The sequence below is a fragment of the Micromys minutus genome (assembly GCF_963924665.1).
Source record: "Micromys minutus genome assembly, chromosome: 28".
NCBI lineage: Eukaryota > Metazoa > Chordata > Mammalia > Rodentia > Muridae > Micromys > Micromys minutus.
In genome coordinates, this window is record NC_137963.1 from 242,942 (window position 1) to 531,299 (window position 288,358).

A 288,358-nucleotide genomic window follows, 5' to 3' on the forward strand; every position below is an offset into this window, starting at 1 on the left:
TGGGACTTGGCTTGTATAGTCAGCCAAGACTTAATTATCTGCTGAACATGGTAACCAAGAATTGTTTGCCATGTATCTTCCCTCTTTAATAACATCTCTATAATGTAAGATTTCCAGTTTGGTAGTGAAGTCAACATAAGAGAAATGACACACAGGCACTCTCCAAGAAAGCCCAGAGGTCACAGAAACTCTGCTCAGCTCAGCATTAGCAGAGACTTTCTTTCTTCCCTTTTTTTGTTTGATGAACAAAGAAATAAGTAAATATGCAAGCAAATAAAGCCTATTAATATGTCAAATATTGGCAAATAAACAGTCCAAACCACAGTGACCAGCACAGCATGTCAGGATATTTTAGTGATATTGTCTCTCCTTTTGGTAAACATTTCATACCAATGTCATCTGGAAAGCAAGGTCAAGCTATGCTCTAAATATTAATGGAATAGTTCTGTTCCTTAAACCACTTGTCTGCTTGAATCTTGTCTCATACCTAATTTTTTATATACATGTCTATCCTGTAGAATATTCCCATCTTTTGAGTTCCCAGGTCAAAAAGTTGATGCCATTCTCTAACGTCTCTGACACCCTCACCTTCCCCATTCATCAGCAAGGTCTGCTGATTCTCCATCTTGAATTGCTGTTGTTCTTATTCCCCTCCCCCATCATTGCTTTCTTCATCAGTTTTCACCTTTGAGTGATTCATCACTCTCCCCATGTTCTCCCCACCCCTATGCTCTGCTCCCTCCCCAGAGTGGAGTTTCTAGACTCTCCGGTGATTACATTTCTGTTTGAAAACTATCTCAACTAACCCATTGCCCCAAGGACAGAAGGGAGCCTTAGAAAAGCAGTCTCAAGTTGGTCCTACAGACAGCACAGCTGTCCCATTTCTTGAATGCATTTGGCTCATCATCAAGAGATAAACACATTCAGCATTATAACTGATTAGTGATCAAAAGCTGGTCCCTCGCATGAAAAAGTTTATTTCAAAAATATCTTAAAGCAATCCAACAATCATGATGAGGTATCAAAACTAATTTACACTTGGCTAAACTGTGCCCTTTTCTTATGCCAATGAAAGATGGCTACACCGGAACAGTCAATTAAGAGTTCAAAGCAGTTGGGAAGGTTCAGTTGAATCAGAGGAGACTTTAAGCGTCCCTGGAAAACTTTCCTAATTGCTTTTGTTCCCTTCCTCCCTCTTCCCATTTCTTCCCATTTTAAATGGTGGTTCCTGCATCTTGAGTATTGGTTGTTTAAATATGTTTAATAAAGCTTGCAAAAGTTCCCTTTTTGCTATCTCTATAAAAGTTTTCTTTTCCTTATAAATTAAAACTAAACAGTTTTGACTCAAGTTTAAGTAAGACAGGCATATGGATTTGATTTGGTTTCGAAATAAACATTGCTCCAAGGGCGTCTGCAGTAGTGGTAGCTGGGGGCGGTGAAGAAAAATCCATTTCAGAGCCTTCTAACATCAGAACAATTAGAAACATGCCCAAATCACTGGAGCCTCTTAGCAGTACAGATGGCTTTATTCTTGGAAAAAACTTTCTGCTCTATCAGATCCTTAAACTTTCTGGTTGGGACACTGGTGAAACTTCTCCCCCATTTTCCACCTAACCCAAATCATGGCTCTTTGTGGTTTAGAGTGGAACAAACTAGGGAGCTGTCACACTCATAATCTAGATGGATTTTGCTACTTCCTTTATGTTCATATTGGTACAAATGCAGCTCAGACTTGTGCCCCAATAGGACCCTGGAAGCCTTTAATGTTGTGTCAAATTGCTAGACTGCTAAACTGTTAGACTAGGACATCCCAGGCTTTCCCCAGGTACTAATGATTTAGTACTGCTTAAAGTTTAATGGCTACTTATGTATGCCCTCCTTTAATGTTAGGGTTATTTATTTTATTTTATTTCTTTTTTTTTTTAATTTGGGGGTCTTACTATGAAGCTCAGCCTAGGCTAGAATTCACTATCTCCCTGCCATAGTCTGTTGAGTCCCAAATCACTGGAGCCTCTTGTAGGCACATACCAAGGTAGCCAGCTTTGGATTAGCACATTCTTGCAGCTCTTATTGTCATATAAACTATGAGAGATTATTATAATCTCATGATTGTAATGTTAGCCAATCAGTTTGGAAAACATTTCTAAGTACTTAACCATGTGGTGCATTAGGCAAAACTTTTTTTTTTTTTTTGACTTTAAGATAAATGTAGGTTTTTCTTTGTTTCTCTCTACTCTTGGGGTGGACTCTGAGCCACCTGGACCCAATGCTTACTATGTGTTGAAAAAAGCTTCAGCTAAAACCCAAACTAGATAAGTGGCTAAGGGTGGGAGAAGCTGAGGCTTCTAGACTTCCCACACCATTCTTAGAACTTTGTGTGGTCAATGGAAAACTGTCCTAAACTTCCTCCACACAGACCCCACTTCTTGAGCGTCATTCTCCCAAGTTTTAATGGGGCATACATGTAGGTTGATGTCAAGGTGATGCATGATTGGACAGTAGAGAGTGGGTGGAGACAGAGTGCTGCTAAGGAGTAAGGAGGTGGAGAAAGAGGGAGATTTGAGAGGAGACAGCATGGAGGCAGATGTGGATGTTTCTCACGGCTCATCTCTAGATGGATAAGGTTGGTATGATTATTTCTAAGGGTTTCTGTGGGTCAATTATCTTATCTAGGTGGTCAGTTTATATCTTTGTCAACTGGTTGTAAGCTTATTGTGTAGAGGGATTGTGGATTGAGAATTTAACATATAAACCTGTTTAATAAGCTAATAATTGTGGAGTAATGCTTTTACCAGGAGGTGGAGGACTGTGTGTGAAAGCAACAAAGGGCAGGCAGTGGACTGAGCCTGGGTCAAAAGAAGCTAGGCTTTATGAGTATTTAGAGGTGGCGTGGAGCCGCTAAGATAAAGATGTCCCACAGTGCCACCTGGCCCCACCAGAGCCAGCACTAGCATGGGGTAAAAGGTTTTCCACTTTTTTATATTTATGGAAACACACATGGACATCATAAATGCCTAAAGGCCATTCTGTACCTCCTCTGGCAGGGTATGAAGTGTTGCTCCTTCCTCTGGAGATGTTCTCCTGATGAGCCATCCAGACCTTCTCTGCAGAACAGTTTTTTCTAACCAGCTCTACCTGGAGCACCTCTGCCTCTGAACACTCAACAGCCTCTACTTCCAGAAGCCCCTAGCACCCGACTTCCTTCTCAGTGTTTTACTTTTTGGATGTGGCTGTGTGGCTGTAGTATCTGCTGTTTCCTGTCCTTTCATCTCCTTGAGTTAACAAGAGGCTGACAATCAGGATTTCTCATCAGTGCTCATTACCAGCAGGTGAATCATCTTTTTATTCAATTCCAACAAGCCTAAGTTTGAGTTTCACCCAAGTGAGTATAACCAAGTCTTAAATATTGAAAGTAAGTTCTAATAACTGAAGGTGATTAAGAGGTCATTGAGAGACCTGTTAGCACATGAGAGAGGGGCAAAACATAACTAGAGGCAATGAATTGAAATAATTAAATTCCTTGTTAAAGGGCGGAGCCTCAGTAGCCCCCTGCAGATGGAATTGGCATAATCGCTTGTTCATGAGTATGGTCCAATATTCTTGCCACCTTTCTCTGAAAACAGGTCCTGGATCTTGTCCTGGGTGACTGCCCCATCCCCAATGCACTCTGTGGTGGAGCTGAGAGTTAAGATAGAGACGGATCCAAAGTAGTGTCCCAAGTAAGGCTAAGGAAGTCTTAGGAAAACTGAACTTGGAAAAGTACAACCCAAACCTGAAAAGAGCTTGAAATTGTTTATGCTTCGTCCTTCCATAACCAGTCTGTTTCTATTCCAGATCTGGAGTGACATTTATTGTGTGTCCCGTAAGTCCTGTTCATTAATTCATTTAACAATAATAACAATTGAATAACAGTTAATTTATATGTGATATAACAAGTATTTTTAGGTTCCAGTCCTTGGCACAGAGCCTCTAAAACCCTTGGAATTTCTGGATTGGTAGGTATCTTTTGTTAATTTTATCAGACACAAATTTATGCTTATGCTGTTACCTAAGGTGGGGCTCCTCAAGGGTTGGAACTTTCAGTGGCATCACCAGCCTCCCCTGAAAAGCAAGGTAGACTGTGATCTGGGGATTAAAACCTATGGAATACTTGAACTTCAGCTTTGGTTCCCACAAATGATAGGAGGGAGGCATGCTTAGACTGCCCACGGAATTTGGTTCTCACATCTTGTAACTTGCCCTATGCATCTTTCATTTGACTGTTCCTAAAATGTATCCTTTATAGTATTTGTTAAATGGGATTAAAATGTTTTTTTCTGAGTTCCAGGGGCCATTATGGAACCTGAGCAGGGGTTTGTGGGAGCTTCTGATTTTTAGTCAGTTGACTAGAGATGGTTTGAGAGGAACAGTGACCTACAGTGGAGGTACACAGTTAAGCCACTTTGCAAGAATGAAGTAACTGTGGTGGTTTAAATAGGAATGGCCCTATAGACTTACAGTCTTGAATGCTTGGTCACTAGGCAGTAGCACTGTGAGGAAGTGTAGTCTTGTTGCGGAGGTGTGACTCTATTGGAGGAAGTGTTGAAAGACTCCCAGTGAGCCTTAGCTATCAAGGGACACCCAAATGAGATTTGAGAACAGAGTTCAATGCAAATGCAAGAGGTTTATTGTTCTAGTCTTCTGTGGTGTCCTGCACCCAGAGGAGAGGTGATCCCTTCTCTTTCTTTCATAAGGTTTTTATACAATTTCTTGAGTGCAGATTATAGCAACAGCAACTAGGTATGTAATGATTGATGGTCCTGGTGACCTTTACATTAATTGGTTGGGCAGCAAGGGAGACTCAGGGACCTTCCCTAACTCCAGGTGGCTAGATAATTGGCTGGGCAGGGAGGGAGACTTAAGGGCCTTTCCTAAGGCCTGGTAGGAAGTTCCAAGTTGGAGCTCTCTCTCAGTGTGTCACTGGGGGTAGGCTTTGAGTTTTTAAATGTTCAAGCCAGACCCAGTGTTTTTCCTGCTGCCTGCTGATCCAGATGTAGTATCCTTGGTTCCTTCGCCATCACCATGTCTGCCTTGGTGCTGCTTTGATTTTCTGCCTTGATGATCAGGACTGAACCTCTGATCCTATAAGCCAGCCCCAGTTAAATGTTTCCTTTATAAGAGTTGCTGTGGTAATGGGTTATCCTGCAGGGTTTGGAGCAGAAATATGGAGGATCAGGATTCATTTGATGACACAGGTCAGTTTGCCAGGTTACAGAGCAAGAAGGAAAAGGGGAAAGTAGGTTGGGGAAGGTGGAAAAAGGAAATCTCCAATCCTTTTCAGTACACTCATGTGTTCTCTCTCCCTCTCTCCCTCTCTCCCTCTCACCGTCTCTCCTTATTACCCTCTCTCCCTCCCTCCCTTCCTGTTTTCCTTCCTCCTCTCCCTTCCATTTGGACTGACAGCCTCCTCCACACTGTACCTGAGTAAAGAGAACTAACAACCTCACCTTTCTGAGTGTTTCTGAAGTTATTATGTCATTGAGGCAACCTGTGGAAGAGGAAAAGATTTCTAGAACCTAACCTGATTTTACCTCAGTTTTGTCTGTGTTCTAACTAGCCTTTGATACAGAAGAAGCAGATATTTTGTGCCCTCCTACGTATGTGGCTAGGACTTCATCTCTGTCATTTGTTCCATTTAGCCTTCACGGTAAAGGGAAATCAATGTCAACCAGCTTCCATAAAAGAATAAAATTAGGAGGCATTGAACTTAGCATTACTGCAGTGTTTATCGTTCTGTTGTGAGCTAAGAGGTGAAGTCTCTGGAGGCAGTACAAAAAGAACTTTTCCTTTACTTCTGAGGGAGGAAGAAATCTTGAGGGCTAGTGTATATAAGACCAAGAAAGGTGCAGAGAGTTTGTAGGAATAAACTTAATGTTTTTCTTAGTGAGATGATGAGCTCAACCATGCTGCTCAAATCCTTGCTTTATCTTGAACTCAGACATGGCCTACGACGACAGCCTTATTTGGTAATTAGGACAATGTTTCAGTGTTTCATTCTGAGCTGTTTCAGAATTCTTTTTTTTTTTCTTCTTCTTCTGGTATTTTGAGATAATCAGGATATTTTTTTTCATCCCCTGACTTTCTAGTGATAAGAATACTTTTTCTAAGACTGTGTACAGCTTGGCCTGGCTTATGTCTAGAAATGACAGCCCAGTGCAGCCCTTGCCAACTGAGAGAGAAGTGTAACTAACTAATTTATGCCCCTGGGAGGAGGTACAGTGAGAAACACTTGAGTGAGGAAGGGGATGATGTGTGTTATTGCGAGATCTTTGGTCTCTACATTTCTTTAAAACTTACAATGTCTCTGTTGGGTAACAGATACCACACTTCCTGGTTCACCTACTGGAAAGTGAGATGGCCAGTGAATTACATGAAGTCCCAACAGAGAACACAGCTGCTAGCACTAATGGTAATGAGGGGGCAAATGGAAGTCTGACCCCCAGCACTCCTGTTGCATACTAGTGGGCAAAGGCATCCTCCTCTTGGAGTGAAGGTGAATGACAGATTGCTTTGTGATGTGGAAGAACATGAGCTCTTTTTCACGGTGGACAACAAAGGCCTGGTCTTCGTGGTAAACATGACTCCAGTCAATGCTCTGACTTTGGGCATTGACTCCTCTCCTCCTTCTCAGCTTCAGCTCCTTCATGAATACAAATACACCATCATACCTACCTCACAGGTTAAAATAGATGCTCATTTACTGCCTGGTCTATAGAAAGGGCCAAACAGGTCTTAGTTTATCTTTTACCACCATCTTTGGGTGTTGTATATGCTATTTTTTTAAAAAGATTACCTCCTCACAAATTTGGTGAAGACAAACATAAAATGAAATAAAACAGATTCTAGATACCTGCTCCTAAATAAGCTCCAAGTTGCTTCTCCTTGAACTTGGTTATCCTGTTTTGAAAAAGATAGTATTAATGAGATGCTAAAAGTTTCAATCTGTGCTATCATTTTGTTGCCATGTTGGTTAAAACTCAGTTAACAGATGCCACAACTCCCTAAGGTATAGTGGTTAATTGCACTTTGACAAAACACTGCTCTATATTTTTACATTTCCCCAGGTGGATATGAAGATTTCAAGAACATGCAAACACAGCCAGCATTACACACCCAGGAATTGCCCACACGAGTTGTGGTAAATATTAAAAAAGCGGTGCCACCCATTCCTGCAAGTACCCAGGCAGTCGGGTCCAAGCTAGTTCCAGACACACTGCTTTCACTCATCATTTCCTTGGCGGGTTGTTACCACACCAGGCTCACACATCCCAGTTCCGTGGTGGGCTTGGTGTGTCATGCCACTACACTGTCTCTTGAACTCAGTTAAGTTGTCACATGTAAGAAAACACCACACAATAACCTCTGATCCAATTGATATATTATTTGTCCATCTAGACAGCACAAAATCCTATATACACATATTTCTTAAACATATTCATAATAACCTATATCTATGTGCAGAGAAGAATCTTCACACCTGCTGCCATGTTGCTCCCAGCTCCTCCCTTTTCACTCTGACTCCTTCTCCTCTTTCTAAAGCTTTGTTCCTGCACATCTTTCCTTCTCATCCAATGACAGGCCTCATTTTATCCTGCATAAAGACATCATCTTCCCACACATAGATTTCAATCTAGGGTTGAATTCTTCAATTCTCTATGCCTGCCTTTCTCAGAGCTTTCATACTCGCTGTCTCTATTAGTTAGGCCAATCCTGAGACAAGGAGAATAGACAAATGGGCATGAGAAGTCCAAATTCTTGTGTGCCTCCCCTTTATGAGTCCCCATAGCAAGATTCTTCCTGAGTGTTTTATATGCACAGTAAACTCTGTCATGGACTTCTGAAGATGGCTTAGCAGTTAAGTGACTATGCTGCTCTGCAAGAGAACCCAAATTTCCAGTACCCTCTCCAGATTACTTTAACTCTGGCTCCAGGGAACCCAATGCTCTCTTCTGGCTTCTATGAATATACTTACAAGTGGCATACATCACACACACACACACACACATACACAAAATAATAACAAATCTTTGGGTAGAAACATTGCTTTCTTACTCGTATTTGAAAATATAACTTTGTCTTTTTCAAAAATAGGCACTTTTTGGAAAGTTCTTGCTTGAAATCACAGGGGAAGTGCCTACTATAGTATGGGGAAACCCATTTGCACTCTGGGGGCTTATTTTGACATTCTTAATATGAATATATTAAGGCAAGCAAGAAGGTACTCTATATCCACATTTTCTATGTAGCATGTTTTTCTAATGACGTTTTCTTCTGGAATTTGTTAAAACAATAAGCTTTACAAATTTAATATAAAATATAGCTAGTGTATTTATGCAACAAAACAACAAAAATACATTTTCCTGAGAACAGTCTGGAAAGAGTATTAATATGACCTGGTCCCCATCTAGAGTCAAATGGAGGCCCTGACCATATCTGTGAGATCTCCCACCAATGAGCTCTGAGAGTCTGACCAGCCCAGGACCTCCAGTGCCTCCTCCTGGCTGCCTTTGGATCAAGATATAGAAACTCTTGGCTCCACCAGTACCATGTCTGCCTTCATGCTGCCATGCTTCCTGCCATGATGATAATGGACTGAATCTCTGAAAATATAAATCAGCCCTAATTAAATATTTAGCCTTTCAAATGGTAGCCTTGGTCATGATGTCTCTTCACAGCAATAAAACCTTAGCTTAGACAGATATTGTCTCCTCACATTGGTGACCAGGTCTTCTTAGCTTAGATTACTGATTGAAGGGTCAGTCATTTCTGGAAACAAGGTTATTTACACACCTAGAAATAATAATTTATGAGCTATTTGTTTTTCTTCTAGTCCTCTCAAGTTGGCACATAAAATTAATACTTTAAGTGTGACAGAGTGTCGTCTTTCTTTGTCAATCCATAGGTCTCACAAATATGTCTGTATGCTTATGAGCCACTATACCTACTTGGATCTTTTGAACTGAACAATTGTGTTTTGTCTATGGGCTTATGGAATAAATACCCGGTCTTCTGATGGTGTCAATATTTTGGGAAGCCGTAGAAGTTTAAGGGACTGAAGAAAAGGAAGGGGGAGGGGAACTTGGGTTGGGTCCTTGTGAGTACTCTGCTCCTTTCTTTTTTGGGTCTTGTTCTCTGTTCCATGTCTGCCATGATGACGCCAGTTGTCTCCTTTCTTGACAGCCTGAACCTTCAAAACCCTTGAGCTTCAATAATCCTTTCCTTCCTGAATTCACAGGGAGAGATCAGATGTGGTACATGGTGCTGGGAAACAGGTATTAAGCATTCAGGTGTATTGAGGAAATCTAAAAGAAGCAAGCAAAAATTCTGGATGAGGCAATTTGTTGCAGTTCTAAGTTGACCCCTAATGGAGGGATTTCCATTTGGAGCTGGCTATAGTTGTCAGGTCCAAAAGAAGTTCAATTTCCCCAAATTCCAGAAGGCAGAAGGGACAAGTAGCTGGGGTGTGGCCTCCAGGCTCCCTCAGTATCACAAGGGTGTGTCAGAGTTCTTGATAGCATCCTTCCCACCTCCTCACTTACCCTAAACTCCCCTGGTCCATGGATGGGGTAATTATATGACGACAAGATATGAAGGAACACTTCAAAGGTCACATAAAGTTGTAAAAGTCTGATTTCTCATCACTCCCAGCTTGCCCACAAACCCATTATTATTTAGTACTATCTCTCAGCAGCCTTTTTCTTGTAGGAAGTTTTTACTTGTCAGAGCAGAGGCAAGATGGCTACCACCTCCCCTATTCATAATTTGTCAAAACCTGAGACCCACTGTTGCTTGAAATCAGCATTCTGATTCCAACCACTGTTTAGCTTCTTTAAAAACAGGAAACAATGTGGTCAGTTCATGGGATTAAAACCAGAGATCCTTATTACTATGGATATTCAGTATGTTGATGTCATGGCCCTGGGGAAGGATTTGGCTTTGCTCATCATTCCTTTGTCTGCATATGTATTTGAGGTTGCTGCAGATAGCATCTAGGGGGTGCCAACACCAGGGACCTCTACATTCACCTATCACATGGTCTCCTAATTATTGCCATATGTCCTTTTCACTTCCCTGCGATAGGGTCATACAGCCTCTATGAAAAACTCACCAGACCAGTCTGCTGCCAATAGTCCCATGACTGTCACCGGAGGTGATCTGGTGACCTGTCCCCTGCTGACTTCCCACACACTCAGGACTGTTTGGCTTTTTTTTTCTTTCTTTCTCTGAAAATGTTTTGAAAAGGCTGAGAAAGCAGGGAGCCCAGGCCTTTAGTTCTGCTTTGGATTCCCACACAGAATTCTTTTTGAAATTGAAGTAGGATTGGTTTCCTGGACCCCTTTGGACTTCCTGCCCAGGACTGTCTTTTGTCATTTATTACTCATCCATTGATTAACATTCAAAACTATGTCCAGAGCATTCTAAAAGAGGAAGCTATGGTTTCTGCCATTGGGGAGGGACAATCTTGTTGCAGAGTGGAAAGGCTAAATAACATGATGTCTGTATATCTTCATCTGATAATTTGATAAGCTCTATCACATATAATTAATGTATTCAATAGTCTGAAACCCAAGAGCATATGGAAAAGGCAGATTCACCATCTTTCTGAATAAATATCAGTGGCTTAGAAGATAATAGTAATTTCAGCACTCAGGGGTTGAGGCAGAGAAATCATGGATTTAAGACTAGCCTTGGCTATAAAGAAAGGTCCTATTAAAACATCAAGAAAAACAAAAATAAAACAACTAAATAATTATAATGCTGGTATTATCTTATATTTATGAAGAGTACATGTCAGATGTTATTTGTATAACCCTCTTTAATCTTCCCAACATGTTTACTATTAGCGTTTTTTAATTTTAATTTCTTTTAACAATGAAACCATTTCAGAAAGGCTAAGTAATTCACCTAAGACCGCACTGCAAAAAAGTGGCAAATCCAGTGTTTAAGCTCATTCCTATGAGACAGTGATGTAGAATCTGCTCCCTTTTCTGTGTGATGGTAGACTTTGAATCTGAATTGTCCCCCACAAGCTCTTGTTTTAAATGTTAGTTCTCTGGCATGTGTACTGTCTTGAAGGACAAGAGCATTTAGGAGGTGAGATCTGTCCAATGTAAGAAGTTGCTTAGAGAGAGCCTAACCTTGTTCTTGTTCTTGTCTAACTCTCTGCTTTCTGAAGCCACTGGTATGACTGTGCCATCCCCTTCACCACAGACTGAAATTCCCAAAACTGTGGGTCAAAGTGACCCTTTATTCCTGAGAATTTGACCACACAAGCACAGGCTTATGGCAGCCATTTTGGAGATTCACTGCCTAGTCTAAAAGACTCGGTCACAGGTCACAGATGAGAATTCTTTGTTTAGCTCTGTCCCCCATTTTTTAATAGAATTTATTTTGATTCTCTGAAGTCTAACTTCTTGAGTTCTTTGTATATATATATATATTGGATATTAGCCCTCTATCAGATGTAAGGTTTAGTAAAGATCTTTCCCCAATTTGTTGGTTGCCATTTTGTCTTTTTGACAGTGTCCTTTAGCCTTACAGAAGCTTTGCAATTTTATGAGGTCCCATTTGTCAATTCTTGATCTTAGAGCATAAGCCATTGGTGTTCTCTTCAGGAAAATTTCCTCTGTGCCTATGTGTTCTAAGCTTTTCCCCACTTTCTCTTCTATTAGTTTCAGTGTATCTAGTTTTATGTGGAGGTCTTTGATCCACTTGGACTTGAACTTTGTGCAAGGAGATAAGAATGGATCAATTTGCATTCTTTTGCTTGCTTACTGCCAGTTGAACCAGCACCATTTGTTGAAAATGCTGTTCTTTTTTCATTGAATGTTTTTAGCTCCTTTGTCAAAGATCAAGTGACCATAGGTATGTGGGTTTATTTCTGGGTCTTTAATTCTGTTCCATTGATCTATCTGCCTCTCTCTGTACCAATACCATGCAGGTTTTATCACAATTGTTCTTAATACAGCTTTAAGTCAGGGATGGGGATTCCTCCAGTAGTTTTTTTGTTGTTGAGAATAGTTTCTGCTTTTTTGTTATTTCAAATGAATTTTTAAATTGCTTTTTCTAACTCTATGAAGAATTGAGTTGGAATTTTGATGAGGATTGCATTGAATCGTAGATTGCTTTTGGCAAGATGGCCATTTTTACAATGTTGATCCTTCCAATCCATGAGCATGGAGGATCTTTTCATCTTCTGAGATCTTCTTCAACCTCCTTCTTCAGAGACTTGAAGTTCTTGACATACAGATCTTTCACTTGCTTGGTTAGGGTACCCTTTGAGTCTTTTGCAAGGAAGAATAAACAAAGGAGCTCAGCTGGAAGTTGGATGGTGATAAGATGCTTGTCCTAAAACAGGAGGCTCTCTATGACTTGAGGGGATGTATGCCTTTGTCTGCAGAGTCAGAGTTGGGGCCTGCTGTTTCCACAGTCCCAGAACCTTGTAGGGGGTCTTACTTGCTATCTGGGTAAGTCATGGAATGCTGGGACTCCTGGCTTGAGTGAAAGCATTTCCATACAAGTTATCCTTCCCACTAGTAGAAAGCAGATCAATTAGCAAAACCCAAACATTTGTTTCCATTATCTCAGTTAGGGATTTAGGTTTTTTGTTTTGTTTTGTTTTGTTTTGTTTTTGCAGCAGGCATGCATTGCCAGTACACATTTATTACATATCAGTAAGCAACTGAGACTTAGGCAGACTCCCTTGTAGGCAGGCAGACAGAGAGAGGCACCACAACTAGGGAATAAGGGTGGCAAGTTTCCAAGATGGCCTATCCTTCTTCACTTTTCTGACTTGAGACAAAAGCCTTGTGGGCTCTTGTCTCCAATGAACAGGCCCTCTGCTGATGGACTTCTCAATGAATTCAAAGCCAGATCAACCATTGTTACAGAATGGGCTCTGCTTCTGTTCTTGCCTCCAGGTTCCTGCCCTGGTCTCTCTCACTGATAGACCTGGGAGTACTGAGAGGGAATCAGCTCTTTCCTCCCCATGTGGCAGTATTTCCTCCTCCCTCCTTGTTCCCACTTATTTGTCTTTAACTTCCCTGCCTGCTTCAGGAAGCTTGTTATTATTCTGTGTATGCACCTAATTTTCCCCTATATTTTTAGTTAATTTTATTGGGGGCTATAACATTTTTTAAAAGAAAGTTTTTCCGCTTTATGCTAATTTACATCATCTTATAGCTTCTGAGCTTTCTATGTTTTCATTTTCACCCTTTATGATTTATTTTGAAAAAGGGTTCTGAGTTATAGTCTCTAGAAATGAAACTAAAGTAGATTATTTTCTTGTTCTTCAGGCCCATAATGGTCATTCTTCATTGTCATTAAGACTGAGTTCAGAATTCTTGATATACACCATATATAAGGGTGTTTGTTTCCAGAGAAGATTAGCCAAGGATGAAAAACCATCTTGGATTTGGGTAGCCTCATACCATGAAGTGGTGTTTCAGGCCGAGTAAAAGGGAAAATCTAGTGAAGCATTTGAAACCCTCTTTCTCTGCTTCTAGAGCAGTGATTATCAACCTTCTTAATGCTGTGACCCTTTAATATAGTTCCTCATGCTGTTGCAATCCCCAGCCATAAACTTATTTTTGGTGCTACTTTACAACTGTGTGTTTAATACTGTTATGATTCGTGATGCAAATATCTGTTTTCTGATGGTCTGAGGCAAACCCTGTGAAAGAGTCATTCAACCAAAAGGGGTCATGACCCATAGGTTGAGAACTTCTTCCCTAGGTCCAGTAGTTACTGGAATTTTGGGATTCCTTCATGGTCACCTAATGCTACAGAAGAAGTCAAAGTCCCTACTAGGAGCTCTTAGTCTCATCAATAAAAGAATTTAATAATGGACTCTAACTAAAGTCCAAGGATGATTTTATAATGCTTTAAAAGGAAAAGCTCTTGAGAGCTTACAAGCTTGTAAGAAAGCTGTAAGTATCAGCAACTTCCTAGAGAAGAATGAAGAGAATGGAGGAAAGAAAGGGAAAATAAAAGTAATGCCCTTTATGTGGACATAAATGTCAGACACTTGGCAGATGAGCAAGGGGGGAGGTTTTAGAGAAAGAATACAAAAGAAAAGCAGGGGAAGAAAAATGGACAGACTAATGAAGTTTGGCTGTGGCCCCTATAAGCTACTGTATATTAAGGGAAGGGATTCTGGGAAGGAAATGTACCAGGCCTCCAAAACTTAGCACAACTGACTTAATGACAGAAATTCCATTTGAGCCATAAATTCAACAGGTAGACAACATCATTTTTCAAAATGAAAACACAAACCTAATTTGTCAACATCCACAGTTCTGACAAAGTCTCTAAATGTGCTAACCTTCCTTTTAGCTTTGGTAGTTCTGCTTCTGGCTAAGTGTTTTTGCTGACCAAAATGTGCCAAAACAGTATGGCTTTTGTGCTTAAAATCTCACTCTGAGAAATGCTTGGTGTTACACTGGGATTCAGAACCTGCAGTGTTGTCTCAGGCTGGCTAATAATTCTTCTCTGGTGGATACCCCCTAACAGAAAAATATGGTATTTTACTAAAGGACCAATTATTTTACCTATCTCTTCAGCACACCTTAATATGAACCTGTTTTTCTATAGAGTGGTCACTTGCCTAGCTGTCAGCCTGCCCAACAAGAATGTTATATCTCTACCCAGGCCCAAGATTTGATTCTCTTGACCAGAAGGAGTGTTTTCCATTCTATCACAAGCAGCATAATGTGCCCATTATTGTAGGTTTATGTTAAGGTGATACATTATTGGACAGTGGAGAGGGAGGTGAAGAATGAGGCTAGAGGAGAAGAAGAGAAGGTGGTAGGCAAAGATTGACAGAGGAAGAAGATGGAGGCAGACATGTATGTTTCTCTTGGTGTATCTCTAACTTGATAAGGTTGTTATTATTTCTGAGGGTTTCTATGTGTCTATTTATATCATATAGATGGGCAGTTTATATCTTTTTTTTTTTGCAGTTTATATCTTTGTCCATTGGTTGTAAGCTTATTGTGAGAGGTTTGTGGATTGAAATTTTAATATATAAACCTGTTTGATAAGTTACCAGATTGTAGAGTCATGTTTGTACCCGGTGATAAAGGAAAGGAACATGCCAGGTGATTGTATCCACCCAGGATAGAAGCAGCAGGGGTGGTACAGTGAACAGCACCCGAGTTCTTACAGAATGGAAAAAAAAAAAGCTTAAGCTACCTTTGAAAATATTTACTGCAACACATCATTGTAGTCAAGAACATCCCCAAGGTTATATCCCTGACATGATGAAATTTGCCTTCAGACCATGAACCAAAAACCAAACCAAATAAATAAACCCCAACAACAACAAAGCAAAACAAAAAACCCAACGACGATGACAACAAAAACCCAGGCCAAAACCAAAAACCACAAATCCTTCCTCCCTTAAGTTTCAGAGGTCTGGTCACAAGAGCAATAGAAATAGTCACTAAGTGGTAATGATTTGTTCTAGAGGCTTTAACTGTTCTTTATCTCCATGCAACCATAAACATTTCTTTGAAGAGTAAGCTCTGGTTTTCAAAAAGCTGTGGTTACCAAAAGATATCCATGAATGCAGATTTATTTGAATCAAAGAGTATTCTGGAGTCCTCTCAAAGATAATCAGGACTTTCTTTAGCTTGTTTTAGTGCTTGGAGCTTTTGTTTGACTCCAGCAGGTTTGACAAGCTATCACTTCTATCTGATATCCAAGCTCAAAGATTCTTATAAAAGAAGAATGTGAAATTTATTAAACATGTATACAAACAAAACAGAAATTACTCTCCTTGGGGCTTGTTCTTTGAGGCCAGCACCTCTCTGTAAGAGATAAGACTTGCTTCTCTAGACTCTAATTCTGGGTGCCAAGCCAGGTAAAGATACTGTATTGGAGTCCAAAAGACTGACATTCCTTCCCTGTTTCCACTCCTCTAGGCTTGGAGACTGGGAAGGATATGTCGTGAATATGGTGGTAGCTTCTTTTTATTTATTTTCAGTGGGATTCCCTGACAGCTTACTTCCTTCCTTGGCTATTCCACTTTTCTGGCTACATTTTTCCCACTAGGAACCCCTCCACTTGGTGTTAGCTTAATTGGATCTGAATCACCTAAGAAAGGTGCTTCTTTGTGGATTTGTGAGGGCATTTCTAGGAAAATTTAACTAAGGTTTAGGGAAAACCCTCTACCAGATCAGAGCAGCACCTTTTAGCATTAGCCTAGATACAGATGGGTCTGAGCAAAATTGCTCCGCTACTGCCTGTCCGCCTTGGTTTCTCACTGCTGTTCCTATTGTTGGAGCTGCTGTCCATTGACATCAGGGCTCAGCTTTCACAGCCTTTTGCTGTGATTTAGTGCCCATTGTCCAACCTCCCTTTATTCTCCTTTCCCCTCCCTTACCTCTCCCAAGCCTCTAGAAGCCATTATTCTACATTCAAATATCACTTTCATTTTTTTAAATAATTTTTTTTTAAAGAAAGCTTTCATTCCTGAGAGATGGAGAGTAGAAAATATTTACCTGTTGGTGTCTGGATTCTTTCCTTTAAGATGTCCTTCAGTTCTATTAATTTTACTGTAAATGACAGGATTATGGCTAAATTAGTTCCACCTATTTTTACATTTGTTGATGGTCAATTTGTTCAACTCCATATTGGAGCTACTATAATGTTTCTTACAAATTTCCTAATTTCTTCAAATGTTCTCTTCAATAGTCAGAATTTCCAGTATTTCTCACCCCTCCAACTTCTATGCATTTTTTTTCTTAGAAAGACAAACATTTTCTTCCAAGACAGTAAGTTATAGAAGATGTAGGTATGGTTATTATAGTGCCCTAGGTTTGGAATGGAAGTAAATATTTGCAGGTTGTGAAAAGAACTAAAACAAAGTTGCTTTGTACAGATGGAGAAATGTCACAGATGCATTAAATTCTTGCTGGAAGAGGATGGACATGCATATGCACATGCAAACATGGTTCTATACTGAGCAGGGAAGTGGGGATTTCTGGCAAGCCCACATTTTGTTTTCTGTGTGTTTTCTGACTCACTTAGACAGCGCACAGACGCTGTTTTATAATGAAAAGCATCCATCCAGATTCTATCAAATGCAGTCGGTCCTGGGTGCCCAGAATTCCTTTTATTAAATGAAACTTGGTAAAAATGGAAAAGACAGTAGAGTTTTTTTATAGTGTTTGGCTGGTGTGGTATGTATGTATGTATATATGTATGTATGTATTTATTTATAAAGATGGGTCTACTTTTACTGAACACAGCAAAACAACCTGAAGAGTCAGAGACCCTACAAACAATGGAACTCTATATACAGTGATGGGAGCCCTCAAGCCCAGTTCACATCTACCATTGTTAGTGAAACATCTTTCGTATCATTTGGTAGTTCCCTACCCATTAATAACATCAATGACTTTATCACATGCTGACATCAAATTATAGTTGTTGGCTAAATTGTGGTACTGCCTGCATTAGAAATGAAGTTTTAAGATTTGTGACTTGAAACTGTATCTATTGGACTAGTAGTTTGTTCAGTCAGTTCAGGGATGAGTAGATTGAACAGGTGAAATCTATTTTTTCTTCATATTTGTCAAATAAAAATTGTTGGTAATTTTAGGGAGAAATAATTTCATCTATATTGCAAGGACATTTACTGCTCCATAATTTTGTCATGATTTATTTTTCAGTACAAAGTTATTAAAATATATAGATGATGTCTGTCAGTGCTTACCACAGAGAGCAGTTATGACTGTCATTAAGCAGGAGTGTTTGGCTTAAATGAGCAGGTTTCTAGGCTATACTACTAGACCTCTCTGTAAAACCAGGATGTGTCTACCACTGTGGCATTCCCAGCTTTTTAAAAAACAATGTGAGGCAATAGGAAGCAAGGGGACTAGAAAGGTACCTTTGGGAGACATATTAAGGCAGAAAAAAAGTAGATTAAAGGAGTGTGGTGAATTGGAATACTGGTCAGAGAGGCTAAGCCTGCAGGGATGTAGGAATATAGAAAAAAATCAGAGGGAGAAGGGGGCAGGGTGTGCTAACCTAACGGAATGTTTATGATGAGCCCTATGGAAACCTAATACATAATACTCAAGTTAAATTTAGTTGGCAGATAATAGAAAGCATTAGATGAAAGAGGGAAGAATATCAAGGAGAAGACAGACCAGGATGGGAACAGGGGAATGGCAGAGAGGAGGGATAGTGTGTGGGTTGACCAACAATAAGAATCTATAGGAAAAGCTTTATGGAAGCCCACTACTTAGTAAATTAATTTTAAAATACAAGTAAAAAAGAAAAGAGTTTGAATAGAATTGCTCAGAATTAGTAGTGGGTGGTCATTGTCAGTCCCAGGATACATGGTTATTAAATGAAAATTAAAGTACTTATGTTTGGGTACCTCCCTACGAGTTTTGAAGCCAAGAGGTGTTTAGAAGCCAAGAGGTGTTCAGAATAACACAGAATGTAGACATAAACTTTGGCTAACTTCTATAACTCTGTGGTAAGATCCTACTGTTAAAAACACCATACACTTTGTCTATAGGACATAGAAAAATCAACCACAACACTGGCCAGAAAGTACCCTCTTTCACTGATGGCTAACCTCCAGAAGGTGCTATGAGTCTGCTGAGGGACAAGCTAAACAAATTAATCAAGATTCCAAAAGACAAGTACTGTATGTCTCTCTTATGGATGAAAGCTTTAAAAAGTCAATTCGAATGTATTGATTGACAGGTCTCCCATGCCCAGTGCAACCTGCCCAACCCCCACATGCCTATATGAACAGTGCTAACTGGGTTTAGCAAGTTATAAAAAAGAACAAGCATGAAGTTGGTTGGGATGAGGCTTGTTAGAGGGAGTATAAGGAGAGGGGACATGAAATTCACATATGATTATATTTCATTATTTACATGTATGAAATTCTCATTTTTTTTAAAAAATGAAAATTTGTGATGCAATAACAAAGAACAAAAAAATGTTGGGAAGTCAGCCCCAACAAGGATGGAACAATATTGCATCCTAGTATTGCTTTACATAAAGGACAATCACTGTTCTAAGGATCTCACTCAGTGTATAGTACTGACCACAGCTTAAACCCTTACTGGCTCCCAGCCTTCTAAGTTGGCAGCCCTGCAGAGGTGTCGCGCGCCTAATGTCTCGCCAGCAAGAACGACTCGCGGCAACAGGATTCTTCTGTGAACAACCTTTATTGTACAGTACTCTTGAGCAGGGGACCCCGAGGAAGAAAAGTGCACTGCTTATAAATGCCCAGGAGACTCGTGTCGCTACCTGATTGGTGCGCCCTCCAGTACCTCATTAGCATGCCCTGAGAGCGGGCTGTGACGTGCGTGGTACATGCACACTACGTCCCTCAGGCTGGACAACAGCTGTTTGCTGAATCATCGGCAGGAAGCCAGCGCCATCTTTGGGTGCGGCACAAATGGCTACCAACACAGAGGGATGATAGTTTGGCCATACCTGTGAGCCTTGTGCTACAGTGGCTGAATTCATTAAACTTCCATTCTTCTGGCTGGCAGTTAGATCCAGCATGTTTGACTGACTCTGGTTGTGTCTTCTGTATCTGTTGTTGTTTTGTGTTCTTTGTTTCTCCCTCTTAATTATAGTTAACTAGCTTTCTTTTTGAAACTTTACTCAGCTGCCACACTTTGTATTTCTAGCCTTCCTTCCACTCTCATTATAGATGTGGTTATATATAGTATTCAGGGATTCTAGTTGCACTTGCTTTAGCAGAGAATAGTGAGGTCTGCAAGCTCTGTTTTGAGGTTCATCAGCAGACAGGAGTCTGGAACTATTGTGTAGGCAGTTTTGTTTTCCTTGGCTGCTAATTCTTCCCAGGAAGAAATGTCTAGCATCCCACATGCAAGTTTCCACTCTTGGTTCTGGTAAATCAATTATCTTTCTAAATGTATCTAAATTATCTAAATCTTCTAAATTATCTCTCATCTGTGGATAGGTTGTAAAAAGCTGAGATAAAATTGATATAATAATTAACCTTCTAAATTAATCTTCTAAAGTGTGATGCAGGGTTTTTTTGTTTGTTTGTTTGTTTTTAACTACACTTACAATGATGTATACGCACTTATGTGTTTAGTTTGATACAGCCTTTGTCTGCTCCATAGCCAAGACTCCTAGACTCTAGGCACTCATTTTTCATACTCTTCTACCTGCATCTTGCTCCTAAAAAGCAACCATCTGCTTTGTCTCTTTAAGGATTTGCCTGTCCTAGCTGTTTTCTGTAAGTAGATTCAGAAAACACTACTGTCTTAGTTAGGGGTCCTTATTGATCTGATAAAATACAACCAAAAGCAACTTGAGAATGAATGTCAGCCTATACTTATAGTCCATCTCCATGGAAGTCAGGGCAAGGATTCAAGGCAGTGATCTGGAGGCATGCAGAAATGCATACTCCATGGAGGAGTAATTCTTACTGGCTTGCAGCTCAAGGCTTGCTCACCTACCTTCTCATATCAGGACCACCAGCCCAGGAGAGTCACTGACAAGTGAGCTGGGCCATCCCAACTCAATCATCAATCAAGAAAAGGTACCAGAGGCTTGCCCATAGGCCAGTCTGGTAGGGAGGCATTTTCTCACTGAGGTTCTCTCTTTCTGGATGACTATAGCTTGGGTCAAGGTGATACCAACTAGCCAGAACAATGACCTTTGAGTGTTGCTTCTTTTCAGTTCCCTTCTAAATTCGTTTGTGTTGTAGTGCCTACTAGTAGTTCATTTCTTTTTTATAGCTGTAAGATATTCTATTGCACAAACATATAATACTTATGCATTCTTCAATTGAGGTTCACCAATTGTAGTCTTTCTATAGACTTCTACAATTGTATTTCTTTATTTCATTAAGATTTCTGAAATTAGGAAAGGGAAATGCCCATTCAACTGCTGTATTTAACACATAGTTTTAAAATTAATAATATAAGTACATTGTATTTCAGCTTGACAAGTGAATACATATACTTACATACACAAGTGAATATATACATGTGTATAAGCTTGAGCTTATACAATTAAAAAAGATTGACCTTGCTCTGTAATAGACCACAATCCAAAAGAATAAACAATGGCTTACACTGATATTATTTATCTAAGTTGCATGTGTCTGTCTAGTCTTTAATAATAGGAAATGGTACTTTACACTATTTGACTCACCTTTTACTTATTAATTTGAAATAATTGTTAAAAATAATTAAATTATTATTAGCAGACATGAGAAAGAATTGTCTCTAAGATTCATCCCACCTAAGTGCTTCAATCACTTGAGGTTATGGGACTGTGGGTATCTTACTTAGCTCCAGCTGTATCTGGATGCTGTAATAAAAATAGGTGCTTGACAGATGCAGTGTGGCCCATCTCATTGGAGTATCACTTGTGACAATTTTGAAGATTTCATATTTATTAAGCCTCTTCTAATTCACCAGAACAAAATTGTAGCAAATATAAAATGTAATCGATACTCTTTCAATTATGACAAATTAGAAGTTTTAATGGTCCTATGAGCCCTTATATATTTATATTTCTGATGTTTTCATAATTATATTATTTGGATAAGTACAATGTAATATTATGCTTTATTTCATTTCAGTTGTATCATAAACATTTAGTTTTATTGCTTTAAAAGCTTCATAATTACTACCTAGAGGCCAAATTACATTTCATTATGTGTATGTACCATGGTATACTTAATAATTCTCCTAAGGTTGTTCTCAGCTATGTTTTTATCAGTAATTGTGATAATTGAATCAGGGTAATTAATACATATTTAGAGGAAATGGCCTTAATTATAAATCATAGGAAGAATTTCTTTTATTTCAAACAAACTTAATTTTATTCTCAGTTGACCACTAGTTTTGTGGCCGTGGGTTAACTGCTTTAAATTTATTTTTAAATTGAAATATTCAGTTGAGATCTCATTTACATATGGTAAGATGCACAGATTTCAAAAGTATAACAATATGTTTTTATATGCCATATACCTTTACAGCTAAATATTCACCTTCCAAACACAATCAGAATTCCAAGTTCAATCAGTGTAAACTAGTATTATATTTTAAAATTGGTACAAAAGAATCATTCAGTATAGTCATTTTTGTCTGTCTTCTTTGGTTCAATGAAATGCTTTTAAAACTGAGTGTGTCAGTTTGGAAGCCTATATTTTGTATGTCTGTGTAGCACTGTGCTGTACAACTCTACTGCAGTTGGCTTGACCTTTCTCCTGATAAATAATCTGTTCTGTTTCTATTAAGGCTATAATGAGTAGAGTTCCTAGGGCTACTTTTATACATGTCTTTTTCTGTGGCTGCATATGTACTCAAATCTCTAGGTTGTATTTCTAGGAGTAGAATCACTATTTATAGAGTGAGTGCAACTGGAGAGCTAACCAATGTGGACACTCAACATTGTGGATGGGCTGGAAAATTTTCTACTTATCAACTTGGATAAATATTTTAATTGCTCTGAACCTTAGGTAGATAATGCATAACTTGCACATATGCTTTGATGAATAAAATGTATAAAGAGAAGGAACACAAAATCTATAGAGATCATAGGATATAAAGAGTGTAGGATCTGGGAGACAGAAGAAAAGCATATGCTGCACAGAGCAGACCTGATCAGTTAGTTCCCTTTTATCTTTGAAAGAAAGTCCAAAAATGGCCATGAGGGCCTCCCTTCTACCCTGTCTAGACTTGTGGTTCTCAACAGGATTTTTAGATTCCCACCCCTGAGATTCTGATTTAACTTTGTAAGGTGGGTCAGGGTATCTATTTTCTCTGATCTTTCCCATGATGTTAACTGAGAGCCACTGCCCAGAAAAAGAGCCAGTTTACAGCTCACCCTACAGCTTGTCAGTGTTCCAGTGTTGAGTGACCTCTTGACCCTTCACTGTGCTGATAGTTCACCTTAGCTGTACCTGAGACTCTGAGGACAATGTGTTTTCTCAGCTCCTCCCTTATGCTTATCTCTTAAATCCTAGTCTGGTCACTTAGTGAGATGTCTATGCCACCAACTACCTGAGTTCAATGCACAGAGTCAAGTCATTTCAACTGTCACTTTATTAGTCTTTTCTTCTTTGTTTTTACCTTTTTCATTTAAAATAAATACAAGTATTGCAGACTCCTCTGGCATCTGGTATTGGCTTGCTTGGCTGTTCTCACCCTTAGGTTACAGCTTATACGGCAGACTGGTGAAAGCTGAAATCTTCCCTATTAGTTATCAATGTAAAATATGTAGACCGAGATGGGAAGTTTGAAGAGGTATATATAATGACTCAAGCTGACAAAAGTTGTTTTTTGTGTGCACGGTTCTCCTTTTACACAACCCATGTGCTTTCATTTTCTCAGCCATCCCTACAAGAATGACCCTGGTTACTCTGCTTTTAACGTCTGTTGTCCATATGTTAGAGAAGCATGGTCAAACCTGATAAAAAAAAAATGGGCTAAAAGTAAAAAAAAAAAAAAAAGGAAGAAAGAAAATGGCCATCGGGTATATTGGGTATATAGAATTGTAAAATTTTGTTTATAAGAAAAATGCAAACAAATACTTAATAATGTAAATAAGCAATTAAAAAGCTTGGGAACATGCTTTCCCAGAGAGGCAGGGGAGTGATAGGTTGCCTCTACATTGCTAATGAAATGGCATAAATTGTACAGATGGAATCTGGAGATGCCTACACACTGCAGATGTGGTCATAGTTCAAACAATAGCCCACTGTAAGATTTATCTTAGCAATGAGAAGACATATGTGCATGAGGTTATTCATTGTGGCATTATTCACAAGTATGAAATACTGGAAATATTCAAACATCATAAACCACGGAAAAAGGACTCACCTCATTAATTCTCTCAATATGGAAAGTATCAGCCTTAACTCAACAATCATCCTCAGGTAACAGTGGGACAACATGAGCCCCTCCACATCCATGCTGTTATTTTGGCTGGCTTGATCTTGTGTATGGAATCACAGCTGCTATGAGTTCATGAGAGCAATGGCCCTGTCATATCTAGCAAATACTGTTTTGCTATAATCCTCCACTACCTCAGTCTTTTAGAGAATTTCTGCTCCTTCTTTCACCATGGTCCCTGAGCCTTGACGGGAAGGAGTAAGATATAGATGGCCCATTTTAAGGCTGAGAAGTCCAAAGTCTCTTATTCTCTGCATATTGAAAGGTTGTAGGTATCTATATTATCATCATCTACTATAAAACAAAGCTTTCTGATGAAAGTTGAAACTGCACTAATCTATGGGTATAAATATAAGAACTTGGGGCATAATTTATTATCAGATCTATTTAGCAGAAGTATAGTGTTTGTTTTCATCTAGGGCCAATGATTTAGCCAGCCACAGTTTTTGTACCAGTAAATGATACCACATAAAGTTTTATCTTAAGAAGCAGAAGGTAATTGAGTTTCTTCCATAACATTTGTGTCACTATTGGACCAATAGGCATATCTTGCCAAACCAGTTGATATTGTAATTCTCAGGATTTACAGCTGAGTAAAAGTGTTGATTACGTTTCTATTCCAGCAGTATGCATAGAACTTTCTAGCATTATTAAAGCTAGCCAGTAGAGATGAGGCTTCCAGTTGATACCAGTTTGATTCCTCTATGTCCTATGACCCAAGCATGTGATGTGTCCAACAGAAGGGTCTTACCCTTAAGTTTTTGAAAGTATCCAAGAGCAACAGCCTGTGTTTGAGAGTTTTAGGGGACTCCTAAAGATAGGCTAAAGACTCAAAAAGAGATAACTTAGATCTTGCATTGGGCTTTTTATTTGATATCCTACCAGTGTCTGGAAGAGTCATTGTCCTTGTATTGAAGAGTCTATGCCCCAAATCCACATGGTACACAAGTTGTCTATTGACCTTTACATAACTGCCATGGCATGAGTGCTCATGAATTTACATATATGCAAACAAATAAATTAACATGATAATTTTATTTTAAAAGGTTTGACAGTTTGTTATTTGCATTTATATTATAATTTATTTCCCCTATGTTAGCTGCTTGTGTTATTTGTAATTTTGTTTTAATAAATGAATAATATCCTCATGGTAACACTATATGTAAAATTGTTTATACATTTTTGCCCCTTTCTATAGTAGCATAAGACAGGGTCCTTGAAGTAATTGTGCTAGAACAGAGATAGAGATGATTTAAGAAATCTGTAGTCTGTAGTCTGTGCTGGAGTCAAGCATCTTCCCCGAGGGGTTCTGGTTTGCTCTTATCTCTCAAGACAGGGTATGTCTGTTATCTTTCCACACCAGCAGTATGACTGTCACCTTACTCTTCTGAAGATTGTGGTTTTTAACAGTCCCTGAGTAAAAGAACTTTATAAAATCCTAAAACAAAGAAAAGCAGATTTTAAGTTAAGCCAGTAAGCAAGCAGCTGCCAGAAAGCACTATTACGTAACCGGGTTTTCCGAAAGCCAGCCACAGTGACAAACTGTAACCCATCAAACACTTTTCATTCTTCTCCCATCTTCCCCTCCACCTCTTGTGTTTCTTCCCTTGAACTTAACCTGATTGATGAATCACTGTTTGCTTAGGCAATCTCTTTTTAAAAAATGTGATTCAGTTTATCTTTTTAGTGCACATTAAATTTGATATACTGAATGCTTAAGAAATATGAGTTTTAAATTTGTCACTTTAAATAACAATATTTCACAAAGCAAGAATTGTATGATAAAATGATGTGTTTCTGGTTTCACATAGTGTCCCCTCATGTGAGTCAGGAGAATATTGTCCATGTTCAGAAAGTAAGTTTCCTTGGGGATTGTCCATTGTGTTGGGACTAGAATACGTGACTTCAGTGACCACAGCTTCCTGAGGAACAGAAGGAAAGGTCTGCTTGCCATATGAATGCACGCCAGATGCCTGACTTATTTCCTGCATGTGCCCAGAGGCTACCACAGAGCAGATCCTGCCAGTTAGAGCTGGAGCAGAGACTGAGGCGGAAGGACCATTGCTTTGATTCTGAAATAACAAGCTCATCGTTTCTGCTATAAACCAGAACTTAGATGTTTGGAAACACGTGGAGGTCTCAAGTTTCTTTAAGTGAACTCTCCCTGGATTGGGCAAAGGTCTAGTGTACCAACCATGCAGATCAGTCATACAGTTTACAGGCATTGTAGTAGAAAGTCACCTTCCCCAGATCTAGAATCTCATTGTAAAGCTGCATCTATAGCTGTAAAAGTTCTAATGATGTGAAGTTTCAAAGAATAACTATTGAACAAAAGTTTCTTTTGAAGGGTGGGGGTATCGATTTATCTGTCCAGGAAGTAGACACCATAAGACACTTCTCTGTCTTGATAGAGAGCAGATGCTACACTCCCCTAAAACATACTCCGGAAGTGTGAGCCTGTGGGGCAGACTCTGCCATAAATGTCTGCAATGTTTATTCAGCCAAGATTTATGTTACAGCAAAATTAAGCCTGATTTTAAAGCACTCTCCATTTAATCAGTATTTATGCATACCAGTAAATAACCTACAATTTCAAAAATGAAATGGAAGACTCTGTGTCATTTGCACTGATTTCTAGACAGAGATCAGGCATGGCTTAAAGAAAAAGTAATTCCAACCTTTGATTATACCTTTCTCCTTAATTCTCAAGTTTTATTTTACAAACAGGGAACATTCAACATTCATTAACACTGATAACTTCTTTCTTCTTTCTCTCTCCATTCTTTTCTTTCCCTCCATTTCCTTTCTTTTTCTAGTCTCTTTAACTTTCTATTGGTTCTTCGTGAATTTCACTTCATACACCCCAACCCCACTCACCTGCCTCTCCCTGATATCTGTCCTCCACCCATGCACCCCCCCCTGAGACAGAGAAAAAACCCAAAACCTTGTTGTGGCAGCTGCTGTGAGTCACAGTGTGTTCCACGGTATATCCTTTGGTCCACACTTCTTTGCTTGCAAATAAATGTTCATTGCAATGATTTGTTGATCTGGCACTGGCCTCTGCCTTCTGTTCCTCTATAAATACTGGGGCCTCCCTGGAACTCCTCTCAGATATTCTGTTGTTGCCCTGTGTCATAGAGATCCTATAGTCTTGGATCTGTAGGACCAGCTTCTTCATGCACTCCAGTTCATTGATGTTGAGGTAGGCCAATTCAAAGCCCTGGATCTGGGCCTGAGAGGTATCTGACTTGGTCAACCCACCTGTTTTCCCTCTCTCCCACCCTTGGAAGCTGGCTAGTCAGCAACCCTTATGCTCCACAACCAGGGACACTTTTACCCTGCCACCCAGGTGAGATTCAGGGGCTGCTGTTCTGAGTGTTGTAGATGGTGAGGGACATGCCCAGTTCTCATGACCCTGGAGCCAGCTCTCCAGCTTGCTATAGATGGTGAGGGGAAAGGGAGCAGGGGAGGACAGATCCACTGTCCAGCAAACAAGAGCAGGGTGGCTGTCCCACACATGTCCTGGGGACAGCTCACCTGCAACCCACATATCCAAGGTCGCTCTATTGTGCTTCCCAGGCACAGGGCTGGTTTTCCCAAGTGCTGCAGTAGGTGATGGGCAGAGCCAGATTTCCTTTGTGCCATACATGGCAAAGGTTTGAGGGAATCTCTTTCTTGCCCATGTCACTACCCAGTAAAGTTGCCATGCTCTCTCATGCTCATGCTTTCAGGGCTGACACCACCAACCACCAGGGTTAGCTCTACTGTGCTGTCCAGGTGGAATGCAGGGCCTGCTTTCCCTGTGCTACAGAAGGTGAGGGGCAGGGCCAGTTCTCATTATCCCAGGGCTGGGTCCTGTGCCTGCTGCAGGTGGTAAGTGGGGTATCTATCTCTCATCCATGCAACTGCACAGGAGATGTGTGTTAGAAATAGCTCTCCTGTGGTCATATCTTCATGGCTGGTTCACCTGCAAGTCCCACAATGTACAGGCCCCTCTGCCAGGCACTACAGCTGGCTAACATGAGTGTCAGTTCTCTCACTCTTATGTCCCCCAGGGATAACTCTTTAATGATGCCCAGGTGAGGAGTGGGGCCAGTTATGCACAGTCCTCAGATGAAAACATATCCTAGGGTGGCTGCCCAGACCAGGGACATTGGCCTGTTTGTAATAGACCCCTGCTATGGCAGGGCCATGAATCCAGGTGGCCCTTAGTGGTAGTGCAGGCCAGGAAACCAGTATGGTCCCAGGTGGTATTACCAGCTGCTTACATCATGCTGTTCCCTCACTACCCTCAAGTCTGCAGTTCTGCCTCTCTCCACTGCACCCACATTCTTCTGCTTCTCTTCCAGTTCCCTGGGGTCATCTCAGGAGCTATGCTGTGCTCATGCATTATGTCACCAAGTAGGGGTCATTTGGGGCATTGTCTATCTCTTCCAGGCCTGTGTGGCACCAGACTGGCTGTTACTTCAGGCTAGCTCCCTATTCTAGCCCTGTAGTGCCAGTCTGGTAGTTGTCTTGGGCTTGCTCCTTGCCCAATTTGCCTGAGTGACCCTGTGCGAGGGTTGTCAGTCTCAGGCTCACTCTGAGGGTGGGACATAATGTCAGATCAGTTTCTTCTAGTCTCTAGTTTGCTCCTGATCCTGGGAGCCTGTCAATGTCTGTGCAGTGCCAGACTGGTGCTGTGCCAGGCTAGTTCCTTTTCTGGGCTCCCTGGCAACAGAGTGGTGGTCGTCTCAGGCTTGCCTTTTTTTTTTTTTTAAAGGGAATGTAAACTACTAATCATTCCAGTGTTCATAGTTCAGAACACTGAACATCATAGCCTCTCTGGCACATACCAATGAACATGTGGGACAGCAGCCACGCCTGCATGTCTCTAGAGGCAGTTCTTTTCTGTTTTTGAGACAAGGTCTCATTCTGAAGTCCAGGCTATTCTGGGACTCAGTAAACAGTAACAATCTCTCTCAGTTTCTTGAATATTGGGTTTATAAGCTTGGGGCGCTAGGCCCTGCTTGATGACTTCTTTATAATTAAGAGAATGACTCAGTGGCATCTCTGCTACTCTGAAGATGTGATGTGGAATGTCATGAACCCTTCAGGAGACCTGCTTCTCCTTACTCCACAACCATTGAGGAGTGGTTTAGATTGGTGCTGTCTGGGGACTGTTAGGGAGCATGGGAGGTTACATTTTCAAAGCTGGCATATATCTCATGGGTCTAGGGATCATAGAGCCTAACTGGTGATTGTAGTGGCCAGGCTAAGGCAAGATAGACAGGAAAAATTTGGGGGCCATGAAAACAGAAAAGAGGGACTCATCCTGATATCCCATTAAAGCTCCCTCTCCCCAATAACAGAGAGACAAGATTTCAATACAATTTGCAAATGCTTCAGGCCTTTCTTCTTTCCCTAGCTATAAACCTTCAGTTTTCTAGAAATCTTACTACAAACCCACAGACATGCCAAGAACATACACCAAACATGTTTGCAACTCTTGTGACTCATGGTTATATGAGTGTAATCACCTCACTTATCAAAAGTAGGGGTTTCTTATCCATGACTTGAGAGTCAGCAAGATGCTATGTATGGCTAGTGCTGAGATAATTAGGTGTGAGTCTTCTCTGTGACTCTCACTTGAGAAAATCATACCTTCACAGTCACTTGGGTCTCCCTTGGCTACTTCTACGTGGATAAAGTGTATCTTGTGGTGTTGTGTCTCTCCTTCCACTTGTACCTGGATTCTGATGACCAAATTCACATGGCCAGACCAGTACTTTTACCCTCCAAGTCATCTCACCAGCCCCTGAGTATTTGGTTTTTTAGTCTTAAAGTGTAAAGTGCTTCCAGAATAACCATCCCTTAAGATACTTTCAGGTTTGGTATAAACAGGTTTTAGAGAGAAGAGGATCTGAGGGAAAATGTTAACAAAAGACCATCAGATAAAATTTATGAAGTTATAAAAGATTTAACTCCAAACCCAACTTAGGGGATATTTATGTAATACCCCTCCCTTTTGCTACACAGAGAACACCCAACTGTATACATTCCAGTCTCAGTCCAGCCAGTTAGCTCTGTGGCCCCAGAGCAATTGCCACTCCACTTTTCTAGGTCAGTCTTCTTATTTGTAAATATTAGGAAAAGAATGCCCTGTCTGTCTACCTTAGAGTTTTGAATTCAATAAATTCACAAATACAATGGGAAATCATGTGCCGTGTCACAATGTGTGAAATACAATAAATATATGCTCACTATTCCCTGAAGGAAAGCACAACCCCTGCTTCAGCTCTTGGTGTCTGCACACGTTTTGTTTTTATTCCTTACAGTTATGGCTGAAGACAGACTGTTGATCCAGAAGCTGATGACACGAGTGAACTGTGGGGTACTTCCTCAGGCTGCATTCTCAAGCCTGTTTGACCCCATTGTTGCTTTCATGCTCAGCAATTGTCCAAGACTCGGAAGACCTTTGTTTATTCAGTTATGTCACGTTGTGTTGCTATCTTAGACAACAAATCAATCATTAAAGTATGTATTGATTTCAAAGGGACAACACTTCCACTGCTTGTAAATATGTGTTTTAACAAATAGCAATGTTTTGAGTGAAACTATTAAAAGTGGCATTTTTACATTTCTGCCAATCTCTTTAATGGTTGACTTAATTAGAAACAGCTGGATCTTCACATCTGCTTCTGCTTTCAATCTCTCATGGTATCAAATGTCCCATAGACTCTGGAAAATCGCATTCTATACTCCTGAGAGAATGGGAACAAGGGCGAGAATATCTTAATTTTAAAATGAAAACAATGTTGTCCTTGTGGACCTCTGGATGGCCTTGGTGTGTGACATTGTAACAAATGTACAGAACTCAAGTTAGACTAAGTGGAGTCGAACTTGGAAGTCTTTTTTTAATCCTCTTTAAAGAACTTGAAGCTAAAGATTATGACTAACTTATGACAAAGCAATTTTAGTCTTGAAAATCCACCTAGGAGACATTAATACATAAAGCTTTAAAAAGTTTATAATAAGCTTATTTACCATGGCTACAAACTGGAGCAACTCAAATGTCCATCAACAGAAAAATGCATAATAAACCATTGAATATCCATTTAATAATATTCCACACAGTAATAAGAAACTATTTGTTTGTGAAAAAACATGTATGGCTCCCACAGATCTTTCTGTTAAATGAAAGAAGCCAGATCAAGGCAATCCACAACTCATGACTGCAGGTGTACAAAGTTCAAGATTGAACAAGAATAATCTATTGTGCTTGAAGTCAGAAGAGTGGTCACCTCAGAGTATGTCTGGGGATATCAACCAGACAGGAAAATGAGGGAACCTCTGGGTTTCTGGGAATGACTTTGATCTTGATCTACATGGTGGTTATGTGAGTATAGAGGATAAAGGAGTGTAAATGCACTCTCTGCACTTGAGATTAGCATGTTTTGTCTTATACACACTGCATATCAGAATGTGCATGTAGAAATACTATAGGACACTTTAAACTTTCAGTAGATAGAAAGTTTTGCTCCTTAGAATTTCAATTGTCCTATCCATCCATAAGAACATGACTGCTGCTGATAATTTGTGTTTATAAAATGTTTATTCTGGTGAATCTATGATTATCTTACACATACTGACAAAGCTAATAGCAATTGATCCTCATTTCAGAGGTTAAAAAAGACTGTTTAGTCATATTGTTTTATTTGTAATTCATGTCAAGTCCTGGAGATGGATAAAGGAAAAAAAAAACACACTATATATGCCTTGGAATTGAGATTTAGAAAGATAGGAACACAATTTGCAAATGGCTAAGTTTTTCCTCAACCCTAGGCCCTCTGATCTGTGCTAGTTTTGCTGCCATGTATGGTGAACCTGATCAAACTATTGATCTTTTTAGGTTTTTCAGTTATGAGAAAATGATAGTTTATGTTGAAGATAAACCCAAACATGATAATCAACCTCAGAGATTCTGATAGATCTGGGCCACAGGGCAGCTATGCCCTGTGGTTTAGCAGGTTAGAGCAGTAGTGGTCTTGAACCTTAAAAGGCTCCTTGACATTACTGAAGATGGGAATGCCAAGGTTGGACAGCTCCTTCTGTTGTCCTATTACATTGGGAACTAGAAACACATTGCAAAGGTACTTTCCAGAAATATCAGCTTAATGGGATCCTGCTTTAATGGAAGGACAAGAATTTATATTTCAATTCTATCATTATTTCTGAGGATAGGAACATAAATCTGGGGTTTGAATTTCTCTCCTTTAGAATGAAGACCTACATGATTGTTTAATTGCTAATGGCCCCTAAAATTTGGAATGCAGTCTAAAGCCTCAAAGGCAGCCCTTTGTAGAAATACAAGTGTGTCATTGACTCTTCTTTTGCAGTAAAACTAATGACTAAAGTGTTTTATAAAGAACAAAAAGCCAATGCCAATGAAATAGCACTGGAGATAGAAACAGAAACAGTAAACTTTATGTGTACTGTTTGCAACAAGCAGCATGTATACACTATTTGCAATAATCTACATTATGTATACTATTTACAACATGCAATATTACATATACTATTTGTAGCAAGCAATTTGAGCAAGTGCCCACCTGAGATAGGTCATATAGGTGCACTGAATCAACAGTATTGCTCATTGGATGCTGTGGCTTGAACATCTAAAATGACAACTGAAAGGCCAGGTGTGGTGACATATACCTATAATCTCAGTAGTTGGGAGGGTGTGGAAGTAGGAGAAAATGTTTGAGGCTAGCTTGGGATGCTGCCTCAAAAATTTGTAGAAATAAATAAGTCAAACCCTAAGTCAGGGCCATTATAAGAACCAAGATGTAACAAAACATTTGGTATACTACTAACAATAGTGAGCAATCAATTTTAGATGTTTGGCTATTTAAGAATATAAAAACACAGGACAAACCCTCATTTGTTCAAAGACACTGTAACAGACATTGAGGGAAATAACAGTTTGACAGAAAAATATGGTCTACATCAGTAACAAATCTTTATTCTATACACCACGGTAGTGGGCATTAAAAACAGAACAAACCTAGGATGATAGTGCTCTAAAGCGGCATAGAAAGAAAACCTTGTAAAGTTAATTTTTGTCTTGAAATTTTAGGGAGATGAAGTTTCTTAGATCCATTCCTGTTTTCTAGATCCCTGGTAATCCCAATAGGTAATGATAGTTGATGATGAAGAAGGAACCACAAAATATTTTACTCTAAGCAACTTACAGTGATATTTAGCTAAAAGTTTTGTTGGATCCATGTCCAAGAATTCTAATTCGGCTTCTGATCCCTTCTTCTCAAATGGGTGAATCATGACTGGATAGTGTGGTGTCAGCACTTTTCCCAGGCATTCCAGAGAGCTCATCACCAACACCTGCTGAAATGCCCTGGAGGCACTAGAATAAGAGAAACAGAAGGCATCAAGAGATCTCCATCATTTTTCAGTGACAGTATCAGTTAGAGGGGGAAATAGGATGCTAAGAAAATGCTGAATTGGTTTGTCATTATCCTAACTGTAAAACTCCCAAAAGAAAAGATCAAGCTACTCAGAAAACAGTAGGCTTGATGAGATGCTGGAAGAGGCACAGTACACTGTGGGAGACTGAGTCTGACTGTTAGGCTGAGAGAGTAGAGTGTGTCCTAAGAATTAGCAGGGACTGGTTTATAAGGATGGTTGACTGCAGCCACACTCAGTATTGCTGCAGAATACAGGAACCTACTGCATTACTTCAAAATCATCATCATGAGCCAAGGACATGGATCTTTCTCTACTTTAATGAAGAATTGTCTTAGTCAGGGTTTCTATTCCTGTACAAACATCATGACCAAGAAGCAAGTTGGGGAGGAAAGGGTTTATTCAGCTTATACTTCCACATTGCTGTTTATCACCAAAGGAAGTCAGGTCTGGAACTCAGGAGGTCAGGAAGCAGGAGCTGATGCAGAGGCTGTGGAGTGATGTTATTTACTGGCTTGCTTCCCATGGCTTGCTCAGCCTTCTTTCTTATAGAACCCAGGTCTACCAGCCTAGGGATGGCACCACTCACAATGGGCTGCCCCCCCAATACTAGTTGAGAAAATGCCTTACAGCTGGATCTCATAGAGGCATTTCCTCAACTGAGGCTCCTTTCTCTGTGATACTCCAGTTTGTGTCAAGTTGACTCAAAACCAGCCATTACAAGAACTATCTTTGGCTTATAAACTCTAGTGGCTTTCTTATACCAATAGGGCAAAGAATAAGTTCCTTGACAGGTCATTAAAGACCCTCCATGTGGTGGTTTGAATAAGAATGTTTTTCGGAGGCTTAGGTTTTTAAATACTCTGTCCCTATATGGTGGAACTGTTTGGGTTTAGGAGGTGTGGCTTTGTTGGAAGAGCATGTCACTGGGGACAGGTGTTCAGCTTTCAAAATTCTCTTGGCCCTTCCAGTTCATTCTCTTTCTTCCTGATTATGGTTTGAGATGTGAACTCTTAGCTGTTCCTGCTGCCATGTCTGCGGCCAAGATTCCATGATAGACTCTCATCCTTCTGGAACAATGAGCCAAATAACTCTTCTGTAAGTAGCCTTGCTCATGGTGTTTTGTTACACCAATAGAAAAGTAGCTAATGTACCCTCCAAATCTAAATGTTGACTCTGTCTTTTGCTTTATGCTCCAGTGATACATATTCCTTGTAGTTTTTCTGCTGGGAGCAAACTGTAGCAAAATCAATTCTTTTGATTTTGTAGACACTACTCGTTAAATAACCTATCTTCCTCTCTATATCTGCCTCTTCCTGTTCCTTCCTTCTGAATGAATCCTGGAAATTGGGTCCTTTGGTAAGACATCTCTAGATGCTTTCCTAGTGTTTTCATTGCTCAGGAGTCTATCTTTGTTCTTTCTGTGCTGCCTGTGCATACACTATTATGTTATTACATAAGGATATGTAAGGCCATTTTCTTGCAAGTGTAAGATATACTTTGAGCATGCCATCCCCAATATTCTACTACATGTCTCTTCATAATAATATATGGATAGAGTTTATGATTAATCCCATTTTGCAGCTAATGGAACAGAGAAACAATTTGTCAAGCCAACAGTTCAGATGCCTGAAAACCCAGGACTTTGTGCTTCAGCACACAGTGATCTGCATGAGGAAGTGGGGCCTGAGGAGGCTCAGACATTCTCAGGAACAAAAAGCAGTTCCACTGTTTAATTCACAAAGTTCTATCAGTCCCCCTTTTTCTCAGATACTTTCATTCATGATGAAAACAAGAGATTGAAACTAAGGAAGAAATTTAGGTTTAAGGGCCTTGATTTTTGTCCTTGGCCAGAAGCCTTGCTCCTATTCTGGCTATGGACCAGAAATGACAGAAATATTGGAGTCTCTGATCCTTGATGTGGTTCCCAAGTAATTTGAAGGTCTCAATTATTGAAAGAGGGATATTATAGTAGTCATATATCCCATTGAAGCTTTAGACTGTACCTCCCATTCTCTGCTAAAACTAAAAAAGTAAACATTGGCTTTGCTTCCCCTTTAGGTTTCTGGTCAAATAGTCATTTTGATCTGTTTCAAATATTAGTACATTGTATATTATTGTCTCCTCCCTTAAGAGTTAATCTAACTGGGCCTGGCAATCACTTAGTAAAGAAGACCACCGTCAGTCAGGAAGGCTGTTAACCTAATGACATTCTATGGCTATGGAAGGAGTAATTATCCCTTTACTGAGATAATGTACTCTTTTTTTTTTTTTTTTTTTCAGAACCACCCTATCACATCCCCTTACACATGCTGGTAGCACTTGCATTGTGCAGCATCTCTTAGTCAGGGTTACTATTGCTTCAGTGAAACATCATGACCAAAAAGAAAGCTGGGGAAGAAAAGGTTTATTCAGTTTACATTTCCATATTGCTGTTCATCATTGACAAAAGTCAAGTCTGGAACTCAAATAGAGCAGGTTGTTAGAGGCAGGAGCCGATGCAGAGGCCATGGAGGAGTGCTGCTTACTGGCTTTTTCTCCATGGCTTTCTTAGCCTGCTTTCTTATAGAACCCAGGACCACCAGCTCAGGGATGGCACCACTCACAAAGTTTGAGCCCTCCCCCATCAATCATAAATAAAGGAACTGCCCTATAGGCTTGCCTACATTCTTGTCTTGAGGTGTTTTTTCAGTTGAGGTTTCTTCCTTTTAGGTAACTCTGGTTTGTGTGTCAAGTTGACATAAGACTACAAGAGCCCAGCACTTCTGAATTACGTAGAGAAAAATGTCATTTTTTTCCTTTCTTTTTAATTCTGTTTTTCTTTTGGATACTGACCAAATTCTAAGCATGCTTTCCCTAACACTCTAGGCTTTCTCACCCTTTTTCTAGACTACCCTAACTTCCACCAATGGTTGCTCACCAACCTTCACTGCTGAGCTTTCTGGATTTCTTGGATAATAACTAAAAAGACATGGCTTTCTCTTTTCTGTTTAACTACATCTCTTTCCCCAGTTGCCAAAATTTACATCTTGCCTGTTCTGTTCTCTCAGATCAAACAAAATTGTATTCAGTTCCCTTGTGGATGCATTTCTAGATTACTTTATTAATAAGACTAAGAGCCCCAAAATGTTTATATATCTATAAAGTTTAGGACCCATAAGTAAGAGAAACACATGATATTTGTCATTCTGTGTCTGACATAATATACACTTAATGTGATTATCTCTAGTTGCATTCATTTTCCTGCAAATATGTATCTTTATTCTTCTTTATGTCTGAAAGATACTATTATGTATATTCCAATCTCTATATCTATCTATCTATCTATCTATCTATCTATCTATCTATCTATCTATCTATCTACCTATCTATCATCTATCTATCATCTATCCATCTATCTCTATCTATCTATCTATCTATCTATCTATCTATCTATCTATCTATCATCTATCTTATAATATGTATATCTATCTATATTTATCTATCTATCTCTATTTAGTTGTTGGGCACCATGGTTAGTTCCATAATGGCTGTTGTGAACAGTGCCACAGTAAACATTGCTGGGCAAGTATCAGTGGACATGCTGACTTGGAGTTTTGTGGTTACACAGCCCGGAGTGGCACAGCTGGGTAGCTGGGTCACATAGGAGATCTATTGTTAGTTTCTGTGCAGGACCTCCTTACTGATTTCCTTGTAGGCTGGGCTACTTTACATTCCCATCAGCCAAGTGAGTGTCTCCTTTTGTCTGCCTTCTCACCGGCAATTGTCCTTATTTGTTTCCTCACTGTCTGCTAGTTTGGCTGAGGTAAAAAGGAATCTCCATGTAGTTTTAATTTACATTTTCTGCTGGCTAATGAGGTTAACATTTTAAATATATTTATTAGTCATTTTTTCATCCTTTGGGTACCGTCTCCCCTTTTATTGGTCTATTTGTTGGGTAATTGTTTTGGAGTCTGGTGGGTAGTTTTTTAATTAAATATTTATTTTTCATTTTTAAGTTGTGTATATGTGTGTAATTGTGTGCAAGCAAGTGCTTGAGAGTGCAGTTGACCATGGAGGACAGAAGAGGGTAGGGTATCAAATCCCTTGAACCACATATTTTATCACCAATAACTCCTGTCCCTTCCCAACATGCTCTGTATTCTTACCTAAATTCTTGTCTGCTTTATACGATGCTTGAGAGCAGGCACTGGTCTCAATCATCCCTTCTGATTCACCCATCAGCAATCTCTGGCTCAAAGGTCATTCACCCCCAGGGAGGGTGCCAGCACATTTGGGTTCTTGGAAGGCACAGCCAACGTCTGGCTTCAGCATCATTTTTTTTTTTTTTTTTTTTTTTTCAGATAAGTCCATGGCTTAGTCAATAGACTTGTGCCATTCATGTCTTGCATTAAGATTGAAAATTATTTCAAAAGCACTAAGAGCCAGTAAGCAGACTCCCCACTTTAGAGGTATGCTAAGGCACACTGGAAAACACAGCACAGCTCCTGGTTGTAAGCTCTGGGAAAACCAGATTACTTTTATGCAACAGGAGCATGGTTTAAGTGAAAGACACTTTCAAATTAAACACTTCATGTTGTCTTTGGTACATTTTTCCTGTAAAGATCAAGATTTAAAAAGATTCCTGATGGGGCTTTTGTATTTCTAAATAGATTCAAACAGCTCAATGCTAGTATTTTAAGCTATGTTCAAGTTAATTGCTAATGAGAAAAGTGTACTGCCTTTTTAACTTGCAGTCTTGCTGACACATAAAACATATGTGTGAGTGTCATCTGAGCTTTGCTATCCATTTTCTTTTTCATTTTCCTGCCAGCATCAATTCTATACTTTCTTATTTACTTAAAAATGCTGCCATATACAATAGTGGTTCTCAACCTTTGGGGTAGAACAACCCTTCCACGTGGGTTGCATGCCAGATATTCTGAATATCAGATATTTTCATTACGATTCATAACAGTAGCAAAATTCCAGTTATGAAGTGTAATGAAATTATTTTATGGTGGGGAGGGGGTCACCACAACATGATGAACCATATTGAAGAGTTTCAGCATTAACAAGATTGAGAACCACTGATGTAAAACATGAATATTTAGTTTTATTTCTCTAGGAGTTAGTAGTCACAGGTATATATTTGTACCATGAGCTTTTACATATTGATTTGATAGCTAATACATTTGCTGAAATACTTTATTAGGTCAATCAGTGGTTTTTGAGTATTTTACATATACACCTATTTGAGCAGTGACAAAAGATTTATTTTTTCCTTGATGCACTTAGGCACCCATTTTCTTCTTCTTATGCTGTTTAGGTTCTTCTAGCCCATGTTGAGCTGTAGAAATTATGGCAGACAATGTCTTGTTTAGAAGGTATGCAAAATTTTATACTCCTTTTAGTCTATGTTGTTTGATGGTTTTCTAGGCATTGTTGGCTTTCAGAGGAAGAGCTTTTGATTTCTGTCATGTGTTTCCTCATTATCAAAGTGCCAACATTCTGTTGGTGACAAGACAGGGTAAACGACTTAAGAGAAGAAGCTCCTATTCTCAGAGACTGTTGGGCTCTGTTGATTTAGGCTGCAATGGCAGAGAGCATCATGGTAGGGCAGAAGAAGAAAGAGAAAGCAGAGACATACATGGTCTCAGTATCTCCTTTGAGAGCAACACCCCCTCCCACCCCACCCTGCAGTGGCTAGACCTAACATCTTCTAATTAGCATGCTCCCTGAAAGGTTCCAGTGCCTGCCAGGAGTGCCATATGCTGGCCACTAAGCATTTAACACATGGGATCCTTGGGTCAGCACACAGAGCTGTGGTCTAGAAGGGGTCAAGGCTGCATCTCAAACTGGGAGCTAAATTTGATGATATGCAAGACTCTCCCACATGGTGCTAGTTCTGCTGGCATGAAAGCTGGAGAATTGAAGAGCTCATGGAAAATGGATGAGACTAGGTACCAGGGGACAGAGTCAGAGTACCCAGAGAAAACCCAGGAGAGGCCATTGGTGAAGGTACGACCTAAGTTACAGTGTAGATTGCAGCATCTTGGAGGTGTTAGAACTGTGGGATGACCATCAAGGATAATAGCAGCTTTGGAGTGGAACCTGCCACTTAAAAACACACTGCACACAGTGGGTAGAGGCTGAAAAGTGGAGCTGCTTAAGCTCTTTGGAGCCAAGAAGATCATCAGACTGAGAAGTTGGACACTAAGTTATTTACACTGTTAGAGTTTAGATTTGCTTTGGTTTCTTACTGTGCTCTGGTTCTTCCTTCTTGGAGAAAGAAAGTATTTAACTTGCTTTTTATTTTATAGAAACCCACAGACTTAGAACTTTAAAATTTTTTTTCAATTAATTAATTAATTTGTTTATTTATTCACTTTACATCTCAGTAGCAGCCCCCCTCTCCTCCAAGTACCTGCCCCATTCATACAACCCCTCCACCCATCCTCCCTTCACTTCTGAGAAGGGGGATGTTTCTCCTTGGGAACCAACCTACCCAGCACCTCAAGTCACTGCAGAACTAGGTACATCCTCTCCCATTGAGGCCAGATAAGACAGCCCAGTTTGGGGAACAGGATCCATAGGAAGGCAACAGAGTAAACCCCCCTGCTCCAGTTGTTGGGGCATTTGCACAAAGACCAAGCTGCATACCTTGTGTGTTCTTTGATTGGTGGTTCAGTCTCTGGGAACACCCAAGGGTCCATGCTCTTTGACTCTGTTGGTCTTATGCAGTCCCTATCCCCTCTGGATTCCTAAATCCTTCCCCCTACTCTGCCACAGGACTTCCTGAGCTCAGTCTAATGTTTGGCTGTGGGCCTTTGCATCTGTTTTGGTCAACTCCTAGGTTGAGTCTCTCAGAGGATAGTTCTGCTAATATCTTATCTGTAAATCTAGGGTGAAAGAAACAAACAGCCTGAGGCTCTAAGGTAGTTGAAGGAGGAAGACGGGCTGCAATGTGTCTATATTGATCCTCTGAGGACAACTTGCCCCCAACCCCCAAATTGGCAGGGGTTGCTACTGCCAATTGGCAAGGCCACAAGGTCAGTCTTACACAGGCAGTCTGTATCCAGATCAACAAAACTTTAAAATGTTTAAAGACTGTGGGACTTTAAAACTATACAATATGTTTTATATTAATATTAGTGTAAGATCTTATGAACAAACAAGAAAGGAAAGGCTATGACTAAATAGTGACGAGTTTGGATATCAAGTTGACAACAGCTCAATTGTACTGTCTGATGCTTTGTCAATTTGACACAAGCTAGAATTATCTGGGAAAAGAGAGCCTCAATTGGGAAAATGCCTCCACCAGATTGGCTTGTCTGGCTTGTAGGCAAGTCTATGTGGCATTTTCTCCATTAATGATTGGTGGGGAGGACCCAGCCCACTATTAATGGTAACACAACTAGGCAGGTGGTATTTGGGAGGTATAAAACATGAACCCAAGAATAAGCCAAAAAGCATCAATCCTCCCTAGCTTATTCTGTACTTTCTACCTCCAGGTTCCTACCCTGACTTTCCTTCATAATGGACTGCAAGCTCTGAGATGAAATAAACCTATCCCACCCCCACCCCCAGGTTGCAATAGAAAGCAAATTAGAATACATGCTCACCTTATATTAAAATATTTTCAGCAAAATCTCTTGCTTCATAAACTGGCTAGTCCTAAAATTCTTTCTAGTATTAAAGACAAGAGTTCTGGCAAGACCTGACCTGGAGACCTTAGCCATCTAGGATAACACCTCACAGTCCTGAGTGGGCCTGAGCAGAGGTGTGCCTCTGTCCCTTACCACTGACAGGCCACTCTCCTGTAAGGACATTTTTCTGGCCAAGGGAAGAAATAAAGTGTGTTTGTTCTGACATTAAATTAGCAGTCCATCTTTTTGGAGAAACTCTTTGGTGTTTCTTTGGCTGTTTCAGTAAACACCTGACATTTTAACTTGTTCAAAGAATACCTGCTGACTAAGATAAATGATATTAACATTTCTGAAGGCCCCTATTCTTTTGTGGATGATATGAGATAATTATTTAGATAAATAATACTCCAGATTTCAGGATGTCTTAACCATCTCTACTGTCTGTTCTAGGCTACAGCAAGCCTGGTCTGTATAGTTAGCTTTGTAAGGACTGCTTTTACTACAAGTACCTTGATGTATGTTGCAATCTATGCTTGTTTTTGTTTTGTTTTTTTTTTTTTTTTGCCTTAGGATACTAAAGGACTTTTCCCATGGAAGTTTCTGAAGTACTTGTGTTTCTAGGCTAATCCTCATCTCCCATTTGGCCCCTTTTAGGAAAAGCACATGAATACAAACACATACAGGATGGCTTTTTTCTTCTTTCTGCAAGTTGATTCTTCATTTCAACTATTAGCATCTAAAACCATCTTCATTTCCTGATCTTCACAACCTGCAAACTTCCCAATTCCATTTGAATGCAAAGTTACCTTGCCATGCTTCTTCTCCATCACCCCAGTGGCCTGCCTTCCTGCCTGTTCAGTGAGCACATGTGTGCTACCTTGTTTCTCTGCTTGTATTTGTTTATGTTTATTGTCTTGTTTTTGCATTTTGTATTGTTTTGTATGTTTGTTTATGCTTATTATCATGTTTTTGTATTGTATTTGTTTATGTTTATTACCATGTGTTTATTTATATTTACTACCTAATTTTTGTATGTCATATGGCATTTGTGTTTGTTTATAGCACTCACTTTGTAAAAAACTTGCTTACCCCTCAGCTCTTACCCACTCATACTCATGGGACTGCAGTGGAAGCAAAGGCTTCTTGAAAAATCTAAATCTCAGCAATTTTCTACTAATTATGTTGTGCACTTGTATTAAGGAGGTTTTTACAAAGCAGGGTTTTAAAAGGAAAAGAATTGTTTCTCTCTCTTCTTTTGTGCCATTTAAAATTTCTCTTTATTACCCTTCCCTATCCCTCCCTTGCTCTTCTGCTCTTGTAATTCCCTCCCCCCACTTTTTCCACCCTGCTTCCCAAATTGGGAAGATTGGCAATGTTGTCAGAACATCCATGTGGACTTGGACGGATCTATTTTATCATAATAAACAATGAGGTTCATGATTACCTTGTGGTACATGTATACCATGTGCCTTCCTTCCCATACCCTCTTTTGTCTCCCCCACTCCCACTCTCAAACCACCCCTTGTGTTTTTGTGTCTTTGGATTTGTACTCTCTTTTGCTTTGGGCTAAGTTTTCAACAAGTCTCCACATGCTGTTTCCCATAGTGAGGTCCTGCTCCAACTTCTCAGTGATGGCTCTTGGAGAAGTTCAATCAGAATGTGGACTGCTTTTCCTTCTGGTGGAAATATATACAGGGAAGCAGTTTCTTAAGTAATTGTTAAGCAACCAGCCAAAAGAACCATTGTTGAGAAGGTACCTCTTGATGCATACCTGAACTGGCAGATATGAACTACTTCATAAATGAAGAGCTAAGTGTTTTGGGTTTTTTGTTTTTTGTTTTGTTTTGAATATATAAGTAAGACTCCTAGAATCAAGATTCATTTTTGCATCTTCTCCTTTAAACACTATGACAAAAGTTCAAAAGGGCCATTCCCCTCCCCCACCTCTTCTCAAAGCTGAGCATGACCTCTGAATTTGAATATAGACTTTTAGAGCTGGAACTGCATCCAGGGAAATGCAGGGAAAGGTGTGTTTGAAGAGTCTTCCTGAGTGTGTACGTGTTCCTGCAGCATGAGCCTTTGTGTATGTCAGAGTGAATCCCTGCCTCTGTGTGTGTGTGTGTGTGTGTGTGTGTGTGTGTGTGTGTGTGTGTGTGTGTGTGTGTGTGTGGTGCTGCTGCTGCTGCTGCTGCTGCTGCTGCTGTCCGGAGACTGCTTCAGCTCAGCCAATGCTAATAGTAAGAAAGGAAGCTGGGAAGAGAAGCACCCGACCTATTAACAAAGGCTCAGTTTTGTCCCTGCTGACCAACCAGCAGAAGGGATGGGAGCTGAGGCTCCCCGCCAGGGAGGTCGGGCTCCCTGCAAACAGTTGCAGGCATCCCTGCCACGCCTTCCTTAACACGCCCTTCTCTGGGGAGTCCAGAAACTTGGCACTGGTGAAGTAAGTTTTCAGAGCCACAACAGCGGCATTGGAGGAGACCTGCAAACTGTGTTTGGGAACTCCAATTTTCTACCTATTTCTGTTGTGTGGGGTAATGGATTTTTAGTACAAACAAAGCCTAAACTCAACCGACTTGAATGACTGGAATTTCAGCTGTCCTCCTTGGATGGGATGTTTTTTGCTTCCTCTTCCTCTGACCACTCTTTAAGCCTGATTTTACCAGGTTAGCATCCAGCCCTCCACTTCCAAGGGTGGCCAGCCCTTGGCTTGGAAAGAAAACCACTACCTGTAAGTACCTGCTCCCTGATTGTTTGCTCTCCGGCTGTGAAGGTTCTGTTGGCAGAGTGTCCCAGAGGTGGGCAGCTGTGAGCAGCAGAGAGTGAAGGCTGCCTGGTAGCTTGCAAAACTTTAAATCTGTTAGCTCAGAAGGCGGGCACTTGCATGTTACCAAATCAAACACCAGGGATGGAACTGGCCTCCCTACCTCCATGTAACTTCTGATTACACCCGCAGGGGCACTCATCGGGGAAATAACTGCTTTACATTTTTGTGAAAATTTCCCTGAAGTTAGAGTATTTATTTGCTCTCAGCTAAAGGAAATGGCAAAAGGAAAAGATGCAAAATTAACAAGACAGATAATATCCCCAGGGTCTAAAGATCTAGAATATGGATGGTCTCTGGGAATCTTTGCACGGCCTAATTACATTTGGATATGCTGTTTTAAAGTGTGAGTCTCGTTTTGTAGTGAAGAAAGGCAGTGCCAGGGAGGCAAAGAGTCATTGTTCTGGAGTGTGCTTGGTGGTTAGTTAGGCTGAGCTGTAGTCCAGAGACTTCAGTGCTGTAGTTAAGTAAATAATTTGGGGGAAGTTTTCTTCTGGGTCACAGAAATCACTCTCCAGGCATTTAATTTTAGTTTCTGGGTTCTGTTTAGTTTTGTTTACTGTGGCTTTCAGTGTTGATGAGTGATATGCATGCATTACAAAGCTTAGAGCATTTCAAGGGCAAGTTTAGTGTTTGTGGGTAGGAATGTTGTTAGAGAGATTAACCTTTTCAGGTCTGCTTTGCAGACTCCAGGTGAGACCCAGCTGTTCTTCAAGCTTCTGCTCTGGAAAATCATGACCTTCCTGGATCTTCCAAAGCTCGAGAAGTTTCATGTTAAGAACTCCATGTGCCTGTCCTCTTGATAAATGCCTTTTGTGTGATTTTTAGACACCTCTGCTCTTACTCCTTATTCTGGATTCTTAATGTAGATAAGAATCTAGGCTAGTTTGGTCTAGAACATCTGCAGGAAGATCACAAGTTCAAGGTTAGCTTGAGCAGCATAGGAAGACTGTCTTAGGAGACAGAGAGACAGAGACAGACAGAGAAAAGAGAGGGGGAGACACAGAGAGAGAGGGAAGAGGGAAAGAGAAGAGAGACATATACAGAAAGGGGGAGACATACAAAGAGTGAAGAAAGAAAGAGAGAGGAGAAAGAAGAGAGAGAGACAGAGAGAGAAGAGAGGAGAGAGGAGAGTGATACATACGGGGGTTGGGGGCAGACAGAGAAACATAGACAGAGAGACAAAGATAGACAGACAGAGACAGGGCAACTCCTTTGAAACTTGGTGAGAAGACAGATTTTTAGCTCCTACCATCAAAGGTCTTTGGATTCAATAAGGGGACAGGGATTACCTCAGGTCAATCTGATTGATGTAGGTGACAGCACTCGAGTTAGCCTTCTGTATACTGTTCTTGTCATGCACTTGGTCAATATCAAACTTCATGTCCAAGTAGTAAGCTTGAGCTTAAATTGATGCTGAACATGCCTTGGGTGCAACATAAACTTGCATTCTTGAGTGTCAAACTAGGGCTTTCTAACCAGATTTCTCATCTCCTTTCCCCTTAGTCTACCTCTCCCCTGTTGCCATGAGTGAAAGCGATTTGTATGCAGTTCATGGGGTACCACATTGTTAGGTGCTGGGCTGTACAGCCTGCCTGCCACCTCAGAGTTAAGCAAGGCTGGTCTTGAAAACCTTCTTTGCAGGGGTGCTATTCACTCTCTGGAGATGCTATGTGGCTAGAGCAGGCTGGGCTGAATGAAGCTGGATTTCTTGGAAGAGTGCTGGAGTCTATTCCTAGAAACAGAGTTTGGCTTAGGCCAACTCTCAGTGACTGAACATGAAATGGCTCTTCATTCTGCAGCCCTCATGTGACAACATATGAAAGCCAGCACAGGCTGCAAACCTATCTCTGCATTTTATGGCATTCAATATTCACAGTGGAAAGTAAGCAGGGTGTGCTTATCAAGGCCCCTTTCCTGTTTTCTCCTTATGCCAATTCTAACAAGAACAGTATAAATGGCCTGGTCAGTGTCCTTGTCCTCATGACATTTCCACTCTGAGCCTTAGACTAGCCACCTGAATGCATGCCCCAAACCCTCCTTCCTCTGTTAAAAGGAGGTAGGTCCACTGTGTTTCTTCCTTTCTCTTCCACACTGGGGTTAAGAGCCAATCCTATTGCACATCCAGCCCCAAGTCTGGATTTTGTTCTAATATTAACTGGCTTTGACTTCTAGATACAGACATGACATATGAAATTTGTTTGTGGGGTAGGTAGGCATGAAGATTTACTTTTAGCACTTTTCTTTAAAAATATTAATTGAGTCTTCTAAATTTTACTCTCACAAAGACCAGGATCACTTGTGTATTGAATTAGAGAAATGTCATATCAGAGCACACAACCAATCCTTTCCAGGGGATCAAGTAACTCCCCAGAAAGGCTCTCTTTCTGGGTCAGGTCACACAGGAGGGCACCCTTTTATCTTGTCTGAATCTGATGTAACTCCCTCTTTAGAGAGCTGGGTGGTCTGAACAGGGCTTGTGACTTCCATGGTGCACAGCTTGCAACCTGACCCTTCCATTCAAGTGACTCCATTGTTTTTCTGCAACTTGATTTGAGACTCAAACAGAGGCCTTTGAGGTGTGGGGTGTGTAGATGTGGGGGTGTAGGGTGGGGGTGGGAGTTACTAAAAACAAACAAAATCCCCACTCCCTGTTGGAATCTTGGTTGTCTGTGATGTATCTTCCTTTACTTCCTTCCTGACTGCAGCACTCTTTCATAGTCTTTGCCCTCAAGATAAGAGAGAGATATGCACTAGATCACTGACTTCAGGCTGAGGACTGGGATTTTGCAAAGTAAGGACACAATTAAGGCAGCATTCCCGCCCTTTGTTGGTAAGTTTTTGCAGAAGGCAAACATAGTTGGCCATTTTGTTTATTTGTTTTTCCTTTAGGCTTGTCTGTTTTCATAGGATTGGTGATATTTGGGAATATGTATTAAAAGATCCATAGAAACACTCCTTTTGGGCACCATCCCATGGCTGCTCAGGTTGCATGTCCTTTGCAATCTCAGCTTTATTCTCCTGTCTGGCCCCTAGAGACTGGGAATAGATAAACACTCCAGAGCTAACACTGGGCCAGCACCCTGGGACTAAGCTCTGCTTTCTCTCAAACATTATCTGCTGCTCAGTGCTTACAGATGCTCTGCTGTCTTCACTTGAAATAAGGAATCACACCTCTGTCTCCTGAGACCCAGGCCCTGGCATCTCATCCCAGGGTCTGCCTTCCTCTTTAGCACAACAATTCTTCCACTTGTTAACAATAGATCAGCAGCATTTTAAAATGAGGAGACTTCATAAGTTTGGCTCAAATGTGGAAAAAGTTCATGGCTCACTTCCTGTCAGTTCCCAGAAGCCTGGTTTTTCTTTCCTGTGAAAGTAAGTGAGGGCCCTACTTTGTGGACAGTGCAGCAGCGAAAGTTTATTCTGTCTTATGTGAGTGTTACCCTCGATGATAACATGGTAGATGTTTCTGCCTTGCTCTATAAACCAAAAGATAACACTAATACAACAGCCATCCCAACATGTTACAAGTAATTTACAACCCAGGCTACAATGAAACTTTAGTCAAGCCAGCCTGGAGAGGAGAATAAGTTGAGGGCATTAACTCTTACCTTGCTGGATGATTATGTATGGCACATGGCATGCCTGTTTTCAGTGATGAATTCTTCTTTGAGGATGGGATCATATGGGTATGAAGAAGTCCAGAACGGTGGTGAATTGCATAATATAGTGGAAAGGAAAAGTGAAATATGTGATGTCAATTTCTTCAGATTCCTCCGACCGGGAAGAGCAGAGACACTCGCACACCACTGTGCTGAGTACCATCTCTAGCTGACATCCTGGTTCTTTCTTCTTCTTCTGGTTCTTCTCATGGTTTGAGTTGCCTGAAACAGGTCCATGAACAAATAAGACTGAAAGAGATTGGCACTGAAGATTAAAGGCAGTGGGACCATCACAAAGACATCGTTGTGACTCTTTTGGATTCCAGAATTTGAGAAGCGTATTAGTAGTTTCAGATAAATGTATAAGGGGATGATAATTTTGTTACTTTCCATTTTGTTTTGTTTCAATATCAGGGATAAATGTTTGCTTGAGAATTTGAAACTCTGGGGTTACAAAGACAGCATCTTAAGTCAGTAAACAGAAAGGCAGAGCATAGTCTCCCTCCTCCCCTCCCCTCCTGACACTATTTTTCACAGCTCTGATCTCTTCTTTGTCATCATTTACTCAACTGATACATGTTGAGTTTCCCAATGCCAGCCCTGGGGAAACTTAAGTGATCAGACAAGTTCTGGCCTTTATCTTGAAGATGCTTACAATCCAGGGGAAAAGAGAGAAACTTTTTAAAGGTTTCAATAGTGATGAGGAGTCTGTAGTGGCCAGCACTGCTGGATTCCACGTGAGCAGGTAAAGCTGCTCCAGGAGAGTGAAATCTGGGAAGAAACAGCAGGGTTTAGCCAGTGAGTGGGGCAGTGGAGACCTAGGTTGTTGGGAAGAGAGGCTTCACAGACTAGAGAGACTCAGGAGCTGACATGGCGATTTTAACAAAGGACAGAAGACATGCTTGACCAGCTGGCTGGTGGCCAGGAGATGGTGGTACAAGAAGAGCCTGAGAGGAGGGAAAGGAAAAAGTCAATTTCACACTCCAAAGGGAATCCACAAAGCACACAATCCTGGCTCCATTCCTCTGATAAGGTCCTGAGCCCTCTCATTGCTGGGAGCAGTGATGGAAGTAGGTGGAGCCTTCCCTTGCTTTTCTCTGCTTCTTTATCCTACAGCATAGTAAGGTTGCCTTTCTCAAATAACTAAAGGCACCCCCACCCCCAATTACTACCCAAACAGACCTGCTTTTTCTCATACATATGCAATTAATTTTGGAGATATAGAATTACACATTTTTGCATATTGAAAGCTAATGCACTGGCTTGAATCCATCATTCCACCCTCAGATTATCAAGGTTGTGAATCTAGATTATGTACTCAGTGACAGCATCCAGCCCTCAAGGATTTGTGCTGTCTGTGAGTTAGATAAGTTTGTCACCAGAGAAAGTGAACAATAGTGCTATGAGGCACAGGGATAATAGTCTCCCTCTCTCCCTCTCTCTCTTTCTCCCTCCCTCTCTCCCTCTTTCCCTCTCTCCCTGTGTCCCTCCTTCTTTTCTTTCTTTAAAGAGGAAACTAGTTACAGTGTCTTTGTAACCTGTAATCATGCCAGTGTCTAAGTTGTATCATATGTTTTCTTGTTCTGACCAAAATGTTAAAGACACAGTAACTGTTGATTTAACTTTTCAGTCCATTCATTGAAGAACTGTCTGCCACAGACAGCTTAGTCCTCCTGCCTCAAAACTCATAGACAAAAACATAGCACAGGGTGAATGCCTTGTGGTGGGTTTAAGTAAATTTATAATTTTCTACAGTGGCAGACAGAAAATCTTTCTAAGGGGAGCAAATCAAGTTTTAGAGCATCCCAGGAGAGCCATTCACTGGTGTTAACACATGTGAAGGATTTCAGTGAGAATGGAAACAGTAATATCACAGGTGGTATAAAACTGGGCCCCTTAACAACTCAACATCATTTAATTCTGTGTGGTATGATGACCAGTCCCCCAACAGTTGAAGCCTTAACAATCCATTGCAAATTACAGAACCAATAGTCCTTTCTTTCCCTTGCTTTCTTTACCTTTATTCATGTAGCAGCCTCTTCTTTGAATATCTTCTTCATCTTATAGAATGGGACAACTGCTCACCACATGTGACTTGGATCTGATGCCTGTGGCTTCTGCTGACTTAGTGCCTGCTTTCGTACAATAGATCTGAATGAAACCACACAGTGTTGTTGAAATGATTTGACTTAAATATGAAAGTAGCTGGGGCTCTAAGGCTTTAGAGTTTGTGGGATGAGAAAAACAGCTGCTATGGGAGGTACTGACAGGAAAAAAGGCTCTGCATCAGTAGAAGGGTGGAAGTTGAGTAGCCATTTGACTATTTTAAATAGCAAACATGATGTCACACCTCCTATTCACCCCTTGTTTGCCTTGTAGCCAGGCCAGCACCACCACCTTCTGGTGTTAGCTGGTCTTTTAGAGTATTGGGATACTATGGAGAAATGAACCAAATGATACCCATACCTACATGAAGCTCCATTTGTATAATCAGCTCACAGTGTGTTCTGGACTTAGTGTTTGGCTACAGCATAGGTTCTCAGGGTAATTTCCTCAAGCAAGACTTCTGACTAGCTTTGTACTTTTTTGTATTATCTTTCAAGAGCCCCAGATGGAATCCATTTCATCTTTCTCATTTGGCCATAAAACCCATGTGGTGCTGATTTGATGGCTCCAGCGAGGAGGGAGCAACGCATGGTGCCACAGTGTGTGGTGCCCTGTGTACTATTTTGTGTTACAGATGGTTGTAGCCTCATTCATTGATGGTTGATGAATTGCTTTATTAGGAATTTTGGTCTTCATTTATTGTTCCAGTGAAGAGATGTTTCTTGATCTGTGGCTGTGTGAGTTCCTTTGGTGTTAGGTCCAGGAAAGCATGTGGAAACCACAGCCTGTGGGAAATACTGGTAGGAAGATTCTGGGTCCTAACTCATGTCTTCCATACTCCAGTGTTTGCTGTCAGTGAGCCTAGCAAATGATGACAACTATGTGAGCCCATGGTATGGAGCTGTAGTCACACTGCTTTTTTATTGAAGATTGGTGCTCACAGGCACCACAGTGTGACCTCTGTGCATGGCTAAATTGTAGCCCAGAACTTGACAGATCTAAAATTAGGACTTCAAGACATAAGGCTTTAGGACAATATGGTAGTGAAGAGTGCAGGTGCCGGTGTGTGAACAGTTAAGAATTTCTGTTAATTAAAACAATAATAACTAAGCTGTACATTGAGGCTGAGAAAGTTCAAACAACACATTAATTTATATTACAGGTTGAAATTCTTCCTGTAGAAAAAAAGTGAGGAGCTTAGCTAATACCTCATACTTAGTACATATTTATCCATGAAATGTCTACAGAGAGAGATGAGCTAAAAAGAATATGTTCCTGTCACCATGATTTATATTAATTTAAGAAACACACTTTATTAAAAATAGAAATTAATTCCTCTTTTTTCCTTCAAAAGATTTGCTTTTGTTGTTGTTGTTGTTTTTGAATAGATTAAAACAAGTTATTTTCCTCAAGCAGAAGGCTGGGGAATAACAAGGTGAGTAAAACTGAGGTCCATGAGCAAGTTAAAGCATGTTCTAAGGGAGTGTAGAAAAATTTCAATATTTCACTGAAGAATCTTCAAGAAGTAATTAGTACCTGAGAAACACAAAGTGTGATTACACTTTGTATGTAGTTTTTAATTTATAGACTCAAAGGCTTAGGTACATTTTGGTGTATAGCTGATAAGAAAGCAAGTAAACTTTTAGTTCTAAGACTTTTAGATAATTATTTTGTAAGACATGATTATAAGGACTATTTCTAAACCCAAATATAACCATTCCCATTTCATCTTGAAATTATGGTTTGAAATTCTTTCCACAGACAAAAAGTAAGGAGCATGATTAATAACTTGCATTTATTACATATTCGTACATAGACTCTGTCTACAAAGAGAGACAAGCTAAGGAGTGTGATATGTCACATTATCATCATGGCTTATCATTCCATATATCATGGGAAATAAAGCAAAGAAAAACATTAGCCTTGGGAATAATTAAGCTTATTTTTTGTGTGTATGTCTCTCTGTGTGTTCGTATGTGTGTCTGAGTATGTGTGCGTACACACATACATCCTTTGTCTTTCAAGATTCACAGCGAGTGACTAAGTTAAATAAACTAGTAATAACATAAAATTATAGTTAAACTTTAGGCTGATTTCCTTCATTTTAGTTTTTTTTTTTTTTCTGTCAAATTGCTAATTCCAGAAGCTACCAGTTTTTTGAGTATATCTTCCACAGGGAATGGCTAGCCAGCATGCTCAGGGAAAGCTAACCCTGGAGATTTCACATTTGATGCTTCTTGCCTTCTCTACCCTCTCTGTCTAAGCCTTTCATCTCCCTGTCTCCTCTGCACCAGCCCTGTCCAGTTATCTCACACTGAATCTGTGACTGGTGCTGATGCTGGAGGGAGCATCTTCAGCTGCAGTCCTGCCTGCTTTCTTTATTTTACTCTGACCCAGAGACCCACTAATTGAGAGGTTTTCTCAAACCCAAGAACCTGATTTCAGTCTTTGGATGCTAAAGCTTCTTTTACTTCTTTTTATATTTACAGAAGAGGAAGATGCTGTTTTCTATTGTTTGTAGCCATGGTTCTCCAGCCCAGTTTCTTCATTAGAATCACCTAGAGGTTTTTTAAATTAAGAGGACTGAGCTCTACCCAAAGAAATTAAATCGGAAATTATGCTGACAAATGATGCTCCATCACTTGTAATACACAGCTAAAGATAGTGGGCTAGACAGGGCTGGGTAATTGCAAATTTTTTTTTATCTTAGTGTGTTCCCACTGCCATTGATAATGCAGGCTGACACAAGCCTTCACAGAACTGTCGGATTCCTTCATGGCTGAGGAGTGAGTGGGATTGAAACTCAGACAGTAATGTCTGTTTACTGCGTGGTCTGCCAATTTGACTCCTCTGGCTCAAGATGGCATGAAGGGGGCCTGGCACTGGCTGAGCTGAACAAAGCAAAACCCATCAACGGAGCCTCAGTATCACTAGCCAGCACTTGACAAGAGAAGTGCGTCAGTGCATTTCACAAGGAAGGGTCTTTCATCCAGTGCTCAGCAATGCCACAGTGTGAATTTCATTTGTGAACTATTATACCTGGAGTGAATATGTTGTGCTTGCTAGACAAACTGCAAGCAGGCCTTCATTTATTGGATGATTTATTTTATTTTCAATTATGTGTATGGATTTACATCTGTGTGGAAGTATATGCATGTGAGTGCAGCCAGAAGAAGATTCTGTAGAGGCCAGAAGAAATCACTGGCTTCTCTGGAACTGGAGTTACATGTGACTGTGAACAGCCCAGTGTTGGTCCTGGGAACTCAACTTGAGTCCTCTGGAAGAGAAGTGAATGATCTTAACCACTGAGCCACATCTCCAGCTCTTGGTTTTATTTTATATGATGTGTGTGTGTGTGTGTGTGTGTGTGAGAGAGAGAGAGAGAGAGAGAGAGAGAGAGAGAGAGAGAGAGAGAGGGAGGGAGGGAGGGAGGGAGGGAGGGAGGGAGGGAGGGAGAGAGAGAGAGAGAGAGAGAGAGAGAGAGAGAGAGAGAGAGAGAGAGAGAGATGTACATATACAGGCATGTGTGGAAGTCAGAGGTCAACCTTAAGTGTTAGTTCTTATTTGAGAGAGTGCTAGCTGGGCGTTCTTCTGTCTCTGTCTGGTGTCTCACTGTAAGAATGCTGGGACTAAAGACATCATCATGCTGAGGTTTACATGCATTCTTGGAGATCAGAGCTCAGGTCATCATGCTTGTGTAGCAGGTGTTCTACTCACTGATCTATCTTTCCAGTTCCAAACCAGCATTTGGATATAGGTTGTTTGTATATCTTGAAGATGCCCAAAATGTGTGGAGTCAAAAGTGCTCCATATTTCCTCTTAAAACTATTTCTGTCTGGTTTGCAGTTATCATACATACACCATCCTCTTGCATGCCTTTATTCCATCAGATGACAGATCAGACATTTGTGCTATTTTAGGCTTGTGCCATTTGAGAGATCGACATCAGAGATTTTTGTTTTTGAGTAAGAAATTGAACCCTTTTTAACTATGCTGCCCAACATACTGCACCCTGTGCTCTCCTCAGCTAAACTGCAAAGAGGCAGATTAAGTTTCACATTTCCTAATACTATTAGGCTCGGTGAGCCACAGTGCACACTGCAGGGGCTGCATTAACTCATACTGGCACAGCTGTGCATTCCAATGGGGGTCAACATGGGGGCACAATCTGGGGCCAGTGAGACCTGGTGGTGTTTACTAGGCACTTAGGTGCAGATTCCTGAAATAGAGTAAGCTGTAAAGACCTGCTAAAAATCACAGCTGGCCCCCATACACCAGGAATGAGATGGGCTAGCATGCTCTATCTCTGTGCTAATGGTCTAGTGTTACTCAGGGACCAGAGGAGAATCCACTCAATCTAACTCATGAGACATGTTAAAGGATAGCTTAATGTGTAAGAGTGTTGTAGAACTATTTAATCCCAAATCCTGGGTTTCTACCCTGCCTTTAACCATTGAGTCCCTGGATAAAAGATATATACAACCTTTATATCTACAGTGTGCCTTAATCATCACAAGAGCTGGAAAGATATCTATCCTTTATGCTATTATGTCTGTTTTTCAGCCAATTTGTAATGTTTCATCTGGGCTGCTCTTAACTCCAATTAGCCAACCCACATGGCCGTTATATTTTGACTTACCCAACTGCTTTCTCCACCTTGAGACCACCTTGGGAGATGAGGGTTCAGTTCTTGGCAATACAAGGTAGCTCACAACCATTCCTAACTCTAGTGTCAGGGGGTCTGTTGTTCTCCACAGGCAGCAGGCACATACATAGTCTGCATACATCCAAGTAAGAAAAATACTCATACACATAAATAAAAATTTATTAAAATAATAAATGTTAGGTTTTGAAAAATGTTAGTTTTTAAAAAGTGAATGGAAAATGTAATGTTCACTCAAATTTCCATAACCTTCACCTAGATTTCCATATTATTAACTTCTTGGGTTAGTGTGAGCAGATGTTTGCCACAATGATCAAAACTCTACTATGAGCCTAGGCCCATAGTTTGCATTTGAATTCTTTCTTAATGTACATTCTGTATATTGACAAATATTCACTGACATGTGTTCCTCACAACACACTGCTTTAAAAAAATTTTTTTTGAATCAACATCTTATATATCCTAGACTGGCTTCCTAGTCACTATGTTGCTACAGGTGATGACTGTGAACTTCTGATCCTCTTGGATCAACCTCCCAAATGCTGGAATTTCAGGTGTGCTACCACATGGGATTTATGGATTGCTGGAAAACAAACTCAGGGTTTCCTTCAGGTGAAGCAAGCACTCTACCAACTGAACCACAATTTTAAAACTAACTTTTGAAAATCTTTCTTTAGGGGTTTGGAATGGAGAGGATAAGAAAGGAATGAATCTTGACTGACCCTCGACTTATTTGCATGCACATGTGTATGTGTGTGCACACACTTGTATGCATATGACTACATAGGCTTTAATTGACATGTATTGATATTATAACACTTAATTGTTTTATACCCATGAGAGGTATTGATTGTGCCTTAATTTTATAATGAGGAACAAATTCCAAGGAAGAATAAGGCTTTGATTAAAGAAATGATGGCCTTAACAAAGGCTCACAGGCCTTTGGCTGGCTTCCATGGTATCTTTTTTCTTCAATTTGTTGCAACAGACGGGAAAAATCCTCTCCCATTCCCAGGTATTAGTAATGTCAAATCAAAGTTTGTTTACAGTTTTCTTAATTATTAAAAACAGCTAGTGAAGCTCGGTGACATTCATCCTGTAGACTCAGCTCTCAGGAGCCTATGGCATGGGAATCATAAATTTGAGGCCAGTCTGGGCTACAAACTGAGGCTTACAGAGGGAAAAAGAGGGAAAAAGAAATAAATAAAGCATTATGGCTAAAGACTTCTTCAAAATCGCTCAAGCTTCCAGCAGGGAAGAGCATCTCATTAGTGTTCTATTGAGTTTGTCGATTTAAGAACTGTGACTCCTTTGCTTTTCCCATCACATCATGGAGGGCACTGGCTTCCCTTCCACACTTTATTGCACTGGTGAATAAAGCAGTGGACATACTTCTTGTTCCTGAGAATTCCTGAGCCTCCTCAGGCCCCACTTCCTCATGCAGATCACTGTGTGCTAGAGCACAAAGTCCTGGGTTTTCAGGCTTCTGGGCTGTTGGCCTTTCTGCTGGGATTGGAATCCCAGCTATTCAAGCATCGAGCTTAAAATTTTTTTCTCTGCTCTCTTAGCTGCAAAATAGGACTATGTGTATGTTGTTATGAAGATTAAACAGTACCAGGTACAAGGGGACATGCTTATTTATGATGAGGATGATAATGTGTAAAATTTAGAGCAGTTTCTTCTAGTTTTCTGTTCTTTTAAATTTTTTATTATCATATGTTAATTACTAAATTAATAGATTTCCTTATGACATTTTTATATATACACATAATTATTTCAATCATGTTCATCTCCCCTTTACCCTGTCTTGTCCTCATCCCTGCTTGCTGACCCTCTTCTCCTTTCTAATGAACCACCTATGTTTTGTTTTAGTTTTTGTTGCCCTATTGAGCTTCATGATACTTTCTTATAAGAGCATGGAAGAGGGTTTGTTTACAGAAGCAAGGGCACCTTATCAATGGCTATGCCACTGAAGAAAATGCCTCTCCTTCCTCCATCAACCATTAATACACACATACATCCCTGGGAATCTCTCTTTCTTTATTGACAGGATGTCTATAAGCCCAATATCCTTGTGCAGATGCTAGGTTGGTAATCACAACTGCCTGGAAGACCCCCACCATGCTTGGAAGTTCTACCACACTTCATCCCTTCCTTGGCCTCTTACATTCTTTCTACCCAGTTATATTCTAGGAACCTTGGCAGAAGTGATGCAGATGTCCCAATTACACCTGAGTAGTCACCTCTTATTTCATGTACTGTGATCAGTTATGCATTTCTACAGTTACCTCTGACTGTTACAAGAAGAAACTCTTCTGCACAAAGCTGACAGACAGCAGCAGCACCACAAACAGCCTTTAAAAGGCAGCTTGAAAGTCTTGTCATATCCATTAGCAAAACAACAGTGATTTCCCCTGATGGGCTGATGATGGCTGCCCTAGCTATAGGCTATTGATTGGGTTTAGCAGACACCAAATCCAATCAATGTCTTTCATTCTGTCAGATGACCACAGATCAAACCACAAATTGATTTCCACAGTGGTTGTACAAGTTTGTATTCCCATCAATTTAAGAGATTTTTTTATTATCGTTAGTGACTAGCAATACAGCCAGAGTTTTAGACAGAGTCCTGATTCAGGGGGCCCTGATAAGCCAGATGTGGCTGCCCATCCTATTACACCAAGCAAAGAAACAGTAGAAAGTAGAGAAAGGAGATTTAGTCAATACACTGGTAACTGGAACCGATAAAGGAGCCCAGAGACCCTGAGTTTGTGTATGGGTGGCCTAAGCTGAATTTTAGGTTTAAATAGAGGAATATCTGGTGCAAAGGTCAAGAGGCTATGAGTAATCAGGCAATCCTGGTCAAGATGTGGTCGTCTTGATTATTGTCTCACATCTGGTTCTGCAACATGGTATGATGCAATTAATTACTCTTATAAATGGCTGCTTCTACTCCAGGTTGAAGTTTAGCTATCTTAGGTTATCACCCTGAGAGGGTGACTAGCCTTCCCTTCTAGGTTTTGTTCTAGCTGTAGTGCTAAGAGAATAACACCTCTGTGTCTTCAGCTTTGAAGAGGTTGATTAAGTATCACCAGCTCCTAGGCAGAGACTCCTAGAGTGAGCACATACTTAATGTGAAGTCAAAATGAAGGCAGAAACTACATGTTTTTATCCTGGTTATGTAGGCCCAAGCCAGGAGCCAGTGCTTTGCAACAGACTTGGTTTCTAAGAGTCTATATGGATTGTCTGGCTACTATATGAGTGCTGCAGTGAAGTGAAACTCCCAGGTGTCCTTGTAGCACACACAGTGCAGAGGTTAAAAGACAGCAGAGGATATTTAATATTAAGGAAAATGCTCATGATACGATGCCATACTGATGAAAAAGAATTGTAGCATCTCTTTAGAGTATGGTTTCAATTCAGGATAAAACAGTGTGTACACATACACACATATTCTCCCTCACATGCAGACACCCCCACACCTACCCCCCCATACACACCACCACCACCACCACCAAACAAACTTGAGTCTTTTCCACGGGGTGGAGGAAATGTGTTTTATTTTCTCTGTAGGTTCCTTCATATTTTTACTAAATGAGCATATATTTATTTTGTATTTTAAAAAAACCCTATTTTTAGAGAAAGAAACTGATACGTAAAGTGAAGTATATGGGCTAGTTGATTTCTAAGATCTTCAAATTATATATTCTGGGTTTTAAAAGAATTTACTTGAAGAATCCCACAGAGGAAGCAATGTTAAAGGATAAACCAACATGCATTTTATTCATTTGAGAGGCTACAATTATCAAGGGGATCATTGGCTTTAAGGCCTCTAAACTTTGCTCAAAATGTAAGAGGTCAGACACTAAAATGGGGTGGGCAGTCACCTTTGTTAATTAATGCTCTTAAATACTAGCTAGTTCCTTCTTCCATCACTGCCTCGGGCAAAACTGGCTGAGCTCAGTTGCCCATTGCTGTTTGAAACCATGAAGGAGATCATTAAGGTTTAAATATTGTGGATAAAAAGACCCCTAGGGCTTGTGAAGCAAACTGGGGAAAGTAAAAAGATTTGTTTCAATGTGAATCAGTGGAACACAGCAGCTAAATGACTGAGTCCTGTTGTGGGCAAAATGGGCTTCACTAGCAAGTACAAGGTCTGGCTGCAGACCTTAGATCATTGCCTACACTGAATTTTTTCTTCTTCTTCTTTTCTTATTTTTACATTTTTTACTTTTTATTTATTTATTTTCTTACAACTTTATTTAAAGAAGAGAGATACATGTACAAATTTTTTAAAGCATTTTGGCAATTCTTTTAGAGGTTTGATAGCATGCATTGAAATCCCACTAGTTACCATAAGCATAAAGTACATGTAGAACAGAATGTAACATGGAAACAGTCAGAGTTTTCTGAATTTTCTTAATACACAAAAATCACTATCTGCTTTCTGAAACAGCAGTAAAGAGAAAATAAGGCAGTAGAGAGCCATCTGAACAACTCCTGTCTTAAAATATGTGCTTAAAAGTATTAGTTTTTACTGCTTAACAAGTGTTAGTTTTATTATGATTATTAGGTCATTTTTTAAAGTCATAGTTTATAAAATCAGGATAATGATAGGGACTAATTTATAGGCATGTTAGAGGAAAATAAATGAATAGATACTTTTAAGCAATATAGCTCAGCTAGTTTAAAGGCCTCAAAGCCAGTGAGCCCCTTCCTAATTGCAGACTCTTAAATGAATAAAATACAGGTTGGTTCATCCTATAACATTACTTCCTCTATGGAAGTTTTTAAGTAAATTAATTAAAAATACAGAGTATATAATTTAAGAATCTTAGCAATCAACATACTAAAAACTATTATGAGCAAAAAAAACATACAAATATGTACACTGGCATTTTAAAATAAAATCTTTAAAGGGAAAAAAAAACCTTAGAATTTTCAGGCTATTTATTTCTCCATTATTCTAGTCTCTCTAAGAAAACCAGTTTGCAAATGCCATGTTTGGCAAGATGTGCGACTTTTCAACCCCTGGGCCACTGGAGCAGTTGGGGCTGCACAGGAACTTGAAGACTGCTTCCAGCTGTCTTTTTCCAATATGGCCCAAGGCTGGGTGGACAGGAGAGAAAGGAGGTCCTGAGGATGAAGGAAGAAAGAGCCCTGAGTTGGCTCATGGGCTCACATAATGGTGCTGTGACCTTTGGACCTGTGAAGATTTAAAATGCTCACTTCTGAAGGCTTGTAACAAGGGGCTATTAGCCTTCCCTACCCCAGGGAAAGGGAAGAGTGGATTCAAAGCCCCTAGCAAAGCTCTGCTAACCTTTCATTTTCTCAGCTGCCACCAGATGACCAGATGGCCAGCTCTTCCCCAGGACTCTTCCCGATTTACATTTCAATGCCCTGGGTGGCCAATTCATACCACATGTGATTTGAATTCAATTCAGTCGCCCCACAGACAATTATATTCAGCCTTAGGTTTATTCAACTTTAAGTTTTTAATCTATATAAATTGTTTTTGGAAAATATTCACATAAAAAAATTGGCTCATTTGAAAAACACCATAAAAATCCCAGGGCAGCTTTGAAGTTTACTCTAATTGGAACTTGCAAGGTTTTAACAGGGAGAAGAGTAGAAAGGTTGTGTTGACTTCCTTCCTGTTTTTTACCAAGGTTCTAAGTCTCTGGATGTTTGAGTGGGTGGGTTGGGCTGATCATGAGCTGGCTGCTTTTTTTTCTTTTTTACACAAAACTCTATTTTTTAAAATTTTCTTCTATAGGGGTTCTTAGGGTATGTGTTATAATTTAGATTTAAGTCGGAGACAAGCATGGTAGCCCATGGTGGCCCATGGTGGCACATAGTGGTGTATGGTGTTACCTGGTGGCCCATGGTGCCACATAGTGGTGTATGGTGTTACCTTGTGGCCCATGGTGCATGGTGTTACAGTGTTACGTGGTGGTCCTTGGTGGCACATGGTCCTAATCTCAATAATTGGGAAGCTGTGGCAGATGCTTTCTGTGTGTTTGAAGATAGGCTATGTGGCACCATGAGACTCTAAATCAAAGTAAGCAGATAAATAGATAATAGGCATAGGTAGATAGATATGGATAGATGATAGGTTCACCATAGATAAAGTTGTGAGTCAGGTAACCTCACCCACATGGAGGATAAAAGGAACTACTTATCATCTTTAATCAAGAGGTAATAACTACATGGCTTGCTGCTGAGAATAATAATAATAGACTAAATAAAAATTCTGCAGATATAAACCAAATTAACAAGGCCATGCATGTGATAGGTAATTGATGGCTTGAGATCTGTGCTGGAGTCAGGTAGAGGAGATCTGTTGGTTGGCATGCTTTATAAAACTACCTTTGTAAAATCCAGAGAGGAGTTACAGTGCGTGCTGTTCTTATCAGGAGCATCATTGGTATTGAAATTCCCATTTCAATGAGAAGCTGAAGGACTCAGGGATTTAGTACTGTTCTTGATGTGCCAAAGTGATCACAGAAGAGTTTACATCAACACAGAGTATGTGGGCTCTTAGGGCTCAGCCACACACCATTAGGAGAGAAATACAATAAGTGCACATATCTTCCCTATCAATGAAATGATACTCAATTACTTTCTTCTGTTCAGGACAGCTTACAAGAAAGAAGACTTAGATAAAGAAACCCTTGTGGATTTTTATGAGAGTCCAACACAGGGTGATTTTACACTTTCAGAACATTTTCACACATTGGAATCAGCTTGTATAGGATTTATTTAGAATATTTAGAATATGTGATTTTCACAAGAAGGACAAGTGGTGGTAGGAATGGTCAGGGAGAGCAGAGCTGGCTTGCAGGCGAGACAGGAGGAGTTTGAAATCTGTGCAACAGCTGAACCTTGAAAAGAAGCTGACTAGGTTTGCTTCTATTGCAAAAACAGAGTTAAGACTGATGTGGCTTAGAGCCATGTTCTAAGCTCCCATGAGGAATCTAGCCTGGTGCTCTTTCTATTCAACCTTCAGTAGATCCCAGTAACTCTCTGATCCATGGGTACCCGTAACAGTGACCTAAGTAAGCCATTAGCAGGCGGATTCTGAGGAGCTGACTTGGCCCCTATATTGAAAACTAAAAACTAAATTCTCAGGAGGTGTTAGGCTTCCCATCAGAGTGTTGGTAAGTAATAGTGGCTGCCATCAGATGCATCAGAGATAAGACAATCACCATCATCTTGCCTGGAGACATGAAAGACCCTTCATCACCCATGAAATCTTACTCTCTGAGAGTCTATTATTTTTCTGTTTTTCTCTTCAGTCCCATTCCTTTTTTTCCCCCTTCTCTACTTTGCCATGTCTTCAAGTGGAAGAAAAAAACAAACCAAACTAATGGAGACTGCTTTCCATATAGAAGCTAATTAAAATATACACAAAACACTATAGTTTCTATAGTTCCTGATTCTGCAGCCACCTCATAGATGCTATTAATGGAAGGATGCCTTTCCTTTGTTGTTGAATTTATAAATTATTACTCTTAGGTTCTCTTTACCCTTCAACTGCATAGCCTCTGGTTGACTTCAAAATACTGTCATTCAGTTTCTTATTCCACACTCTACTTTAAGACTATAAGGGAAAACCAGACATGAACCCGAGTGTGCTGACCTTCCTCCTTCTATTCTGCTTTCCTGAGAAAGATTAATTCTTATTCTGCTCATACATATTGTATTAAGGTGTTCATTACAGTTTTTATTTTTGTGAACTTAACAAAAGCTGGGATCATTTGGGAAGATGATACCTCAATTAAGGAAAATGCCACTATCAGATTGACAAGGCTGTGGGGCATTTTCTTGATTAATGATTGATGTGAAAGAGCCTAGCTCGCTGTGGGTCAGTTCACCCATGGCAGGCAGTCCTGACTCCAGTTTATTGCCCTAACCTCCATTAATGATGGATGTAAATTATAATTAAAATAAACCTTTTTCTTCCCCATTTGCTTTTGGTCATGCTTATCACAGAAGTAGAAAGCAAACTAGGACAATTGATATCTTATACTCATGTTGAAAGACCCCGGCAGAAAAGAGACCCTCAGTCTAGTCTCGGGATAACACGACCCTCAAGAACTCATGAGAGACCATCCTTGCTGCAATCACATGAAGTTTATTGAAATCCAGTGCTGGGGTCAAAACTCATATCCCACAAAGTGGTAGAGGAGTTCAACCCCGAGTGACTGAGAGTAGGGGATTTTAAGGAAGACAAACCACAACTGGGGGGAGGTTATGTCATTGAAGAATACCAAAAATACCAGTGAAGAAATGTAAGGGAAACACCTGGTTTCTCAAGATTATTCATGATGTGTTATTTAACCTTTATGTTTTTATGGTCAGTCAGTTTCTGAAACAGAGTCACCCTGACCTTAAGGCCATAAATTCATTATGGTCAGCCAGTTTCTGAAATCGAAGGATAGTATTGCAGAACTGGCTAGCCTGCATTTTTGGCTCTACTCTACCTGCTAGGGGGTCTTCTACTTTACCTGTTAGGGGGTCAGGCTTTATCCTGGTCTCTCAATGTGGGTTGGTGACCAACGTTCTTTCATGCCAACTGTCATTTGGTCTGATGAGGAAATGAGTGGAAGATCCCATTTTTAAAAGAGGAAGTCAAATCAGGTTTAGAATCCAGACTTTCAGAGCTCTGATCTGATCCTTCCACAACATTGGAATGAGATCAGTTTTCTCTTTCTTGTCTCCTCCTAGGATATGGACATTAGAATTGAGCTTGGACCTTGTTGTCCATTTAAGGACCTACTATGATATAATTGGAGAATGGGTCACTGACCTCAGGCTCTGTGATTGTTTGAATAAAAATGGCCTAATTAGAACATTAAGTGTGGCTTTGTTAGAGTAGGTGTGGCCCTGTTAGGGTAGGTGGGTCCCTTGCTAGAGTAGGTGTGGCATTGATAGAGTAGGTGTGGTCTTGGAAGGGTGTCACTGTCACTTTCTGCTGTTGTGCATTCAGAAGTAGAAAAAACTCTTGGCTCCTCTAGAACCATGTCTGCCTGCATGCCACCATGCTTTCTGCCATGAGAGTTATCAACTAAACCTCTGAACTATAAACTAACCCCAATTAAATGTTTATAAGAATTGCCATGGTGGTTGTAGTGTCTCTTCACATAAATAAAGTCCTAACTAAGACAGGCTTTAGGTAAGAAGTTATAATCTTTATCTGACTTTTCCTGTTAAGATTAAGAACTTAAAGAATGTTGTGATTACTGTGTAAGAGTCAGTCTTAAGCAACAACAAAAGGCAAAAATAATACCAACAAGCCAAAAAGTTTATATTCTTGTCTTATAAAACTCTGGGAAGACGGTGTAGTGTGGGACTGTTTTGTAGATGTCCCAGGGGTCATCAGTTCTGCCCATCTGGCATCGTGTATTTAAAAATCTGCCCAAGTCTGGCCAACAGGTGGGATGGAGGCAGGAAGAAAAATGACAAGGGATTGGTATAGTTAGCTTCAGCAGTTGAGTTGCCTGGGAAGAGGGAATCTTAAATAAGGAATTGTCTCTACCAGACAGGCCAGTGAACATGTCTGTGGGCATTTTTCAGTTAATGTAGGAGGGCCCAGCACACTGACATCAGGGGTGCCTGGGCAGTATAAAAAATATTTGAACAAGCCAGGGGAATAAGCCATTGAGAAGAATTCCTCCCCGATTCTGCTTCAGCTCTTGCCACTAGGTTCCTGCCCCGACTTTTCTTGATGACAACTTCAACCTGCAAGACCTTGCAACCCAAGTTGCAATTAGGATAGGACCACTTAAAGAAAGCTTCTCAGGATATCATGTGATACTTCTTTTAGCCTACTGACTAGAATTCAGTCACATAGCCATATCTAACTGCAAGGCAGTCTATGTTCTAGTGACTATGTGCCGATCTAAAGTTTCTATTTCTGTAGAACATAATGTTGGTTAGTGTGAAGTAAATGGACACACACACACACACACCTCTTCTCTGATGAGGTCTGAGAGCTTCACTAATTCTGCTTCAGGGCTGGTCCACCTCTTGGGTTTGCAGCAATTATAGGAGTGACTGGGAGACATGTAATTTCCTAAGCCATAAATGACAGTCTAGTCACAGATAGGTACTGAACACATCATAGCAAGTTATCATAAAAGAAAATAAGGAAGTATTTGCTGTAGTATCTTAAAATACACCATAGAGCATTTTATTTCACTTTCTAAGGTTGTGAATATAAAATAAAACTTTGACTGGTTTTGTTTTATTTTAGCTTATCTTGCCTTTCTTATTAAGACATTGCTAGCTAAAATGTAATGATATCAAACACATACTTGTGAAATATGGCAACACCCCTGTGCTGGGGGAACATCAATTGAGAAAATGCCTTTAACAAACAGCTTGGTTTGTAGCAAGTCTGTAGGCTCTTTTTTTTTTTTTTTTTTTGATTGCTGATTGGTGTGGGAGGCCCTAGGTGGTATATGAAAGCAAACTGGACAAACCAGGGGTAGCAAGCCAGGAAGCAACACTCTTGTGCTTCAGTTCCTGCCTTGGCTTCCTCTGATGCTAGACTGTGATTGAGAAATGTAAGCCAAATAAACCCTTTCTTCCCCAAGTTGCTTTTGGTCCTGGTGTTTATCACAGCAATAGCTAGCAAACTAATACAGGGCCTAAGAAAGCTTTCTTTCTATATACATTCATGTATGTATAGAGATGCAGCTTTTTTCTATGTATGGCCACACTGTGGTCCATGGTATAAGCAGGTTGACTCTTTTCAGCCACTTCCTTGATGATGGTATTAGCTTTGTCTGGACTTTTACCACTATAGAAGTGCTGCATTTATTTGCTTTGATCTCTGAGGGAAAGATTTCCAGTTTGCTTAGGGATCACAGGATAGAAAGATTTACAGTTCTTTATATATTTGTATGACAAACTGTCTGGGAAAGTCTGGTTGGATGTGCACTTATTCAAAGATTTCAGAAATTGTTATTTTTCAGAGTTAAAATTCTCAGTGTTGTAGGTGTGTAGTTGACCCCGAGTTGATCTGACCTTTTCTGATAACCTTTGGTAGCTGAATTTACTTGGTGTCTTGGGGTTTCTATTGAAATAGCTAGAGCTGGGGTTAATCTAAGGTCAGTGGGAAAATTCTACCACAAACCTCTGAGTACAAAGACTCCTCCCTTCCAGGAATAAAAAAGCTGGTTTAGTTCCTGGAACAGCTACAAGCCAAACTGTCAAACAAAGCTACCTGTGACTCCCAACCGACCCTGCCTTGGAAAGTCCTGAATGGTACACTGAGTTGGTTTGAATGTTGCCTCACTCCACCTGTACCCTGCCTAGTTACCATTGTTCAAATTCTGTTCCAATTGTTTGCAAGATATATAATCCTGTTATAATCTGCTCAAGGTCGTCTCCCTCCTGAAGTGGGGTGACCCCAACATGTTGGAACAATAAAATTCTTCTTGCTTTTGCATCAGTGAGTCTCATTCAAAAGATCCCGGAAGAGGTTCAATTTGGATCTCATGCTATCACCGATTAAACACCCTGACCGGAAGTAATTTGGGGAGGAAAGGGTTTATTTCATCTTACAGTTTGTAATTCATCATCCAAGAAAGTCAGGGTAGAAACTCACATCATGAACTGATCCACTGGCCATAGAAGAATGCTGCTTACCAGCTTGGCTCCCTCTGGCTTGCTCAGCCTGCTTTGCTATACAACCCAGGGCCATCTGCCTGGAGATGGCACCATCCACAGTAAACTGTGCCCTCCCACATTAATCATTACTTAAGAAAATGCTAGGCAAGACTTACTTAGAGGCCAATCTGATGGAGACACATTCTCAATTGAGAGTCCCCCTTTTCAAATGACTCTAGCTTGTGGCAGATTGACAAAAATATTAGCAAGCCCACTTGGCATCTTGATCCATGATTGATAATGTTTTTCATGATGGTGGTTCTTTCTTCCCCACCCCCTTTTAAACAATGTCTCACTTTGTAGACCAAGCTGTCCTTAAAACCATAGAGTTCTATCTGCTTTTGCCACCTGAATTAAAGCATTAAAGGGTTGTTCCACCACAGTTAGATTAAAAAATTTACAGCATTTTTAACTGATTAAACTATAGTCTGTATGAATAAATATAGGGAATTGTTTCTCCAACTTATTCACTCATTTAAGAAACAGTTACTGGTGTATCATATTTTGTTCTAGGTACTAGGACACATCTATAAATAATTTTTAAAAATTCACCTTTTTATGAAGAAAATTATAAGGACTAACATACAAGTGAGTGGATTGATTAGGATTATTTCTAAGGTTAAAAACAAACCAGATAAGCAGTGCAGGATGATCCTTTTATGAGACAATTAAGTGTAGTCACATTCCAATTTTGATGTTGACAGAAAGTTTGAAAGTGAGGAGGGAGACAGGGGGCTTGAAGGGGTCAGGGTGAGTAGGTGGAGATTGTATTCACTACAGAAGAACCAGCAATTGGGGAAGCCTTTGTGGAAAAGAAAGGAGAGAGACTCATTCATTGAGTAATGGCAAAGATGCTAGTGTGGCTTTGTGGAGTTGCAGAGCAAGAGTGGAAACCTGAAATGGCAGAGGTCAGTAGGAATAGCAAGTGTTCTTTTTCATTCAAGATGGGAAACCATGGGACATTTTGAGCAGAGAAGTTACACAGCATGAACAACTTTTTCTAGGAATTTCATCCATGATACTGAGATATGATCAAAGGGGAGGCTTGAACAGGAGGCTATTGCCCTGTTTAGCAGAGCCAATGGAGACCAGATCAGGCTGATACACCTAAAGTTGGAAGTAGTGCTTGGCTTCTAGGTATATTTTAAAGCACAACTATTGATTTTCTCTGAGCAAATTATTGCAACTGTTGAAGCTTGAATCTAGTGTTTAATGTCAGTTTCTGTTAGTCTGGGGTTCATTAGTGGGTTTGCTGGCTTCTCTGCTATGGGTTCAACTAACTAGGCTCCAGTAGAGTGGGAGACTGACTTAAGCAAATCCACTTTGATACTCATTCTGATTGTCTGCAAAATTTATGTCCTTGTGGCAGAAGAACTCTTACAGGTTTGCTGCTTCAAGGTCAGCTGGGAAACCTGATGCTTTGGTTGAGACAGTCTTTGGTAACACGTCACATAATCAATCGCCCATCACCTTCTCCTGATGCTGTTGGCTAAATATATCACAGGTTCTTCTGGTACTCAAGGGAAAAGCCTTTCAGATACCGAAGGCTAGAATTATCACTTTTGCCCTTGGACCTGTCTAGCATGAAGAACAAACTGGAACCAGAAGGCTTTTGCCTAGATATTAAGAGTGACTCAAAACGGAAGCAGCCAAAAAGTTGGAGTTGCCATTAATTAAGTTAGCCAGAATGGGGCAACCAGGAGCATCAAATAGCTACTTAGGGAAGGAGATGCTCACTACGCACTTAAGTGAATATGATGACACTGAGTGTAAGGACTTGGGTGGGCTGGGGGAGGGGAGGACTCATTAGCATGTAAGTGGTATTTATTCAGTTCCAAGAAATATCCCTAGGCATAGAGGAAAGACACAAACAGGCCCAAGGAATAAATTGTAGTGTCCAACTTTATAATGTCAGGTGGGGGCTGATTAGAGAGCTCAGAGAGAAACTAAATTCGACTCAAGGACAGAATCAAGCCCCACAGGATGTGCTCTGAATACACACCCACACATATGCCTACATATATGCAAATACATTTAAGTGTGTGTGTGTGTGTGTGTGTGTGTGTGTGTGTGTATTTAAATACAGATTTGTGTAAAAAAAGGCAATGAAAAGGGCTGAGCAGGAGTGCTGGGTAGGGGAACCCTGGCATCTTTTACATGTTGACTGAGATAACCCAAATCCCAGAGAGTAGTTTTCTCTTCTACTGGTCACTTCTCTCTCTGAATGGTTTTTCTTTTCTGTGAGATCTTGGAGGACAAATGGAAATGGTATAAAAGATTTGACTTTGTTGTGAAAAATTCCACAACTAAATTTGCATTTTTTTACACAAATAAGCCAAATGAGCTTGAGTGTGGACAGTATGATCAGTGGGAGTCTGTGAACAGCTTTATTTTAGGACTGACATCGTTAAAAACAGTCTGATCTGTAAAGCTTACACCCCCTCAGGTGACGCAGGACAGCTGCCATCTGTGAAAGGTTTCAAATAATGATGTAGGACAGAGTCCTTTTTAATGTCTCAGAGGGGAACCCTACAAGGCATTTGTAAAACCAGCATAAACACATTGCTTAATCAAAGACGTGACCTAATGAGACTAATGCCTTGAAACTGTTTCATTTAAATTATCTGTGGTAAAGATAACGAGAAATGTGGTGATTTAAGAAAGGAAAAAAAAAAGCCTGCTGTTTGGAGAAATGGTCGATGTGCCCAGCTTGCTCAGTGTCTTAGCAAATCCTATCCCAAGATGAGTATGGGGCTCTTATTCTGCTTTTCTATAGCCCTGCATACACGAGGTATTATTGCCCACGCTTCCTACCAGCCCCCATGCTTTCCCCAGATTCCTTGCTGTGTATGGACATCCCTTTCGTTCCTTATGCAGAACCATGCGCCATCTGCAACATTGTCAACAGGCTGAGTTTTTCCACTGTTGGTTATGTTTCTTCAGACTTCTCTCACAGATATAAGAAAACTACTTGTCAAAGTGTTGAGTTTCTACAATGAGATTTTTTTTTTTTTTTTTTTTTTGCTGTCACAAGAGGTGACCTAAACTTCTTAGCTATGGCATCTGTGTCTGCAAAATAGTATTTACTTTTACTTCCTTGAGGTGCTCACCAAAGCCTTTGCTGTCACTAGCTGCTGTGCTTTTAAGGTGTCTGGGGGTGGCTGTGGAGTGTATGAGCCTGTGTGCAGATCATGCAGGGCTGGGAGCAATATGGAGGGAAGGAGTTCCATGGGCATTTTGTGTACACCCACGGACACTTACTTATGCCCTAGTTCCTTTGTAGGAAAAGATTGAAATTAGGAAGCAAGAGCTCTGCCATTAAATCATCATGCCCTTGGTTTGGAGTGAAGCTTTTCCATGGGCATAGAACATGGCCACTGGTCATCGAAAGGTACCCTGGATTTAGAGAATTGTTGTCATACATTTATTTTAAAGGCTTCTCGAGTTTTATAGACAGAGAAAAAGAAACAACAACAAAAACCAAAACAAACAAACAAAAATACCACCCCATGATATTATGGAAAGAAAAACAATTCCATCTGAGTCAATCAAGTACATTGTGCAGAATAAGCCTATAGGCACATAATGTGCACTCCTACGGGACTGTGAGCTGTGTGCTTTGAGCTGTACTGCTCTTTCTTCACAGTTCCTTTTGTGTTTAAGCAACACTTGACTGCTTGTTTAGAAAAAAAAAATCACTTCCATTGGTTTCTACTGAAGAGTCTCTTAGGTGACCTCATTACCCATCTAAGTTCATTGAACCAACTGTTAGGCATACTTCTTAGCTGGCTTCTATTGAGTTTGAATTGCCCATGCTCTAAAACAAAGTACAAATAATGCTATGGGATTTCTGAAACAAGTTAGAGTGTGGCCCTCACTTAGCAAATAGGGAAATAAAAGCAAGGAACACATCACTCACACTGAGCTCAGAAGACCTGCCTCTGTGCTCTAGCAATCAGACCCGAACCCTGCAGGGCCACACTGTTAACATCCCTGGTTGAGGTTCACTGCATCCGGAAGCAGCAGCTACAAAGCAGGGTAATGAGATGGCTTCCTTGCCTTTCGGATGGGCCTGAAGGTCAAGTTGGTTTATTTGCTTTTAATTTAGCTGAAATTATAGGCCACCTGAAAGATCCCTTTGTTGGGAACAGTTTTTAAAACAGCTGCACAAGCCTTTGGTCCCTCTCATTTTCCTCCGACCTTTTCTGTTTGCAGGATTAGGAAAGTACTTGGAGGCACATTAATCTTGCCAGCGTTGTCAGGAATGATCAGCGAGTTTTATTAAAAAGCCCTGATTGCCTGAAAGGCGGCCTTGTCTGAGTCTAAATGGAAGGGGCATGTTAAGATCTTGGGGCATGCTGTTGGGACCCCTGGTCTTGCCCCCTGGACTTTGAGCTGACATTCTGAGAGGAAGTGCAGGAGCCTCGCTTTGTTGAACAGACTGTGTTTGTGGGCAGAGCTGGCCCTGGCATCATGCACTGCCCAGGCTGCACTGGGCCCAAGGCTCTGTTGTTCTTGCTGCTCCAGCTGCTTCTGCTACACCTGGACCCAGCCAATGCCACCTTCATCAGCATCAACCAGGGCCTGAGGGTGATGAAGGGTAGTTCTGCCTTCCTGTCTGGAGATCATCTGAGATTTGACATCCCTAAAGAGAAGGATGCTTGCAGAGTGGAGGTGGTGATGAATGAGCCTGTAACCCAGAGGGTTGGGAAACTCACTCCACAGGTAGGTCACATTTCATTTCTGTTCAGAAGTGTGTGTGTGTGTGTGTGTGTGTGTGTGTGTGTGTGTGTGTGCAGTGTGGGAAGGAAGAGGGAATAGGTGAACGATCTCTCAAGCCATCATTACAAGTATGTAACATATTTGAAACTAAGGCATTTAAAAACACAGGCATGGGATCACTTTTGAATACTCTTAAAATTATATTTGCTTTTTGTGTATGGACTTGGGCATGCCACAGCATTCGTGTGGAGGCTAAAGAACAACTTGCAGGAGTTGGTTCTCTCCTTGAATCATGGGGAGTGAACAGGTCATTGGTCTTGGTGGCAAATGCCTCTATTTTCTGAGTTACCTTGCCAGCTCTGTTTTTGAACATCTTGAGTAGGTTTGGATAATAAGCCTGCCACTGACATGATTTAATCTGAATTATACTAACATATCATAGGAAGTAAGGGATAAACTCACACAGATGTGCACACTTTTCTCTTAACAATGCACTGTTATCAAGAAACCTTTCGTTGCAGCTTCTCTTTTCATTGCAGAGAATTTCCGTGTCTTACCTGGTGCCTTGACCTTAGAGAGTAGCAATTAATCCAGTTAGAAAAAAGAGGATGTAAGAAAATCGCAGGTTTCTTGGTCTTTTATTTTAAGGTAGGGGGAGAGAAAGGGGGAGAGAAGTGCGGAAAAGAGGGAGATCAAGAAAGAGATTGAGAAGGAGATATTGAGAGATTGAGAGAGACAGAGACAGAGACAGACAGAGACAGAAACAAACTGTAGTGAGTGGTCACTTGGAGGGCATGCTCTGCCCAGCCTTACGGGGCTATTCTCTCACTCACTGCAAGGGAAAAAAAATCTTTAGAGAAGGGAGCAAGGCTACTAGGCTGTTTTCTTAATCAGGTTCTATTAGTTTTGAGACATTCTTAGGTCATGCTCAGACCCTAGAATATCAAAGATAAATCACTATGACACATGTGTGTGTGTGCATGTGCACATGATGACATATACAAATGTGTGCATGCATACATGCATATGTGTATGTGTGCATATTTATGTGGTCACACACACACGTCTGTGATAATCATATTATCACAGACTTAAGACCTCCAAGTCATCTCTGATTTTAAGGCAAATTTCTACTTATTAGGAAGATATTATGCAACAGAGACAACAAATACCCAGCCAGCTTAGGAAAATTTTGACTGTTTCAGAATATCTCCAAGTGCTCTTGTCTTCTACTGTTTGCTGATTATTTGAAAAAAAAAAGTCCAATGTGGTACTGAATGTATGTGTGTGTAAACATGACAGAGAAAATGGATTTGCAGCATCTCAGGTGGACATGTGATCTGCACATTCTAGAATTTACTTCTTGCTAACTCACTAAAACTCTAAGCTTCATTACTGGCTTACTGTGTGCCAGAGATATGTTTACAGAAACATTGTTTATTTCCAGTTTCTTTTCTCCTAATTTTAAATTCTTATAATTTCAGAAAAAAAAATTCTTAGGTAAAGTCTGTTTTGAGGAGAATTTATGCTTGTTTTAGAGCTACAGAGGTTCAGCCCTTCCCAGGGATTTCTTTATTATGAATTTTTGAATTAAGCATAGCTAAGTGCATATGTGTACATATATCCTCCCCCACCATAGCTAAATAAACATTATTCCTTAATAGAGCTTAACAGTAAGCTTTTAGCTAGGCACATGTGAACCCATTCCTAGCAAGAGTATTGTATTAGCAACACCCTGCTGTGTAATGGACAGTTTTGTGGGATTTGCACAGAAATGCTTTGTTTAACATCTGTTCAATTAGTGTTTTCATTTCATGACTGAAGTTTGTCTTAGAACCAACAGGTTCATTCCCATTGCATATCTGGAAAGCCACTTGCATGGGTTCGTGCTACTGCCTTCTGTCTCTATAGTCTCCTGCGTAGCTATTTAGACAAGTCAATGGCAGTACGCTGTCTCAGATTTCAGGGCAAGACTTCTCCACCCTGGGCACTCCACACCTGGGTCAAGGCAAAACATCTTCTGGGTGGAAAAACACCTTGGTTTAGTGCTGAGATTGCTGTTTTTGAATCTGAAATACAGCATTAAGAAAACATCTCTAGTTTGAACCACTTCATTGTCATTAAAGTGAGTAATGAGTCAAGAATGTGTGACAATTTAATTATAAATTGTAATTGAAAAGCAGTTGAAGTGGAAAAAACCAAAGCTAGACAGTAATTAGAAAAGGATTTAGCTCTCCTTTGTTTTAGTTAGTAAATTTATGGTCAATCATGGTTGTCGCCTTTTATAAAAGGAAAACATATTAGGAAACACAGAACAGATGTTTCTTTTAACAAAGCAGATTGTCTCTTTATTGCCATGGCTATTTGTCAGTGATATGGGAAGGGCTTCCCTTTATCTTCTCCCTGCTTGTCAATTCAAAAGACGACCAGAAATTCATTCTTACTAGTGAGAATGTTGTCTCAGGGTGGGCTATGGCCTCTGGAAATCTTTGAGGCCGAAAAGGTGCTAAGGCCATCACAGAGGCACAGATGCATGCATGGATGGATGGATGTCCACAAGGATGTTTCTCAGGACTTTGCTACCTTGGTCAGGGTAATGGGAGGATCTTGACTTGGGCAGAAGCCTTAAAAATCTACACAATGAAACAGAAACCCAGGGACCTAATATAAAATAACTATTTCTTTAATGATTCTTTATGAGATGATGAGGTTAATTGTAACTGTATTTAAAGAGTGTAATTGTCTTTGAATCTTATTGGCCATTTGGTTTGTTTGTTTGTTTGTTTTTTTCCTTATAACTATCAGAGTTGTCATTTGCAAGTGTATGAGAGACAACTACAGATTCTCTTTGGCTCTACTCAGCTCTACAGCACACACTTCTTTGAACATAAAGATTTCATTTAAAAAAGAAAGACAGAACAAAACCACAGAGAACAATGTGTTTGTGGGTGGGTAAATGTGTTGTCCAGATACCCAGAAAGACCTCTTTAATGCATTTGCTCTAAGCTCCTGAAGTGGATAAATATTCTTTTTGATAAATAGTAGAGTTTTATAAAACATTATAGTTTATAGATGTCTAGTTATTTAAAGATGTAACATTCATTAATTTGTTTGACTTGCTTGGATTATTATAATTTAGACATCAACCAAACACAACTATAAACAATATGACAAGCAGGCATAGGGGTAAGAAAGAAGGGATCTTTGGTTGAAAGATACTTACACCCATATCCCTAATAGAATATAGGCACCCCCACCTCCCATTCTCCATGCTTCTCTTTTTGAGACAGAGTCTCACTAAATAGCCCAGACTGGTGTGAACAAGTATCTTGGAAAGAAGCCGTGTCTGCCAAGACTGATTGACGAATTAAAGCTTCAATCTCTTATTCCCTTTAAGGAGCTTTGGTTTTGTTTGTTTTGCATTGGCACTGGCCTTGAACTTACTAAGTAGCCCAAGCTGAGCTTGAATTCATGAAGATCTTCCTGTACCAGCTTTACAAATGCTGGGATGGAGAATGTGTGTTGCTACCACCAGCTGTCACATTGTGCTTTGGAAGTACCTACCATACAGCTGGAGGATTAAAACTTTGCCCTGGTGTTCTCATAGACATTTCTTTCTTCCTGTGAACTAGGCCTTTGATTGCCATTTTCTTCCCAATGAAGTAAAGTATGTTCACAATGGATGCCCAATTCTGGATGAAGACTCTGTAAAGCTTAGACTTTACAGGTAAGTGGCTTAGAACCCTTTCTTATTATTTATTTTATTTTATTTTTATTTCTGCCAGATAGTTATACTGTGTACGTCATGGGCACTTTCTATGACGATATATTGTCATGTGGGAGTCATTATAATCTAGTAAAAATGTAAACAGCAGCAGTTAGAGATCCGAGTGGGTGAGGTAACTATTGTAACAGTATCTCATTCTTGTCTCTTCTTCCTTGGGATCTTTCTATAGATTACTAACTTTATTTTTTGTTTTCCTCCTGTCTTATGCAGAGGTTTTTGTTACAGTGTCCTGTTGCAGTAAATATTAAAATATATTTGGCTTATCTCTTTATTCCCCCCCCCCCAGTCTCACTCCTCAGGTACCACTTTAGTATGGAGTCGATCAAATGGACTTTGTCACTCAGTCATCAAGCCACCCCCTCCACATAATTCCCTTCCCAGGTGGTTCACTCCACCTGCCCTACTGCCTTTGTCCCAAGTGGGATTACTACCTTGGCATCTAGTTTCCTCCACCACCCATCACAAACATCACTTCAAAGCCTGGTAACTTTTCAAATGGGTTTATATAATAGATTCTCAATTCACAAACCCTCTACACAATAAGATTGTATTCAATAGTCAAAGACACAAACTGCCCTTCTATATGAGATAAAAGACTTACAGAAACCTTTAAAATATTCATATCTATCTTTTGCAGATTATGGCCACCAGGATCTAAGTCTGCTTTCTCTGGCTCCATCTTGATCTTCCTTTAATCTCTATTCCTCTTTCATTTTCTTACCTTTTCTGCACCAACCTCTCCACTGTCTAATCATGTATCACCTTAACATAAATCTACAGTGTCCCATTACTTAACTTTGATAGTCTAACCCACTACTGTGACAAAAGTCACAAATACAAGTTCCTTATAAGAATCTGATAGACATTTATTACAAAAATTGAATGAAATCCTTCAGTATGATTGCCAGCTGCTTAGTTATAGGAAGCACAATATTTTTCTCTTCTAGATGTTAAATAATACAAGTATGTTTAAAATCAATTATGAAATTAAGCATAGATTCACAATATAATTCTACAAAATACCTCCCATCTATATACACAAGAGGAAAATCTATGCTTATACAAAAGCTTACCCAAATGCTAACCATGAAACCTTATTCATAATAGATAAAAGGCTGAATGAATTGAATTGATGAATGGTATAACCATACAATAGAATATTATTCAGCCACAAAAACTAATGATGTCCTCATTTGCGCATCATGAACTGACCCTAAAACATTATGTCAAAAGAAAGCAGCCAGCCACAGAAAGAATTGGCATCATATGGTTCCATTTATATGAAATAAATGGCAGTTTCATAGACACAGAAAGTAGATTAGTGGTTGCCAGAAGTTGGAGGAGGGGAAACTGGGGAACGACTATAGTTGAAACCACCAAACAAAAGTCACAACCAAAATGCTGTGCTCAAATAGTGGTATGGCACCAAGGAATTCCCTAGGAAGCTACAACATCAACATGAAGGGGTGTTTGATCTTTCCAAACTTTAGAGTCAAAAGCAAATGAAGCTCAAAAAACTTGGCAGGAAAGGCTAGGAAAACTGATTCATCATATTGGCTTCCAGACCCTTTGACTTTCTAGTATGCAACATTGGGGAGGGACTGGTGCGAGGTAGGGTTACAGAAAGTGTCATGCACTTTATTTTGAGGACATTTGTAATAGAGCATTAAGAAGGGCTGGAGGCAAGGGACCAGGGAGTAGTTTGTTTTCCTTGAATCTTCTTTTCAGTTTCTTTGTCAAGCTATCTAACGGTTCTGGGCCTCAGTTTCCTCATTGGTGAGAAGGGGTGGACAATGCCCATTGCAGGTTCCAATGATGCTTAAGACCTTATCAACACAGCTAGACCATATTACAAACTCACCAGTTCAGAGTTGTATTGTCAGGACATGCTCATTATTTATCACCTTTCTCACTTCTGTAGCATGATCTCTAGTTGCCTCTGCAAATGCCCCAGAACACATGTATTATGGCAATAACAAGTATTCATTCAGTTTACATGGCAAGTGCTGAGCTGATCATCCCAATAGGCAATTCTGAAGGACAAAATATCTTAAAACTCAGTACTTCTTCAGTCCCAAATTGTAACAACCCAGCCTTTATGCTCTTAAACTGTGCATGAGCTAGATTTGAAGCAGGGTTTGCAAGATATGGGTAATGAGGGAGTGGTAAAAAAGCAAACAAACTATTGGCACAAAAGTGGAGATGAAGCCATGGGAACATGGAGAGGCCAAAAGTAGTAGAGGAAATGGAACCAAATTTCATCTGAAGTACACATTTTATAAAGGAAAATTTTTGTTGTTAGTTTATTTTGGTTTTGATTTTCTTTGAAATAGGGCCTTGCTAAGTTGCCCAGGCTAGCCTCAAATGCAGTCTGTATTTCAGACTTTTCTCTAACTGGTAATAAAACTGATCAGTGAGTTTTATTAAAAATCCAGGCTTGCCTGAAAAGCCTCCTTTGTCTGAGTCTGAATGGAAGGGGCATGGTAAGGTCTTAGGGCATGCTGTCAAGACCCCTGCTCTCCCCTCCCAGACTTTGAGCTAACACTCTGGGAAGAAATGTTTCAGGTTGGATTAGAAGCATACATCATCACATTTGGCTCATGAGAGCAATCTTTACAATAAGTGTACAAGTCTCAGAAGAATTTGAGCATCAATAACATGACCTTTATCCTATTCTCTCACCAGGTTTACTGAAACAGACACCTTCATGGAAACCTTTCTCTTGCGGGTCTATCTCTTGGAACCAGACTGTAACATCATCCGTTTGAGCAGCAATGTGTTGGAAGTGACTGAATTCTATGGCTTATCCCAAGCCATTGATAAGAACCTGCTCCAGTTTGATTATGATAGGACAGCCAATCTGGACTGCACCATCAGACTAGACCCAGTGAAGACTCAGCTGCCAGCCCATGGCAAGCTGGTTGTGGTGAATCGTAAGTCAGAGGGACCTCGTGGAGATCAGCCACACAGCTTTTTCTCTGAGACACGTATGTATCTCTTAGTAGTTAAGGTTACTAAAACTGAACAAAATGTCTAAATACTCATCTTTCATATTGACAAAGAGTTCTGCTTAACAAATATAGTTCTTAGCTTGTTGAAAACTCTGAACTATAGACTTAGTGAGATGACTCAGTGGGTAAAGGTTACCTGTTACCTGACCTGAATTCAACACCTGTAACCCACATGTATCACTTGGTGGGGGCACTGGCCTTCAAGCCTGATGGCCTGAATTTGATCATCAGGTCTACATGGTGGAGGGGAAAAACTAACTTCCAAAAAACAAATAAAATTAAAATGAAACTAAAAACACACATTAAAAAAAAAAGAAACAAAAGAAAAAGTCAGAGTAGTTATAGCTGTAGATTTGGGATCAGAATCAGAAACACCTGGGTTTGATGTTTGTAGTTTCCTTTATTAATTTAGTTATCAGTGGTTTTAAGCCTCTGCTGGATGGGAAAAGAGAATAGTCATTCTACAGGGCTGTGTAAAGAGGGATTAAGGACACAGTGTGCTTAGCACGAGCCTGACCCATCTATGATTATAGTAACAGACAGCAGTGGTGAGAGTGGTGTGCTCTTTACTGAGTAAAATTGGGTTGTACTCTAATGAAGACTGTAGGTAGCAGCTAGGATTGACATCCAGAATGTTGATTAAAATGCCCCTTGTAGAATTTGTTGTTACTATGTTCTACAGTACTTCCTGTGTTAGACATACAATGGGTACATTTTGAACACTTGCTGTCTGAATAGTAGTGTTCTAGCAACCATGGAAAGACTAAGAATAACCATAGTATTACCTTGAGTTTTGGACAGAAGCTTACAGTTAAAGACAGTTAAAGCTGAACATCAGTCAATTTTGTTATCACAGAGCACTTGTTTCATGTATTATGGAAACGAGAGTCCCTGAGCACCATTCCCCAGCAAGAATGAAAATACAGTTGGGAGAGACAGTCTTTTAGGGATAGCTCTGGGTTCAAAAAAGTCAGAACAGGCTTATTCAAGGGGCAAGAGAAGGGTTAAGGGAGAGTTTGCTAAAAAGACAAACCAGGGGCAAGGAGGTGGAATTTCTGTGGGTAGATAGACCACATGAGGTTGTATATGTAAACAGAAGCAGCAGCTGAGCTGTGACTGTCCACAGTGAGCCACTGGCATATTTTTCAGAGGTATTCAAATACCACAGAACCAATCTTTAATTATTTTTTGTTCAACTTAACTTTTGGTAGGTGAACCCTGATTAGACAACTGATTGACTGGTTTTTGTTTGTTTGTTTGTTTTTGCTTTTTCACTAAAGAAGTTTATGACCTTTCAGAACAATGACAATCTAGTTGGTAAATAATTGGAAGGTACTTGTGCAAGTGTTCTGGGGCAGTGAGTGAGGATGTGTCCAAGGCAGGAGGATGAATTTTGAGTTTGTACGATTGTTGTGTTTAAGTGGTTGTGTTAACCCAGTACTGTGCATTCTAGAGCTAGGGGCAGGGCTGAAATGTCCAGACGAAAGCTGTGTCCTGAAATCAAAGCAAGTGTCAAGTCTTAAAGTGAGCTGTGAAGAGTTCCTGCTGACGGGGTTTCACTATCAACACATGCAGCCCCCTTCACCCAACGTTGATTACATCTCCATTCAGTTGGATCTCACAGACAGAAGGAGTAAAACCATATACAAGGTAGAGTTTGTAGTTGTGTGTTGGTGTCCTTACCTGCTTCATTGTAAGAAAGTGGTTCTGTATGGGTGCCCATGCTGGTGTCTATGAAGAAGAGTACCTGTGCTGCTGAGGGCACAACTTCTAGTTTGTAGGTTGTGCCTAAATTCAGTATGTAGTTTTACAAAAGCAAAAACAAAAAACAATCCACACCATATCCTGCTAGGCACCAGCAATGGTGGACTCACCAACTCCCATTGCCAGATTGCTGCCAAGCTGCTTGCACTTCCCAGGTTATCCGCCCCCTGTGGCTGGCCTGCAGAAAGCTGGCTACTGCTAGCTCAGATCCTCTTAGCCCTGTAAAATGATAACACTAGTGATTTGTAATATGCCAACCTGATTTATAATGGCAAATCTCCAACCCCAAAATGACCACACAAAGAACACAGAACCCAATTGATATAAACACAAGCTGCACACCTAGACTGGATAAAAGTGCCCTACACTGCTCTATTGCCCATCAATGAAATCCCTGGCTATCCAGGGCTATTCCAGGCCATGTGGCCTCAGCTCATCTTCTTCTCCTTCTTCCATCTTTTTCCATCCGCTGTCTTGTCTCTCTTTCCTCTTTTCCCTCTCTAAAACTTTTAGCTCTTCCCTTTTCTAGTGTTCCCCCTTTCCTCCTTGACATCAAGGCATCTGCCCTGTAAAGCCACAAGGGACAGAGAGGCAAGGCAGCCTAATGTTTTGGCTGTAGCAGACAATCATTTATGTACATTCAAAGCTTAGGACAGAGGGCTGAGGGGATGGTTCTAAAAGCTTCATCTTTCTATGTCTTCATTTTCCTCACCCTTCTCCTTTGGGACTTTTCACAATGAATTGATGATCAAAAGTGGACAAAACTTTATGAACTATTTTACATGTTACTCTAGTGTTCACATATTCTACAGTTTATGTGAGAAGCTGGGGAAATGGTGACCTGGTTGACACACTCCATATTTATGGCTGTATGAGATGATCCAGGGGACCATGGGCCTCCAGTGCTACTTTCTGCCTTCCCACTAGCATTTCTCTTAACAAACCCAGGCTAATGGTGAACATCATCACCCACGGAATTGGTGATCCCCAAATGATTAGAAAATAATGAAACAAAACCACAGAATTTTGTAGTTGAGGTCTGGAAATGAAACTTAGAGGGAATCTTGCCTAACTAATCAGCCAAATCAGCCCAGAAGCTTTTCAAAGCTCAGCTTTCCCTATGTGTAGCTAATAGTTATGGTTGTTGGTATCCAGATTACTTGGGTTCATATATATGTTTAACTATCTGTCTGATTTTGGACTTTATGTCTTGATTTCTTTATCTTAAATGAGGTTACTGGAACCTAACTCTTAGTAACTGAGGGAATTAAAAGACTCTTCTAAAGTCCTTGTTGCAGAGCTTGGCACATGCTAAGTATGTGTATATTATTGGTAGTGTAAATAGCTACAAATGGAAAGAACCTGTGATCAACCAGGTTTGACATAATAGTGGAGGCCAGCCTCTTGTTTCACAGTGGTGGCCTAGCTATTTATCTGTGGGTCTCTTATGGTTGACTCATTCAAAACTGGATTGTGTTTCATTAGTATGTATTGTCTGGTCTGGTTGGTTTGTCATAAACCCTTTCATTACCAATGACTTCTTGCCTCCATTTAAACAGCTGATATTTTTCTTTCTGATTGATTTTTTATAATTGTCCCCTCACTGTGTCAAAGGCTTTGTTTTTAGGTCAGTTTCATTGTGAGATTGTCTATCTAAATGAGCTTCTTGGTTTTTAAGCCTTAACCTCCTGTGTAGTCATTTGGACAAGTCACAAAACAGATCCACATATAGGTGTGATGACAGTATGATCACTAAAGAAAACATCAAAAACTTGGAAATATAGGAAGAAAACGAAACTGATTTTATTGATAACCATTTGTCTTACACACAGACACGCAGTGGGGATATGTGCTCCAGGGCTCATTTTTGTTTCAAGGCATCAATTCACCTAGAAGCTTAATTAATGAAACAATTAATTGATCCATCAATTCATAAGTATTTAAGTTATTAATTATGTATTAAATAAATATATATTAGTTAATTATCAGCCCTGAGGATTGCATGGAGACACATGTATGCTAGACAAGTACTCTACCCACTGAACAACACTCCCAGGCCAGTTTCTTCTATGCCTTTAAAGGGCATTCTCTTCACATTTGTCTTTGTAACACCTAAGATTATGTTTTATAGCACAGTGAAGTGCAAGAAGTAGCTTTTCTCCATATAGCCAAAATTTGCAGAACTATTTGATAAAAATATGTACTTGTTTTGTTGAAGCAACATTCTACAAAACTAGATAGTAGAAAATCCTTCTGTTGTGCATAAAGAGCAATAGGCTCTCTAGTGTCCCATACTTCTTTCTTTGCTGGTACAATCCCACACTCTAATGTCCCCCCTCACCCCCCTGCCCCAGACTTCATAACCTGATTGGTTGCAGTCAAGGCCTTCACATTCCTTATCCTTACAATTTTCTTGGCCATTCTTGCCTATCAATTAGGTGATTTTAAAGCTTCTAGATTGCTTTAAACCAATGCTAGATTAAAACTAAGTTCTTGGAAGAGCTGGCATGTTAGGACTTTGCCATGAATTTCCTTATTCAGAATAATCACCTCAGTTCCTTCTGACAAATGCCATTGTACATGTGTATGGGAAGGAAATTCTTGCTCCATGTGATTGAACACTTACTAAATCCAGTCCATAGAAGTTCTTGTGGAACTACCAGGAACAGAATGGTGTCTTTTCATTGGTTATTGGTGATAAATAGGAAAGCAACTTTTTGGTATAATTTTCTTTTATCTGGCTTCTTTCCTAAATTCAATTATTTTAAGAAATTTTCAATTCTCTGGGTTTCAAAAGACCATAATTATATCTTCACTAATGATGATAATTTGGGCCTCTCTTTTTCTGTAATTATTCTCTTTACTTCTGCTCTCCTCCACACTGGTTTGACCAGAACAATACTAAATATAATGTTGCTTGTAGGCATTTTTTGTCTCGGGTAGTCTATCTATTTCAGCTGTACACATTGTCCTTTTCAACGCGTCTTGCCTTGATTCTATCGATTTGAAATGAATGTGGCCACTCTGGTCCCTTTCTACATCATAAGCTTGGGTTATACTTTTACTTTCAATCTTTCTATGAATCCCAAGTGTCTTTTCTGTGAGGTTCATACAGCTAGGCATTTTCTCAAAATTTCAGGATATTTCTTTCTAGATCGAGAAAATATAAAGTATTTTATGGTACTAATGGATATATGCAGATTTTTCCCCTTCATCTTATTCATGTGTTCTTGTCAGTTAAAAAGAAAATCTCTTCCTAGCATGTGCTAACCCTTGGATTTGATTCTCAGTAACTCTCTCTCTCTCTCTCTCTCTCTCTCTCTCTCTCTCTCTCTCTCATGCATGCCCCATATACCTGTCCTCCAGAATACAGTGTATTTCATGAACTTATTTTTACCTATTATATATTATATAAATAATTTTATAATGTATTCCACAGGCTGGAAATAATCACTTAGTGTTCCAGTACTTTTCTGGCACACACATGGTGTTGATCTGATCCCTAGCACCACAGGATAGCAAGCTGATATCCTTTAACCTATATTAATATTATTTAAAGTCCAGAATTTCAGGGACCTCTTTGGAGTCCTTCCTATGTTTGGTGAAGATTAATCTGATCAATCTTTTCTTCTGGCACTTCCCAGGTTCCATCAACACCATTGGCAGTTTCATTTCTAATGTAAAGCTATTGTGTTTTAATATTTCTTACATCTTATATCTTTTAAGTAAGTACTATAGATGTTTGTAATTTTTTTTTACACTTTTATTTGAAGACTACTTTTATTTAGATTTAGCACTACACTTAATTGCTTTCAATGTTCAGTCCTAGCCCTTTAAAGCCACAATTCATATACTACTGTTGTTTTTCAGTAACACATCATGGGCAGATACTTTAATCCCCGGAGCACCTCAGAATATTGCTCATCTTTGTCACTACAGCAAAGAGGGCTGTCTCCTCTGATTCTCTTTTTTCAGATGTTGCTTGCCAGTTTGTGAACCTTTGAGCCAGTGCTTTGGCTGGAGCATTGAGAGGAATAGAGTGGTGGGGAGAGAGGTTCCATTTGCTCAGGAACTGATAGAATATGGTTTCATGCTCTCTGAGCCTGGCAGATGTTTTAAGCTGCTTTGTTGTCTCAGGGGTAATTTTCTGATTACTCTGGAAAGCTCCATCTTAGAGCCCATCCTTCTATCTTAGAAGGGAGGGTTCACCCCCACCTAACCTGGGCCACTACCTGCAATATTTCTGAAGCCAGTAGAATATGATTTATCTCTCCAGTTTAATGAAGAATGGTCCTCTTAGGTCAGGATTCAGGATGACCCCACAGCAGTCCTCTACCCCATGTGACCTGGGAGCACTCACATGTTACTTGCTGACATACAGAAGGACAACTTGAATCTAACAAATGTCTCTAACTCCTCAGGGTATTCCAAAATAGATGTGAAAACTCTGACCTCTCAACTATTAAATGAGGATTAGCCACCATTTTTATACTTCTGATGACTTAGATTTCTTGGGGGTGGGTCCTAAAGCAACTCTGTGCATGTCCCACCTGATGCTTGAGAGAATGGGCATGGCATTACCCCAACCTCAGCCTTCATGGGTTCACTGGGAGTCAGCATATCTCCCTGCTCTCCAGATAAGCCATCTCTTGTCTCTCTAAATATATCTATATTCCTCTAGTGAGTGTGGGTATTCCAGAGTCTGGAATCAACAGACTTACATACATTTTGAATATAGCATGTTCTTACTTTTAAAATCTCAATCTCTCTCTCTCTCTCTCTCTCTCTCTCTCTCTCTCTCTCTCTCTCTCTCTCTCTCTCTCTCTCTCTCTCTTTTCCTTTCCTTCCTTCCTTTCCTTTCTTCCTTTCCTTCATTCCTTCCTTCCTTCCTTTCTCTCTTTCTCTCTCTCTTCTTTCTTTCTTTCTTTCTTTCTTTCTTTCTTTCCCTTCCTTCCTTTCCTTCCTTCCTTTCCTTTCTTTCGTCCTTTCCTTTTTTCTTTCTTTTTCTTCCTTTCTTTCTTTTTTTGTGAGTTTCAGTTGAGACTTATGCAGAATTATCATCTGTCAGTCTTTCACCTAGATAAAGTGAAGAACTTGCCTGAACATTCCTTTCCAACACCAGACCCAATATTCAGATTTCAGGGGTGTGGGATAAATTAAACGTGATGTTGGTCACTGAGCCTGCTTCTCTCAACAGTGGGTCACATCAGTCCCATAATAGCAAGGATCTAGTACTCTCAGCTTTTTCTTCCCACTGAGACATCTCACATGCCACAGTGCCCTTTTATGAGTGTAAAAAATCTTACTTACACTTTTGGATTCCTCATTTGGGGATGATGCATGTTCAGTTGAGTGGTCATTGGCTGTTCCCTTGTTCTGTTAGGCAAATGGACAATCCTCTTTCAGGTGCACAAGTTCACAGGGTGAAGACCCTTCTTCCCTAGCCTTTCCCTGCCCTCTTTGAAACCACATGGGCTGAGAAAATTAGTGATTCCTGTGCCAGACACTAACTTTATTTTAGTGGTTTCATTTAAAACAAAGGAGTCTAGAGTTTTCATTTATAGGTGAGAGAAACAAGAAATTTAGGAATTATAGAACTTGTCTAACATCATACAAATAACAGCTTCTGAAGAAGCAATCTTGGGGCTGAGACACCAATCAGCAGGTAAGAACACTCTGCTCTTGCAGAGAACCAACGCTCACACGATGTGGCTCAAAACCAGCTATATCTCCAATTCTAGGGGATCCAATGCCCTTTCTGCCCTCTATAAGCTTTTGTATAAATGTGATGCATATACACAGACACACACCAAAATAAATACATACATTTTAAAAATACAATCACACACATGGTTCTTTCTGATATCAGAGTAGGTGCTCCCATTCCAGGCCTTTTGTGTATAGTGGACTCAACTGGGAGCTCTAAAGTGGAAGTTTTCTAGTTTCCCACTTTGGAATAATTAACACATGGCAACAGTTCCTGGTGGTCAGCAGGTGATTCTACATGTAGTTGGTGGTCACATCTGGAACATCCTCTGGTCTGTAGCTTTGGTACATGCCTTGTCGTTAACCATGCACATTACAACTTCATTCATACCATTCTCTCTTTTTAATTTTTCTCTCCTTCAAAAGTCAGAAAGTGCGTGGTTGCCTGTCTATATCAGAATTGGCATTCCTAACCAGGCCCCAAAGGCTGCATTCATGGCCATGTTTGTTCTGGAGGTGGACCAGTTCATACTGACCCCTCTGACAACCTCCATTCTGGACTGTGAGGAGGATGAGACTCCGAAACCCTTGTTGGTGTTTAACATCACTAAAGCCCCACTCCAAGGCTATGTGACCCACCTTCTGGATCATACCAGACCCATCTCTTCTTTTACCTGGAAGGATCTCAGTGACATGCAAGTTGCCTACCAGCCACCAAACAACAGCCACCCTGAGAGGAGACATTACAAGGTAAGAAGGAAGGGAAAAGAAGTGTCCAGCCTGGTGGATGTCAAAAAAGTATTTGAAAGTCTGTTTCTACTAACCCTCAGCCTGCTAGATACTCAGTTTCTCAAAGGTGACTTGATTTATGCATGTAATGTAATACAGTTCAGGACTTCCTGAAGAGACGTTGGTTTGGCAAATTAAACCCCAATAGGAAGTAAAACAATATGAACCAACCAGGGCCCCCCAGAGCTCCCAGGGACTAAACCACCAACCAAAGACTGACCCATGGCTCCAGCAACATATGTGGCAGAGGATGGCACTGGCTGGCATCAATAGGAGGAGAAACCTTTGGTCCTGTGAAGGCTTGTTTCCCCAGTGTAGGGAAATGCCAGGGTGGTGAGATGGAGTGGGTGGGTATGAGGGGGAACATCCTCATAGAAGAAGGGAAGGGGAATGGGAGTGGGAGAGAGGGGAACGGAAAGGAAATAACATTTGAAATGTAAATAAATATACAAAATATCCACAAAAAGTTGTTGTTTTCTTGCTGAGCAGTGGCTTCAGTTCCAGTCCATGGCTGCCATATTGAAATATAGGTGGACAGCGCACAGCTGTAGCTCTCAGTTATCTAGAGAAACCAGAAGTCCACACCAGGGCTATACTACTGTGGGGTGTGAAAAGGGTGGGGACAGGAGATTGCTAGCTGATAGCCTAGTTTCAGCTTCAGTAAGAGACCCTATTCCAAGAAAATAAGACAGAACAGGACACAAAACATCTTTCTCTGACCCTGTGCACACCTCAGACTTGTGCCTTTGAAGTGCAGACATTCTATACATACCATGTTCTTACATACATATACACATAAAATGATAAATAAGTAAAGAAATAACACTAAGGTATATGTTTCAAAATAGTTTGTATAGAGGATATTTATGTTCCCAACACTGGGAAATAAATGCAAGAGATGATAGTACAGATATGCCAGTTACCCTGATCTGAGGGCACAGTGTAGGCATGAATGTCTGTGTGATACTATGCCCTAGATATATACAATCATGATCAATTAAAGAATTGAAAACAACCAAAAGTAACAGGTTTGAAATGAGTGACCTCACAAAATAAGTTACTTTCTGTAATAAATTAACACCCTGTTCACATGGTGTTCTTAATGAAATAGTTAATAATAGCCCTGCACTGGAAACAGTGAGACTTTATTGAAGTGAAATGTCTAGAAAGGGCAATTATATAGAGACATAAAGCAGATGTTGGCACTTGGGCAGGCTGGGTGGTAAGGAGAAGGCATAGTGATGGGCGTGAGGTATAATGGAAAAGCAATTGAGTTCATTTAGGAGAAGATTGTACTACCTGGTAAATTTATGTGTATTTAAAAGGGGTGATCTATATGCCATTTTTATCAATTGGCTATACATTTCATTTTAAAAATAGAATTACATTTAAAACAGGAAAGAACAGCAACATCAAATCTGGATTCATCTTTGCCTTATGTGCATGTCTGTGCATGTGTGTGTATATGTATTTATGTATGTGTGTTCATGTGTGTGTGTGTGTGTGTGTGTGTTGGGGTATGTCTGTGTGTGCCTGTGTATCTTCTGTGTGTGCATGCCTATGTGTCTATGTATGTTTGTGTGCATCTAGGTATCTTTGGTGTGTCTCTGTATATGTTAATGTGTGTGTGTGTGTGTGTTTGTATGTGTCTGTATGTGTCAGTGTGTATGCATGTGTGTGTGTGTGTGTATGCCTATATGTTTGTGTGTATATGTGTCTGCGTGTCTTTGTGTGTACATGTAGCCCATAACTGAAATGTCTTTAAGCCTGAATGTGTGTATCTGTGTGTGATTCATGTTAATCTGTTTGTTTCCAGATGGAGCTAGAGGTATATGACTTCTTCTTTGAAAGGAGTCCCCCCATTACAGTCCACATCTCCATCAGAACAGCAGACACAAATGCACCGAGGGTGTCCTGGAATACAGGTGTGTGTGTGTGTGTGTGTGTGTGTGTGTGTGGTCCTAAGGGAAATGCAAGAAAGTAGATGGGTCAGAATACTCCTTTTATTCCATTTCATCCTTGAGGCAGTGGAAACCCAGACAGACCAAGAGCAACAGCATTTGTTGTTCTTTTTCCTAGTAGCTAGTGAGAAGCTGAAATCCAGCATCCTCGAATCTTCAGGCTATATTTCTTTTTGGGAGAGAGATCATAAACATGCCCCCTTTTAACTGAATGGAGAAAGTGGCTCTTATGGTACTGACTGAGAGTAAGACAGAAAGACAAGGTCTCTAACTCAGATTTTTGCAGAGGGGTGGGAGCAAGGTGCAGCCTGGAATCCACTGTCCTGCTTTTGTTGGGTTGTAAGGAAACCAAAATAAGTAGTTAATAACTTAAGCAGCTTTTAATGGGGGTTTTACACTGCCATTCAATTCCAAGTGGACTGGGAATATGATTTATATATTTAAATCAGAAGCAAATATGAAATGAAATGGCTTTTCCTTTTTCACTAATACCAATGACATTCAAAATGTACTTCCAAGCAGTTCTGTGATTGTGTTAGAAGGAATACATTCACGTCTGATTTCAAGTTTGTTTAGGTTGATAATTCGGGCTGTTTGAGGGATAATGAAAAAAATGAAGGAAGTGCTCAACCAAAGTTGAGTAGCAATGCTGCATTTGTGTAGGTTACTGTTTTCTAGTGAGAAGATGGAATCATCTGTGTGATATATGATGCACAGATGCATCAAGGGAGCTGCAGGTCTGGGTCTGGCAGCTGCAGAAATTATAATCCTTTTCAAAATGAACTTTTATATATTATGAAGTTTGCATTGGCTATTATTGAAAACTTGGAGAATATATTAAATAGGATGACTCTTCAGTTTTTCCACTACATATAATATACATAAAATTGCTGTTAGCATTTTGATGTGTTGAGTGTCTTCTAGTCTTCTTGGATGCTCCTATGATATATCCATGATGCCTTGCATGTGCTGTGTTGTGTATGCACAGATCCCCAGCACCACTTCAAGAACCCAGGAGGCTTCTCAGCAGCCATGGACTCATTTGCATATGCTTGCTTTTTTTTTTTTTTTTTTTAACTCCTAACTCTCCCCTACCCCTCCCCTTCCTTTCTAGCTCCCTGGTCTCTCTTCCTCTCCTCCTCCCTATTCTTGCTTCTTTCTTTCATTCTTTTTTGTTTGCTTATTTGTTTCTACAGCCATAGTTGTCTTAACCCAATTTCCTCAGGAAACAGACCTTTAGGTAGATCACATATTGACCCTGTCCTGAAAAGGCATTAGACTGATGTCTCTATAACAATGCCCAAGACAACCAACAAACTTATAAAAAGACAGGTTAGCATGGTTCTAGAGCATCCAGCCCATGACTAGTTAGCTCTGTCACTTTGGGGCTGTGATGAGATAGTACATTGTGGCAGGAGCTTGTGGAGAAGCAAAGCTAATTACTTTGTGGACAAGAAGCAACAAAACAGAGGGAGAATTCCATAGTCACCTTCAATGGCTTGCTCTGGCAACTTAAGATCTGCCCCAATGCCTCTTAAAAACGCTATCACCTCTCTCTCAGTACTGCTACCCTGAAGACCAGGCCTGTAAGATGTAGGCCTTTAGGTGATGACTCATAGTCCAAGCTACAGCAGGTGATTCGGCTGAGCTGGTCACAACTTTTCAGTAAGATATATGGGGTTCTCTGTTATTCTGGTGTCTCTATGAAGCAGATGCAACCACTGTATTTGAGAAGAGTTTGAAGTGGATGAAGAAAGGGTGAGGTGTCTGTCAAGCCCTAGTTCTATTGAGAGCTAAGACTGCTTGATGCTGATACAGTGCTTCAGCCAGAGTCTGTTTTATTACCAGTGAATGAAACTCTACAATCTTCCTCTGGCATACTGAGTCTGAGGAGAAGTTTTATTTTATTCCTTTAGTGAATAAATCCATCTCTAACTAAAGGTTAAAGTAATGCATGTTCTATTTTGCAAAGCACCAAGTATTCTACATTTAACATCCTTAAACATTGCCAGGTACAGTAGTTCTTTATAAGGATATTAAAGCACTATTCATTCCCTACCCTATGGGGTGTGTGCTCCATAAGTCATGTGCAAAACCCCTTCTGACTCTTGTCCACTTAGACAAGTTTCTTATGGACTCATTCAAACTAGGGACCTCTCTCTGTGATCATAACTTCTGCTCTTTCCTTCAGTATTTAGTTTCAGACACCATCATGGTTGTTAAGGATACATCTTAAGGAATCAATTGTCATTTTGAAATTAGAGCAAAGTTTACTAAAAACACAAGCAATACTCAATTTTCATAAAAAGCATTTAAAATATAACTTTTAGATAGGTTCATGAGTGAAAACTCATTAACCTTAAACAGATGTATGGGATGCATAGAACTGCAAAGGACATGTTTCTGTATTTTCTTGTAGGTTTGAATCTCTTGGAGGGGCAGTCTCGGGCTATCACTTGGGAACAGTTTCAGATCGTTGACAATGATGACATTGGTGCTGTGCAGTTGGTCACCATTGGTGGCTTGCAACATGGACGGCTTACAGTAAGAGGTGAGTGGTTTACCTGTTCAATTCAAAATTGAACCCAGGGACTCTTCAAAAGCCAATCATGGAACTAGGGATAATGTCATTGGTAATGTGTTTACTCCTCAAGTATGAGCACATGAGTCCAATTCCTAGAGCTGCACAAAAGGCCTGTATGATGGTGTGTGCTTTTAATCCCAGCACTGGGGCTTTCTATCAACCAGCTTAGCCAAATACACAGGATCCATATATCAGTAACAGACTTCTCAAAAACTAAAGTGGGAAGAACTAGAGAGATGGCTTTCAAACTGTAGCATGAGGTCATGCTGGAGTGAGGCTTAGTAAAGCATAGGTTGTGGAGACCCATCTCCAGAATTTCCAATTAAGTAGACTCAGGTCAGAGTCCAAGAGATTATATTTCTAATAGTTTCCCATTTGGTGCTGATGCTTCTATGCTTCCCTATGCTTGCTTCCATGTCATGACAGTGACCTGAGAGTTTACCCATATTTCTCAGAGGCTTAGTGTTGTTCCAGTTCTTTCTTGCTGCCATGGCCTATGTGCACACTACACCCATTTGTATTTACTTACATTTGACAGGATGTGCCAAAGAAAAACAATAGCATGCATAGAAATATATAAGGATGGCACGCACATGTGTGTGTGTGTGTGTGTGTGTGTGTGTGTGTATCTACAGAAACTGTTTCTGGAAAGAATTGCTTTTTATGTCCAGAAAAGCCCAAGTAATTCAGTCCTGCACCAGGGCTTGAAAACTAGAATAGCTGATGAAATAATTCTTGGTCCAATCCAAGGTCAAAACCCTGGGAAATAGGGTGGGTGATAGTCCAAAGGCCCACACAGTCTGGGGGTGGGGAGAAGAAGATGACTCAGAAAAAAAGGGGGAGGGAATGGGGAGGAAGAGGGAGGGGGAAAATAGATACATAGATACATAAATAGATGCATAGATAGATGGATAGATGGATAGATAGATAGATAGATAGATAGATAGATAGATAGATAGATGATAGATAGATAGATAGATAGATAGATAGATAGATAGATAGATAGATAGATAGATAAATGATACAGAGTGCTCACTGTGCTTTTGTATTTTTGTTTTAGGTCCATAATGTCTCTTAGTTGACACCTATAATAAATTATAACTATTATTTTCCCAGTTTCACAGAATGTCAAATACCTGTCTCAAGTCTATACAGATAGTATCCAACACTAGATGCTACATCCTAGTGCTCACTAAACTGCACAGGTTACAGATTGTCCTTGACTTACAGTTTAGTTTATTTCATTTTTACATTTTGAGGGTGTCGTAGGGACTATCCCATATATGTTTGACTTAGAACATTTCCACTTTGTGATGGTTTATGCTGCATTACCTGGTGGTAAGTTTGGGAGCATCTGTATTGCTACTGTTTCCCATAGCTCACTGTCATGCAGTGATTGCATTCTCAATGGCTGCCTCTGTTCCCTTGCTCCCTGCTTTGACCATTTCTTACCATCTCTGCTCTCTCCATCAGAGGGGAAAGGATTTCTCTTTACCGTGGCTGACCTTCAGGCTGGAGTTGTTCGCTATCATCATGATGACAGTGATACTACCAAAGACTTTGTGGCTTTCAGGATATTTGATGGCCAACACAGCAGCCATCACAAGTTTCCTATCAACATCTTACCTAAAGATGACAGCCCCCCATTCCTCATAACCAATGTTGTGATTGAACTAGAAGAGGGGAAGACCATCTTGATCCAAGGGTCCATGCTGAGAGCTTCAGACATGGACTCCAGTGATGACTACATTTTCTTTAATATCACAAAGTCCCCGCAGGCTGGGGAGATCATGAAGAAGCCAGGGCCAAGATTGATAGGTAAGATCTAGGCAGATAAGACAGTTTGAAAGGAATTGAAAAATTTTAAAAAGACTTATCTATTTATTTTTATGTATATGAGTATACTGTAGCTGTCTTCAGAGACTCCACGAAAGGGCATTGAATTCCATTGCAGATGGTTGTGAGTCACCATGTAGTTGCTAGGAATCGAACTCAGAACCTCTGGAAGAGCAGTCAGTGCTCTTAACCCCTGAGCCATCTCTCCAACCCCTGAATTAAATCTTTTAAAAATAACTGTGTATTGTGGTCAATTTTGTATTAGAATAGACATTACATTTATGAATCAAAGTATTATTCTATAATTACATATATACATGTACATATAATTTATCTTATAATTTTCCCATCTTATACAAAAAGTTTAAGACTTATATTTGGAGTCTACTGCCTAGGGTTGTACACTTAGAAAGTTCTGGTGCTAAGCCTCCAGATAACTATCATGCTATAAAAGTTATATCATTGAAGGATGGCAATAGAATAAATAAGTCTGAAGGCAGACATTTAGTTCATTCTAGATGGTTACTGAAATAATTTTATTAATATATTTGCTTACATTTTGTTGTCAAGAGCTTGATGGCATAGATCAAATAAAATGTATTCCTCAGTATATTTGAAATAACAGCTATTACTTAACAATATTTTCCCATGGTTAACCTTCACATTAAGATAGGGCAGTTTTAATTATTGCTCTAAGTTTTGTTAAAAGTATTTAAAGCAAATCCTTAGCTATGTGCAACACACTAGGCAGAGAAGACATTAAGAGGTGAGTAGAGTTTCACTGCACCTCAACACCTAAAATGGTATGGTATTTTGTGGTTCTCTTAGGGTATCCTGTTCCTGGCTTCTTTCAGAGAGACCTGTTCAGTGGAATCATTTACTATCGTCACTTTGGTGGAGAAATCTTTGAAGATTCTTTTGAATTTGTTCTGTGGGATAGCCACGAACCTCCAAATCTCTCAGTGCCACAGGTGAGAGACCATTTCAGAACATCTCCCCAAAGTTTCATACATCAGTGATAGGTCTAGGAGATGTTATTTAAAAGTATGTGAAAATGGGTTTCAAGATTCAAAGTTTGAGAAGCAATGGATTTGGCAAAAATAAGCATGCCTCGCCCCCTTCCCCCACTACTATGCCTGCACTTTTCTAAAGCACGTTGCAAATCTTTACATGGTAACTGTTTCTAAGGTTACTTAGCTGGGGAATTCTTACATAGACAACCTCACAATTTTGCTTGCTTCTCAACACCAAAGAAAACATTTTTTAAAAAGCTAGTGTTTAAATTAAAGAGTCAAGGTGAGACTTTCTGAGTTTTCCTTCTAGTCTCAACAGCACAGATAAACTTCTAGTCCCCTCTATGTATCTTTCAAGCAAGTGATAGAAGGGAGCTTCCTAAGAGTTATTGTGGGAAAATGGCATATGACTTGGAAAGTCCTAAACACCTGGCAACTACTCCAAGAAGAAAAGGACTTATTTGTTGTTTTAAAGATCTCAGATCTGCCTGACTGTAGAGGATATAATTTAAGTCTACAGCAAGCAGAAATAATATGTAACAAACATCACACAGAAACTGTAAGAGATGGAAATCAGTGTAGCATATGGACAACTGTGACAGTATGCACTCTGAGGAAACAGTGGTGTGAAAGAGGGGGGCGTCAAATTTCATGAAGCAATTGAAATTAAGTGATCATGGGCTTTGTACAATATTGTTTCAGTCATTTTATACCTGTTACCTTCAAAGGTAGCATATATGGGGACACTGGGAAATCTTGAGCCTAGGAAAAATACTTAAAGTTTGTGTTTTATTGCTATAATGGATTCCTAGGAAGCTACAGACATAAATATTAGCCAGTGTGCAAAAGGCCAAGCTGCACACCTGTTTGTTGACATGGAAATAATGACGGGTAAGATCTGAAAAAATAGCATCACAAGGCTTGGGACCTGGTGAAATCATTGATGCCTTTGGGAAGTACATTACAAAGAAAACTGAATTCATCTGCTTTTTTCTTCTAACAGGCCAACTCCTTTTAAAATAATCACCCCTTTGTTTCGCCAGTGTATCATATCTGTTGTTTCTGAGTTAAGCTTTTACTGGAAATGGTAGTTGATTTAGTAGCTCAGAATTGTAACTGACAGCAGAATCTATTTCTAAATCTGTGCATCTGCTGAAGCTCTTAGGACATTATGCTATGGTTAGAAACTCTGTGTCTTTTCAGAAGTTGAGATATCAAGGCTTCTTTCTTTTTCCTTGTTAAATGTTTAAGAAATCTTGTTATCCATATACAAGTAGAGAAATATCACATCTGTCTGTAATGGAGACCAGGTTAATGAAAACCCTTCAAACAATTATTTCCAAAGCTGGGCAAATAAATCAGTCTAAACTCTATAGACCTGGTACTAAATTTGTTCCACATAAATGAATGGGTTCTTTTATTATGGTTTATTTTTAGTTATTTGTATGTGGTGCACACACAACTCTGTGCATGTATGTTCAAGTGCTTGTGGGGGCCAGAAGAAAGCATCAGATCTTTTAGATCTGGAGATATAGACAGTTGTGAGCTGTCATGTAGATTCTGGGAACATATTCTTATAGGATTTCTATAAGAACAAAAAGTGCTCTTAGGAACCTAAGTCCTCTGTAAGAATAGTAAGTACTTTCAACCAGTGAGTCATCTATCCAGCCCCAGGATGTTTTTGTTTGTTGTAAAGAAATATATTTAACACATTTCCCTGCTTTACTGTTCTTATATTTCTGGAGTAGGAAAGAGAGTCTGAGTGGGAATGCTACAAAGTTGTCTTGTATTCATACAGCATGTGGTTTAGATACTTCCCATCAATGACTCAACAGACTGATGGTAGATAATATTTTTAAATTGCCTCTGTTCTGAACCTGTACATGCTTTTTTTATTTGTCCTTATTTCCTGAGCTATATTAACCACTACTATTTACATTACAATTGCGTTATGTTAGATATTGCAAGTAATGTGGAAATAATTTGAAATGTACAAAAGGAAACATAGACTCTATGCAGATGCAGCAGGTTTTATATAAGGGACTGGAACATCTACAAAGTCCCAGATCCATAGTGGGGCAGTGGAGTTCCTTGTACCTATTTCCTGCAGACATTAAGGGATGACTATTTTTCTAGCTCAGATTGTACATTCACCCCACCTCTTTACACAGCCTCTCCACTTCTCTGTCATCAGCATTTAAAAGTCACCCTGTTAAACAAACATGTAATGTCTTTTTCTAAAATACATTACACAGAACATCTATAGTTAATATAGTGACCAGCCCTAACAGCACAAGTAATTCTTGGTACTGAGAAATGACACTGGGTATTCTCTACCAAAGAGAAGTAAAAACCAAGCTAAAATCAGAGCTCAGGGCACATGAAGAATCAAGAATTCAGGCTACAAGAAAGTCAGATGTCACCTGGTGAAGTGTAATTTCAGAGCCTGAATCCGAGAGTTAGGTTCTGACTGAGTCATTTGGCATGGAAACCTTTTTCTTGTTATTCTGCTCCCTTGTACATCTTTCTGTGTGTGCTGCAGCCACATGGACACTGGAGGCCTTGAGGGAAGCTGGAATGCAGGGGCTGGTGACTGTTTTGAAAACTGGTTCCCACTCTGCCTGGGAATGGGTTCTTAATAATATCTTTGTTATGAACAGATTTCAGCACAATGAGAATGCTTTTATTTCTCTGTGGAGTTTGCTAAAATGGAATTTCTCTTGCCCACAGACACACACACTAATTGTTTGAGCATGCATAAATATGTAAAGACACATCAACTTAGGCGATCATAAAGCATGTTGAAAAATGCGCCCACCAAGAATTACTACAGGGGATAAAAAGCATGCTCTTCCATTCTTCGTTCATAAAGAACACATTGGAGAATAAATTAGCATGGAAAATGGTCTCTTTGAAGGCACAATAACTATTGTTTCCTTATTAAATCCAGTTTTTCAATTAAGGAGAGCCTCACCGATTCACACTATTGCTGTGAAGGCCCATAGAGAATTTCTGAACTTTGTAGATTAGAAAAATACTGTAGGTGGGGGGAAATCATGACACAAATTTGGGAGACTAGAATTATCATTGTCTTTGTAGTCTTTTATTTTGGTAACTGGCCTTAGTTTTTAATCACTCTAATAAGATAACTGTATCATTTATAGACAACAGGAACATTTCTTACCATCAGTAGACTGGAAAGTCCAGGACCAAGGTAGTAGAGTAGCATCAGGGTCATTGTCTGGTAAAGGTAGCTCTTGGTTTCCAATGTGGTACCTTATTGCTGTGTCCTCCTAAGATGACAAACTCCGTGCCCACACAAGACAGAAAAGGATGGAAGAACAAGCTTACCCTTCAAATGCTTTTATAGGGATCCAACCTATTCATGGATACAGATCCCCTCTGACCCAATCACCTCAATACAATGTATTGCTAGCAAAATTCCAAGATGAATCTTGGAGGTGAAAACACTCAATGGAATTGCAAGGAATATACCAAGTTCAGAACCAGTTTCATCTGAGAAACTAGAAGATGAACCTAGAAGATCCTGTAAGAGCGAAAAGAACCATCTTCCTAGAGTCAGTGAGAGGAGAGCATTAGTTAGAAGAGGCAATACGATATAAGTCTGAGGGAGGGGAGGGGGAGGGAGTCCATCCACCAAGTGCCACTAGCATGTTGAATTTATGTTGAAAGGCAATAAAAAATAAAGTTGAAAAAAGATCACATGCTAAAGAATTAGAGGAATGCTACCTCTAGATGGCTGTTTTAAGGTTTTGGAGGAAATAAATGAACTAATTTGACTTGTGTTTTTTCTTTTTAAGTTAATGCAAGTTAATTAAGAAGTATAGAATAGCAAGTATAGAAAAACAAGGGGTCAGAGGTGTTGCAAGCATATAAGGAAGAAATGGCAAGAGTGGTACAGGAAATCTGGCAATGGGTTGGATAGGGGTGGGGGAAGGAGAAACCAAGAGTGACAACAAGCTGTCCCTGATTAATGATGAAGTAGAGGAGGAAACGGAGATGCATAGGTTATTACTAGAAAGGAGATGGAGACATAAAATCACGATTGTACTTTGTGTTCTACATGCCTATTTCCTAATAGATCAGGAATCAGGAACATTTCCAGTGGATTAGCTAGAACTGTAATATTGCATACATACATACATACACATAAATATATGCATAAATATATAGTGTCTCTCTGTGTATTACTAGCTATCCTGGAACTTGATATTGAGACCATACTAGCCTTGAACTCACAGAGACCCTCTGCCTCTGGCTCTTGAGAGGGCCAGGATTAAAATTGTTTGTCACCATTTCTGGCATGATGATGATATTTTTAAAACATAAAATCAGATGAGTGAAGCCTTGGTAGTTTCTAAATCACTTAACACGTATTTTGTCCGTGAGAGTTTGGAGAAGTCGTCTTAACTGTTCCTAGATGACCCTGGGGTACTCTCTTTGGTGGTTTCCTGTAGTTCAATTTAATAGAGCTCTGTGTTTTCATTCCAGGTGGTGATGATCCATATCACTCCAGTAGATGACCAGCTTCCCAAGGAAGTTCCTGGCATATCCCGGCATTTGGTTGTCAAGGAAACAGAGGTGGCCTACATCACTAAAAAGCACCTACATTTCCTAGACATGGAATCACATGATGGGGAGCTCATCTATACAATAACACGTCCCCCATGTTTCTCCTTCAGCCACAGGTATCTTTCTCCTTCAGCCACAGTCACAAAGCTACTATGTGATCCACTGTATTAAGAGTGCCAGTGTGTAGCAGTATGATTCAGTTCCTTTATTGGGTGGACTTGAACTTACATTGAATTTAGCATTCACTTTATCATAAATTTGTCTTTACCATCACTGAGTGAGTGACAATTTGTGACTCATTCAGTTTGTGGTTTTCATCACAGCATGGCTTAAACCAAACAGTCTAAATACCATTTTTTCTAAAATAAATTCTTATTTTTTTAAAGAAAATTATTATTATGTCTGAAATATTTTTAGATATGGCAGGCCATTCAGAGTTTATATTTTATAATCTCGGTTCAAAACAGTAGCATAAATATTCCTTAGGCTAGTGTCATATACACAACAGTGAGGAAAGTGTTGGGAGGAGACTAAGGATTCTTTTAAACAATGAGACAGCAAAAAGCTTTGCTTTGTCATGATGAGGGTGGCATAGATGATGCTGAACTTAATGCTACAAGCTCCCAACATAAAGAGACTAAAATGATGAAGCATCTGGTTTCTCCCACAATGAAGTGTTTTTTTAAACAATTGGATTCTGATGCAGGGGTCATGGCAAGTATCATGGCAGGCAGGGACATGGATCATGAAGTGGTGAGCCTGACTTAGTTGGTCCTGATCAAACTTCTAGAGTCTGATGCCAGGTGGTTTGTTGCCAGCATATTTGAAACAGTACAATTTGGGGAAAAGTTTCCTGGTGTAACACAATCTCTGGAGCACAAGGAGGCATAATTAGATTGAAGCTCAATAGGTTCTGGAGAAAAGCTACCTGTATTAGCTTAGGGGCCCAGGGAAAGATCTGGCATGGTCTTGGTGATACAGATAGTATAGAAGTTATTTGAGATATTAGCCACCTGCAGTTCTTGTTGTGAGAGCTTGTTGTGGCCTGGTCCCACAGATAACACAAATCAAAGGCTGTTAATCACTTCCAAGTCCCAGCCTTCTGGATGGAAGAACAGGTTATACATCCTTTCCTTTGAGAGGACAATCCTGTATGCTTAATATTTATGGTTTCCCTGGTGATCTGTGGGCACAGGATCATCATGCTTGCAGCAATTGTGGGTGATTTGATTTAATTTTTCTTAGCTGAAAAGTTAAGCTCATGTGGTCTGCATTTCTCTTAGACACTTGGATGCTGGGAAGCTCTTCATGGTGGACAGCATACCAAAGCTAACCAAAAATCCTACAGCCCCAGGGCTGAGCTCATTTTCTCAGGTATGAAAATTTGTAAAACTACTGGCTGATACAATATGCAATATATCTTCTCAGTAGGTGTGATGTGCCCAGTGTTGTGTGTGAGATGTCACCCAGTCACTTCTGCCAGTTTCTCCTGTCTTTTTCCTTGTGGTTGAACACATCTGATAAATATGTAACATCTGTTTGAAAAGTTTCATCGGGTTGAATATAATTTCAAATTTTGCTGTAAATTCACAAGCTTTGCATTATTTCTCCAACAGCAGGACACTGATTTCAGGACCCATGCCTATTACTAATTGCAGGTCATGCATTCTTCTACTGTTTTGGTTTCCCACTGTTGCCTCATCAAAATATCATACACTTTGTAGTTCAGAACAAGGGCCCTGTTTTTTCTGTACTTATAAAAGCTAGAGATGTTGAGATTGTGGCATTGGTAGGTTGTATTCTTCTGAACCCTGTAGACATCTCTCCCTCTCTGTGCTTTTGCATCTAGTGCTTTGTTAGCAGTTTTCCATATTCCCTGGCTTATAGATACATCATGCTCTGCTTTGCCTTCTGTCAGCCAAGGCTCCCCCATATGTCTCTTTCTATTACAAGGAGTCCAGTTGTACTGGACTGAGGACCCACATTACTCAAGAATTTTCCCTACATCCATCTGTAATGGCCCCATTTCTAAATAAATTCAGACCCCAAGGTTCTAAGAATCCTCACTTTAGTATGTCATTTTCTGGGGATGCAGATCATTCCATAATACCTCCTATTCTCCCAAATCCTTCAGTATCCTGCTTACGCCTGTGACTTCTCCTCTGCGCAACTCATAGAAATCTGGAATATGAGTGCTTGGGCATCAGATATCTGTGGTTTGGGGCTAATTGTGTCTGGTTGCTTCACGATTAGAAATTGTAAATGTGCTAAGTGCTACTGCCTCACAAATGTTATTAATATGGAAACAGGCTTTGCAGGCTTATCCAGCTTGCGTTACTATAAAGCTGCAGGGCAGAATAGGGTAAAGTCTAGCCTTACCTTTTGCAGAGGTGCTTAGACTCCATCATTTGATATACTGCCTGACTTCATCCATTTCCTCTTATGTGTAGACAATGTGGCTTACAAAATAGAGTCTTGGAAATCTTTCCATCTGTAGTGATACTTATTTAGCATGTTTCATATCAATTAGCATTGTTGGGAGGCTTTTGCTTGGGTTACTACAAGATTCTGATGCCTACAAATCAACACATATGTCTATCTCAATTTGTTTCACAGCATGCCGTGAACCACATGAAAGTAGCCTACATGCCACCTATGCAAGATATAGGTCCTACACCTCGACATGTGCAGTTCACAGTGTCTGTCAGTAACCAGCATGGAGGTACTTTGCATGGAATCTGCTTCAACATCACAATTCTCCCAGTGGACAATCAGGTTCCTGAGGTATGCAGTATTTGACATGGTGGGTCAAAAGGAGGGAGAGAGAAAGAGTAATGTTTTCATTCTCTAGCTGCAGTATACATAAAAAGAGGTGGGTGTGGATGTGTGTGGGAGACTCTTTTTCCCATGAGACTTTATCTAAAAGGTGAGAATCTTTCAGTGTCGAATTTGGCATTGTTTTCAAAGCCTTATCAAAATCTCTTTCATTCTGCTGAGCTCCGGCTGTTGATCAGGAGAAGGAGATTAAATGATGGGTCTCTTAGCAACCAGAAGAACCTATTTGCTCTCACCACAGGCCAGCTATGCTGCTGTGTGTTCCAAAAAAAGCTTCTTAATTTCCCAGAATGAATTAGGATGGACACCCTTTCTTCTTATTGCTGCTGCTCCGTGTTTATGGAAATCTTAAGGAGTCTTAAAACCAAGCTATAAAGACACTACTACCTGCTATGTCTTCTCTTTAAGGGTGTTTCACTTTGAGAGTTTTTTTTTTTTCTGGACACCCCCACCCATACACACACACACACACACACACACACACACTTCAGCCTTGATTATTATTGGAACTTTTCCCCTTAAAAGTGGAAAGACAAAGGAATATTATCCTCCATTTGTTATAGACTAAAGGCTCTAGGCCCTCCCAACTTTATTCCCAAGAAAAAAGGTGAATTGCCTGGGAATCTACCTATGAGAATATAGCCAGCCCTGATGCTCTCTTTTCGGGTTGCTCAGTATTGCTGCAGCTGCCTCAAGTCAACCAACAGACTTCTTGGGAGGTCCAAGGGAAGGTACTTAATCAACATGCAGAAATGGCGGCTTGATGGGTCTAAATACTATTTTAAGCTGTTAAGTTGCAAATCTTGAAGAGTCATTGGGTTTCCTTGGGGTTTCTCTGAAAAATATGAAGCTCTACCTGTACTGAGTCCACAGGTATCATGGTTGCAAGGCAGGTCACACTGTCCGTTTGTAGAGTCCCCACCAAGGCACTGCACTCATTTGTGACAACAGCCCAATCTCTCAAGATGGCAACTTTACAATCTGTGGTTGGACAAGTATTGACTAGCTACAGCTAAGACCTCTATAGGAACTCCATCTGGGACTCCTTCCCTGCTAGGGACCTGGTCTAATACTTGTGTTGAAAATAAGTCAGATCAGCTATGGAACGAACTTGATTAGATTTTAGTTATTACCCCCTTTTCCATATATAAATTTTAGATCCTGACCCAAACAAATACTTTCCCTACAACACTTGCTGAGAAATCTTTTATGCAAAAATGTTCAACCTTAAAGAAATATGATCTTTATGAAAAAAGCATGAGGCAGATTGAAGAGTTACCTTCAATTGAAAGAAGATGGAGGTCTTAGGGCTAGGTGGATATTGACTTCTCTCTTTTGTTTATAGGAAAGGGACAAACACAATAGTGTTTCAAAGAACCGAGAATATTAGAAATTGAATTAGTACTTCCACAACATGAAATTGAGTTGGATGGCAATCACTGGGGCATATTGACACCATGCAAGCCTGGAGCCTCCTAAGTACTCCTTATGAAGCTGCAGGCTTTTAATGTTTGAATTTACCCTAAAAGAAATAGTTTGAAATGATCATATGTAATACAGTATATTTTGTGCAATAGTCTTTATCTTGTATACTAACTTGATGTCAGAGTTGGTGTGCACTCCTTAGTTCCTATTCCCTCTGGAGAAGGGTTCTTCTACATATAGTGAAGATGTAGATGTGAAATCAAAGTGCAGCACTTTAGAGGACTGTTGGGCTGGTAATGGGAAGAGAACTTGATTGTTCTTTTGTTTTTCTTTGCTGGTGGTAATTTACTGAGGAATGTAAGATGACCACAGCCTACTCAGAGTCCTATTTATGTGACCCAGTATGCTTCCCTGGAGACATGCATACGTAGCACATGTCTGGTGGACATTCTCTTGCGCTGCACCCCATTGATCAGGTGACGATACACACTGGGGTGGAGGCTGTGCCTACATCTTACTGAAAAAGAAGATTCTTTCTGTAAAACCACAGTTGTCCTGGCACTGATGGCTTGCTCATCACAGGCCCTCTCGGAGGAACCCTCAGAGACAATGACTTGAAATCCTAACTCTGTTTGCTACCTTTTTCTTCCTTGTAGTAATATCAATTTTGGAAGCTGATATGCTAAATAAACTATTTTTTTTGCCCACTCTAAGCCTAAGTAAAATATACTAAGCTGCTCTATCTAACTTCCTTTGTGCTTATGACTGAATTGTTAGATGAAGACTGGGGTTTTTTAAATGGAAAGTCCTTGAAACTTTTACTACTTAAGTCTAGTGTTTTAATGGATCTATTTCCCATGAATATAACTCTCTTGCCTTCAGTTTCCCTGTTCTTAATGCAAAACATACAGTGGAGTCTTCATCAATTTCCCAAGTCCTAAAGAATTTTTTTTTTTTTTAAATGAGTTAGATCCTTTCCTTCATGGGCACTTGGCAAAAGTTGAGTGAACGAAGGGGGGAGTTACTCTCTGATTTCATCATTTCCCTAAACCCTTTGCTGATTTTGCTACAGAGACTCTGGGACACTTGAAACATATTCACTTTCAAATGAAGAATTTGTCTTGATGTCTCAGCACTTGGAGTTGTAAATAGTCAATTAAAATTATTTTAGACAAATTATTTAGCTATAAATGAATCCCCTTAGAAACATTCTTAAGTTTATTGACTCTTGAAGATGATACTGGATGCTTTGTAGGGATCTGATGAACTCTGTGTTCAGGGACACCTCATGGAACAAGGTCTTGAGTGTCTTTCCCCTTCTTTCTAGGTATTTATGAACACCCTGAGAGTGGTTGAGGGTGGTCAATGCACCATCAGCACGGAGCACATTTTGGTTTCTGATGTGGACACCCCACTGGACAGCATCTGCCTTTATCTTCAGAAGATGCCTCTGCATGGCAGGGTAGAGCTGGATGGATTTCCTCTAAACCCAAGAGACACATTTTCTTGGCAAGACCTCCATACCTTAAAAGTTAGGTTAGAAGATTTTGTGTTCCCCTTCTATGCTTTATATCTGGATCAACTGTGAAACACAGTGAAGGGAAAGAAGCCTGTCTAATTCTTTCTAGAACAATATGTCATTTTATCCTGTTAAGGGTCAATTGAAAATCAAAGAAGTAAAAAGAAAAATTATTTTCCACCAGACATTTCCCCCCTCTCTCTTTGGCTTACTATTGCAGAGGGAATGAGTTTATGAATATTTGTGCAATAAAAATTAATTACCATGAATATTAATGTTGCTACAATGGTGCATATCATAAGCTCTGTAGAGACTAAAATAATCTGTGCAGCTAATTGAAGTTGGCTCTAAGCAAAGGCAATTTTATAACCTTGGAATCTCAGGGCTAGAACACTATTGATCAGCTAGACATGGCAGCCTATACTTTTAATTCCAATGGCCAGGATGATTGTGAGTTCAATGCCAGCCTGGTAAGAGCAGCGGGAAGGAGGTGTGTGTGTGTGTGTGTGTGTGTGTGTGTGTGTGTGTGTGTAGTGTAGTGTAGTGTGAAGGGGCAACTAACTTTGTCCATTGATGTTTTAAGTGTAAGCTTTTATTTCATTCCAATGGGCATAGGTTTGTAGGTAAGAAAATAGGGTCTGCTGGTGAGTAGGCTGTGAAGCAGGACTCAGGTCTCTGGGAATGGGAGATGGAAAAACTCTGCCTCTTGGCCTCACAGTAGCTCCAGTTTGAAAGCTTCACTTCCTCTACCTAAAACATGTGGAAGAACTCTTTTTTTCACATCGAGTGAAACTTCTCCAAAAAGCAATACAAACTACTTAAAAGTAATAGCCAGAGATGCTACCGTTCCACTTACCAACTCTGACAAACAGACAATTCTCCCTTTCTTAGTGACTTGTGGGAGGAAGTATCATCAAATGTTTGGTTTAGAGCCAGGAAGTTTACTAGGGACTGAACGCTTCATACAGGATCACATAAATGAGGCTGCCCTGTTTTATCACAGACTTACAATTCTCCATGGCTTCTCTCACTACTCACCTACTCCCATTACGATTTTTCTGTTTTGTATATATTTTAAGATTTTGAAAGCTCAACTTTTTCTTACTTGTTAGAAAAGATGTGTTTAGGCAGTGCTAAGATGAACAGAAAAATAGAAGCTACAATACTCACCTTCCTAGAGAATTGCAGGTAAATAATTTTTTTTTGGAGTCATTTAGCCTCAGTCATTGAGACTGACAAGGTACATCATTCTCTTCTTAGGGCAGCAGAACTGAGCACAAAGATGCCAAGACATTTGCTAATATTGAGGAGCGAGGTTTTAAAGACCTGCTTGTCTCTACCACCATGCTTTGTGTGTGCCTTCTCAGATACTCTGCTGTTTTAGGGATGGCAGCATTGTAAAATGAATTAGCACATTACAACTTATGATTATTTCTGATAAAAGCAATAAGGCATGGAAAAACCAATCAGAGAAGGTAGTGTGTATGTGACAGTGTAGGTCTCCCCTGCCACTGGGATTAAATCTATTACCTCTTTATTGGTGACCCAGTTTGAATAAAATACAGTCCCCTTTTGTTCATATAAGAGTATCATATAGATTCAATATACTACACTGTTTTGTTGAAACATTTGTTTTCAATTCTTAGGGCATAATTCCATTTGTTATTATGAGCAAATCAATGGTCTAATTAAATTTAAGAGCTACTTACAATAAACAGAGCATCATTGTAGTGGGCTAGAGAGTATTTGAAAGCCTAGAATTATATAATTTCTTAAAGAAAAAAAAAAAGCTTGGCTGAGAATTAAGAGGAAGATGGGGCCAAGGTTATACCAAATAAAGGTGTTGTAAACCTGAGGAGATGTGACTCTAACAGCTGATATGAAGGGGTTATAGATGAAACATGGGATATGTTGGAGGAAGTCGATACCTAATTTGTAGTTCAAGGCTGCAGAGAGGAATGGATAGCTCCAGGACACAGGAGGAAAGTTGGGCGGTACAGGGACATGGAGTCTTTAAAGTGTTCCCCTTCATCTTGGAATAGTCCTGTCTCCACTCAGTGTGCTGAAGTGTTACAAAGATCCAAATACTTACCATCATCAGAGACCATTGGAAGACAGCCTTCTGAAATTTATTTTCAAGATTATTCTTAATTATGTGTATCTCTGTGTTGTTGCACAAATATGTAGATATGTTCACATGAGTCCAGGCACCAATGGAGGCTACACACATCAGAGCCCCCTGGAGTTGGAGTGGTGGTTGTGAGCTGCTGGTCACTGACCTCAGGTCTTCTGTAATAACAGTTCAGGGTTTTAACTGTTAAGCTCTCTTTCCAGCATCCAAAAGGCTGTTTTGTGATTTGAGGACAAATTACCATTGTATGCACAATGTTTTCCTGGGTAGAACAATGTTACATTTAGGAATCTTGAGTGGTTATATATCTTTGTATTGAGAGTTTTAAACTGTGTCTTTTCTTACCTCTTCATATACATATATATTTACTGAACTCAATGCCATAGTTGTGGAAGGGTGTTTGTGTTGCATGACTGTTTATACCCATGCATTTCTGAGAGAACCTTCTGTACTCGCCCTGCAGGTACCAACATGATGGATCTGAGGTTCTTCAGGATGAGATATTCTTGGAGGTCACAGATGGCACAAATTCAGCTGGATTTGTTCTCGACATTGAGGTAGATTTATCCTTCCAGAGTCATTTGAATGTAAAGTCTCTATTCTGGGAATCTCTCAGGGTCTCAAAACAACTTAAAATATACAGACTCCACAATAAAAGGTTCTCAGCTATACTTGTTTGTGTTGGAACCAGGCAATAGAGGCAAAGATTATGCTAGTGAAACAGACATATTCATTTTCTCTCTCCCTACCATAACTCCAGTTTATCTAAAGCTAGGATCATTCTGTTTAAATCCAGACACTTAACTTAAAAATGGTTCATTCTGTATATAAAAGATGTTTAATATCTTTGAACCGTGACACTTAAGCTTACTTAGCAGTTGGGAAGAAGCTATGCATGTGGGGTTCCCTTGTGAATATCTATACCAAAAGCCTTGTGTGTAGTCTATTTGAAGTAATTTTCCTCTTTTATATGACAAAGAAAGTCTGCTAACTAAGTTAAGGCATGTTCAAAGGACTTCCAAGAACTTTGGTGCTTCTCTGTGGGTAACTGTGTACATGAGCAATATGTGTTTGATTTGCCAGTGTTCTTTGTAGATCAGGAAGCTTATTATGTTCCCTAAGGACTAGTGAGTATTTTCACAGTGCTGTCTGCTATCTCTTACTGTTTGAATTTGGTCTACATTTATAATGATATAAAATTGCTATGTACTTGTAAGATATATTATAGCTAGCCATTAATAAGGAATATTAATATCTATATAAATTGTTTAAAAAATATTCAGGGAAGAATATTTCTCTTTAGTTAGTATACTGGACTTCAGAATTGCTGGTTCAGAGTTATGAACTCGACAGTGTATTGTGAGATGTTCTTCCTTGTCATGTGCCCATGCTTGTTCTTGGCTGGTCTTGACTGCTTTCTGTGGCAGGAGCTATACGAGCTGTCTCCCAGTTTCTCCTCAGTCCTAACAATGGTCTATGATGTCTCTGTGAGAGGAGGCCCATTTTCAGCTTCCAGGAGGAATGTTTTCTTTCTGAAAAACTTTTACATACAAAGAACGCTTCCCAGTTCCTTTTACATTTTTTTTTTAAGGAAAGCCCCCAATCCTGTCTGTTATCTGTCATATATATGACCTTCCTATTATGTATGGTGATAACCAGTGCATCTCGGTAAAAGAAACTGATTATTTCTACTTTTTAAGAGCATGCTTTCTGAAAGTCTGACTAAACCATGTTGGACAGTGTTGCTTGTGATTTCTTTCTTTCTTTTTTTCCTTTTTCTCACAATAACCATTTACAATTATCATCCATGTAAATGAATTGATAACTTTTCTTACAGTCAAGAAAAAATGATGTAAGTCTTTAATGGGATTTCACAGAAGGTATGAACAAAGATAATTATTTTTCTTCATAGGCCCAAAGGAAAGCAGACAATTATATTTTTAAACCTTTGATGAAGTAACAAAGCTGAAACATCTAGGCATTTGTCTCTGTACCCTTGTAGGAAAGCATCTTCATGGTGCTGTAGAACCAACCTTATAGTCATTACCCTTTGAATGGATAGTGACCATGCAACTCATTTGTTTATTCAACAAACATTTAATAAGCACCTTCTGTAATATATGTGGGGCCTTAGATACGTGCTAGTAGAACAATTATGAACAAGATAAATGACCACAGACACTGACAGCCACTAACTGGATAATCACAAAGATAATTGATTAAAATGTATATGTGTTTTATGAACAGGAGCATAAGTAATTGAAGCTTCTTAATTAACCTAAGTGATCGAGAAATCTTCCCTGAAAAACACTCATGGGATCCTAGGCAGAAATTAGTTGCACAAAGAGAGGGAGACAGAATGGGCTAGGCAGGCTCAAGGGGTGAGGCAGAGGCCATAGGAGGTGGTGAGGAGTGTGTGCTCTGGTGAAATGGGGTGGGGTGGTGAAGGCAGCCACAGCAGTTATACCAGAGACTTCTAGGAGATGCATGGGGTGGGGTGGGGTGGGGAGCAGAAGGGACATGAAAGGTTCCTCCAGACCAACAATTTTGTTTTATAAAGATTGCTTTGGCTGAAATATGTGAAAGGTTGTGTAGGGCTGAAAGGGTACACAGGTTCAAAGGCCAGATCTGACCAAACCAACCAAGGAAACAACCAGCCAAACAGTCATAAAACTAAACCAACCAATCAGTCAACCAACCAACCAACCAAACAAACAAACAAACAGAAACTCTTACAACATATATCAGACTGTGGTTATTAACTCCCAGGAAGATTCTCTCCATTCCCATCTCACTGATTACATTTTATGATTTTACATATTCTTTTAAAATCCATAATCCAAGGGGCTGGAGAGATGGCTCAGAGGTTAAGAGCACTGACTGTTCTTCCAGAGGTCCTGAACTCAATTCCCAGGAACCACATCTGTAATAGGATCTGATATCCTCTCCTGGTGTGTCTGAAGACAGCAACAGTGTACTCACAGACACATAAATATATATAAATAAATCTAAAAAAAACCCACAACCCAGTACATTCCCATGTTGCTTTGCTTTCCTTTCTACTTGAAGCTTCGTTTTCATGAGTGTGAGAGAAAATATTTTTCAAGCTGAAACCTGGAGCTGATTGAATGGTCATGGAATGTAACCTTTTACTCAAGGTGTTTGACATGAGGCTGTGGCTTATTGTGGACCCAAGGAAAATGTGTGGGTAGCCAGAAACTGAAGGTGGCAGAAAGCTTTAATCACCAAGTAATTTAAAATAAAAACCACTTTGATGCTGTGGATTTACATGCATCAGACCAGTAGGGCCCAGAATTCTTGTGGAGTGTGTGTGGATTTAATGGAAGAGTCTGTGTGTTCAAGCGAGGAGTACTTTATTTTGCATTTCTACTTTGTTTTCCGAAAATAATGGGTTCCCTGAGTTCCCAGCTATAACCACAGACTCACATTCCTGCCTAAGATGTCTCCAATGTGCAGCATCCCTCAACCAGTGAAAAAAATCGAAAAAGAAAAGGCTCGGACTGCTTTGGCCAAATTCCATGGCTATTGTTGCATGTGTCCAGAAGATGAAAAATGCCTGTCATTGTGACTGTAAGCTATGGTTTACCAGCAGGGACATTTGTCACTTTTTTCTTTTTCTTGAAAATGTAATCTTTTGTTCCTGCTTAGGTATTCCCTGTGAATGATGAGCCACCTGTTCTGAAGGCTGACCTCATTCCCATGATGCACTGCTCAGAAGGTAGAGAGGTGACCATCACCCCTGAATACATTTTTGCTACTGATGCAGACAGTGATGACTCAGAACTGCTGTTTCTGATTGTCCAAGAACCTCAGCATGGAGTGTTGAGAAAAGCTGGACTCCATGTGGACAGGTTCTCTCAGGAAGATGTCATCTCAGGAGCTGTGGCATACAAACACACAGGCAAGTAACAACATTCAACTAGTGAAGGTATTCAAGTCTTAACTCCTTGTCATGGGTTATAACATTACCATCTTAATACTTTTTTTTTTGCAAAGAAGATAAAGTAGATTGCAGCCTGCACCACAGTTAGTAAGCACAGTCATCATGTATAAAGGTACTTCTGACCTGAGTGTGATAGTGAATTTCAGAAAGTATAGAAGGAGCAGTTACATTTGATCCTTTATTCTAAATGCCCCCACCCCCACCTCAAATTCCTTTTAAGCCAACTAGAAGAATTTGGCTATTTGACTTACAGATTAGCAAGCCACCTCAAGCAATGGCATAATTACTTTTAGAAGTCTAATGACTGACAACCAACCCCCTAGAAGTAACTAGTCTCTTTTCTGAGTTCCTTGAAAGCAAGATGATGTCTTGCGATGGTTCATGACAGCCAGAACAAAAAATTGGGTTCCCACTGATGTTATCAAATGTATTGTTACTCAGTTGACATTTCTTCCCACGATGTGAAGTGTTCAATTAAAGAAAATACTTACTCTAAGCTGGGGGAGGTGTGCATGCCTTTAATCCAGCACTTGGGAGACAGAAGGAAGTAGAACTTTATGAGTTTGAGGCCAGACTGGCTTACAACGTGAGTTCCAGGACAGCCAGGGGCTGTTACACAGAGAAACTCTGTCTTGAAAAGCAAAACAAAACAAAAAAGAAGAAGAAGAAGAAAGAAAGAAAGAAAGGAAGAAAGAAAGAAAGAAAGAAAGAAAGAAGGAAAGAAAGAAAGAAAGAAAGAAGGAAAGAAAGAAAGAAAATATTAACTCAGCATCTGATATTTTCAAGGCATAGCATTGAGTCCCATGGGCCATAATGATGTATAGTCTAGGCTGTGCGGAAAGACTGTTAGCTAAGTGTACTAATAGAAGAACCCTTCCACATGTTAGGATGACCATGGCCTAGTGACACTTCTTTGCACATTTTCTTTCCTGTTTAATTCTGTGTCAATTTGACACAAACTAGAGTCATTTGGGAAGAGGGACCCTATATTGAGAAAATGCCTCCATAAGATGAGCCTGTATGCATACCTGGAGAGCATTTTCTTCATTATTGATTGATGTGGGCAGTGTCACCTCTGGGCTTATGGTCCTAGGTCCTATACAAAAGCAGACTGAGCAAGCCTTGAGGAGCCAGCCAGTAGCAGCATCCCTCCATGGCCTCTGCATCTGCCCCTGCCCATAGGTTCTTGATTTATTTGAGTTATTGCCTTGATTATTTTTGATGATAGACTGTATGGGAAGGTAATAGAAATAAACCCTTTCTTCCTCAAGTCATGGTGTTTCATCACAATAACTGAAACCCGAAGTCATCTACTTAGTTCCAAGTTAGTAACATTTGCCCGGAAATGGTATCATGTATTTTCTCTTGTTGGAGTTAATCACACACTATCACAGTTTTCTTGTTTACAGTCTCTTTAGTCTGAAAATTCTATGGAGGAAGTAGGAGGGCATGGGAAGACTGACTGAGTGGAACACTGTCTTACCTTTGAGTCACTTTGACAGATACCTGACAGAAACAGTTGATGGAAAGGAAGACATTTTGTGCATTGATTTTTGAGGGTTTTCAGCCATTCACAGCCACAAATGCACGACAGAGAATCTCATTTGGTGCAGGAGCTTGAGGCAGAGTCTCAAGAAGCAAAGAACAAGCCTGCACTTAGGATTTGAGCTGTCACCTCCAAAAGCCCACCTATAGTTACTTATCTACTTCTCCCAGCTTCCTTCTTATAAAGTCCCACTGACTCCCCAATACTGTCTCAAACTGGAAGACACATCTCACAGGCTTTCGTTTAAAATCAGAGTGCATGCCTCCATGATCTCTTTACTCTTGAATTGTCTGTGCCAGTAAAACCAGTGCCACATGGACAAAGCTAAGGCTGACTGCCATCTTAAGTAGCCTGGTGGTCTTGGACCATGATGAAAACAGCCTCCGAGTGACTGTGTGGCAGAATCCTGGAAAATGTTTTCCTAGGCAGTCCTGTTCATGCATGCATGGCACTCTCATGGTTCTCTCTTTAAACAAACAAACAAGTGAACAAACAAATAAAACCACACAAGGCTTTCATATGAACTTGCAGTCTTATGCTCTATATCCTGAATAGGAGCTTACCTTAAAGCCTCCTTCTAGAGGACTATCTTTTATGGTACCCACCAAGAAGGTGCCATGCAAGCTTCCAAAGGATGGAAGTAATCAATAGTTCTACTCAGTGATGACTCCTGTAAACCAGAATAATGACCAGTATAACATGATAACCATTGGGTATAGTAATGGCACATACCTTGGTGGTAACCAACAGATCTCTAATTGGATTTAAGACCCTTTCAACAACAGGGAAAACATACCTAGGACTAGTAAGCTGTCTTGGAGTAGAACCTGCAACCACTACTTCACTAAACCAGTACAATCCCTAACAACAATCTAACTATTTGTGCTTACTCCCACATATAAATGTTGTCCTCACCCCTCATTGAGGAAACTTCTCTTTGCTATAGATGGAGACCACTGCAGAAAACCACAGCCAATTAAAATGCAGAGTTGTGGAGCTCAATCCCAGCTAATACATCTACAATACAGCTCTGGCACATAAGGCTGAGGGATCTTTGTGGAAGAGGAGTCTAAAAGATTATAACAAAGAACAGAAAGTCTGCTCTGAAATGTTAGAGAAGCTACACCTATAAATTCTTATCCACATGGTTACATAAACTTGACCTGAACAAGGATAATTCCTGTAGACAATCTAACTTGGAAGGGAGAAGGCTCGTGTGGCCTCAATCTTAGACAAGGGTAGCCTCAATCCTAGACATATAACTATAGACAATTAAGGGATGCTGAGAGTCTGAGAAATGATCTTCCCCGGTGAAGAGTACACCAATTGGTTATCCAATATCAAATGGTCATTCTTAAGAACATATGCATACAAGTAATATTGTAGAGATGAACAGATTGTATTTATGTATTTAGGAACACATACACACACACACACATCACACACACACACACATACATACATACACACACACACATACACACACTGGAAAAAGAAGCCATAAATTTGAAAGAAAACACGGGGAGTGGTGTGTGTGTGTCTAGAGGCAGGGTTGGATTGAGGAAAGGAAAAGTGGCAGCACTGTGATTGCATTATAGTCAGGCATTTGTTCCATCCATTTACCCTCTTCCACAAAGGCTCCTTCTCTCCACACTTCTGCCCCTAGCACATGTTTCTGGCTGTAAAAGTATTTTTTCATTCTTTTTACTCTCTTTCTCTGGATACTGTTCATAATTCCTTCTTGTACTTCAACAAAACTGAGTTATTGGTTCCCACATCAGGCTTGTTTCACTTAACATAATGTTTTTTAGCTCTATTTATGTTGCTGTGACTGGCATAGCATAAACATATCACATTTTCTTTATTTATGTATCCATTAAAGTATATCTGGAGTGGTCCCACATTTTGACTATCATGACTAATACTGAAATAAACATGAGGATATAAGTATTTTTTGATATAAAATTTTTATCTTCTTTGGGTATCCGATGATGAGTGGGGAATTGTTGGACTATATGTAATTTTTCCTGAGAAATTGTCATAATGTTTTCCATAAAACTCCTATTATATTTCATTCCTTTTAACAGTGTTTATTATGTTTCTCTGCATCTGTAATTTATTGTCTTTTTGGTGGTGTATGTTCAGCTGAGTAAGGTGATAACTCACTGTAATCTTTACTAGCATTTTCCTAATGATTAGTAAAATTACACATTTTCTGGTGGGAATTGGACTGAATCTCCATCACTTTGGGTGCATGAGCATGGGATGTTTTTCATTTTTTGTGTTCCTACCATTTTTTTTTACCGGTGTTTTATAATTTTATTGCAGAGTTTGCTGTATTTTTTTAAGTATCATGAGGGTGGTTGCTTCCTTAATGTTTTTCACTATGTTTATTATTTGTGTTTAGAAATGCTACTTTGAAAAGAAAATGAAAGAAAAGAATGTGTGTGTGTGTGTGTGTGTGTGTGTGTGTGTGTGTTGGTTTTGTTTTTGTCTAATTTACTGAATTCATATATACATTCTAAAAATGTTTGATAGAGTCTTTTATGATATCTATAAATAGAAAAAAATGTAAATTTATTCTTTTAATTTTTGATGTTTTTTCTTTTTATTGCATGATTTCTTTTGCTAAGATTTCTAGTTTCTAGTACAGCCAGTAAATAAGAATGAAGAAAGTTCTTAAATTGTGTTCTTAGATTATATTCCATTTGAAGGGCCCTTCTTGGTGACTGGCTGCTTGGTTTGTTGTTCAGCCATTGCTATAAGTGAAGTCTGTGCTTATATGGAGAAATCAAGTTACTCAGTGCTATATTGTCTTTTCCACTAAATTCTATTTACTTTCAGGATGTTTTTTCCAGTGTTTCTTTCTCTGACTTCCCCTTCTGACAGGCCCCACTTTCACCTCCCAGGTATTTGCCTGGCAGGCTTACTCTTCCTTCAGGGCATAGCACAAAGCCTGCAAAAGCATCAGAAGGACTTACCATGCACTGGCACATGCAACTGCCCCAGGGCACTGTCCATCTGGCACTTTTATCTTTTTCCCAACCATAAAACCTTGTAGAATATCCAACCGAAATAGAGTCATCACTTGGTGTACTTAGGGGATGGTGTACTTAGGAACCCCACATACCAAATTCCATGGGTGTTCAAATCCCTTCCAGAAATTGGTTTCATATTTCCTTATAACCTACAAAAAGCCCCACATTCTTTCAGTAATCCTTGTATCACTTACAACTCTGAGACAAATTTTGGTATTCTTTTGATAAGGGAAAAATGATAAGAAAATCTACATATTCAGTACAGATAAACTTTTTCAAGTATTTTAAATGCGTGGTTAGTTGAGTTTGCATGTGTCCTGTGTGGATACAAAAAGCTCTTTCTGTGTATGAAATTACCATTTAGTGGGTTAAAATTCTTGAACAGTAGCAACTCCAAAAGGCTCAACCTAATAGATGCATACATCTGTGGTACTTTGAACAAATTGCCTTTATTTTCCTCTCATTAGATGGTAAACAACGCACAGTGGGTCTTTTGACATTAAGCATTTTAAAAATATGCCTTCCAGAGATGCAAATGTCTGCATTTTCTCTGTTGTAATGCCCAGAGGACATTATAGTAGAAATTGAATAAATGTTTATCAAATAAATAACTAATGGATAAATCTTTTAAGTCAACTTCTTTTTTCTCATTATTATGAACAATTAAGAGGTCTCTTATTTTTATTTCTGCTAAATGTGAAGGACAGTGCTTTCTTTTTTGAATAATATTTTAATTAATCTCAAAATCTTCAAAATTTCTTACACTGTATCTGAAGCAGATTTATTTCCTCTCTCCACCTTCTCCCAGGCCCTACCTCTCTAACCACCTATCTCTATCTATATATGTATCTAGGTATCTATCTACCAGTGTGTGTGTGTGTGTGTGTGTGTGTGTGTGTGTGTGGCAGAGAGAGAGAGAGAGAGAGAGAGAGAATCATCTGTGTCATTCATTCATTCATTCTTTCTTTCTTTCTTTCTTCCTATCTTCATCATCATCTATCAATCTAAATTCATCCAGTCAAATTTGTGCTGTCCAAATATTCCTGGATGTGTGCCTGCCCTGTATCCTCTTTCCCCTTCCAGGGATCATATTCTTAAAGAAAACTGACTCTCCCTCTACCAACAACTGTCAAGGTTTCTATTGAATTCTATAAACTTCAACTTGGAGTTTTTTTCCTCCTTTCCTCTCTCTCCTCTTCTGCCCTCCTCTCCCCTTTTCTTCAGAGATCCCAGCATGGTTTCCCACTTGGCACTTTAAGAACTGACAAGAGCACACATTCAGAGCTTTTCTGTTGCCTGAATGTTGTCTATGTTCATAGACTGTCCTGTTTGCTGCTCAGTGATTGGCTAGTGTATTGTCAGGGAAACATTGAAAGGAAAGACCAAGATGTGGATTACTTTTGTGTGCACTTATTCAGCGTTCCATGTCTCAGGACTGCTGTGTGGTGCTTATTCATTTCTGGTAGTTAATGCACGTGGAAAAATAATTATCAAAGGGACATAGGCACCTTCTGCCTTTCCCAGAGGTTGTTGCTAACATCAAAGGATTAAGAGGGAAGAATGAACTCATCCCCAGTCCAGCTCTGTGCCTCCTCCTTGTTCATTTGTGAACTGTCAGACCTTTGTTAGCCCTGCTTTGCTCCTCCATATGGTCTACGGTTGGCAGGGATTTCACAAAAGGCAACAGATGGACAAGCATTTTTGTATTATTTTCCTGACTATATTTAATTTTATAATGATAAAATTGAGTTTCGTATTTTATCTCCTTAAATACCTTTCCCTTTCATGTAATGCTTGCAGAAAAGGTATGAGTGAAGTCATGCATGCTGCTTTCTCTATTTCCAAAAGTCCTGACTCAGCAACGTTATTGTTTTCCAGGTGGTGAGATTGGCCTCGAACCTTGTTTTGATACTGTTGAATTGGTGGTTTCGGACAGTGAGGCTGACCCTTTGGTGAATGGCTGTTGTTACAATAGACCTGATTCATCTGTTCCTCTTCATAAGTTCTTTCCCACGTACCAGCTCAACATCACAGTGCATCCAGTTGACAACCAACCACCTTCAGTTATAATAGGTGACTGTGTTGTTGTTCCTATGAGTATAATTGCCTTAATGTCATACCCGAGACTCAGTGAAATAATTTTCTATGCTTAGATTAGAAAGTTACCAAATGCAGTTGTTATCCAGTAATCATCTCAACAGAACTATGTAATAAACCCAAAATCTGCAATAAACCATCACAGCACAGAAAAATGTACCTGCTTGAAATTTTATGTATTTCCATATATAGAGATTACAACAGCACACGCGTCTTTGTGTGTGCATGCTACAACAAGGACGTTGAGATCCTCAAATACACTGGTTTATTTCACATGGGGAAAATATCATTTGCCTGCTGGAGAGGGAATAATTTATTTTATCTATAATAATTTCTATTAGAACAGAATGTGTTTGCCACAGAAACCATTTATATACATTTAACCTTATGTGCTTTTAGGAAAGTCATCTCTTCATGGGTATTATGTATATGTTCTGTCTCATGGAAAAAAATAAGCATATGTATGAATGTTCTTGTTGTAATTTGCAAAGTATCTCCCAAGCAATGTTCTGGAAAGGAAGCATTATCCCAGCAGAGTAATTAAGCACCAAGGCATGAAAAGATGTTTGTTATGAGCAATTCATAATCGCTCTCAGGCAATTAACGCTCTGACAAACAGAGGTAACGACTGATCTTGAGGAGTACATAAACCACATTTAGTGGCTTATCATTAAAACAGTTTGGCAATTCTTATTTTCATTTGTCACTTCTATAGAGACACAAGGGAAATCAGAGTTCCTTGAGAATGACTGGAGGGCTGAGGCAGAGTGTTTAGCATTGCTGCTGTCTTTCCATTATCATCTGGCTGGCTTGTATAAAGAAAAAGTCTACAATTCCATAAGTCCAATTAAATTGCGCTCATTTCCCCTAAATATTTTCACTGCAAGGAGAATTTATGCCCAAGAACATGAGAATCTCCCATGGAGGCGTGTTTTTCTGTAGGATTTTTGCATATTTTCTCTGGTTGGGGTTGCAGTCATACCCTCTTCTTCTGATGGAAAAGTTCAGGCTAAGACACAAGTGTGTGTTTTTAGATTTTGTTACATTTTTTACTTACTTGTTTTGTGAGCCACCATGCACATGTGGATCTGAGAGCAGGAACTCTCCTCCTATCCCTACATTGGTTCTGGGAACTGAACTCAGCTCACGGGGCCTGACAGCTGGCATCTTTATCCACTGAACTATCATACTGGCTGTGACTGTTGTTTTTTGTATGCAGGCAGGATGCTCACGGTGGATGAAGGCTTCTCAGTAGCCCTTACTACTCATCATTTGACTGCCATTGACTGGGACACTGCCCCGGATGACTTAGAATTTATCTTGGTTTCTCATCCCCAGTTCGGTTACCTAGAAAACACACTGCCTTCTGCAGGCTTTGAGAAAAGTAATAAAGGCATACCCATAGGTGAGTCATGACTTTCTGAAACACAATGTCTTGCCAGTGTTCATGGGTGTAAGTGGCTAGACCAGGCTTAGGACATGGGTAAGGATTCAAAAATATTCAAGGCACCATACGCATTTAAGAGATTGTTATTCTAGCTGATACAGTGAGTCTTAATTGTTTCTCAGTTGGACTTTTATCTGGACTTTTCCTATGTATGAACACTTATAAGTGGAAAACTTCATGTGTGAAAAATGTATGAATATACACAAAAGTGCTCACCTATTCCAAAGCCTTCCTAGCAACTCAGCCCTGGGACATGATTAATATTGTGGGAACCACAATCTCATACTTGTAGTCTTTCAGTACATTTTATTAAATATTACAGAAAAACATTGAAAAAAATATCACTATAAGTTGTACTGAAAGAGAAGCCCGAAATATTTGAGTAGCTTACATTAATTCTGAAAGCAAAATGTTTCTTAGCAACCAGAAGTCTTTAATAAAATGAAAAAGAAATAAAAAGCAAGACCTAAAGTTTCCGAAGATAATACTATAAGTAAGTTACATTTTCAAGCCTAAGACATGTCTATTTTAAATATAAGATTAATCAAATTAAAGGTTATTCATCTTGTCTTATGATTTAATTCATAACATAAGACTTTTTTTTTTATCTTCTGACTTAAGGCTAGCTGAATATCAAGTCCATTAATTTTATTCAATGCAGTGGGTTTCTTGAGGTATGCTATGGGGACAACTCTTTAATTTCCACTCATTTTGCCTAATGTTAAAGAGATGGTATCCTTCGTAACCCAGTATGACAAGAACTGTGTGTCAGAAGGAGTTTAGCCTAGGGTACTTCTCCCCAGCTTTCTCCCAGTCCATGTGTCTGGAGAGTGGCCATAATTAGTGGTTATCACAAGTCCATTATTCAGGCAGATTTTAGACCTTTTTAAAGATCTGTGATCCCTGACTTTATGTGGATAGCTGGTAGGCATCATACCTATCATGTATCATGATCATGCATCTACTTTTTAGAGAAACAGCTGTTAAAACTGCAGATACCTGGGAAGTGCTGTTTATCATCTCCCTATTCTGTCTGTGTGTCCTAGCTTCATTCTGGTGGAGAGACATGAAAGCTTCACATATTAACTATGTGCAGTCCAGGCACCTGAGGGAGGAACCAACTGCTGACCAGTTTGTGGTATATGCCACAGATGGGAAGCAACGTTCCTTGGAGACCTCATTTCACATCATCATCAACCCCACAAATGATGAAGCTCCTGACCTTGTGGTACAGAATATCACTGTAAGAAACACACCAGAATAGTCCTTTTTACCTCATCATTTCCTGGTTTTTAACCCCTTTATGTTGGTACAGGGACCCCCAATATGTTAATTTGTTAAAGAGTGAGGAAGTCAGAATCTTATGTCATATAATTAATCACTTGTGGACTAGTAGCCTAATAATAATTGGCATGGTAAAGATAATGTGAGTGAGTGCATGTGTGTGTGTGTGTGTGTGTGTGTGTGTGTGTGTGTGTGTGTAATAAAGTACATACTGGGTTATAGGTTCCAAGTACTTTCCATGCATTCATAGTTATCCTCACAATAGGCTTTTAGGTTGTTTTTTATTATTATTTCATTACTGAAGAAATGAAGCATATAAAGCTAAGTGATTTATGAACATGCCAGAAATTATGTTTGTATACTATAATTTTTCTGTATGTTTTTACTTACAAATAAGAGAATCATAACTGCTACTTTATGCTTTACTTTCTAAAGTATAAGACCACACACACATACACACACAAACCATTGTGTAGTTCTTTTAAATATCATGCAACCGTATATATGGTTAATTCATACACATTCACTAACATGTCAAATGAACATAGGCTTTGGCCTCAAAGGAAGTTGGGTATTGCTTTAAATAGTTTTTGCATTTGGGCAGATTATTTAATCTTCAAGCTTCTGTTTCCACATCTTTGAAAATACATGTGGAATTTTCTTTGAGAGTTAGCCATGATGATCAAGATGGCCAAACACAGTATGTCCATAAGGAACAAATGTTTGTACTACTATTTGGCAGGCCATCATTTTAGTAATATTGACCAAAGTCATTATTTCCCCTCATTTTATTTTTTGCTAAAAATAATCACATTCTGAATGTGAAAGACTTTATTTGATTTTAATTTTCCACTGAATCTTAACGGCACATAAGTGTCACCTCAGCATGAGATTTAAGAGCCAACTCCTGCCTCTCTTCTTCTTTTGGCTCGTGACTTACTCTGGAGAGCCCTTCAGTGATTATGTGAGGGAAAAAAAATCTATAAATGATCCCTTCCACACCTATTTTCACTGTCTTTATCTGCCTGAGGCAAGGGCTTTCAGAATAATTAGTCCTCTGGGAAGTTGTCCCTCATCCCTTTGTAGGAGTGATCATGTCTTTCACCCATACTTCCTCATACATGCAAATCATGCACAGGCCCTTGGAGCATTGGCAGAGACAACTTTTAGCATCAAGAATTCTTTTTTATCCCATATAACCACATTTGTCTTTTCTTTTAGGAAATTTTCTTATTGTATAGATGGCTGGGCTCCCATCAGAATGTTTCTGTTTATTATAATCCTTTGCCAACTGTGTCATAATAGATACATGCTTTTTATGTATGTTCATTTAAACTTTTTTATTCTAAAAAACAAAGGTCAGGAGAAATGGCTCAGAGATTAAGAGCATTGATTGCTTTTTGGGATTAATTACCAGCACCCATAGGGCAGCTTACAACCATGTGTAACTTCAGTTCCAGGGGATTTAACACACTCACCCAGACATATATGTAGGCAAAACACCAATGCACATAAAAATAAAAATTACCTTTTCTTTTATTCTCATGATGTGAAGAAACAATTTGATTTTTTAAAAAAGAATCCTGTAAGGGTTTTGTTGTTGTTGTTGTTGTTGTTGCTGTTTTTAGAAAATTCTTTGGCAATTTTGTGGATAAATTTATTATTTTTGTAAACAAGATACATTATCACACAGTTAAGGTGAAAAGCTTCATAGTTAAGCTCCATAAAGATGGAGAATTACAGGTTTTTGAGTTGCTTTATCTAAATTCTTAGGAATGGGAAGAGTGAGATACTGACAGAAGTTATTTAATAGGTATATCATTATAAATTAATTTATCATGCTCTTTCAGTCTTTAATTTAAAAAAAAAAAAAAGGTCACCTAGGAGCAGCACTGTTTTTGGCCAAATATCACAGTGCACCTGCAGGAAGGTCATTTCAGAGCCACTGGAAGACACTGGAAAGAAATCATAGGCTCTCACAATTTGATTTCCTCAGCTGTGAAGACTTCTGCTGGCTTCCATTCTTTTATGCCTCTTGTTTCTTGATGTCCAGCAGCTCTTGGTACCCCTTCCCTGACTGCACTATTGATGGACAGGCCTTCCCAGCCCTTCCTGGCTTTGATTCCTGAGAACATCTATGCTACTTCCAGAATGTAGCACAGTGGTGGCCTTTCAGAGCCCCAGGAAGCATGTGTAGAATTTGTAATACTACATTTTATTTGTATAATTATGTTAATATATTAAATATTTCTAATACTTTGATTACTTAGATGTAGCTGTATTTCAGACAGAAAACAAACATTTTCTTGTTCTAGCCTCTCTCTGAGAGAAAAAAATGGGGGTGGGGTGGGTGAGCAAGACAGCTAAGTAGTAAATGCCCAGTGGCTTTCTTGATCCAGTAAGCACTCTAGTGCATGTGTCTATGTGTGTGCGCATACGTGTGTGTGTGTGTGTGTGTGTGTGTGTGTGTGTATCTGTGTGTCTGTGTGTAAACGTGCTTTGCTAAGGCTTGTGGCAAGCATCTTTACCTACTGTGCCTTCTTAGCAGCCCCATGAAGTTGCTTTAGTCACACCTCCTATTCTGTGCATGGAACTAAGAAGAACTTTGAAATCTTTGGAAAAGATGTGAGGGAAATGATAGATTTCTTTTTACATTCCTTTAACTAAAAATTTCTTTTTCTAGAACTCAGTATCTGAAAATGCCATGGGAAATTTGAAATGAGGTATCTTCCTATAACTGGGGTGAATTTTTAAGTAGCTTTTCAAATAAATGGATAGAGATGAAAAGGTTCTATTTTCTACTGCTCACTCTGCTGGGTTGGTCCACTCAGGTGTATGAGGGCCACAAGGTAGAGCTGGATTCTTCCATCATCAGTGCTGGTGACAGGGATGTTCCCAAGGACCCCTTGCTCTTCAGCATCACTCGCAAGCCACAGCATGGCCTTCTCATCAATGCGGCCATCAGCAAGGATTCTCATCAGATCAAGCAGCTGAAACATGGAATTCACAACTTCTCCATAGACCTTCTCATGAATGGTAGATCGCATTCTACTTCTATTTACCTGATGTAATAACTTAGCTCACCCCAGTGTAGACTCTAAAGAAGTTGCAATAGTGAAACAGAAATTAGATTGGTGGTTACCAGAGGTGAGGGGTAGGGGAGAGAAATGAGAAGCTGATCAAAGGGTAGGGATTTTCAGTCCTGCAAGAAAATTTGAAGCTCCAAATATTGGACTCACTAGGTAATTAATAACAATACAAAGAAAGACATGAGGTTGGGAAGGAGAGGGGAGGGTAATATTTGAGGCATCAAATGAGGCATATTCTACACCGTGGTGATTATAGTAAATGATATGTTGGGAAGCTGAGCGTTACTAAGAGTACAAGTATTCACACATAAGATAAATCAATGTGCGTTACTGTGATTCAAGCATGTCACGTATATCAATGTCATGTTGTGTTTTATGCCTACAAATTTTTGTTAATTAATACATAAATTTAAGAACTGTTTTACTCCACTAAAGGTACTAACAAATCATAGATATGTGGGGTAAGGAAGAATATGTACCTATCTCTAAAGTCTGAATTATGGGCTCTTGATTAACAAGGGGCATACAACCCTAATCAGACATTGTAGACAGTTTAAGGTGTAATGGCATGTTTTCTTTGACTTTTAGAATACTATTAACAATTATATTTGTGGTTTTTAGTATTTTAACACAGAATTTTAATCATAATTTAAATTTTCTCTTTCAAACTGTTCAGATCATTGCTTGTCTGCCAAAATTTTTACAGTTGAAACAAATATAGATCCACATATAATAACCATTCATTAGTCTCTGGGAGATAATGTGTTCTTGAGGGGAAAGCCACAGTGGAGCAGGCTGAATTGTTTTTTAATTACTTTTTTAAAAGGTCTTATCCTATTTTCAGTGTATAAAAATATTTTTAGAAATAAGAGCAAGCATGCAGTTCTAGAATTACACTCTTAGAATAACTGCACACTCCCTTCTCTGTGTTTTCTTTCCCCAATCTGGAAGCTCTTCCTTCACCCTAGCTTGGCCAAGATGGCATCTTCAGAATGTAGCACTTTTCTCCTCCCACAGGAAGACTGCCTACTCTCCAGACCTCTCTCTTCCATGCTTACTTTGTTTTTGTACTTTTTGACTTCTTTCCTACTGTCTTCTAAGTATTTATTTCTCTAATTAGAATGTAGTCTCTTTGTCCCAAAGGTTATTTTGTAAGAATTGCAGATGACATCTCATCTTTGAATATGAAAAGCCAATTCATCATCTCAGTTGTGAATTGTAAAGAAATGGATTCTGGAACTTCAAGGCTGATCTGACCAAATCAGTCCTTGTATGCAGTATGTGGAGGAAATAACATTGTTACAAACACAGGGAAGGGGAAAAATAGCTTAAAATTTACTCTCAGGAAAGTCCTATTTTTGTTGCTCATTTCTGTTTTCTAAACTGTGTTAGATGATGCATTCCTGTAATCCCGGCACCTAAGGAGCCTGAGATAGGAGGACCAGAAGCTCAAGGCTTTGAAGGCCAGCCTTAGCCACACAGGGAATCTGTATCTAAAGGAGAAAAATACAGTCTTAAACTTTTTTTTAACATTTATTTTTATTTGGTTTGTGCTTTGGGGGCAAGTTGTGGGGCGTGCCACTTGAAGGTGTGAGACAATTTTTTAAAAAGTATTATTGGTTATTGCTATCAGATTAAATAAGAATCATGTACTTGTTGTATAAGTTTGGATAGCATAGTTAATTTGAACAAAAAATTTTCTTAAATGTGTATTTTGATGATATTTTCAAAAGTTAGGTTTTATTTGTATTTTGGTTTGTTTATTAAAAGTAACTCAAATAATTTGAATGTATTTTTACAAATATTCCACCTTTAAACATACAGAATTTAACAAACCCTGCCATATTAGGTAACTAACATTACAATCATTTCATGTACATTCTCAATAGTACCTGGAGTAGTTTTGGAAACGATGGTATTTTACTATATGGATATACTATGCTACAATTTTTCATAGCTGTCTTATTTTAAACAATTATTATTTTTTTATTTCTTGGCATTAACAGTCACATGTCAGTAAACATTTTTCATGAATCCCTTGGTATTTATAGAGATATTTAGTCAATTTTGAGAACAGTAAATTAAAGTTTTCTACTGAATATCTAAAGGACCATTAGGTAGGCTTAAAAAAAAAATGACTGAAGGTAGTTTGTATAGGATGTTTGGAAGTACTTACCATTCATTTTGATAACTGGCTCAAGATAGATTTTACTACAATTTCCTACAAGAGTTTATTTCTCATATTTATTTAAACATTATACTAACATTGTTCTTTTATAGTTTATGTGGTTCTTACTTAAATGTAAGAAAATTTAATGGGCTTCTGAATTACTCCACAAAACAGAGCTAATGTTCCTGTAATATATCGATTGACGAGCTTTCTGAACACCAAAACCTGGTGTTAAAACAGAGTACCTGGGGCATGTGGACAGTTCATCAAGAAATAAGACCCTCTCCTCTTTCCTCTTCTAGGAATGAAGCTGGCCTATGCCCATGATGACTCAGAGAGCTTGACTGATGACTTCGTGATACAGTTGTCAGATGGGAAACATAAAATCCTTAAAACCATTTCAGTAAACATCACCCCAGTGAATGATGAGCCACCAACACTAAGCAAGTGAGCTGCCTGAAAGGGGTCATTTCTGATTTCCACAGAGTTCTGTGACACTAGGTCTGCAGGAAGAAGCAGGCTCCCACTGCACCTAACATCAGGGACATCCAAGGAAGATGCTAGGACATGTAGCCAAAACAGTCAGTCCTTAAAGATTTTATCTTTTTCTAAAAGTTCAAGTTTATTGTAAAAAACAAAATAACTGAACATAGAGTTCTAAAACACATGTGTACATGCATGTATGTTCTCAAGGGCATGCATACACACACACACACACACACACACACACACACACATGCAAGGTGCGATCTATAACTTGAGTTACAAGGCTAACTGCCAACAGCCCTCACAACAGGTTTCATCAAACTTTTAACTAAAAGTGATCAAGGGAGATACTCAATTCCACTTTGTTCATCTTGGTACTTTGCTGTCTGCCAGTCTGGACTACCTCCCGGATATATCAACACCCCACTTTTGCATATCACAATGCTACTTTTAAAATGCTAATATCATGAATTGCAAAGCTTGCATAGGGTTGCATTTCTCTAATGCCAACAATTTCTTCTGCAATTGTCAAGTGTCACACTTCAAACTGCAAAGAGGCCTAGCAGGTCTTTAGAGCTAGCTGCAGATGTGTCTGGCTCTTGGGGCCTCCACTGAGACTCCTCCATATTTAATGGTAAGCATTAAGCATTAAGTAAGTTATATGAGTTTTGCTGGGATAGGAACACCTTCCTGGAAATCTCCAAACTCCCGAAGTCTTCTCAACTATATAGGGAAAAGAGACCAGACAAATCCTTACCTTACCCTGTCAGATCAATATCATTCTTTATTGGCTGCCAAATGCTCTGAAGAAAGTGTTATGGGAAGTGCTGATACTAGTATTTTGGAAGACTGATTCTCAGACATCAGTCCAACAAAGAATGGATATGAAATGTGTGTTCTTATTTCAATGCTGGTATGTCAGATTGGTTTGACATTGATTTATAGATGTGAAAGATGTTATAGTTCTGGAACCCAGGAGGAAGCAGGATGAATTCAAGGCTAATCTGGGGTGACACAGTGAGTTTGAGGCTAGCCTTGAGTATAGTGGAACACCTGTGACAGTGGGGATGGGAGGATATTATACTGTTACAAATCTCTTTGTAGTCATCACTTGAAGAAGGGAGAAAGATAAAAGCTACTGTTAATTAAGTACTTACTAAGTGTCAGACATTTTACTAAATCATCCATACACATGGTTTTATTAATTTATTAACCACTCACTGACCAAGACCAGAGAAGTAAAAGTATGTCCACTGAAGAGCCACAGCCTTGCTGTTAATCCCCCAGCAACAGCTACAGCTACAAAATTCCAAATCTCCTTCAACTCTGCTTCAGAATCTATTCTTTGTAAAAGAAAACATTCTAATTGGCATAATTATTGAACATACCTATAGGCCACAGTGTGACAGTTCAGTACATGTGCATAAAGTCCAGTGGTCAGATCTGGTTGACTGGCCTCCTATCAGTTCAGACATTTACCTTTCCCTTTCTCTTTCCCCTTCCCATTCTCATGAGGAATGGAAGCAGCATCTGCTAGCTGCCCATCTGTTCATGCTTTCAGTGAGTCATCCAGATGCCTGGAATTACTCAGGAAGAACCATTTCTTCAGAAATATTAGCTGCTATAAAGACCACATGCACCAAGGGCCTTTTCAGGAGGAAGGAGAAGTTTGAGGACCAGAGATAGCCAAAGAGGATCAACCTCTAATGGGTTTTCAGGAAGAGCTTTGGAACATTGTATAAGTTGCTTTCAGTAGGGTTCTGTCTATATGGCTAGAATGATAATACCTGACCTACTTTCTTCATGGAGACATTGTAAGCATTAGAAGAAAGAACAGAAACAAAGTTTTTGTATAAACTACATCTAACATAAAGATGTAATGTTTTACTCATGTAGATAATGAAAAGCATCTCTCACATTGGTCACATCCCCTTTCCAGACTTTGGTATGTGACTGCTTCCAGTGTTTTGGATGTTACTTATTACTTATTTCTTGAGGGTGGAACCTGTGATAACCAGTATGAGTGTCTTCTGATGCCATATGCCTTCAATTTTCATATGAACACCCATACTTTACTTTCTACAGGAAGGCTGAAATCTCAATGAGTGTGGGTGATACTTGTGTTCTGTCTAGTGCTGTTCTTTCAGCCATAGATAAAGACTCACCCAGGGAGAAGATTCACTATTTATTTGAAAGACTTCCCCAAAATGGGCAACTTCAACTTAAGGTAAGTGGCCCTTTAAAACAATTATTTAATTAATTATTATTCTTTTATTGCACACATGCCTGTGCATGTTTATATATGCCACGTGTGCAAATACTCACAACGTTTACATCCTTTGGAACTGGAATCACAGGTGCTTATGACTGCCTGATGGGAATCCCAGTCCTCTGCAAGAGCAGTTTGTGTTCTTAACCACTTAGCAATCTATCTAGCCCTAGGTTCTCTGGGAACTAGAGGTGAATGACCAACACAAAAGCCCTTTATTTCCCAAAGTAGGTGTAGATTTTATCAACACACACATTTGTACAATTGAATTTATTCTAGAATATGTACAGTTCTCATTCAAAAGTGGAATATTTACTTTTCCTGTTAAGAAAACTTAAATTTGTTGCCACTTCTTTTTTTTCCTCCATCCCTCACACCTCCCCTCCTGATTTTCCTCCTATTCCCTCATCTTTTAACATCTGTGTCCTCTCCCATTCCTGTAACCCTCCTTTTGCCTCTCTCACTATTTTTTCTGCCATTCTCTAAGCCATTCTCAGCACAGCAACATTTAAAATTGGTATATATTAGTGTCTTTGTTATGAAGATCTTGAATCAAAAACTAAATTAGGGACACCCCATGCGGTAGTCCTCCTACCACACTCACTGATGGCTGTCCTACCCTACTAACTGCTGTATTAGGATCTGGCAAATGGCACGACAGTAAATCTATATACCTGGATTTGTATGTGTTCCCAAACTTAACCCTTTAATAGAATGCAAAAAGCATAGAAACGTGAAGGTGTGTGAATGGTTAAGTCACTTGAGCTCTGGTGTTAACTATTCCAGGAGCTTGCTCAAGTCCTCTTGATTTCTTTTAGTCCTGTGATAGCGACTGTCTAGTCTATTCAGATCGCATGCATGATGCTTAATGGCTAGTTGAATACGCATCATAGAGCAGCCACTTGAGAAGGTCAGCGGACTCATGGGTCAAAAACATCTATCTGAGTGGTAGCTAGAGACTAGCAACAATGTCTAGTCAGCCTCGGTGTGATTACCTGAATGCTTGAGTCTTAATCTAACATAGGCTCAGCCTAGAATAGAAAAGCAGCAAGGATTCATCCTGTGGGGAACAGCTTGGTTGTCAGAGTGTGGGTACAACAGAGAGTCAGAGAAGAGCAATGGCTGATTGAAACTGAGGTACAGCTGTGTCCTTATTTCATTTCGAAGTGTAATGAAGCAGAAACACAGCAAGAGTGCACACGTTTGGGTGGCTTGGGGCCTGAGTTGCTTTGGATGTGAGAAGATCCAGATGGGTACAGGGTCCCAGCAGGCTGCGCACCATTTTCTCACACCTCCCTTGGGCTCACCGAGGCTGGCTGACTGAGGCTAGGGACTGGGCCTCTGGGACCCCTGGCTCTCACTGCTTCTTATTTTCTTGTTAGTTCCCCTCCATTTTTGTTTGTTTGTTTTGTTTTGTTTTTTATTTTAAGATTCTCCTTTTTTCTTCTTTCTGGCATAAAATGATTCTGTCAAGTCACACTCATATTTGGGAACGCAAATGAAGAATTAGAAACAAGAAGGCAATCAAAACCTTCCCCTATATTTATTGTCTAGGATAATATTATCAAGAAGAAATGTTAAGTAAGATCCTATGCTGCCTGGTTTTAAAAGAGTCTGAAAAATCTCTATTTGCAAATAGACCTCATTTAAAAGCAGCATAACTATTGTACTATAAATAACTTTAACCAGTGGACCTGCAGCAAAACATAGGTCTACAAATGTTAGGTGGGCCAAATAATCAAGAAGAAGAAATCCCAGCAAGTAGAAGAGCTCAGTAGTGAGGATTGTGTGGGAGGAGGAGAGCTAAGACTCACTGGGAACTGGGGTAGATGATAGAGAAAAGAAAAAACACAAATGACTTACGGGTGTTTTAATCTGTTGACAAGACAGGAAAGCTGTGTACCGTGCATGGTGAGTCACTGGAAATAACATTTCCCTCTAGTTGTAAGAAATGACTTCTGCAAGCTATTCTTAAGAAAAGCTATGCTTGGAACTGAAGAGAATTAAAGTGGAATTATTAATATAATACTGGTTCAGTATTTTATTCCCTAATACCTCCCCAGTTGCCACTCTGCCAGCATAAAAGCCTCTTCTAACAAACATGCCACAATTTCTACACAAAACTGTGCAAAATACATGCTTAATTATGGTTGACTTGGGCTTTAAAGATCCTGACATGTAAAATGTGAATGGCATTAACAGTTTATACTTTCTATTTACTGTGTGTATGGATGTGTGCCTGTGTGTACATGTTCGTGCGTGCATGCTCTCGTGTGTGTGTGTGTGTGTGTGTGTGTGTGCACATGTGTGTGTTTGTGCACACACATGTATGTATGTATGTGTGTGTGTGTGTGTGTGTGTGTGTGTGTGCACATGTGTGTGTTTGTGCACACACATGTATGTATGTGTGTGTGTGTGTGTGTGTGTTTGCATGGTGTGGTGGTGATGGGAACCTGAAGCTTCCTTTAGATTTCAGTGAGGATAGATAGTAGACTGGGGGAAGATGACTGTGCACCCTGGCTTTGTTTTACCCAATGAACTTGGAAACACAAGCAATGTTGAAGAAAGGGTGTTTTATTAGATACACAGAATTTAAAACTAAAATAAATTTTGAAAAGGGAATTCAAAAAGAAACACATTTCATTTATGTGCAGCCAATTCCGGCAACTGATTGCCCACCTGCTCTTGTTAATTGGGTTATTTAATCAGCCATGATTACTGATGATAAATACCTCGAAATACCAGGGCTGTTGAATGACTGTCAAAAGTTCTCTAGTTAAGGCTGTTTCTCACCCAAGGTCTTTAATTATTTTAATATATTTCATTGAAAGGAAAAGTATAAGGCCCCATGGCAAAAATTAATGTAGATTTTCTCCCAAGTGTTCCTATTAGAGATTTTCAGGGCATGGGAAATGTACCCATTAACAGATGGGGAGGGCGAGGGTGCCTGCCTAACTGTGGCACCTTTCAGATAGGGAGGGACTGGGTCCCTCTCTCTGCTGGCATGCAATGCACCCAGGAGGATGTGGACCTGAACTTGCTAAGATACACGCATGCTGGTAAAATGGATTCCCAGGATGGAGACAGCTTCACCTTCTACCTCTGGGACGAGGACAACAGGTCACCTGCATTTGACTGTCACATCATCATTGAAGACATGGGAAAAGGTAAGAATGTGTTTGTCCATGCTTAGTGAGACCAGTAGTTGTTGGTAGAAATGATCTGGTGTAAATACACACATTTGTGTACTACAGGCCAAGAAAATTTCCTGACTTCTGTAAGGATCAGGCACACACATGGTGCACAGCAAACACACACTTAGGCAAAATGCCAACATACTCAAAACAAAAGAACAAACCCAAAGAAATAAAGGAAAAATATAACTTCTTGAACTTCAGCTGCCACTACCCTATGATTTGATTGTAACTTACACCCAGAGGTTAAGAATCATACTTGTTCATAGTCCCAGGCTCTAAACATTTTCAGATCAAATCATCTTTGATCCTTAACTCATGCTTTTTTTTAAACTAATTTTTTAATTTTAATTTTTAAACTAAGTTTTTTAAAACTTCCTTGTTTTGCATTGCTTGCCAGGATGCTCAGGATTAAATTCTGTGATCAAGTTGCAAAATAAAAAAAAAAAAAGAAACAACTTTATTTTATGTGTGTGCAATAATTACAATTGTCCTGAATTAAGTTTTCTTAATGTGAGCTAATTTTGTTTTTGGGGGGGGTTTATATTACATTTCATTTACTTGTTTTCCATTTATGACAGGTGACATGTCAGCACAGGCTATCCTCTCACTGCCTTAGCTTTACAGAATGGGACAAGCCATTCCACAGTCACCAGGGAGTTTCTCTTGTTTCTTTGTATGGTATTTTATCACTGCACAACACCGTGTCCTGTTTTTCTGTTGTTTAAATTTATGTTATTTAACAGGGCATTTATCAGGTGCTTTTTATATTTCTCATGACTTCACAAGTGTAACTTTTAAAGAAATCTATGTTTTTTAATTTAAATTCTTTTTGTATGCATATGAGCTTTGTTTGCATGTATGTCTGTGTACCACTGTTTTCCTGGTGTCTATGGAGAGCAGAAGAGGGTGTCAGATACTCTGGAACAGGAGTTACAATGGTTATGAACTTCTGAGAAATAAATCTAGGTCCTCCACAAAGAGCAGCCAGTGCTCTTAACTGTTGAGATATCTCCTCAGCCCAAGCATGACTCATGTCAAATAGAGTACTGGGTAGCTGTTTGTACCATCTCCTCTGTTCGGAATATAGGCTTAGTTCTGTTATATACAACCTCCCACCTTCCAGCTATGATGTAATAGGTTGTGATTGACACAGCGGCAGAAAGGATGACTTTAGAAAACATTTAGGATGCACAGGTCTGTAGTTTATCCGCACACAGCCTCCACAGTTGCTGGAGAGCAGCAGCAAGGCAAGAGTTGGGTGCTCTTCCTCCCCCTAGAGGTAAAAGTGCCCTGCAACCTTTTATTTCCTGCCATCTTTGTTCCTCTGACTGTGGTTACCTCAGAGTATCTGCAGCTTAGATTTCCATTTGAATTTAGAATGGTCTGTGATTCTTGCATTTCAATTGGAGAAAAAAAGCACAGCACAGTATGCCCAAAATACCAGTTTGGTCTTTTGAAACAAAATTCCGAAGTCTTGCCACCCCTGGCATTTTGGAATGAATAGTTTTTGTGCTGAGAATTTCCTTGGGAATTGTGGTATGTTTGATAGCATAGCTGGCCTCTGACCAATAGAAGCCAGTAGAATCTTCAATTAATGACAACCAAGGATTCCTCCAGATTTGGGTTGGACAGAAAATACAATGGTTAAGAGCATTTGCTGCCTTTGCAGAGGACCTGCATTTGGTTTCCAGTGGCTCAGATGATGCTGAGCCATCTGTAACTCAAGTTCCATGCATGCATACACACCCACTAACACACACAGGTAAAACACTCATATACGACAAACAAACAAATAAGGTGTCTCCAGATATTGGCAAATATCCTGAAAGACGGAGAAAGGGTTTGGTAGTGTGGGAGTAGGTGGGTGTTATGTGCTGTATGAGTTTATGTGTATGTTGTGTTATATGTGTAGGGATTGTGGTCTGTGTGTAGGGATTGTGGTGTGTGTGGGGGGGTATGGTATATGTATGAGTGTGTGTATATTATATCATATGGTGTGTGTGTATGTGTATGTATGTGTGTGTTTGCACTAGTGGCTCTTATTAGAAATATTCAGGTAAAATTGTACCATCTCAGGCCAACAAAATATTTTACTGGGTAAAGGAACTTGTCACCAAGCCTGACAACTTCATTTCAATCCGCCCAACTCATATGGTGGAAGCATATGATTTGCAATTCCTGAAAATCAAATGGTCCTGACCTATGCACACACACACACACACACACAGAGTAAGAGAGAGACTAAATAAATGTAAAAATAAATGAAATAAATAACACTATTTAGATGTTTTACTTTCACTTTTGTTTTCCTAAGAGATTTGTCTTACTTTTCTATTGCTGTGAAGAGATACTGTGACCAAAGCAATAGTGGGACGTTCAGTTCCACAGGGTTAGTCCATAACCATCCGAGTGGGGAACATGGCAGCAGACAGGCAGGCTTGGCTCCAGAGTAGCAGCTGAGAACTTACATTCATAAGCAGATAGCAGAAAGCTAACTGGAAATGGCCTGTATTTTTGAAACCTCATGGCACACCTTCAGGGACACACCTCCTTCAACAGACCACACCTTCAAATCCTTCCCAAACACTTCCACCAAGTAGAGACCAAGTGTTAAAACATATGAAGATATAGGGCCATTCACATTCCCCAAAGAATCTTACTGGCTTTTATATTTTTAACCTACTTTCACATATTTTATCTTTGTTGTTGGATAGTCACCCATTTAGTGTTGATTATTGAAAAGGGAGTGGCACAGCGCAGTGGTTATGAGTTGTACCTTGTGAGTGACTTACAGCCAATTCTGTCTCCAGCTTTCATTAAGAGATAGCCTCTAGCAGTACGTAGTATCTCTACACCCCAATCTCCAAATCTGTAGGCTGGGGGTTAGGATAAAGCTCTTTCCCACAGTAGAACCCCTATTTCTGTGCCTGACATGAAACAGCCTCTGCTCACTTTTACTGTTTACTTATTTTGTGGTGATAAAAGTTGAGCTTTGGTCCTGGTGCATGCTAGGCAAGTACATTATAGCTGAACTGTATCTCCAACTCAAAGCTTTAGTTTTTAGAGATGATTATTTTTTAGTGGATCTCTGGTAAATGAAACTGGAGTATAAACCCCTGGTTTGTGAACCAGCTTATGTGCTAACCTCTGTATCTTGCTAATTCCTACTGTCATCTATGTCTTTCCTTTAACACTACAGGATAGGTGTATTCTAAAATGAGCCCTTGCTTCTTCTGTGAAGTGTTTGCTCAGATCCTTTTCACTTGTTCTTTCCTTGTTAGCTAGGCCTTGCCAGGTAGTGGGGCGCACAGCCATTTAATCCCAGCACTTGGGAGCCAGAGGCAGGCAAATCTCTAAATTTGAGCCCAACCTGGTCTACAGAGAAAGTTCTAGGACAGCCAGGCCTACACAAAACAACCCCATCTCCAAAACAAAGGCCTTCCTGTAGCAGGTTAGTTTTGAGTACAGTTTGGCCTTTGTCTTTTATATTTACTTTGGCCATTGTATTAGTTACATTACCCATTCCTGCGATCGATCTAATACTCAATGACAGGAAACTTGGGGGAAAAGGGCTTATCTTGGCTTTTAGTGCTAAGGGGCCAGATGGTCCATTACAGTGGGAGGCATCGTGGTGGGGACCTGAGGCATAGCTAGCTGCCCATTTTGCATCCACAGTCGGAAAACAGGAAAACGAAGGCTGGTGCCCAGCTTGCTTTCTCTTTTCATTTATTCTGGACCCGCCCATTAATAACACTGCCTATATTCAGGGAGAGTCCTTAGCAGTTAAAATTTCTGGAAACACTGTAATAAACACAGTCAGAGTTGTGTTTCCATGATGATTCTAAATTCAAACAAGCTAACAATGAACATTCATCATCACAGAAATCACATTTTTTTATTATTTAAAAAAATTTTGACAGTGTCATACATGAATAGTGTATTTGCTCATTTCTACCCTTACTTCTTCTCTCCAACTTCTCCCATTTCTACCAGGCACCTCCTACCCCCTCTCAAATGATTGGCCCTTTTTTCCTTTACTATTGCTATATACATACACACACAACTTGCTGAATACACTCATACGTATGTGTGTTTAGGGCTGAACCCTTATGGTTGGATAACTTATCAATGGCTCCTTCCTGGAAAACATTGATTCTGCCTCTTTCTGCAGTCACTGATTATCTCTAGTCCCACTTCCAAGGGCTGAGCCTTGTTAGATTTCCCCCATATACATTGGCATGTCAGCTAGTATTGCCATTGTTCAAGTCTTGTTTAGGTAACCATATTGTTAAGATTTCTTGTGTGCAGCTTCTCTCATATATAGAAGACACTATCTCAGCAGACATCCTGATCTACTGACTTCCAGTCTTTCTGGGCCCTCTTCCGCTATGTTCTCTGAGCTTTAGGTTACAAGTTCGGGTTGGAGGCCCCAAGGACAGCTGTTTTCTGCATTGACCAGTTGGGGATTTCTGTAATGGTTCCATCTCCTGTAAAAAGAAACTTCTTTAATAGAGGGTGACAGGTTTTAGAGCTGAGTAGGATCTATTGATTGCTTTCTTCCCTTGGCAGCTTACACAGTGCCTTCAGTACTTGGAAAATACTGAAGTTTCCAGATCAGACCCTGCTCAGTTTCTCCAAGTCCTGTGTCTGAAGCAAGTGGTGCTTTCAGCAATAGGGTCATCGAGTATTTTAAGTATGAATCTTAACTAAAATGTCCTTGCCACACAGGTGATATTGTCATTCATGCGAAACCACTCGTGGTAGCCAAAGGTGACAGGGGTCTCTTGACAACGGCCACTCTTCTGGCTGTGGATGGAGCAGACAAGCCTGAGGAATTACTCTACCTCATCACTTCCCCACCACAGTATGGCCAAGTAGAGTATGTCCACTATCCTGGAGTTCCTATTACCAGCTTTAGCCAAATGGACATAGCAGGACAGGCAGTCTGCTACATACCCAAGAGCAGGACAGCCGTTTCCCGTGACAGCTTCAGGTAAGCCCACCACATTTCTCTTCACAACCTCTCTTAAAGTAATGCTTAGGAAGATAAAAGGAGTGAACTTGGTGTACTCTGCTGCACTAGCCACCTTTCTACGTGTTTCTGACATGGGACATTGCTTACGGATACACAAAACAATGTAATCTTTTAGAGGAAGGAACATTAAGTCCTTTTCCAGCTCTCCTATAGCTGTGTTTGCCTCTGTTTCTTGACTGTAGGAAAGGCAAAAACACACTATTAAAATGGCAGAAGCAAGGCAAACAACCACGGCTGTGGTTAAAAGCTTAGTGTCATAGGCAGATCTGTGTTCAAGCCCTTCTCTGAAAGGAACACAAAGAACCGAGAAGACCTTCGCTCCAAAAAGACAGAAATGTAATTTTCCTTGCTCTGAGTGCATTTTTCTATCTGAGGCACATATTAGCATAATAAATTTGGCATGAGCAGACACTGCCTTTTGACACAACATGTTCCTGTAACTATATCATAAATCACGTTGTCACAAAGTGGATCATATTTCCCCATAGAAACCGTGTTATAATTGGGGACTGTGCACCTGCTCAAGGATTTGGTATCAAATAAATCATGGAGATGAATAACAATCTGGGGTGAAAAGGCAAAGATACTACGTTAATGCAAATCTGCATTCATTTGAAACATGGAGATTTGTTACTAGTCTCCCAAAGCAGGGGAAATTCTGAGGGCTTCAGAGACAGTGAGGGCCAGCTGGGCACATGGCCCTTCATAAAATCGGAGATGCAGGCCAGGGGCAAGGACCAGCCAATCTTTGATTAGTCGTTGGGTATTGATCCAGTATTTACTTTTTACCAGTTAGAGACCATTAGTTTGTCTGCCATAGATATAGGACTATTGATCCCCAGTGAGATGTTTACCACATCCTTTTAACTTCTGGAGTACACTGTAAAGTAACATAAGCATAGCATATATTATCCAGGCACCCATATTTAAATCTCATCTCTGTCATATTTCACCTATTTAAATTCCTGCTGTGATAAGCAGTATGTCAGTAGGATGATGTTCCTTGACATTTGAACTTTAAAAGTGATTTCTGAGGGATGGTCTAGATTATGTCAGTATTAAACAACAATAATGACAACAAAAATATAGACCAAGATGAACTAATATTTCCCTGTCTCTCTCATATGTGTGCTCATGTGGGGGTGGTACACAAGTGTGTGCAAGTGCATGTTCATATGGAAGACAGAACACAGCCCTGGGTGTCGATCTTCAAATGCTACCCACCTTGTTTTTTAGATAAGGTCTCTTCTTAGCCTTGATTTTACACAGCAGGCCAGGCTGGCTGGCCAGTGAGCTCCGGAAGCTTCTTATCTCTGCCTTCAGCATTTGGGTACCAAGCACATGCCTGCACACTTAGGGTTTTGTTTGTTTGTTTGTTTGTTTGTTTGTTTGTTTTGTTTCAAAATGTGGGTTCTAGGTCTCAAATCCAAGTGGTCATGCTTTCAAATCAAGCCCTTTACTAACCGACCCATCCCTCTTTTACTTTATAGGCTGTCCTAAAACAGGAAGATAATTATTTAATTGAACAGAATCTTTACTGGGTTTGTGCTTGAGTACTGTTGTACATTAACAAAAGCATCAGAAGAGGGAGATTTCTCTTCCAGTTGGCTCTTGTGTTTAAGTTGTATGTTGTTGCCATCATGAAGGTTCAGGTTCAGGGCTTTTTATTGCCTTTGTGATTCCAGCACCATGAACTTCATCAAGTTCTGCGGCCACTTGCATTACTGCTTCTGTGAGACTGGAAAGTGCTCATTGTGCTTGCCAATTAGGGCCACAGGGAGGTTCAAATGAATCAGGCACATGGCAGCCACACAGGGAGCACAGAGTTGGCGCTATCTGCAATTGTTCTTTCTTTGTTCATGGTATCACCTTCCATCTTTGCAGTAGCAAGCATGATCATGGAGGGGTAAGGACATTCATAAGGGAGTGGTGCTTGCTCTTTCTCTTTGCTAAATGGGTGTTCCTTGGTCTAACGCATGTTTATCATTTGGTTTTATGCCCATTTCTGGGGTCTTTTGCTTCTCTCCATTTCTGTTTCTCTAGTTAATGCCCACAGGGCTGTCAGCTCCAGATATTAATGGCTGCTGGAGGAACCAGTGAGCTGTCTGAAGAAACCAGTGAGTGAATACACACAGATGTAGGCAAGTGAAGGTGATATGCTAAGATGGCAGCTACCTAAGCCCAAATCCCTTACTCAGGACTAGTGAGTGACCCAGTGAAATGCCTGATTCATTTTTGAAGCTTGCTCTCCTTGGAGTGTCTACTTTCTTTAGTTCTTCAGAGAGTTACCTGGGAGAACTACACATTGGAGCCCCACACATTTGAGCACCACGTGTGGGGAGCACCACGTGTGGGAGCACCATGTGTGGGAGCACCACACATGAGAGCACCTTACATGGCAGCATTACACATCCAAAATTCTTGGGCCTCATGACAGTTTTTGGTAAGTCCAATCTTAGCTAGAATCTGTCTTTTGAAAGGCACTCCAAGAGTCTGATGCCTCAGGACCAGCATCCCAGAGCTTGTCTAATCTGCTGCTCTGAGTGTCTTCTTGAGCCTCCAGGAAAGTTTCCAGAAGCCCTGCCAGGCCCTCCTGTAGACAAAGGGAACTAGGATGCTCTTGGGTCCTCACCTCAATGTACTAACTGGACCCTCACTTCGTTGTGTTTCTTGATATTTGGTTTTCTGTTTGTTTTTTTTGTGCTGGGTTTCTTTGAAGGTTTTCTTAATCAGAGGTTTGTGGCCTGATTTCCTAGAGCCAGTGATTTGGGTTTCTAGTGAGATGGAGGTGTAATATGATATGGCCTGGTGGAGGAGAAAGCTGCATGGAAGCATAGGACTGGACAGTGACAGGCTGACCCTGCTGCCTCGCTTACCCTTCTGCATGGTTCCCAGAGACAGCCCCAGTTTCCCCCTTTTAACAAAGAATATGAGTCCCAGTCTCTGCAGTCTTGAGAAACATCTACCCAGGACTTAAGAAATTGTTTTCTTGTATATATTTTTGTAGCATTTGTAGAATTGAGATGTTAATGTATAAGTATTTCTGGTTTTTAGAGTTAAAAGGTTTTTTTTCTAAGAACATTTATTTAATTAGAATAAAAAGTTGATATAGAGCAGTGCTTTTCAACCTGTGGGCCGTGACCCCATTGGGGTCACATACCAGATATCCTGTATATCAGATATTTACTTTATGGTTCACAACAGTAACACCATTATAGCTATGAAAGCAGCAATGAATACTTTTATGATTAGGGGTCCCCACAGCATGAGGAACTGTATAAAGGGTTGCAGCGTTAGGAAAGCTGAGACCACTATAGAGTAGAATGGCACTTTCAAGAGTGAAGGTGTAGGCACATGGCAGAGATCACCATGATGGCTTTTGAGTGACTTGGATTAGGAAACAGGGTCATAGGGAGGAACACAAAGAACAGAGAGCATCCATCTATCCCAGTGCCTTCATTTACTTGTGGGGAAGCTCCTGTTGTCCAAATACCCACATTGCCTAGGGCAGGGCACCAGACACTCTGTGTGTCTTTCTTTCAGGCCTCTAGCTACCATCTTGAGAATGATTCGGTTGTTACCAGTTTGTGCACAGAATCCTAAATTTCCAGAGACAAAGGCATCACCTGATTAACAACTTCCTTGGGAACCGAGAGTTTATTACAAATGAAGAATTCTTTGCACTATACCTTTTTTCGTAGCAAAAATTAGTGGAGACTCTGTTTGTGGGAAGGAAGCCCTTCAATGTGTTGTTCTGATCAGGGGCCAGCAGTTTTACATATTTATAATGGAAGAGCCTCGCATCTGCCCAAGATCCACATTTTAATCTTGTCATTTTGCTCACCCAATCACAGGCTGCTGTGTTGTGTGTCAGGTGGCTCTAAACCAAAGCTGAGTGCCTGTTTTAATGAAAGTGTGATCATGGTGCTTTTTAAAAATTAAATATATGCAACCAATCTAATCACCCAAATTTATGTTGCTTGCTGTTAAATTTGGCAAGGAATTTGGCTGGGTAAAAGAGATGAATTCTATGGTAGAGAATTTTCCCTCTTTCTCTTTTAAAAGTAGGATGTGGCAGCATTAATTAAATAGGGTTTAATGGTTGAATTTTACCTTCTGCAAAAATATTTTGTGAATCATAAATTTCCCCTGCATTGTTTGGTGCTGCTGGCCTGGAAGAGAGATTTGGCAGCCCACTCTAGGACAGATGACATGGAGCGATTAGCAAGCTGACTTCAGCTGCTGGCGGCTGGGTCCTGAAAGAACATGTTAATGTCCTCCATTTTGACATGCCGGCTGGACTTTTTTTTTTTCCTGAGGAGCTGGCACTATTTATGATTCCATTTTTATCTTTTAAATGCCATGACAGATGGCAGATTCTTCAGCCAACTCTATTGCCAGGAAATGCAGAAAGCTTGACAGCATTGTGGTAATGGTAAAATCAGACCAGGCAGACACCCCTAGACAAACCTGAAGTCATTCCCCAGATTTTATGAGAATTCTGGTCATCCTGGATACATTGTTTTGCAGGGTAAGGGGAGCGGGAGGAGGGAGTAACAAGGGAAATCAAATAAAATGACCCTGCAGATAGAACTAATACCTCCATACGGCTGGCCTCCTCACCTCAGGATGGACACCACTGACTTTCAGAATATGTTTGCAGGGTTGTGAAGGGAGACCTGGGTGCTTCTCTTTGCTCGAATTTTGCAGGCAGGAACTCTACCAACCTTGTTTCACTGCTGTGCTAGTTTTATTCTGATGGGAATCCAAGCAGAACCATTCGCTCTGCCTCTCACCCTGGTTGATGCTTCTCTGCCAGTGAGTAGCTTTCATCATTACTCACAAAAGTGGAATGATGTATTTGATCCAGTCATGTTTAGAAATTGCATCTTTTTTCACCCCTGACTTATTAGCTTTAGGTCAATGCAGACAGCTGCTTTGGTGTCCCAGCTGGGAACACTGGCCTCAGTAAATGTATTTCTTACTCTTCAATGGTCCCTGGCCTGCTCACCTTCATTCCCATCTGTCAGATGGCACATTGCCTATTTCTCAGGTGGTCAGATTCCCCAGCATCAGGCGGGGAGGTGTGTGAGAGGTGTATGGGTCAGGAGACAATTTCAGTGTCCTCCAAGAGGCCACGTTTGGTCTTGACATTGAACTTAAAAGACCTGCCTTTAAAGGACATTTTTCAGAACTGAGTCTCTGGTCAAATACTATAATGGCCACCTTGGAGCACCCAGTTACTCACTGTGGTTCACGCTGGACTGTCTTGCTCCTAATTTGTCTTAACTCCTTTTGCTTTCTTCTTCCTTTTTAGCTGACATTTGAAAGCCTTTTGATGGGGCACAAACTCTTTAACTCTACAAGTAATGCTAATATTAAAATGTGGATCATAAGGGCAAGGAGCTGGCTTAGTTGGTAAAATGCTTGCCATACAGGCCTGATGGCACACATCTGCAATCCCAGAGCTGGGAGGTAGATACAGGTACATCCCTAGAGCTCACTGCCCAGTGTTGCAGAATTTATGAACTCCAGATTCAGTAAAAGACCATATCAATAAGCAAACAAAAAACATACAAATGACCATGGAGAGCAATCAAGGAAGATACCTGATGTCTTTGTGACTCACTAATTAAAAAACTCAGTCCTTAGCTTTCCTTGAACCTGAGAGCTATAATAACACCTAGCCTGGCAAGATTTGTCCACAGGCACAACAGTGACACTGATGTCATGGTAGTAACCAGTTGCTTTCTGGTTGAACTTAAGTCCCACTTCACAAGATAAAATTAATGCTAAGTACAATTAATGGAGTCCAAAATCATGGCTGGCAAGGTCATAGGCACTAGGGGAAAACTTAATACAATTATTCCACTAAATGGACATAGTAATAAGTTGCCCCTAAGTAAATTAAAGAAGATCTTAGAAGATGGAAAGATCTCCCATGATCATGGATTGGAAGGATCAACATTGTAAAAATGGCCATCTTGCCAAAAGCAATCTACAGATTCAATACAATCCTCATCAAAATTCCAATTCAATTCTTCATAGAGTTAGAAAGAGCAATTTGCAAATTAGCAGAAACTAATCTCGACAATAAAAGAACTTCAGGGGAATCACCATTCCTGACCTCAAGCTGTTTTACAGATCAACTGTAATAAAAATCACATGGTGTTGGTGCAGAGACAAGCAGATAGATCAGTGGAATAGAATTGAAGACCCAGAAATAAACCCACAACCCATGGTCACTTGATCTTTGACAAAGGAACTAAAAACATTCAGTGGAAAAAGGACAGCATCTTCAACAAATGGGGCTGGTTCAGCTGACAGTTAGCATGCAGAAGAAAGCAAATCGACCCATTCTTATCTCCTTGCACAAAGCTCAAGTCCAAGTGGATCAAAGTCCTCCATATAAAACCAGGTACACTGAAACTAATAGAAGAGAAAGTGGGGAAGAGCTTAGAGCACATAGGCATGGGGGAGATTTTCCTGAACAGAACATTAATGGCTTATGCTCTAAGATCAAGAATTGACAAATGGGACCTCATGGAATTACAAAGCTTCTATAAGGTAAAGGACACTGTCAAAAGGACAAAATGGCAACCAACAGATTGGGAAAACTTTTTTTTTTAAACGTAGCACATGAAGTTGAGAGAGAAATGTAGTAGCGAGATGGTGGAAAAATTGGAGGAGAAAGAGGGGAAAGGGATAGATTTGAGCATGTATGAAATTATCAAACAAAACCTTTTAGCCTAATCTTCAAAGCAAAATCTGCACTCATCCAAGCCCATCTCCCTTGACTTTTTGCCAAGCATGCTTTTCCCTGAGACCTTTGCCCCAGGAAGGCTGCTTTCACAGCCTGGCTTCAGGTTCCTTCCTGGTCAGAAGCAAATCATCTATCCTCAAATCCTGGAGCACAACTGCCAATTCAGAGGATAAAGAATTTCCTGGTTGAATAAGCCAGATCTTTAAAAATAAATGCCACATAACATAACAAACATTATGTTCCAGTAAAATATGCTATTACAAAATTTTAAACCAGTATAAACATACTCCATATATTCTTACTCCTTATGGCTAATTCTGACTCTGCACATGGGCTGTGGCATGTGTACACACACACACACACACACACAGAGAGAGAGAGAGAGAGAGAGAGAGAGAGAGAGAGAGAGAGAGAGATTTATTTTTACAGAAATAAAAAAGATGTTTGGGAGTATAGCACAGTGATAGAGCATTAGACAAGTATGTGTAAAGCTCTGGGTTCAATACCCATTACAGGAAAAAGCATAAAATATATGAATTAGACTAAATTATCCTATTCAGTGTCTCATCATACTGTGGTTTTTAAAGTTCTGTTTTTCTACATTCCTTGAGAACATATTATCACAATATCAAAACTATATGAGCACATACTAGATACTCATACAATGGGTCCAGTTAGACAGGAAATTCCTGCTTGAGATAAAAGATGACACTGAACTTGCTTGCTTCGTCATAGGAGGGGCATGAGTGGTGTTGGGGAAATACTCCTGGATGTAGCATAGTCAACCTGTATATTGCCTAGCAATTGGTTTAATAAGAGAAGGACACTCTTCAGGAATCTCATCCCTGCTTTTCCCTTTGAGTGTCAATGTCATATGTCCCGTAGTAAAGGTGTGTGTGTTATCATTTCATTCCAGTCGATGGGGACACAAGAGCCCATGCTGAAGGCTACCTTGCCTCTCTTTGCCAGATTTACCATCAGCAATGGACTGCAGACCCAGCATGGGGTATTTGAGATCACACTGCAGACTGTGGACAGCGTCTTGCCTGTACTGACCAAGAACAAAAGGTTAAGGCTAGCCAAAGGGGCCATGGGCCTACTCTCTGCTGATCACCTTCAGCTGACTGACCCTGACACGCCTCCAGAGAACCTAACCTTCTTTCTGGCCCAGCTCCCACGCCATGGTTACCTCTATCTGAGAGGAAAAGTACTTCAACACAATTTCACCCAGCAAGATGTGGACAGCAGGGTTGTGGCCTACCAGAACTCAGGAGGCGGTGCCCAGGAGGACTGCTTCACTTTCCTAGCCACAGACAGGAAGAACCAAGGCTTTGTTGTAGATGGGAAAGTTCAGAAAGAGCCTGTTCTCTTCACTATCCAGGTAAGTATGGCAGGCACATAGTTTGTGCCATCATGGTGGGGAGCATGGCAGCTAGCAGGCATGGTCCTGGAGCAGTAGCTGAGAGCTTAAATCCTGACCCACAAGCCCATGACAGAGAAAGACAGGATCTGGCATAGACTTTTGAAACTTTAAAGTACACATTTCCAACAAGCACACACCTTCCAATCTTTCCCAAACAACTGGGGACTAAGCATTTAAATACAGGAGCTTATGAGGCCATTCTCATTCAAACTACCATACCTCCTAATTTTTGAAAAGCATGCCGACAGACTGTGGTGGCAACTAAACAAGATTAGGTTATCCAAGGCACTCACACATTGCCTGAAACACATCTGAAGTATGTCCTAGACATTTGTAATTATAATCATGCCTTTAGGATTCTGCTTAGTCAGGCATGTCATTTACTGACATTGTAACTTACAAGGCTGCATTAGCACCACCCAGGAACTGATGATGGTGATCACAGTAGAAGCCCCTTTCCCACTTTTAATTCCTAGACAGTTTAATATATAAACTGCATAATGAGTTTTAATCATTCCCATTCCCCATTCTCCTGTTCGCCCCTTCCCCTACCCATCGAAGCTATTCTTTAACATCTTCTTTGTGTGTGGGGGGCTCACTGAGTTTGTTAAGTGTTGCTCGAATAAGGTTATTCGCTGGAGCACAAGGAACATACCAACAGCATGTCACTGAGAAAACAATGCTCTCTCCTCCAACAATCATTAACTGCCAATAGGACATCGGGGACCAGTGGTGGAGTTTTGTGGTCCCTCCCATATCTATGATGAAATGTGATTGAGCCCAGTCTTGTGCATATCACCAGCTGACCGGCATTCAGGAGTGCTGTGGCCTTTCATATCTACATGCCTTTTTTTATAGTCCCATCTCCCCATTCTCTGGCTCTTACATGCTTTGCATGCTTTTAAAGTGGTTATCTGAAGACCAGAGCTACTTTGCATAAATCTCTTTTGATTCTCATAAACATTTTATGTGGTAGGTTTTATTGTCTACATTTTTATACACAAAGAAACTGAGTATCAGAAGTTAAATAATTTGATCAAAGATGTCAAGTCTGTTTGATTCCAAATTCTGTGTCCTTCCTATGGCTCCATACGGCCGCATTTGTAGACTCTCAACAATTCTTGGAGGGCAGAGTGTTTTTCATCTTTTAGTCAAAACACATCAAGTATATTCTGGCTCTCAGAATTCTTACTCGTACTCTTCTTGGATGGAGTTCACTCTGTTCCACACACTTCAACCAACAGCAACAAAGAAGGGATTTTGTCTCTACTTCAGGATACCCTCTGACTAGTGAGATACTATTTTCTCCTAGAGAAGAAGGTGTCTAGAGTTTGTGTAGTGAGACATTTTTACAAACATTGACCACAACAAATCTCTATTATTTTTGTAACACTTGGGTTTATAAGAGAAACCTAACAACAAAATAAAGATCACAGCCCTACCTTCAGCCATTATGTGTTTGGAAGAATATTAATATGGCTTAGCATATTTTCCTTTTCCCTCTTTCATACCACTATGACTATGGGAGGTTCTCTTCCCAGGAGATCATGACGAAATTTACATATCACATTCCACCAGCCTTGAAGTGCTGAAAGTCCCGGTATAAAATTTTCAGATCCAAATTCATTAAAATGTTTTAATAATCATCTACAACAAATACAGGAAACATAAGCACATCTTTTTTGATGTATAGGTGTGTGGTGTGTGTGCATGCATATTTACAAATGTGGAAACATGTTTGTGTGTTCATGTGTGCATGTAGGACCACCTGTTGGCTAGAGCCTGACTTTGAGTGTTTTCCTTGATTACTCTACTTTACAAAGGCAGGGTCTCTCTTGTTGATCATAGAACGTGCTAGTTCAGCTAATCTGTCTAGCCACTTTGCCTCCACAGCTTTATCCAATCTACTACCCTTAAACATTTAGTCCACTTATTGAGTCCCACGGTCTTCAGCCTTAGTAGAACAATGCATAGCTTAATGATAATCTTTTTCATAATTTTTATGGTAAACTATTTCAATTTTTCTATTTAACACTTTTGGCATTTGGGCAAAGGCATGTGGAAAAGCTCTTTGGCATTTGTAAATATCTAGATTATTTTTATGTAGTTCATTAAACACAAAAATTTTCTGTGTTGCTAACATTAAATTTGCCATATAATTCTTAGGTCATTTTTTAGCATATTCCATGTGCTTCTACCATGGTTCAGGCATAGTGCCATGTGTAAGAATGGGCACTGGGTGGGAAGATACAGCATTTCTCTTCATAAAGCTAATATTGTAAGGAAAGTCAGACCTGAGACATCATAAATCTGGGTGAAGGTTTATGATGGAAAGTAAGCCTCTGCCCTTGTCTCTGTATTTGTTAGAATAGGATGAACAAGACAAGCTTTAGCAGGAATCAACAGATAAGGACTCCCAAGTAATCTGTAAGTTGGAGAGTTCCCCATTGTTGAACCCTGTGTAGTATAGGAAGAGAAGTCCCTGTGTAATGTTCCATTGGTGATTCAGGTGGACCAGCTAGACAAAGCAGCGCCCCGGATCACACACTTGCACTCCCCTTCTCAAGTGGGGCTCTTGAAAAATGGCTGCTATGGGATTTATATCACTTCCCATGTGCTGAAGGCATCTGATCCTGACACAGAGGATGACCAGATCATCTTTAAGATTTTACGAGGCCCTTTGCACGGACATCTGGAGAACACAACAACAGGTACTTTCCACCTCAATCCCTGTAACTCCTCATTTAAAACTACTAGTGGTTGGCAGGGCTAAAAAGCAACTGGATTAAGTGTAGGTAGGCCCATTTGGTGAGTGCTCCCTAGGGTTTGCTGATAGACTCAGTTTATAAATCAATATTGTCGCTAATAGGGGTTTGAAGCTGAACCTTCTAAATTCATTTTCATAAGGGAAACAGTTCCTGACACACCGCAGCTTAACTCCTCACTGATTTGCTTTATTTTATTTTCATGTTCTGTTATATTCAGAAAACAGCGCCAGGGTGAGATCAATATTTAAGACTAATTTCTTTCTCCTAATATGAATCCTCAATTATATCAGTTTCTTTTTTAAAAAATTCTATTTTTTACCCCTGATGGTTTTGCTAAATTTTATATTATTTCTGCTTCAAGAAGGCAATGATCACAACAGCTCATTAAATAGGATGGCAGAGGTGACAGGCTTTTTATTAAGTTCCTATTCCCTTTCTCTTTAGTTTAGTACTGTAAGGCAAATACCTCTAAAGCAAAGCAAACTTAAAGATGAATTTGAGTCCATCAAATTTGAATCTGAACATAGGTGCAATAATGCTAATTTTATTTGAATGTACTTCAGCTTTTTCTTTTTAAATAAGGTCTCAGGTAGCCCAGGCTAGCCTCAAATTTGATACATAGTTGAAAATGGCCTTTAACTTCTGGTCATTCTTCCTCAGTATCTTGGGTTAGGATTCCAGGTGTATGCCACCGTGCAGGGTTTTTGGTGTGTTCTGTGTATGCTAGGCAAGTACTACCACCTAAATAGAATCCCCAGCCCAGCACTGGTCCTTAAATCTTTTCCAGACAAAACAGCTGTGTGTGTGTGTGTGTGTGTGTGTGTGTGTGTGTTTATTAATTCTCAAGTGATGTTTGATTTAGTTACTCATGAGATTCATCTATTTCTTGCTTGCAGGTGAATTCATCCACAATCAATTTAGCCAGAAGGACTTAAGCCATAAGATCATCCTTTATATCATAAACCCTTCTTTGCAAGTGAATTCAGATATCCTGGAATTTCAGGTCATGGACCCTACGGGGAACACTGCCACTCCCCAGAGGTAACTTTTGATTATTCAGTGGTTCCTTCTTCGAGTCATGTTCATCTGATTAAGGTCATGAAACAATCTTTTCCAAACCAGGCCTTTCACCATTTATAGGGTCAATGTTTACATGGGTAGATATTTACAATTAATGGGGGTAAATTGATGGACTCTTTCATAGGCTCATACAATTTATTTTGGAGAGGAGATTTCTGTTGTATTATTTCTAGATGGTGGGAAACCCAGTAGTTTCCAGATTATAAAGACACCAAAAGGGTAAGCAAACAATATCATTTTTATCGTGCTTGTAAATGTGTTTGTCCCCTTTCACACCCTGGGAAGTTGCTGTTGGAGGCTTTCAGGACTGAGCTCAAAGCTTGTGTGTACCTGCTGCAGCCAGAGGTCACTCTAGGACTGTGTTAGTCACTACTGGCTTCTGAACCAGAGGTGGGGGTGGGAGGGAGTAGGAAGAAGCAGCCAAGTATAATCTTCCTTACACAAAAAAAAAGGAAAGATTTTAACAAACCTTAAAATCAAGAAGAAGATAGTACAGACAAAAATAGACTCAAAGGAATATATTAAGTGATATTTTAAAATACAAATATATATGATGTAGGATACTCACCTTAATAAGAACAAATTTGCAATATTAACAAGATTAACAGAGCAGGATAATTTCAGTGATTGTGCCTCCTTTCCAGATGCTTCTTGGGTATAGACCTTGAATAATTTACTGGCTGACAGATGGTCACAATGAAAGTCCGTCCTTCCATTTCTTGTGCTGCATTAGTTTTTGTTATTTACTGCCTTTCCCAGACGCCTCAGAGAAAAGTCAATTTGTTCTAAATTTTGTGTTCACCATGCCCAAGACACATAAAATAGCATAAATGAGCACAGCCCTACTATGCTCCCTCTTTGTAGAAATGTGAACCAGGAAGAGAAACTCAGAGAAAATGTTAGTGCTGATTTTCTTTTCCTCATTCTGTACTGTAGTTTCACCATTTGCCAGCAGAGGGTGCTATAGTCATTGTTAGCAAAATGGAGCATCCAGTCTTAGAAAAAGCGTTCTGATGATGCTTCCCTTGCCTGTTGAAGTGCTGTCCTGCACCCAGGTCTATTAGATAACCCCACAGACACTGGGGGTTACTGTATGCCAGGCTCACAGCGCTGGGTGTTAGAAAACAGGTATGAACAAGGAAGACCAAGTACCTGCATTTAAAATTCTGAAGCTGTAAACTAAAACAAATTCTCCCACCTATTAAACTGCCTCTGCTTAAGGGAAGTGATTCCTGGTCAGAATCACCGTCTAAAGAATGGATAGCAATTTACCTTCTTTTTAAAAAGAAAGGAAGATGGGGATGGAGCAATGGCTCAGTGGTTAAGAGCACTGACTGTTCTTCCAGAGGTCCTAGGTTCAAATCCCAGCAACCACATGGTGGTTCTGATTCCCTTCTGGTGTGTCTGAAGACAGGGACAGTGTACTTAAATATAATAAATAAAAAGAAAGGAAAAAAGGGAAAGAAAGAAAGGAAAGGAAGGAAGAAAAGACCTTTTTTTCTTCAAGAAAAATAGTTAACTACATTCTAAAGATATTCACAAGTTGACTTCACTAAGCCTTATAATCTTTTAAGTGGTTCTACTGAAATGCACAGTATTGATCAGATTTGCTCCTGAGTAAATGCAAACCTTTGGCCCTCTATGTGCCAGCTAGCATGTGTGGGTGACAAAATTTTCCCCCAGCAATGGCACTAGGTTTCCTCACACACATACCCTTTAAATGTCTTAATGTTAGCAAGGATATCTCTTCATGGAAATGCTTTATGTTTTTAGGTAACCATGAAAGTTCTTTTGCAAGTCGAAGTCGAGTTTACATCATGCAGAGAGTGGGGCTATAACTTGCTTCCGTGGGGGCTGGTTTAGATTGGCATAGGCATCCTTGGACAGAGATCTCTTTCAACAGCCTCATGCTGGAGATGACCCTATCATCTGGAAATGGCTAGAGCCTGTGAAGAAAGATGCCTGCAGACAGATAATACAAAAATAACATCCTGCATATTGTTTGCTTTTGAGTGTGTGCAAGGAAGTAGAAAATGTTCTGCATTTGTCTCAGTATTTGAGTGGAATAGTTGTGTCCAAGCAGATAGGGCTTTTTGGGTTGTGTGTGTGTGTGTGTGTGTGTGTGTAAGAATCTTGTATTTCAGTTCTTAGCAAATGCATCTTGTGTTTCCTCACTGCTAGTGCTAATCCCCCCTAAATATTTATATTAATTCAATGGACTGCTTGAAGAAGTATCCTGAAATATTTGGTGGATTAAAGCCTATCTGTAATTAGATATTGATTTTAGGGTTATTCACAAAGCAAACAGTCCATATGGTTATTCCCAATATGCTAAACACTGTGCTTTGCTATTGTGATTTCTATGCATTATTAGTTCTGAGGGATCAATAGATTTCTTCATCTATTTCATTAAACATTGGAAGGCTTGGTCTGGGTGAGATTAATTAAGTTACCAGCAGCTGGCTAGTAATGTTTTAATGGTGAATGTGTTTAATGTTGGTGAATGTGTTTAATCACGTCAAAATTCATCAAGCTGATCATTTTAAAGAGAGTCTGTAGGAGGGTTCATTATGCAGCTCACCTCACCTTAACAGGCCACATAGCCCTCCCTCTCCCCAATATCCAGGTTAGTGCAGGTAACAACTTGTTACAGAATACATTTGAAAGACAGTGCCATAAACAGAAGCTATTTTATAACACTGAAATCAATGGATATTTGCCTCAAGATTTAGATTTGGCTAAGTGCCTAAATTCTAGGCAGTGTGTTAGGTGCTTAAGAACACAATTCTCCAAAGATAATACGGAAATCAGACTCCATGTGTGGAAGTAACACTGTGTGCTGGTGGAAGAATGGCTGCCGAATGTGAACCCTGGCTTCTGGATTTCAGAGAGCATAGCTCTTGCTGGCTCTGGCCTTGGTGTAACTCATTGACAAGCTTGCTCTGTTCTCTGGCTCAACTTGACTGTCCAAATGATCTACAGAGCTTAACCAAGGTACATACGGCCCACAGTACTCATTGAAAACATCATTGTAGACCAGAGAATGAAGCCAATGTACATCAATGCATCCATGTAATTTTCTTAGTATATGTTCCATGTGGCCTTCTTTATGAGAGAGAAAGAGGGCGAGAAAGACACACACACATACAGAGACAGAGTGGGGGAGAGGGAGGGAGGGGGGAGAGAGAGAGAGAGAGAGAGAGAGGGAGAGAGGGAGAGAGAATAAGAGTTGGTCCCCTTGGCCCTTCTCATTCATTCGTTTCTATGACCACTGATTCTTGTCCTCTCTGGCAACTGCACCCAGCTGTTCTATTACTAAGTCTTGGCCTCAGAAGAGAAAAGTCAAAAGCAACGTAAAAAGAAAGGTATTTCTATTGGGCAACCTTTAAAGCATTTAAACTGCTTTTATGAAACACCTTGTAAGGGGAGAGGTTGAGGACATTTGTTCCCTCATGCCTGCACGTTGTCTACAGCCCAGAGTTAACATGCTTATCCCCAGTCTAGGGCTATGGAAAGCACAGAGGAAGGAAAAGAAAATGGCACTTATTAAGCACCCACTGTGTACAGGTGCTTTGTACACATTAACTAATTCTAATTTTAATGATTTGACATGAGTGTAATTCTCCTCATTTTAACATAATGAAAACTGAAGCCTACAGAGCCAGAAGAACTGACCGCATTCCCACACTAATGAACGCTTGCAAGGTGTGCTTGACTCCAAAGGGCTTGTTTGCTCCACTCACTCTGCTGCCTCTTGGCTAACCACTCCCCATTATCAAGAGAAAATGAAAACTAGGAAACACAGGTGTTCAAAGTATGAGGTTATCAGGCTTAATAGCTCTAATTCTGAATTGATTGATAAACCTTAGAATGCTTAGAAAAATATATATTTTAGCATTTCAATTTTCTGAAGTCAGATGTTACTTTATTCTGAGTGACAACCTAGTTATAGGAATAACGACCTAATCACAATTTCAGCTTCTCTGAAACCCGTTACTGAGAAGCTCACCATATTTAATGAACACTCATGGATGTTCATTAACTCCTTTGAAGTATGGCATGCCTTTAGTATGCTTTGAGAAGTGAGGAAACTGAGGCATGAAGAGGCTAAAGCACTGTTATTAACCTAGATTGTTGACCCAGATCCCAAACTGATGTTCTAACCCTGAGTGCTTCTTTCTGTTTGTTGCTCCTTCATATACATGAGTCTCATAGCTACAAAATAAAATGCCAAAAAAATACATTGTTTTTAAATTGTAGAACAGGCTCTCTCACCACTGACAACACTTTTGGCATATAGGAAAGCACAATTCTTTGTCATAGGTCAATGTCCCATGCACAACAGCTAAGCAGCATCTCTAGCTAGCTACACCCACAAATGCCAGGGCCACCCTCCTGCTTGTGACAGTCACTAGTGTCTTCTGATATACATAGTGTTGAGAACTACAACATGCCTCAGAGAATAACATACATGCCCAGTTAAAAAAATATGCTTTACAGCATACATGGGCTGGTCCATAGCCCTTTACATATGTAGCACAGGACTGCCTTGTCTGGCCTCAGTGGGAAAGGATGCTCTTAATCCTGTAGAAACTTGGTGGCCCGGGAAAGGTGCTGCTAGCAGGGTGAGGTAGAAGTGAGTGGGTGGGGGAGCACCCTCTCAGAAGCAAAGGGGAGGGGGGTGAAGAACTCATGGAGGAAGGACCAGGAAGGGGGCATCATTTGGAATGCAAATAAATAAAATAATTTTTAAAATTAAAAAGAAAGGAATCACACATTTGAAGATCAGAAAAAAAAGAAACTGTTTTGATGATGAACACTTCTATTGGCATCCTTCTTTCTAGTGAGGTCAGAATAATGGGTGGTTAAAAAGGTTTTGATTAAGTTGGAGTTACAAAGAACATGTGAGAATTATTTTCAAGATGTATAAAAGATGCTGGAAAAGGACATCTCAGCTCAGGAAACAGCACCGTGGACAGATAGTTGCTAGGTACTCTTTGCCACTTTTTGTCTTCCAGACTCAGCAAGTTGAGCTGCCATACATAGAGAAGCAAAGGCTGTTCCCATAGAGCATGGCTTAGTACCCAAAAATCTAGATAGTGTGCTATGCATGAAAACATAAACCAGGATAGGGGTGATTGAAGAAAATGAAAATTTGGCAAAGAATCTGCAATGTTAAATGAGGTGTCCAAACACCTTTTCTGTGTGTCTGACAACTTCAAGCTGAGTGGCAGAGGGACCAGCATAATCTGGCTTCAGTGTCTTCTGTTTACAAATGTGGTTCTTGAAGACCAAAACTTAGCTTTTACTTAGAAAAGTTCCTCTGCTGTGATGAGCATCCCCAGACTGGTAGCTCTCAGCTGAAGTGTTGCAGTAAATATTAAAAGGATGTCTTATGGTATTATTGGCCCCCACGGTCTCACTTAGTGGACGCTGCTCCAATGTGGAGCTGAGTGCACAGACTCTGTCACTCAGTCCGAAAGCCACTCTCTTCGAAAGTGTTACCTTCCCAGGTGGCTCACTCCACCCACCCTGTTGCTTCTGTCCCCGATGAATATGGCCACCCTGGAGTGTTTTTTTACCCCACCACCCGGCACAAACATGACTCCAAAGCCCAGTCAATTTATATACTAAATTCTCAATCTACAAACCCTCTACACAATAAACTTACACCCAATGGACAAAGATATAAACTGCCCTTCTATATGAGATAAAAGACCCACAGAAACTCTTAGAAATAATAATAACAACAAACTTATCAAGCTAGAGATATGCCAAGAGAAACAAACATACATGTCTGCCTCCATCGTGTCTCTGCCTACTGCCTCCACTTCCGTTCCTTGACCTTTCCCCACTTATCTCCCTCCTGTCCAATCAATTATCGCTTTAACACAAATCTACAATCTTTCCTCCCAGGGGTCATCTGAAAAGTCTGTACATAGTTTTGACGGTTGTGAGCAGGGTAAAGTACAAAACTATGTCCCCTAAAAGAGAAATTGAAGGTGCTGCTATACCTTTCAGAGCCCAGGCTGCCTCCCACAGTAAGAATACTTTACTGTGAAACCCACAGTGTGAGTTGAAGCCCTGACCTAAGAGCTCCTGCCCATCAAATTAAAAGGTTCACTAGCTGTGTTTAATACAAGGTACCTTGTTAACCAATGTCTCTGCCCATAGAATACACTCTACTCAATAGTAAGAAGAGGGTCCCTTAGATGTGAAAACATCAGTCCAACCTTATCTACACAATGTCTACATACACAGAACTTGCAGATAGTTCTTATAGGTTCCTAGATCTGAATGTCTACCTAATACCAAACCTAAAATCATGTGGATTCTTGCAGGGAGAATTCCAAATTGGTTGGCTACATCATTTCCTTCTCCTTTCCCAAGTATTTGTTTAAGAATAGAAGAATCATTGCAAATACATTACTTAAAAAAAAAAAAAAACAAAAAGAATTCACATTCAGAACACATTACACTTACCCTGTGGGTATAGTATAGGAGGCTTTATTTTAAAAAAATATTTTTTTTTCTGGAAAATCTATATATTGGGTTAAGTTTCATAACTTTTCAACAGATTGTTATTATGTATGGTGATTAGTTTTAAGAAAAATAAATATTGGACATTGTTTGGTGACCATCTTTACCTACAGGCATGGCACTAATCCAGGAGGTTCATCTGGAAAATACACATACACACCCCTAATCACTGAGACTTTTTTTTTATCTAGATCAGCAACCTTATTGCACTGTTAGAGAGTAAGGCTGTGGGGTCTGCATGGTGGCATTAATTCCTGTTTACAAAGCTAAGTATAAGCCATGGGTAGCAGTGCAGAACTCAGCTTTGGAACTCACTTGACTTTTAGGAGACTCAGCTCAAATCTGTCCACATATATTGGTTTCCCAATTTATTCCACTGTCTTCTCCCTGAATAACTTTTTTTTTAACCTGGATCCTTTGGAATTCTTTGCAACTTGTCATTTTTATTGGCATTTGAATTAACCTTATTAACTATTATTTTATTACATTTTAAGCATAGTTATTTTTTCAATCTCTTGATCTATCTCATGCTAGGCTTAAATTCTGTTGCATCAAATACCAATGGATGAACCAATATTTCTTATATAATAACACATTTCAGGTCATTTTTATGATATCCAGCATACAGTAGCAATGTTTCATAACTATTGAATAAACATGTATCTGTATAAAGTGCATATCTTATCATGGGCCCTATAGTAAGTCTATGCTATAGTGTCAGTCCACCCCAGACCATTATGCTTGGGCAAACCAATACTACTGGATTTATTTTGTTGGTAAACTTTGTATAATGTGACCCCCTAAGTTCTTTAGATGACAACCATTAAATATGACAATTTCCATCAAATGTCAGATTTATTCATGGTACATCAGAACTATTTATAAATCATATTCAGCTGTATACAGTTGCCCCTCTGTGTCACAGGAGTTTTGTAGATATAACCAATAATAATTCAAAATTACTTATTACAGAATTATGTCATGCTGAATGCACAGACCCCCTTTCTTGTCATTAACAATATAGTAAATCAGCCATTTACACAGGACCTATGCTATATTTGCTATTGTCCATCATCTAGAGATGAAGTATCACATACCAAAGAATGTGTGTAGGTGTGTGCTATCTTTAGGCTGTATGCTATATACAGGCTGTATATCCACACTGTTTGCTATGTGCAGGCAGTGTGAGACTTGAATGTCTACACATGCTGCCATTCGCAGTGGGTCCCACTTTTCTGTGGACACTGAAGGAGGATCAGGATTTCACCCAAACTGCCCACTATTGTGTCTCTTTCACATGCACAGAAAGAGGAGCAGGAGTTAGGAACAAAGCATGCAGACACTTAAATTCCTAAGCACATCCTGGACATAACTTTCCATTGAAGTGTACCCAGGTTCAGAGATCTTCCTAAAATGAACAGACTCTTGAAGACTCTTCATGCCTTCTGGTTTCTTTCCCTTCACACACACTCAGATTTGAGCCTCTGCCTCATCACTAACAACTGTGGGATTTGGAAATTCTTTTTATTGTATTTTACTTATAAAATAGAATTTAGAATATTTTCTATGTTCCCTCACAAGGACGTTATAATGATCAAAGAAGAAAATGCAAAAGTTAATCATGAATAAATATTCCAAATAATTGTGAGGGATTTCTGTCACTGGCATGGATTCACCAAACTGACATTGGGACATGGATGGAACTCAGTGTTCAATCTCCCATCTATATGACCATACTGAGGGACATTCTCATGGGTTACCTAATGATGTCCTTTCTTTCTTTCTTTCTTTCTTTCTTTCTTTCTTTCTTTCTTTCTTTCTTTCTTATCTTTCTTTCTTCTTCTTCTTCTTTTTCTTCTTCTTCTTCTTCTTCTTCTTCTTCTTCTTCTTCTTCTTCTTCTTCTTCTCCTCCTCCTCCTCCTCCTCTTCCCCCTCCTCCCCCCTCCTCCTCCTCCTCTTCTTCTTCTTCTGTTTCTGCTTCTTCTTCTTCCTCTTCTTTTCCTTCTCCTCCTCCTCCCCTCCTCCTCCTCCTCCTCTTCCTCCTCCCCTCCTCCTCTTCCTCTTCTTCTTTTTTCTTTTTTTCTCTTCCTCCTTCTTTTATTTATTTATTTATTCATTTATTCATTTACTTACTTACTTACTTATTCATTCACAGCTTGGAGCTGAAATGGTCGTATATCGAATGGTCCCAGACTGAATATGAGGTCTGTGAGAATGTGGGCTTATTGCCCTTGGAAGTCACCAGAAGGGGATATTCCATGGACTCAGCCTTTGTGGGCATAGAGGTAACAACTCTAAAATGCAAATAATGTTGCTGGTTAGAGCCTTCAATGATCTTCTTAGAAAAATTTAGAATGGCCAAGAAAAACACAGACAAGGGGTGGAGGGGTGGCGTCCCTATATGTCAGAGAGTCCAAGTATACAACATCTTTGTCCCCCAGTCTTTCAGTGAATTCCTAGATAATATTTAAAATCCACTGGTTTGGGTTTTGAAATCTGGCTATTTCTACACATTCTTTACCTTTCAAGTTTGATTTCTCAGAAAGAAATATCTAACCTAGTGGATCTGTGTTAAATTCCACCTTGGACTGTGTATACAGCTCCTATCAGATGCCTAAAGCAGTGACCAGTTGTGAATGAAACAGGATTACTTTCTATGCCTCAATGGATAAGGTAAAACGGGAAGCATAAACCTAGCTTGAGGTGTAGCCACATCATGCAGAAGTAGAAGGGCACGTTGGGACAGTCATCTGAAGGGTAGAGTCCTCATATGGACACAATTTGCTACCCTTCCCATAGGTTGGAGCACTACCTAAGCCCTTCCAGAAAGTGGGCTCTTAGAGCAAGGTATGTGCTTTGATGGGAAACAAAAGAGACTCCTCCCTACTCAGTCACTGGGATGAGCCTCTGGGTGAGGTGGCATCTCTGTTAGCAGAAGTTATGTTGAATTAAAATTGCCTCAAAAGTGTTTAGGTCTACATTACCACTCATCTTGACACATAGAAAGAACTTATATAGGACTTTAATCTCCATAAAAAGTTGTATGTTCCTGACAGCTGAGTGTGCAGGCCTTCATCAAGTATAGTGCCTGAGACTTTGGGGACTGCTTGATATAGGGTATATATAATCTGCCATCTTATGTAAGATTTTATGGGCTACTTGACTGAGAAGAGAGAGAAGGCATTCTTTGCCCTGTGCTGTTTGTCCTTGGTGAATTGCGTCCCTTCACCTGATGTCTCTTTCCAAACACCTTGCCTCAGACATGATTTTCCCACCTAGGATTCTGTAAACTCGGTGGTGGTAAATACTAGGTAATTGCATATGTGAGAACCATGCAGACAAATGTAACTTCCAGCATATGGTGGATGCAGGTGTACAATGGGCTGCCTTTTCCCAGCAAAAGCTGGTTCAGGGGGGAGCCTTGGCACTGAACACTGAAGACAAAGAACAAATGGAAGCCTAAGAGGTAATCCCTTCTTCAGCAAGATGCTCCTAGACAGAATCATTAACCTATTAGCATCTTGGCTGGAAATAGAGACAATGTTGGACACCACAGGAATAGATGGGCATTTAAGAGGTTCAAGTTGCACCTTTTGTTCCTTTTACCGTCTTAACCATCTTCAGCATCTTAAATATGTGTAAAATAAACAACTACCTGGGGTCTCTCTCAGTGGCACATAACAAGCTCACCACAGACTTGTTTTTTAATCAGACATGTAGGCTTTCCTTGGGTGTCTAAGACCATGGCTTTGGATGTGTCTTTGGATTTTAGACCTGGATCAGGGACCCAGTGGAACAGTCAGTAGTCAAGTTAGACCAGGGTAATTTTCCCTCTGTATGTCTTTCATAACTGTGGGTCCTGTTCTAGTTTGACTATGCATAGCTGCTTACCAGGTCCTTCAGCCCCACAAAGCTAGTACAGAGTGATGGGTTCAAGGCAGGAAAGCAACATTCAGGGCTTGCTTGGTTAGTCTGGCCTGAGGGACCTCTGTGTCCTGGAGCTTGCAGGGGTCTTCAGAGCTGGCTGATAGTGTACAAACTCTCTGGGCCTCCTGAGTTTCCTTCTCCCTTCCCCTGTTTCTTCTCCATTTTATGACCAAGGGAGGAATAAAATGGCTCTCATAACAAAGAGAACAATAATGTTGTAAACTTTATTCTAAGTATTCCAATAACTGGATATTTTTAAAAGGAGAAACAATCAGCTAACTTAAGGGGGAAAAGCATTCAACAGAGCCTGAACCCAAAATGGTTTATTACAATTCTAAAAATCTTACCTAATATTAAAAACATATTTAAGACCATGAGTTTATTCTGGTATAGGAATCAGGAGAGTAAGCATTTCTGTAGTGTAGAATATTTACTTTTATTTCTTAAATGACTTTTTTTTTCCTACTAAGGTTAACCAAGTGTCAGCTATAGTTGGAAAAGATTTTACTGTCACTCCATCCAAACTGCTTCAATTTGACCCAGGTACGTTTTGTGTTTATGGTTTGTTTCATGTTCCATAAGCAATCTGGAGATTGCTGAGAACACAGGATATTATGCAATTTCAGCCATCTAGAGAATCATCAAAGAGTTGTACCAGTCTTTTCCCAACAGACGCGTTTGGCCTGAAGTTCTGCTCTTACATATAGTCTTATCACAAGTGAATGTTTGTTTAGATTGAGAACAAAGATTATAGCAAATGATAAACATAAAAATTATCAAAGTAAATATTCAAAACAATCCAGAAAGGTAAAGTAATTTAAACATTATAACATAATGTTAATTTAATTGTCCACATATTTTGGTAGGGATTTTTCAAATGTTATGATTCTACAGATTCCTAAAAGGAATTCCTAAATGATTTCTTTTGAAATAAGTTGTCATAATATGCTTCCAGAGAAAATCATGATTTCATTGGATAGTACTTACTTTGATTTAAACTTATGGAAAATTTTTGCTAGATACCAAAAAGTAAAATGTCTTCTCCTGAAGTTGTTCTACTGTATGCAACATATAGACATGAAAATATTTGCCAACAGAACTTTGGAACCCAAAGTGAAAGCCATTGTTCTGGGTAAAGAAAATGCTGGAAGACTTCCTAGGAGAGGCAACATTCTAGTAGGGAGGAGGAAGAGGAGGATGGGGGAAGAGAAGAAGGAGGAAGAGGAGGAAGGCTGAAGCACTAATACAAAAGTGCCTCGTACTTCTGGAGAAGTCTGTCTTAATGCTGAACACTATCCCTCAAGGCTCTCCTGTGGGTGGGTTTAACTGCCTCCTTGTTCTTCATGGCTCTCCCTCCTCCCCTATGGTCTGTAACAGACCTGGGTCACTCACCCAAGAACAAATGGGAAAATGCTGGAGAAGTGGCCAGGGCTTGCAGCTTTGTACTCCAGGGCTGCACTTTGATGACATTCTGCCCAGTGTAAGCTCAGAAAAGTGACTGAATATCATCACCATCCCCAAACTGGCAATCGTACTATTAGGAGAGGAATGTCTTTATGCTGTTCACAAAACAAGAAGCATGACATATGAAGATTATATTGTTTTTCTATAACTGAGTGTCACAAACTGAGTGGTTTTAAACACTGACATTGCATTACAGTTTGAGAGGCTGTTCAATCCTAAACCAACGTGTGGGTCTGTGAAGGAGAATCTCTCCTGTCTCTTTCTTTTGTGCCTTTTGAGGTTTTCTGGTGATCTTTGCTGGTTCTGGCTCCAGCTCTCTCTCCCTAGTCCTTGTCTTCACCTCACATGGTGCTCTCCCTATGGATAGATTCTCTCTCATCATAAGGACCCAGATGATCTTAAGGAGCTGTCTTGTTCCACTATGACATCAAGCTAATTCATACCATGCCATCGCCCCATTTATAAATGAGGTCACATTGTGAGGTCCCAGCAGTTAGGAAGGCCTCACAATAGAAGCTGTGGGGGATACAATTCAGCCTATAACATTGAACCTTAAATTTGACATGCAACAATTCAGATATTCTTGTTAGCCTCCTTCCGTGTTCTTTAGCTTTCTAACATGGGTGAGTAGGTTTTCTAGGCTGATCGCATTATTGTTGCTCTGTGTTCAATGTTTATCCTCAGGCTTCTGCAGGTTCCTTCATCCTCTGCTCTACCACGGAAGGGTTAATGTTCTTTTTGTCCTCCTTTTTAAAGGACTTGTTTGAAAGTCGATCATTTTTGCCAAATGCCCTTTTTATTACCCATGGCTGTTTGTTGCAAGTTAGGTTTTTCAGCAGCCCACCAGGTGCTCTGTTTGGGTTTAGAGGAACTAGAATGTATCACACTAGGGGAGACTCAGATATTTATCTGAGTGGAGATTCCGCTGCATAAGATAAATGCCCGTTTGTGTAGAAGAGTTTACGTGCTGTTTTGATAGCTACTAATGACTTCTGGGGCTCCCAAATGGTCTCGGGATTTTAAGGATTGTTTATTGAGAAATGATATAAGCACCTTTTATAAATTTTTTTAAAGCCACATGATTGGCTGCCCCTGATTTTAGAATTTATTAAACCAGAAATAATTTTGTATCATGAAGCCTTACTTTAAAGAATTAAAAAAAAAAAAAAAACCTCCACATCCACAGGTCCTATAAATGTTTATATACTTTCATACTGTAAATCCTTGCTTCTTTTAGATGTCCCCAGTTCCAAACTGTCACTGTGGCCTGGAGCATCTATTCATTTCTCTGAAAATATTAGCTTCCCTGATAGAGAAACAGAGCGAATCCTCCAGTCCATAGGTTACTGTGAGACTGAAGATCTCTTACTGGGGAGGGATGAAGGCTTGCCTGTAGCACTTCACCAAACTTTGCAAACAGGAATCCTGAGAAAACGTTCAGCAGTTGTGACCTGAAGTGCTTTTCTAAGGAAAACAAGTGACTTTCTTTAATTTGTGTCCCTGAGAGATTTGATGCTTTCTTAATCAAATCATCATTCTGAAACGTCAAAATGTTTTCCAAAGGAACAGCTCTGTAATTTGGCATTTACTGGAAAATATTGAGAAAATGTCTCTCAACAGAGAAATCTGCTTTGTAGGAAAATATCCAGGAACTAGTTTTCTCTATAAGATGAGTGTGTTTTTATGACTGGACAGCTCTTCCTCACTCCAGTACCTTTTGTTTTCTGGAAACAGGGGAAAGGGCAGTTCAAGCCTCCTGGAAACTCAGATATATCTCAGGGAGTTAAAGTACACTTTACATCTGGAAAGTGGAGGAAGTGAGGGACCAAACAACAGCAGTGAAAATCCTATTCACAGTCTCGTTAACCTGAGATGGTGACCTCCACACCTGGGAGACTTGAAACCAAGTTGAAATGTAGGTCAGCAAATCAGAAGCTCTTGAAAGAACTCAGACAGGATCTCTTTCACCAATTGGTTTTGTTCCATAAGATCCAGCAGCAACTTTAAAAGCCTTTTTGTTTTGTTTGTTTAAAAGTGATACTATCATTTTTTTTCTAATTTTTTTTTCAAATAGGAGGGCAACTGAGACATGGAAATATGCTTCTATATGCTAGCTTTTTATTTAAATTGTACTTAACTTTATGATGCTTGGTGGTCAGAACAATTCTCTGAATATTAACAATCTCAGCCTTCCAATTTTCACCACTGTCTCTACCATCCCAGAGTCTCTGAGTATCCAGCCTCACAGAGAAACTCTCAGATATTGGCATTCAATAGGCGTCCTGGGGCCAATCCTCCTGGGTAACCTAAGACAATTCATCTTGTTTCCTCCCAAAACTTTCAAACTCCTTTAGGTCAGAGCTTGGCTTTTGCTGTATGTCTGGTGTTCTTCATAGCTTCTAATGGGGAGGTAAACACTTAGGAATAAAACATACATTTGGTGAACCTACTCGTCCATTTGGGAGATGGGAATTAATTAATATTTTATATTAGATAGTGCAACTTCTGATTTTTCAAAGACTGTAAAAAGTAATCTGAGACCACAGAAGAATTTATAAATTAAGCACCAGCTTGTTCTGTTATCAAAATTATTGCAGATGCCCCCATTTTCCCTCTAAAAGCAGCTCATTTCAGAAGTGAACAATTTTGACGTCCCACTGAATGCTGCAGGGATCGCTGATTCAGCCATAAAATCTATACGAGACATCCTTTTGAGAAGGTGGCTGTAATGTAGATGACACAGTTACAGACATGTCCGTATGCAAGCAAAAAGTCAGTTTTCAGAAAAGAAGGCTGGGAAACAGTGCTTAGCCACTGTATAGAGAAAGACATAGATATGAAAGCACCCATATGCAGGGGAGGCAGAACAGACTTCCAAGCTTTGCTCTAGAGCCTAAACTGTAAACTTACTGGTCTTTGTCCCCTATCTTAGCCTCTCACACCACCAAACAGCTTTCACCTTTCTTACCTCTGCCTTCAGCTTCACTTCTAAGTAAGTACAGGAAGATGTATTACAGTTCCCATCACAGAAACTGCTGAGGATTGAACAGTTTCAGAAGAGTCTTCCAGCCTGAATACTTTGTGTCTCTGACTTGGATTTGCCTTCCATCCTGATGGGACAGATTGGCTGGGATATCTTAGCAAATGAAAACTTGTGTTAAGTTCAGAAGATTATGTGGAAGAAACTTGTTTGTACTCCATGATAGAAACAGAGAGGGGAAATGGAGGCTGGACCAGTCTGTGTGTACAATCCCCAGCCTATACATTCTCTAGGAGAGTATCTAACTGATGAGCGTTGCATCAGCAGAAAAATCAACCATGGGCTATAAGATCTGGGGAGGGATAGCAGCCGATAAAGGCAGCAGTTGGAGTAAATGAATCACTTCAAGGAATCTGTGAGGTGCCTGAAGTACCACCCAATAATCACTTCTGTCTTCTGCACCATCCTAAGATTTTTTTTTGCAACTATTAAGATGTTCGAATTGTAGTAACTATTCTTAGGCACAGAGGGGATGGGGCTGGGAGAAAAATTATGTCTGGGATTTTGTCTACTAATCTTTTTCCCTCCCCCCTGTGTAATGCAGCTTACTTTTTGTTACAGTGTTTGCATTGAAGGCCGGTCATCATTGTCCAGGAACAAATGCGGTCTTTTTATATTATTTGGGAGAACAGCAGGGCCTCAGTGAGCTGGTGGCAGTACAATAGCTCACTCGGCTACTGCAGTCTAGCTGCAGACATGTTAATTAATATATTTCTCTGACACCTAGGTGATTGAAATAGCAATTAAAGAGTAATTAAAATGTTTACTTCTTGTAGGAATGTCAACTAAGATGTGGAATATAGCAATTACCTATGACGGATTAGAGGAAGATGATGAGGTCTTTGAAGTAATTCTGAACTCCCCTGTGAATGCGGTTCTTGGCACACAGACAAAAGCAGCAGTGAAAATTTTGGACTCAAAAGGAGGTATTCTTTTGATCCTCGTCTTGAAATCAGGAGCGGTCCTGGCGCCATGGCTGCTGGCTTGCAGCAGCCAACATGCTTGATAACACCTTCAAATCAAAATGCGTAATTTCTTGTCAAGAAAGCCGCCTCCACCATGACTCCGATTTCTTTATTCTGGTTTGTGCTTCACGTGGCTTTTCCTCCTGCTAAGAGCAATGGCTGTAGCAAAGCAACAAGTCAGTGCCCTGGTTGCTTTTTTTCTAACCATTTGTTGTTCTCACCAAGGGGGAAACAGTGTTGGTGTGAATCTATGGACAATTATTTCCCCCCCTGAGTTTGCAGGGCTGTAATTATCTTCCTCTGTTAAGGAGAGCTCTCAGTGCCTAAAACAGGAGCCCCCACTGTAGTGTGACCAGGAACATTCTAAGAAGGGAAGGAATTGGGGAAAATAGACGTGAAGATGCAGCTGGCTGGGGATTCGGGGGCAGCTGGAGAATACTAATGAATGACTTGGTGAGGCAGAGCCAACCAATTCTGGGAAGAGCCTGCTAGAGAGCAACCTACAAATAAAATGGAAAGCAAAGCCCTTGGCGCTCTGAAGTTTTGTTCTGCCAAAGTGCTTCTGCTTCTGGTTCCTTATCTTTATGACATTTTATGTATCCAGGGTGACACTCCATTTCACGCCTTTCTTTTTTTGCTTGTCATACCCTGTGATCTGCATTTTTTCCTTACCTGTAATCTAGTGTCCTCTTGCTCACCCTATAATGAAAGTGGATGCTGTCTTCTTTGCTCTGTACACCCACATTTCCCTGACTTATCTCATCCCTTCTTTTCCCTCACCATGTGTGCTTCTTTGCCAACAGGAATGTCTGCTCACTTAAGTGTAGGAAATATACACATACAAAAACGCCCTGGACTGGGACTATAGCTCAGCGGCAGAGCACTTGCTTAGCCCAGGAAAGGCTTCGTGCTTGCATCTCTGTGCTGCTAAAAATAGAATAAATATCCAGACAGGTTCTTTTTGGTGGGTTGTTTTTGTTTTCTTGTTAGTGGAGGTTTGTAATTGTGTTTAATTTTTAATTCCTTTTTACTTATGGTATGGTGGGGAGGTCAGAGGACAACCAGTGGGAATCTGTTCTTTCCTATGAAGTGGGTTCCCAAGAATCAAACTCTGGTAATCAGGCTTGGTGGTAAGCATCCTCACCTACTGAGCCATTTCACTGGTTTAGTTTGTTTGTATTTTCTGTGCCTTACCAGAAATATTGATTGATGAGGTTTCTGGTAGAAACTCTCTTCAGAATCACTAGGTTTTTGTCACCTTATAGCCGATTGCAATTTTTTTATAGCTACTTCTTGATCACACACTACTTTTAAACATTTTCAGTTTGTTCATCTAAAAGACTGAAGAAAACCGAATCCTTTCGAAGTGTCGAGAGCAGGGTAGCGCTTGTTCAGTGAATCAGCCTTCCATGTTGATGAGGATCATGGAAGGAGGGAAGTGAGCCGGTTTCCTAAGTGTCTGGCATGATTATTAAACCATGACGATGATTTTCATCTATGATTTGTGGGATGGATTTCATGACTTTATAATCACCCCATCCATGTGCAGAAAGATACTGCTTTCCCAGGTGGAAGCTGATGAAGAGAGGGTGTTTCTGGCAAATGGGAAAAAAGGCAACATCTGGTGGGAAATTCATCCGTCTAGGTTTAATGACAAGCTGTTCCAAGAACTGTGTCAATGCCATCGCTTATGTGTTTGTGTTGTATACTGATCACCTGCCATCTTGCATGCCTCCAGGACGGTGCCATCCTTCAAATCCCTTCAACCAAAGCAAGCACAGCATGTGGGGGAAGGGCCGCTGGCATCTGCTGCCTTCAGGGTCATCCTCACTCACCGCTTCAGGTTCTCCTCATCTGGAAAGAAGGCCTCCTCCTTCTTTCACCAAAGGAGATGCTCTTCAGGGTTTTGATCTCACAGACCTCTCTCAAAGGAAGATGACGCCCCAGGGCAATGGCAAATCAGTAAGGAGATGGAGTGGATATGTGGGGACATGTAATAAGTGTCTTAGACAGCGCAGCACTGTTTGGATTCACGTAATGTGTTCTTTGTGGAGTCATGCAGTGCCTTTTATGTGCAAATGTCATTAAGAGGACCCACTCCACTAGCTGTGCCAAGTGAAGTGGTAGGTACATTCATTCAGCCATGTGAATCCTGCTTTGGTTCCTTTTATGACCAAGATAGATAGGAAACAATCAGCAGTTCTAGAACAAAAGCACATTTAAGTGACCCCCTTGTGTATGGAAGCTAAGATTCCCATAAAGGCACACTCTCATATGAGTGTGCATACGTGTGTATGTGTGTTGCCTGAATCTTTCTGTGCTATAGATGCACTGATAACTAAAGCCACCTCTTCTGTCCAGACTGTCAGAAATCATCATAACCATGAGCTGTGGTTACACATGATGGTTTAAAAAATTCTATTGAACCTGGCATGAAAAAAACTCATGAAATATTCTTTTAAGTTTTTAATTATTAAAGAACCTTACTAAAAGATACTGCTAATCCCTTTTTAAGTCAGCTTTGCACACATACTGTCTTTTGTTGCTTTCAGGTCCTCCCATCTTCTGTTTGTAGAAATGGAACAGACACCATCTACAATGTAAGCATAACAAAGTGCTAAATGTCTTAAGTTCATAGATGTTTTTATGGTGGTGATATTATTGCATTTTTCTCTTTGTCTATTTATCTGAAGTTTTTTTTGAAAAGTTTTTTTTTTTTTAGAATATTGGGTGATTAAAAAATCCTTTTGTCTCTGCTTTGATACTGTATTTGAAATTATTTTATTATTATTATTATTATTATTATTATTATTATCATTATTATTATTAAGAAAAGGTTTGTTCTGTCAGTGCTTATTTTTCTCTCTTTGTTTTTGCTTATTACTTTCCCAAAGTATCACGGTATAGTTTCCTTGAAACTAGAGGGTGAAAAACGGACCAAATTATCCATCGTTAGCCAGCCACAGAGGACAATGAAGGTGGCAGAGCTGCCTCTAGCTGATAAAGTAGAATCCACAACTGACTCACACTTTCTCAGACGGGTATGGAAATCTTTCTTTCCTGTTTGCCTTCCAGCAAACTGTTCCCTAGGCCATAAACACACTAGCTTCACAAAATGGAGCCCAAGTTTGGGGATAATTTGCTTGACACTCTGCCCTGTAAATGAAGACTCAAGGGAGAAAACAATTATCAACTTACATGAAATCAATTCTAATCTGCCACTCTTCCCTACAGGGTCTGTGGCCCTTGTTCCCAAAGAACTGTTCTGTGGAATTAAAGGGACTCTTTCATTTTGAAGGAAGTACCCACAGACTGTATCAATGTGATGGGTTCACCTGGAAAGCCTGGAGCCCCCAAACCAAGGTAGGACTAAGCACCTTTCATGGTAATATGCTGTAGGTGCTTACAGAGTAATTCAACATGTGATTCTCAACTTGTGTGTGTTTTTTCTTATTATACCTGGAAAGTCACAAGGGGAAAAATTGTACAAAGTAACTTTTTAAGATCCAAAATTTAAAGCCAGGAGGTGGTGGTAACTGCATTGAATTCCACCAGAGACAGGTGGATTTCTGAGCTCAAAGTCATTTTGGTCTATAGAGTGAGTTCCAGAATAGCCAGGACTATATAAAGAAATCCTGCCTGGGGGAAAAAAAAACAAACAATTATAATAAGGTCATAAATATAGTATTAGATCAGCTGATTTTGTTTAATTATCAGAATGTTGGCAATTTAAAATTGAACCATCTTTGACTGAGGTGCTCCCTTTCAGTGGGAAGTCATTTATCTCTTAAGATGGGAAATTACAGCTAGGGCTGCCTCTGCAGATTATCAAGTCCATTCAGGTGTGAACACACACAACTGTTTTTGCAGGGGCTGGAGGACAGATCCTGCCCAGTTGGATGGCTTCTTCATTCTGGTTATTGTCACATCTTGATCACAAAGCAGAAAGGCACCTGGACCACAGCTACCCAAGCTTGCAAAGAACTGTAAGGAACCCTACATCACACATGCCTGACACTTTCCTTATTTTCACATGGAACTCTAGGCCTGCATGTGTTATAGAATAAGTATTAAATGTCTAAAGTCAGTCCAGCTTTGTCTAAGGTGCCTAAGGGGAGTTTGTAGTTTGGAGTGGATTTCTGGCTGACTTTGATACTTCTGTTTGCTTAGGTCTTTTCTGTTATGGCTGTACTGGTGCCCCATGCTTTTCTGCTTCCTTTTATCTTTATCTTTTAAAGAAAAAGTCAAAGAACTTTCCTGAGTCAGCCTCACTGTAGGTTCTGGTATTTTCTCATCTCTCTTTGTTCCCCCTTCAAATGACAAACATCCATGCCCATTGATTTTAAGATATTTGGTAATGAAAGGCTTTGGCATCCATCCTCTGGCAGTGTAGGAAGCACTGAAGCCCATAAAACCAGGCAAGTAGGACAAAGTCTCTTTGGGTAATATTCAATAAAAGATGACTTGTGGTCAGATAATGACAACAAAATTCATCTGATCCAGAAGGAATTTAAAACTGCATATGTAGCAATCCTTGACCAACCTTTTTATTTGATAACCTGGATATTATCCAAACAATGTAATTACACTGGTATACATTCTTGTTGAAATTGAGATTACAGTAATTTCTAGTTAATATTGACCATATCTTATACTTTATCAAATTTAAAAGGGTGTGCTCATCAAAAGATACTATTAAGAAAATGAAAGGGTAAACCACATTCAGAAAAAGCTGTTCTTATATTACATATCTGATAAAGCTTTAGGACAGGAGATAAAGCTCCTAAAAATTAATAACAAAAAAAACTGAAATAAGAGCAAATGAGGCTGATGAAGTGGCTCAGCAGGAAAAGCCTGACGACTCATAAAAGGTGGATTGAACCAACTCCGCAAACTTGACCTCTGACCAGTGCACCCATAGCATGTATACAATGACAACAAAATTTTGTGAGTGACTTTGAAACCTCACAAGAAAAAGGACCAATAGGTTTCTAAGTAATTAAAAAGACCCTAAACATCATGAGAGACAAGGTAAGATAAATGAAAACAATTTATACTTATAAATGATTTAAAATCATAAAATTACAAGACCAGTGTCGACAAGGGTATAGAGCAGAGATAATTCTCATGGATTGTTATGCATGAAACCACACAATGAGGTGTCTACTTTGTGGGACTGTATGATAGTTTCTAATTAAGTATGGGTCCTGTAACTTAGTTATTCTATACCTAGCTACTTCATCAAGGGACTAAAACATGTGCTAAAAAATACAAAAGAACTTTACAATTTTATTCATAACAAATGATAACAATGAGGGTCATTTTGTTATTGGTTTTATAAAGGTGCTGGCTATTTTCTCCATCCCTGAGATAGCACATTTATTATGGATAAATAACATATAGGAAGTAGACAGCTTTACACAAGAGATTGCATATAAAGTGATTCCATGTACATGTGTAGGAGAATCTAGTCTGTGCTGCTTCAGTAATAAAGGGTTTTGCCCACAGATTGTCAGAGAACTAGAAACAATCCCTGTAGAAGGGATGAGAAGGGTCTTTGTCTTTGTCTGCATAGTTATTATGTGGATGTAATACCTTTGTCAAAATCCACCAAATTAAATAGTTAATGACCTCTGCATTATTTGTAAACTTCCCTAGTTGTTTTTCTGTTTGGTTTTGTTTTATGAGACAATGCCTCACTATGTTGCCCAGTCTAACCTCTACATCATGGGATCAACTCTCCTGACTCAGCATCCTACTACACCCAATTTTTTGTATAGACATTTTTTCTTTTAAGGATAATAAAGCATTTAAAGCCTAGAAAGGTCAACCACATTTTTGTTTTAGTCACTGGTATATTTTATATTTTAGCTGTAAATAGAGTCATGACAGAAGTTAATCAGTACTTTGGGGGAGGGCAATTATTTGTAAATTGGTAATGTCATCTAAATCCAGACATTTAGAACTTTTAAAGTTAGTATTGTTTAACTTTATATGCTGCCACAATGCTACATGCTGGAGAATAAATGAGACATTCTTTTACTAAAGCAACCAGATAGCTTACATCTATTTGAAGTTCATCTAGGTCAGTGCTTCTCAACTTTACTAATGTTTTGAATTCTTAATACATTTCCTCATGCTGTGATAACCCCTGACCAGAAAATTATTTCATTGCTACTTCCTAACTCTAATTTTGCTCTAATTATGAATCATAGTGTAAATATCTGATATTCAGATGTTCTCAGGCGACCCCTAAGAAAGAAGCATTTGATCCCCAAAGGAGTTGGAACCTACAAGTTGAGAACCATTGAGCTAGGGAATGGCAGGCTGGGGCAGTGTAATTTTTCTTGCCTTTTGCTCCTTGAGAGATCTGGGGTGTTAACCTGAAAGCTGTCAGGGGCTAGCCAGGAGAAAGATGCTTCTTAAAGGAGAGGATCATTACTGGCAAAGGGAGAGCAATGGATGCCCCCAGCACTGGGGGTTGTCAGGAAAGGATTTCTTGGAAAATGTGGACAAACAACACAGAACTTTCCAACTTCAAACTTGAAAGCAGCTTTATTGGTCCATCTTCCATTTAACTGTGGTAGCTCTCAGTGGTTGGATAGAGCCTGACCAGTGACATCAGTCGCTCCCTTCCAGTGATTCCTAAAGAATGCTTAAGTCTGCAGTAAATCAGTCCTCAGTAAGCTTACAGGCTTAGCTGTAAAGAAAATTAATAGTTTATTTGTGTGTGTGGGTTGGGGAGTTGGGGTGAGGGTGGGGGTATTTCAGTTTGGCTCTGGAGGCTAGAGGTCAGGTTAGGATTCTTCCTCAGGCATATTTTTTTTTTTTTTTTTAATTTTTAAAAGATGCAGTCTATCAATGGACCCTGAGGTCACCAATTCAGACTTGCTGGCCATTGAACGCCCACTACTCACTGGTCTCTCTACCTTCCCAGCAGTAGGATTAGAAGCACGCTCCACTGTGCCCAGCTTGTTGATCCTGGGAATCCAAACTCAGGTCCCTGAACTTTTATAGCCATCGCTTTATTGAATGTCTTCTCCCAAACATTCACGATTACCTTTTTTTCCCCTTTTGAACATTTGTTTATTCATTTTCATTGTGTTGGAGAGGAAGCCCAGAGCTTGATAAATTATGGCCATGCACTCTATTATCACTGAGCTATACCCCAGACTCTCCTTGATTGTTAATACTGTGAGAAACTAAAGGAGCCATGCACTGTGGATTGTCTCTGCATCTATACAAAGATCTTGGTGGAAAGGTAGCCGGGTGATTTTTTTGTTTTTTGTTTTTATTCTAATGTCTATTTCTATTCTTGATCCTGAAATCCTGGTCTTCTAATTTCTTAGTGTTACAAATTCTTGCTATAAAATCCTGCCCATTTAGACTAGCCCTGCTGATGCCTTTCTGTTGATAACCCTGTCAGTCTTCCAATACCTTTGATTTTTTTTATTGTATTGATACATTTATTATAGCTGAATTTTAATGGTTAGCAGCCTTCTAGTTATGGGGAGTTTCTTCGTAGTTCTATTAATACTGTCTGGTTTGCTCATGATCATAAACACAAGGCTGAAATTAAAGACCTGCCTCTTCCTCATGCATTTAACCTAAGACTTTACCTGCAATTTGGATTAAGCACCATCACCCTAACCTAGCTAGCTTGACCCAGTTCTGTGCTGACTCTCCAATGACACCTTACTTGTATATTATACTTTGTTGTTTACAGAATTCTACCACAAACCATCAATCATTTCTGTGAAGGAATCCAGGATCAATACTCACAATTTATAGAGTGTAAGACAGGTCTAAGGAAGCAAAATCAGTTGCTCATTGTCAGCTAAGCAAGGAAAGAGAATGGGCTATTCCTGTACACTTCCCAAAGGGCTCAAAGCATAGGCGATTTCTCACTACATATGCACTGATAAGTGTGGCTATTTTAAATTTGTGATAGGCAAATCTATCACAAGCCTTCAAATGTATTTTAAAGTCTTCTATCACTCTCAGAGCAAAGAAATGAAATTTTAAAATTGAATGTATCTAACCCTTTCAGGGAAAACCAAAAGTGTAATCAGGTTTTGAATTTATAGATTCATGTTTTAACTTATTCTTCTGGAATAAAGTGAGTCTAGACTAGACCATACATTTAAATACTGTTTTTTAGTATTGGTCTCATAAGCCAAAATGTAACTAATTTTTCATTCATTGGGGAATAGACATCATAGCTCAATACAATTGTCTCTCATGGTAAGATGCATTTTATGTTGGTAATGTCATAGACTTTCTTTCCCACATCTCTTTCTCATAAAATCCTATTAAGAATATAGATATTTTTTAATGTAAAAGTCTAGATTTAGTACTTACTAAGTTCCTATCTTATTATAAGTCCAGTTAAGACTTATTCCTCTGGCCATAAGTACAAGTTTCCAGCAATATTTGTTGACTACACCATAGCAGAACATGATTGACATTTGGAAATACTATAAATGGAAGATTTTTTTTGTCCTGAAAAATATTCACCTCCACTGGTGCTTCAAGGGGCACATCAGAGTGGGTACAGCTCAAAAGAAGTTCCAGAATCACTGTTGTTCAAATTATTTCCAAGTTATTTAGTACACTTTTCCTTGGGGAATTGTTTTAGGAATGTACTTTAAGAAAGCAACTAACTAGCAACAAAACAAACTCAAGTTGAACATTATTTACCTTATCCACTGAGAAACTAAACAGCTTATCAAACAACCTCTTTGATGATATTCTAGGGTGTATTAGGTAATGTGACATTTCAGGCATCACTAGAAACATCTATTTTAGTTGACATATCAAATATTTTATTTGACTGTATTTGCAAGGTATCTGAGCATGCAAATGCTTTCAGAAGGACAAGAAGAATGACTAGAGATGTACACCCTGGTGGACATCACTTTTTAAAAGGCCACAGAGAGATTTAAACAAATTATATGATTCCAGGAGGAATGTTTTGGGTAGTAAGACTTCTCTGCAGAACAACTTGTCTCTGAATCCTGACTACTGCTCTGCCATTCAGCATGCTTCAGTCATACCAGAGGTCTCTTGCTTTCATGACCCAATACTTTCTGGATCTTTTTTATCGTGTTCCCCAGTCTTGTTGGCTTAAAAACAAGTGCCTCTCTAGGGATTGTCAATCTTTTTCGTGAAGTTAAAGTCACACATTTACATTTTGTAACTTGAAGCTCTGCTTTATCATTAGATATGTTAGTAGATGGCTTTAAATTCCATGGTTAGAATTAGTACACATACCCACTGTGTTTTGATTGGGCTTGAGGGACCGTTATTTTATACTGTGCTGTTTCCTTGAGTTCCCCATGGTATGTGTCTGATTTTTTCTTTCTTTCTTTCTTTCTTTCTTTTTTTCAAGAGGGTCATTTACAATGCCCCTGTTTCAGTGAGAACAGTAAATTGTATGTTATTCCTTGTCCCTAATCAGATTACTCACTCAACTCAACCGTTATCTCCCATCTCTGTGCCTCCCCATTGGTGTTTTATTATTTTTCTAACCCAAAGGAGCCAGACTGCTAGATTAGGCATTTCTTGAATTTACATATTGTAATCTCATCTGCTCATTTCCTAAGGCAGTCATTGTACATTTGGTAATTCTATTATTATAGATCATTATCTATGATGCCATTTTCCTGTCCCACAGGAGTGTCTGGAACCCCTGCTGGCCTATCCTTAAAGAGGTGCTCTGAAATATCAGCACTTATGCAAAATCTTTTGAAAAAATAGATGTTTGTTTTTATAGCCAGAAAAAGTAAAGCTTCTGTTCCTGATCCTGGACTTCGAAAGCATTCACATTTTAGAATTTTTGAAGGATTCTTATTTGTATATGTTACCTGTAGATTTCAATTTTATATCTATAAATACACATGTTTATATAGATAGTGTCTACCATATTTTATAAGTCTTTGAGCAAAGTAAACAGGAATTTTCTTTTTACTTAAAACCATCATACATATCCCAAAACATTTATTTTGTGAATTATTGCTCTGATATTTTGCTTAGGCAAGGAACAGTGGTTTTTCTGCTGGCCCTATTTTTTATTATTATTATCATTATTATTATTATTATTATTATTATTACTATTACTATTACTATTACTATTTTGGTGTGGGGGTAATTCTTGCTTTTTGTAGTTACATAGAGAGCTAGAACTGTATTTAAGAAGTTAAAATACATTTTACAATGTCTGTTTTAAAGATAGTTTCAAAAACTTTCAAGCAGAGGATAAGCTAAATATCCAGTAATGAACCTCCTATATCCATTATGGTGATGGCTGTAAGGTTGGTGGTAATAAGAAAATTAACCAGGGAAGGGACAGAGAAAACAGAAAGGAAATGGGCCCTGCCTCTCCCATTCTTTGTCCAGCACTGCACAGGGATGGGATAACCCAAGCCATTTAATACAAGTCAAATATCATGTGTCTCAAGCCCAGTGCACACAGGATGGATATGAGGAGATGTCTCTTGTAGCTGCTGTGACTGTCAAACATGACCAGCAGTAAATAATGGGTTCAAAACCAAGTCATAAAGTCCAAGTCCAGCAGCCTTACAGACCTCAGGAGGCCTATAAAGCACTGTTGAATTATAGAACAGCAAAAATCCTGTGTTAGTGGAGGGAAAAATCATTAAGAAACAAATTACAGTTACTATAGAGGATAGGCCCGAGAAATATATCTGAACATTGGAAAGACATGGGCAAAATGAATGAGGTTTAGCTCAGCAATGCTTTAACTTTGTGCTGCTATTTTCTCTCCCACCTGTCTTCAAGTCAATGAATGTTGATCCGGCAGGACAGTCATCGTGATTTTATTTTCTTGTCATTGGGCTTAACATTTTCTTTGAATTACATTTATTCTTCAGTCACTTATGTGGCATGTGGTACATGAGTACCAGGGTGCACGTGTGGAAGTCAGAGGACAACTTAAAAGCCATCCTGCTCCATTTTATTAGTTGGGATAACTATACATCTACAGGGCACATTGTGTGCTCTGATACAGGTGATGCTACACATTGCTTCCTCTTTGAACCCATTTCTTTTCAAGAAGAAAATAACCTACTGGTTTTTATTGGAGTGTTTTTAGAGAGCTTTACATAAGCTCCTCCGGAGAAGTCAGATAACAGAATGCTACTAACAGAGATAATTCAGAGGGTTTCAGTATAATTCAGAGAGAATTCTATTTTGAGGGGAAATGGTGAGTGCTGGCAGGGAGAGAGTCTCTGACATCTGTAAAATGGTTGAGGATTGACAATGGAGCTAGTTCCTTTTCACTAAGGCACAGAAAGGTTCATGCTTACTGGGTTATTTAAGTAAGCACACCAACCTCAACATTTAGACTTCTAGCCATATTATCTGGGAAGAAAATCTGGGTAAAATACTGGCCAGATTATATGGGTGACTGTCAAATTTATACCAGATCATTTTTTCCCTGTAGGAGGACCAGAAGAAGTTCAAGATATGTGTAGAGTTTGGGGCTAGGCAGGGTTATATAAGACCCTGTCTCCAAGAAGGAAGAGGAACAGGATGATATTCAACATAATATTTTGATATGATGTAATTAACCTAAATAATCATTATAAGCAGAAAGTTGTTAATTTCCAAGAAAATATTCTAATTACAGCAAACTCTGATGTAAATATAACCCATGTATAACAAAATGCTTTCTTTGCTGTTGCCCATACCCATCAAAGCTAATCTAGAGCACTAAAATCTTGAAAAGCCTTTTCCACATATTTACTAGTGTTCTTTGTATTTCTGTTATGCACATCATATGAGCAGCAATGTAAACACTGTGTTGCCGAGACTCTTACTTTCATTTGTGTATGTGCAGGTACCAGAGCAACCTTGTGACCGTATTCTCCAGGAGGCATATGCAGTGGCTATGGGCTGTCAGTGGAAGAAAGCCCTTCTGGATAGGCAAGTATCTGCATGCTTCTGAGAAGGAAGCAAGCACACAAGCAGCAAAAGAACTAAGGCCCACCACTCCCTTCTATTGGCCCAGTGATTGTAACTTATGATAGATAGCATGCAGTAGTAAGATAGTCAGTCAGTTAAAACCACCATAAAGCCTCAAGTATGGCTCCATAACAGGACACACACTGAGCAAAACCCTGGGTTCAATCCCTAGCAACCTGGAACAAAAGAAGAGCACTTTAGACTTTTGGCTTTTTGGCAAAGTACTTTCATTCTTGGACATCTATGTCGAAGACATAATTATGGATATGGTCAGACTGACATAAAAATTCAACACATGGCATTTCTAAAATTCAAATATTTAGAAATCGCTACAGAGCAAATTAGATTACACCATGTTATGTGAAGGTGAAGTTAATATTTATTGTTTTCACAGTATCTAGTAAAGCTGTAACAAAATGTCTTGTGTGCATTAACTGACAAACAATTTTATATATCAAATATCACATATCACATATCAATCACATATTATAGATAAGATAGAGTGCATTGCATTCCTGACCAGGTACTAAGCAAAAAGAAAGAATTCATAGCTATATAAAGTGTGGAATGATTTAGGATAAAAAATAAATGTTTGTGTAAGTTGGAGAGAGAGATAGAAAGATAGATAGATGATAGATGGATAGATAGATAGATAGATTATAGAGTTACATGCTAAAGTTGGAAATTATTCTTATAACCAACAATGTAGGTATTTTGAATTTTATTCCTTGATTTTTCAAATTTTTAATATTTTTTTCTAACTTTGGACAGTTTTAACAAGCCTTTACAAGTTACTTCTGGGACAGAATTCTCAAAGCACATCTGAATCAATGTTCCTACCACTGTCTTTGAGAGGGACTGTATTTGGGGTGACAATTATAAAGCCAGTCTTTGGTTCTCAATTTTTTTTTTCTGTAGGCTTCATTGGGTCTTTAAACACAGACATGGTCTATGAGTATTGAGTTAGTCTGGAGCATAGTTTTTCTGTATGTCCATAATGATTATAAGGCTTTGTGTTCACAAAAGCACATGTGATCTATTCACTAATCCAAAGAAATAATCCAGCACAGACCAGTGTTTCTGACTGAAATGGTATTAGAAGAAGGAAGCATGCTGGTAGCTAGAATGGGTGTCACAGTTAAATCTGAGTGACAAGACGTCAGACTGTTTTGCAATTACAGAAGAGTTTCTCTCTCACACTTTTTTCTTTTTTAAAAATTCTATTATGAGAAGTAGGGAGGACGCTTCTTTAAGCAAATGTTATAGATACTTACAACATTGAAGTCTAATTTTCAGAAACTTCCCATGGGAGTAGAGTAGCAATGAGAAAAAAATAAGGTTGATTTTTATGGTAATTGTAGCAGATTGAAACATGTTAAGCTCCAGACAAATGACATGTCACCAGCTACTTCTGGATATGAAAATGAAGACTTTTAAAGAATGGGAATAAGAAATAATGGGTGACAAAAATGTCTGTTTCTCTGTGATAGGGCCCTCATGGATAGTTGAGCTAGGGAGATGACTCACTAAGACCACCACTGTCCTTGCAGAAGACCTAGGTTTGGTTCACAGAGCCCATGTGGCAGCTCACAACCATCTGTAACTCCAATTCCAGAGAATCTCATGCCTTTTTCTGGCCCCTTCTGACACTGCACGTATAATACACAGACTTGCATATAGGCAAAAATACGTGCACACATAAAAATAACACACTTATATACATAAAATAAAAATAAATTTAAATTTAAAAAAATAAAAATAAATTTAAAAATTAATATTGACCATTAAGTAGACAGCAAGATATGTTAAAATGTTTTTTTTAAATCTTAAAATACAATTATATAATTCCCCTTCATCCCTTCCTTCCCTCTAACACAGTGGTTCTCAAACTGTGGATTGCTATCCCTTTTGGGGGGTTGAAAAACCCTTTCACAGAGGTTACTTGAGAACATTGGAAACCAGAGATATTTACATTATGATTCACAACAGTAGCAAAATTACAGGTATAAAATAGCAACAAAATAATTTTCTGGTTGGAGGGAGGTCACCACCACATGAGGAACTGTATCACAGAGTCACTGGGTGGTTGAAAACCACCGCAGAGGACTCCCCCATCCTCCACTTGCTCATTTTCAAACTCATGGTCTCTATTTCTTTAATTAAATATATTATACATATACATATGGACATATATTCTTGAACGTATAAATACAACCAGTTCAGTTCATACACCATTATTGTATGATATGAATCCAGGTTTGACTAGTTGGTATTGAATAACCAGTTGGGAGGTTCTTCCCCATGAAAGACTATTTCTCCCACTCTCAGAATTTTTTAGTTGCCTATAATTTTTAGCCTATGGTAAGAATTTTACATAGACTATCATCTATAATCATCAACAAAAGTATATATATATATATATATATATATATATATATATATATATATATATATACATATATAGTGTTTTTATATGCCCATTCTGTAGATGAGAAAACTAAAACTCAGAAAGGTTGAGTAAGAGGACAGAATCTACCTGGCTCCAAATTCTAATACTTCTAATTATGTTATATGCTGTTCCCAAATCATATTCTTGGTTCTAGAACTGGAACTTATATTTACTTATAACTCTGTTTAGTACCATAGACCAAGGCAGGTCTGGTGGTCTGCATCTTTAAGTACAAGTATTTGGAGATCTGAGGTAGAAGGACAATGTGTTCAACACTAACTGGAGAACTTAGTGAGACCATACCCCAAAAGCAAAAAAATAACACAGTAGAGGAAGGGATCTATCCCAGGGCCAGAGCCTAGCTGGTGTAAAGAAATCAATTTCCTACCAGTTCTGAGAGGAGCAGCAGAAAAAGAAAGGAATAGGCCAGTCATGGTACCTGAGATTAAATGTAATAAAAAATATTTGGCATGTTCTCTTGATTTACATTAGGCTTGAAGAACCAAATTCGAACTGGCCACTGGGAGTGGATTGGAGGTGAACCCGTTACTTTCACCAACTGGAGAAGAGGACCCCCTCTGCACCCAAAACCTGGAAAGAACTGTGTTTTGGTTCAAAGAAGAGGACAATGGCAGTCAAAGAACTGTAGCAAAGGCAAAGCTCACAATTTTGTATGCTCAAGGAAACTCTGAACGTAACCTGAGATTTCTCATCTATTTAGAAGATCTATGTGTGTTGCTCAGTGGAAATGCATGGTTGTGGCTGGCTGGATATGCCTTTGTGAGTCTGTCAAGTAAACATGGAAGCTAGAAAAACAGTCCCAGAGAGATAGCTGTATGGACGTGCCTTTCAAGATGAGATACAGCTTCTGTATCTCAGTGTTTTTTCTAGATAAATGTCTGCAGTATTATAGGCTATAATATTTGCTTCTTCTAGAAGATTCTTTTCTCTGTCAACTCTCAGGCAATATGGATTTCCATGGACCTTAAAAGTGCTTTGTCTGTAGACCTCAAATGAGTCCATCAAGAAAAATCAGTATTATAGGGGCTTCTACCAGAGTTTGAGTGAATCTAACCCTGCAGATCCAGTAAACCAAGGTTGGATTCCAAAAGTTGGTTTGTTTCCTTAGGTTCTCTAAATGTGAACTTAAAACCAGAGGCTGTGTGTAGACAAAGGGGCTCTGTTTTAAATGGAAGAGTCTTTCAGGAGGATGCTCAACTGCATAAGTCTAGTGAGATGGGGCAGAGACCTGCCTCTATTGGAGAACTCAGATGGAGACAGGGTCCTGCCTCTTTTAAAGAGCTCAGATGGAGTCAGGTCCCACCTATAGTAAAGAACTCAGATGCAGGTAGAGCTCTGCCTCTGTTAAGGAGATCAAACCATTCTACTCATGAGACATGTTACATCTCAATTCAATTATGGCATTGTGCCATTCCTTGATTATATATTGGGTTTTCCTACCTCCCATAGTCAAGTAGAAATGTCTTCATGTTTATTTACTAGTTTGACAAGTATTTTTAAAGGATATATAGAATAAAGAGTGTATATGACTATGGTTGACATATAGAGGGAAAAAAAATCGCCCTCACTTGGAGGAACCCTCATGAACTGTTCTGATGACCAAAGAAAAATGATACTGGAAACAGACCCTTTGAAAGTCCACACCCCACTCTTGGAAAGGATTTTGATGTGACTTTGAGTCTTTGAATCTTTAATATTTGCAGAAATACTCTGTTAAGTAGATTTTCCAATAGAAGGTACCTTATTAATTTATAAACTCAGTTGAGTGAAACATATTTGTAGCAATGAAGCATGCTGTGCATCTCTCAACAATCCCTTCTGAAACCCAGGGTCAATTAAAGGAAGTTAGAATGTCCTTTCTGAAATGTTTATTAAAATTTTCTTTTCATAATCTCTAAAAAATACAGCTGTGCCAAATATAACTTGTCATATGAGCACCAGTGTAACTTTAGAATTAAATGAGGTGTTCAAGTAGACTAGGGCTTTAGGGCAGACTTTTTAAACAGAATAATAATATTGTGAGTGTTATAGACACTAAAAATGGCTTAAGAAAGTCGTTCCAGTTTCTGGACATAAAACATGACAGGCTTGCTTCATTTCTGTTCATTTATCAAAGTTTTGGTTCATAGACATTTTTACCTAAAGATGTTAGGATAAGAGTCAGACATTCTGTCTCTTACTGAAATCCAGATGTAATTGCAGAACCGATTGCTCTTAACTCAGAAGTTTGGAGTAGTTTGTAGACAGTAAATGCAAAGGTCTGTGGAACATAAGGATCCTTTAGTGTTTAACCAAAATAGGCCAAATCCTTCCTCCACTGCAGCTCCAGCCAAATTCCTTGTAATCTACTAGTTTCTGCACTATGCAAAGTTTGGTTTCAGAGTGCAGAAAAAAGGATGGAGTTCTCCAGTTCAGAAACTGAGGAATTCACTCTAAAGTTGTGTGTACCGTTAAAGCTGGAAATATAGAACTATGCCAACTGTGCTCAACCTGGGTGGCACAACCAGCTTATTAGACTTTCTTGCACAGAAAATGGCATGGCTGTAGTTACAAGCAGTTAGCATAAGAATGGGCTTTATTATCAATTAGGAATAGACCATTTTGAAGTTTTCTTGACATAAAAGCTTTATCAAAATGAGAAATCAGGTGTAAGTGATTGGAAGAACACACAAGTTCAGGCTTAGCTTCTGGATACAACTGTCAGGGTTGAGTAGGAAGGACTGGTGATGGCAGTAGCCAAGAAGGACATACAGCAGAGGTCTGATTATTGCCAGCCTATGTGCTTAACTTAAATACCCACTCAGGAACTTCCAATGTGCAAGGATATACATGCAGCTCAATGGTGTAGAACTTTTAAGTTTTTTTTTTCTGATATTTGATCTTAAAGGATACATAGTATATGTTTACTGAAGATAAATCTTAAAAGCTGGCAAAAATCATTTCCTCCCCTTCCCTGGAGTGATAAAAACCAAACTGAGCAGCATTTATTTTTATTTCTAGTCTAGCTTATTTTTAATACAGCCCAAATATGCACATATTTTAATGAACACAATGGTTCTATTTAATTTAAATCAACTGGTGCTAAGTTCTGTAATGAAGTAGCAAATCAAATGTACTGTAGTGTTGTATCAAAGCCAATAAAATAAATGTGTCTAATTCTCAGATACTATACCTTTAGTTTGTCATCTTTTACATTTTGCATGGGGCCTCACGGGTATCGTTTAATTTATGTCGCTTTGTTTTCTTTTTCAAGACAGTTTTTCGCTATGTAGCTGAGACTGTCCTTGAGTTCAGGGTTCACCTGCTTCAGTCTCCCAAGTACTGTGATTATAGGCCTGTGTGCCATTGGTTTGAATCATAGTGTGTTTTGTTATTGTTAGATTAGATATTAGTTATTAGCTTCTATGTCTTCATATAGTATTTGTTCAGTGGTGTTAAATATGCAGCAGACACCTGGCATTGTCTTAAAAATCCAGAGATACAGTAGTGAGTGGAATAAGATAAGCACCAGAGCATAAATGCAAATTTCTACAAGTTTTAATGCCTGGAGAACTTTTTAAAAAATTATTTGTTTGTTTTTGTTTCTCAAGACAAGGTTTCTCTGTGTAGCCTTGGCTGTCCTGGAACTCACTCTGTAGACCAGGCTGGCCTGAAATTCTGAGACCCACCTCCCTCTGCCTCCAGAGAGCTGGGATTAAAGGTGTGTAGCACCACCATTGCCCAGTTGACCTGGAGAGCTCTGGAGCAGAGAGGAAGTTGCCATGGAGCTTGGTGATTACATCATCTCTCTTGAGGCTAGGAGGGAGGCTAACAGCTCAGACTCATTCCTGTGGTATTCTCTCCAAGTTAAGAAATGGGTCTTCACTCCCAAACTAATAATCAAGGTCAGGGATCATTAATCCTAATACTTCTGAGTTTATGTCTCCCCAAAGGAGATGGGGGGGGAAGATTTTTAAATTTAGTTAATTTGTTCTAGCTTTTCTTCCCAAACAATAAACAGCTTGCATCTCTACCATTGATTCCTGGAGCAATGTAAGTTAAAGAGAGATCTCTCAGATCATCTTATCTGTTATTCCCATCTTACAGAAAACACCGAGGTCATCTGAAGTTCAAATTCCTTCCTCTGGTCTAGAGAATGAAGAAAGCAGAATCAGGACTGACACCTTAGAAAAGATTGGCAGCAGGATGGGGACATAGCTCAACAAGTAACATGCTTGCTGTGTTCATCTAGAACATGCTAAGAACATGCATGTTCTTCACCAGCACTCATGTAACAGGCCAATGCTGGGGCTTGTGGTTGTAATCTCAGTGCTGGGGGGATGGTTAACTGGGCTGTCCCTAGGGCACTCTGGCCAACCTATTTTAATGGATAAGATCAGCTCCAAGTAAAAGGTCAGCACTGGCCATTATGCACTCATCCCCCTCAATCACACACATGGACATAGCTGCTTCTATGTGCATATACCACACACACACACATACACACACACACACACACACACACACACTGGCCTTTATATATACACAAACACACACACACATGGTAGGTTGAATCTCTTTCAATAGTAATAATATTCAGTAATATTCAGGTGATTTTATTGTATTCTAGCACAATATTTTGTGAATAGTGTTATAAAATTTATAAAGACACACCCTAAACCATATGTTGTAATGAGCCTATTTATATAAAATGCCCAGAATAGGCAAATTTATAAATCCAAAGAGGACTCGAAGTTCTATAGGTGTCAAAAAATTGAGGGCTTGAAACTAACTCTCCATAGGTATAGAATTTCCTTTTGAGGAGTTGGAAATACTCTGGGATTAGGTTGTGGTGATGATTACATAATCCAGTGAATGCACTAAAAACTACTACAGTGAATACTTTATTTTATAATTTGTTGAGGTGCTGGAAATTAAAACCAGCACATACTGACCTTTATCCCCAGCCCCAGAGAGAACACTTTATATTGGTGAATTTCAAACTGTGACGTGCTATGAAAAGCCTCCAGATAAACTTCATTTCCAGAAGTTGGAAACAGGATGTTGGCTCTGCTGTGTGTTTATCTGACTTACTCGGAAACACCTTCCCTTTTGTGCCTGAAGCTCATGCAGATTTTGTTTGCTTATTTGTATCATTGGTTCATGGACAAGGAATCCTAGATTTGACATAGTTTTAAATTGGTAACATTACCTCACTGGTCTCCTTCCTCCCCATCAATCATGGCAAAAAAAAAAAAAAAAAAAAAAAAAACCCACAAACAGCAGAGTGTGTCTGGATGTCAGTAATGTCCAGAACACTGTGATTTTCATGAAATTAATTTTACAAGTCTTTAGAGTGGGATCGTTCAGGAAATGAATATACTATCCTCATAACTTACACAGAACTGCTCATTTTGAGCAGCTTTTATAGGCCCTATACTCTGCTAGGTAATAAAATTCCATTTATCTTAAGACAGAAAGGAACAAAGATCAAGCAACACTTCCATTAGCGGCCTCATGGTAACCTACAACGCTTTCCAAGAACTGCTGCCTGGGCCCACCTTTCCCTTCTCTCTCCACCTGCATTTTGGCCTTCAAAGGGAAGTCTGGCTCAACTTGCTGTATAGAAAAATCACGTTAAGACTGAACTACATGCTGCTTATAAGAAACATACTTTTAATATAAATACACAAATCCATGAGGAGTAGAAGAGCTGAAAGAGATCTGTCACCTTAAACCTACTCGAAGTTGGAGTGGCTACGTTAATGTCAGCCAGCATAAATTTTAGACTTGTGAATATCCTTTTCTTTAAGTTAATGGATTGAGCGGTAAGGAAATCAAAAAGGATGCAGAATCTCACTGCTGCTCACTGCAACAGTGTAACTGAGATTTCTGGAAGTATCCAGAAGTATTGCAGTTTATCTTTAAGTGCACTTGAAACCAAGGCAAAGTTTTTCAGGCACAAACATAAAATGTGTATGTACTTTTCCAGTCCAGCAGAAATCCTGAGATATAGTGGAATTAAATTAGGAATCAGTAACAAAGATGTTTCTGGAAGATTCTTTGAGTGTTTACCCACTGCACTGTACATTTCTTTAATGTATATGCTATGGATAGAACTCACAGATTTGACTGCCTCCGGAGACCTTAGATAAAAGGCAAGCGTGTGCCACCACACCCACCTATTTCTTCTTATGAAGGTAGAAGTGGGTATATTGGGTAAAGATCTATGTACTTTTTAAATTAGGTCTTACTATTATAAAATTTTCCCTAAGCACTGCCTTAATGGCATCCCACAAATGTTGATATATTTTAAATTTCATCCAGATCAAAATGCTTATAAATTTCATTTAAAAATTATCTATAGCATAACGTTAAAGAAATGTACAGTGCAGTGGGTAAACTAAATTTTTTTCTTGAGCTTTACTATGTATAATAAAATGTTTTCTTCTAATTCTTGGCTTGTCCTTTCATTCCCTCATCAATGTCTTGGTTGAGATATGTTATTTATTTGCATTTGTTGTTGGGTTTGAATTGGTTAGGGTTTTTGTTGTTGTTGTTCTTTTGCTTTTAGAAACTTTTGCCTATATTTATAAGAGACTCTCTTCTCCATCCCTTTGTCCCTCCCTCTCTGTCTCTGTGTGTCTCTCCCCTCCCCCGAAACCCCCCATGATTATGTGTATGTGTGGCCCAAGATAGCCCTGAATTCTTCAAGTACCCAAGGAGGTCCTTGAATTCTGGATCATCCTGTTTCTGTCTCTCATATGCTAGAATTACAAGCATGTGCCACCACACCTTCAGTGATTATTTTTCTCTCTTTAGAAACACTGTTTATAATTGACAAATAAACCATACATGTACCATGTATTATTTAGCATAATATGTTTATGTTATTTCTTATAACTAAGATAGTAAATACAGGATGGGAGAGATTGTTAAGAGCACTGGCTGCTGCTCTTCCAGAGGTCCTGAGTAGTTCAATTCCCAGAACCACATGGTAGCTCACAACCATCTGTCATGTGATCTGATGTCCTGTTCTGGCATGCAAGTGTACATGCAGTTAGAGCACACACACACAGAGAGAGAGAGACACACAGACACACAGACACACACACACACACACACACACTATATCCAACTCTCTCAAAAGTTTCCTTGGGTCACTTTGTACTCTCCTGATCTTTCTAGTTTGCTTCTCCCATCTTAAGGTAATACCTGATCAACTTTCTGTCATTATAGATTGGCTTATAACTTCTAGAATTTTCTATGAACGAACTACATATGCACTCTACTATTTTTGCCATTCTTTTTCACTTAGCATAATTATTCTCAGAATCACACCACTGACTAACTGTAGCAAGAAGGAGGAAGTGGGGGTGAGAACTGGCGTTTTAAGGTTCTGTATCACAAGTGGTAACTTTCCCATGCGTTAAGGCATTCGTGTGCAATGTGGAACTGTTTTTAGGAATCATCCAGATGACTAAGAAAGCCCTCTTTGAAGTCCCAGTATGCCTTGCTTTTAGACAAGAACTATGATGTGCAAATTCCAATCTAATGAGAACTAAATGAAGGCATCATGTCTCGTCTGACAGAATAGAGTGTTTGCTGTGCTAATAGGCTGAAGTTGGGTGAGAGCTGCTTCCCAAAAATGGCTTCTGGAGCCACATTATTGAAATTTCCTTTGGACATTCATCATTTAGGCACACATTTGCTGCATGTACCAAGAAGGATATATTTATGGATTGCACATCAAATCAATAATGATCTAAATGGGGCTATACAGGGAAAGAAGAGTGGTTGGGCCTACGGGGGAGTGAAGAAGCACTTAGGGCAAAAGCTAATTAACAGTAAGGACCAGCAGGGAAAACCTCCCAGTAAATGCCTTCACCCATTGCTTTTCTACCCTGCAGAATCCTGGGCATTTTAGTGACCAGATACAGTAAGCCTTTTTAGAGTTTTGCATTGAATTAAGCTGAACTTTGTGTAACGGTGTCTTAGCCTGCCTGCATTTATAGTCAACCTGGGCCCAGGCTCAGGCAAGGAGCATATATAGAGCCAGGATTGTTCTATTTTTCCACTTTATTATATTATATGTTTTTACACACACACACACACACACACACACACACACACAGTTTGTCTCCTGCCATCTTGTTACTTAATTCCTGCACCTAGAGGTAATATTATGTTTAATATTTTAATATTTATAATAAAGATACTTAAGATTATGTTTCTGTATAGGTGTTGCCAAGATAGTAAAGCCAACTTTTATTTATGGAAGGTAGAAAATATAACTCTGTCCAAAACCTTTTATGAAATGAAGGTTTTAATATTTTCAAAGAGTTGATTCTGGTGCCTGCTCTTGGAGAGCCTCAGAGAAGGGCTGTCAATACAAGGCATCATTGTTTTAGGTTTCTGATCCATGATTTGCACCCCCTCTACACACACACACACACACACACACACACACACACACACACACACAACTTTCCTTTCTTTTGGCAACTCCTCCTGCATTCTGTCCTACACTTGGCCCTGAGTCAGCTGAAAGCTTTGCAAGTTGATTTTCCGTCCCATCTGAATTACAGCTTAGCTGCAGAACTGTTTTCCATGTGTTTTTAATCATTTGTCCATGTGTTATGAGCTTATAGGGACAATATGGCTCCCCCAAGCTGCCTGCATTGTATAAGCAGAAACTGGTAAGGCAGCCAGGGTGGGGAACAGTTTTCAGACAGATGCCCCCTGCACTCTCTGTTGGTGATACACCACCTCCATCTTCCAACTGGAGCACAACAACTGACAAGCTGCCTAGTGTTACCTGGCAGGCACATCACCCTCCTGCCGGAGTTCCCTTTCTTTAGGAGTGTCAAAATCCTTCCCCAAAGAGTTGTCTACAAACTGTAGCAGTATGACAGAGTTCAGATACCTACTTTGAGATGCAGCCAGCTTGGGAAATAAGGAATGGTTTATTCTGAATCCCTCCAGATTTAATGGAAATTTGATTTTTAAAATAAAGTCTAAGCATGAGAATTAAATATAAGTTCTCTAGGACAGAGATCCCTCTTAGAAAGTAAAGCACAGCCAGTCTCATGTCAGAAGTTTCCATGCACGCTGCTGTTAGATTTGGAAGGTTGAAACAGACATTCACAAAGCTAACTGTAAAGCTTGGACCAGGAAAAGAAATGAAACACAAAAATGTATTCAATCAAACTCCTGGGCTTGATGCTGTGAACCCTACAGACTCCAGGAATGGTAGTCTTGACCCTGAATGGTCATCTTTCTGTGACTAAGAAGATACACAGGAATCTTAGTTAAACCCAACTCTAACAGTCATGAAATGACCGAATAAAGAAGACCTACGCCTGCAATCCCAACACTAAGAGTTGGAGCTCTACATGGAGTATATAGAAAGCATCTTTCTCAAGACAGGCAGGAGGCTGCTCTTGAACCTTAAAGCTTTGAGATTCTCATAGCTTTTCACCCTCTTCCTGATGTTCATCTCTTCCCCTCCTCTACTTAGGACCAAATTCATGAAAAATGGAGCAGAGAAAAACTTAGAGGTTGGGTTTGTACAAATAATCCCATCCCTAAATTGTGAATGCAGGAGAGTACTGGAGGACAGAACATGAAAGTTTTTATGGATTCAGGAGACATTTTCAGAGTTTGAGGCAGTCAAACATAAAAATGCTAATGGAGGTGACCAGAAGAGCTATGGAGGTGACAAGGAGAGCTTGTTATGGGGCTATTCAGTGAAATGAGAGAATGCAATTCAGGGTGGGGGCAGGGAAGAAAAGATGAGATGATAGGGTTTGAGAAACTTTCATCTGACACCTTTTGTCTTTCTCTGTATTAGAAGGGGAAAGGTGGTTGCTGAAAATGAAAGCAGAACAGAGCAGTCAATGGGCTGAGATAATTGGAGTTTAAGTTTATATGGAAAATAAGAGATGACTAGAGTAACAAGACAGAGTGCTGAGAAGAGGAGAGAGAATGATATTTTGTACATAACCAACTTGTCCCATCTTCCCGCCATCTCTGGCAGCAGCATGATGGTACTGTAACCATGAAAGTAGGATAGCTGCATGTCTCCTGGGTTGGAATTTGTAAAGGGCATGAAATAGAGAACTGTGCAGAAGTCTAAAGTTAAGAACTGTGGAACCTAAGCTGGAGACAGAAGGGAGTGAGGACCAGAAGATTCATAGATACAAGTTAATGACCATGCCAGTACTTCTGAGCACTCACGGTGTGAAAGGAACTGACTTTCATTCTGAGATGGTGACAAGAACCATCTACTTGATCATTTTGTGACTCTAAAATCCAGAGTAGGACCAATGCTAAATAAATGTTCACATAAACATTCGTCGTTAGAACTGTGGTATATGGTGATGAAGTAGAATGTGATGCTGAACCAGATGTAAGAACTGAAGCTGCAACACGATGCGAGTGTGAAACATACATGTGAGACATACATGCGACCATTCAGAAGGCTGCAGCTCTTGGGTGGCATAGCGGATCAGAATATTGTGGGTGAGAAGGTCAATGGAAGAGGAGGACACTGAAGTCTGGTCTCCACTTCTTTAAAAACTCCTCCTTCTTTTGAGAATCATCTCTGCCTTCCTAAACTCTCAATATTGAGTTCATTTTTCCATGAAGTTGGTCTTAAGTAGATGAGGGGGAGGGATGAGAATCACAGAAAGGGTGAAAAGCCACGAGAATCTCAAAGCTTTAAGTTACAAGAACACCCTGCTGCCATTGCTGCTGACAGGGTTGAATAGACATTTATGGGATACCAATAACATGTTAACAGCATCACATGATCAAAGATCCATTCCTGTGGACGTGAAATGACAACCCAAGAGAGGCATTATTGTCCTTGGTGAAGACTGGAGACATCCAGTGCCCAAGAGCTTAATATTCACAAGCTCAGATCAGTTATGGTAAGAACAGGCAGTCTATGAGGGAGAAGGGACCAAGGGAAGGCTCACCTGTTACTGTGGAACTTCTTTGTATTATTTGAATCTGGTTACTTATGACCTGCTCAAAAAGAAAAAGGACTTGTTTTGGAATGCCTACTATATTTGCTTGTGCTTAGTGAATAGTTATTGTAGAACATGAAGGGAAATGATGTGCAATTCAAAGTATTCTGGAATTTGTGAACAGTTATTAGAGCCTTATTAGCATAAAATGGTGTCTGACTAACATTTTCTTATATTTTGAGTAAGTAATAATTTTTGCTACAAATTACAACATCTACTAGCCATGGACAAGGACATCCATATCACTGGTCCCTGATTCTAAGTGTTGGTACTCACATATACATTGTGTGACGGACTGAATGAATGAATGAATGAATGAATGAATGAATGAATGAATGAATAGTCCAGGGCATGGAACAGAATTAGGGACGAGTGTGCTTCTGAATGTATACTTTCTATAAGACAGCACAGGAGTGCTGTTAGAAACAGTTTTGTATTTTAAATAACTTACTAAACTACCTAGAAAATGGTTTGAAGGGAAACCTCTTGCTCTACATTTCTCCTTGTTGTTTGGAAAGAAAGGAAGGGGGGTGCAGCTGGCAAGATGGCTCAGTGGGTAAAGGCATTTGCAGATAAGCTTCATGAACTGAGTTTCATCCCAGGACCAACATAGTACAAGAGAATGGACTTCCATAGTCTATCCTCAACCCCACATGTTGAGGACATGTATACACACACACAGCATACTAAATACCAAATAGAAACTAAATGAAAGATTAAAAGAGATTCTGCTTTACTTTGCATTAAAAATTTTTGACACTCCTATAGAACTATTGTTATCCTATGTTTTGAGGAAAAAATAATTTTTGAGGGGATGGACTGCACCCTAATAGATTTCTCAGACAAAGCCACCAATCATCCTGAATTTTCTTTTCCATTTCTCAGTTGTCTTGTTTAGCTGACATACTTATCCCTATCTTAACAGGGCCTCTCACCTTTTGTTGACTTGAGAAAAAGACTTTCCAGAAAGAACTGACCTTCTAAGGTTACAGAGCACTGTAGGTCTTTCCAGCTTCCTTCAGAGACGATGTAAAGAGAGTCTTCCCACAGGCAACTGTGAAGTCTTTCATGCTTTTTATTTTTTGGACTGGTTAACTTTCATGGATAACCTTCTGTACTTTCTGTAGAAATGCCATTGGCATAAGGGATAATTTCATGTAGGTATCTTCGTAATGGTCTTTAGTGCTGCAGAGGACTTTCGTATCAGAGCATGCTATGCATGTGTGGTGGATGAAGCAAGTGATCTCAACCTGGCTGCCGTGATTCTCCCTTACTTGGGCCTAGGAAGTGGATTTAGCCTCATGGTAAGGGTGCCTTTACCTTGGCTGTGGCTTGTTTCCTTGTGATGGTTGGTAGGGACTATACCACTAGTTTGCCATACTCTTCTTTTGCACAACAGATTCCTGCTGTGTTTGGAAGTCTCCTCCAGACCTGCCTACAGTTGGCCCATCCAAATGGACAAAAGAGATGCCTATGTCAACTGAAGACAGAGACCACTACTTTCCTAACAAGCAACAAAGTATTCATTTATGTGCTTAAGATGGCATGTCACATCCAGAGCTTTAGGACTGGTGGGAGTATACAGCACCGAGAAAGGGGAGCTTCCCTGTCCTGAGTTATAAAGTGATGGTCTGAAAACTGCCTTTTATTTCATGCTTCTCCCACATGAAGCTTCTTGTCAGTCAGGATACTTGTGCATTTGAGCAACTGGAATTGGCAGAATAGAAAAAAAAATTCTCCAGGAGTGATTTGTAATTGGCATTTAGAAGTACCACAATTTAGGCCCAGAAGAGGGGAAGTTAATACCAAAGGAAAATTTAAAAATGAGTGACTGACATCGTCATAGGTAATAAAATTAGATGCCCATGTCCAGGGTATCTTAACCTGCTTAAGGCAGGAGGCAGATTTTAAACATTTTAGTCATTTCTCAGTATTGATCCTGATTTTTTTTTAATCTACAAACTAAGTCTTCTATAAATGTCTGCTTAACAGAAATTGTTCCAACTATATCCAATAGCCAGTAATTCCAGAGCCAGGTAAGCTGAGACCCCAGGTAGAATCCCTGGATTAATGCTAAATTGGGACATGCTAGGCCCTGTGTGACTCACAGCGGTGGGATTTAAGCCACCGAATGTAGACGCTAAAAGCGAACCAGGAAATGTATCCTAGTTGGCTTTCACACCATATTTATTACCAGAAGACTTAATGGCTGCTCTGGAAATCATATTGCATTGGACTGCTGGAGGGAACTAAGAAATTCAAGTATCAGGGTAAGGCTTTAAAGAGACTATTTAAAATAAATGGTGAATGTCAGTGTTCTGGTAGTATGGATCAGAAGACCTTCTGTGAATACTAGGAAAGTCACCATGGACCTCTGAAACAAGTAAAATATGTATCTTTTAGAATTCTAGCAAATGATAACCCATTTAAACATAGTTTTATAAAATAACTCACACAAGGCTTTGTGTCATAGAACTCAGTAAGGCCCATCAAGAACACAAATGCCTGGAAAGATATCACAGTGGGGAACTTGTGGGAAGAAATCTGCATAGTAAACAAAAAGAGGGTTCATCAGGGCATTATCTCTGCCAGCAAAAGAAAGGAATGTGGTAATTAAATTAAAGGGGGAAGAAAGATAAGCAAATGTGTTGTTTCCCATTGGGAGGCCATTTTGGGGAGACAGGTCCTAGTTCCAAGATTTCTTTTTATTGATAGGTTTCTTGTACCCTTGGCTAATTTCATTTGTCACTTTCTCTCCCTTGTTCCCTGAAGAATTGTGTTTATTGGATCTGATCTTTATTGAATGTGATCACCAGTTCATTGGAACTAAGGCAGAAGATGCAGATCCAGTCAGGTAAGAACCCCCCTACCCCCCAGATCAATCAAGCCTGGTTTGTATTCCACATTCTCAAGCCTCAGTGTTTAAAGAAAATAATAATAGTGACAAAGCGACTGGAGGGACATATTGTCTTCCCTGATTGATTGATGAGCTGTCAGCTTATGTCACTTGGGATCCTGTGGAGAAATTTGCAAACAATTGGAAGAGTTTGCTGATCTCTGGCCAGTTGTGAAATCTGGCACTCAGTGTTTGTTTCCTAATGTGAAAGGATTAACTCTGGAATTTTGAGTCTCCATGTATGGATAAGGAGAATGAATGTATTCCCTTAACTCAACTGTGACCAACATCTTCAATCCACATGTGGATATAAGAGAAGGCAAAAAACGGCTTCTGCCCAACAAAGCTAACATGCTTTCCTAACTAACATTGAGGCAGACATCTTTAGTTCTCTCCCCACCCATCTCCCCCCACCGCCCCCCAAGGCCTGGGCTGTGCCACTTTTGTTTTGCCTGAGGTGCTGAGATGCTTTTATAGTAAACACAGGCCATGCCTATTCTAGTCCAGCTCCGTGCAGACGTGCAGCAAATGCTAGCTGACTCCGTTTCTTCTTCTAATGACAGTCATGAGGAAGTCAGACTAAAAAGCATGTTGTTTTTGCTGGTATAGTCACCCCTAAGTCTCAGACAAGAGCTAAACCACCAGCTAATTACCCCCTGGGTCTCAGGCTTTCACTGGGGACTTAAATACACAGAGCCAAAGTGGAGGCAGGACATCATTAACACTACATAATGTGAGCAAACACTTAATATGTTTACTTTGCCCACCTGCTGACCACCTGCCCCCCCCCCTATTCTACCAGACAGGTAACATATATGGGATGTCCTGGCTACAGTCTGGCAGAGTGAGCCTCTCTTTTGGGCCTGGCCATCTGGGAATCTAATCTCTGTCTCTGGGAACCGGTCATGCATCTCCTCTTACTTCAGTTGCTTGTGCTCTTGCCTCTAGGAAAGGCAGGCCTATGTGTGAATGGCTGCCAGAGTCAGGGCTCTTTTTCCTTTGAGCTCCTTGAAAGGGGTAGCAAAGATCTCCACGTGGCCAACCATGAGGAGGCAGAAGACAAGCCGGATCTGTTTGTGGCAGTACCACATCTCATGGGTACCAGCCGGGCTGGGGAAGGCCAGAGGCAGAGAGAGAAGATGCTGTCTAGACTTGGAAGAATCTGGAAGAAACCTGAGGCAGAACTTTACCCCACAAGGGATGTGGAAAGTGATCATGTCCCATCGGGGATCCAGTCCCTTGCTCGGCTGGCAGATGGAAGGAAAGTGGAGAGATCACCTCTTCAGGAGGAAGCCAAGCAATTCTGGCATCGCTTCATGTTCAGAAAGGGCCCAGCCTCCCAGGGGGTCATCCTGCCCATCAAAAGCCATGAAATACACTGGGAGACTTGCAGGACAGTGCCCTTCAACCAGGTATGCATTCTAGAGGGAAACCAACCGGAGTCTGCAAGAGAGGGAGGACAGCAGGACAGCTAGGACAAATGGTAAAATGGGAAGAGGCTGACCAGAGCCCATGCCTTCTCTAGCTCCAGATTTGGTCCTTGGGTATTCATTGTGGGAGGTGGCAAAATGTAAGCACATTTTCCTCCTTTGCTTTTCATGTCTCCATTGTTTCTTGGCATTCCGGAAATGCTTCATGGTGGCACAGTCAGTATCGGTGGTCACCATATTGAAAGCACAGAACATTGCTGAATTTGTATATATTTTTTGGGTATTATCCATATAGGAAACTCAGTTAGGAAACTGGGAATTTAGAGCAATTGCCAGAGCTACCCTGCAGCTTTTTTCCATAGTCACGAGGCTACATAGAGAAGTGTGCAAATCAAACTGGAGGTGAGGTGGGTTGGACATCTCCCGGGATACCCCAACATGCATTTCTGATACTCAGCTTCTTACTTTACAGATTCATGAAAGCTTTCTTTAATTGTTGCCAAAACTATTTGATGTTTAGAAATGTTCCTGCAGAAACTTTATGTTGAGATTATCACTATCATTCCTTGGCATTGTGATAGCAAAACGTAATTTAGATTAGAATTTATGTTTCTTGTAGGTTTTTAAGAATTAATACAAAGTCAGGTCTTTCCTTATCCTGACTCCTAAATTCTGCTGGCTAATTTATAGTGACCATGACCATGACCAGCTCCATACCATTAAAACAAATGAGCATTCTACTTGTACTTTCTTCCTGGCCACACCCACTGTGCAAATGCTAAACTAAAACAGAGAAAATGCATCAAGAAGGCACAGGACCAGAAGCAGTGCAGGAGAGACTGAAGTTTTACAATCTTGTAACACTGCCCAATTAAGCAGGCAGTACTCTAAGGCAATTGCCTGTGACAACTCAATCTTCAAGTAATAATATCTGCTTTGCTGGACCGCATACAATTAGAAAATTGCTCCTAAGACACAGGCAATTGAGTTTACTTTGAAATTCTTATTTTTTAATTCTATTGCTAATTAGAGTTAAGGAGTTTGACTCATATTTTTGAGAGACATGTAAAACTGGGTGTGTGGGGTTCTGAGACAGCTGCGAAGGCGAAGTAATACATGCATATGCATTGCGATTCTGTGGCTTACAGTTCTGAATGCTGTACAGCTCAAGGGAAATAGGATAGGATTAAACTCATGCCATCTGGCCTATTCTATGATTAACTGACCAGCATTTATTGATAAGTTGCTCTGCACAATGTACTATGGGTAATAGAAAGCTAAGATATGATGGTTAAATAAGAAAGCCTCCATTATGGCTTATTGTTTCCATTTGAATATATCCAGTTAGATGGAAATTCTTCAAAGTATGGTGTTTCTTGTGGGAGGTTTTTTATGTGAACTTAAGGCTTTTTAGAGGTTAACTGACAGGTAATTCAATAACAAGAAAGCTTTGTTGTGGTGGCCTTGTCCCTAAGGAACACCATCTCTTGACTGTCACAAAATGTGTTCCCAAGTGGAGAGTTTAGAGCACTTTATTCTAAATCATCCTTCTGTGCCATGAGTGGTTTTAAGTGCCTTGAGATAACCTACTCCATATACCTTCCAGACCATTGCCCATGAAGACTGCCAAAAAGTCATTGTCCAGAACAACCTTTGCTTTGGGAAGTGTGGTTCCATTCCTTTTCCTGAAGAAGAGGCACATCCCCACAACTTCTGCTCCCACTGCTCACCCACCAAATTCACCACTATGCACTTGAGGCTGAGCTGCAACAGCTCAACTCCTGTGGTCAAGATGGTGATGCAAGTAGAAGAGTGTCAGTGCACAGTGAAGACAGGCCATGAAGAGGAACACCTCCTACTGGCTGGTTCCCAGGAGTCCTTCATCCCTGGACTTGCAGCTTCAAAAACAAACCCATGATTACCTTAGAAAACAGAATCTCAACAGAATGACTGAGGGCTGTTCAGTCTGGAAACGTTAAGTGGGTTATATAAAGTGTGATGGGATCTCTCTCAGATATTCTCTGTATTTACATTTCAAATGTTATTCCCCCTTGCATTTCCCCTCCCTGTCCCATTGCCTCCATAAAGGTGCTCTCTCTCCCAACCACCCTTTCCCACCTTAGCACCTTGGCATTCCCCAACACTGAGAAAATGAGCTTTCGCTGGACCAAAGGCCTCTCCTCTTATTGATGCCAGAGAGTGCTGTCCTCTGCTACATATGTACCTGGAGCCATGGGTTTCTCCATGCAAACTCATTGGTTCGATCCATTTCTTGAGTGCTGGGATGACAGGCATGCGCAATAACACATAGCTCCCAGAGGAATTTTAAAAGAAATTTTGCATGCTTCAAAGTTGCCTTTGAGACTCAGGAAATATTTTGATCCTATTGAATGGATCTTGCCACAAATATGGGAGCAGCTTGCTTGGTGGCCCATATTTTTTCTTTTCTTTCAGTACTCTCCTCATGAAGTTTTTACTGTTGGTTATCTGACTTTGAAGATGGAATAGTGAAGCCACTCTTCACAGCTCACACATGGAGGGGGCTCAGGCACTAGGAACCAAACCTTTTCCTGGATTATGTGGAAAACACATGAACAGTATTAGAGCCACTCAAGGAAGTCACTAAGACACACTGTAAGTTGCACGTCATTTGGACGCAAAATGGTTTATAGACAAAATTTTCTACTCACATGCCTTTGAATCTTGTAGCAAGTTGGGTTTCTATGTTTGGGTTTCTTCCTATTGTATAAGAGTATGTTTGACAAATCCAAACTGTCAGATCCTTCAGTGACAAGTTCTGAACATGATCTGGATGTTGCAATGTATTAAATTGTAGAGTGTGAAAAATTCTTGGATATACTGTGTCACATAAATGTCTGGTATTGGTCTTTCAGAAGCATCTCTGAAATGACTTCATGGACTTATGAGACTGACCACGGGCTTCTGATTTCATGAGCAGCCTCTGTTTAAGTCATTCAATCACCCTCTCTTAGCAACTGCCTCTTTCCTGCTTGTATTTACTTATGTCCAAATATTGTACAGCATTGGCTTTTTCCCCAGCCAGATTACTTCTTAATAGTAGTGTTTCAAATGTTTATTTAGAAATTACTTGATTCAGATCCCTTTACACACACACACACACACACACACACACACACACACACACACTTCTGAGTAATGACTAATTACTGTTTATAAAGAAACTAATCTCATATTTTAATTCTATTTCTTTTAAATCACCGTCTAACATGGTATTCTGAAGGAACAAATGCATTTATAGTTAGTGTGTATTATGCAGCACATCAATGTAATAGAATATGAGCCACCGAGATACACATGTGACATATACAACAGAATATATTATACCCTTTGGTGGTCAAAGACAACCTAATTGGCCAAGATGTGGTCATAAGGATAAAATTGTTAAGCATTAATGATATCCCAGCTGGTCAATATATTTTGGTGCCAAAAGCTATTGAGCATCTGTCTAGTGTGCAACTGCCTAACCCTGATTATGTAAACCCATCTCTGCCAATTGGGGTCCCCTTTTCCTCCTTAGGTCTTCACAAATCCCTTTTATCTATACTTGCAAATAGGCTCTCAAGCTCAAGCTCCAAACAATCATTAGTTTTATTCAAACTTCTGGCTTGCTCTTCCTCGCACGTAAACTCCAGCTGGGCTAGGTGATAGAAGGGTCGGAGCTTACATTCATAAAGTGATTTGAGTGAACCTCATAAAAATGCCCATTCATGAATGTTTTTACTGCAAGAAAAAGCACTGTCTGGTGGCTCAATGTATAAAACACGGGTGCATAGGAAATTGATGAGGGAATATGCGTAAATAGTGTATCTATCAGGCACCAGATGTATCTTTTAAAAGGCCATCTCCTCTTCTCAAAAAAAAAAAAAAAAAAAAAACAAAAAAAACAAAAAAAGTGAAGCAGGTAATCACCTATTTTACCAGCGAAGAGAGCCAGCCTTGTAAGTTTAAGCAACTTGTCTAAGTTTTCATGGACTGTATTTTCCTTTCTTAAAATAGACTTGATGACTTAATTTACTTATGGTTGTATTTAAATATTTTTATAGACTAGTTCACAGTAAAAGGCTATAAGACAGCACTCTTTCTGTGAGACCCTCTCTGGTCCAGATATATTTGCTTTACTTACATAGTTACAGAACCACATTAAACATGGAGGCTTTACCTTGTGGCACTGACTGATGTTCTACACAGGGTAACCCCAAAAACCTATAATCAAGGACCACCCCAGCTTTTCAGGGATATAAGCCTGAGACATTCCCAGCAGAGTTTCTAACTGTATTAAAACAATTGCTCGCCCTTCTCTATAACTTTAGCTCTATGCCTCACTGGTTTTATAGATGCCTCACCTAGCAATTGGATCTGAGCATGTCCCCGGACCAGGTTCTCTGTAAACATTGCTATGACTTGATTGGTCCTCACTTCAAATGACTCCCTAGATCTTGGTTTTATTTTATTTTATTTTGGTCATGAAAAATAAAATATGGTTAGAGACTGGGGAGATAGTCCAGTAAATAAAGTGCTCATCATACAAGATTGAAGGCTTGATGTCATGTCTCTAATGTCCCTAGTACCCATGTGAAAAATCTACACCCCATTCCTGCTTTGTTCTCTCTCTCTCTCTCTCTCTCTCTCTCTCTCTCTCTCTCTCTCTCTCTCTCTCTCTCTCCCTATGTGTGTTGGTGTATGTGTTGGTGTGTCTCTGTGTGTATTTCTGTGTGTTTAGATTCCTGAAAACAATGGGCCAGCCAGACTAGAGAAATCCATGAGCTCCAGGTTCAGTGAGAGATCTGTAGGAAAAATATTGAGGAAAACACCCAACCCTGACCTCTGCCTTCCCTCTCCACACACACTCCTTCACATGAACATGTACTTCTGACTTGGATACCCTCTTGTATTTTGGCAGTCTTGTATACACATTGCTCAATAGCACATAGTACTGTTTTTGTGCATGATCCTTTATTCAGCAGAGTCTCCCCAGTTACTCATGTCCAGGGTGTTAGCTTGAATGCAAGTTAAACAGAATTCAGGCTCCTATAGCGCTTCCATTCCTGGGGTGGGATGGGCAGGGAACTCGAAAACCAAACAACTACAAAGGGAGAATGAGCTGGCTCTAAGCCTTACACAGAGCAGCCTGCTAGAGGCAGATGGCTTTCAACTCGTCTCTGGAAGCCGGGGCGTTAAAGCGGTGTCCTTTTAATGGCTGTACAATGGTCTCCTTCAGTGGTCTATGGTGGTTCCTTTTTGCACAGTGCCCTGCCTTGTTTCTCCCGTGCCTTTTAGATATTTATATTTTTTCCCCTAAATGTTTCTGTATGTTCTAGACAGCTGACATTCAGTAGTTCCTATGCTGAGTGAGTTTTAAGATTTTATTTTCCCAGTGTACACTTACTTTGGACATTTGTTGACACAAGTTTTTTTTTTTTTTTTTTAATACACAGCACATTTGTCACCGGTTGGTTTTGCCTCTGCTTCACATTCTTCCAGGACTTACACATTTGACAGGAGCAGACACTTTCTGGAGTGTCTTGTCTGAGACAAAGAAAAGGAAAGTTAGTGTATTATTCTTGAGGATTGTTCTAGAAGTAACACAAATGGCCCTTATCCCGTGGTGAGGTCAACCAAGCCACATAACAACCCTGATTCCAAAGATGTTTAAGACTATTAACATTATTAATATCATTATTTTTAATAAAATATTTCATCTAGTTCAGGCTGGCCTAGAACATACTGCGTGGCTGAGGATGACCTAATCCTCTCTCTACCTCCCAAGTGCCATGGCTACAGGTGTTTACCATTACAGCAAGTTTCTGGTGTTTGAAATTATAATCCTCCACCAAAGTGAGGTCAATGATTTTCTTTTACCTATTCACTAAATCCCTAATTAAGGGTGTCATTTAATCCCCACATTTTTAGAGAATTTACTCTATGCAAGATATCACATTAAAAACTATAGGCTATTTAAAGATAAACCGGACACAGGTATTTCACTTCAAGTCTCTCAGTTTGCAGTGAAAATTATGTGTACAACAGATGAGACAAAGACTATCATAGGCACAGAAAAAGCTTCTCGAGACTTTACTATGTGTTTGGATGCCTTAAATCCTTTTAGGAGAAGACATTTATATGTGAGCATGTGTTATGTGTGTGTTGTTGAGAATGGAGTCTATAGCCTCATGCATAGCAGGACAGCTTTCTACCCAACAACTTAAAAAAAAAAAAAAAAAAAAAAAAAAAACCAAGGCATTAAAGACTTCATTGATCCTTCTGACTGGGAAAGATGCTCAAAGGTGAACAGCACTGGGTGCTCTTCCGGAGGATCAGGGTTTGATACCCAGCACTTGTGTGGTGGTTCACAATTGTTTGTAACTCCAGTCCCAAGAGCTCCAGTATCTTCCTCTGGCCTCTTAGGGTACTGAAGACAAATGGTGTACAGAGATGGACCCAAACAATAAGCATATCCACATAAACCCAGCATAAAAATATGAATAGACATGTTTACCTAGACATAATCCCAGTCCTTTAAAGTCTGTAGCACAGGAACAAGTAAATACATGCTGTTGTTTCCCATTCATTCTCTTATAAAGCTACTGTGCTGATCCCTCCAAAATCTCACCCTCAAGCTCAAGAACAGCTTTCCCAGGGTGCTCTTCATAACCCCAGTTGAGCTTGGGTTCACTGCTTCATGCTGATGCATTTCTTTACTTCATGCTTCATCTCAGATCATAACTATGCTTTTGTTTGCAGTATTAATGGAATTCTCAGCTCCGTGAGAACAGAGATTCTAAATAGGTATCTTTCTCATTGTAGTCAGTGCCTGGAAGAGTCTAGCACAGAGTAAGTAGGAGCTTCATAAACAGGGGTTTGTAGGTACAAAATGTGCACTATTAATATATGTTACATGCTGAACATATATAATATATCCAGAACAGTACCAAGTATTCTCTCTCATATTCATATATGAGATCTATGAAGCAAGATATACTAATATATCTTCACTGAATCTGCATGAAAATATATTGAGTAGAGAATTCAGTGCTGTTTCATAGTTGGTGATGTTCAAGCTTCCACGATAGTACCCTTGCTGAAGTGTTCCTGCTAGGGAGTGGCAGAAAGTGAATGACTCCCAAACTTAAGTTCCTTCCTATACCACAATGCTTCACAACCTTAAGAAAGTATGTGTATGTGGGTAAATATATAAACTTTATACATACATGAATCTATATGTACATAAAGGTATGCATGTACCTATAGCAAACAAGATTAATTAAGCTCATTTAGTGATCTATCCCTTCTCTAGGTCCTAAAGCCCTTTCTAAAGTAGTAGTATTAGCAAAGTGATCTCAATTTTAGTACCAGAAAACACAGCTCAGAAAGTAATAAACTATACAAGACTTCTTTCAGTACTGGAACCTGACCCAGCCAGCATCTCCATATATCCCTGAGGACATGGGTTCTATCCTCTTTGCCCAGTCACTGCCAATTTCCTACAAGCCTTTATACTAACAACACAATTGTTGCTGCACCACCCACATGCCAGGATCTATACTAGAAAAGAAAAAGAGGATGTTCAGGGTTGGAATGTACAATCAAGAATGGGCAAGATAATTAAATGAGGAAACAATGAATAAGAAAAATGTGGCTCTTGGATAGCCTAAAACTGTGTCACCTGAAGCCACTTCACTTGATATCTGGTTGTCATTACTTTCTATATAGTTTATTAAACCATTTAAAAGTAATCCTGTGCATTATATATCTTGGTTGAACTTCTGTCTCTGATATATGATTGCATATCATATGTATACACAAATATATAATGTATAATTTTAATGTTTTAAAGGAACAAAATGAGTATGTCTCATGAACTACTCTTGGAAAAGTAGCTACATGTTTGAGACTTAAGACACATAGATTTGGTAAGCAACATGAAGTTTTTGAATAGAATACAGTAAAAGGTGTGTGTGAACCATGGGAATGCACATAAATACTGGGAGAATACAGGGCAGAAATGTTTGCATTTTCATGAGCTTCTTGAAAGATTTCCCAGAGTTAGAGACTATACTGAAAGGAGGAAGAACAAAGGCCTGAGGTTCGGGAAGAAACCTTACAACACTGCTGCCCAGGCCTCTTCCTCCTGGAAAGGATGGAGAGGAGATATAAGTACAGTCACTGATTTCAGTTTGCCTGCTTATGCTGAGATCTGCTATTTGGAGTTTGCAGTGAGTAAGCTCTTTGAGTGAAGGAAGTGCTCCTGTAATGCTAGTTTCCTAAAGACGGGCCTCCTGTCCCCACCCACCATTCCAGCTCAGATTTTCATTTTATTGCTTCCCTTCTTCCTTTTTTCATTTATCCTCCTCCTTCTCTAAGGAATAAAAGAAAGAAAGAAAATAAAAAAAAAAAAAAAAAAAAAAAAACTACAAACAAAAGCAATCAAGAGTGACCCACCTGGGTGGGGTTGAATAAATACTTTCCAAAGAAATTGTTACAACTCCCTTTGTCTACCAACTAAGACAAACACACCTTTCTCATGCCCAATGCTCGAGAACAAGAATTTCCAGTGGGCAATGCCATGAACGCAAGGAGCCCTGATTCCTGTTCAGCCAAGGAAGTGAATGCTTACCTCAGGCAAAGGATGCCTCTTCAAAAAGCTTCCACCTAGCTGAGTGTCTTAGAACACAGGCAGAGAGCTTTGTTGGGACCATGAGCTGTAGTTGTAGGTCATCACAAGGGCTCTCAAACAAGCAAAAGTAGACTCTATGTCTTGTCCCCCTGTTTGTCCTTTACTTAAAGGTGATGAGGTCATGACAATAGTGAATGTAATAAAAATTATAAAACAGACTTTTCTTTGGTATTGTAATAATCTGCCTTCTCCCACTGATCCCTTGCTTACTTCATTTTCCAAGTATTCAATTATCTACAGTTTCCTAAAGCGTCTAATTAAAGTCTGTTAATGTATCTAGCCCACAGGTGTATCAATTCAAAAGAGGTACATATTGAATCTAGGAAGCCTCACTCAAGTATTGGGCTGGCTCCTAGGGGTACCATTTCAGGGTCCCTTGCTCAAGAAGACAGAATATGCCTTTTTTGAAGCTATTGAGTTTTGTTCCATAAACAACTGCTTTTAAACCCCGTCTCTATACTAGAATTCTAGTATACGTGCTTTTGAAATACAGAAGCTCTGACTGAAGGCCTAGAGGTGGGAGCTGGGGCTAGCACATTTGGTTCACATGTTTTAAGCTACACTGGTGATTTTGCCAGATAACAGGAGATACAGAGTAACTGAACAATCTCTGATTACACCTAGCTAAGTCATGGGGCCAACCCCAGCACTGGGAAAAAAAGCAACAACCAAAACAGCAATAACAACTCCCACCCCCCAGCTATGGACTTTGGAGCCCAGGAATTCCGAACACTTGCTTAGTCTCTGAGAAAGAATGGTGCGGTGGTTTTCTACTTAGACTCTCTACAGAGTTCTTCAGGTTTGGGGTGTGGAAAGCTAAGTAGCCACACTTCTCCCTTCTGATTTACTCCATTGTGTTTGTTATAGTTGCTGCTGCTGCTGCTACTACTACTGAGGAGCTGACTCCAGGGACTCATATTTGTGAAGCAAGAGTTTTAGTCGATGGGTTTTGTTTTTGGTTTGTCTTGTCCAGAGAAACTTAGGTCTTTAACTAAGATGATTTACTTTCCTCAAATATCACTTAAAAAAAAACTTTTAGAATTACATTTACTTCTTTTTTTGTCAGAGTTCAAGTTTGTGATTAATAACCTTCAACTATTATGGGTTAAAACTTGCTTCAGATTATCAGTAGCAATGCCTATTCCTGGAAGTCTGATCCATTGGATGTGAGGGGTTCTCAGGAATTGGAATTATTTATACAAATATTTTAATACACCTCTTCTGGATAACCACCCATTCTATCCTGCAGTTCCTAACCACATGGAACTCCAGCCCTAGGTCTTCTTCTGGCTGCATACATGCATGCACACGTGCACATGTGCATATGCACACACACACAAACACACATGCAAAAATAAAAATAGATTTTTTTTTAAAGAAGGTAAATTTCAAGTATTCTGACATTTCACTTTTTAACACAGTGTAGGCACTTTCTAAGAATTATGGATATTATCATATGCAAATACAATAATGTCACCATTCCCAAAATAACAGCCAGTTATTTGCATTATGAGAGACACCCTCTGCGATCTAGTGTTTTCTTTCCATCATGATACCATGGTAGAGCAGTGGAGAATTTTTCAGAATAAACGAGAATCAGTGAGGTCTTGTCTATTCTGGGTAGACATCAGGAGCAGGTCAGACAAATGTCTCAACTTGCCAAAATGTGCATTCCACTGCACACACACAACCTACGCCAAGCTTGGCTGCTCAGCCAGCTCTTAGATGCACCTCCACTCACTCATCTTAACAGGAGGAAAGGGGAAAGGCTTTCCCTTGTTCCAAGAAACATCAAAGAAGATCCACCTGCCCTTGTTTTCACAAGGGAGTATACAACAAGGCCTCTGCATCATTAGCCAGGCATGCTGGTTTAAGGGAAGAGGCTTGCCAAAGTGTCCCTACCGGTCAAGTGGTTCCTGGTGTGATTAAAGAGTTACAATTGCAGTTTGTTTGGTGCTTTGGGTCAGCTGTAAGAAGGAGAGATTATGGGAGTCATAGTGTGGTGTTTTCATGCTGGAACTGTCTTGACAGAACAGCCTCAGCTACTACTGCACACGCTATAATTTTAATACATTCTTAATAGTTATAGAGCACCTACACAAGGCTTCATAATGGCAGCTTGGTAGCTCCTGTAGCAATTAATAAACATCCAGGAAAGAGTCTGAGAAGGCAAACTTTCACACATCAGGCCTGAGAAGGTCCTTGGATGCAGGACTTTCTAAACATGAGGTCATGTTCTATTACTGTTTGCCTACATGTCTCTGTACAGCCACACCCCAGACTCCTCTTAAGCAGCAAAAGTCAGAGAGGCCAAGGAGTGAACTGGATTCTACTAGCTAGGAAAACACCAACTAGAAATTAATACTTTTTGTAATCCTGTTATACTTTAAAAGTTTGCATTTGCCTGAGAGTGCAAAAACCCAAGACTATCAGAAGTGCAGTGTGTGCATCTCTGAACTTTGTGGATGGTACTATCCAGAGCAGCATAGGCCACTAGTAAGCCCAAGAAATAGCTTCAGAGCAGCCAGCTAGTCTTGCACTGTTGATTCTACTGAATTCCCAGATCCCTGTTTGCTGCAGGCTTTTCTCCCTCATGACTTTATCCTGCATTTCTTAACAAATTTTCTCAAGCATATTTTCTATTTCACTGATGTCAACCACTCTGTGTGTACATGCGTGTGTGAATGCATGTATGTGTGCATGTGTGTTTATGTAAGTTTATGTGTGTTTAACCAGCAAAGTACGAGCCCTCCTTCTTGGCACTGTGGAGTGTTGAAAGGGGACATGCTGGTGACCTAAAATTTCCAGCTATTAGATATAGATGCCATGAACTCAAAGATGGCCTGTTGAATTTATATATTTGGAAAATCTCTTAAATTTTATTTCTTCAGTGTTTGCAGCTGTAAGACACAACAGAAAGTACTATTTTCTATTTCTCTGGTAACTTAATTTTTTTTAAAGGACTCCATGGATTTATCCTGTAGTTGACAGACCTCCACTGAGAGGTGTGAACTGTCTCCTTAGCAGCCTAAGAGCCTCCATCCCCTTCCAGGGCTGAGTCTCTTTTTTCCACCCTCTCTGAGAACACAGAACTTTTGTTCTGGCACCCTAACTGAGAAGCTAGAAAGAATTAGAATGTAAACACTCAGCTGTCTTTCTGTCTGCTTAAACATCCCCAATCCCATCATCCTCTTTCTCTTGCTTGTCTTTTGATTTTGCAAATTAAATAAACACTTTCCAGTCCAAACTAACCTTCCTGCCAGATATATAGAATTCACTGATGTCCCTGCCCTCACTTTGTGTAAATTCCCAATTCTAAATCCAGACATCTCTATTCCAAAACATTAAAAAAAATTCCATTGTTTACTAGCTTCTTGCAGCAATAATCAATCACTCCATTTCCAAATAATCCACCTACTCTTAAATTATCTAGTTATTAAAATGCACCCAGAGTTCTCCAGGAACATAGTCACCAAATACAATGGTCTTTCCTCGGTGCCATGATCATTGGTTTTTTATGCTTTCCTATTTTTGACTAGCGCCTCTCCTAATCCCATTTCTTCTCTCACCTCTTGAATGTTTGAAACCCTTTAGTATCTGCAGTAAATCAAGACCAGACTCAGACCCATCTCCAACCATCTGATCACCATATTTAGAATGCCCCTCCCCATTTTGCATTAACTCAACTAACCCACTGAACTCCTAGGATGGATCTGACACAGAAGGGAAGTAATGGAAAGACAAACACATCTAAGATGGAATCTGTGCCTTCATGGAGCTGTCTTGTCATGAAAATGTACAAGCAAATGGTTTGTTCTGTGTTCAAGTTCGAACATCAAATAGGAGCACAAATTCTAGTGGGCACTGAACTGTAGCTATGCCATCTCAGGAAAGTAGTCCTAAAAACACTTTAACTGCTAAAATTATCTTGGGTTAAACTGGTCTCTGGACTAGCCGTAAATTCTTATACAATGTGATCCTGAGCTACAGGTTAAATGTCTGGCTCTTTAACTGCTATCTCTTTGCTTCTGTAAACAATGCTTGCTTGTAGAGAAGTCCAGAGCTGCCTTTCTGTATATGTCACAATTGTGGTTTTGCCCTTAAAATGCAAACAAACAGGATCAGGCCTCTTCTCACTAATCAGCTTGGGACAATCCCACCAGCAGTGAATAAAGATTCCATCTGACTTATTTCAGGTCTCTTGGGAGTTTTTCTCTTCAAGCACCCCATAAAAGAAGGAAAGTATCTAGTGTAGACTGTTGTTCTAAAGGAATAGATTTGCAAACTTCTCCAGGATGAGTTATAGGGGAGCTGTCGTTCAAGGTCACTTCAGTACTGTTTAGATATATATTAGAAGGGAAGGCAGAATGAGGCTGGAGCCAGGTGGCAGCCAGAGGAGGAAGCTGGATCTCAGGGAAGGATTTCACAGGGTTCTGACAACTTGCTAAACCGCCTTGCAGGAGAAACTGAAGGGTGTAATGATGGGTTGGTCAGTGATGGGGGAGACCACACCTTAATGAGGACTCTTAGTTATGCATACCTTGTGTCCTCTCTTTAAACATAACCCTAACATCAGGAATCCAAGATGGATTCTGAGTCATGGGGCCTCCTTGTTTCTTTCACAATGTGGTCACCCTGATTAAACCCCCCTTCTCTGCCTTCCATTGTTACCTGTTTCTTTAGTTTTGGCTTTAATTTTAATTTTGACCCATTAGAGACAAGAGGCTAAATCTAACTTAGTTACGACCCCCAGGGCTGATGCTCTTGCCCTAACAACTCTGCTAATGTGGGAAGAATAGGTTTAAGGTGGTGGTGAAATATTAATGTTTGAAAATGTTGAGGAACGTGAGGAACAGTCTTTTAGAACCTAAAAAGATCTAGGTTTTTTTTTTTTGTTTGTTTGTTTGTTTGGTTTTTTTTTGTTTTGTTTTGTTTTGTTTTTGTTTCAGAGTAAGGCTCTTGCTTTGAAAAATTCCAATGAGTAGAAGTTTGGGGACAACAAAAACAAGTGGGGATTGTGTGCTCTTTTTCTTTATCCAAACAATGTTAAAATGACATATACTTGTTACCACACTGTCCTTAGCCTTCCTACTTGAAATGAAATTATTAACGGTAATAATAAAAACCCCTTCTTCAACAGATACATTGATTCATTCATAAGTCTCAAGCAATCTATGATGGCTATTAAATTATGTTCCGAGAGATTTCTGGGGATTCTAGGAAGATGGTGGGCGGGATGGAGGAGATGACAGACTGATGGTGTTGAGATCCCCATGGGGAGGAGAGATTGCTGATCTGATCCTTCAGCTCTGGAGGAGTGAATGGGCCTGCTGGGAACAGGACTTCTAAAAATCTCAAGTATGTCTGGAAGGCTGTGGGGGGAGGTCAATTTTTCTGGCTACAAGCAAGGTCCTCGAAATCAAAGAGAGCCCCCAACTCTAATTAAAATTGAAGGTGTTTATGCCTGAGATGAAACAGAGTTCTGCTTAGGAAAGAGATGTGCTTATGTGTACAAAGCAAAAAACAATACAGTTACTTCTAGAGGCAAACCAAACAAAACCAGAGTGATCTGGGGAAAAGTAACTCGGGCCCATGGAAACAGTGGCATGGTTCATGCCAAATTCCAAAACAACCTTCCTGCAAAGGCCATTGGATACAGAATCTGTGTGATGAACCCATCCCGGATTTAAACTAATGAAGAGTAAATAAATAAAAGTAGATTTGTGCTCTTGTAATAATAATAATAATAATAATAATAATAATAATAATAATAATAATAATAATAAAAAAAGTTATGTTCCTTTTACATGAGAGGAAACTGAGGCACTGGGTAATTAAATAATATCTACTTAGTAGTGCCAGAGTTGGGGAAAAGTCAGATATTCCTTCTTCATTAAACTTCTTAAAAATTAAGAGTTTCTAGTTATCTATAAGGCAAGAGTCCATAGATAACTGAGGTACTGGGCCAGACAGATCCTGAACCCATTATTCAAATTATAATTGTATTGTATACAGCCTTTCTGCTCATTTACAAATTTTCTAAGGCTGATTTATAATGCTAGTCCTGAATATTTGCAACAAAAATGATTAGGTTCCAGATTTAAAACTATTTCTCTTTATAGAATGTTTTTCTGAGCCCATCCCAAGGGTTCTAGTCACTCAAATTGACATTTTTCCCTTCTGTATGTGTGGTGGTAGGGAAGGACAGACATACAGCCTTTGTCCTCTGTTAAAACCACGTTGGAAACTGATCTGCTCCTTCTCCCCCTTTGCTCCTCTTCTACTAAGTCATTTACTGCTTAATTTTCTTGCTACAGAAATGGACAAAGGTTAAAACATTCAGAAACACCTTTGCCTTACCAGAAGCAAAATGTGACACTCGTCTTCACCTAAGCTATCAATGTAGATAAAGACATTTAAAAGGAAAAAGAAAATAAACAGAGCATTCACACGTCAAGAGGCTGTTAAGTTATTTTGTTCTTGTTTTGTGCATACATTTAATTTGTTATCAAATCCAATGGTTTTTTTTATCTTGGTGAGTGCAAAGCCCAAACCAGAATTACCAAGCCTAGTAATTTCATGTATATTAATGTGGGAACATACTCTGAGCCCAGGCACTTTCCTGAGCATGCTCACTTTGAACTAGTTTAGGAAGGGAAGTTGTATTTCTAAGTGTGCCCAGTTCAAAGCCATCAAGCACATATTCAAATGTTAATATTGTGGGCAAGAATACGTTTGCGTGCCCCTGTGGGTCTGCCTTTACCTTCGGGATGTCCAGGCTCCATTGTTTACTGGACAGGACTGGAATGAATGAAGCTTAGCTGGCTGGGCAGTTAGACCGTATATCAACATGAGGTTGGGGAAAATGGCCTTCTCCAGAGACAATTTTCAGTAAAACAATTTTCTTTATTTGGGGGGAGCATTCAGGCTATATAAATCTTGGGGAGTGGGTAGAAGGTTTCAAGGTGTGTCAGTTATTGGCTGGGGCCCAGGTGACGAGGAATACTTCATTTGTATGAAGAGGAATTTCAGGTGCTTGCTGGAATACTCTTATATGGAGAGAGAATGTTTAACCTCTAACCTGACCACCAGGCCATGTGACTACCTAAAGAAGTCAGGGATTATAAGGTGACTGCAGGCTCAGAGCAGGGAGAAAACAGTCTTACTGCAGGTCTCAGGGGGCAGATTTTGGATATTTGGAGCCATCTCCACCTCACTCTTGTTCTTGAACGTCTCTTCTGGTCTCTTGGCGTTCCAGCCCCACATCCAGGCATGCATACTTGGCATCATAAAGATGATATAAACATAAAGACAGAAGGACATACAGAGATGCATCTGAGCATGCTTGAATTTCTTCTGAAAAGTTTCCAACCAAACAGAAGAACTAGACACTTTAAAATTACCTGTTCCAAGAACCATTAAATTTTAGTCTTTTCCATCTATCACTATAAAAGTTTGTGTATGGCAAGAAATTCAAATCTTTTTTTATCTCCTTCGCCTTTTAAGATTTTCCTACAAGTCTTTTTATTCAACCCACCTTGTAAAACCTTTATGTAAAAGTTTTAATCCCTTCTTTCCAGTGACATTTTTATTTATACAAAGTCCTTGCTACATTCTGAGAACTTAAGTGTCTAAAGTGGCTTACCCCCTGTCTGTTTTATTTTAATTCCTTTAAGCTAGCCAGTTGTGAAAGACCCAGGTCAATAGGGAAAAGACACAATCATCCCTTGTGTTAGAATTAGAGACAAGAGCACTTCCTGCTTTGGTGAGCTCACTCTTCTGCTTTTGTGAGATTGCCATTTTTCATGAAAAGTAAAGCTTAGTCTTGCAGAAACCCTTCAGCTGGAGTGGTGGTCTCTCTCTTTGGGGTCTTTAACTTGTTTTTCATACTGCTTCACTCAGCCACTAATAGGTTAACAGGAAGAGGAAATGAGGTAGGGAGGCTTGGCCTGCCTTGGTAAGAACAATCCTACCTTCTCTTCATAGCTGCTCCCTAAGACTGCACTGAGTGCATATATAGATATGAAGCTTAACAGAAAATAGGGCTGGATATTGACTTGTAAACAATTGTAGCACAGGGGATTATTGGATCATTTCTTCCTCTCTTTCTGATCTTTAATATACTATAGCGGTTTCCCAAGATTAAGCTTTCTTCTCTCTGCTTTTGCTGCATTCTGCTTCCTGGAGACCTAATATATTCATCATCTCCACCATCCTTGCTGATAGAGTTCTCCAGAATGCACACAACAGCCTTTCCCCAACCAGTTCTAGAGCATCACCTATCTAATGCTTTGACACTTCCCCATTTTCTTAATGTGAAACCTCATTTCAGTTTCTGTCTTTGACAGTTTTCACCATTGAAATTGTCCTTTAAATTTTTTGATTGATTTACTTATTTGAGGATGATCCTCATTACCTGGTAAGAAATGCCCCACTACTGTGCAGTATCTGGAACCCTTCTCTACTTTTACAATATTCTTTGTATTTTTATCACAGCATGGATTTTTATCATCTTTCTAGCTCATTTACTGCCTTACTCTTTTGGGACTCTGCTAATCACATTTACTCAGATAATACCATTGTGTTAATAAAGCGTTTTCCAGGAAATATGGTAGCATATAACTAATCCCAACACTTGGAGGGTAGAAAAAGCAGGATCAAGAGTTTGAGGCCAGCCTAGGCTTCATGGCCAAAGCGTATTTACAGGAAACTAGGGGCTGTGGTGTAACTCAGTGACTCAGTAACTCTTAGCATGCAGAAAGGCCTAAGTTCAATCACTGGTTCCCACCTAGATAAGATGGTTTTCTCTTTGCCCTCTACTTTGATCCACATTTCTTCAAATGATGATAAGCAGGATAACCTGCTCAAAGCATTTTTTTTTCAGCCTTGGAAAGGCCTCAGTGTGAACTGCTGAATCTCATTACTGGGGGTGGCTGCTACAATGGAAAGATTTCATCACTAAATGGTCTGTTAGGACCTAATCAGCCAACGAGGAACAGAAAGTGTCTCATAGTCTGACACAATCCAAGGAAGGGAGACACTCCTAGGCCTGAGGGTTGAGGGTCACAGGTTTGTAAATTCTACTCAGGAATTTGTAGTTAAGTCTGAGGGAGTGTAGATCACTTTGGGATTGATCTGCATTTGGAGGTAGGATTAGGAGGAGGGAATTTACTAGGTATCAAGTGGTGACCAGAGGTAAAGATGGCTGTACAACTGAGTATCAGAAATAGTGCATGAAAATTGCCATAGTTCAAGGCTTCACTGATAAGAGGTCAGTTACCATCAGAGGGGCTCATTATGGCATTGCTTAACTTACATGTGACCTTGACAGTGATGGTGCTGACTTCTATTCCTTGCAGCTAGTGCTGTCTGTCTGTCTGTTTCCCCAGCACTGTGTCAAAAGTTCTTTACTTTTTATTTTAGTTCAATTTAATTTTTGTTGTTTTAATCTCAAACAGATTTTAACTTGTTTAGTATCCTGGATTTAAAATTCTTTAATTTAAATACCTATCAGAACATATTTCTCTACTGACATTTATCAAAATGTTAACAATCTGAAGTTAATTTTTATTGACTTGGTCAAACCAACCAGAGCAAAGCAAGAAACAAATAACAGTTTCAATTTAGAATTTTTAAATATTTCCAAACATGCTGCCTCTCTGCTTTTTGACAATGATGCCTCCAATAACAGACTTTTCCAGCTGAGAGCAGGTAATCACTGTCTAAAAGCAAATAGATCTTCTTTAGATGTAGCTTTGGTTTTGTGGCTCATCATAGTTTGACTTTGTTTTATTCTACTTTCTTCTCTACCTTTCTACCTGATACATACTTGACCCACACAGGACCCCTTACATTTTTATAACTTAATGTGTTTACCCAGTCACATTTCTCTCCTCTGGAAAAGTGAGCCCCGAATCCTGCTCTCTTTTGCTTCTCTATGGGCCAGCTGTGATCCACCCTATTGAGACTACTAGCTTCTCATCAACAGTAGTACTTAGCTTGTGTCTGTGTGTTCAGCATTGCTCTCAGTTTGTCTTCTAAGAGCATAGTGGTTCTTCAGAGTTTCCCTTGCTATTTGAAATTAAAATGCTTACTTCATCTACTTTTAACATTCTAGAGCAAGTTTTTAGCCTGATGTTCATAATCTTCTTTTGATCCTCTTAAAATGTGGGAAGTTGGGACAGTGTGTACAACATATGTATTTTATATATATATAACATATGTGTGTATACTCACTTGTATGTATGTATGTATGTATGTACATATATATGAATGTATGTGTGTACTTTTCTGAGGAATGTACCTACAATTTATATCACATGTTCAAAGATATGTGCTAACTCCCAAAAGGTAAAGAACAACTTTTAGATTATTAGTCTGTTCTGGAATAGGCATCCTGCCACCCAAACAGATGGAGGTGATGACTAGAGCAACCAAGAAATCATGAATGTGCATCAATGTGGGTGCTTAGGGCCTGGGACCCAGCTGGGCAGGTGGAGAACGCTATCCACCCAGAGCTGCCAAGGGCCATTAGCCAGTGCTGATTAAGCTCTGGACTGCACTGACTTTTGGAAATTGCAGTAAAATCCAGTCCTCCCTAGTATTGGCACATGAGCACAGTGGCTGGCTGGCTGGGTTTATCTACACACTCGCTCTGCCTGTGCCTTTGTCAGACAGTGTTGGCAGTGGCAGCACCGTTACTTGTCCCTGTCAACTTTTTTTTTTTTTTTAATTTCCACATATAATCAGTTTGATTAGTAATCATGCTTCAGCATCACAGGTCCATGAAGTAGACCAGGAATCTGGAGAAAAATATTGTGTGAGCCCGATTTTCATGCTTAAGTTAAGTAGAGATGATCTTGGGCTGGGGATGTTGTCTTGCCTAGCTTTTTCAAGGCCCCAGGTTAGATCTCTACTGTGACAGAAACAAAACAACAATGGAGGAGTTAGGGAAAGGACTGAATGAGCTGAAGGGGTTTGCAACCCCATAGGAAGAACAACAATATCAACCAACCAGACCCAGCAGAGCTCCTAGGGACTAAAACACCAACCAAAGAGTACACATGGAGGGACCCTTGGCTCCAGTTGCATATGTAGCAGAGGATGGTCTTATCTGGCATCAATGGGAGGGGAGGTTTTAGGTCCTATGAAAGTTTGATGCTCCAGCATAGGGGAATGCTAGGGTGGTGAGGTGGGAGTGGATGGGTGGGTGAACACCCTCATAAAAGAGAGGGGAGGGGGGAATAAGGGGCTTTCTGAGGGGAAACTGGGAAGGGGGATAACATTTAAAATGTAAATAAATAAACTAACCAATAAAAATTAAAAGAAAGAAAACCAACAGTGGTAACAACCAAAACCTCTTCCAGCAAGCATCTATTATCGATGTTAGATTTCTTCTATGTACTCACTGTGACACCTGTCTGTCTTTGCAGTCAGGGTTCAGCGTGAATCACAGACAGAGAAGACAAACCTCATAGGGGAGGTGAGACTTTAACTTCCTAAGCTAAAACTGGTAGCGGGATATGTTTCTGGCTGCTGCCCTCACTCCATGCTTTCCCCTAGAAAGTTTTCCGTTAAATTGGTTTGACTGATTAAAAAAAGGCTTGATGTATGAAAACAGACATAAACATGTATACTTCCAATGTTTGTGTGCACTCATATGCTGCTTAACTATATATTTTTTGCACTTGTGACCATTTGGCACAAGTTATTCTCCTTCCTAGAGATGTTTGGTGAGACATCAAAACAATACATAACCGGGCCACTTGTTTTGGAGGAAAATAAGTGTTTTTCTTCAAAGTTACTCTTTGCCTGTATTATTTTGGCTCATTCAAAGAAACCAAGTAACAAAAATGTCACTATAGCAAATGTATAATAGTAATGAAAGTTACTTATTCCAAAAGCAATGTGACAAACTTTTCATAGCTACGTGTGAAAGGGGGACTTGCTAACTTGAAACAGAACAAGACTTGCACAATAATCTAGATGAACAATTCTAGGATTTGAGTATATGTTCTAAATCTCTTGGAAGATTATTAGTGCCAGCATTAGGACCACTCCTGTAAAAATTTTCTTTCTTCCAGACGTACTTAATCTCTACCTGTAATGTGTGTGTGTGTGTGTGTGTGTGTGTTCCAGAATCTTGTCAAATCCAGGTGCTCATTACATCTAGAACAGCTCCAGAGAAGCAACCTACAGCTGCTTCAACCTTCTCTTGCAGACACAGATGCCTCTATTGGCATCCTTCTGCTCCTTCTCTTCTTCTTCTCCTCCCCTCCCCCGCTCCTACTACTCTCTTAACCCCCTTCCCCATGTCCTGAATAAACTCTAGTCTTTACTTATACTGTCTTGTGGCCAGTCCCTCGGGGGAAGGGATGCCCAACATGGATCTTCCAGAGGCATCCCCCTTAACCTCTTACTTCACCACATCTCCAAAAAACATGTCCCCCTCTTCTCTTTCCTAACATTGGTACCGAAACCCAGTACATATCTTTTCTTTATCTTTTTATAAACACATCAGTTAGAACACAGATTTGTGGGCTTCTCCTTCAAAATTCCTAGTACTGTGGACTGGGGTATGGATAAAAATATGATTTTTCACAGGTTCCCAGGTGATACAGACGCTGCATGTCTGGGAATCACACCATGAAAACAAATTAATCTATGACTTAAAGGTCAGAAAGTGTTTGCAATCAGGAAGGAACACATTTCAAAATCCCTATCTGTTCATAACATGGAGGTCCAAACAAGCTCTGTAAATACTCTACAAGTGCAGCAATGACACAAAACTCTGTGCTGGCAGGGTTCCTGATGCCCCCCCCCCCAAAGTCTGGCTGCCATTGAGAGCATTATGTCCAAAAGGTAGACATGGAGCCAAATCTTGTAATCCCACCACTAGGAAGCCTGAGACAGGAGGATGGCCTTGCGTTTGGGATGCAACCCAACATTGTCATTCTAGGATCTCCACAAAGGTAAAGCTAGATCTTAAAACATATTTGGAAAAGAACTTAAGGGCGAGTCAGAGGGAAGTGAATTTATTAAGTAAGGATAAGGGACAACACAAACTTTAGATTTAAATCAAGGTAAGGCTAAAATGGCAGGACAGAGGACACACACAAACGGACACACATGTGCACAAAAAAGAGTCAGTCTGCCTTGAGGAAAGGACAACAGTACACATCTGAGACATGATTGTGTGTGTCTGTGTGTGTGTGTATGTGAGAGAGAGAGAGAGAGAGAGAGAGAGAGAGAGAGAGAGAGATGCAGTTATGCTAGGAGTCTTTACGATATATATATATAACATATTTGCATATAATGCATATTTACATATATATATACATAGTGCATATATGTACATATGTATGTGTGTATACACACATATATAATTCTGCAGCTTTCTAAGTTAACTTGTTCAGAGATAATTTGCAAAGTTTAAAGATTAAGCAAAGTTCAAAAGTTAAGAACGGTTGAAAAATGAAGGAAAGTCCTGATTTACTTATTTCTCTTATCTTAAAGAATGCCCTTTTCTAAATAAGATTGTAAGGTGGCTTGGTGAGGTTTGTTGTTTAGATTTAGAGTTGAGAGAGTACTGCTAATAGGGTTAAACTCAAGTATCCACAGTGGCCTAAACATTGTTGTTTGAGATATATAAGGAAAAATGGAGGCAACCTTGGTGTTAGTGGTTGTGTTTCCTGACACACAGCCAAGAGGAAAGCTAGATCTCAGGATGAGACGCTTTGTCCTTCCCCATATTTTCTTGTTTTCTCTGCCCCTATCAAAGGGATGTAGAAAAAAAAGTTTTTCTTTTAAATGGGAATAAAATTAAGGGGATTTGTCAGGAACTGGAACAAGCTAGTTGGAGGTAACTTTAGGACCTGAGTAACAGGTACCACCAGGAACAGTTTGTTCTGAAGGCTCTCAATACCATTTAACAAGAAGGTCAGAGTTCTTACAGCAGGGGATTTCTCTCCCATTCACACATTATCTTCTTCTGGGATACACACACACACACACACACACACACACACACACACACACATATATATATATATATATATATATATATATATATATATAAAACCAGTCATCCCCATACTTTGTGAACAGTATACGTTTCCACAGCACCATTTAGGAATGAGGTGCAAAAAGTTTTAGTTACTCAGGCATTTGTGAGGATAACAGCTTAGATTGGGAGACGAGTTATTTGAACTGTTGAGTTCATTAATTTTTCCTAGGTTTCACTGATTGGAACGCTGGCAACTTACAGGGGTTTTCTGAAATACATTTAAAGACTATTTGAATGTGGATTTAGGTTGCTAACAAGAATTGGGAAAACCTTAGGTGGCTGGGGTATCCCAACAGAGGGTCTGAAGGTCCTAAGAATGAATACTGCTGCTTTGGGATTTATGGATAGGTGTCACCTCCAGATCCTATTAAAAATTCAGGTTCGGAACGAGCTGGCCCAAGACTGCATTCTCTCCAAGATCCCAGAGGATGTCAATGTTGCAGACTGAATTTTGAAGCAAGGTAACACAGAAAATCCATAGCTTGTCACTGGGGGAGAGAGAGAGAGGCCTGTTTCCTGACAGAAGGAGGAAGCGAGCACCGCTTAAGGCTAAGGCTGGTCCTAAGCAAGGAGGGAGTGGGGACACGTGTGTGCAGCTCTCCTGGGCAGGGCCGGGCTGCAGGGAGGGGAGGCACAGGTAGGTTAGAGGAAGGTAGGTCTGGTGCAGCTCTGGGCTGCGAGCGCTTTCAGGTCTTTCGGCCCTCGGCGGCTCCCATCGCAGCTCCCGGGCGCGAAGCGGAGACGGCGACGGCGGCCGTGCCTCCGCGCGAGCGCGCGGGGATGCCGACACCCACTCGGCCGGTCCCGGCGCTACGGCTCCCGGAAGCGGAAGGGGAGCGCGGCCCGGCCTGGGCGGCGGAGGCGCGGAGCCGAGTGGAGAGCGGCGGAGCGAGCGGCGGTGAGTGTGGGCCGGCGGGCGGTCCCGCACCTGCCGTGGAGCATCCCTCCCGGAGACCTCGGCCCTCAATTGAATGGGGTGGTGAGAGAAATCGCCGAGTTCTCCCCGGGACTCTGGCCTTCCTGCACCCCCGGGGCCCGGGCTGTCCGTGTAACCGAGCGTTTCATTCATTTCGAGGTCGCTGGTACGGAGCTGCAGAGGACCCTCTGGAAAAACCGTGCACCTTCATTGACCTTCCTCCTCCTCTCCCTCGGCCGCACAGGCTGTTTTGAGAAAATGGCTTTCCGCATGGCAGCACCTTTGCACTTGTTAACATTCCCTGAAATCGCTCGCTGGACTTAACCTACGCTGGTCGTTTAAAATTTATGGTCTTTCTCGAGCTGTATTTGGGTCACATTTTAAGATACCTCATGAATCAGTGGAAGATGTTTGTATCTCCAGGGCTAAGAGGACCTGGCTGATTATTACTTGAAAATACTGCAGTATAGCAGTTCATAAAAAGTACAGGAGTAGGAAAATCAAGGTCATTGTGGGTGGGTCATGAATCAGTGTAAAGTTTCAGCTCAAAACAAGGGTATATAGGCAAATAAGGGTAATTAAGTATAAGTTTAAAAGACTTGTCAAAGGAGTCCTCCACCCACTGCTAATATGCGTACCCCCCTCCCCCAATTCACTACCTACTTTGTGGTAAAAGATAATGATAGCCATTACCATATGATGACTGCTTAGTGTGTGCCATTCCTAGATGAAAGGTTTTGTGCAATATCTTATTAAGTTCATCCAGAGCTTGAGATCCAGGGATAAAGTAAGAGGGGTACTCTGTTTCCACCTTAGTTGTGCCCAAGAGCTGATCTTTAAAGCTTTCCCATGCTTATCTGGAAAATGTCTGCTTTTAATTTAACACCTTTTTGACATGGTGAGCATTTACCTCCTGAAAAAAAAAAAAAAAAAGTGAGAGAGAAAATGTCTGTAGTCCCAGAACTCCAGAATTCAGTTCGGATGTAAAACAACAGAATTATATTAGATGTCTTCAGACTGTGGAGATGTCTGTTAACACTTTGGGAACTATAGCTGGAATAAACAAAACATACTTGTTTAAGAGAAATTGATGTCTAAGTATGCTTTATTTATTTAAGAAAATTTAAATACCTAAGCATCTACACATTTGTATGACAATTAGGATCCATACAAAAAGAAATAAGTTGATTGTAACACTTTTTCTTATGTGCCCACTGCCTGATTTCCCTAATTCAGACTGGGTAATTCCAAATCCCATTGGGAAAGCACATATATTAGTAGAGAGACTACGAACTCTGGGAATGTCCACATGGAGCCTATGGAAACATTTCAGCATAGGATGTTCGGGAAAGCAAAGGAATGTGGACTTATTTAACAAATATTAGGGCTTAGATTCAACTTTTCAAATGTTCTAGAAATTAAAAGATTCTAGTAGAACAGTCAGAGTATACATTTATTATATACTATTACTGAAATTGAAAATGTTTGGCATATATAGAACGAGCAAAAAGTATAGGTCTCTTATGATCTACTTGATCTATCTCTGTGTATACATCTTCGTATATATGTCAGTCAGTGGTAGAGTTCTTGCCTGGGATGAGCAAAGCCCTGGGTTTGACTTACTGGCACTTGGAGGAGGGGGGAGGATGAGAAATAGAAGAACTCTGGTCTGTGTTATGATTTATTGGTTAAGAATCCCCAGGAAGCTCTATTAGCTAGTTTGGTAGGCACATTTTTTTCATGTGTGAGGCTGCTAGCTAACCCTAAACACCTTACTATAATGTCAGTTTATTTACTTGTTTCCTGGTTTATATCACTCTGGGGTAAATTTAAGAGGCTGGATGTTGGTACACACACACAGAGGCACACACAGAGAGAGACAGAGACAGAGAGACAAGGTACAAATTAGCAGTGCTTGATTGTAAACTCACAAATTCTGGTTTTAAGCCTTTTTTTCTGTAGGATTTTCATCAGTAGATGCATTTAATATTATCACGATTAATTAATATCTGTGTTGGTAAATTCTGCTGTGTGTGGGCAACCCAACCTAGCTTTTTTTTTTTTTTTTTTTTTTTTTTTCTTCTCTAGGGTGTCTTGGCCCACTGGCTACTTAAAGAGCAATAGCTTGCTCATTTTCCCACTAGGAAACATACTTGGTTAACAACCCAGGAAAAAACCTGACTTTGTCTCTTCATTTCTGGCATTTAACTGTACCTGTTTTTCCCTGGTGTTATTTTTGGAGGGAGGTAATTACTGAACCCATTTCCACCCTATAATAATGTTGCTTTTTGTGGTTTTGTACCCCCATGTTTCTCTCTGAAGATTCCCACAGAACTTTTCATACATGGAACCAATATTTGATAGCCCATCTTTAGTTGATATCATTCTACATCTCCCAAGTTATTCTTTTGTCTGGAGAGTGCAAAAGTATGTAATGCTAGCTCAATGTTGTTAACGGAAGTACATTGTTTGGGATTCTATGAAGCCAGTATACAGAACAACAAATGCATGTGAAGGGCCAACAGTTTATATTCAATTTTGTCCAGAGTGCAGTGACATAGAGCCTTCCACGGGATGCATTCTTGAAACTATTGGAGGTGCTAGGATAATACGCCGGATACCACAGCACCCATGTTTCTTTGGAGTTCTTCTTGGAGAATTGTGTCTCAGAGTGCCTTGGCTGTACTTGTTCATAATCTTCTGAAATTGAGTGCTGATTTCCATCCATGATATACTCCCTGCTCTGACATCTGGCTTTCTGCTTGGAGTAGAAGCTGTATTTCAGATCTAACCTGTAGTTTTACTTTTCTGCTTGAAAATAGAGCAGGCAGCATGTGATTTGCCTTGTTCCTGCATACTTACAGTGCAGTACAATGCCAGTGGTAAGGCTGCAGTAACTGAAGGGGTTTTCCTGACAGCTTATTTATTTTGTGTGAATGTGTGTATGCATGTGTGTGAGCACACACTTGCAACAGCACATTTGTAGAAGGTAGAGGACCGTGTATAGGAGTTCATTCTCTCCTTCCATCGTATGGGTCCCAGGAATTGATGTAACAAACTTTAGTACCACTTTTAATGATTGGGTTTAGAAATGCTTTTAGCTAGGAATTGGTAAAGTCATACTTACCTCTCACTTCCCTTTCAAATTACTGTTGGGCGATAGTGCTTCCTTGCTAGGCAGCTTCCTACCGAAGCATATGAGCATAACAGCAGTCCTCTAAGTTGGCCTTATTATCCCTGGTTTTCCATGTTACAATGGAGCTAGGAAAACTAGAAGAGGCGGTACACAGTTTGACCATAGCTCCCATATGGGATATTGTTATTCCCTAACTTTTGGATTCAGGGGCTTCATGTTATTCTTATCCCACAGAATGATGTTTTTTAGAGTTTAAGTCAGTGAGTGCTAGGATTTGAATCATGGGTGACAATGTGACTGACAGAAAGTGCTGTGAGTAAGCCATTGAGAGCTCCAAGCCTTAGCAGCATTACTGACTTTGGCCATGTTTCAAAATGTACTTCAGGCTTGCTTGTTTGTTTTCCTAGATAAAGTAACTCACTTATTTACCAATAGTGGAGTAGCAGCTACTCAGATTTGTCATACATACTTGGCCTCTAAGACCAAGACACAGTGAAGGAGACCATTTTGAACTTGTTTAAAGTTAGTGGGGGCTGAGAGATGACTTAGTGGCTAGGAGCACCTGCTGCTCTTCTAGAGGACCTGAATTTCTTTAACAGCACCCTAGTAGACAGTATGTAAATAATAACTTGGTTGAATAAAGAAATGAACTGGTATATCCTATGTAGAGTTCTTTATAGTCTTTAAAATTTTCAACTGTAGGAATTCACTTTTATGGTTGGCTCTTAGTGGTTTTGTTACAGAAAGATAATTTTTTTGTTAGCATTTTGAATGGGAATATATACTTTACATTTCTTTCTGCTCGTCCATCGTGCTTAAGAGATTTGGAGCTGCACATTTGATCATTGTTGCCTTGACTCTCACCAGTGAGCTCAGAATCCATTGTGACTCTTTGCTTTGCGGCTAAGGCAGTTCAGTAGAGCCCAAATATGGGACACATGATTATTTGGTTTTATGGGAACTGGGTGATTTCAGAAGAGAGAGCTTCCAGGAATAATGACAATGGTGTTCCTGAGGGCTGGGGTGGTGGTGGTGGTGGAATATGAATGCACAGGTCATCTGGACTGGGATCATCTTATTTCTGATCTTAACACCTATCTCTGTAAGAAATTTTTGTTAAACTCTTCATAGGTACTCATAGGAAACTGTTATTAAAGGGATGCCATATGATGGAATACGAAATGTAAAGAAGTAAATAAAAGAATGACTCTAGAAGATAGCACTTCTAAATGCAAGTGCCAGAAAAATCACAGCTCAACTCAGTGAATTTGCAAGTGGTAAGTGGGCATTTGATTTTACATAGGAATGTGTTTGCTTTCTGTGACATAGTGTGTCCTTGCAATCTAGTGTATAGCAAATTCATTGCTAATGAAGAATTAAAGACAATTTAGACTTTTTCATATTAAATTTTAGCAATGAATTTTCTTAAGACTTTTTCCATTAAAAACCTCAGAAACATCTTTCTAAGTTATAAATCTTAATGGCTTTTTGCAGGTCTTTCTGCATCACATTTTAAAAACTTATCTGAAGTGAGAAAGAGAGCTCAAATTAAACATTTTTGTTTGTAAGACCATTGGTGTCTGTGCTTTGGGCTATTTCTATTTTTCAATTGGTTGAAAAGAATTTAGAATTTGATGTCCTCACTAATAGACTTAGAAGAAAACCTAACTTGTACATAAAACTTAAAAGTCATCTATCCTTACTGCTCTGTTAGCCATGTACTGTGTGTGCTCTAAGGGATGATCTGTGAGGGCCATCTGCTCAGTCTTGAAATAGCCTGACTCAGATAGCAGATACAGGTGACATCAAGCCATGGGTTTCACACATTGAGCAGAAATCAACTGGGGAAGTTGAGGCAGTCAGCTGTACTTCCCAAGTGAGCTTTCTCTTCAATGATGGTCTTTGAATGGCTAAACGTCCCACTCTGAGTTAGGCATTTCTAACTGTGTGAAGAACAGTAATAACCTGTTGGAGATGGTTTGAGTTCTGACTTTTTTCAAGGAAACAGTGTATTTGCTGCTCGGTTTTCTTCTCTTCTTTTCATGGACATACGCAGCCCAGTCCATTCTAATACAAGGGGTCTTGAAGGACATGTGACATAAACATGCTTGTGTCTGAAATGGGATGTAACCCATCATCAAGAGCCAGCTCCCCAGTGTGCTCAAATAGCATCTGAGAGTTGATATGTATCTTGTACAGTGTATCATGGGATGACCACTGTTAGCAGTTTGGTTACTGATTTCTTCAGACTGACATGTTCTCTGTGTTACAAGTCACTTTTTTTTAAAACAAAAAATTATTATACTATAACTTGGACCCTCATATTTTCATCTTGAAAAAATTCAAACAGAAGCATGGAAATAAATTTGGAGGTGTAACACCAAAATACCCTCACTTAGACTTTGTGGTAGTGACAATTCTGGAATTTGGTTTCTTTTTAAAAAACAAACACAGAACTATTATAAGAATGTATTTTCCTTTTGATCCTAGGTATTGGGATATGGGGCTGCTTCAGACAACCAGCAGCTGACTATGATTTGCCTCATGCTCTAGCAGAGGCATGGTTTTGCCAGCTGTAGATAGTTTCTGTAATTATGTGATGTTTGGAATTCTGGTTTCAGATGGCATATAAATGCTAGACCCCATAATAGGTGAGGTGGGCAGTTGTTGGTTTGCTGTGCTTAAAGGGGAAAGAAGATGACTTTAGATTTAAGGATATCTCTCTCTCTCTCCCTCCCTCCTCTTCTCTCTCCTCTATCTTGCTTTCTCTCCTATCTAGTGATATGGGGTGAAGGTGGGGCGTGGAGAATGAAGGGTAGGGAAAAGAAGAAGCCATAAAATAGCCAACACCAGCTACAAGCAAAGAAGAAACAAGAAGAAAAAAATTAGGCTTAAGGATCTCTCTTCCTCCTCTATCATTCTTTCTCTTCTATCTAGTGATCAGGGATGGAATTGGGGTGGGGTAAAGAGTGGGAAAAGTAGAACCCACAGAGTAGCAAAGACCAGCCAGGTTGAGTAACTGATGGTCTGGATTTCATTGTATACTCACTTGTCTCTGCCTGTATATCAGTCAACTTTGTTATTATCATTCTATTTCAGAGTGAATTGCAGACATTAGGATATGCTCTCATTAAGCAGAGTTCAGACTTGGCTTGTAGTTTTGACTTTGTAAGGCCTCATATACATATAGCACACAATACCTCAAGTTTAAGTGTGCTTTTCCTGAGTTCAGTGAATGTTTGATAAAAGTACAGTAAGGTTTTAGATAATATTGTATTTTTATGATTCCAAAAAGTGGTATTTCTCTGTATATCCTTGTCTATCTACTTTGTATACTTGGAAGTGTGCTTTTGTAGGTGTTATAAATAAAACTGCTGGGAAAGGCTTTCATATTTTGATGGATATGTAAAATCGCCCTCTTAAGAGGACTTTATCCATTTACATGCAGGTCAGCAATGTAGCAATGTGTGGTAGTGCTCTTTCCCCTGTATCCTCTCAACGTGAAAAACTACCTAGTCACTCTTCATCTCCTCATCTTCAGTGATTACCCATTAGACTTCTTTTTTCTGTTTTTGAGTTGTCTATTTCATGTGCCTCTTAACAGTCATGCATTATAGTATTATTTCGGGAATGCTTTTTCTGTAATTTTATTTTTGATGTGTTTTGAGCTTAGAGATTTAAATTTCGTGTGGCCACTTAGTGTCTGCAGGACTTGCTTGTGAAGGCCATCCACACACCAAGCATTTAGAATCACTTGCTCTTTTCTTCCAGGGTTGGCCTTTCCTGACTTTTCCAAGGAAACAGATTATTGTGCTGAAGTGCTAGGGAAATTGGTATTAGCTTTAAATCCTGAGTTAATTCAGACAGTAAGAGTGCTGGAGATTCTTTAGACATGAGTAGCAAATGATGAATATTTTTCATACTTATGGAATAGTAGTAAAACCAGTTTTAGCTAAAGTGGGATGTCATAGGAAACTTTTTATGAAAATATGTTTGACTTTGTTTCTTATTAATTATTTTGGCTAATCCTTATTCTCTAAAATTGTCATTCTGACATTACAATTTTCTGTTATATAGTCATTTTTGGTTATTTTTCTTCCCTCAGTGACTCAAATCTTTCTTCTGTGGTGGTGAAATTAAATTGCCTGAAATGGCAAGAAAGGAAAGATAGTATACCTTCAGTATAAATTGAACATTGTAAATATTTCCTCAGGGTAGCTTATTACAGTTGAATTATAATTTCTTTAAAAGCAGTTTTGCTGTAGTAATTTACATCAATGTGAAGCTAGTCACTGTACTCCAATGTAGTCACCAGATAGCAATCTCCACTGCTGAAGAACCAGTTCATCAACTAGTCACTTCAAAGTTTGATTATGAGCTCACCACTTAATATACAAATTAGCATGTGGGGATCTCCAGCTAATGAAAGTATTTGGGAAATGCCATCTTAAACCTAAGCGCACTGTTCAGTTTGGTTGTTGCTCAGGGTGTGTAATAGTTTCTGTCCGGCATCAGCCACACCTGGTAACTCTGTGCTGGAGAGATCCTGCTCTTCTACCAGTCACAGGCTCTCCCTGTAACCAGCTGTGGGCTCCTGGAAGACCACTGTTCTCCTGGCCTCCTATAAGAACTATATGGTGCTAATTTTTACTCATCAGGTATTTGTTTTCAGTATTCAATGGTGTGTTCCTTGTTTAATTTCTTTGGGCTCAGTCTTCTTGGGGGTGTTGTTTAAGAGTTTGCCATCTACATGTTTTTATTCAGGGAAACAGACCCATCTTAAATGACTTTGTTACTGTCTAGTAGTTTCTGTTGTGAGAGATTGATCTTTCCATAATAAGAAAAATTTGTTATTTCAAAACTAAAGGAATCAAAAACAGATTCAAAAGATGAATACTTGATGATTTTCCTACTTAATAGATTTATATATGCTTCTAATGTTAATGTTAGGAATGGACCACAAAAGTATCGTTACATGTGAACATAGTTTTTAGTCTTATATAGAATTGAAGCATTGAAAGCCAGAAAGGTAAATGAAGTTCACACTGTTGGGTATGTTGAGAAGAGCTTCTGTCTTTTCTTGTATCTCTTAGTAGTTTAGCAAGGCTGTAAAAATATTAACAATAAATCTCAGGTCAGCCTGGGCTACATAGCAAAGTCCTTTCCTAACTTTCCATCCTCCCAAATTATTCTTTGCGATGATTCTTTCTTTAGCTATGTAGGTATTTGTGCTCCTTTAGTTTTAGAATAATGATTCCTAGCAAATTACACAATATGCTTTACTTTTTCTGATTTTCTTTACTTTAATGATTGTTTTTTAGATTTCTAAGAGGTAATGAAGTTTAACTTTTTTAAAGACCTGGCTCTATTCCTATTTTAGAATTTTTATAAAAACACTGATTGGACTTTATTTTGTTTAAATTGGAGATGTATTACATTCCAGTTCTTATCATTTTTTTTCCCAAGGGGATACTGGTACCTTTTAAATTAAAAAATTTTATTTAAATTATTATACTAACATTGTTATTATTAATTATTATTATTATTATTATTATTATTATTATTATTATTATTATTATTATTATTTTGGTTCTGCTGGGGATTGATGCTTAGCGCTGTGTACTTTTTCTTCTGTTGCTTCAAGAGCTAGGAGTTTGTAAGGATGGAAGCGAGGTATTCTTTTGAACTTAAGTGACCTTTAATCGCTGTTTTGGTAGCCTATTGCCCTGCTGAGCACCAGCAAGGCCCTTCAGTGGGAACCCAGTTTTTCTTAGAATGAAGTAGTGGGGCTGTCATGTCAGCTGCAAATCTGGGAGTCGTCCTTGACTTTTCTTTCACTCCCTGTAAGTGAACCAATTAGTAAGGCTCACTGGTTGGGTTTTACTTTAATAGGTCCTTTCTCTAGAGTTCACTTTGACTTTTGTATTCTTTAAATCTGACAAATTTGTCTTTAACATTATTCTCCACAGGGGAGTGTAAATTATTTAAAGTACAGATCTTACTTATCCCACACTTTAATAGCTTTCCTGTCCATATGAATGAAGTCCAAGCGCTCTAAATGACATCTGTTTCCCTCATGGTAGGGCTCTGTCCTTATTTCCTAGTCAGTCCATTGGGGTCTTTATGACTTCTGATGGCAGATTATACTACTTCCTGTGACACTTAGCTTAGTCACCCTGCTCTGGCCTCTTTTTGCTATACTGTTGCTATATTTTTGTCTTAGAAAACCTTTACTCATCTCTTAAGATTGAGCTCAGTTTGTATCTGTTCCAGGAAGCCCTGATTGAATCCCAGTGCAGCTAGGCCCATCTTCTGTGCATTTACTGACAACTTGTTCACAGGTCTGGAGCTTACCATAGTAAACTAAACCCCTTTTAAATGAGATTTTCCAAATGGACTTGGTTTGTTTAAGCAAAGGCCATGCCTTATTAATAGTTGCATTTACAATGTCTAGGAAGTAACTGTTATAAGAATTTACTAAACTCATCACTCTACCGCTGATGTCTTAGTGAAGGCAGTGGTTAGTTTTTTTAAGCCAGCATTCATCTGGGTGATGCACCTGGTTTTTAGTCTTGTAAGGAATTCAGGGGACATGGAATGGAGTTCGGGAATATTTTTTTTAACACTCCCTAGTTGATTCTGGTCTGTTGCAAGTTTGAAAATGACTGACCTAATTAACTATTATAACCATTATAGTTTATGTCAGAGGTGCCCCTAAACCATGTACGGTAAGTATTTGTTTAAGTTTAGTAAGTTATTCCTACTACGGTATGGATATGTTTTACTTGATGGACATCACTGCTGTATGAAATTCCAGCTTACTTGGAGACTGTCTCATTTAGGGATGTGTTGCTGATTGTGAATTCTCAACTGAATGAAAGTCCCACTTAAACTGGAGTCTTTTTGAGTTGATAGTAAGGAAATTAGGTGGACTTCATTTCACAAATTTTAGTAGTTTTAATTATTTGTAATTTTCACTTAATTTTAATATTTCAAAATCATTTAAAAATATTTCATGGTGGTTTTAAGTACATATATAGTCTTTATGTTTACATTTGTATACACTCACAAAGTACCACCCAGATCAAGGAATAGAATATTTTTAGCCTTTTAGAAGTTCTGACCAAATGATCAAATTCATTTCCAGCTAGAATATATCCCATCTACTACAAGATAACCAAAATTAGAGCCTATGATGTTAGCTTCCTGGTTAAAGTGCTAAGACTTTTTTTTGCACATGTCTTTTGGTGGACATACATATTTATTTATCTTGTGTCTACACATGAAATTTGTAGATATAGATACATAGTATTTTTGTGAATTTATATTAAAATTAAATTGTTTGAAGATTTTAGTGAATTTTGTATTTGTTTTGATAAGTACTTATTATTGAGACAAAACTCAAATATGCACAGGAAACTCAGTAGATGTCATGAAGTTTCCAGAGATGTAGTTTTAATTGAGTAATTTTTTCATGTTAGTAACTCTTGCTTTTCTCTCTAGGATTGTCTTCCCTGTGGGTTGGCAAGCAGTTTTAGGACTGCAGAATGGGTCTTCGGATTCACTTTGTTGTTGACCCTCATGGTTGGTGCTGCATGGGTTTGATTGTCTTTGTCTGGTTATACAATATTGTTATAATTCCCAAAATTGTCCTCTTTCCTCACTATGAAGAAGGACATATTCCTGGCATTTTAATAATAAGTAAGTTTCTAAGTATTATTACCTTCTATAACAATGTTTTCTTCTTGTGAATTATGATTGATTGAATGTCTCTATGACTCCCTTTGAATATGCTATTTCAATAGCATTACTAACCTTTTAATTAAATTACATTTGTACAATACAATAGCTTTCTGTACTTGGAGAGATAAGACACTAACTATATTTATTTCACTATGTGCAAGTATATGAAGACCATTTTGTTCAAGAGAAAAGTCTGACAACAGGATTTGTATTTAATTGTAGACATGGAGGTTATTGATTGATTGGTTACTATCTTGGGACAAGGCTTCTCTCTGTAGCCCAGGTAGCTTCAGACTTGCCATATTTTTGCATCTTTTCTGCATGTCTGGAACCACAGCACCTCTGTGCCTGGCTTGAAGATGGAGGTGTTATAAGAAAGGGAGATGAAAATTTCATGATCCTAAAAGTGACTTGATTGTGATGCCATTGAATCTCCTGCAGCATTGTTGTCTGCTGCAGCCCAAAGATCATGGCTTGCTTATGTTGCTGACAGTCAGATGACAATGACACATTGTTGTGGTAATTTCTTATCCCAATAAGCCCTTATTAAAAAATACACAACTCTATTATTATATTTATAGCTATATGCCTAGATTGGGCAGATATATCACTATATTAGTTTATTCTCCAGCTATGAGATCCCTTGCTACTTGCAGTTCTCCAGGCCATGTGGTTCTGCTCCATATTGGCTTCTACCTCCTCTTTCTTCATCCTCTCTCTCCTGCTTCCACTCTAAGACCATCAGTCCCACCTCTCCCCTTTACTGCCCAATCACAGGCTCTAACCTTTATTTGACCAGTTAGAATGGGGAGGATGTTCACATGAGATCACCTGAGTATATGATCTACCCTTCATCCTAGGCATCCTCTCTTGAGGAAGCAGAATTAACATCAGAATACAAACAGCACCAGTGCAACACACATTTCCCTCCCTTTTGTCCAATAAAAACACTCCTTTACACCCCTTGGATATAAATTGAACACAACCATAACAATTATGCAAAATAAAGTATAATGTTCATTTAATATCCAGTCCATCATATTTGTCAATTTAGATAAGTACTCTACCATCTATCCTAATGTAAAGAGTTTACAGTTCTATACCTGAATTATGTTTTGATTATAGATTGTATTGTCATTTGACAATCATTCTTTCAAATCGACATCATCTTTCTCAATGCTAAATAACTTAAGTTTGATTATGAGAATATAATTAGTCTTCAATCCCATCAGAAATCCAAGAACAAATATTACCTGAATATATAGGAAGCACAAAAATATAGCTTCCAAAACTTAACCAAATTTGTAGACAGCTGACTACCTGGACAGTCTCTTGTTCCTCAAAACATTGGAGCATCTGTTTCAGCTTTCTGGCCCAGGATCATCGAATAAACTTTAATAGACCTTAAATGAAGCAGGAACTATGAAAGACTAGCTTACTGTCTTGGCAGAGCTAAGCTGCTGACTATCCCCACATCATGTGTCTTTTCCTGGATAGTATGTGTTGTCTATAGATGGATTAGGGCAATTCTTGTCCAGTGGCCACCTTGCTACAACTGGAACAACTTCATATGGAGGTTTTGATGCTCAATATCTTCTTTGAACCATAAAGGGGGTGCTGTCAGGAACAGACCTGTCTCATAGTCAATTTATCTTTAGTAATGAATTAACATTAAATGTCATATTTTGTAGATTTCTGATGTTTTTGAAGACTCTATATAAAGTATATCTGAATTGTAAAACCTTAACTACTCTCAGCTGTTTCTATTTGAATAATATTGAAAACACTTTAATTAAATAAAAATCTAAGATAATCATGAATTTGCTATCTAGCCCTTAATTTATGTTACTTAATCATCCTAGACAGTTTGTAATAGCAGCTGGAGAAAGACTGGGTTAAGGTCTTGTATTCGTAAATGAGTTGCATGGGTACAATGCCTATTTAAGAGTAACAATATTAATTTAAAAATTTTTATCAATATATGAAGATTTATACGAATGAAAAACCTTAAACCTGTATACATAAATTCTATTCCTATGTAAGAAATTAAAATTTTAAATATGCATCAATATAAGGGTTTCTACAATGTAAGATTATTGCTATACAATGTTTTTTAAAAGAATAAATTTAATATCTTATCTCTATTTGTGTACTCCTCTAATTTTTGTAATATTACTATATCTCCTCTTTTCTTTTCACCCCCTGCTCCTTTACCTAAGAAGAGTAGAGAAGAAGAAAGGAAAGGTAGAAATCCCTGAGTCTAAGCTCTCTAGTTTTCCTTTCCATTTAAAGCAAACACACATTTGCACAGTGTTTATAGCTTTCATGTTCTTCCTCATGTTGATCTTTTAGCAGCTGTAAGGAATATAATAACTACTATATATATTGTGAGATGTGGCCATTACTCTGTAGTCCTAGCTTGCAAAAGACTGAAGCAGGAAAATGGTGACTTCTAGGCCAGCCTTAGCTCTGTAGTAAGATGTACTTCACACAGACACAGACAGACATTGCAGTCAGGTACACATCACTGAGCACTATTTTCCTTTTTATGTGTTCAATGTGTTGGTTTTTTATTTCCCTATAAAATGCCTATTTTTTTGAGCAACAGAGAATTATAGGACATGTTTATTATTTTTCCTTGTATTAATTTAAAACATGTAATTATGGTGACTGAATCTCAATTGTTAATATTATTTTTATGGTTACTTTAACATTAAAAAGGTTTTAATTGATCACTTTTGAAGTACATCTCTTATGATTCATTGAAAGAGGCAATTGAATATCACTAATTTAGAATAATTTTGAAGATAGAGTTGATGAAAGGTTAAATATAGAATTTTTTAAATGCTGCTTTGATCCTTTCAAATGCCTCTACTTATTATTGAGCATCACTGTATGAAAGAATCTCATTTATTATAAGTTTATCAGTTGTTCTGGAAAATTATATTTAAAACTGATATATTAGGTGTAGCAAAATAAATCCACATTTTGTTTTTACATATAGTCTGTTTATAAAGTTATCCTGATAGGGCTGACTAAAACTCATTTTTAAAATTTTAAACTTGTTAAAACTTTTTAAATGGCAAATGACTCATTTCTGTGTTTAATTTCATATTACAGTATTCTATGGCATTTCCATATTTTGTCTGGTTGCCTTAGTGAGGGCCTCCCTAACTGATCCTGGAAGACTCCCTGAAAATCCCAAGATCCCACATGCAGGTATGGTTCTCTTTAGGCTCTTCCGTTTTTCTGGTGTTGAAATTATATTTATTGACACATTACCTCCAATATTTGCTTTATGTAGGTCATTTGAAACCACTCTCACATCTTTGCTCACATGTCTTGATTGCAATTGCAAGCTCCCCTTCCCTTTTCATTCTCTTAGATCCATATCCATTTTGAACATGTGGGTCACTTTGACCTCTGTGTGTATGTGTGGTGTTGTATCTCTAGTCTCCAGAAGAATCTGCCACCACTTACAACAAATAAATATATTGAGTAAAACAAAATTACCTGAGAGATTCTGATTTATTTAAGAACATGATTTTCACCTTGTGATATTGATAAGTTGCATAGAACAAGTACTTTTAGTGTTATAAGCATTACTTCCCATCTTTCTGAAGGTTCTAACAACAAAATGAAAAATTGAAAACTTTTGTTTCTGATATCAATTGAAGATAATTTTTAATTCTTTTGACAGATAATCATTCAAACCATAAAAAATGGGCTATTTATTTTGTTATATATCAGATACAATAGAATCTCACTTTTATCTCTCTTTAACTCTTCTTTGATTATTTTTGTATTAGCTTTGAGAATTCTGTACTTTTCTTTATGCTTTTGTAGTATATTTTAGAGCTAGAATATTTTCTATAATAATTTAGTGACTTCTACATTTTTACTTTCAAATTATCTGGGGAGCTTTAAAAAAATACCCAGCGTCCAGGTCACAATTTTTATCACTTAAATCAGGATACCTGGGCACAGGCACGGGTGTGAGTTTACTGAAAGATCCCCTGTGGTTGCAGTGTGTAGCTGAGTTTGGAACCAAAGTAGTAACTCCATATGAAATGTGATTGACAAGTCACCATACAGAGCCCCCAGAAATACTAATATTTGGGCTTTGAGACTTGTCATTCAGGGCTTACTTAGCTCCCAGATTTAGGCTTCAGTGGGAGTATCATAGTGATATTTGTGTAGCTGTAGCATTGCATCTAATACTAGTTCTGTTCACTCGCAGCAGTCCTAACACAGTCTGAGTAGTTAGTTCTGGAGTGAGAGCAGAGCCAGGGTACTCTGGCTGTATAGACTCCCTTTCTCCCAGGCATTGTAGCTGCAACCACATGCTGCTGCTTCAACTCGAAACAGAAACAGGCCTTTTCTAATTCCAGACCCATTTCTGAGGAGCACTGCAGTGCTCAAACACTCAAATGCCTATAGGCTTCTAATACTGTCAATAAGAGATGGTCTAATGGGAGTAGCCATGATTCAACTGCTGTAAAATTGTCACACAGTTAAGTTACCAGATGTTAAGATTTTTAGAAGAGAAAAACACATTACTAAGTTTTTGTCATTATAGTGAAATATCCAAGGCAGATAAGTTTTATTTAAAAAAGATTTATTTAGCTCACATTGCAAGTGTCTCATGGTCCGGATGATAGGATGTGGGATGGCTTCCTTTTCTCCATCAGTCCTTATTACTCCCTGATGGCATTTTCTCCAGAGCCCTCTCCAGAATTGCCCATAAGGCTCTGCTTACAGTGTCACAGACTTTGCTAGTGTGTTCTCTCAAACTCTTCAGAAGCCCAGTTCCAAAAGCAACCACACGTTCTAGTCAGCGTCATGGTAACAGTCCTATCTGTAGAATCTACGTGTCTGTGCTAGTTTTGTGTCACCATAATAAAACTACCAAGACATGGTACTGATGGAGAAAAGAGATTCGTTGATCTCATGGTCTGGAGGTACAGGGCCCAGGAGTGAGTGCTCACATTTCTCAACAGGAAGCTGGAGGTTCAGGAGTGGTACAAGAAACACATTTGGGAAGCCCCTGTTTCAGTTGTTCACAACCAAACTCTTAATACATAGACTTTGGGTTCAGACCTCACCTAAACATCAGGAACAGGCAATCTCATTTTTTGTAAGAGATTTTACTATTAAAAAAAATAATTATACTTCGGTAAGATCTTGAACTTGAGCCTGGCCTGAAGTACATGGTGACACACCTCAAGAAGGAAAAACTTGACTTTAAAAACCTTTGAGCATGTAGATGTAATCAAATGAAATTATTATACACTTATATCATTCAAATTATTTACATATGTATTTGAAATAACAAGTATAAAACAGTACTCTAATTTAGAAATATCACTGTCATTTTCAAATTTTATGGAATAATCTTATTTGAACTTTTATAAATTTGCTTTGTTGAGGGTAATTTATATGTCATATAGTTCATTCATGAAAATGTCTAGTTTCACTCTGTGGCCATCTCCACAGTCTGCTTTAGGACACTCTCCACTATTAACAGAATGTGGTGAGTCTTTAAAACTTGGAAGATTCTGGTTTGTAATACTGTATCACAGTTCCTAGGTTACAGAAGTGGGGTGGACTTGACTGTCTGCATGCTGGAGTTTGCTAATCTATGAGCCTGGGCCCCCACTTCTTACACTGTGGGTCCTGTAACCTAATATGGGGGTCATGAAAAGTTAAACTACAGTAAAAGATTTCTGAGAGGCAAAACTTAATTCTAAATCAAATGAATGATGAATTTGCACCCTTGTAGCACTTGTCTGAGTGTTGGGGGGATATCACTGAGTTCTGAATGCAGTGCCTCGTGTGTGTGTGTGTGTGTGTGTGTGTGTGTGTGTGTGTGTGTGTGTGTGCGCGCGTGCGAGTGTGGTATAAATGCCACCTGAAAAACCCAGGCTCATAATTATGATATAGTATTATATGTATTAATTTTAGGTTTTTTAAATTATATATATAGTTTTCAGTTTTCTTATAAGTTTTCTTCTATGAGAAAACGATGCTCTAAAGAAAACAAGGACTTAATATTTTCCTACCATGTTTATCTTACTGGAATGTTGGATTTTAAATATTGCTGTTTGAAGAACTTAGTGAGGTTGGAAGGTGTCTGTCATCCTAGCACTCAGGAGGCAGAAGCAGAGGCACCAGACACAAATTCAAGGCCAGTCTGGTCTGTGTGTAGTGAGTTTTAGTTCAGCCTAGTCTACATAGTGAGTTTCAGGGAAGCCAGTGTTATATATCAAGATGTTTCTCAAGAAAAAAAAATTTTTTTGCTTGAATTTCTGACTGGAGTTTTATTTAAAAAATTGCTAGATGCTGTTTGCCTCAGGATTATGGCAGAATTTTCAATGATTTCTGACATGACTGTAGATGTTTTTATGCCATTTTGTCCTCTGTATTTATGCACACTGTTCTTAGCCCTGAAGATTTAAAATCAAAACATCAATCAACTCTGCAAAACATTGAAAAGCTTTCTCTTTTGCATTATCAAACACTCATAAAAGATTTATTTATCTAAAAAATAAACACAATTATGGTATGAAGTTCTTTAAATGTCAAAATCATGTGTAAACCAAGTAGTTGTTTTAAAACAACTTGTGGTTCATCAATAATGTTTGATTTGTAAACTTACCTGTATAGCTAGGATCATAAAACAACTCTGGTGAAAAAGGTTACAAGTGTGACACATTTAAAAGCCCTGTTTGCACAGCCAAGCTACAGGCTCCTTCTCTATAACTGGGTACTCTCTTCCCTCAAGATACAGGGTGTTAGGCATGGAATAAAGCCTTGATTATCTCTAGATGGTAACATGCTTATTCATCAAAATGCTGTGCTGGGGCCATTGTACAGTTTCCATCTTGCTTGTGGTAGTAAGGCTGGCTTGAAGTGTTTAAACTGTTTTCCAATATTGTTTCTCTCATGATATGTTTCCATTATAAAAGGAACTATGAGAGTTCAAAAGAAACAACAGTTAATTTGATACAGATTTTATTTTTATTTATTAATTTCCTTCAAAATATCTATAGCAGAATGTTTTTCTCACAGTTTCCTGTATAAGATTCAAGTATGCTGATCTATAGCCATTAGTCTAAAGTGGTAGAATTTAAAAAGGGTTTTTTTTTTTTCCAGAAAACTGAACATTAATGTCATTAAAAAAAGATTTAGGCTATTTTTAAAAAGCTTAACTTTAATATTTGAGCAGTCATTTAGCACCACACTGTGTGCAAGGACCACACAATACACGATAGGACTCATTGTGAAGCTGCTGTGTCTGTGCATCTGCTGTTAGATTATGAGGGCAGCAGAAGCATAAGTGCTGATATTTTAAGACTTTTGTAATGGTGAAATTTTATTTTAGAAACTGCAAAGAATATGCATCTCAGGAAGTGGTTATTTTATCTTGGAAGATGAATTAACAGTTCTTATGGATGTGATTGGAACAATTTGTGATGAAAACAAATGTTTTTCTCTTCTGCAAACCTTTAATTGTAGACTGTTTTCCTATAGCCCAGAGGCAGTTGCTGACTAGGTAATAGGCTAAAGCTGATTCTAGCACTAGGTTGGCTGTAGCAGGAATATTGGCAGTTCAAAGCCAACCTGGGCTACATAGTATTCAGACCCTGTCTCATAAAGCAAAATTCAACTTTTTATTTTCATTAAATACTAAGGATTTTTCTAACCTTTACATTTTTATTGGATAGATGCCTTCTAAACCCAATCTGACCTCCAGCCTTCTTCTAAAACACGTGCCAAAATTAATTCATTAATATTAAAAAGTAGAATGTTCTAGGAAAATATGATTGGTTTCAACTTGTTTATCTACTAAAACTAAGACTCAATATTATTTCTTCTTTAGTTCTTTTTAGATAATATAATTTGTATAAGTTAATTGATTTATATAAAATTGTAATATTTTGGCTAGGCTTAGAGTTTTATAAGATATCACATTCTCATGATTTTCTCAGAACTGTACTTTCTGTCCTTTACTTTGAAACAGTGGTATTTTATTTTTGTAGTGTTAAGGTAGAAATGTATAAAACATATAGAATACACAGCAGCATTTATGGCAAAGGTGCTTGCTTATGTTAGAGACTCAGCAAAAAAAAATGTCTTGGTGAAATACGTTGAAGACACCACGTGGAATTTAGTTGCAGTTGCTAAGTCTCAGCATCACTCATGTGCCTTCTTCCTAAGAGGCTCTGCTCTCCTTCCCTTCGCAGAACGGGAGCTGTGGGAACTGTGCAACAAGTGTAACTTGATGAGGCCGAAGCGCTCCCATCACTGCAGCCGCTGTGGCCACTGTGTAAGGAGGATGGACCACCACTGTCCTTGGTAAGTAGACAGTTGTCACCACTTGCAGACAGCAGCAGTATTGCTGGGGAAAGTATCTTACAGCATGTTGGTGTGTTGGTGCACATGTGTAATTCCAGCACTCAAGAGCTACAGCAGGGGAATTAGTAAAAGAAAAGACAGTCTGAGAACCTGTGATCTTTAAGCAAAAATTACATTACATAATAAGTTGCCCCATGAAACATTCTTTCAATAAAAGTGATTTTTGCAAATCCCAGAGTAAACTATAGAGATCTTATCTCTGCTACCAACAAAAACTTTGAGCAGAAAAGATTGAGCAGAATTAACACATTCCCAAATACACAGGAATAAGGTGCTTATGTTAAATGAGGCTCAGATGCAGAGTGTTTGGTACAAGGTCAGATGTGTGGAAGCACTTACCTCACAGCTGTTTCTCTTGTCTGGGAGAAAAGCCACAGTGTCCACTGCTCTAGATTCCTCTTTCCTTACTCAGGTGAAGAACAACACTTTCAGATTCACTGATAACTCCCTTCTACTTGTTATACCTTTTTAGTGTTTTCTGTTTGGTATTAGCATTTTGTGTATGCTGAATATATGTAAGTGCTAATTAACTTTCTGTAGAACTGCCAATATTTTTGGTCAATAGGGGGCTCTGTTGTAATATTTAAAGTCATTCTGTTAAAAAGTAGATTTAAAAAATGCTCTGAGAATCTATTGTATTTTGCTGCCACAAAAAACGTTGAGCAAAATATTATATTAAATTCTACTTATCTAACATTGAATCTTGTTTAAATATATACATTGGTACAACATAGAATTTATAAACATATATGTATTTGTTTATACATGCATGCATGTATGTGTATATATATATGTGTGTATATATATATATATATATATATATATATATATATATATGAAATTAACTGTATAGTAGCTTCCTTTAACTTATGTCCATTTACTGCAGTTGGCCAAAGAAGACAGTTTACCTTTGTCTAACGATGCTAGTCAATTTCACTTCCCTTGTGTATGATAACTCATTTTGATAGCATTCCTAATTAGCAAACTTTTAGTTGAAATTGTTTTTTAACTGTAAATTGTTTATTTATATAGATTTCTAGAGACCAGAAAAACAGAAGAGCATTTTAAATAAAAGTACTTTAGGTTTTTTTATTGTTTAAATCTACTACAGGATACTGTATACTATGCTATACATTGTAAAAAGAAATGTACTTTATATATTAAATAGCTAATTTTCCAAATAATTTTTTAAACCTTAGTGGTACTTATAGTCACAATAATAGCATATGAAAAATACTATGTGAAATCTGCAGGTAATTAGTTCTCACACTGAAAATTCATAGTACTTTTTTTTGTATTAGTTTTCCTAATCAACTAAAAAAACAATAAACATTTATGGTACAGATGGGTGTTGCCGATTCCTTACAAAAGAGTGCCATAATTTAAAAAATCATCTGGGCAGTGTGTCTGTTAGAACTAGTGATGTATGTTTAAGATGTCGAGACTAGGTTGTTGGTAAGGAAATGAATCTCCCTTTAATTTGAAGTATAACATTGAGATATTTTTGTACCTAGGCTTCTTGCTTTCAGTGTCTGTTTCAGGGTATTGGTGGGAGCTTAGTAAGGAAGGCGGCCTGGTCTAGATTTGGGGATTTCTGAGACTGAATTTTCTAGCAGAGTATTGCTGAGGTTCCTGCGAGGGCAGCAGTGCATGGTATTAATCTGAAGCAGAGGATCCTTACGTTTTAACAAACTGCAGCATTTTAAGGATCTCAGCTTCAGATCTGATCTGATGGCCAGCAGCTCTCAGCTGTCTCAAGGTCTTTGTCTCTGACTGTTCTTTCTGAATAGTTTAAACTCAGACACTGGCATGCTAAATGAGGGCTCTGAGCCTTTCAGATTGTGCTGTGTTGCTCTGGAGCCAGTGGAGAAGAGGAAGGTTGGGTAGCAACAATTGAGTAGAGTTTGGAGACTTGAGCAGGCAGACTTCTGTTAGTCTACCCTTGCAGGTAACAAGGCTTAGATTTGTCCTGTTTACCAAGTGTGTACTCTGTAATCTCAGAAAAACATCCACAAACATTCCAGCTCAGTTCTATTTTTGATTTTTTAAAAAATAATGTAAAACAGTACATCTTAAAAGTAACAATTTAAGCTACAAATTGAACTTGCCATGTATATATATACATTTCCTTCTTTCTTTGGTGATAGTGTAGTCCTATTTTGAAGGAAAATATTCATATAATTTTGAGAAAATAACAAATTAGATTTTTAATAGCACCTTAAAATACCCATTTTGTAAAATAGTACAGTCATTTTAAATGAACCTTGATAATTTATGATTATAGATTATTATTTTTATAGTTAAGACTTCACTGTTGTTTTGACAGCGAGTACATGTAAGTGGTTTCGAATACATTTTTAGTTTCAGCATCCAACAGTAGATATTTCATAAAGTAAACATATAAAAATAAAAGGATGTACCTCGCAATTCTGTTCAAGTAGCAAATTTGAGCTGTTTTTCTCTAAAGTATTCAAATTGCTCTCCTCTGCTAAAGTTCAAGGAAAGGCAGGGGTGCCAGAGAAAGGTTCTTTTTGACCTCTGTCTCTTCTAACTGAATATCCTCAGGCCAGTGACCTAAATCTTTTATGTGTCTTCCTGTGTCAGTTGACCTGAGGGCACCAGTTACTGTGAGCTAGAGGAACATAGTCTCTACCTGTTCTCCTTGGTAAAGGAGAAGGCACTTTAGAATGTGTATCTTTAAGTAGTTGGATTTTAGGCTTAGGTGAGACTTACCTTCATGACCCTGATGTGAGCATCCTACTAAAATGTCAATGTTTCTTTTTCATTTCCCCTCTAGGATAAACAATTGTGTGGGTGAAGACAACCATTGGCTCTTTCTGCAGTTGTGTTTCTACACTGAGCTGCTCACTTGCTACGCACTGATGTTTTCTTTCTGCCATTATTATTATTTTCTTCCACTAAAAAAACGTAATTTGGTAAGACATGTTCATATCCACTGATATTAGAATAGTTGTGACGTATGCCTGTGAACATGGTAGTTCCTTGAGTGCAGGCAAAAAAGACAAAGATGGCCTCAGACCAACTTTACATTACAGTACACTGGGTTTGAGAAAGTGGTCTGTTCTTTTTAGACAAGTTTCTTTATGTCTGTTTGTGTTGAGTAGTTTCTTCAGCTCATACAAAATATGAGCTCTTCCAATATAGGAGTCTTAAAGTATAGGGGTTTAAAAGTACAAAATATGAGCTCTTCCAATATAGGAGTCTTAAAGTATAGGGGTTTAAAAGTAACATAAAATAATGAAAACAAAGGAAAAGTATAAAAATCTTGGATTTAAAAAATTTTTATATAATTTATTTTGCATATTCTTTTTCCTCCTTCTACTTCTCCCAGATTTTTCCTACCAAAATTCATTCTCTTCTCCCCTCCTCTTTCATCTCCCTTTCTCCCCTCTCTCTTTTTCCAAAAACAAAAGCAAAAACACCTAGTCAACAACAACAACAAAAACTCAAAAAGACCAAAACAACCAAACTATAACCAAAACAGAGGACATAAAACATGGAGTCTGTTTCATGTTGATCACTTATGCCATTAGGTTTGCCCTAGAGTGTGGGAAATTAGTTAAAATTTTAAAGGTTCTTCAAGAATAATTAACATTTGAGAAGAGGACTCTTTCTTTTTTGTGTTTATTTAAGCCTAGATTTTGCCATTCAGCCTAAGGTAGCCATGGATACTTTGCCTCCCTGCTCATTTCTCCTGAGTGCTGAGCTTATAGGCACGTGGCACCATATCTGGCCTTCTGTCTCCAGCTCTCCCTAACAGTAAGATGAGTTTGTAGAATGTTTTAGAACTGTGGTTCTCAACTTCCTAGTGCTGTGACCCTTTAAAACATTCTCATTGTGGTGACTCCCAACTATAAATTTAATTTTGTTGCTACTTCATAACTGTAATTTTGCTACTCTTATGAATCATGTTTTCTGGTGATCTTAGGTGACCCTCATGGAAGGATTGTTTGATCCCCCCCGCAAAGGGTAATGACCCACAGGTTGGGAATGCATTATTTTTAAGTATAGATCATTGGAGCAATGCTCAGACTTGTCTAAATGGGGATGATGATGCTAGTAGCTCCATGGCTTTTGGTTCCTGACTCTGTTGACACTGTATTTGTAAGGAGAGAGGAGGTAGAGAAAGAGAGATTCAGGGGAGGCAACATGAAAGCAGACTTGGATGTTTCTCTCAGTGTATCTTTTTATAGATAAGGTTGTTACGATTATTTCTAAGGCTTCCTATGGGTCAATTTATCTTATCTAGGTGGGCAGTTTATAAAACTGTCAACTGGTTGTAAGCTTATGATAGAGGGATTTTTGGTTTGAGAATTTAACCTATAAACCTATTTGATAAGTTAATGATTGTGAAGTCATGTTTTTACTGGGCCCATGGAACTAGATGTGTGGGTATCAGGCTTGGGAACTTAGGGAACTGTGCTCTGGTTCTGCACTGGAGCAGCTCCTGCAGAGTGAGACCGCAGGGGCTGATAACAACAGAACATTATTTAATAATTACTGTAGCATACTTGTACTATGGCCTTCTCACTGTAATGTTTCTAATATTCACAAGAGAAAGTGGAGGATAGTGGGATGAGTGAGGTATTGCACATAGAAGGGGAGGGTGATTACCCAACTGGCTTTAGTTAGGAAGCTGGATTAAATGCAGTTGTAACTATTTTTCCATTTTATTTGGGCCTTGGTTATATTTTTAAAGAATATCCTCTGCGTGTGTGTGTGTGTGTGTGTGTGTGTGTGTGTGTTGGGGGGGGAGAGGCAGAGATAGACAAAGAGTCATACAGGGACAGAGATGAACAGACAGACATGGGGGCAGAGATGGAGACAGAGACAGGAGAGCCAGAGAAGAAAGAAAAAGACAGAGAGAGACAGATATATACAGAGACAGAGACAAACAGAGACAGACAGACATAGGGACAAAGACAGAGACAAAGGCAGGAGAGCTGGGGGAGAGAGAGAGAGAGAGAGCGCGCCAGTGAGCGTACAAGTGTAGAGATACAAATAAAAGAGAAGAACTGACGAAGGTGGGTACTTTCTCTTTACTATTCACTTTGTTTATGTCTTTACATATGAAATGCCATGGTGATAAGTGTGTGGTTAAGCCGTGAGATGCAAGATATAGGAGTCTTAGTTCTATATGTAGTTGCTTTCTTATGCATGATTGTTCTGAGACCTGGCTGTTCCATGTGGCTACAAACCTCAGTGGAGCTCTGTCTTGAAAATAATTGGATTGTGATTATTAAATATGGTGTATGTACATCATTAAAACAGGATTCAAAAACTGAATAAAATTCAAAAGACAATTTTGCTTCTTATCAGTACTGATCATTAAACTTAGAGCCTCATGGAAGCTAGCCTCTCACTGAGCTGTGTCCTTAGCCCACTCTTTAGTTTTCAGACAGGGTCTCACATTGTTCAGGTTGATCTTGAGCTTCCTCTTACTCTATTGCCAAGACAAGCCTTAAATTTGTAGCCTTCCTGTCTCAGCCTTCAGTAAAGGTTTCAAATGTATTTGTCATTTTCACACTGAAAATACAGTGCCTGTTTCTATTAGAGTTTTAGAAATGTTTCATCTTACTTAAGGTTAATTTGTAGCATAATTGGTGTTAATTAGAACATGTGAATCATCCAAGAAAATTGTGTGAAAATTGAACCTCAGAAGAAGTGTTTTAAAATTGTTTGTTGGGGTTAAGGTCATAGTTTTTCAAAGTGTGAGAGAAAAGATGTGAAAGGTGTCAGTGGAGAAAAAAAGATCATGAAGAGAGACCCCCTATAGGGCAGGGTCAGTGGCTTCTGCCCAGGGGTTAATGGATTTCCATATTTAGATTTTGTTAATCAGTTTTACTGGGGTACAAAAAAGCTATTTTTATATTTTCATGTATAGTCTGTGACTACTTTTGTGCTCCAACAAAGTTGAGTGGTGGTGACAGACTGTATGGCTAGCAAAACTCAAAAATACGAAGTACCTGGCTGTCAATATTAAGTTTACCATGGTAGTCAAGAGCTCCTTTTGAAAGCAGACACTCTAGATTCAAATTCTTTCTTTTATTGCATGTATAACCCTCAATAGGTTGTTTAACCTCTCTGAGGTAGAGATTATCAAAATAGAAGTCAAAAGTCAGTGTGAGACAAGAGGTTTGATGTTGGATTTGAGGTTAAATCTTCTGTAAAAACACTACAATGAATGTTGTTGGGCTAAGTATTAGTACACTGTTTTGTTTCTGTTTTTTTTTTTTTTTTTTTTTTTTTTTTTATAAAAGGTCTTTTGAAGATGACATTGTAAAAAATTACCACTAATTTCAGTCCCCATTATCACATTGACCTTAGCAGTGATTCTGGTCCACATGTATTTTTGTAGGTCCTTCTTTGTACCCCTACAGTTTTCTTCTGTACAATAAAAACTTGGATACCAAAAAACAAAAACAAACAAAACAAAAAAAAACGTGTATGCCATTCCTGAATTGTGTATATAGCTGGCCAGAGAGTGCCATCCCTGCTCCATCTACCCTCTTCCTGCTTGAGATATGCAGTAAAGATCCCAGAGTCCCTGGATTCTTTGGGAATCAACGGTTACTATGCATTGTTCCTGCAGTGTGAGATTGAGTTTGATGCTACCCTTTTGTCCTTTTGTCCTGAGGGAAGTGAGGGGCTTTGCCTGCTTTTCCCTTAGACCCTTTCTGGTAGAGAGATGGCAGCAGAGCATCTTTCTCCTGCCTTTAGATGCCAAAGCTGAGTGCGTTTCTTCTAGGTTAGGAGAGTTTTGTCAACATGCCAGTGTGTTAGTTTCTAGGATGAAAATGTTTACTCTTCTAGAAGAATAGAATTGCCTGTGAATGATACTTGCCCGTGTTTGTGAGAAGCGGGTAGGTTATAAATACCTCTTGGAAACAAGAATTGAAAGAAAGCAGGCTCAAAATCTGGGAGATAAACCATTTGTTAATCTGACTTTCCATTTTTTTTTAAAAAAATTGTTTTTAGGAGACTTCATTATATGATGGATAACTTTAGTTTCTTTGCAGTTACCTGGCCCCAAATTTTTCTTTTTCTTACAGTAATTTCATACTTTATTTCATTTTATTTTCCCTTGTAGTGCTGGGGAAAGCATGGCTGTCAAACACTCCACCACTGGATTATACTCCCTGAACCTCATGTCTCTTAATCTTTACCTTCAAATAGGACCTTTCCTGCCTAATTGTCAAGTTTTTGGGAAATGCTCGAAAATGTCCTTTGTTGAGGGAAGGAAGGTATAGCAAGTGTAATGGGTAAGGCTGTCTGTCTGTCTGTCTATCTATATTTTTTATGTGAATACCAAATAGGATTTATTTCTTAAACTTATTTATATTGTAGGTCTTCTGCTAAGGAAAGCCTGTGAGCATACAACAGTTAGTTTATATGATCTATTTTTGTTGAAAATAGTAATTTAAAAATTCCAGGGACTGGATATATTGCTCAGTATTTAAGAGTACTTGCTGCTCTTGCAGAAGATCCCAGTTCAATTTCCAGCGCCTACCTAGTGGCTCTCAATTATCTGTGTAGCTGCTGTTGCAGGAGATCTGACACCCTCTTTGGCCTTCATGGGCACCAGGTACACATGTGGTATGCATACAAGGATGCAGGCAAATCATCAGTTTTGGAAAATTTGTAAAATGCATAATGTTTAAGTTTGGAAGACTTTAAAATCTGTTTGCCTTTTCATGACAGTGTACTGTTGCATTTCTTTAAAACTCTTGAAGCTTATGCCTTTAGTTATTGAGATACAAATTATAAAAGGATTAAAAAACCCATTACTTATGGAATAATTTACTATTCTAATTAAACAAATCAAGTGGATATTGAAGGAAATGAACTTGAATCATTGACCAATGCCTGTGTTTGACTGTTTTATATACTTATTTTAAGGGCTTTATAAGCAAATATTAGTCATTGTTTAACTGAAGTATAAGAGACAAAACCAGATCTTTAATTAAATGGGGAAGATAGAGCATGTTTAGAGTGAACTATCTTAGTTATATCTGGGGCATGGATCCTTTATCCATGTAAAAATAAATGTAAAAGTTGTAAATTTTACAATTCCTATCATTGGTTAGATAATTTTGAGCTTGTATATTACTAGGAGTGTTGGGAAGCATCATTTTAGAAGTGAGTGTTCCTGAGGTTGATAAGATGGCTGAGAACCCTAGACATCTGTAGCTCATTCATTCTCAGAGCAGCCATTGAGAGAAGGTGATTCAGGCCATGGCTTTTTGGTATAGCAAGCATCAGCCTGTGAACACTATATTTTCCCGAGAAATTTTTTTTCAAGGGGGAGGGAGAGAGACAGTGTCTCATGTTACCTGAGCTGGCCTCAAACTTGCTATGTAGTCCAAGCTGACCTTAAATTTCCAATCTTCCAGTCTCCATCTTCAAGTGCAAGGATTGTAGGATGTGCCACTGTGCTTGGTGCACCTGAAGACTTTTTAGGCTATTTATACTAGCACTTAAAAAATTTTAAGTACAGATTTAAAATACACTAACATGCTATAAAATTTGCCTCTCAAAGAATGACAAGTTGATAGATTCATATATTGATGATTGTATCTTTTTTTTATTGAGGCAGCCTGTATTTAATATTTTTATTTAACACAAAAGGCTGTTCATTCTGTTTTATAAAGACATTATAGTAGTGTAAATTTTTTTAATGTATACCCACTGGCAGCTAGATATTGTAGACAGTAATTACTATCTATGAGAAAAAAAATATTTTTAAGTAAATAATTTGTAGTGTTAAAGTAGGGGTTATCATTTGTTAGCAGCTAATAATTTGTGGATACTACTTCAGTTCTAAAATTATGCTTTTAAAATTATTTTTAGATGAAGTAGATTCAAATTAACTTCTGATTGATTCTTTTATATTTATTTTTATGCGAAGGGCAAAGTCCTACAAACTACACTTAATGATCTGAGAACAGGGGTGACAGAAGGAGAAGAGAGGAGAGAGAGTTTAAACAAAGGGCTTGCTGCCAATATTCATAAGAAGGGAATATAAATAACGTTCCATAGCCAGCCAGACTTTTCTGCTAGCAAGATACATTACTGCTATTCCAACTGGCTGATAGCTAATAGTGTTGCTAGGGATTTGATGTCATATAGAATTGTGCTAGGCATTTGGCTAATAAAGAATAGAAAAAAGAACCCAGAAGACTTGATTGCAGGTACCTTTGAATATTTCTAAGTTTCATTATAATTAAAAAATTTCTATATCATCAGCCTGAAAGATAATTACTAGTTCACCGTTTATTGCTGTTAAAATACTTTTAGCCTTAATGATCATTACTTTATCATGTGCAAGGTTATTTATTTGTATGGTCACTGTAGAATGGAGAATATTTATGAAATACATATTTAACTTTATGAACTTTTGTTAAGTATAGCCAAGAAAAGTATGGGATTAAGATCAGTATAAAAAATAAATTATTAATGGCAGTATGAGGATAATCTAGCTTCTTTGTTCATGTGTACTAACTTCACTGCTAGGATTATTCTCTAATTTTTACAGATATTGGTAGACAAAACCATCTAATAATTGTTGGTTCCTTTTGTCAGTATTCCTTTTTTGTCTTGGCAGATGGAACATAGAAACTTTGTAACAAGCCCTGAGCATGTGCTGTGATAACAGGGTGTCTGGATGTAGGACTTTATGAGACTATTTCTGTGGTGGTCTTGTTCTAAATAGAGGAGTGTTTAACATGGCAGACAGCAGCCTTTGCTCCTGAGATGGTCAATCTTTTTGAGTTTAAATGGTTAAACCCTGGGAGCAGCATTGTCACTCTTTTAATTCTGTTAGACACTGTAGTACTTCAGTTAGTGGTGAATTTAGCAAGAAATTACAAATTTGTCCAACTTCTCTAGAGCTTCCCCTGCCGAAATATAGTAAGACAAATAAGACACTTTTTCTGAAGTATTCACTATCTGTCTGGAAATCAGGTGCTGATCACGTTTACTCTATAATAACAAAGTTGTATGCATGTGTACATACAAAACGTAAGGTTTGATTCTGGACACTCGGTGATAAAGACTAGAGAGGTATAATAGTTTTCCTTTAGATATCAATTTCCATTTAGGATATAATGATAAAATAGTTTATGTTTCTTCAGAGAATGTATGAAGAAAAATAATAAATTTATAATTTTTCCACCTAAATTTTGGAATTAATAAACAAAGGCCCAAATACGTAGACAAATCATACAGCTATAAGGATTTTCAGACTAAAATAAAATATATTATAAAATGAATTTCATATCAGCATTAATCTCTGCATATCACGTTATTAGTCTTTTTTGAAAACTCAAATCTTTATGTTAGGTGTGTCAGATATGATCCAGTTTATCTTGTTTCTTGGAAAACCATACAACCCAAGTCCCTCATTGATAGGCTGGCCTTCTATGGGGATGGCACAGTCATTTTAAAATAATTCTGTTTCTATTTTAAATTATAATATAGAGTCTCTATATAATAATATATAATATATAGTCTAAATTTTATGATTACAGTTTTCTTTTTTACATTGTCATTTACAGTATATCTGTATAAGCATGCACAACTATTAAAGTATATACATATACAGACAGACCAGTGAACTCTCCAGGACTGTATGAGCAGCATTTGAAAGACTTCCTTTTTTAAGTATAGATAATATCCACTGTGTGACTTTGCTGTATCTCATTTAAATAATGTATTTATTTTCGTTTGATGGACAGATACATTGTTCCCAGTAATACACCCATTAGGCAGCCTTACTTGTGGATCTTGCTTTTCCGTGCCTGTGGTTCATTTGGCTACCTAGAAATACTACTGTCCAAAAGCACCTTTTGCACATGTATGTCACATATGTAAACTTCCTAATGGATTTCTCCAATGTAGTTGAATCCAGTTAAACATGTACCAGTAGATGATACAGGTTGAAGCTGCTTGTAGTTTCTCAGGCTGCCTTAAGTGTCTAGCTTTAGCTCTGTGGTTCAAGTGAGCAAAGCATTATGCTTGGGATTGCTTCTCTAATGTGCTGTCTTATCCTTAAGGTTGGACCACCCTCTGTGGAGTGCAACCTTTGTGATAGTTATAGAATTAATCCTGTTACATGCTAAAGTGATACTTTTGTTTTTTTATCCCTACCATTGCTCTCAGGAGTGATTTGGGGTATTTTCTCTTCTTCCCTCTCCCAAGTGAGTTTAAATTTTAAGAAATAAGGTTTTGTCAGGTAAGATTGCTTTGTATCTACCTGAAGCAGTTGTTATAGCCATAATTTCTTCCTTTTTATTCCTCCTTGGTGGCATTGTTCTGCTGAACATGGGTGCAGTAGAGCCCACACTCTGGCCATGCTTTTTCATATTACAGTGTTTGCTATTCTTAGGTTGGAACTTAATTTCCTATGAAAATTAACAATATTTACACACACATGACAACAGGGTATACTGTACCAGATGAACACATTCTCTTCTACTCTGGTGATTCTTGTTCTTAGGATTATATTCGTTATGTAGAACAGTATGAATGTACATTTTTATGTGTTTTGAATTCCTGATCCACAAAGGTAATAAATAGAGCTTTTATAAAATGGGAAACATTGATAGTCCTCTAGCAAACAGTGAGTAACATCTTTCCTGGAGCCCTTGCTCTATAGGCCACCCAGTGAGTGGCTGTCAGATGTGAACAGGATGATCATTTCAGCCTTCCTGGCTCATTTCTATATAGTCTTTTGGATATATGACCTATGGGAGAATATTGAGGAGACATTTATAGTTGAATGAGCCTGGACAAAGATGACTGACTTCTAAACACAGTGTTAAGTAGTTGATCCAAGGCAAAATCAAGTTTAATTTATCCTAGGAGAACTTGATAGATTTCCTATTACCCTCTGTAATGAGATCTGATGCCTCCTTCTGGTGTGTCTGAAGACAGGTACAATGTACTTATATATAAAAATAAATTTTTAAAAAAGAAAAAGTCTGCAAAGTTTATCACATTAATAGGTCAGATAAATGAGTATCTTAGTATATGGACAAAGATAAAATTTAGAATTTCTATGTTATCAGACTAGAAGTAGATAACTTGCTTAATCAGAAGAAGGTTTTACAAAACCTGGGAAAACAAATTCTTCAGCACTGCCTAGTGTGCTAATGAAAAGCTGACTTCTTGCTCTGTGTTGGAGGGATAGACCTGGAATTAGAAGTCGTCACTTTAGCATAGTAATTTCTACTGTGAAAGCCGCACATGCTTTAAATCATTCTACCCATAAAACCATCTGCTAAAACCCCAGAGAGTTGTGAGGAATGAAGGCACAGCACCCCAAATTTTTGCCAGTTACATTAAAAAAGGGTGAGAGCCTAACAAAAACAGCACCTTAGTTTCTTCTTACCAAATAAATGGTCAGGAAGTACACATACCCCATTGAACATGGACTGTGGCTGTGAGTGTGGACTCAGGTTGTCTTGTAGAAGTATCAAAAGCAAGCATTTCGAAGGGAAGCATTGCAGGGTTTGTGAGTAGGAGTGGCTCATGTGATACACTCTAGGAGATGTTTGGGGAGTGAACTGTCTTGTGTGTTCCCCATTACTTGATTTAGTAGGGTGTACCTTAAAACTTGGTTCATGTGGGGTTCCTTGCAGATGCAATGAACAAGGAACACGGTTGTAATGTTCAAGTTGTAGATTCATGTGTGAAGTGCATTGCTTTTCAATTTTATTTTTATAAGTATTTAGGATTAGACTTTTTAAAAGTGGTATGTTGGATGATAGCATAGTATTTGAATGTTACAGAGCAGTTCAAGAGGCTTGGGTAGTTTTAAGTTTTCCAGGCTAATGAGTAACTATTAAAGGTATAGAGCCAGCTATTTTTCTTAAGTCTAAAGCTTTGTCAGCATGGTCCATAGAAAGACATCATTCCTTTCTTTCAAACAAATTCATTTTCTTTGGGGCTCACCTAATATTTCAGTTTTTTTTTTTCATTCTACCTACCTACCTACCTACCTACCTACCTACCTACCTACCTACCTACCTACCTACGTATTGTGTCTATCTGTCTATTCATTTGTTCTTCAGAATATTGACTCCATGCTGTTCATGTTGGCCTTGGCTTTCTGGTTCTCCTGCCTTCATCTTCCAAGTTCTGAAATGCTTGCTTGCACTCTTCATTCCTGGCCCTACTTTTGGGATTACCACAACATTTGTAATCCTTAACCTATGTCAGGAAGCATACAGTGGTTGCATTTGGGTCATTCTTCCAATCCATCCATTGCATCTAACACTGGCTGTTTTACTTCCAAGTTTAACAGCAACTGACTCTTGGAAAAACATTAATTGTTTGACTCTCTCAGTAACCATGATGCCAAATGGATTGTTCTTTGTTTTTCTGTCCTTAGAGTATAGTTCATGTTTAGATCATTCAGTTCCATTCCCTGGAAATGACCAGGAAATGACTTTTGCTTTATCATAGTTCCTATTTATCATCATGTTTCTTTCCATATCAGCAACACTGTATGCCTACATTTCCAATAGTACAGCATGGGACATTTGGGAGTGTATAGAGCACGTCATTATTGGTTGTCGTGTGTATACAGCACAGGGCTAACTGAATGGGAGAACAAATGGAGTGGGCTTGGAGAAGGCTGTTATTATAATCCTGTTATGGAGGGTTCCCCTCAATGGCACTAAATTAGGTAATTAGTAGGTATTTTAGTACTATAAATCATGCCTGTACATTCCAAATTATTAGCAATGTAATAAAAAAACTTTTTTTTGTGGACCAGACACCCTATAGTGTTTCTGATTTGTATTTTTCCACAATTTCTCTTGCTCTCTCTCTCTCTCTCTCTCTCTCTCTCTCTCTCTCTCTCTCTCTCTCTCTCTCTCTGTGTGTGTGTGTGTGTGTGTGTTAAAAAGGTAACTTGTAACTATGGGATTAAGAGAGATTATTTTAAGATACAACACAATAGTGAAATCCTATAGTTTTCAACTTTCTGTTTTAGTTCTAAAGTTATTTTTGAAATTTTCAAATATATGTTGATGACATGGAACAAAAGGAACAAAGAGTAAGGGGAATACTTACTGAAACATATTGGCCTTGATGTCAATAATTAACAGTGTTGCAAGTCATTTTTAAAGACTTTCTTTTTCTTGTAGGACCTCTTTGTTGTTCGGCATGAGTTGGCTATCATGAGACTGGCTGCCTTTATGGGCATTACTATGTTAGTTGGAATCACTGGACTCTTTTATACCCAACTGATTGGCATCATCACAGTACGTATATTTTTTAATGTAAAAACTGACATGTATGAACAAAAGATGTAATTGTAAACTTAATTCTAAAATGTTACAGGACATTTACAAATTAAAGGAAAAAAATTACCCACAATTGTTAACGTATACATAAAATTTGCATCCCTCCTTTTAAAATGTGCAGAGTATTTTAATATTACAGTAGACCTTATAGGCTTATAGGCTTAATGATTACATATACTTTTTTCTATTGATTAGCATCTAGTATGGAATCATTTTTTCTAATCTTATTTTCCTTTAAACCATACCAGTCATTTTGTTTTCTTTGTTACAAATAACACTTTGAACATCAATTTTTTCTTTAAATTATTTAAGATCAATTTCTGAAGATAGACTTTCTAAGACAAGACTACTTTTAGTAGAAATTAAATCATTTATTGGATATCCTAATAGTTTATCAATGTACAAACTATCTTAATACATGATTATCACTGTTTAGTATGTCTGAAAGACTGTCATCTCCTTCTTCTGTATTTGATATGGGAGAAAAGTCTTGACACAGTGCCAATCAATTTTGAAATTTCTCTACATCAGATAGTCATTTTTCTTACACTTAATTGGAACAGTTACATCAAACACTTAGTACCAGGTACTTCTCTCTTTGTGTGTGCATTTATGGCATATGTTTCTTAGGTCAGTTTGAGAGCATAGGTGCAGAAGCAATGAGAGAGATAAGACTGATGTTCTAGAGAATCAGTAATTTTTAGAATTACCTTAGTCAAATTCTTTTATTACAACAAAAAAGATTTGAAAAACAGAAAAAATGTAAGGATTGAAAAAAAGAGTCCTCTAGTAGAGAGAACATAGGTCAAGTGGATTTTCTATATATTATTGGAAGGAGTAGATCTTCACTTGACCTTGTTGGAGGGTGAATTACCAATGCCTATCAAAATTTAAAATATACAATCCTTTTGACCAACCTTGTCAAAATAACCTTGTAAAAGCTATCTATTTGAATGTATGTGAACATGCTCAAAGGGGCTGTAGTATCTTTAACATCTATGTTGCAAATGAACATCGAGTACTTATCAGCGTATAATGAATCAAGTAAAGAAAGAAAACTTCAAAGCCTAACACTAAGCAACAGGTATTCAAGAATTATGGGACTGGCCTAAGGATTGACATGTACATATATGAACTAGAATTGAGAACTATATAGTCCTTTGCTCTCTAGAGAGAATTAGAATTAGTTTCAGAATGCCTTGTCTATACTAAAATCTTCTGTAGCTGCTAAAACCCCTATTGGGATAGCATAGTATTTATGTATATATTTATAGTATATCTCCCTATATAGTTTAAATAATTTCTACATCCTTTATAATGTCTAATAAAATATCAATGCTGTGTAAATAGTCACTATACCATGTTTATGTATAGAAAAGTCTGAGCATGTTCAGTGTGAGTACAAGTTTCTTCCTCGTATTTATGGACCATGGTCAGCTAAATTCACAGATACAGAACCCATGAGAATGGAGGGCCAGTAACTTTTCAATAAAAATGCCAAGACTATTCAGTGTGGAAAAGAACAGTCTTCTAAAAATGGTTCTGCGGTGGATAAATATTCACAATAAGATGATCTCTTTGTTTCATGACATATGCAAAAAGCTAACCAAGCATGGATTGTAATGCTGAAATGGAGGACCTAAAGCAGTAACTCTTAGAAGAAAACATAATTGACAATGTTGGTATCTTAGAGCATCCAAAGTGACTTCATCAAAATGACTTTTATCTTCAAGGGACTCCATTTAAGGCAATGTGAGCAGATCTTAGAACTCAGGTCTTCACACACTGGTGTGTGTGTGTGTGTATGACAGTGTAGTGTAGTGTTGCAGAGCACAGCTCCACAGTTCTTTAAACAGCACCACAGAGTTTCTCCTAAACTTACCAGTTCTTTTTATATGTCCAGCCCAAGAGAGGGGCATATATATACACATATAGCAGCTATTTCTTGGGAGCCCCAGACTGGAAGCAGTCTAGTACTTGTCCATCATGTAGATGCAAGGATGTGTGATTTGCCCAAGAGAATATGAAAAGAATAGTGCTGATACATGGAACTATGCATATAACCTTGAAGGCATGCTAACTTAAAGACCACATACTTCAACAAAAGCAGTTTGTATGAAATGTTCAGAATAGGTACTTAGAAGAAGAAAAGGGCATTCTGGTTGCATAGGGCTGGAAGGCTAAGGACAACAGTTCAAGGATATAGAATGTCTCTCTGTGATAATAAACATTGTTCTATAAGTGAAATTATTGGATCACATGGAGCCATTTCCCCCACCATTGGACCTTTATTCAGGGAGGTGGTGTTCTCCAACAATGTATGAGTTTCAGTTGTTCCATATCTTGGTCATCATCTCTTGACAACAGTTTTGATAATTGTAGGTATTCTGTCGGTAATAATACTTTTTTCTATTTGTATTTCTCTGATGTCTGGTGTTGAATACTTCTTTTTTTTTTTAAACGACTTTATTTTACAAAACAAAGATAAATGTACAGATTTTAGACATTTTTTGCTTAAAATTATACATTTTTGTCAGTACTGTTTTTTCAGACATTGAAATAATTTTTACATAAAACCATGTGAATATATTTTTTTAGTCAGTACTTGATTTTTTTCAAGGGCTTGACAGTATGCATTGAAAACCTAATAGTTACAATAAGCATAGAGTACATGCAAAACAAAACGCAACATGGAAATAGTCAAAGTCTTCTTGTTTTGTAAATATATGTATATTTTTTTGTTTTCTTTATTTCTTGGACTTCATACAGTCTGTGAGTTGTTTCTGGGGCAGTGCAAGCCTCTGGGGTTAGCATCCCACTATCAGTGACTGCATATTATGTCTGTTCTTTTGTGACTGGGTTATCTCACTCAGGATGATATTCTCTAGATGCAGCCATTTTCTTAAGTGAATACTTCTTTTTATGTTTATTGGAGCTTCATGGAGCTTTGTGAAGTGTCTATTTTAATCTTTTTAAAATTTTTTAACCACTGAGTGTAAACTACTCCTAATACCTCTTGGTAGTAGTGCTAATAAGTGACATGGTTATGGGTAACAGCGCTGAAGATAGTGATTGTTTCCTATGATCTTGCTCTCTACTGTTACACTCATTCATGAGTAGTTAATAAGAATGAGCTTCAAATGTACAAGTCATGCTAGAATCAACAAGTTATGAACATTGTTTTATTTCCAACTTTGAATTTGTCAAAATTCCTAATGGGTATTTAAATTCCCCAAGCAGTATTTTTCAGATTCCCCTGTTTTTACTGTTAATAGTTAAGATTGGACATATGGGAACATTCAGCTAAAAGTGCACATCACTACTGAGGGCTGGCAGAGGCTTGTGGCTGAGTAACAACTTCCTTCCCACTGCAAAACTCATTAGCTTCAGAAATTGTACTGTGATGGCAACTATTTCATGCTTTTAAAAAGGGTTTCTACTGTAAAGTTTGAGCATTTTGAGTTGTACATAATAGGTAAGTTATTTGTTGCTTGCCTAGTCCTAATACGTTATCACAAAATGGTTCATCTGTGAGACATTCAGGAAAAGATGCAAGTGCTGAGAGGGAGGAATATATGTTGTCAGTCTGATCTTTAACCACTGTTCTTGCCCTCCAATACAAATGCTCATAAGAAAAATTGCTCTGTATTGAGTTGAAGAGAGAGCTCATCTGGAAGCACAAATGTGAGGACCTGAGTTTGGATTCTCAGAAAGCACAAATAAAAGCCAGGTGTGGCTCTATAGGCTCTTATATTTGAATACTTACTCACCAAGAAGTGGAATCTGTGACAGGATTAGGAGTGTTAGAAGTGTGGTTTTGGAGGAAGTATGTCACTAGGGGTAGGCTTTGAGTTTCTGGATCAGGATGTAGAAGTCTCAGCTACTTAAGTCTCCAGCACCATGAATGTGTGTGTACTTTTAGGCTCCCTACCTAATGAAAGCAAGCTCCAATTAAATGCTTTGTTTTTTTAAGAGTTCCTTGGTCACAGGATTTCTTCACAGCACTAGAATAGTTACTAAGACAGTGACATGATTTTAACTGGGGTTAATCTTATACAGTGAAAAATATCTCATATTCAAAACTCAGATTAAAGGAGATTAGCTATTAAATTTTATTTATAAACATTTTATTAATAAGTTAGTGGGTTTTTGCTTTATAAATATGTAGTCAGAAACTTAGGCCTAAAATTGTCAATCTTTATAATTCACTTTTGCCAAATCAGTGAATCAGTGAGGTGAGTTAGTACAGTCTCTATAGAAGTCACTCTTAATGAGCTTCACGTGCAGCCAGCATCACTCACCTGCAGATCATTGTACCTCACTGTCTTTAAAGGGAGATCTCTGGCAGGTTTTGCTTTCCTTCCTAAGCTATATAGATTTAAAAAAAATAAATGTATTTCTAGTAATATTTATAGTATTTCCAACTGTAAAATTATATGACATATCTCCACAGTGCCTTCTTTTAAAAACTAAAAAAAAAGTCACCTAAATGTATTATGTCTCTTAGATGCTTTTCATGCTCATGGACATATTTGTTTGTTTGTGGATATAATGAAGAATTTTATAGAGACTATTTTCCCTTTTTATAGCAACAAAAATTTCATGTGGAATTGAATGATTTGTATACATGTGTTTCTGAGCGGAAGTGTTTCTCTACCTCGTTTCTTTTTGCTCAGTGTGATAGACTTCCTGAAATACTCAAATGAATAGAAAATCTGCACCAATGCGTTTTGGTAATGCTGGTAAGATAGTTAGGTCACAGGCTTTTTAAAAGGTCACCACTGAATGTAGAGACACTTACGTTGCTGTGCTGCTTACCCATATTGAATGTTACTGTTACTTGGCGTTTTCCCCAGAAATTGTTCTTACCATCTCGTGATCTGAACATATGTGAATATTTAACCTGAATTTAAAGCACTGTAAGGTAGAAGAAGCATGGATCTTGTATTCATTCACTTTTGATCTTTGCCACATGTCTCTGTCACTCACATTCTGTTTGTTCATTGGTGATCTCCCAAAACCTAGTCCAAAAGCACATTGAGTTCCTTAACTCTGCATCTTCTCTTGATAACCAGAAACCTCATCAAAAGTTTAATTTTGATGTTAAAATGGAAAATAGTTGGGTTTGGGTCTTGACTCTAAGCATAGATTTTTAAATTTTCAGCTGTTTTGCTCACCATGAGGTTACTTAATAAAACATTTTCTGCAGTCACTCTCTGTGGCTTGCTCATGTGCCTGTGTGGTCCCCCACCCCCCACTGTGTGTGTGTGTGTTTATACCTTTGCTGACCAATTTTTTAAATAAAAACCTTGCCATGTGGTTTGTAGTTACTCTACATAAATATATAAGTGAATGAACAATAGTTTATATAATTTGGAGTTTTTACTTTTTTACTTTAGGACTAGATTTAAAGTCCCTTGTGATTGTAGGATTGTATATACACTGTCGTTTTGTCTTTTATTATAAACTTTTGTTTAAACATAATTTGAGTAACTGATATAATTGAGATATTGTCTTCTAAGCATCAGGAAGTTCTTAATAAAAACAATAAAAGTAAAGATTTTCAGTCATTGAGGAGTTATTAGAAACTTTAATACATATTGATCTGTTTAATCTCATAAAGACTTAGAAGGTAAGCATTCCTACTTTGAGACTGAAGTGGGGAGTTTTAATTTCTTACCTTTTTTTTTTTTATAGCTAGATGGTAGTTTGATAAAGAAAAGCAGAGAAATTATTTTGAAAAGAGATTTTCAGTGGTGTCTGAGTCATGGTTTATATTCCTGCACAAACATCATGACCAAGAAGCAAGTTGGGGAGGAAAGGTTTATTCAGCTTACACTTCCACATTGCTGTTTATCACCAAAGAAAGTCAGGACTGGAACTCAAGCAGGTCAGGAAGCAGGAACTGATGCAGAGGCCATGGAAGGATGTTACTTACTGGCTTGCTTCCCCTGGCTTGCTCAGCTTGCTTTCTTAAAGAACCCAGATCTACCAGCCCAGGGATGGCACCACCCACAATGGGCTGGACCCTCCCCCCTTGATCACTAGTTGAGAAAATGCCTTACAGCTGGATCTCATAGAGGCATTTTTTTAACTGGGGCTCCTTTTTCTGTGACAACTCCAGCTTGTGCCAAGTTGACACAAAACCAGCCAATACAAGTGGCTACAAGCAAAACCTTCTGCATCTCCACCATTGTCCTGTGATTGATGAAATGTTTATGTGAACTTCACATTTCAAATAAAAGAAACTTGTCCTCTGTTTGAGATGGACACTAAGGAACTGAGTCCTTATGAGTTCTGGAGGGAGAGAGAACAAAGATTAACAGGAATTTCTGCCTTCCCATTGAAAAATAACTTAAAAATAAAGAATTACAGTATTTCTGGTTTGCCTGATTAGTTCTGTCCTGCAGATATGTACCAAAGGTGCCCATTTTGTACAACCTTGTTCTGCTACATACTTTGGCTTTAAACTTAAATGAGAATTAGAATGATGCCTCAAAAGAAGTGCTGCTCTTGCAGAGATCTCAAGTACCTCTGTTAGGTGGTAACTCTAGTTCTGGGGGATCTGACACCCTCTTCTGGCCTCCATGAACACCTTAATTCATTCACCACTATACACTCATTCATATACTTTTTAAAAAATTAAATGTGCTACTGTTTATATACTAGTAAGCAGTCACATGAAGCTCTTACAATTAAGAGAACTCAGAGACAGAGCAGGCATATGACATTGAACTACAAAATACTTTCCTGAATGGTGTTTCCAAGGTTACATACAGTAAGTCATACATTTAATTTCCTATGTGCAGCATAGAGGCATCCTGGTCAGTGAGGCCTATGAGGACAGATTTCAGGTGACCTGAAGGCTATATGGAGCTATATTAAAGGGCTTCTCTATGATGGACACCTTTGTTTTTATCAGGTTTTAAGTTTGGTTCGATAAGAAACTTCTTTGGAAAGTGTTTCCAGAGTTAAACAGGTTCAAAGGCAAGTACTCTTCCATACCCTGAAGACAGTTGTTGGAACCAGATGGACTCTTTATCCTTTATGTGTTGCTCAATATGTCTGAAGTCTCTCTATAGCACATTTTCCCCCACAGGAAAACATACGTGGCCAAGTGGTGGTGCTTGGTGAGCGTGAGCTGAAAGTAAGAGCAGTTATCACCCTGGCTCAAGGGTTGCATTTTCAGCCCTGTTAACCTGGTAATCAAGTAACTTATGGTGATAAATTCTTGCTTTTCATACTATACCCCATTCCAGTTTTCCAATAAATTGATCTCTTCCTTCTGCTAGAAAAAAAAGTTTTTGTTTCTCCATTCCAGGCGCAATCCAGCATTAAATTGGGGTATAGTTTTTTCTTACAGTCAAACATAATTTTATACTGAATCTGAATGACCTTTTTTAAAATATTGGATTAGCCATTAGGAGAAGACAAGGTATTAAAAGAGAAAATAGAAAAATAGGCCTGTTTCTGAAAGTCCCTTTTGCTTTAAAAAAAAAAAGTAAAACTCCCATTTTTAAAATAATGAGGCATTCTCCTGTATTATTTAGGTATTCAGGGTCATTGAAGTTTTAGATATTTTGATTATTAAGTCATTCCAGGCATAAACATTTCACAGCACTCAGTAAATATAGGACTTTTACATTTCTAAAAGAATGGTTTATTTGCTAGCTAGCTGAGGCTGTATGTTGCATTTATATTCCTTCTGAGTCATTTGTCTTGTTGGTCCTTCCCTAGTGCTACTAGAACGTTTAAGTATTTTCAGCATGCTGAAAAAATTCCATGTTTGTCCATGTTACAAAGTAAACTAAGCCTAACTTAGCACTTGTGCATACTGTGGTTTTTACTTTTCCTTCAGTGACAGAGTCTGTCTGCTGCACTGCAGCCTGCCTATAAATGGTAGGATTTGGCTCTCCTGTGCTTGCTGCTGCCTCCCAGACTGAGTGCTTACTAGTGCTCAGGTACAAACTTTATGCTGCTTTTGTGGTAACAGTATTCTGGCCAGACGTGGGACAAGTTGATCGCTTGCCATTCTAGAGAAAATAGTGATTAATTTAGGCAGCTTCTCAACTACTGTTTATAGCAGAAAGTAAAGATTGCATCATTTGAAAGAATGGCAATCTACTCATGATGGTTTAAGTGTTTTTGATTTTGAGATTGAAAAATTTAAAGGATTTCTATATATGAAAGCTAAACCTGGAGAGGTTTTAAAGAAAGTTTTTTTTTTTTTTTTTTTTTTTTTTTTTTTTTTTTTTTTCAGGACCATAACTAAATTCTGTAGTGTAGATTCTGTGTAGTAAACCTGTCCCACTATTATGGTGACAGTAGACTGACCCCTGTCTTGCTGTCCTCACGTAGCTTTTAGGTATAAAGGTGTTGTCAAAGGTTGTGTTTCAGTTTGAGACCCCTTTGGGGTTGAAAGACTCTTTCACTGGGGTCACATATCAGATATTCTGCTTATCCGAGATTTAAACTGTGATCCATAACAGTAGCAAAATTACAGTTATGAGGTAGTAATGGAAGTGGTTTTATGGTTGGGGGTCAGTCAGTGCAACTGAGGAACAGCATTAGGAAGGTTGAGAACCACTGCTCTAGAGATAGCATGTGGTGACTCTGCTCTTTCCTTCATGTACTTTGTTATGACCTTTGCTGTCTGCCTGGCACCCTAAGTCATGTCCAAATGGCTTTTCTACTTCTTTCATAGATCTGAACCTAAAGCCTAGCTTTCCTCTAAGTTAGTGGTCTTCAGCCTTTCTAATACTGCAATATTAATACAATTCCTCTTGTAACCAACCATAACATTGTTTTCATTGCTACTTCATAACTAATTTTCTACTTTTTCAGTTGTAATGTTGATATCTGTGTTTTCTGTTGGTTTAGGAGACTCCTGTGAAAAGGTCATTCTACAACCCCCCCAAGGGGTCATGACAGGTTGAGAACCACTTCTCTAAATGCTTAAGATATTTTTTCATGTATTTATAGACTGTGCTTTCATTTAGAATGAATAAAATATTGTTTTGGGAGGAAGTTATGCAACACAACAAGAAGAATCTTATTTTCAACATAGTTGTCAAGTGTCAAGGCATAATAAAAAACTAACATATATGGAATATGTACTAATCTGCCATCTTTTTGCAAAATCTTCAGAAAAATGATGTAAATGAAACTATTGTTTGTTCCTAGTCTCATAAGAAGCAGATTTACCTCTGCCATCTATTACTAGCATAGCTGACAGTTTGTCATCATGAGCATCACCTAATGTAAAAGGTCAGTGCCACTAAAGGAAAGTTCTGGAGCCAAGTAATCTGTGCACTGACAAGTATTTCCATGAAAAGTTTTGATTATGATTGCTTTACTCCACTGTTTGTCATAAGTGAAAAAGTTACTAAGGTCAAATCATGGGAGATGGTGAAGATTTAGCTAATGTTTTTGCATATTTGAAAAATGCTTTCTTTGTATTGCTTTAAAATGTGCTTAACTTTAAATTTTTACCTAAATATAAAGTTGAACAATTTATATATTGGGTATTTGGATATCATAATAGTTTGTCAATATAATTGATAGATTCTGTGTTAGAGTTTGCATCAGTCAGAATCTGTCTTCTGCTGAAGAACTTCCCTTCTATGCCTGCATTACAGCCTTATAAAAACACAAAGAAGATGTCATATGTTTGTAAAGGCTTGGTTTGCTTGTTGGGGGAACTAAGAAATGTTTTTTTTTTTATTAAAGAATAGTAATCATCTAACTTTAATCTTCTTATTTAAACATATTGTAACATGATCAGTTATAGATTTGCCTTTGATATTTATAGATGTCTGTAAAACCCAGAACCAGTAGTATTCTTTGTCTCTTGGTAGTTCTGCATTCATTGATAGTGTTTATGTGCTGTTTTGATATTTATTTTTAATAAATTAGTATATTTTCAGAAAGTTGAGTTAAATGGAAATAACCAGGCTTTTAAAAGAATTACTAAGGAATCAGGGGATCCTTAGAGGTTATAATCAAATGAAATAGTTCTTGGAGAACTGTTTGACATTTTTGTAGTTCTCTCGTTTAACATCACTTTATTTTTCTAAGAGAACTTCAGGATATATATAGATATATGAACTTGTTAAATCTTTGTAATATATTCTGGATAGGCTTATATATTCCATAAAGTAAAGTATTGATAAATTTGTTACATCTGAATATAACTTTTCTGTTTTTAATAGGATACAACGTCTATTGAAAAAATGTCAAACTGTTGTGAAGAAATGTAAGTATTAAATTATAATGATCTTACTTAAAAATAGAAACAACTGACTAACTTTGAGAATTGTGTGCCTACTTTAATAGTAGGAAACTAATGTATTGATGCTTTTTTTTCTGTCCTGTTTGCTGCCCAAGCTAGACAGGCATATCCCAGTTTTATAGTAGGGTCTTTCAGCCATGAGAGCTTTTAAACAAAATGAGTACTGATCACTCTTGTTCCCTGTCTCACAGAAGTAAGCTAAATTGTTTGTCCTGAAAGTACATCAAAAGAGATTTGCTACTGTGTTGTTGACATGCATTCTGTTAGACTGAGCGTCTCCTCTGCTTCCAGAGTTACCCTAGGTTGATTGACGATGCAGATACAATATCTGCTCTCCAGAGCTGAAGCTCAGCTGCATGCCACATTGAAAGGAAAGCTGTATTTGTGGTGCTGAGACACAATGCATCAGAGTCCAGTAATGGATCCCCAGCCAACCTGTATTGTTTTAGCTGACTGAAGTGCACCATGGGAGTGCTGTCTTTCACTAATAATGCTGTCTTCTGTAGATCGCGGCCCCGAAAGCCATGGCAGCAGACCTTCTCAGAAGTTTTTGGCACTCGTTGGAAGATCCTGTGGTTCATTCCTTTCAGGCAGAGGCAACCACTGAGAGTTCCCTACCACTTTGCCAATCACGTCTAAACAGATGGATGGTGGGCACAGATGGGTCCTCCATGCTGGAAATGCGTTACAGGTTTTATGAGAATAGAACTATGACAGTCTTCAAGTCAATTAAAATCCACCCACCAATCTTAGGCATCATAATGTGCCCCAGGCTTCATTTTAATAGTGATCTTGATCCTGTTGTGGGACTAATACAAGATCTATATTTAAGTTTTAAAAGCATGTTTACTTTTAAATTAGCCTTCCACCAGGATTTCTTTAAATGCTTCTGTTACTATACTCAAAAGGCAGTGATTGGGATAAAATAGTTGTACATAAATTTTCTTCAGTACTCACAATACTTTAAATTTTAATTTATAGGGAATTTGAGATGTTTTTTGTTTACCTTTAAGCAGTACTAACCAAATTTGAATTTAATTCTTCAAGTTTACAAAACTGGATACACTTTGTTATATGCAAATTTTCTTTTTTTGAATATAAGTTGAAATGATGTTACTACTTGTTTTTATATGTTCGGCAGGGTTTTTACAATGCAATGAACAACAAGGGGCAGTGCCTGCCTAGGAGCAGCTCTCTGATGCTCCTCTTTCTTCCTCATCAAATACACAGATGGCACCACCGGTCTAGTGTACCGACTACTACCTTATTGTAAAGGAGAGATGCTTTTCCCTTCTGCTGCAGTCATTGATTGCTATTAGAATATTTGTAGAATATTTACTCCCAGGAGAAATTTGTGACCAGTCAGGCATATATTTCTGTTTTACCCTAAGATTCTAATGACTGAAAAGAGTAGAAAGTTTGCAATAATTTCAGTTACTTCTTCAAGTGCAGTTATATTAGAAATCAGATGTTTTAAATGCTAAACTGGATGGTGTGTAATGTACAATGTAAAGAGGAAAACTGCTTTCAGAGTATGTATACTTTTATTTATTTGCCACAAGATCTCACTGTGCACACTGAAGGTTTATATATTATAGAATAGATGCTGGTCAACTCATATCAAAGTTTAAAAGTAGTCACTAAATTTATGTACCAGTAATCACCCAAGTTAAAATTGAATTTCCATTGGCTAGTTATAATTTGCATCACTCTAGAGACCTTTTATTTATGTCAGGAAATTGTCATAAAATAGAATGATCTATAGTAGTGATGATCCTTTAACAAACATGAGTCTTTTGTATACAAAGACATTTTGTATGATTTAATTTTTTTATTTAGAATACTGCAAATCCATATGCATGTGTGCTTGGGTATCCTTTTCCTGAAAAGAATATTGAACAAATCTACCATTCTTGAACCATATACATTCTTTTCTTAAAAGTATTTGTAAAGTAAGGAATCATAGCTGGGAAATACTGTTGCTAGTTCTTTCAGATACTGTAAATGTCTTATAAAATATCCTGAATAGAATAATCTCTTTGCAGAACCATTAATACCATATTTTCATGTTCTAATTATGTTTATTATTTAAAAACTTATAAGTGGCAGATGGAAATATTTATTGGTGCTAAGATATATAGTAAGTTTAATATAAGAAACATTTATAAAGGTTAGGAAACCTAAAATTAGTATGTTCTAGTATAGGCAAAGAGGTTGGATTTTATGTAAGCTGATTAACTAAATTGGCTGATGACAGTTATTAAAAGGAAGTGGTGTATATATAATGTTGGGAGATAGACGTTGAATGCCTTCAGCTATACATATTCAGTTCACTGAAGACCTACAGCATCCTTAGCAGAGCCAAATGAAGGCCCAGTGTGGAGCTTTGTAGACTGCTTTATACTTCTGGAGCAGTAGTGACTCTAACACAAGGTAGTGGGGATGATCACTTCCCCGTGCTGGAGAGCTGTGAATTTGGTCTGCTTACATTTACCACTTCTGGGCACATTATCTTCCCTTTCTCTTTACTCTCCCTGGTCCTGACCCCTCTCTGCAGTTTCCTAACTAGTCATTGGACTTAATGCACTAGTTTGATCTACAGAAATGCTATTGTTGATGTATTTACATAAGAATCTATATTGCAGTATATCTATATATACTTACACAGTATTGTCAAATGTATATGTCTAACCCCAGGAATGGGTTTATAATCACTATCTAGATTCCTAGAGAAAAGCCTGTTGGCCATTTCCTAGGGATTAAGCTCCTATGTTCTTTCTGCGCCCTCTTTTGGCTAATTGATGTAATTATTCTGGCTCTAGAGGCTTTTACTATCCTGTTAGTGGGTTGTATTGCCAATCTATGAACATGTCAGAGGTGTAACTTATAGGAATATATGTATAAAAGTGTAAAGTTTTATAAAAATTGAAAAATGAATGTGTTATTGTGGTGATGTTCCTTCTAGGTAAAGTGCTTGGCTTCATGTGTATATATTCTTGTACACTTTCTATTGTCAGTCACAAATTTAGCTTAGGATAAGCTATATCTTGTATTTTACTTTAAACCTTATTGTGGCAACTTATTTTGTTAACATTATAAAAACTTACTTAAAATACTATTTTATTATAAAACAAAAACATTTATTACAGTTGCCATGGTAACTGTTATCTGGTATGTTTTACTAAGTATTTAGAAAAAGTACATTTAATTTTTTCAATTCAATTTTGGGATGGTATCCTTCCACACCCACACAGGCTCAATTGCCTTAAAATAATTAGTAATTGGTTAATAATACTATTTTTTTCTTTGCTTTTTAAAAAACTTTCTCAGTGAGAGTTAACCCTATAGATTCAATCGCCCCTTTATTTGTCACTCTGAGTACTGTGGGAATAACTGCACATGTGGAGTCTTAGGAAGCAATGGAGCAAGGAGATTGCTCCTTTATCGCTATGTTGCATTGAGGTGTTTATAAACTTCCTGTTTAATTTTAGCAAAATGTGTGTCAAATGGTATTTTTACATTAGTAAAGTCACCTCTTGGGATTCTACAATTAAAATGTTAATACCAGGCTGCAAATTCTTGATAACCAATTAGAGTTGGGCCTGCAAGGTGTCTCACTCAGTACATAAGGGTATTTGCTGTACAAGACTGGTGACCAGATTTTGGATAATGGATCTACTTAGGTAAATAAAAAAAGCACCTGACTCCATAGAATTGTATGCTCTACAAACATACCTTGGCTCTCATGCCCCCTCCCCTTCATTCATTCATTCATTCATTCATTCATTCATTCATTGTCTCACACACAGTTTTTTGATATCTAATTGGATAAGCTTGATGTAGGTAACAAAGGACTGAGTTCAAATCTTCTAAACACTAAACAATCAACTAAGGAGTCTTTGTTAACAGACTTCCATTTCAAATTACTAAGCTAGCAGATGTTACATGAGAATAAAAATTTTAAATGTTTTAGTTAACATAGAAGCCATTTAAATTGTAGCTAACATAGTAACCTCTTTTTCAGAAGACAATTTACTTTTAGAAGTAATAAAGTAGGGACTGATATATACCTCAACAGAGTGCACAAGATGCTCGGGATTTATTTCCAAGAACCAAGAAAAGACAGAAAGAGGATGTAGACAGTAGCTATACTCTAGATGCAGAAGAACTGAGTTGAACATCTCAGAATATTTTATTAATGTATGGAAGTGGTTCCATTAAAGATGGTGGCTCATTCTAGCTATTCTTAATGAGACTTTGGGTATTTCCATACAAGTAATTAACTGTTTTGCTTGAAAGATACATTAATTCTAAACAGCAATCACAGAGACTCAAATTAAGAATACACGTCCAAGCAGGAGATACAAATGAGTTTAGATGAAAGCCACAGTTTTCTGTGTTACTTCATAGGTAGTTTGAATGTTACATGTATTGCTTAAAAAACAATCAATCTGTCTTGCAGCAGCTTAATCTGGTACTAATACTCATTAGTGTTATGCTAATTTCTGTCTAGACTGTCTGTTCTCTGGGTAGTTCTCTTGTATGACATGTATCAGTAAGTAGATAGCCTAACTACAGTCCACTAAACTACAGTACTTCAGAATGTCAATTTTTGACATGACCTCTATTATACATACATATATTGGGAATTTATTACAAAAATTATGTAATTTACTAATACTTAAGACATGAGACTTTCATTAGACTAATACTTTGGAAATTACAAATATTGGCAAATATAATTAGTAAGTCCTGTAAACTTAGTGTATTCTACTTGCTAATATTATTGACCATATAATTAGCTAAGAAGATGAGAACATGATTCAGTACCCACATCTGTGATCGCCTTCTGTTGGAAGTATCATGCTCGGAGCTTACTTACAAATAAAAATTTTAGTATAATTTATGCTTAACTGTTCTTAGATTCTACAGTATTTTATAGTAGAGCATGGGAAAGTATTAGAAACTGTTTACATGAAGTACTTTATGCCAGTATTGACACTGACTATATGAACCAATATTTAGCATTTCTGCTACCTTCATGATGGTGATGATTTAACTTCAAGAAGTGATTTTTTCTCACTTTTTTCATTACCCTTATGCATTTAAAAGCAAGATTTATTTTTTAAAAGTCATTTTGTTAAAACCAATAATATTTTATCAGTTCTTTAGATGTTGCAATACTATCTGCTAGTGATAATTTGAAGCAAATTATTATTATTGTCATCATCATCATCATTATCATTATTATTTGGAGACAGGGTTTTACTGGCTTTGCACTCAGAGTCCTCCTACCTTTGCCTCCCACATTCTGGGATCATAGGCATATGCTGCTGTGCATGGTTCAGTGCTTAAAATTCCTAAGTCATTGGCAATACTGATTTTTCATGATCACATCTTTTACTATATTACAGCTTTCCCCCTGTGTCTACTGTAGAGTTCAGGTACCAATAAGTAGTGAATATCCAAAAACTAGATTAAGAAAGTCAGAGACATTAGTAAGATGGAACAAAGGCCAGGTGGACATGAGGAGTCAGCATTGAAAAGGGCTGACTAGAGACTGGGCTGTGATAGCCAATACTGTCCTTGCCATCTCCTTGTCCCCGCTGACACCATGTCACTGTAGAGCCCTGTGACATGTGTAGATACCTGCATAGTCATTCTGGGAAGCATTTGGCTTGAGCTGTTTGATCTCCTCTTACTGTTCTTTCTCCTTAGTGGGCCAGATGTTCTTGAGAGATTGTTTTTAATTTCACATAATTGTGTAGAATAGGTTAACCTGAAGCAGTTTAGCATGCACATGTTAAAAATAACATGGCAGTATAACTAGCTGTAATACAAAGGAGAAATGATAGCTTGCCCAAAGTTTGAAAAGAACTGGAACCTGTCTGAGGGGTCTCATGGCAAAGAACATCAACAACTTAGTTATGAAAGAAGGAATCTGTTGGTGATCATGAGATGCTGGAGGTCTTTGTTTCTGAAGCTCTTTCTGATTTATTTCCTCATGTGTACAGGTAGTGCTTCCCATAGTTGCTCAACTGTGTGATTAACTAATTACACTTATAAAACATATTTTTCATCTCAGTAGCTTTATATGGGAAAATGTAGCCTGAGCAGCTATAACTGCAGGCATGCCTCCACTGTGCTTTGCCTGCCCGTTTCACTCATCACAGGGCCTGGTTGTTTGTAAGCTGTCAGTTGGAGGATGCATCTTCGCACTGATAGTGCTGTGTTCAAGCCAGTGTGGATGGATGATATTTAACCTACTTGTGCCTGAAATTAGTGTTTTACAACCTGAACAGTTAAAACATCCTGGTGCTATTATTCACTTTAGCATTGAGTTACGCTTTTAATTCTTGAACCAAAGAGTTAGTTTTCTTTTTGGTTGGCTGAGAGCTTCTCGTGTTTGTGTCTGGAGAAGTGACCAGTCTATTGACAGCTTACTTTCAGGAGAGTCAACTGAAAATGAATCTTACTTAGACTTATTTTTATTTTGTTATACAGATTAGTGTGGGCTTTAATGTTGTACTTTAATGTGGCTACTTTCTAATAAGGTATTTTTTTTTAAATAGGCAGAAGCTACTAAAGGTTATTGAATCACTTTTCAAAAATGCCTCCCTCCCTTGGTCTTACTTCAGCAGTGAAGAAAAAAATTATTTCTATAAGTGTCTATTCTATTGGACACTTTTAACAACTGTTCAATCAAATGCTAAAATAAAGGGCAAATTATGGGTCCATTTTTAATTATAAGTCAAGAATTTAATATCTGTGGGGGGTATAATCCTTAATGGCTTTAAATAATGATACAGGTATCTGTTTATTTTGAAAATGAGAATGAAATTAAAGGACAGTTTTAAAAACATAAAAATCACAAACACATGCATACACACTTTCCCAATAGGAAGTCTAAAGGTACGTTGATTTAAGCCAATATCCTGACAGTTGAACTTCACATAAAAGCAGTTTGGGTGCTGCTGCTCACCATACTTGAAAATTAGAGTAAGTTTGTTTTACAAACTAATTTTGTTAGTCATTTATTTTACGTAACTGGCAGACTGCAGTCCTCTGGATAGAATTGTCAGGTGTGATAATGCTGCTTATGACTGGCTTCTCTGTTCTTCCCCTGAAGCTCTACAAACACTTATCAGTGTTTCCTTAAAACAGAAACTGCCATGGCTGATCACTCAGCCAAGCAAGTAACCATGCCGCTGACTGGGAAAGTAGACAGTCACACTGAAAATGCCTGTGTTGTTTCTAGCAGCTTCAGTATGGCTGTCCTTGAATACTGATGCAAAATATGGTTTTGCAGTAAATTCTAATTGGAAAAAAGAACCAAGTTTCAAACTCAAAAGGTTGACAAGCTCATGTGCATGAAGTGAGTATAGATGAGCAAATAAGATAGAAAACAGGGGAGGGAGCAGTACTGTGGCTCTTGGGAGTGTTGCCGATTGTTTCTTAATTCCACTGCTTGTCCATTGCATAAAAGGCAGAGTGTAGTCATTTTTCTCAAGTAGGAAAAGATACGAGAGAATTTGCCACTGCTTGCTGTCTTCTGGTATGATTATTAAAAAGCAAAGAAAAAATCAACATAGATAGAATAAAAGCAACTAAAGGTCCAGAAGGAAGAAATTCATCCCAGTTAGATGTATCTGGACGAATGGGTTATAAGGCCAAGGACAGAGAGAGGAAAACAGGGTGCATGGAATTAGTCTGGCAAGTTTAATCACTATACAACACCTGTGTCATTCTGATGCTCCTAAAATTTGCTATCAGCTCCAATTCTCACATATCCCTGATTGAAAACACACTGCCCAAATTTTAACAATGGGTATGCACTGTAGGTGCCTAGGAAGATCCTGCCTTGAAACTTGCTGGGTGTGCCTGCCTCATCTGCCATTTTGTTTTGTCTCCTAGCCTATGAAAATATTCACTAACATTTCCAGTGCTAGTGGCAGTAAGGAAGAGAGTGGGTAAGAGAATTCTGAGTACATTGAGGAGAGGGAGGGAGTGACAAGTGGATGGGAACTATGAGGTATACTAAATTGTTTAGATGAGATGTCTACACCGGTTCTTCTAATGAAAACAGACTATGTATCTACCTTAAGAACAATACTGCTTTTAATATTTATTTTAGTGATTTTTGTTTTATTCATGTAATATTCTATTTTCTTTGCAAATTGCTTTTAATTTAAATTGTGGAGTTTTTACTTCTCTTGAAATGTACTATGTACTGTATTTTTAGAAATCTTATTTTTAAATAAATATTTTTAAAAAACATAAGAGCATTTTTATCCTCTTATCTCCTTGATTATTAAAATCTGATATTCTGAATTTTAGAACAGACTCAGCAGCAATTCTACACTACACCCCTAACTACACCCCGCACTTTGTGCCATTTGGATGAATATTTAAAAATTAGTGGCCTTAGATTCTTCCACCACAATCATAGAAAAACAAGGTATAAATATTGGACTTAACATTGTCAGTATTCCTTGGTAGGCATATTATTTTATAGGTCATCCGACTACTACATTCAGCTATCTAATATGCTTGTATTATGCTTGATGCTGTTTTGTGGAAATATTTTTCTTAAGGAATGGCTTCCACTAGTGAAGTATAAAGAAAAGCCAGTCTAGGCACCACTTTAAATCTTGAGTTTTAGAATTACTGGAAGACTTCCATCTTAGGGCATTACCTAAATCATATTTTAGGGGTGTCTAAAGACAAGTCTTCAAGCCTCCAGTAGCTGCTTGCTGTGTGAACACAGACAGTATATTAGAGAGAATGAGCTGGGTGCAGACATGTCAGGTCCACACAGGTAACCTGTCAGGACACCTTGGGATAAAAGAGTGGATAACTTATCCTTTGAAAGCCTTGCATTTTTTTTAAACAGGAAAGCAATTTTAACAAATATTCTGTATTAATATGACTTATAGATAAGACTATAAAGTTTGTGGTGTTTGGTGAACCGAAGCACTCTGACACTTTAAAAAACGAAAACTCTTACCTAGTTCCATTCACATTTTTGCCCCCTAAGGCTAAGCACTTTATGTTTTAGCTTCAGGTCTCCTGAATATTCATAAAAATTATTGTAGATATTAGTATTTTTATGTTATCTTTATTTTACTGTATTCTATTTTATTATATATTTATTCTATTTATTATATATTTATTTATTATACTGTATTCTAACCTAAAAGGGAGGGGCTAGGGAGATGGTTCTGTAGTTAGAGTGCCTTTGGCTCTTGCAAAGGATTTGGTTCTTAGCACACATACCCGGGCAACTAACAATGGGATAACTCCATCTCCTGAGCATCTGAGATTGTCTTCTGCCCTCTTCAGGTACCTACATGTGGGTGTGCATACACATACACAGGACATACATACAGAAAATGAAACCTTAAAAAGCAAATAAAAGCATAAAGGAAAATTAGGTGTGTGTGTGTGTGTGTGTGTGTGTGTGTGTGTGTGTGTGTGTGTATAATTCACTTTAACAATATAAATTTTTTCATGAAACAGCTGCCTTCAGAAAAGAAAGTTGGTTTCACCTTGTTTTATGATTTAATCAGATACATTGGTATCTTATTGAAGTCTCTGAAGAAATGTGGACTTATGCAGAGAATGTAGTTAGAAAAGAAAGGGGTATTTTATTAGCCTCTTCAAGTAACTGGATATTCTTTATATGACACAAACCCATAAGTGTGTTTTAGTTGTGGCTGTTGTCATGAATACAGATGACAACTAATGTCAGCATAAATGCATGGGAAAGAGAATCCTTACACTGTCGGTGGGAATGCAAGCTTATTGTGGCCACTTTGGAAATCAGTCTGTAAGTTTCTCAAAAGGAAGGAAGAAAAAAAAGCTACCATATGACCCAGATACAACATGTGTGTACCCAAAGAACTACCACACTCCATAAATGCCTTCATATTATGGATACCTTTGTATCCACTGATACTACTTACTCCAAACACATAGGCAAAGGAAACTGCCTACTTGTCTGTCAACTTACCAATAACAAAAATGTACATATGTAAAAGGAAAATTGTAGATAAACAGATGAAGGAAGCTTCCAGCTTGTTTTCTGTTCCCTGTAACTGAGGTGCATGGTGCCTTCAGCAATAGCTGGAAGCTTCCTTCCTGCTGGCTAGCTTTCATAGTGCCAGGTGATATGTAGGCTGCTGGAGAGGGGGGTGTGGGGAGGGTGTGGGGAACAGATAGAAGGTCTTACCCAGCTGTACACCATTAAAGCATTATACTAGGCAAGATGAGCTAACCTCTATAGTATTGGCACTACGGTTGTGGGTGTGACCAACTGCCCTCTGCATTTAAGGCTCACTCCACAAAAGGGAACCTGTGTTTAGTACTGTAAACCCAGTTAATAATCTACCACTGTGGAAGTCATTAAGTCTACAAGAAAGACTTACTACCATCATCTACATTGGTATAGCATCAACTGTTTATATCCATAAACAAAGCTACTCTTGGCCATAATCAGAGAAACCTCTCTGTAGCAGTGAATACAGGGACTCAAGGCTGCCCAAGATCCTGAGCATAAGTGACAGTTTAGGACTAAGGTCACCCTATCTAAGGCTTGCTACAGAAGAGAGGGAAGGAAGAATGTACGCCAAAGTTAGTTTGGAATGTAATCCTCTAGATTCATAAAACCATGGTAACCATGAATTCAAAACAGTGCTTTACCTGCCCTGCACCACAGAAGACTGCCTTGTCAAACAACAGTCCATCACAGAAGGGAGGGGAGCCCACAGACCTGATTCTTCAGTGCTGAATGATAGGCTATTGATAGATTCTCAGAGTCATTGTCTTCAAATGTGTACCCCAAGCTGTGTCTACCTATCTGTGATGGTTTGTATATGCTTGGGCGGGGAGTAGCACTATAGGAGGTGTGGCTTTATTGGACTAGGTGTGTCACTGTGGGCGTGGGCTTTAATACCTTAGTCCTAGCAACCTTCAGATGAAAATGTAAAATTCTTAGCTCTTTCTGCACCATTCCTGCCTAGACGCTGCCATGCTCCCAACCTTGATAATGGACTGAACCTCTGAATCTGTAAGCCAGCCCACTTAAATATTGTCCTTATAAGAGTTGTCTTGGTCATGGGTGTATATGTTTTACACAGTAAAACCTTAACTAAGACATCATCTCAAATAGATGACTCCAGATCCCCATCACACAGATTGCTGCTAGTCAAGTTGGATGTAAGAAAGGTCTGTAGGAAAGGATAATCGGCAGAGGTAGGAGAAAGTTGGACTTGAGAGTGGTCATCATGCATTATGTATGTGTGACATTGTCAAAGAATGAATTTAATAAACCCATACACAGTAGTTTCTTCAAATATTCACCAAAATCCATTGACTTTGGAATGTTCTTGATATAAAATAAAATTCATTGCTCTCACCACTGTTCTTATCAGAAAACAGCTCTGGAAACTGCTCAGCTCATTTGATGGTTACAGGGAAGCCTGACCACTTGGCCTTGGCAGCCCTGGAGAAACATTGTTTATTCTTTTTCTTTCTTAAAATTGGATATTTTATGTATTTACATTTCAAATGTTATCCCCATTTCTGGTTTCACCTCTGCAAACCCCCTATCCTATTTCCCCTTACCCTGCTTCTACGAGGTTGCTCCCCTACCCACCCACTCTCGATTCACCACCCTAGCATTCCTCTACACTAGGGCATCGAGCCTCCACAGAACCAAGGGCCTCCCCTCTCATTGATGCCAGATAAAACTCCTTCAGCTCCTTCAGTCCTTCCTCTAACTTTTCCATTGGGGTCCCTATGATCAGTCTGATGGTAGGCTGTAAGCATCTGCATCTGTATTGGTCAGGAGCTGGCAGAGCCTCTCAGGAAACAGCTGTATCACGTTCCTGTCAGCAAGCACTTCTTGGCATCAGCAATAGTTTAGGGTTTGGTATCTGCATGTGGGATGGATCCCCAGGTGGGGCAGTCTCTGGATGGCCTTTCCTTTAGTCTCTGCTCCACTCTGTCCCAGTATTTCCTTTAGACAGGAGCGATTCTGGGTTAAAATTTTGGAGATGGGTGGGTTGTTTTTCTTGAAGTGACACTTAACTTTCACTTGTGTTTGAGAAAATGCCTAATACCCAAGTACAAAACAAAAACCAAAACAAACAAAAGCAGAATTCTCCAGTTATTCAAGTGATGAGGGAATTTGGTGGCCAGCTCAACCTGCAACTCACAGTAACATTGGTGCCTTCCTCGAGAGTAAGTAGTTATGCTCCCAGATTCACTGGAGAGAGTGTTTTCCATGCACATCTCAGTGGTGTGGAGAGTGTACTCCAGATCAAGACTTGATATGGTGAGTGAGTTGTGTCCCATCATCAAAGATATTATTAAATGAAACTGACTTGCTACTCTCTCTCTCTCTCACTCTCTCCCTCCCTCCCTCCCTCCCTCCCTCCCTCCCTCCCTTTCTCCCCCCCCCCCCCCTCTCTCTCTCTCAAGTCAGACTGTTCAAATCTAATTCTTTTGTCTGTTTGGGGAAGAGGGTGATGGAAAACAACAGAAGGAAGAGAAATTATGTATTGAATCTTGATTTCATTTGCTCTGTATTCCACTGAGAGAAGAAACATTGCTGCTGAAGAATAGCGTTTGAGCATTTAAAATAGAGTGTCTTGTACAAACCCATGCTAGTTAGCCTTATTATAAAGGCAAGAGCAGAAAGATTCAGGATAGTCCACTAAGACTGCAGAGTCATCCGAGAAACTGCCAGACAGTGCAGATGAATGAATGCATGCAAATGCTGCTCTAGGCTGACCAATTACCCATAGAAAGGCAATTATATTAGCGTGCAAGGGCAATTGGAAGGAAAATTGGACCCTGTGGACATCCAGCTGAGCAAACAGCACCGAGGAAGGAGAGAGGATATGTGCTTGAAAAAAACTGACATCTAAGCTTACTTATAAAAATATTTGTCTCAGTCACAGCACATTCTTTGTGTGGCCTCTCATGTCTAGTGCTTTTCAAATTAGTATTTATCCACAAGTGAGCAGTGCCTGCCTTCTCTTTAAGATCAAACACCCAGATAGTAACAGCTTTTTGTTCTGTAAGAACGCCAAAACATCCAGGACAGGAAAGTTAGAATATACACATCCAGACAAACTCAGATGGCACTCTGTCTAAGCACATGACTGGTGAGCCCAACTCTGGTGTAGCCTATATATCTATCACTCCACAGCACTGAAATTTATAATTCTTTTAAGCTAGATGTGTTCCCTGGATCTAATGTTATGATTATTGGTAAACAACAACAACAAAAAATGAGTGTGTGTGTGGGGGGGTATTTCCATGTGGATGCTCTCCAAGTCCACAGGGGAAGTCTGGGAGTGTAATTATTTGGTATGCAGTGATCACCAGGTTAAGGGCATGTTCTCTAAATGGAAAAGCCATGGAGTTGTAAAGCAAATACTTCACTCAGTCTAGCTTCATATTTTACTGCAATTTGAGGGGTTGATCACTTGTATCTTGATGTCGGACTTTTTGCTCAGTGTTCAAAGTTATTTCTGACATTCTCAACATGGACTAAGCCCCTTTCAGGTCCTATGAAATGTGCTATTTTTTTTTTTTTTGTCTTTTATTTTCATTGTGTATGTTCCATATGTGGATGTTTCTGGTAATGTGACATCACTCTAAGACCTATGACTCAACTTTATGCCTTCAGCCTCTCACAGGAAGCCTTTTACCTTAGAAGTAAATACTATCTTAAATGTGGAGTGTAATATTTCTGCACATGTATATATACTTCTGTGTAAAGATGGAAATTACTATTTGATCACTTTATAAAATTGCATAAAACATTAAAAGCAGTCCCCATTTTCCTTTTATAATTATTTTCTTCCTAACACTACCCTACAGAACAAAATATGAAAAAATGGCCAGGATTTCTACTCTATCCCTGAGGCTTTGGACGGACTACTTTGCTGAGGTAGTTTTCTCACAGAAAATTGGTCTTGAAGGGGTCATATTCAGTCTCACTTCAGCTCACAGGCCCGTGCTTCTTCCTACCCCTCACCAACTCCTGGCCTTATGCAAACATCTTTCCTTCCAATGGTTTCTTATCTATATTTTCACCTCTTCCCAAATTATTTGTCAATCTAGTCATTTGCTAGGAATCTGTATCATTTTCTGTTAAAGGCTTCTGTAAATATTGAGAGAGAGAGAGAGAGAGAGAGAGAGAGAGAGAGAGAGAGAGAGAGAGAGAGAAGAAGAAGAGGAGGAGGAGGAGGAGGAGGAGGAGGAGGAAGAGGAAGGAGGAGGAGTAGGTTTATTAAATTTGTGTGTATGTGTGTGTGTATACATGCACACATGTCTATGTGCATTTATTCCTGTGGCCTTGTGTGGTATACAAGTGTATATGTGTGTTTCAGAGGATAACTTGCAAAGATAAGTTTTCTCTTTCTACCATGTATGTGCCGGGGATTGGACTCAGGTCATCAGGCTTAGCAGCAAGCACTGAGCCATTTCAGTAGACCTGAATTCAGTGTGAATTTACAGATAGCAAGTGACATAGAAAGTCTTTTACATTCATATTGACCTTGTTGTTGTTGTTGGAGATGTCTTTTCAATATTTTGATTATATTTTTTGGAGTTGTTGACTTACTGAGTTGAAAGTCTAGGTAAAAGATTCTAGATAATATTGCTCTAGCAGTTTATATTTCTCTCTTAGTGTGTATTAATTTTTGTTGTTGTAGGGGCTGGAAAGATGGCTCAGCAGTTAAGGGCACTTGGTGCTTCTGCAAAGGATCTGGGTTTGGTCCCCAACCCTTGCAGGGTGTTACAGGAAATTTGACACCTTCTCCTGACCTTCCTGGGCTCTGTGTGGACTCCCTGTGGTGTATTTACAGGCAGTCAAAAACAGTCATACAGATTAAAAATTAAAATAAGTAAACGTTGTGCATGTGTAGCAGCTGTTCAAGCATCACCAAGGTGCAACTTTAGAACATTGTAGGTCTGGAAGGCTTCCTCACTCCTAGGCTAGAGCTCCGCTCTATTGACTTTCCGTAGGCTTGGTTTTCCAGACAGATGCTGCGGATGGAGTTATAAGCTCTCTAGGCTTTTCTGTTTGGCTTCTTTCACCTAATGAAATGTATCATGTATGGGTCAGATGTGCCTGCCCTCTTCCTGTCAACTAGAACATGCTATTCCATCCATTAATGATGCAATAATACCGCAGTCCAGGGGTATTTGGTTGCCTTCATTTGGGACTGTTGGTACTTACACTGCTCTCAGCAGTAGTACCAAGTGGGCAGTGCATCTTAATCTTCTGTAATAGGTACCCAGGAGGGTAACTCTGGCTTGAGTCCTACACTTACATTTTTTTAAAAACTGCCCAACAGTTTGGCTCCAAAAGTGGTTGTAAAATATTAAAGAACCTTTGTATCTGCACTAATGCCAGGATTATCTTTATTACTGCCACCCTAGTGACCCTAGAGGTATTTCTACGGTCTTAACTTTCAGCTCCTTCGTGGGTTATTATCCTGGACTTTCTTTTCAGGGCTGGAGCTCAACCCTGACATACACTAGGCAAGCTCCTCACCATTGGCTGACACCCCAGCCCAGTCAACACATTTATTTATTAGTTTACTTGTGTATTTATTTGTGTTGTGTGGGGGGGCACATGTTTGGCACAATACACACACAGGGGGCAGAGGACAACTTTCAGGAGTTGGCTCTCTCCCTCTACCATGTGAATCCCAGGGGTAGGACTTGAGTTGCTGGCCTGAGAGATGGGAGCCTTTGCCTTCAGGGTGTCTTACTTTTTTTTTTTTTTTTTTTTTTTTTTTTTGGTCTACTATTAGTATAAGAAATCTTTATAAATCCCAGAATAAGATTTATATGAGATACATGAATCATGACTATCTTCTTAATCTATGACATCGTTTCATTTTCCTAATGGTTTTTTTTAAAAACACAAAAATTTTAGTTTCAGCTAACTCCCCCCCTTTTTGTGATTTTGGTCTACCTATAAAAGGGCATGATTAGTTTTACCCAAAAATCTTATAGCTTCTGGTTTCACAGTTAGGTTTCTGACCCATTTTGAGACATTTTCTTTTTCCATCAGTGGAAAGTGAACCCAAGGCCTTAGGCAGTACTGTACCACCAAGCCACATCCCGAGCCCATGAGCTAAGTAAGTTTTATGTTACGTTGAGCCTACGTTAATTTTGTTTTGTACAGGGCAGATCTTGTTCACACTAGGCAAATGTTCTAGCATTGAGCTTTCCCTTCTGTTACCCCTATACACTACCTTTAAGAGATAAAATTCAGATTCAAAGACGCAGATAAGTTGAACATACACTAAGTAAAATAATACACAGACAGTAGTCAATAGCTGGGGTCTTCTTAAAAATGGATTTTATATTAAGAAAAATAAGAAACAGAGACAGGAAGCATAAGGGGTACGAATAGGCAGAGATAGTGCTGTTTATAATTTATTTGTGTTGTGATTTCTTATTTTCTCAAAAGAAATGTACTTCTTGCTACCTCAGTTTTTCTGATCATAAGCAGGACCATGGTTCATAAAACATACTGATGTCATCTGTGATTTGAGTCTGGGAATTGCTGACTTGTAACATTCATATTTAATATAATTGTTACGAGGGCTGTGTTTGACTCAATTACCCTTCTAATTCTTCACATGTCTTAGACCAGTTTTAGTTGCTAGAACAAAATAGTTCAGTCCAGGCCACTTAAAAAGAATAAGTTCTGGGGATGAGTGGTAGTGCTTTTTCTGATGTCTTTTAAGGGCTTTCAGGCTGTACCCTCACATCCAGATGGCAAGTACTATGTCCCTCTCATGACTGAAAACAGGAGAGTGGGGATCCCCAATTCCCTCTCCCAAACTTGTGTATAGATAAGATCTTCATGGCCTGGTCACATCCTAAAGGCCCTGCATCGCTACACCATCATGTTAAAGATCAAGTGCAAATATGGATTTGGGCAGTCACAGCTATTCAAACTACAGAATCCCATCTATTGTTTGTCCCCTTCCCTGCCCTTGATGGGGTTGGAGCATTCATTTGCCCCCACTTCATCCCTGCTCTTGATATTGCTTAGGACTGCAGTCTGCCCTCTGGTGTGTTGCCTTCTGTGGAGTCTGTCTTCCCTCCTTGTTATTTGTGTGCTGGTACCATGTGTTTCCCTGATGCTCACATTGTAAACCTAGCCGGACTTGCTTGTTTGCTTTTACTAGTCAATTCTCTTTGTAGTAGGAAAAGCATCTTTTAGGTTTGCCCACACCTACCATTTCTGGTGGTCTTCATTTTTTTTTTCCTCCTGGATCTGTTTCCATGTGGGTGTGTTTTCCTTCTGTCGGAACTTCCTTTTACAGTTTTGCAATTCCTGTGGCTGCTGCTGATAATTCCTGAGGCTTCTGTTTTCATGAAAAGGATTTCATTCACCTTCATTTCTGATGAGTTTTCTGCTGAACATAGAATGGACGGGTGGATTGTTTGCTTCCTGTGTTTAGCGTCTTTCATTCTGTTCTCTACTGTACGTATTTTCTGATATAAAGTCTGTCCTATCTTTTTTCTTTTTTTTTACTTGCTGTGTTCCTTTTCACTGTTTTAAAAATGACACTTTTCCCTCCGGGTTTTAGCAGTTTCAGTATGGGGGGATTTCTGTGGGTTTCTCTGGGTTTGGCCTGCTAAGGCTAAGTCTGTGGAGTTATTCTCTCTAGATTTGGAGACCTTTGATCGTTATGTCTTCAAATATTTTACCTACAACCCCACTTTAAAAAATGTTGTGTCACTTGTGCTTGTGAGTGTGCTATGCCAATGTTTGGGATTTGTCTTTCCATAATGTCAAAATTTACTGAATAGCAAATTTACAAAGTAAAGTGGTTGGATTGGTAGGTTCTCCTGACCATGGAAACCCTGATCGGGGCCAACACAAGTTCTTTGATTCCAGTCTTAATCCATAATGCTCTTATTAGACATCATACATCATATATCATACATAAATGTGTCTATCCCTGTGTCTGTGTCTGTGTCTGTGTAGGCCACACAGTGACTACAAAGAGTTAAAGAGGCAAGGAGTTTTGAGAAGTCTTAGAAGCAGGCACATAGAAATGAGACTAGAGTCTGTGTTGATATGGATGGCAATTTAAAGCCAAAGCTGAAGTCAAGGAGCCTCGGGAGCAGAGCTGAGTTCAGCTACAGAGGTGAAAGGACAAGATGGGTCCAGATGAGGACAGATGGAGAGTAGTTCCCGGTCCACATGGTGAGCAGGCTGGCAGGTGGGTAGCAGTTAACTAGGCTTCATCAACAGCACAGAGACAGATCTGTGGGGCTATCACAGGGCTAGGTGTCCACTTTGTTATGTCCAGGCAAGGGACTTAAGCCCTTCTCTGTCTGACCTTTCTCTGTCTTGTGTGTCCAGTACCTTCTTCCACCTGTTTTCGTGATGTGAATGTAATGTGACCATGTACCCTGTAGTCCCAATCCATTTATAATATGCCACTCTGTCTGTCATCGTCAATGCTGTCTGTCTATGCTGTATGGGTGGCTCTGGACAGAGGAAGCCATTCAAGTGTCCACTCATAGGCACCCCCCCTTCAAAATGAGTCAGACCCTGACTGTAAAATGGAGTCTCTCTCAGCTGTCCACAGTTGGCCTGTTGTTACTCCTATTTACATGCTAAATACTGTCCCCCAAGATCTGGTTGGCCCCGATGAGCAGATCCTGATGTACACCAAGTGATGCTATGTAAACTGTACTCTCCAATCTAAAACTACTGGCTAAATAAACCTGGCAATAGCAGATTACTGGGGGAATAGAGGGGTGTGGAATTTGAGCTACCAGGTTGGGGGTCGCAGGTAAGGACCACGCGGGGAGAGAGGAAGGAGTGCAGGAACATGGAGTAGGGAAAGATGAGAGAACAGGAGGTCTCCATGAGTCCTGAAGGATCAGTAGCATGAACAATATTCCTCCACTGGGTCCCAGACTGCTGGAGCTGAAGTAACCCCGGGAGTTTCAAACAGCAAGTATTTGAGGAGCATAGTTGAGCCAGTGGCCAGACTAGCATTTAGAGATTTAGATTATGGGTAATCCCCCAATAACTGTGCACAGCCTAATAAATATGTATCATAGTTAGAGCCTCATTCATTTAAAGTTAGATGAGGATAAGTTTAATAGATATTCTTTTACATTCAGGCCAAGACAAAAAATTCTGAAAAGCAAGCAAACACCTAAAGCAAAACCGACCAAACAAAACCCCACCATTTTATATTGTATGGAGTAAATTAGAGCAAGATGTAGCCTGATGCTACTGTAGCAACTTACAGAAGTTCTGTTCATTTCCCTTGGCTTTCTTCTTTCTTTCCCTTTGAGTGGGTTCTGGGTTTCAACTGTGGATCAATTCTGCAGGCGATTCACACGGCGAACTTTGAATTTTAGGTACTAAAGGTCATATCTCTAGAACTTGTATTCAGTTCTCCTTTCTCGATCTGTTATTTGTTTGCCTGCTTTCCTCTAAATACCAAGAGTAGTGGTATGAACCTTTAACACAGTTCCTTTTGTTGTGGTGGCCCCCAATCATAAAATTATTTTTGTTGCTACTCCATAACTATAACTTTGCTCCTGTTATGAATCGTAATATAAATATCTGGTATGCATGGGCCTTGACCTACAGCTGGAGAACCGCTGCCCTAAAGGCCTATGTGTTAAATGTTTGGTCTCCAAGAAGGTACTGTTAGGAAGTGAGCTTTAGTGGAACTTTTCAAGTTATAGGAAGACAAATTTTGAAGGGGTCGGGGCCTCCAGGCACTTCTTTCTCTTCTGCTTCCAGACTACAGTTGGTAGTTTTAAATCCTGAACCTTTGCTACAGTGATAGGCAGCTGCCACAGCCTTTGTTACCCAACACACCATGGAAAATTCTTGTTCCCTTTCAGAAATGTACATGATTTGTCAACCCCCTTGCCCTCAGACCCAGCACCTCTTGCCCACTGTCTTTTCTAAGCCAGAGAAATACAGTAACTTTTCATCTGACCTTATGCTCACCAGCCCTGGAAGGAAGTGGCCATTAATTTCTTGCTTAATTTGGGGGTTATGCTGGAAAGTCCAAAGGTAGCTGGAATTCCCCTTAGGACTCCCTCTCTTAGTTTGAGAAAAAGGAACCAGGAATTCTCCCAGGGGCAAGGAAGATATTTAGTGAGCCTCGTTTGTGAAATGTTCACCTGCAGGAGGAAAGAACACTTCCTTGCCAGATCTTTGGGTGGCAAGTGCTGGAGGCTGAAACAGTGAACCAGCACCTTCCAGTCAGCCTGTGTCCTGTGCCATCATTTTATGTATTTGCCACAGTAACGGGGCCATAAAGAAAGTATAGTTTTCACAATAGGAACCATAGAACCATACTGCTAGGAGTACTTATGTGCCCAGCATTATTATTCAAGACATTAGCTCTTATATTCCTTAGAAAAACCTTAATCATCTCTGTTATCAGTTTCTGGGGAATGAGGATCACCCCATGATTAAGTACTGGATCCAGAGGTTAGAGCAGTCTACACTTTAACCACCATGTTTTTCCAGATCACATGTTGTGGAAATCAAGGCAACTGAGAATTTCCAAATTTGGGGAGAGACTGTAGGGCCTCCCTGGAGATTCCAGACAGAAGCCTTTGCAGTCAGAGATCTCACTGTTCCCTTAGAATCTCACTTGGGGATTCTACCGTTCGGCCATGAATTGTGGTGACATGGTTTAGTAGAGGTTAATGGGACCCTTAGGAATTACTGTCACTGTCAGCTTTACTCCAGGTCCTCATTGGTCTGTTCTCAGGAACTAGCTGCCGCTCTGGGAATTAAATTCTCCATGTGGATTTGAATTAATTCCCTCAGGCCACAGAACAGTAATCAGGAGAGTTCATTCAGCTTCAGTGGCAGCGGCACCCAACCCTTCTCACGCTGCTCTGCCAAAGACACTGTAAGGCTTTGTTTGAACACAGGCAACAGTGCTGGGTGGCAGATGTTTGCAAATACCATTTGTTTAATTACTTGGGCACTTGATAATGTCTGCTTGTCCCAAGCGATGGAAAACACATCCTTCACTGGCTTTAAAACGGAGTGTAGCTTTGGAGGGCCATTCAGGTCTTCTTTTTTCCTTGTGCACTGGGCAAGCAGATGGACTGAACAAAGAGGGGAGAAAGGAGAAGCTAATGGCAGTTAGCATTAACTTTGGCCTTCTAGCCACTGTAGCACCAACACTATAGAAATGGATAACCCTTTCCAGTGTTTCTCCCAACCCAATAACAGAAAGAAAAAAAAAAAATCCAAGTAGCAGACAAATACACAGACCTGTCAACCTGGGCAGACAGTCTGGGGCAGTTGTGAGCTGGCAGCTTTTCTCTGAGGCTCTCATCAGCAGCAATAGTGCTCCAACAAGAACCTGGCATTCCCGCCTAACACAAGTGCTACTGTGAGGCATAGTCACCATAAGAGCACTTGCCCAGTGTGGCATTTTACCAAGCACATACCAGTCTCCTATGTGGGCCATGGGAGGAGCTGTGGGTATGAGCTCAGCTGACCTAGGTTTTAGAGTCATGATGGTTGTTGGTAAGGCCACCAGTAGAAGTGAGACTTTCTAGATACCTCACATCCTACTTGCCACTCTCTTTGTAGTCAGTGGGATATGGTGGCTCTTGGGTATTGGCTCCTATTAATCAACTCTTTGGTGGTTCAGATGTGGATACTTACTGTTTTCTCACATAGGACATGGAATGTCTCTTCTCTGTAGCAGTTGTAAGAATGATGTTCAATGGGGCTGGAGAGATGACTCAGCGGTTAAGAGCACTGACTGCTCTTCCAGAGGTCCAGAGTTCAATTTCCAGCAACCACATGGTGGCTCACAACCATCTGTAATGAGATCTGATGCCCTCTTCTGGTGTGTCCGAAGACAGCTACAATGTACTTAATATATAATAAATAAATAAATCTTTAAAAAAAAAAATGTCCAAAACCAGGATTCTAATCTGGCAGGCTGGGACAACCCAGGCTTTATTTTCAATAATGACAGGGAATAGTGACATTTCCTGCTTTAGGGGGTGGATTGAGGATGAGATAAGTTCTCACATGGAAGATTCTTAGAATGCAGCCAAGTGGATTGCCCTTTGATGCCTGGATCCATTTATAGCTGGCTTTCAGAAGTAAGGTTCCACTAGGTAGGTATTATACATAAAGCGCTTCAGGGGAGGGTGGGGAAATAAGAGAGAAGAAAGGAGCATTGACTGAGTTGCCCTCTATGACAAATACAGTACTAAAGACTTTACAATCCTGTTATGTGATACCTACCATGGTTAGCCAGCTGTACCTTACAACAGAGAATCTGACCCTCCTAGAGTTCAAGTCTAGCTCTCTCTGAAATCCAAGGCTTTTCTCTTTCTAATATGTCCTGGCTCCTTGGAAGATTTAGAGACATACAATCACATAGGTGTCTTTATTCTGCATTGGAACTGGGCTAACTCCAGAGATCTGCCTCTCGGCTGTGCTCTGAATCTACTTTTACAGGGCTGATCATAATGTGCTTATGGAGCTTTGATGCTGGGAAATTATTTGTCTTATTGCACATTTGTTACAACAATCTTATGATGGAACAAATAATAAGCTAGAGATGAGCATTACTTACTACGGATTTATTGTGTACTAGGCACTATGCTGGGACACTTCAATTATGTTTCTTTAAAGTAGCTGGTAGGTCCTCTTGGCATCTATATTCTGCAGATAAAACCACTGAAGTCATCCTCAATGCTAGTCTGGAAGCTCACATTTGGGTCTGCTTCTAGATCCCAAAATCATTCATCTGTCCCTTGTGAATGAGGATACCAAGCTGAACATGAAAAGAGTTGTAGACATTCCCTAGGTTCCACAGCTAGACCAAGAATCACCCCTACCTTCTAATGACACAATTCTGGTGACCTGGGAGAAAGGTTAGGCAGCACGCAGGCAACACTAGAAGGCAAAAGAGGAAAGACAATGGGACAAACAATAGGTACGTGGTCTGTTGGAATCAGGAGAGGTATGTGAGGGAATAAGGTGGACTAAGTAGATGGATGAGAGTCCCAGAAGCTAAAGTAATTAGGAAGGATATTTAGGTGAAAGGAAGAGGAGGAAGAAAAAAAAAAGATTCCACGAGTTTAACAAACACATGCAGAATTCAACACAGCATGAGGTGCAGAGTGTGTGGAGGACCAGGCTGGAAGGCCAGGTGTGCTTGCCTGTAAAGCTGAGTTGTGTGCTCCTGCATTGGTACACAACAGGAGCATTTGAAGGCTCATGAACAAGGTCTGTCTTAATCAAGGCTAGCCTTTAAGGAAGGCCTCTGTGGCAGGTAATGGGAAGGTACTAGGAAGCTGGAAGCCATCATCCTGAAGAACTGGTAGTGTCAACGTGTAGAAGAGGAGAATTCAGAACAAACAGTGATGAATTGTAAGGTAGAACCATACAATTTCCTGAGGTCAGAGGCCCAAGAGAGCAAATGCAGTTTTATGTGTATACCTCAGCCCTTAAAGGGCTCCATTGCTCAGTATAAAATAGTGACTTTGAGGTTGGCTCAGTGGTAAAGTCCTTGGTGCAAGCATTTAGAACTGAGTTTAAATTCCCAGAACTTACATGAAGCCAGGTATAAACCATGTGTCTGTAATTCTAAGTCTTCTATGGTAAGAGATGGGAGTCAGAGATAAGCCATCTAGCTTGGTTTATACAGACAGACACACACACACTAAAACATGCATACATGTATACTATACAAACATAAAAAAAGATTTAAGAATAGGAATCTATAGAAAAAGAAGATTAAGGACAGGGAATGATCTCATTTGAAGCAGACCATTAAGCTGAAGTTCGTGAAGTTTGGTGAAACCAATGATCAACCAAAGACACAGTTTGAATGAGCCATGTTAAGTCACCGAAAAGGCAGGCATGAAGGGAAAGGAAGTGCCATTTTGGCAGTTAGCAAGGAAGCAGATGATGTGGAGCCCAGATTGGAGGCAGTAAACACACACACAGAGAAAGGGAGCCAACCAAGAAAAGACATTGTCAAGAAAAAATTTAAAAGGAAGCTTCCAGAGCAGTGGGGGAAGGGGAAAGTAGAAACGAGGAGTAGGCAAGAGAGATGAAATCAGATAAGAGATATAGAGAAGTCAGTGCAAGCTCAGAAAGCAAGGGGTTAAAGGAATGAGTGAGCTGAACCACCAGAGCAAAGGGCAGCTGACTCAAAAAATCTGTTAGCAAAAAAATTTCCAAGACACATGATCAATTCAATCCTATTTTGCAGTGTCAAATAGCATACTGCATTCCAGTCCAAGGGAGTAAATTCTTTTAGTACACCAATTTGTATTTTCAGGAGATTTAGAGAAAACAGAGGGTTTTTTTTGGTTTGGTGTTTTTTTTTTTTTTTTTTTTTTTTTGTTTGTTTGTTTTTTTGTTTTTTTGTTTTTTTTGTTTTGTTTTGTTTTGTTTTGTTTAAGAATCGTTAGGAATCAACATAAGGCAACTCTCTAAAGGGGATGGGTGAAAAATTCAGTGCCACAGATGGAAATGAAGCCGGCAGCCTAAGAAAAGACTGCACCCCTGGCTTGGGAGAGTGCATTCCATTAGTAATTAGAGGAGAAAAACTACACCCTCTGGGGAGAAGCACTCAAGTCACTGCCAAGCCAGACACCAAGTTTCTGGAAGGAACCAGCTGTGCACCTGGCTGCACATGGTCCTCCTCTCTTGGACAAATTGCAGCCAGAGTTCCCTTACTATGGATGCTCCATTTCAAAGCGGCTACCCCTTCAAATCACCACAAATGGAGAGATTGCTTCCTCTGGTGCCGCAGTCACCCCATTATTCTTTTCTCTTTTGCAGTCTGCTCTTGAGGAACACGTTATAGTGGTAGTGAGGATATAACAGTGAAATTAAATTGAACTCAATATTACTGGGAAGACACGGACTAAAGGGAGAAAATTTGCCTTCTGGATTGGCTGTAACTTAATTTCTACTCCCTTCAGTATATGTAATGGGTGTAGGCACCAGCACTAAATTAGGATTTCAGAGCTGATCACAGAGACTTGATGTGCCAGGATGGGGGGGAGGTTGTGGTGGGTATAAGAGACATGGTGAGGGGTTACCCAAGGGGGCCCCACCTGCTCAGAGAAGGGAAGGGGGGTGGGGGAAGGATTCTGGGAGGGGGAAGTGAGCAGGATGTAAAGTGAATACATTAATAATAATAATAATAATAATAATAATAATAATTAATAAAATAGATCTTTAAAAGTTTTGGGGATGAACTGAGCTTAACAGGAAAGATGGAAAACAAAGACAGACAAGCTGTGGCTGAAGGCTGTGGGGTGAATACCTCCCTGTCAGTGTGTGAGCTGAAGAGCATTTCAGCAAATTTCTGTGAACACAATCCAGTGCAAACACACTCAGAAGAGCTGTGGGCTTGCCTAGGAGGTAGAAACCTCGATGCAGAGTGGATGTTTAAGCAAGTTTCACTAACTAGAAAGCCAGTCTCAGATGCATGAACAGAGCTAGCATGCCGAAGAGTCTTCTAAGTTAAAATAAAACCGATGTATTCCTCAGAGGTAGGATTCTCAGCACCTCAGAGTTAGGTCCTCTAGCTGTGTATGTTTTTACAACATGCCCCCAGGGCTATCTTTGACTTTTTTTTTTTTTTTTTTAAATCTTGGCTGCTGTGTGCTAGCTTCCTTCCCTAGAAGTTGTAGATTTTGTTTTATTATTCCATTGCCTGCTTTTTGCTTCTCTCCATGGATGCTGGCTTCTTTGTTGTCACAGTAGAAGCAAGATCACTTGGCCCTTGGCTAGCCAGTCCTTCCAAGGTTATCTGGAGGCTTTTGGGGTGAAGGCTTCTCTACCAGGGTTTAGTCAGATATCCTGGGTTCTTCCTAACTAGTTTCAAGGACCAATATATAGTTTAAGACTTATTTTTATTATTTTAATTATGAATACATATATGCATCTATGTATAGATATGTGCTTATGAATTCAGGTGCCAGAATAGTTCAGAAGAATGTGTTTGAGCCCCTGGAACTGGGCTTATGATTGTGAACCAAAATCAGGTCCTCTGAGTCCAGCACCCCAAAGGCCAGTATTGTTAAGTCTTCTCCCTTGGGCTGGTCAATTTCCCCAGATGAATTCCATATCTGTGCAGGTTAATATGTCAACTTTTATAGATCCCAAACCATCATGCAGGCAGGAGGTCGGCTGTGAGCTCCTCTCAGTCTCAGTCTCTTCAGACTGCCTCCCCAACTCCAGCATGAACTTGCCTGATCTAAGTTCAGAGTCTTCAAACTTAACCTTTCCACTAGAAACCATCAGGCTTTGGGTGCTGAACAATCTTCACAAGTTCACAAGAGGGTGAGGGGGATCCTGAACCCAGCAGCCTCTTGTGCATTCAGCAAACCCTCCATTGTCAACATCCTGTCCTGTCTCCCTTGGCACTAAGGACCTCAGTTCCGGGGGCCCTCTAGTCCTGTGAAATGCATTGGGTGGCTTGGCATCCCTACTGCTGCTAGTTCTGATCTGCTGGCTTGGGTACCATACATCTGCTTTACACATCCCAAAGCTCTGTTAAAACACACCACTGCCTCTCATTTTTCTCTTGGTTCTTGTGTACTTATACATTTTAATAAAGACTCCTTTTTATATTACTTTCCAGATTTGTCACAGAGAAAAGTTTATGTTCATTTGGCTCCTCCTGTTTTGGAGTTATAAGTTAAGTTTTAAAAGATACTTGAAGTGTACAAAGGCATGGGGATTTAAAGGGCAGTTCATGAATGGTCATTCACTCATTTCTCCATTCATTCACTGTGGTTTTAGAGACAGGATCTGGCTTTGTAGTGGCCTTAAACACAGTGCCTCTACCTCTGCCTACCCAGTGTTAAGATTACAGCACATCCCTCAGCAACAGGGAGTTTTGATTCAAAGAAATAGCCATTCCAAAAAATTAGGTCTTTTAAAAAAGCCTTGGCCCGGTTCTTGGGAAATAGGGATTGCAGTTTGGCTAAAGTATGAAATAAAATGGTGGGAATCTAAAGAAGGTAGAAAGGCTTCTTCAGTAGACAGGTTTCAAAACCTGTCCCAGTTATTTCCCTCTCTGCCTGCAGATTCTTTATGATGTCACTTTTCAACTTCCTTGAGAGGAAGCATCTTTTGCCAGTCTTTGGGATCTGCCTTGCAATGTTTCTGGGTGACAACACACGGCTGAGGATGATGACAGGCCTGGCTAGAGCAGGGATTTTGTATCTTCCATTTGGTAATTTTCACCCTGCCCAGCTGCTACTAGCCACTGAGAGGCAGATGGCCCAGTTGTACCTTGTTGTCCCAGTGAAACTACCGGGTCCCCAGAGGCAGCTGTTTGGCAGACTTAGAGTTAACTATCTACGAAACTTACAGTTGAGCGGTTGAGACAACAAAATCGAACACCTTAATTGGGTACTGAGCTGGTGATTCACAGAACAATGGGCAAATATATGATGGTTGACTGCTCTGCTTTAGATCATTCATCACCCAGCCAGAGCTAACTAGTGTAGTCCCTGAATGGAAATCTGAAGAGGAACCTGGGGACCAACAACAGCTCCTTAGTGGTGCAAGATCATTCTACCTCTTTCCCCTCTGCTCATCCTAGGTCCCTTGGGAAGTCCATTCACTTGATCTCAGCAACATTATTTGT

The 288,358-nt window shown here is 39.2% G+C and overlaps 3 protein-coding genes and 1 pseudogene across 5 annotated transcripts; all 4 read left to right on the forward strand.

Moving 5' to 3' along the window:
• Positions 1-70,451: 70,451 nt before the first annotated feature.
• On the forward strand, positions 70,452-178,831 carry FREM1 (FRAS1 related extracellular matrix 1; the record flags this gene model as incomplete). The annotated part of the gene is made up of 36 exons (XM_080939991.1): positions 70,452-70,703; positions 74,333-74,427; positions 77,173-77,474; positions 78,952-79,148; positions 85,395-85,718; positions 87,574-87,682; positions 90,138-90,269; positions 91,776-92,120; positions 92,967-93,109; positions 97,664-97,860; positions 99,028-99,118; positions 100,361-100,528; positions 103,332-103,540; positions 106,118-106,211; positions 109,324-109,576; positions 116,081-116,275; positions 117,519-117,704; positions 118,793-118,989; positions 121,862-122,066; positions 124,592-124,736; positions 126,861-127,002; positions 130,016-130,211; positions 134,970-135,234; positions 143,009-143,420; positions 145,972-146,173; positions 147,127-147,271; positions 156,006-156,135; positions 158,248-158,320; positions 163,058-163,207; positions 164,985-165,208; positions 165,799-165,846; positions 166,141-166,287; positions 166,481-166,609; positions 167,117-167,232; positions 175,107-175,192; positions 178,173-178,831. 36 exons carry the CDS (start codon positions 70,452-70,454, stop codon positions 178,370-178,372), a joined length of 6,504 nt encoding a protein of 2,167 aa, XP_080796117.1. The 3' UTR covers positions 178,373-178,831.
• Positions 178,832-192,514: 13,683 nt separating this feature from the next.
• Positions 192,515-194,957, forward strand: CER1 (cerberus 1, DAN family BMP antagonist; the record flags this gene model as incomplete). Its single annotated transcript, XM_080939992.1, has 2 exons — positions 192,515-193,021; positions 194,646-194,957. 2 exons carry the CDS (start codon positions 192,515-192,517, stop codon positions 194,955-194,957), a joined length of 819 nt encoding a protein of 272 aa, XP_080796118.1.
• A 12,158-nt stretch (positions 194,958-207,115) lies between these two features.
• On the forward strand, positions 207,116-207,445 carry LOC308438794 (large ribosomal subunit protein eL33-like; annotated as a pseudogene). Its single transcript has one exon. The product of its transcript is annotated as a large ribosomal subunit protein eL33-like (transcript).
• A 9,207-nt stretch (positions 207,446-216,652) lies between these two features.
• ZDHHC21 (zDHHC palmitoyltransferase 21) lies at positions 216,653-264,449 on the forward strand. 2 transcript variants are annotated; one of them, XM_080940245.1, is made up of 9 exons: positions 216,653-216,718; positions 221,004-221,149; positions 227,376-227,573; positions 230,736-230,834; positions 235,862-235,973; positions 238,831-238,969; positions 250,208-250,324; positions 260,578-260,621; positions 261,164-264,449. In XM_080940245.1, the coding sequence occupies exons 3-9, from the start codon at positions 227,420-227,422 to the stop codon at positions 261,294-261,296; spliced, it is 798 nt and encodes a 265-aa protein (XP_080796371.1). In that variant the 5' UTR covers positions 216,653-216,718; positions 221,004-221,149; positions 227,376-227,419; the 3' UTR covers positions 261,297-264,449. The 2 variants fall into 2 exon arrangements, with proteins under 2 accessions (XP_080796371.1, XP_080796372.1); XM_080940246.1 differs by having other exon boundaries at positions 227,376-227,456.
• Positions 264,450-288,358: the final 23,909 nt, after the last annotated feature.

What these genes read in the sequence shown, in the direction of transcription:
- ZDHHC21 (XM_080940245.1), top strand. Translation starts at nt 227,420, where the DNA reads ATGGGTCTTCGGATTCACTTTGTTGTTGACCCTCATGGTTGGTGCTGC. An exon ending in ATGGACCACCACTGTCCTTG is followed by an intron (nt 235,974 to 238,830) that starts GTAAGTAGACAG and finishes TTTCCCCTCTAG; the next exon opens with GATAAACAATTGTGTGGGTG. An exon ending in TCAAACTGTTGTGAAGAAAT is followed by an intron (nt 260,622 to 261,163) that starts GTAAGTATTAAA and finishes TGTCTTCTGTAG; the next exon opens with ATCGCGGCCCCGAAAGCCAT.